The 277495-nt window shown below is 40.8% G+C and overlaps 2 protein-coding genes and 1 long non-coding RNA gene across 4 annotated transcripts; 1 reads left to right on the forward strand and 2 right to left on the reverse strand.

The window, feature by feature from the left end:
- Nucleotides 1-38634: 38634 nt before the first annotated feature.
- On the reverse strand, nt 38635-38787 carry LOC114091419 (large ribosomal subunit protein eL39-like). Its single transcript, XM_027933878.1, has one exon. It carries the CDS (start codon nt 38785-38787, stop codon nt 38635-38637), a length of 153 nt encoding a protein of 50 aa, XP_027789679.1.
- Nucleotides 38788-43677: 4890 nt separating this feature from the next.
- LOC139706732 (uncharacterized) lies at nt 43678-58660 on the reverse strand. The gene is made up of 3 exons (XR_011708383.1): nt 58613-58660; nt 51009-51188; nt 43678-43878 (listed from the first exon to the last, which is right to left on the reverse strand). It is a non-coding gene; the product is annotated as an uncharacterized lncRNA (long non-coding RNA).
- Nucleotides 58418-145417, forward strand: Ryk (receptor like tyrosine kinase). Of its 2 annotated transcripts, none has more exons than XM_027933740.2 (15): nt 58418-58643; nt 86756-86877; nt 98515-98614; nt 100518-100652; nt 102921-102974; nt 107029-107173; nt 111763-111863; nt 114864-114998; nt 117681-117767; nt 123342-123411; nt 128605-128737; nt 130066-130175; nt 130338-130497; nt 143679-143815; nt 144336-145417. In XM_027933740.2, the coding sequence occupies exons 1-15, from the start codon at nt 58418-58420 to the stop codon at nt 144445-144447; spliced, it is 1827 nt and encodes a 608-aa protein (XP_027789541.2). In that variant the 3' UTR covers nt 144448-145417. The 2 variants fall into 2 exon arrangements, with proteins under 2 accessions (XP_027789541.2, XP_027789542.2); XM_027933741.2 differs by having other exon boundaries at nt 114873-114998.
- The last annotated feature ends 132078 nt before the right edge of the window (nt 145418-277495 follow it).

The raw sequence follows: 277495 nt of genomic DNA on the forward strand, positions 1-277495 counted from the left end.
GTGCGAGTGGGATTTAAGAGAGACCAAGGCCCTGGGGTGGCTGTTGTGGTCCAGGGAGGAATGAGAGGCATGCTACAGAAGTGTCAGGGCCAACAGGTGTGTGTGCTGGAGGGCTGACGGGAGACAGCTCCCGGTAACAGGGGTTTTCAGCCCTGGCTACACATCAGATATCAGTCTAGAGAGATTTTGAAAATCCCAGTGCACCTATCCCTGTGCTGCACCCCAGACAAATTCAACGGAGATCCTCAAAATGCGGGGATCTGTTGTTTTTATTTTTCATTTTTTTTTTAACTTCCCTGGTAATTAAAATATTCAGCCAGGCTTGAGAACCAGTGCTTTGAAGAGTTATCTGATGCATTTCAGGCTCATCAAAATAAGTAGGGCTCCTCCTAAGTGATTCATCAAGTACCTTCTCTCTAGAGGACTCCTCATTTCTCTAGTCTTTTCAATTTCTTGGCATCCTTCAAAAGCCATCTCAACGGGCACTTTCTGATGGAAACCTCTCCAGTTGCCTCAGCTACAATCAGTATGTTCCTCTGGGGTCTCCTGTCACTTAAGACTGGGCTACTGACCATGCACAGCCATCAGTTGACAGGTATTTTCCTGTCCAGTTGGGCAATCTGCTCCAGTGAAGACAGGTATACTGGTGCGTCTCACGATTTCTTGTAACCTGCTGACCTACATCCTACGTGAGGCTTTGCCCACATTATGTGCTTAGTAAATGTCTTTTGGTTGACTTATGCCCTAGTGCGTCTCACCATTTCAAGCAAACATGATGAGAAAATCAAAAGACTATCTGATACAAGTAAGTAGGTTTACTGCTGATCAGTGATTATCGTCATGGAGATATACATGGTGGGAATGGGGTGGACAACAGATGGCTAGAGGAAGAACGGTCAAGAAATGCCTCTGAGGCTGGGTGTGGAGGTTCACACCTGTAATCCCAGCGGCTCTGGAGGCTGAGACAGGAGGATGGAGAGTTGAAAGCCACCCTCAGCAATTTAATGAGGCCCTAAGCAACTCAGTGAGAACCTGTCTCTAGATAAAATACAAATAGGGCTGGGGATGTGGCTCAGTGGTCGAGTGCCCCTGAGTTCAATCCCCAGTACCAAATAAATAAATAGATAAACAAAAGGAATGCCTGTGATGCTGTCTCTAGGGAGGGTACGTGTCACCCGTATAACCCAGCCCTCATGTGATCCAGTCTCTGCGCTGAACATCTTCAAAGACATGGCGGTTCCACACAGTGGTAGGTGAGGAAGGCTGTTTTCTTTTAAAAGCACTTCAGATATTTACTGCCGTCTCCAGAGGAAACTTGAACGTGGCACACCAAACACATACATGTATATGTCTTCTCTTTCCTTTTTCAAAAAGCACACCTAAGGGGCTGCTCCATTGACTGGGTCTTGAGGCGGGAAGAGAAACAGGGTGCTCAGGTCCCAGAAACCAGCTGGGAAGGGTCAGAGAGGCTCAGAACACCCATGGTATTCAGAATACAAGTGGTTCTGTGAGTGTGGAGTGTCGGAAGAAAGGATGGGTGGGTAGAAAGGACCTGAGAAGAGCCAGGTGCAGTGGTACACGCCTGTAATCCTAGCGGGGCAGGGGGATCACGAGTTCAAAGCCAGCCTCAGCAACTTCGAGGCACTTAGCAACTCAGTGAGACCCTGTCTCTAAATAAAATACAAAATAGGGCTGGGGATGGGGCTCAGTGGTCCAGTGCCCCTGAGTTCAATCCCCGGTACCAAGAAAAAAAGGAAGGACCTGAAAAAGAAGAGCCAGGCCCAGTAGGTGAAGGCCTTTGAATCACAGGCTTAGGAGGTAGATTCTATAATTTTTTTTCAACTGAAGCCTAAGACTGAGAAGCTCTGTGATGGGATCACTCTGACAACATACCAAGGACAGAAGGCCAGTCAAGACACCACAGCAAGACCCAGGAGAGATGGCTGGGCAGACAGAAGCTGGGACATGGGAACTGGCACCATCAGGTCCACCTGTACCTCCAAAGCCGATGCTTCTGGTAGCTTCTGAGTCCTGTTCCTGAGGAGGTCTGTTCTTGGGCACTGAAGATGGCTCCACCTACCATACCCAAGACACACTTCCCCAGAGTGCCAGGCCTGCCTGGCCAGTTACCCCCCTCCAGGCTACTGCGCCTCTGAGCTATCTGTGATGGGAGGGGCCCCCTCAGCTGCTTTTTTACAACAGCCAAGATTTTTGCTTCGTTTCTAAATCAGGGGGCATTAAGAGTCACCGCCAAATAGAAAACAAGCAAAAGAATCTTTAGACCCAGACAATATGAAATGTTTTTTTTTTTTTTTTTTTTACTAAACAATTTCAGAAGTCTGAACTGCTTGGGGTTTCCAGGAAACCGAGATAGAGTCAGAAATACAAAGTGAGTTTTCGGAGAGGAGTAGGGACAGCTGTGAAGGAAAGAGGTACCAACAGAATGGGAGTCTTCCAGTCCTCAAAGACCTGACGGTCTCTGCTACTCTCCAGGGAGCTTGAAGATCGCTGGCTAGAAGACTCGCAGGATAAGTGGAAGCGTGGTAGTGGCTGGGCCCTTGTGCCACTATATCAATTAGTCATCAGCCCAGGGTCACCCAAAGAAGAGCATCCACTTGGACCAAAAGCTGAGTGGACCCTGGAGGAGCCAAGAGCTGCAGACGGATAGCTAGCTGATCACAACCTTTCTGCTGGGCAGCCCTTCGTGGTGGGAGCCAGGCATCCGAGACAAACATCTGTGTCTGTGGTAGAGCCCTTTCTCCTGGGCTCCAGCCTAAGTGGCCCACACCTGGTGTACTGAATGTTGTGACCTGCTTCCCTAAGGGACCCTCTTCACACACGCCATCACTTTCCTCCTCCCACTTCACCAGGCAGAGGGAGCCCCTCTCTGCAGATCTCTTCTGACCTCTCCCTCCCTCCCTTTCCCAACACGGACACCCTTCCCTTTGTTTTTCTCCGCAAAATGCTCTGCCTAAAATACACCCGAGCAAAAACACAACCTGGGCGAGGATCCGTATCTTGAATCACTAAGGAAAAATCTTCCCGGAACAAAAGCAGCTCAATACAAGTCACAGACACTACCAAACAGAAAAATGAGCAAAAGACACCAACACACAGTTTATAGAAATAAAAGTGCAGATGACCCTTAGACCAAAAGATGCTCATCTTCACCTGTGGTAAAAGAAATGCAAGCTAAAACTACCATACACCAAGATACCACTTTTACCTATCAGATTGGCAAAGATCAAAAGCATGTGATTCATCCCAGTGATGGTTGGGAAACAAGTTTGGTCAAAGGATGCTGATGGGAATGTGAACTGGTAAAGTTATGTGGAGGACAATTTGGCAACATCAGATGAATTACAAATTCCCACGATCTTCAAAAAGCAGAAGAATGTAGCCGGACAGGGTGGCGCATGCCTGTAATCCCAGGAACTCAGGAGGCACAGGCAGGAGGACTGCAAGTTTGAGGCCAGCCTCAGCAACTTAATGAGAACGTAGGCAACTTAGACCCTGTCTTCTGTTTCAAAATTTAAAAAAATAAAAACAGTGGTGGTGTGGGGTTGTGATGTGGCTCTGTTTCAATCATCAGTACCAAAAAGAAGAAGAAGAAGAAGAATGTAATAGTTAAGATCACAGGCTGAAATCAGAATACCTTGGTTTGAATCCCAACTCTGCAAGCCATTTAATTTCTCTGGGACTCCATTTTTCTCATCTGCAAACGGGATAGTAATCATACCTGGCCCTGGGGATTACTGTGAAGATTGAAATGCATTAATGATTATAAAACACTTACAACAGTTCCCAGCTCTTAGTAAATACCATGCAAATGTTAAATATCATTATTATTAATTGACCAAGTAATTTCTACTGCTATGAATTTATCCCACAGATATTCTTACACATGTGCAAAGTGTTTAGTACTGTTTGCTGAAGCATTTATGTAATTGAGAAAACTGGAAATAATCCAAACGTCCATAAACAGGCTAAACTATTATGGTGCACATGTATAATGTAATATATTATGCAAATGCAAAAAAAAATAAGGAAGAAGTTCTGAATGTTGTACATTTTTTTAACTTTAACACTGACCCAGTGTGTACAGAATGCTGCTATAAATTTATTTTTGCAATCCTGAGGATAGAGCACTCCTCCCCTGAGTTTCATCGTCAGATCTTTTTCTTTTCTATTTTTGAGACAGGGTCTTGCTAAATTTCCCAGGCTGGCCTTGAGTTTGCAATCTTCCTGCCTCAGCCTCCCGAGTCACTGGAATTACAGGCATGCACCACTGTGCCTGGCCATAAATTTTAAAATAAGAACAAAAATATAAACACAATGCCAGGCATGGTGGCCCATGCCTGTAATCCCAGTGACTTGGGAGGCTGAGACAGTAGAATCACAGTTTAAAGCGAGCCTCAGCAAAAGCAAGGCTCTAAGCAACTCAGTGAGACCCTGTCTCTAAATAAAATACAAAACATAGGGCTGGGGATGTGGCTTGGTGGCTGAGTGACCCTGAGGTCAATCCCTGGTACCAAAAAATATATATAAACACACACACACACACACATACACACACAAATCCACATTGCTTTTACCCATAATTATGAAATTCAAAAACAAATTTTTAAAAATGTATGTATATATGACACAAATACATTTTGTAACAAAACCTGAGCTGGGCTGACTTAAGGCTGATCACGGCTGTATTTACCCTCCTTGTTGCAGAAATATTAGCGTATTTTATCACAGACTTGCTGGGAGTGATAAAGTGGCATAAACTACTCACACACCCCTGCTACACTCCTTGGATTCCAAAATTCCAAACCTGTCCCTAAAGGTTCCAGATAAGGGACTGTGTGCCTGGAAGATTATTTACTTTTTTTTTTTTTGCAGGGTGGAGGTATACATAAGAAACTTCCTCTAAAGGAGTGCATAGCTATGCGACAGGATTGGGAAGGAGAATTTTTACTGTATCTCAATCCAAGAATTTAAAGAGTATTCGGATGTTTTCTTTATCCATTTAAGGCCTCCTTGGCCACTGGGCCCTCTTAAAGCCTGCCACCCTCTCACTGGCCATGGTGCATGGCAGGCTGCCTGGCAACTTGGACCTGGGAAGTAGGGCTCGAGGGTGGGAGCAGGTGGGACCGGAGCCTCATCTCTGAGTCACTGTGCTGCCCTGGGCACGGTGGCAAGGCCTCCTCCCTAGAAAAGTGCAGATAATGAGAATGACTCAGTGACAAGCACTCCGATGGGCTGAGTGGCAGGGAGCCAGGTCCCCCCATCAACTTCCTCTAGCACAAGCCACCCCTCCAGACACCTCCTGGGCCCACATCCCCCAGCAGGGACTGGGAATAAGGACATCAGAACCCAGTACCAAAGGCATGCGTGAAGGCCTATCAAGTACCCAGTACAAAAAATCTATAGGTGCCAGCAAGACAGGTGGGGTGAGAATTCAGACCCCTGGTACAAAGGAAGGACATTCAACACCAGCACAAAAAAAGCAGGTCATTTAAGGGAAACAAACCAGACAGGGGAGGCTTCAGTGTTGATCAGTAGAGGACAGCAAACATTTTTTTTTTCTTTTCTTTTTTTAAGAGACGGTCTCACTAGGTTGCCCAGGCTGGTCTTGAACTCATAATCCTTCTGCCTCAGCCTCTTGAGTAGCTGGGATTAGAGTTGTACCCACCATGCTGGGCTAGGAATTAAAATTAAATTAAATTTAAATGTATTAAAATTAAAGATGCTTTTTTAGATGTTGGCTATGCAGTTGAATAAAGGAGTCTGGAATTTTAGGGGATATTCATATATACATACACATACCCACACACACACATACACAGACACACACACACCTATGTACACAAACACATGGACACAAACACGTACACTTAGTGTTTTTGCTTGTTTGTTTTTGTGATATAGGAGATTGAACTCAGGGGCCTTCTACCACTGAGCTATATAACCCCAGCCCTTTTTATTTAATTTTGAGATAGGGTTTTGCTAAGTTGTCCAGACTGCACTTTTAAACTTGCAATCCTCCTGCCTCATTCTCTGAAGTAACTGGGATTGCAGGCATATGCCACTGTGCCTAGTTCATGAAGTTCTTAAATATGGATGCACTATAATGTATCCGGCCATTCACCTAGGAATGGACATTTGTTTTGATTCCAGTTTTTGGACATCATGAATGATACTGCAATAATCAATATCTTACACAGATACTTGAGGACAGATATGCAGAATGGATTTTTAACAACTGTACTTGTATACATGAGATTTATGTAGGTTATGTAAAATTGTTAATCATATGATAATTTTAATTGAATAATTTTTAGAAGGCTATAAAAATGCACATTTCCATTAACCCTGCATGTTGTATCGGCAGTTTTTAAGCTGTCCTAACCATTTCACTAAATTCAAGTGATCTTTCATAATTTTGACTCTTTTAAGATTTCTCTTCTGATTCTGCAATCTGTACAATCAGAAAAATGAGAAATTATACCCCAATCGATTCAAATGTATGAATTGCCAAGATCATTGTAATGTCATGTGTAGCTAATAAAAAAAAAAAAAGAATTCTCTTCTATAAATTTCCAGAATTTCTATTAGCCATTTATCTTTTGCTTGTCAATTTGTAGATGTTCTTTGTGCCCTTCATCCTCAGATTTATAGAAACATTTTCCAAATCTGTTTTTTTTATTGTCTTTCTGCTATCTTTTGCAGTCAAATGTTTTGTTTTTTCCTTTTTCTTTCATGGCTTCTGGGTCTCTGGTATTTGTTAAGTCTTCTTCCTACTCCAAGTGTTCATGGTCCAAGAAGGCTGCTAGAATTCTAGCCATCACATCTGCGTTGCAGGCAGCAGGATGGAGAAATGAACAAGAACACTCTACCTTCCTTTGAAGGCATCTTTCCAGAAATTTCCACACAATCATTCCATTTACTGGCATAACTTAGTTATACAGGCAGAGTTAGCTGCAGTACGGTCACAGCCATGTTAGAGAAAGGCAATCTGCTACACCCACCGTGAGAGCCGAGAACTCCTGCCTGTTGGCATTCAGTCGACAGATTGAACCTGGGAACCCGCCTCTAAGGACAGAAAGAGTCTCTCTTCTGGTCCCACAGGCATCAGGCCGAAGACAGGGGGCCTATGGAGTCACAGAGAGGCCACTGGGGAGGACCTCAGCTCTGAGGTTTGTGTGGACAAAATTCCAGAGCAGCTGCAGGGTCCGGAGGGGTGGCACCCCTCGGTGTCCTCTCTGGGGACGGGCAGGTTTGTGGCTGGGCGGGGAATAGCTCAGCCTGCTGGCATGCTGGGCTGATGGCTTCTGAGCTGCGGGAAATACCACTAGGCATTTCCAGGCAGATGGGGGCTTCAGGGAATTACTTATGATTCATGCCAGTCTGTGGGTGTGTCTCTGCCAGAGAGAAAAACACAACATTGGAAATACTTTCTAACCAGACTCACCCATTCCTTCACTCAAGCATTCACAAGGCCATTTGTCATTTGCTGAGGTCCCAGAGAGGGGCCAAACCCATCGCCCACAGTGTGCTCTGAGTGAAGACAAGCACCTGCAGAAGAGGTAGGCCCCTGGGCAGCAGCAGGGCCACCAAGAGGAGACCCAAGAAGACTTGGCTTCAACCAGGAGCAAGAGGCCCAGCTTGCTGTGCTGTGGAGCAACAGGGATTCTGAGGACAGGCTTGGGCTCTGGGGCCAGGCTCTACCATGTCCCAAATAGTGCTTTTCTCAGAGTCCCTTAGCAAGCATTTGTTTTCTCACAGGCTAAGTGGAAGTGGCGTCCCAGGCCTGCCCCCTGACTAGACAGTGCCCAGGGCACCGACCTGCATGGTCCTTCAATCTTGGGTCTGAACCATGACCAGCTTTGTCCCACAGGTCAGCACACTCACCTACAGTTCTTTTTCTTAACATATCTTTAAGAAGTTACAGGTTAAAACTGTTAAAATAATCAGGAAACACAGAGAAACAGAAAAAAAAAAGGCAATAAAATAATCATTCATTGCAGAGGAAAGAGCTGTTCATAACGAGACATGTGCTCTTAATGGATTCCAGTATCTACACAGATTTCTAATAGAACCACTCTTGTTTCACTCAATTATATACCATGAATCAGTTCCTTTCTTTATTTCTTTCCTTCCCTCCCTCCCTCCCTCCCCCCCCCCCTCTCTCTCTCTCTCTTTCTTTCTTTCTTCGCTTTCTGTTGTACTGGGGATTGAGATCAATGACACTTTACCACTGAGTTACATAGCCAGTCCTTCTTTATCTTTTTTTTTTTTTTTTCTTTTGAGACAGGGTATTGCCAGATTGCCAAAGCTGGCTTTGAACCTGCGATTCTCCTGCCTCATCCTCCCGAGTCACTGAGATTACAGGAGTGTGCCACCACGCCCAGCTATGCTATATGCCATGCGCTTCTATGTCAGTAAGCGAACGTCTACAACTTAACTTTAATGCTTGCACGATATTGTATCGATGCTGTATTTCCCATCCTGACATAGGATCAGTATTATTGATTCTCTTTCCCTTTAGGTCCCAACATAGCCCAGCACAGGCTTGCTGATGATCCCATCCTTACTTAAAATTTTGTTCATCGTGGATTATTTCTTTTCCCCTAAACATATCATGTATTTGTCTCAACATGGAGTTGTTTGGTACTTCTACTTTTGCTTCCTTCTCCATCATCCCAGAATCCTGCGTCACATGGGTATTCCAGACTCCATGCCACATATTGTTGGGATCCTTAGGTGACTTCTGGTCTTTCCCATTTATTTGTCTCTGTATTTCTAGCACCTTAGAACCATGCCTGGCACCTGGTAGGCACTCCATACCTACTGATCAAATGAGAGAATGAATGAATGCATTGGTGAAGGAAAGAAATATTATAATGATCATTTTGTGCCTAAATCTTTGTACATGCCCTGGGAAGAAGGAACCATGTCAGGGCACAAGGAAGAGAATCAGAAGCCACCATGGACAGCTGAGCACACCTCCATGGGTCCAGAAGAGGTAGCAGCCTGAGTCTGGTGGGTGTGATGGAGACAGGTCCCAGGTGGGCTGGGGGTGTCCTTTCAGTTTGTGGATTGCCAAGGCCCACCTAGAACTCTCATTGAATGTCCCCAACATGGTGAAGCCCTCACTATTATACTGGGCCCAGACAGTTGGAACCCAAACACTGCCACATCCCCACCATGGGACAGGAGTACACTCTTGCAGATGCTCGCACGTCCAGGCGGGAGGGCCTCCTCCACCCGGCTGACTCAGGAGCTCACTTGGAGTCTGGGCTCAGGCCTGCTGGCCAGACCACTTCTCCTGGGCACCATGACACTGAGCTCCTGGTGTGGCGCTGCTTCTCCACAGCAGTGGCAACTGGGGATTTTCCCAACCCCGACTCTCGTGTGGAATGTTAAAACAACAAAGCCAGGCTCCAAGAGAGGAAATTCTAAGAACATGAACTAAGTCAGGAGAGCAGAGGTGGGTGTTTATTTTCCATCCACGTCTGGTCTGCTCAGGCTGGGGGAGGGGCCCGGATTCAGATGTCAGCCCCACAAAGCCAAAGGAAACCCATCTTCCTGTGTTTGCCAAGGAACAATGCTGGAGAGGCCATTCCAAGGCCTGCACTTTTTCCTCTGTCCACAAGAATTGGGGCCCCAGTGCATTCCTGGGAGGGGAGCCCCCCCCCCCCACAAGAAATTTCTGGATATAAATATTCTTTTTCCATCCCTCAGTGACATTTGGGACACACAGAGGCTGTGTGGCCCCCTGTGCTCAGATCCACACGGACCTGTGCCGGGTGAGGAGGGAACAGTGGACTTGGAGCCCTGGCCCCATCTTGCAGTCTGGGCTCACCTGCCTCTCAGCCATTAACTCCAGTGCCGCTCCTGCTCCCTGAGTGCTCGGCCTTGATGCTGTGCACCTCATGCATCCTGCACTAGGTCTCTGGGCCATCTCCCCACAGAGCACCTCCAAGTGAGGCCCTTCTCTTTCTCTAAAGCCTCTTGCCCTGCCGCCCCAGGTGCCCTGGACGTATTCCAGGGCCTATACAATGGCTCCAACCGCGCCAGGTTCATCTCTTGCGTGCTACCACCCCCAAGCCACGGAAGGACAAAAAGTTGGCATTTCCTGACCAGATCTGGTACATCAGCCAGGCACTGCCCCCCAGTGATGAAGGACTGGCCCTTTTCAGTGGCAGAAACTGCTACCTTGAGGAGGAACAGAAGTCGGTTAGTCGAGGAAGGCGTTGAAAGTCCAGACAGTGTTTACTGAGCACTTATTAGGTGCTAGGCACCATGCTAGATGCTTTGTGGGCCTTCTCTCCGTTCCCAAATCAGAATGCTGAATCCTCTTTACCCTCCTCACAGGCCACGACTGCCTCCGGCAGAGTGGGAGCTCCATAAACCAATCATCATAAGTTGACTGAGGTGGATTCTTGGATCTTTCTGTAACCCAGCTGGGTCTTTGGCAGGCCCCTGCTCTGCTTGGGGGCCACTCAGACCACATGCTCTCCTCCACACCCAAGGTTCCCTCTGTCTAGAGCACTCTTTTAACTCCTATTGGTTTTTCGGGCCACTTTGCACCTTCTCCCAGGAAGCCCTCCTGGATTTCTGCACCCAGTCAGAATTATTCCTTTGTGTTCCCTAACACCCTAGGGTGCTTCAAAGACTGTCCCTAGAATAAGAATGTTGATCCTTCTGTGTCTCAGGAACTGGCAGATAACCGAGACTGGGTAAATATTTGTTGGATGAATTCAATGTATATTCTTGGGTATTCAGCCACTCCCAGGCCGGTCAGAGAGCATCTAAACCCAAACAGGATGAGCCCTTCTTCTCCTAGGCTCTGCCATAAACAATATGCCCCAGGATAGGCAAGTCTGGGGATCCGAACCCTGTGCCTTTGAGGTTCCCCAAGAAGGGCAAATCCTATTGCCCCGTCCAGCTCCTGGCCGGCTTTCTCAGCGTCTACTTTGAATGTTCCCCCTTTTCTAAACTACAACGGATCTCAAAGTACCCCAATCCTGGTGTTGAGTCCCTGCAGGACCAACACCCTTGAGCACCTAATAAGTGCTGCAAGGTCCCTGGGGGTGGCGGACTAGGGTCCCCCCTGAGCCGCTCTCTGGCATTCTGAGACAGGAGAGGCGCTAGTACGTTCCGGGCGCACAGCGAACACCCTGTTCACATTCCTGCGATGGCCGGAATGCAGGCCGGGGACAAGCCAAAGGCCGCATTCCTCCGGCAGCCGCCAGCGCGCAGCCGGCTCCCGCCCCGCCCGCCCGGTGTCCAGGACGCGGGGCCGCAGCCCGCGCGGGCGCCCCCTGGCGGCGCCTCTGGCCCTCGGCTTCGGGGTCACTTCCTCGCGCTGCGCACCCCTCCCCTCCTCGCGTTTGGATCTAAGAATCTTCTCTCTCCTTCTGCCCGGGAAAGCGTCCCGCTCCCGGCCACTGTGGCTTCCATCTCTTCGGCTCCATTCTCCGTCGATTTTAGTTTTGGGGTTTGGCTCCCCAGTTGAATCGGGTAACTTTCAGTGGCTCCCCAGAGCCCTGATGACAAAATCCTGGCTCCAGGGTGGCTTTCCCGGGCGTCCCATCCTGCGTGCACAGAGCTGCCTCGACTTTCTCTAATGCTGGGACACCCCCAACCGTCCGGGCCTGCTCTCATGGGGCAGTCGCCCACCCTTGCTGTCACCCCCTTCCCGCAGGTGCAATCAGGACCAGAGGGGGCTGCAGGTCTCACTCTGGCCGAGTCATCCAGTGTCCACAGAGTGATTTTCCCCTAGGCTCCATGGAGGGCTAGGGGAAGGAAACGGAGCCGGTCCTTCCCTTCTGCGGCCCTGGCTTGAAAACTGAGAAAATGGGCCCAGGTTAGATCCCACGGGTGTATATTGGCCTGTACAAGTGGCCACACTGGAATAGAGCCCAATGGTGAAGACCTCTGCTATTGGAGAGAGTGGAGGCCCCTAAGAAGCCCAAAGCCACTGAGCTAAGGGTTCCAGGATGCTGTGGAAACCACTGGGTCACCCCAACACCAACGAGTGAGCAAATGATTATTTTTACCTAAAACCAGGACTAGGGCAGTGCCATCCTCTAGGGACTTGAGGGAAGGGAGTTTGAAATGATTACTGCTCTGGGCTTGGGAGGACTTGCCCACAGTCTTGGTCAGCATGAACACTGGACAGTGCCCCGCAAAGCTGGGCCTCCTCCCACCCATCCTCCCAGCTTGTTGGTTGGGCATCTGTCTTTGTGAGAAAGGAGCTACCATCCATTACCATTTGCATAAGGAAATTTGCATGGTTATCAGCCCACAGACCTGTTGAGGACTCACCCTGTGGACAAAGTGACACCACCTGGGAACCCAGTAATGAAGAAAGACTTGCCTAAAACTGGCATTGCTCACCAGGGGTGGGGGAGGGGGGCTGTGACACAGAAAGGGAACATTCTGGAGGTTTCATACCACCTTGGCATGTGGAGATGAAGTCTAGAGAGAGGCCCCTCCACCGTGCAGAATGGGAAAATACACCATGATCTACAGATGGGCCCCCGAAAAGTCCTACGGGGTGGGGGTTCTCCAGTGAGCAGGGCAGAGCAGCATATCAGGGAAGGCTGAGGCCACCTTGACCCACTTCTCATTTTCCTCCTGTTCTCCATTATAGCAACCACACACCCAGGGGCAGATCCAAACCAAACAAAACCCACCTGATTTTAAGGACCTCTGTGAGAATCAGAACCAAAGTCCCTCAGGGTCACAGTTCTAGCATCTGGCACCTGAGCAGTGTCAGCAACAATGTCCTCAAGACCCAATGGTTCAGGTCCCTGGCCCCAAACAAACTCTAAGAGTTGTTAAGACAGGAATACTGAGCTACTGGCCAGGCACACACAGCGACCTCTGTGCCTTTTGTTTGTGTGTGTGTGTGGTACTGGGGATTGAACCCAGGGGTGCTCTACCATTGAACTATACCCCCACCTCTTTTTATTTTTATTTTCAGAAGAGTCTCACTAAGTTGCTGAGGCTGGCCTCGAACATGCAATCCTCCTGCCTCAGCCTCCCAAATCATTGGGGTTACAGATGCGTGCCACTGCGTCCAGCTTCCAAACTTTTTTGATCTGTTCCTTGGCCTCCAGATATGTGTTTACTTGAGTCTCTGATATGCCATGGACATGTACTCCTGTCACTAACTACTACTAATACGCAGTGATTTTTGACATTTATGGTGAGCCTTGTCATCAATGATAGTAGATATAATTTCAAGCCATTTGACAGGTTTGGCTTTGGGAGATGTGCCTTGTCAGATCTGTTGAGACTGTCATTGGTTCATGTTGTAAGGCAGCTGAGAGTTGAGACAAGCACAGAAGTGACAGCTCTGACATCTTCCCTGCTCTGTGTGTGCAGGTAATGAGGATATGGCCTTCAGATCTTGGAAGGGTTGGAGTGTTTTGAGCTTCTCATCCATTCTGCAAGGATTATTTTAGTTAAATTGTGTAACGCACACCATAAATCCAGACCACCAGGAGCACCTGAGCTGTGCAGGGTCCTGAGGGGTCCTGAGGGGTCCTGGTCCTTAGCACTGACCCCTGAGGCTTCTTCCAACTCTCCATGTTGCCTTTGCTGACCAAGGACCGTTTGTCATACAACCCTGCGAGGGAGCCAGCACCAACCTGGATGTCAAAGATTAGTGAAGCCACATCCTTACTTTATATTAAAATTTTAAATATATAAATAATCATTCTAGAATGTTCTTCCTGCTCCCCTAAGGGATCACTTTACATACCCTAACTTAGAGACCACTGACCTAACTGGGATTCTCTTGAGGTAGGATAGAAGAAATAAAAGAAGAATAAGGAAATAAGAATTTATTGACTTTTTTAGTTGTAGATGGACACAATACCTTTATTTTTATTTATTTATTTTATGTGGTGCTGAGGATCAAACCAGTGCCTCACACATGCTAGGCAAGTGCTCTACCACTGAGACACAACTCCAGCCCTCTTTTTTTTTTGAACTGGGATTTGAACCCAGGGCCTTGGGTATGTTAGGCAGTCACTCCACCATTGAACTATAACCCCAGCTGAGAGAGAAGATTTTAATTCAGAATTCCTTATACTTTTCCAGGCCTGTCACTCCCTAAATTAGTTTCTCTTCCTGGCCTGTTACTCCCAAATTCCTGGGAAATCTGCAAATCTACCTGTGCACTGTAAATTTGCCCCCCCCCCCCCATGAACAGATTAAGTAAAGAGAGAGATGATATGTTGAGAAACCTATAATTTAGGGAATTTTTTAGTGCTATCTATTGATCAGAGAGTCAAGATGAAATCAGCCTAAGGATCCTAACCAGGCCACCAGACACTCCCCTGAGATGGCCAGACTGCTGTTATTCCTACATACCTTCCCACACCCACCTCTCACCAAGTTTCCTTTAAAAGAACTGGGAACCCCAAAATGTGTCTCTCACTTGAGATGGCCTGCATTCTCCCTTGAATAGATACTCGTTGCTTTATTTTTCAAAGATGCCCCTCTTTTGAGAGCGCTCTCATTCTCCCTTGAATGTGTCACCTACTTCATTAAATAAAACTCTGTCCAGGTCTGACTGGTGTGTGCCAATGACCCTGACCTTTCTGAGACCCCTCTTCTCGCCAGGGACACTCCTACCCTAGGAACCCAGGGCTCTGAAAACCACACTTCCCCTCTCAGGAAGGAAGATCAGCAGTTAGCAATGTCCTGGAATCCAGGTAAACAGGCACCTGTCACTCAGAGACATTCTGTCCTGAAACCAGGTGCGGTGGCTTGGCTATAATGCCAACCACTCTGGAGGCAGAGGTGGGAGGTTCCTAAGTTGAAGACCAGCCTGGGCAACTCAGGGAGACCCTGGTCTCAAAATAAAATTAAGAAGGGCTGAAGTTGTAGCTTAGTGGTGGAGTGCCCCTGGGCTCTGTTCCCAGCCCCTACCCCACCACCCTGAAAAAAATCAACATTCTTCAAGGTCCATGTTAGGAAAGGGAGGGAAGGAAGGAGAAAGAAGGAAGGAAAGAAAGAAAGGAGGGAGAGAGAGAAGGAAAGAAGGAGGAAGGGAGAGGGAGAAAGGGAGGTCAGGGGAGGAGGGAGCTACTCTGGCTGGAATCACAAGTCCCAATTCACTCTTCCACTTGGGCATCTTCGCCTGCCAAGGGCCTCCCCACCCTCCTGTGCGGGGTTGCAGGAGTTGCTGGGGGGAAGGTAGCGCTGAGGAAAGTGGGGTGGGGTAGCCCTGAGTCTGAATCTGCAGGACTCCAGGGGTTCACAGGGCCAAGGGAGGACTGCGTTCCTGAGGTCAGCGGGGAGCGCGGCGGGACCGCGCCCCAGCACGGAGAACTGGCGCCCCCTGGTGGCCCTGACTCGCCATGCTGGGAACCCCAGCTCCCTCCAACTTACTGAATGTTTTAAGAAAGCCTGGTTTTGATTCTGAGTATATTGGTGTGGTTGTTTGCATACAGGTGTGTAAGAAAGACCTGGGCTCCTGTTTGAGCTCATCTGTGTGACCCCAGGCCAATTGACTTCCCTGAGTCTCATTCCTCAGCATTACAATGAGACAACCAGGCCTACTTTTAGGGTTGGTGCTAGAGGTAAGGGAGACCAAATAATCAGCAGGAAGGCCTTTCACTAGGATGGCCGTCAGGATTGATGTCCATGCCTCTAGACATCTGAAGCACCTGGAAAACGTCACCATGCATAGGCCTGGAGGGAGGGTGGAGGAAGTGGGCAGGCACTTTTGTGTCCCTTGCCAACAAATGGATGAGCAGTGGCTGTGTTCTGGTGTGAGCTTGTGTGAGTGTATGTACAGCATGTTTGTGTGTCCACAAGCACACACACAGTAGAAACCACAGGACCTCCACAAAGTGCTTAGTACACATCCAAAAGGGGAGGAGCCAGCTAGACATGGCAACCCACAACCATAATCCCAACAACTCAGGAGGCTGAGACAGGAGGATCACAAATTCAAGGACAGCCTCAGCAACTTAATGAGACCCTCAGCAACTCAGGGAGACCATGTCTCAAAATAAATAGATAGAAAGGATTGGGGGTGTAGTTCGGTGGTAAAATGCACCTGGGTTCAACCCTCAATAGAAAAAATGATGGGGTTGGGGGAGAGGACAGGAAGCTATGGCAACAGGGAATCCATTATTGTCCCTTGTTGCTTATCCTGTGTGAGTCCCTGGATTCAATCTCCAGTACCACAGGGAGGAAGGCATGGAGGGAGGGAAGAGAGAGAAAGATATCACCCTACAGAGCTAGACCCTGAAAAAGCATAGGAGCTTATTAACTCTCATCACAATTACTTATTGTTGACCTACTATGTGCTATCCGGGGTTAACAAAACTAAACAAGTACCTATCACAAGACTTTCAAATAGAGATAAATGCTAAACAACAGAGCTGGTTTTGACCCAGTGAGGTGGGGTCTAGTCTAGACTGGTGGTCTGGGGACTGATCATTGTTCTCCCTAAAGCCACCAGGACAGCCAGGTCCAGGAGGAGCAAGGATTTCTCTACTCAGATGGCCTGCCAGAGGCACGTCACCATCCAGCTCATTGGACTATGTTGGATCTGTATGGCCCAGATGAAGGCAGGACAAGGGGAGACCTGAGCTCTCTGTGGTCACCCCGGCCCACCATGGGGACTTCATTCAACTCAGATGCACTTCTCTTGAAAGCTGTTAACCTCTGAGTGTGTTCCCAGCTTTCCCTTGTCACCTTTAGGCAGGGATGTAGTTTGGTGATGGAGAAATGGAACACAGGATCTGTCCTAGTAGAGCCCTTGTGAGACCTTTCGTTCTTTCATTATCTGGAGGAATTTAAATATTTGCCCAGATGAACATCAGGATCAGAAGACGTGGTCCATATGTGACTGTGCTCCCCACTCAACACTAAATTACAGACCTCTGCCTTATGGATACCTATCCTCACAGCCTTGAGAAGCACCCTGAGCTCATGGAACTTCCTACTTATATCACATACTGAACATCTATTATGTGCTAGGCAGGGTTAGCAAAATTAGTGTTAGGGAAGGATGGGCACTGAGGTCAGAGCACCTGACTCCCTTCATGACTCCCTTCTCCCCTAGGACTCCTTTTCTTCCTACCCAACCGCACTCCATTCTTCCACTTAGAGGCATGGAAGGCCTACTTGTGACCTGCTTCTGTTTCCACCCAATACAAACCATCAAGGCTCCCTCTCCCTAGCGCTGCCATTCAAGATGAAGGCAAAATGGTTGCTGCTTCAATGTTTCTGCTTTGTTTCCCCCCACTTTTTTTTTTCTTATTGGTGCATTATAGTTGTACATACTATATGTTTCTGCTTTCTTGCTAGCTTGAAAAATAGCAGTGCAGCATGTAATATTACAACTTTTCTAGAAAGGTCCAATATAGCTGTCCTTCCTGGGAGGGGTCTGGGGTAGAAACCAGTCACCACAAAAACATCACTTCTATGGAGACATTCTGAAATCGAACAACTGATTGATTCCAAAGGCTCTAGTGACCTGACGGCACCAGATCTCTTTTTTGACTCTTTCCTGGCACTACAAGAAGGAGAGAAACAAAGGAAGAGCAAATCCTGGACAAGGGCTCTTCCAAATTAAAAAGATTTTTTTCAATTCCTTTTGGACACTTTAGATTTTAGTAAAGGTAGATACAAAACAAGACAAACAAACAAATAAACAAACAAAAAAGTTAAACAATTACAAACTCCAGGAAAAATAAAAGGCAACTAAATATAATGAACTCTGTCTCATCCATGAACTACACTCACATGTTTTCCTGAAAAAGTGAATAACAGTTTAGCAAAAAGCTGGGACATAACTATCACAACAGAATGGAGAAAATAGCAGTGGGGACATGGAAGTAGTATTAGTATTGAATCTTCATCTTACAGGATAGGAGGTCAAAGGTTAACATCTAAGTTTGAGAAATATGGAAATAATACAGAAGTAGTTAGTTTAAAAAATTTAAGGAGAGGAATTGGGAGTAAGAAATTAGGGGTCATTGCAGTTTTTACCATCAACCATGTGATCTGCATTTTACTTATAAAATCAACCCTTATGCACTACCTTAATTTTTTAAAATAATGATTTAGAATTTTTAAAAAGCAAGCTAAATGGGAGGAAATGTAGAAAAGCATCTCTTTTAAAGCAGAGTGAAAAGACCAACAAATGGGAAATAGAGGATAAAAATAAAATGACACAAGGACAAATTCAGATGTCTGAATCAAGGAAAGAAGCCAAGAAGATAGCAGGGAGGAGACATGAGAAAGCAGCCAAAGGCCTTTTCCAGAGGCAAAGACAGATTATTAGAGAAAAGATCCAAGAGGGCAAGAATATGAGCAGGGAAGTCAGGACAAGGAAACGCTGTGAGTAGCTTAGTGCCTCGCTGAGGCTGAGGCTGGCTTTAAACTTGTGATCCTCCTACCTCAGCCTCCTGTGCTGCTAGGATTACAGATGTACATCACCGCACCCAGCTCCATACTAGGATCTTATTTCTTGCATAAATTCTTTTTTTTAAAAAAATATTTACTTCTTAGGTGTAGATGGACACAACACAATGCCTTTATTTTTATGTGGTGCTGAGGATCAAACTCTGGTCCCGCCCGTACAAGGGGAGCGCTCTACCGCTGAGCCACAATCTCAGCCCCTGCATAAATTCTTTAATGTTGAGCCAGGCACAGTGGCATGCGCCTGTGATTCCAGGGACTCAGGAGGCTGAGACAGGAGGATTGCAGGTTCAAGGTCAGCCTAAGCAACTTAGCAAGATCTTGTCTCAAAGTAAAAAATAAAAAAGGATGGGGATGTGGCTTAGTGCTTAAGAACCCCCTGGGTTCAATCCCCAGCACCAAAAAAAAAAAAAAAAAAAAGCAATGTTTTTCACCTTTTGGAGGAAAGTTAAGTTGAATCTGGAGTTCTATTACCACCCAAAGTGAACACCGAATAAAGACATGTTCTGAAACTCCATGAGTCAGAAAATTTGCTACTCATGCCCTGCACATGAAGAAATTACTCAAGATGTCTTGCTGCCCAGCACCATGGCACATGCCTATGATCCCAACGACTCAGGAGGCTGAGGCAAGAGAATCACAAGTTCAGGGTCAGTCTCTGCAACTTAGCAAGATCCTGTCTCACAATAAAATAAAATAAAAAAGAATGGGGATATAACTCAGTGATAGTGCCCCTGGGTTCAATCCCCAGCACCACACACACACACACACACACACACACACACACACACACAAAGTCTTGCTAAAACAAATTAGTTCTAAAAAGAAAAGTGAGATTAAAATTTAAAAAGAAGGAAGAAGAAGAAGAAGGAAGCTGAGCCCAAGAAGAAATAGGAACATGGGGGAAAAGGGCTGAAACTGACAGAGGAGAAGGAGTCTACCGAGAAGGGGCCAAGGAGTTCCCCAGAGAGAAGGGGGAGCTTGGGCTGGGATTGTGGCTCAGCAGTGGAGCGCTTGACTAGCATGGTCGGGACCCTGGTTCGATCCTCAGTACCACATAAAAATAAAGGCCTTGTGTTGTGTCCATCTACACCTAAAAAATAAATATTAAAAAAAAAATCCCTTTAAAAAAAAAAAAGGTGAGCTTGATGAGGGAGCAGCAGAGTTCTTGGTATATGTGATGGAAAAGAAGTGCATGTGCCAGTCAGAGACACTGACAGAGGTTCAAGGAGAATGCAGACCATTTCAAGACTGAGAGATGCATTTAGGGTGTTTTAAAGGAAATGCGGTGAGGGGTGGGTATGGGGAGGTAGGCAGGAATAATATCAGGTCTGCTGATCTCAGGATAGTTTCTGGCAATCTCCAGATGTTCTCAGGCTGACACATCTTCTAATCAATGGATAGTGCTGGAAAGTTCCTTAAATCATAGGTTTCTGAAAATATTATCTCCCTCTTTACTTAATCCATTTATTGGAGGGGAGTTAACTAATAGTGCACAGGCAGATTTACAGATTTCCTAGGAATTTGGGAGTAACAGGCTTGGAAGAGAGATTGGGGTTTAGGGAGTAGCAAACCTGGAAAGGCATGTGGAACTTCTGGATTCAAACTATTTTCTTGTCCTTTCTTTATGTCTCCTTTCTTATGTCTCTATTTCTTATTTCTTCTATCCTACCTCAATACTAGTTTGGATGGTGAACTTGGGACATTCCTCCTTAACCCACAGATGCTTAATAATCTAAAATCAATTTTTTCTTAAAAGCTCCAGTCCCACTACTTGATTTTACTGCAAATAATATTTATATAATATCATATAAATATTGTAGATTATAAAATAAAGTCACATATATTCTTAATATCTTAGAATCAATCTGTATACAAAACAGGTAACAAAACCAATAGAATAGAACATCAATATTATAAATCTTAACAGAGTAAAGAGGAAAATTACTGCTGATATTTCTCTAAATTCTTTTAGCTGCAGTTAGTACAGTTTATCAAAAACCAGGCCTTGTTGATTAGACTTTAGGGGTCTATGAAATGCAAACTGGGGAAGTGCCCCAGCCAGGTTAAGTGGCCCAGGGCAAAAGAGGAGCTGTCTCCAGCTGCTCCTTAGAGCTGATTGACTTTATCTCTTAAAATTAACCACAGTGGGAATATCCATACCTCAGATACTAGCAAATGCTATACATCAGGTTTCTTTTCCTCCCAGAGAGCCGGTTGTTAAATATTTACCAGCATACCCTTGGGAAAGTCCAACTCCTCTTGGTCAGAAGAATCATAAAAGGATGAAGGAGATAAAATCAGGTAAAAACCCTTAGGGCTAGATAAGTTCTAGGGAAGACAGTAACATCTCTGGAAGCTGAAATCCTCTTACCTGCAAGACAGGTACCAGCCCTTGGGCTGTAGTTTGCTGACCTCTGACCTAAGACAAATTCCACCACAGCAGAAAATCATTCAATGACCACAGCCAGGGGCCGCTGTACAGCTAGATGTTTGAGACAGAGATCCCTTTCCTGGCTCCCTTTGGCCTTCAAGTGACTTGCAGGGGATCCAGAAGTTCCCGTGTCCCAATTGAGGGGACACAGAGGTGCTATATCAGATAGAATTAGGTTTGGCTTTAGAGTAGCCTAAAAATACACAATTTAACAGGAGCTCAGAACACACAGATTTGTTCCCTCGTGTGAAAGCATGAAGAATGGCCTTCCAGGGCTGGTCAGAAGGCAGACCCGTGTCTCTGGCCACCCCTCTTGCATATGCATAGTGTTTGTAATATCCCAGAAGCACAGAGTTCCCGTGGGCCCATGATGTACAGGTTTTCAGCAAGACCTTGTAGTTGCTTTGAATTTTCCAAAAGAGTCTATGAAAAGCAGCCACAGGAGGGAGTTCAACTCCAAACAGACTGAGTACTCAACAGGAAGAACCAAAAGCAAGCCAAGCTTCCCCACTGCATAATAGGGCGGGGCTGCTCAGGAGGATCCTAATCTTCCCAGATCTGAATGGGGGGTGCACACTTGCAAGCCTGGTAGCCTTACATCGCAAGCATGAGCTGTCTGAAATACACTTCTCTCTGTTTCCTCTCCCTCCATCCGTCCCCCAGTCTTATAACCCTTGGTTTCCTGGCTGACTTCTCAACTGTCCACACTCAGTTCAGGCTCCACCTTCCCCAGAAAGACTTCCTGACACCCCTACCCTCACTGCTCAGTGCCACCTGCACATAATCAGCTTCACAGGAACACTTTGAGTGACCGCAGGCATTACACTGGCTATAAGAGCCACAGGACTGGATTTGAGGCCACCATGCTGCTTACCCTTGAGCCTGTCACTACATATAATACCACACCCACCTACCTTATAGGATAATTTTAAATTTAGTTTGGTTTGTTGTTTTGGTTTGGTTTGGTTTTTGGTACCAGGGATTGAATCCAGGGGCACTTAACCACTGAGTCACAACCCCAGGCTTTTAATTTTTTTATTTTGAGACAGGATCTTGCCAAGTTGCACAGGGTGGCTTTACAGTCATTCTTTTAATTACTTTTTTGGGGGGTGGTGGGAGGTGCTAGGATTGAACTCAGGACCTTCTACCACTGAGCTGTATCCCAGTGCTTCACTAAGTTGCTGGGGCTAGCTTTGAACTTGTGACCCTAATGCCTCAGCCTCCTGAGTTGCTGGGATTATGGGAGTTCTCCATCATGCCCGGCTATATATTCATTCTTTTGAACAGCTGCTTGGTGTCCCCCATATGGGTGTATCCTAATTGATCTAGCCAATCTATTAGATGCACCCATAGTAGACGCATTTGGGTATTTTTTTTTATTGGATACAAGTAAGCTTATTTTGTTCCATTTTTATTTAGTTATAACTTTTTAATTCGTAAAGCAATCCACCATTATAATAATCTTAAATAATCAATCAAATCATCCTGGGCACTATTACTATTGGAATATTTTTAAAGTAAATTTATTTATTTATTTATTTATTTATTTATTTATTTATTTTGGTACAGGGGATTGAATCCAGGGGTACTTAATCACTGAGCCACATCCTTAGCCCTTTTTATTTTTTATTTTAAGACAGTCTTACTAAATTGCTTAGGGCCTTGCCAAGTTGCTGAGGCTGGCTTTGAACTCACAGTCCTTCTGCCTCAGCCTCCTGAGCCACTGGGATTATAGGTGTTCACCACCACACCTGGATTATTCATTTTTATTTATTTATTTATTTATTTAGCTGGGCTAGGGATTGAACCCAGGGCCTTGTGATGCCAGACAAGTGCTCTATGTTTTTTCAGCCAACAAGAAATTGTTTATATTTGTCATGTGCAGTTTTTTAAAAATATATACAAGGTGGAATGGCTAAATCAAGCAGATTAACATATGCATTACCTCACGTATTCATTATTTTCTGTGGTGTGTATACCTAAAATCTACTGTCTCAGTAATTTTCAAGAAAACACTACATTGTTATTACCAATGGTTACCATGTTATAAAAGGTCTCTTGAACTTATTCCTCCTATTTATTATTATTATTATTATTATTATTATTATTATTATTATTATTATTATTATTATTTTGCAGTACTAGGGATTTAACCCAGGGAGCTTCAACCACTTAGCCAAGTCCCCAGCCCTTTTTATTTTTTATTCCAAGACAGGGTCTCACTAAGCTGCTCAGGCTGGACTCAAACATGATTCTCCTGCCTCAGGCTCCCAAATTGATAGGATTACAGGCCTGTGCCACAGTGTCCAGCTTATGCTTCCTATTTGACTGAAAATTTGTATCCTTTGGTTAACACATCCCAAACCCTGCTTCCCAAGCTGCTGGTAACCACCATTCTACTTCTATGAATTCAACATTTTTAAATTCTAAGTATAAGTGAAATTGTGCAGTGTCCATCTTTTTCACTTAATGTCTTCCAGCTTCATTTGTGTTATTGCAAATAATAGGATTTCCTTCTTTCTAAAGGATGAATAATATTCCATTGTGTATATATACCACATTTTTTGATCCATTCACCCATTGATAGACATAGGCTGATTCCTTATCTTGGGTCTTTTGACAAGGCTACAATGAACATGGCAATGCAGCTGTCTCTTCAAGACAATGATTGCATTTCCCTTGGGTAGATCTGCAATAGTGGGATTGCTGGATCATAGGACAGTGTGCTGGGGCTCCTTTTTCTCCACATCCTCTTCAGAATTTGCCATCTTTTGTCCTTTGGGTTTGAGCCCTTCTAACATGTGTGAGATGATATCTCATTGTGATTTTAACTTGCATTTCTCTGATGATTAGTGATATGGAGCCATTTTTCATACCCTTATTGGTGATGTGGCTCAGTGATTAAGTTACTCCTGGGTTCATCCCCAGTAGTAAATAAATAAATAATTTTTAAAAAATGTCTATCCAGATCCTTTGTCTGTTCATTTTCTTATTATTAAGTTGCTTGAGTTCCTTACATATCTCGGATATTCATCCTTCTCTAATGTGTGGTTTACAAATATTTCCTCCTATTCTATAGATCATCTCTTTATTCTGTTGATTATTTCACTGACTGACTGATGTGATCCCATTTGCCTATTTTTGCTTTTGTTGATTATGCTTTTGAATACATATAAAAAATTATCGCCCAAACCCATGTTATAAGGCTTTTTTCTTATGTTTTCTTTTAGTAATTTTATAGTTTGGGGTCTTACTTTTATACCTTAATCCATTTTGAGTTGATTTTTTTTTCACATGTTGTGAAATAAGGGTCTAATTTGCTTCTATTTGTGGATATCCAGTTATCCCAGTAAATTTTACTGAAGACACTCCTTTTTTTATTGAGTGTTTCCCAAAGCTGTCAGCCTTTGTCAAAAATTAATTGACCATAAATGTGTGGATTTGTTTCTGGCTTCTCAATTCTGTTCCACTGGTCTGTATGTCTGTTTGTTTGTTTCTACTGGGGATTGAACCCAGAGGCACTTTACCATGAGCCACATCCCAAGCCCTTTTTTATTTTTATTAATTTAAATTTTGAAACAGGATCTCACTAAGTTGCTGAGGCTGGACTTGAACTTGTGATCCTCCTGCCTCAGCCTCCTAAATTGCTTGGATTACTGGTGTGCACCACCATCCCAGTGCTTGTGTGTCTGTTTTAATGCCAATACCATGATGTTTTGATTACTTGATCTTTGTAGTATATTTTGAAGTCAGGTAATGTGATGCCTTCAGCTTTTTTTTTTTTTTTAATTCATATTGCTTTGGCTTTGGGGGTCTATTGTGGTTCTTGTGAATTTTACTATTGTTTTTTCTATTCCTGTGAAATTTTTCTTTGGCATTTTTGTAGGGATTGCACTGAATGAATCTCTAGATCACCTTGGACATCTTAACAATGTTAATTCTTCCAACCCATGAATGCAGGCTATCTTTCCATGAATTCATGTCCTCGATTTCTTTCATAAATATTTTATAGTTTTCTGTAGCACAGGTCTTTCACGTTCTTAGTTATTTTTTTTCCTTAAGTATTTTATTTTATTGTTTTTTTGTAACTACTGTAAATATGACATTTTCTCGATTCTTTTTGGGTAGTTCATTGTTAATGTATAGAAACAATTGATTTTATATGTTGATTTTATATCCTGCAATTTTAAAGAATTTATTTGAGAGTATTTTTGTTAGGATCTTTCTTTCTTTCTTTCTTTTTCAAATGTTTTACAGTTATGGATGGACAGCATGCCTTTTTTGTTTGTTTGTTTTGTTCAGTTTTTTATGCAGTGCTGAGGTTCGAACCAGTGCTTCACATATGCTAGGCAAGCACTCTGCCACTGAGCTACAGCCTCAGCCCTAGGATTTTCTATATATAAGATATTTGGGTTTTGCATTTTCAAAATGCAAATCAGGTCATGTTCCAGACCTGCTTAAAGTGTGCATGACATCTTCTGCCTCTAGGATCAAAGTGAAAGTCCTTGACATGACCTGACCTACAGTCCTGCAGCTTCCTAGCATTTGCTTGCCTCCCCTCTGGCTGTCCATCACCCTCTGCTGTTATCTCCACTCCCTCCTGTGACTAGTCATTAACACAAGCCTTCCTCCTAGAATGTCTTCTCCATCCCTCACTCTTACCCTGATTAACTCTCCTCTCCCTTCAGACTTCAACTTGGCAGTTCAGGATTTACTCACCAATGTATCCTTGGACCTCACAGAGGTGGCTGTTATCTGTCTGTGCCTTCTTCACCCTTGGAAAGGGGATGAGACTGTCAGGATTCCACTTGGAACACACCCGCTGGCACTGAATGCACTGTTAGAGGCGCTATTACCTCCCTCAGCTCCAACAGACTGCAAGATGTCAAACCCGTCCTCTAAAACTCCTCGCCAAACTGGCTCAGAGCACATGATCTGGACACTAAGATGCAATTACAAGTCACCCTTCTCCTGTGGGTTCTCTCCTCTTCTTCCAGAAGATCTTTGCTGGCACCCACTAGAGGGGAAGATGCCAACAAGGAAGTGTCACAGCCAGAGTTTATCCTGTCACTCCCAGGGGCCCATTGCCAAGTCCCTGAGCGGTTAGAAGTGCTCCTTTGGACTGTCACCTGACCTCCACGTTACCTTTGGGTGATTAGTCCTACTCTCATGGTTTCTCTAAAATGATATGAAACTTTCGGTGAAAGCCACATCCTTCCCCAGATGCCAGAAAACCTCTACCCACATCCTCTTCCTTGACCACCATCTCCTGTCCTCTATTTTTGGTGGCAAAATGAATCAAAGTAGCTCACATAAAAAGCAAGAGAGACAGAGATAGAAAAGATAGACAGGGACACCAGGCACCTTATACATATCCAGGATTCAACTGTATCTTTTCACCTATGTCCACCTCCCTGGTCTGAGTAATCTTCTTCTTTTAACCCATTCTTTTGCAATACAACCTGGCTAATTTTCCTGCTTTCAAGGTTTTGTTTGTTTGCTTGCTTGTTTGTGGTACCAGGGATTGAAACCAGGAGCATTTAACCATTGAGCCACATCCCAGCCTTTTTTATATTTTATTTAGAGACAGGGTCTCGCTAAGTTGCTAAGGCTGGTTTTGAACTCATGATCCTCCTGCCGCAGTCTCTGGTATCACTGGGACTACAGGCCACTGTGTCTGGCCTGCTTTCAGTTTTATGCCCTGGAACTTCCTCCATGTCTAGTTTGCCAGATAAACTACAGGACCTGCAGGCATATGTGCTTTCCAGATAAAACAAGGAATCATAATTTGAGTTTAAATATGTCACATCTATTGGATGGGATATACTTATACTAAAATATGATTTGCGATTCATATGTAACTGGACCCAATGAAGTCTGACTTGCTAATTCTGATAATTCTTTCTGGTAGATGCCAGAATCATCCTTTTAAAATGTAAGTCAGTTCAAGTCACCCCTCTGTTCAAAATCCACCAATAGCTTCCCATCCTGAGTGCAGTCCTCACAAAGCTAGATCTGCCTTTCTTGGGACTTCTGCATCTCACCTCCTATCCCTGTCTCCCTCATCCACTCTGTCCTACCATGCTGGCTTCCTCCTCGTTCCTGGCACTTCTCCCAGATATTTGATGACTACCTTCTTCGGCTTTGGGGTTTTGCTCCGATGACATCACTTTCTCAGGAAGGCCATTTCTAGTAAGTACCCTTTCAAAGACTGCAGCCACCCTACTCTCTACCCGCTCTCTGCTTTTTCTCTGTCATTCAGCATGTTACTTCTGACATGCTACATCATGTGTGTTTATGGGTTTGCCCTGTCTCCCCACTCGTGTATATAGTCCACAAGGATGGGTCCTGTGTTTTGTTCAGGCTGACTTTCCAGTGCCAGACCCTGCCTGGCCCATAGTACTCATTCAGTAAATATTTGTTGAAACAGTGATGAAACCCAAGGGCAGGAAGTGCAGCCAGGAACGTCCAGAACAAGAGAGTTTTGTTTGGTTTGTCCCCTGCAGGCTTGCTCTAATCTTTTCCCACTTACTCATCTTGCTCAAGGCCCCATTTGGACACTGTCCCAGGTCTTAGGAGGACTTTTCATGGTGCTATCAAGACAGGGATAATCTCATTGGCTCAACTCCTCCTTTCTCCTCTCCCCTCCCTTCCCTCCCTCCGTCCTTATCTTTCTTTCTACTAGCATTTAAATTTTTTAAAATAAATGCATAATATTTCTAGAAATATGCTTTAGTTTCTTTTGCCAAGACTTGGGAGTAGTGATTTGGGGGCTCTGACAGTTGACAACAAATGCCACTAAACCACTCTCTTGTGTCTCTTCCTAAGCTTGAGTTCCCTGCAGAGAATGACCAACTCTCCCATTTGTATTAGTCAGAGGAGAATTGGCTTTGCTTTGGAAGCAAACAGCCCTCAAATTTCAGTCCCTTAAAACAGCACTTTAACTTCCTGCTCATACTACATTTCCAGAATGAACTGGCAGGGGCTTGGCAGTTCAGTATCTCAGAGACCCAGACTGGAGGAGTCTCTGCATAGTCTGGTCACCCCTCTTAGAAGCAGGGAAAGAGAGACATGGAGGGATACCTGCTGGTTCTCGGGAGCATCAGCCCAGAAGCAAAGGCCATCTGCTTGTCCAGAATCAGTTAAGCTATTCCACATAACTCCACAGAAGTCACTGTCTCTTCCCAGGCACCACCTTGAGAAGGGCCGGAAGGCACAGGTAGGCAGGGATCTGTTCATACAAGTGCTTCATCCACCTGTCATCCCACCTCCCAGATGGTGGTAGGGAATCAGGAGGATTTCCTGGCCGGCCTCCTCCTCATTCCCTGATCTCACACCTGCTATGGAAAATCATACTCCCTTTCATTTATCCAGCACCGACACTTTTCAAAGAACTGTTCTTCCCATTTGGACTTCGCAAGAAGTAAGTAGAGATCATTCCCTTTTGGAAGGAGAAGTTAGAGACTTGAAAAGTTTACGAGAATTACCTAAGGTCACAAGAGTTTGTAAGAGGCATCAGAATCTCCACTCACCTCTCCTGGTCCAGAGCTCACTCACATAGCCTGCTGCCTCTGAAGGACTGAGCAGCAGGGAGGGAAGAACACAGGGCACCCCACAGGTCTCCCCAGTTGCATCACAATGTAGAAAACTATGGCTTGTCCCCCCAACCCATTCTCACATACAGATTGAGCTACAGATTTTAGAAAAAGTTAACTCCATTCAAGAAACAGAAATCATGTTATCCTGGAGATCTCCCTGATTGTGAGAGCCAAAGGGTAGGATGTTCAAAGCAGAAAGTTTAGGATAACTTGCCATTCAGTCAAGTACCAGTGTCATTCCCAACAAATGCCAATTACCTTATCTGTAAAATGGTCATGATAGCCCCTACTTCATAGAATATTTTGGGGGGGATACCAGGGGTTGAACACAGGGGCACTCAACCACTGAACTACATTCCCAGCCCTATTTTATATTTTAGAGACAGGGTCTCACTGAGTTGCTTAGTGCTTCGATGTTGCTGAGGCTGGCTTTGAACTTGAAATCTTCCTGTCTCAACCTCCCAGGCCACTGTGATTATAGGCATGTGCCACCATGCCAGGCTTACTTCATGGAAATTTTTTTGTAGACATAGTGGACAGCAAGCTTATAGAAGGCCCAGCACATAATAGCATAAGATGGCTGTTAAGAGCTGTTGGGTGGGCTGGGAAGAAGCCAACAGAAGGTTCAGGAGGATGTGCCAAAGAAGTTGGAGGGCATTTGGGCATGGTGGCATATGCCTGTCATCCTATTGACTCAGTAGGCTAAAGCAAGAGGATCACAAGTTCAAGGCCAGCCTCAGCAACTTAGTGAGACTCTATCTCAAAATTAAAAATGCAAAAGTCTGGAGATGTGGCTCAATGGTGGAGCATCCCTGGGTTCAATTTCCAGTACTGGACAAGGGGTGGGGAGAGAGAGACCCATTTCTTATTTACCCAGTGTCCCCTGTGAATCTAAATGATTCATCCAGCTGCCCTTCATGTGGTGATTTAAGGATGGAGGCTACTTAAGTCTTATGTCACCTCCATCTGAACATGGTCTTCCTTTGTGTTGGAGAATCACTCATGGGCTCATAAATGCTTGAGTCCAGAATAAACATTTATCATCTCCTAGTACTAGACAGAACTGGCCATGAAACCGTGTCTTAAAGCAAGGCAGTGTGGGGAGGGCTGGGAACTAGTCACCCAAGTGTTCAGAAGGAAGAGAACTGTGAGTTCCAGTGATACATATTTCCAACTCTAGATTTGCATAACTTTTTATTAATTACACATTCCATAATTTATGGTCAGACATTTAGATTGTTTTTAATATTTCAGAATTATAAATATAACTTAAGCTTCCCAGATTCACAGTGATTGCATTTGGGATCACAATTGATTTTTTGTTTGTTTTTGTTTTTGCAGTACTGGGGATTGAACTCAAGGGTGCTTTACCACTGAGCTGCATCCCCAGCTCTTTTGTATTTTGAAACAGGGTCTTGCTAAATCAGAGAGGCTAACCTCAAACTTGTCAAGGCTAGCCTCAAACTTGCAATCTTCCTGCCTCAACCTCCCAGGTAGCTGGGATTATAGGCATACACCACCATGCCCATCTCACACTGGCTTTGATAGTGGGATATTATCAAATCTGTGCTACCATCTACTTGTGTGATATGTCAGCTATCATCCCCAATCCCCACCCCATCAGTCCCAACTATTTCCTCAGACTGACGATGACCATCCAGTTTCTGCTCATTCAGAATTTTGCACGGAGTTCTTGCTTGTGTAAGGCACTGTGCCTGACATCCTTCTGGAGACAGAGCAGGACATGGGACAGACAAGGTCCCTTCCCTTACATACTCCGTTCATGCTGTTATCCTCTGCTGATTCCACCTCTCATGGAATGTGGTTGAGAATTCTGTGCCTTGATGGTCCTCTGGTGTATGGCAGAGCGGAGAAATAGGACAATGCTCCCCTGCTTGCTCTGCATGGCACGCGGCCACGTAGGGATTCTGCTCCTTCAGCTTCTCATAAAGGCTTAAAACCAATGGAGGCAGCCAGTCCTAGTGCAGTGGAGACTCACACTCTCTCATTCCCCAGGGTCCTGGAGGTGGAGGGAGAGATCCTCTCTGCCCCTTACTTCTTATTGTGGGCTCTCTGGCCGGATTGTGGAACTCAATTAATATAAGAGCTGATGAGCAACAGAAAAGCATCATCGTTATATCAACATACATGTACCCGGAGATTTTCACAAGAGAGCCAAGTCCAAAGAAATGACCAAAGCATGATGCTTTTATATGTTTTTGACAAAACAATAAATTCATGAAGAAATGATAGGACAAATGGATGTTTGGACTGGGATGGCAAATTCTAGGAAATTTACTGAATTTTTAGTAACACTGAGGCATGGGGTGGGGCAGAAGCCAGGGGGAGATCAGGGTTACCTCTAAGATTTTTCACTCAGGTTCATCACAGGCCAGGTTATCAGTCTCTGATTTCAAGGCCCCTTTTCAGCCTTGGTATGTGAAGGACATCCATTTGAGAAGAATCTTTATGGCTTGTTGTATACAGGAAGAGAAGCCAGCCGTCCCAAGTTTTCAACCCAAACTCCTAAGCTGTCATGCACATCAATGCCTTCTTGTGGAGTTGGGTATCCCTAATGCCACTCTCTAGAAGCACTGTAGGCCCAGGGCCAGGCCATCTAGAACTCTCTGAGACATCTCTAATGCTCAGTGTCACTAAAAAGAGTGCCTTCATTATATAAATATGTAAAAGAAAAAAATAAATAATCGTGATGGGCAATAATCACATTTTCCCTTGTTTTAATTTGTACTTCTGTGATGACCACAGGCTTTCATCTTTTGCAATACTTGTTTATAACAATGTTTCCACTTGAGTGATTTGTGAGCAGATGTTAATTTATGTATTCAAACTTTAATTTCTTAAACCAATTTTTGTAGGTTCTTTATATGACAAAGATGTTGGTCTTCTTCTATCTGTGGTATTTGCCTCTTTGAGCTTCTACCCCACTGCTCCCTTTCTGGTCTGTTTGTCTTTTTATTTTGGTTGTTGTGTTTTCATTGCTTTTGTTGTAGTGCAGTTTAAAATTTTTATTTACTCAAATTCATCTGTCTTCCTTATTTTCACATCAAAGCTTACAAATGTATTTTCTGTCCAGGAATTTGACCAATATTGGATTCTCTTTTCTTCCAGTTTGTCTTCTAGGATTTTATTTTAGTTTATATTTACATCTTTCATCCAATGAATTATGCCTTTTCTTTTTCCAAAATAAAATAAAATAAAAAGTAGAAAACTTTCTACAATTCCTTAAGCCAAATAAATAGGAGAAAGTGAAGATTAACCAAAAGCATCCCAGGGTATGTGACGCCTGGGGATAGACTTGGAAATAGGAGATTTTTTGAGTTCCCTTCACCCCCAGTGTTTCTGATGAGTAAATGGCTCATCTGGTTGACCCCTTTTCCACCAGATCTCTTTCAGGGGACACAGAATGAACCCTGATTGTTAAAAGGCTTCCTACTTATTTATTCATTCATTTATGTATTAGTGTAATAGGGTTGGTGTTTGGTAGAGAAGATGGAGAGGGATTGCATTTTCAAAATTGAGACTCAAATTCTTAAGGTAGGAGCCCCAGCACATAGATAAGTGAGGGGTGGGAGAGTCGGAGTCCCTCTCTGCACAGAGTGTCTAACAGCTGAGTCTTCCACCATCCATGAGGTGACCACCCTAATTAAGTGGACGGGACCTGGAACAGGCTGCCCTGAGATGGAGAAGCCTCAGGAATACTTTCCACCTTGGAACTTGGTGAACAGTGCCCTGTTGTCCCTTCATCTTCCCATAAGAGGAGAGCCAGAATTGTCCCCACTTGCTACAATCTCCCCACCCCCTCACATACCCCAGGACAACTCCCCTCATCCACAGTAAGGAAACAGAAACAGCCGGCATCTGTCCTCTCCTGTCTTCTCCTCCCCCACCCCAAGTTGTCCCATAATGACAGGTGGACAGAAGAGGGACTAATAAATACCAACCTAGAAAGCCACCAGTTTCACATTTCTCCTTCATTTACTTTTAATTAGCCATAGCAGAGGAAGCTGTCTGCTCTGAGAGGTAAAGAAACTTACTTTGGGTTTTGAATTCCAAACCCAATCTCCCAAGCATTGGATTCTTGATAATCCTTGGTTTGAAGGATCAGGGCTCACTGTGGCCTTTGTTTCAAGCAAACTGAAGTACACAATGTGGCCATCTCCCTGGCTCCTCTTTGTCTACCTGCTTGCTCTATTCCTCTGGCTTTTTAAATTTCCTTCTTAGAATCTGGTCAAGGACAGTTCAAACACATCTTAGTTTCTGTTTTTAGAAAAAGAATAAGATATTTGTTTCATCAGCAACTTTGGCTGCTCTGAGGCCACAGCTGACCCAGAGATGCATCCAAAACAAACACGAATCCATCTGCCAAAGCTTGTAGAGTTAAGACTGCTTTTATTGAATGTTTTTCCAAAAGGTGCAATAGAGGAAAAGTTATGTCACCCAACTAACCATTTCTCCTAGTCACTCCTCCTGTGAGGGAGAGAAGTCTTCTTCTGTTCCCACTTTTGATTGCTGTCTATTTCCTCCTCTCTCTCCCCCCACCTATGTGTTCTCAGGAGAGCAGCCTGTTCTTGGTTTTTGCCACTCTCCTATCCTTTTTACATTCCCACAGACCTGGCTGGTCTTGACAAGATGGTCCTTTTTTTTTTTTTTTTTGCAGTGGTAGGTATTGAACCCAGTGCCTTATGCATGTTAGGCAAGTCCTCTATCACTGAGCCACATCCTCAGCCTATCTCCTGCTCTTGAAAATTAGAAATCAAAAGGCATGTGTGTGGCCCCTGGGAGTTCTTTCATTTTAATCACTGAGGTCCTTTGGGTTTGCATTAGTTTCTTGTTGCTGCTGTAACAAATGACCATAAATTGAGCATCTTAAAACAATATAAACATGGTATCTCACTACAGTGCAGATGTCCCAAGTGGGTCTCACTTGGGTTGAAATCGAAGTGTTGGTAAGTCTTCCTTTCTGAGAACTCTCAAGGGAATCCGTTTTCTTGCCTTTTCCAGCTTTTAGAGACCCTGCTCTCCTTGCCTCATGGCCTGCTGCTATTTTTTAAGACTATAATTGCATCACTTCAGCCTCTGCTTTCATACTGTCCTGTCTTCTTATCTGAATGGCTCTTCTGCTTCCTTCTTCCACATTTGAGGAAAGTTTTTTATTTTATTGGGCCTGCTCAGTAATCCAGAGCAATCTCCCTGTCTTAAAGTCTATTGATTAGCAACCTTAACGCCGTCAGCACACTGAATTCCCCTCTGCCATGAAACATAACAGATTCACCATTTGGGGGGATTAGGACACAGACGCCTTGGGGGAGCTATTATTTAGTCTACCAGAGGGTTCAAAGGCCAGTGTGATTAGTAGAAGTTCGGAGGGAATGTTCTGCTCTGCTCTTCTTGCAGCCAAAGGTGATACAGGAGAAGGGTCATGCTGGGCCCTAAGCCCAACTCCAGCAGGTAGCTAAGGGGCTAAGGAAAGCCTTTCTCCAAATTTAGCTCTAGGCAATCCTTTTCCAATTTTAGTTCTGCTCCAGCCTTGACTTAACCTCCACATGAGGTGGGTGAAGATGGGTGGTGAGTGGTTTCAGAAGAAACAGAGATGAGCAGTTACTTTTATCTCCAATTCAAAGCTATTGGATGTTCACAGACTCTTTAATCCTGTCTGGAAAGCTCTTGGCTCAGAAGCATTGAGGCATTCAGATTTTGGTGGACTTCTCAGCATTTGAATATCTCTCCCACCACTAGGTTAATGCCAAAATGACATTGAGTCCTCCATTTTCTCCCTGAAGCTCTGATTTATGGATGAAGAAATGCAGATGGACACCTATTTTGACTTGGGACCAATTATAACTACAGATCCCCACAGTTATATGGTGTGGTAAGATAGTCATCAGAGAGGACTGTCATCAACTCCTTATCTCCCTGCTTCTAACTTGAGATATGGTATCTAATTCCCCTCTCCAGGATGGCCTTAGTGACTTGCTTAACCAATGGTATGTGGTGGAAGTGAAGTTCTAGGTTGTATGTGTAGGGAATGAACCCAGAGGCACTCTACCACTGAGCTACATCCTGGGACCTTTTTATTTTGGTATAAGGTGTTGCTAAATTGCCTAAACTGGCCTTGAACTTGTGATCCTCATGTCTTAGCCTCCCAAGTAGCTAGAATTACAGGTGTATGCCATTGCACTCTTGTCCTAGGCCTTTTGGCTGTCATAAACTTTTCAATGGTCCTCTTGAGTGCTTGTTCTGGAATCCATCCATAATTCTGTGAGAACACCAATTGTACATGGAGAGACCAATTATAAGCACGCTGGTTGATAACCAGCCAACAGCAGCACAAACTGTGAGCCATCTGAATGAACCATCTCGAACATCTAGCCCAGTCAAGCCTTCAGCTGACTGCAGTCCTGATAGTTAGATAACTGCCACATCATGCAAGGACCTAAGTGGGAATGATCCAGTTGTGCCCAGCCAGCTCCCACAACTGTAAGCAATAAAAATAAATTTTTGTTTAAAGCCCCTGGGGGTGGGGGTGGGGTTGTGGCTCAGTGATAGAGCACTCGCCTTGAACGTGCAAGGCTCTGGGTTCGATCCTCAACACCACATGAACATAAATAAATAAAATAAAGATGTTGCGTTCAACTACCACTAAAAAAAAAAAAAAAGCCCCTTGGGGAACACTCACACACAAAAACAAAATCTAGGATGTGCACTCAATGCTAAGGAGGCTAACAACAAGTACCAAATATTGATAATCATTGGTTATCATCAGTTTGAAGGATTAGGGATAACTGGGAAATGTGGTTTAACTAGGCAGCCAGAGAGAACTGGGTTCTGGTTACTAGGGAAGAAGGGGATTTGAGAAGGGGCGTAGCAATCTGTGCACAAGTTCTTATTTTTTTTTTTTTCTCAATCTGGGAGCTATCTTAGGAAGCTCTTTGAGGGCAGAAACCACGGTTTCTTCATCTCTGGTCCCCAGTACTGAGCCTGCTTCCCAACCCAGGGTAGGGGTCAGCCCTCCCCTGCTGAGCAGATGTAGGCTCTTGCAGTGCTTGGATGGATGTGGAAAAGATGTCAGCCAATGTGGGGATCCAAGATGGGACAGAGAAGAAGACAGATGTGGAAGAATTTAATAGGGCAGGCACAGGGCTTGATGCATCTTGCCAGAACAGAGAGCTGTTAATGTTATGATTTCTTGTGATCTAAGATGACAGCTCTTTGGCCCACGTTTAAAGGAAGTTGAGCTGAATACCTCACTTCACAGAAATTTATTGAACACATTCCAAAGTGAAGAAATTTCTCAACTGTTTCAAAATCATGGTTTGGAAAAAGCATGCCTCCAGGTTGAAGGCTTCTTGGGTTCTGGTTCAATACGTGCCGCTGCTACTGTCAACAGGTTGGAGCGCCAGGGCTTTCGCCTGGCTCGCGTCACTGGCCGGGCCTGCCTGGCTCCAACAACACCTTTCTGGAGTGCTAACAGACCCCAGAAAGGGCATGTGTGCTTTCTTTCACCGACACTAGCTGTTTTCCAGAAAACCGAGCTTTGTGGCTGAGCAGTTTGTACGCATCATTCCTCAGTCAGCAGAAGTTTGGGAATCAGCACAGACTGAGCCTGAACTTTGGCTCAGCTGCTTACTACCACTTTGGTCAAGTTATTTCACCTGTTTAAATCCCAGCTCCTTGGCCTGTAAAGCAAGGACTTCGTTGGGGCTTTGTCACTAGTTGTATAAGGATTAAATGAGGTTCTGGGGGGCTGGGGATGTGGCTCAAGTGGTAGCGCGCTCGCCTGGCATGCGTGCTGCCCGGGTTCGATCCTCAGCACCACATACAAACAAAGATGTTGTGTCCGCCGAGAACTGAAAAATAAATATTAAAAATTCTCTCTCTCTCTCTGTCTCTCTCTCTCTCTTAAAAAAAAAAAATAAATGAGGTTCTGGGTTTAAAGTACATGGCCCTGGTCAATAACAATTAACAATGAACAGTTGTTCCAAGTATTGTGACAACAAGGTTTTCAGGCCTCTGTGGCCTCTGAAGTCAAAGGATATTAATAAGTATATTCAGAAATAGTAAATAGTTACAGCTACTTACAAAACTCAAGTGGGCAAAAGTGGAATGCTGGTAATTTGGGATGACTATTGAATTAGAGTTCAGAACCCCATGTCCTGGGTACTCCTCCTGGTCAGGTATAATCTCAGAATTTACCCATAAGCATAGTCCCCTTGAGGAGGGAAAAGTGGGTCCTTTTTTAGGTCTTCCATGTCTTGGGGACCCATGCTGTTTTTTGTCAGCTACTGATGTCCCGTGGCCTGTGGTGCTCTCCAGACGTGACCATCATGATCTGTGGTCAGCAGCACATTCTGTTTCACCCCATGGAACCCAGTCTTGTCCTTGCCTCACTTTAAGGGGACAGGCCTGTCCCTTTCTTCCTTACTCTTGGGGACAGACCAAGTTCATTCCTCCAGTGGGTGGTTGGCACTCTCCTACCCAGGCCATCTTGGCTCTAACTTGTGGCTCACTAGGAGTTCAGAGAAGCCCTCCTGGCCACATATGGGCCTGAGAAAAAAACAGGTGCGTTCATGTCTATAGGCACCATGTTCCATTCCTCTTATCAGAGGAGCAAGACCTATCTGAGCAGCTGCAGCTGGGAAACTGAACCTTTAAGTCTTCCTTTCTCTTAAATACCCCGTCCCTCTCCTATGGAAAATTTCTTTGTCCCTTGTCTTTTCTTCTTGCTCCAGAGCTCATGTTGGGAAGGAGGGACCTTCCAGCACTTCTCACTCTGTTCTTCCTCTGTACCTCTGTCTCTCTGTTCCCCAGCACAAAGCTCTTTTATGTAGATAAAAGGATGAGTATACACACACACACACACACACACACACACACTCTCACAGGGTGGAAACCAGTTCTCCAAGTTTGTGCACACTCCCCAGACATTTCTGTCTCCTGTCCACCAAAGAACAGAACTTCTTTGAAATGATAGGCTGAGGAATCTGCCATTCTTGTTATTAGCAGGCCATTTGTGGGGGTTGAAGTGTGAACATGCTCTTCAATGGCTCAGTTACTAGCGGCCATAAATGAATACTTCATGTTCTATCCTGTCTTAGAAGTCACATGGTTCTTACTAAGCTAAGGTTGGGAAGAGGTCTACCAGGCTGCTCAGTCTATGGAGTGGGGGAATCACTGTTATCATGCTCAACTTCACCCCTATAGATCCCATTCCAATTTTTTTCATTTAATTTTCATCTTTGTTAAAGTAAAACACATACATTGTTCAAAAAAAAAATCAAACAATTCTCTAAAATTCTAGAAAAACAGAAGTCCTCCAACCCTCCCCTTCTGTTTACGTCACTCATTTTTTTAGTACTGGGGATTGAACCTGGGGTGCTTAGCTGGGCGCAGTGGCACACACCTGTAATCCCGGTGGCTTGGAAGGCAGAGGCAGGAGAATCACAAGTTCAAAGCCAGCCTCAGCAATTTAGCAAGGAACTAAGCAACTCAGTGAGACCCTGTCTCTAATAAAAATACAAAATAGGGCTAGGGATGTGGCTTAGTGGTCAAGTGCCTCTGAGTTCAATCCCCAGTATCCCTCCACAAAAAAAAATTTGAACCTGGGGTGCTTAACCACTGAGCCACATTCCCAGCTCCTTTTTATATTTTATTTAGAGATGGGTCTTGCTGAGTTGCTTATGGCCTTGCTACATTGCTGAGGCAGGCTTTGAATTTGCAATCCTTCTGCCTCAGCCTCCTGAGGCGCTAGGTTTACAGGCATGCACCACCACTCCCGACTCAGTATACTGTTGTAGCTGTTCTGATAGCTTCCTTTCTATTGCCAAGGAGAGGTGTTATATCATTATTTCTCGAGTTTCCAGTTTTCTCATTAACTATCCATTTTTCAGTACGGGAAGACTTTTATACTAACTTCCCCTCCCTCCACTAATATTTAAGGTCTATATGATTCAAAAAATTTTTTTTCACATATTTATTACTGAACCAACTGAACCTTTACTGAAGATCACAGAAATAGAAAAGTCAGATTTCTAATGAAACATGCCCAGCTTTCCAGACTATGGTGACATTTTCAGCTTGATGTGGTAGGATGATTGTGACCTTGATACAGCAAATGTGTATACTGTCTCATGTGTAAATTCCTTGGAGACCCCGCTCCATTCTCCACCAATGTCTCCTCTTGGAGTTGTACTTGATTTTTATCCAAATACACTGGGGATGATTTTGGTTTTGTTTCTTGACCAGGAACCACTTGATCCTGAAAGTCTTGTGAGAAGACATGGAGAAAGTGGAATCAAGTATGCTCACCACAAAGGGAAGGTGGGATTTACAGTGTGATGAGGACGAAGGTACTAATCACAAGGAAGACATGTCGCATTTTCCAATTTTAAACAACTTCTTGTTTTCCCTGGGGTTGATGATTGCCTTTTCTTTCCTTTTAGTTTTCTATACACTTGTCTCTAAATCAGTATTCTCTTCTTGGAGACTTTGTTTCCAGATCCCTCATTCTTTTCTTTTTCCTCCCTCCCTCCCTCCCTTCTTTCCTTCCTTTCTTCTTCTTTCCTTTCTTTCTAGTACTAGGAATTGAACCCAGTGGTGCTCTACCATTGAGCTACATCCCCAGCCCTTTTTTTTTTTTTTTAAAGTTGTATGGTTTGTGGCTAAGATACCCTGAGCATCTCTGCAACCCAGGGGGAGAGAAGATTTTTCTTTTTTAGAGAGAGAGAGAGAGAGAGAGAGAGAGAGAGAATTTTAATATTTATTTTTTAGTTTTCGGTGGACACAACATCTTTGTTTGTATGTGGTGCTGAGGATCGAACCCAAGCCGCATGCATGCCAGGCGAGCGCGCTACCGCTTGAGCCACATCCCCAGCCCCCCTTTTCATTTTTATTTATTTATTTTTTTGAGACAAGGTCTTACTAAGTTGCTCAGAATCTTACTAAGTTGCTGAGGCTGGTTTTGAACTTGTGATCCTTCTGCCTCAGCCTCCTGAGCTGCTGGGATTACAGCGCCACCACACCTGGCTTTAATTTTTAACTTTTGAGACAGGGTGTCCCTAAATTGCCTAGGCTGGCCTCAAACTTATGGTCCTCTTGCTGAATTCAGCCCCCAGATCTCTCTTTCTACCCTCTGAACTGTTAGCTCTCTTGGCCTGCAGCATAACTGTCATTCTGGAATGTCCCTTTATCATCTTCTAAGGGTTCTCTTTGCCTCTGTTCTGTGTCAAATTCCCTATTATCTGGAATGTGTGTGTGACCTGAATCAATTTAGCCATTCCAAATCTTTTAGATTCTTTGGGGACTGAGTTGCTTTGGGCCTTGCTAAGTTGCCAAGGCTGGCTTTGAACTTGTGATCCTCCTGTCAGCTTCCCAAGTTGCTGGGATTACAGGCATGCACCATCACGCCCCACTTTGATATATCACTTTTTAAACCCTCTGCAATCTTGTTCCTTTTCCTTCCCCTGCTCTGGATCTGCATGCAGATATGATTGAGCCCACAGGTTATCTTCTGCCCTCTTGTCAACAGACCACTCAACACATAGATTGGTGCTAATTCACTAATCAGCTTCCACTTTACTCTCAACCATGCTGGGAACCTACAGATTTCTGGTTAATGCCACCTTTCCAACCATTTCCCCAGAATTCGTACACATTCAATGTTGCTATCAAGTCCCCAGCTCTACCCCATTCCTCTGCACTTTAACCCCAAAATGACCTTCCTTCATATGCAGGGAAAATGGAAGCAACGAGATGTGGATTTCCTTACCTTCCTTCTTCTTTTTCTCTGCCCCATGAGGGTGCCTATATCTGAGCCCATCCTGACCTCTCTCTTCAGCAAACTCTGGGCTCAGCTCTGGAACAGACTCTGCTTCCCTCAGAGGTGTCCCCCCTGTCACACAGACCACACTGTAGCTTTCTGTTCCAGCCTTTCCTGACTCTTTGGGACATTGCCCCTTTAGTTATTTCCTCTTGTTCTTTGTATCTTTGACCTCCATGCTTTGGCCCATTCCTTTCATCTTAGAAACTGCTTAGAATTTTCTCCATCTTAAAAGAATCCCTGTAAATCCCTACCCCTATCGGGCTATTCCTCTCTTATTCTCCCCTCCCTCCCCCCTCTTTACTCTCACACCAGGCTTTTTATTTTTTCTTTTCTCTTTTTGGTGGTACTGGAGCTTGAAACGAAGGGGGCTCTACTATTGAGCCCCATCCCCAGGCCTTTGATTTTTAATTTGAGACAGAGACTTGCTAAATTGCTTAGGGTCTCACCAAGTTTTCCAAGCTAGCCTTAAATTTGTGATCCTTCTCCTTCAGCCTCCTAAGTTGCTGGTACAATAGGCCACTCTTGCTGCTGCTACTGCTATTACTCCTCTTCCTCCTCCTCCTCCTTCTTTTTCTTCTTCCTCTTGCTACTCCTCCTCCTCCTCCTTCTTTTTTACCACCGAGCTACATTCCCAGCCCTTTTTACTTTTTGTTTTGAGACAGGGTCTCACTGAGTTGCTTAATGCCTTGCTAAATTGCAGAGACTGGCTTTGAACTTGTGATCCTCCTGCCTCCACCTCCTGAAATGCTGGGATTACAGGTGTGCATCACAGCTCCCAGCTCTAAATTGTTCCTTGTGTGTGTGTATGAACTTTTTTTTTCTAATTTGTTTTAATTAGATACACATGACAGTACAATGATCTTGACGTCATACATTTGAATCAGATGGGGTATAATTTCTCATTTTTCTGAGGGTATAGGTTGCAGAATCACATTGGTCATGCAGTCACGTATATACATATAGCAATAATAATGTCTATTTTATTCTGCTGACCTTCCTTTCCCCCTCTAAATTGTTCTTGTTGGGAACTTTGGTCACAGTGATGAGGAGCTAACTAACTTACATCCTGATTCCCCTGGCCTTCCCTGCAACCCCTGTCGAGATGACAGTTTCTCTAGAACAGTTTTCTCTGCTAAGTTCAGACCTACATTTCCATCTACCATGGGGCATTTCTATCAGGATGTTCCACAGGAGCCTCGAATTCATTGTATCCCAAACTGGAATCCATATTTTAATACCTAAACTTGTACAATATATTTTTGTTGTCTGTGAAACCTTGGGAAAGTTACTGCATTTTCATCTGAAAAGTTGGGTGATGATACAATTCTTGATAGGATTAAATGGTCTCATTTTATCTCATGATACACGTTGCTGTGGTTTTTATGTGTAGGATACTTGATCCCCAATGTGGTGGTGTTGGCAGATGGGTATAATGGGAGGTTTGGGTTGTGGGGGCTTCATCCTTATGAGTGAATTATTGCCACTGTTGCAGAAGTGGTTTCTTTATAAAGGATAGGTTCAGTCTCCTTTCATCTCTCTTGCCATCTCTTTGTCCCTTCACCATGGGATGACAGAGCAAGAAGGCCAGCCCCTCAATCTTGGATTTCCCTCCAGAACTGTGATTCAATAATTTTCTTTTTATTATAAATTACCCAGTTTCTGGTATTGTTATAGCATCACAAAATAGGCTAAGACACATGTCAAACACTCAGAGTGCCTGACATATTACCATGTTCAACAAATGATTTGATGCAGTGTATATGGCCAGTGAGCATTCATATGGCTATTATTGGAGCTGGAGCTCAGTGTGTGCTTAGCACGTTCTGGGTTCAATCCCCAACCACCCCCAAAATATTGCCGTTGTTCTATATCTATCAGAACAACACCATCCTTATCACTTTTTCCCAGACCAAACATTCAGATTGATCCTTGGTCCTCCCTGCCTCTCACTACATGAACTCCTGCCCCAGATATTATTCAATCTATTGTTAAGTCCACTGATCCTATTTCATAAAGATCTCTCATGTTAAGTCCCTGTTTCCATCCTCACTGCCCTGTCCTGTTCAGTCCCAATCTTGCTTGCCTTGTTTGTTGAGAAAGCCATTCTGACTGGTTTCCTAGCCAATGGTCTGACCCTTTCTTCTCCATTGCATCCTCTAAATATTCACCAAAATGATCCCTCCAACATGCTTGTCCGATTGTGCCACATCTCTCCTGAGCATGTTTCAGTAGTAATTATAATTATAACTGGGGGAGGGGCTAATATTTAAAATCATAACAGGCTGCAGCTGCATCTTCCCCTAAGGCAGACATTCCTCTTGAGTACAAGGCTCTTTGTCTGGAAAAACACCTGGGTGGACACAGAGGTGAACAGTTGGGAATAGAAAACAAAGAGCTAGTTAATCTCTTCTGTAGAGGAAATAAGCAGGGATGGGTGGGGTTGGAAGACATTCAGAAATAGAATAAAACTGAGGAAAAACCCTAGAGGGTAACTCCAGCACAGCATCTCAGTGGGAGGCCAGAGGGAATTAGGCTGTGATGGGAGTAGGGCTCTCCTGTAAAAAACAAACAAACAAAAAAAAACAGAGATGTCCTTTATGTCCCTCAAGATTTAGGCAATTCTGTATTGCTCTGCCTTTAACCCAGCATCTTTTATGTTTGTTACACAAACATTGCCCCTACATGATTCTGTGATGGAGGAAAGGATCTGTGTTCTGTCCAGATTTGCTAGGAGCACAGAACTGAGAGCAGATGGGAGAGTACCCCTGTGACTCTGGGAATTCTAGGGACTGCAGACCCTGGGAACATAAGGGTATGGAAGGGATGAGCCTGGTGTAAGCAAAGTGAAGTTTCGAATAGATTCCACTTCAGTTTCAGAGTGTTCCTATCTCCCTTCTGCAGGACAATATGTCACAGCTCTATTCCCTAAGGGTCAGGTAAAGGGTGAATGGGATTCATGCACAATCTCATGTCACTTTCTCCTAAGGCCTACTGCAGAAATGTCATCATGAACTCCATTTGTAACTTAGAACCTATGATGTACCTGGGGAAGGTCAGAGTGTTGGAGTCTGAACCCAGGTCTGTTTGTTGGTAAAGGACCTCATGGCTATTCAGTGTTGCCTCCTTATTCTTTTTTTCTTTTTATATTTATTTTTTAGTTTTCGGCAGACACGACATCTTTGTTTGTATGTGGTGCTGAGGATCGAACCCGGGCCGCACGCATGCCAGGCGAGTGTGCTACCGCTTGAGCCACATCCCCAGCCCCGCCTCCTTATTCTTGAATAAACTCCCAGTTCCTCTCAGTAGGCCCTGGTTTTTTGTTTGTTTGTTTGTTTTTAATTTTAGTCAACTAAGAAGTCAGATCCATTCACAGTTCTGAATAAAAAATTCAGGTCTATCCATTCTTTTTATACTGGAAGAGGTGGTTCCAAAGGAGCCACATGGACTTGGATGAAGTTCATCCCAAGCCTAGTGCTCTTTCCACGGACCAGCTTCACAAATGGGCTCTGCAGAACTGGGGGTGCCAACAGGTGTGCCATGAGAAAAGCGTCCTGTGGAAAAATAAGCAGGGAAATTATTGAGTGAAACAGGTTAAGATAACCTGGCACAGTCTTCTTTATATTAACATACATCTTATTTATATTAACGTACATTTGATTCTCCCAAAGCAGGCATTGGTATGCCATGTTTCCCAACCTCAATGGACAAAGAATTTGGGGGAACAATGATTAACTTCTATATAAAGCTAGTAGATCATGGAACAGAGCTTGAGAACTCTGGAAAACACATACACACAGAAAGAAAGGAAGGAAGGAAGGAAGGAAGGAAGGAAGGAAGGAAGGAAGGAAGGAAGGAAGGAAGGAAAAAAAGAAAAACCCACATGCTTTGAGGAAATGCAGGCATAACATTAAGTAGGGGTTCCAGGTAATACAAACGCACCTCTCATAAAGAGGATATTTTCTGCAGAAAATATGGAGAATCCCCAGAGTCCTCACATATCTTCTAAAAGAATTGCATGTAGACAGATGCTGAAGAGAAGGAATATTCTGAGAAATGAAAGTAACTGCACAGGAAAGGCTTGGGGGGGGGGGGAAGAACAGAATCTAATGGAGGGAATCTAAGAATGAGGCCAAATCTAAGAGAACACATGCTCCTAGGTCCCTACCTGCTAGGATACTCCAAGTGCAAGGATGATATATACCTTCATTTTTTTTTCCATCAAATACAATCTAGATTTGAGGGTCACTCACTGTGGTCAGTAAGAGGTCTTATAACAGCTCTTTTCTTTCTTCTTTTTTTTTTTTTTAAGAGAGAGAGAGAGAATTTTTTAATACTTATTTTTTAGTTTTCAGTGGACACAACATCTTTGTTTGTATGTGGTGCTGAGGATCGAACCCCGGGCCGCACGCATGCCAGGCGAGCGCGCTACCGCTTGAGCCACATCCCCAGCCCATAACAGCTCTTTTCTGTGACTCTCTCCCTTTCTCTCAAGTTATACTGGAATCCCAGGCTTGTTTAGTCCAGAACAGTTGAAGGAGATGAATCTCTTGTCTTGGTAGGTCACCAAGAGAGTCACCAGTGTAATTGACACTGTGCAGATTTGGGTTCCAGCCTGGATCAGCAATAGGAAGGACCCTGAAATGATTCTCTGAGGGCTTCATCACAGACAGGGCTCAGCTAAAGGGATCCCTGTGACAACAAGGAGCCCTGCTCAGTGTCCACAGACTTCCAGATTCCTCACTGTATCTGAGATATTCTTCTGTGTGTGGCAAGGGGCACAGGGTGGCGGGTGTTACTGGGGATTTAACCCAGGGTCACTACTGTTAGGGAACAGACAGGTGAGGATGGTGGGGACATAAGATTAAGAGAATAATTCTGTAAAATGGGGCCACAGTATTAAGCCCCTCATGCTTTCTTTTGCAAGAAGCAATTTACCTGCAGCCCTGCTTGGCCTTTGTGGATAGGAAGTGTCACATTCCTCAGCAAACTACTTGTTAATTGCAGGAGAAATGCAGGCCCAAAATAATGTTGATAAGAGGGACCCAAGTTACTCTGAAGGAGGAGGTTTTGTGATCAGATCCTGAAACTCTAGGAGATAAGGATAGTTCCTCTTAATCATAAAATCTCTAAGAATGTATGGTTAAGAATCCAATTAGGTACCTCAATGACAAACCCAATTAGGTACATCAATGACAAATCCTCTGAAAGAGAAACTTTATGAAAACTACCCCATTTACAGTAGCCTCAAAATAAAAAAGAACAAACAACAACAACAAAAACAACTTGGGAACCAACTAAACGAAAGAAGTGAAAGACCACTACAATGAAAATTACAGAATGCTAAAGAAAGAAATTAAAGAAGACCTTAGAAGATGGAAAGATCTCCATTGTTCTTGGATAGGCAGAATATTGTCAAAATGACCAAAAGTACTAATCAGGTTTAATACAATTCCAATCAAAATACCAATGACATTCCTCATAGAAATAAAAAAAGCAGTCATGGAAATTCATCTGGAAAAATAAGAAACTCAGAATAGCTAAAGCAATCCTTAGCAAGAAGAGTGAAGCAGGTGGCATCACTATACCAGACCTTAAACTATACTACAGAGCAATAGTAACAAAAACAGCATGTTTTTTTTTTCCATCAAATAAAATCTAGACTTGAGGGTCACTCACTGTGGTCAGTAAGAGGTCTTATAACACACGCAGAAAACACACGCAGCTAATATAATGTACAGGAGCCAATCAGGATAAAGGTCAGCAAGGTGGGGAGAGTTCACATGTACACCCATATTGGGAGACAGGAGCCCTCTGTGAGGGCAGAAGGGTTCTGAGCCTATCCTAGAGGTGGTGGGATTTTCGTCACAACCCATGGCAATGCCTTCTGGCTAATCCCCAGGCGCTATCTTAGCCACATGTGGCCCCAGGACTGGGAAGCAGGTAGCAGCCAGCAAGTTAGGTTTCCTCTTTTTTGATGCAACATGCCCCACATATTACATCATGCCCTACAGACATCATTACCCCAAGTGCATGTATGAAGACATGAATGGTGTGACTCTAATTTGCGTGCAACCAGAGACATGAAAAATTGTGCTCTATAATGTACTATGAATTGAAATGCATTCTGCTGTCATATAACAAATTAAAATAAATAAATTAATTTAAAAAAAAGAAATTCAGCAATAAAGAAAAAAAAAAAAAGAGTCCAATTAGAAATGATCAGACTGGGACAAGGTGACCTAGAGTTGCCATAGCAGTGGGGACTTGAAAGTCTGGGATGTCACCCTGCTGTCAGTCAAAAGTCAAGAGGTGGATCTGGGTGGGACTCTCTAGAAACTTCTCTAGAATCCCTGATAAAAGTGGAGTGCAGAGGAGGCACATTGTCCCTCTCCTCTCTGAGAGGACCTACTTTCTCCCATGATTGTGTCCCCTTTCCCTTTTCCTATCCCTTCAACAAACTCATTCCTGTTACTCTGAGCGTCATGTCTGAAATCTTTCTGACTTGGTTACAGGAATTAAGATTCTAAGAGCAGGTCTTTGTGCTGCCTCAGTTTCTTGGAAGGCCCCAGCTCTGAAACACTAACAATGAGCTACATTCCTAACTCATTAAAAAATATATTTTTTAAATTGTAGATGGGCCCAATGCCTTTATTTTGTTTATTTGTTTTTATGTGGTGCTGAGGATTGAACCCAGTGCCTCACACATGGTAGGCAAGTGCTCTACCACTGAGCCATGACTCCAGCCCCTCCCCAGCCCATTTTTAAATATTATTTTGATACAGGTCTTGCTAAATTTTCCAAGGCTGGCCTCAAATTTGCAATCTTCCTGCCTCAGCCTCACAAGTTGCTAGGATTACAGACGTGCCTCAACGTGCCTGGTTAGACATTCCTCTTCCTGAAGTCGGTAGATTTTCTTGGTGGCTGGTTCAACCCCCTACTTCTGGGGAAGCCTTACCCGTCCTCACTCCCTCTATCAATTAATCCAATTCAGCTTCTTTAACTGAGTTCCTGACAGGGAAGGCCTACAAATGCTCTCCTGGGGTCCAGAGGAGCCAATTTGACCTCAAGTGTTTAAGGATAGAAATAGCCCAAGATCCTCTTGAATAGGAAGGAAAAAAAATGCCTCTTCTTTTTTTTTTTTTTTGGTGGTGTGTGTGTGGGGGGGTGGGCTGGTGACTGCATAATAGGCACCCCAAACAACACCTTTAAAAAGAAGATATTTTGCAAAAATGGCAACTCTAGGTCACCTTGGCCCAGTCTGATCATTTCTAATTGGACTCTTTTTTTTTCTTTGTTGCTGAATTTCTTTTTTTTAAATTTATTTATTTTAATTTATTATATGACAGCAGAATGCATTTGGTGGTGTGGGGGGGTGGGCTGGTGACTGCATAATAGGCACCACAAACAACATCTTTAAAAAGGAGATATTTTGCAAAAATTTGTGATATTTTTGCAAAATATCACAAATATACAAGAGGGCTGCTATGTTTGCTATGATTATATTGGCAGTAAAAGAGAGGACAAGGTTAGACACAACTTTAGTAAAATCATTGTTCTGAAACAACCCAGCTCCAATGTGTGAGAACCAGCCCCAAGGTGCCACGACACCAAAAAAAGAGGCAGACAGATGCAGGATTGTACAGAGTAGAATTTATTAGGGAATTCCTGACAGAAACTTGGTCCTGGGCAGCCGTAAGACCAAGTATACCCTCCCCTTTTGGGTCAGAAGGAGAGACATATGAATTGGTTAGGACAAAATGTCTTCACAGAAGCCGGAATGTACCTGGTTTATCTTAAGCTAACATCAAAAAGTCAGGCACATTCCTAGAGCCAGGGCCTGGCTATAAAGCTCCACATACCACTCTAAATGGTTTTGTCTATTTATAGTTTACTGGGAAACTGTGCAGGAAAAACGGAACAGGGTGACTCTGGGGGCAATCATAGATGGGACTACTTAAAATGGCTGCAGTCACATCAAGCTGAAATCATATAATGAGGAAGCCAGCAAAAGGAAATTTGCTTCATTGGGGTCCTAATTCCCAAGAAGCATCCTTCCACTTGGACCTGGGAAAACCATGGAGTGATTCTGACAAGTGTGAAAAGGATACTCTTATCTCCACTGTAGCTCAGCTGCCTGGGAAGTGTCATGTAGCTGAGTACAAGAGTCAAGATGTTACTAATGTGCATCACATCAACAATGAATCCTACAAGTAACCATGGGCAGTTACAGGGTGCATGCTCCAATCATTTCCTCCTCATTAGCAGAAACAGATCAATAATATCACCAGGATAAATTTGAACATAGTTCTTAGCAACAGATATAGCAAGAACACATCTAGATAAAGAACATTTGGTCAGCACAATAGAAAGATTGATGGGTTGATGCGATAATATACGTGGCATAGAACATTGCTCTCAACTTTTGTAGAACACATTCTTTTCACATGAAATCTGCATGAGCATTGGATCATGTGCTAGATAATTAACTTAGCTTCAACAGATTTCTAAAGGTTGATATCTGCTTCAGAGGAAGTATTTACAGAGCTTTCAGAATTTGACCTAGAGACAGAACTGCCATGTCTCAGAGGTGTTAATGGTTCAGTCATTTCAGCTGAAGAATTTCTAGAAAAGTATGCTTACCTTTTCTTAAATTGACAGTGAAAATAATTGTAGAATTATATGAATATACTAAAGCCCTTTGAATTGTCCACTTTAATTAGATAAAGTGTGTGGTGTACAAGTTTCATCTCAATAAAAATATTTCTACCTATCTTTATTCCTGTGTCTCATCTCAAGAAGCCAGAAATCTATGTGAGAATGTTTTTAAACTTTCAGAGAGGTAAGACAGATAATAATCTATGGGAAGAAAAAAAAAAAACCATGATACCATTAAAAAGTACATTTCAGAGAATAAAACAGTTCTTGGCAATTATGAGAAGAAAAAAACCCAACTAAAGTATTATAAAATAATAACCCAGAAAGATTAGCAGATAGATAAAGAGATGATCCCTTAGCTGGAATATAGGAATTTTAGGAAGATAGAAAACAGAGTGAGGAAATTGTCCAGGATATAACTCAAGAAAATTTCCCAGTACTGAATAGTTGAATAGCAGAACATTTCCATCAATCTATATTCCCACCAACAAAGCATGATAGTGACTGTTTCCTAACATGATTTTCCAGATCAAAAGGACTATGGAGTGCTCTGTGCAATGGATGAAAATAGACACAAAAATGCACATTAAAATCTTTCAAGGGCTGGGGATGTGGCTCAAGCGGTAGCGCGCTCGCCTGGCATGCGTGCGTGCAGCCCGGGTTCGATCCTCAGCACCACATACAAACAAAGATGTTGTGTCCACCGAAAACTAAAAAAAAAATAAATATTAAAAATTCTCTCTCTCTTTAAAAAAAAAAAAAAAATCTTTTAAGCTGGGTGTTATGGCCCATGGCACTAATCCCAGCAACTGGGGAGGCTAAAGCAGGAGGATCACAAACTTGGGACCAACTTCAGCAATTTTTTTTAAAAAAATATTTATTTAGTTGTAAATGAACACACAGTATCTTTATTTATTTTTATGTAGTGCTAAGGATTGAATCCAGTGCCTCACACATGTGAGGCAAGCACTTTACCACTGAGCTACAGCCTCAGACCCCAGCTTCAGCAATTTAATGAGGCCCTAATCAACTTAGCAAGACCCTGTTTCAAAAAATAAAAAATAAAAATGGCTGGGATGTAGCTCAGTGGTAAAGTGCCCTTGGGTTCAATCTCTAGTACCCAAACAAACAAAACTAAAACAAGTCAAAACAAAACAAACCCAAACTTTCAGAATATTAGGAATAAAGAAAAGATCTGAAAAGTTTCCAGGAAAGTGAGAAGGAAGAGAGAAAAAGAAGGATTTACACAAAAGGCTCAAGAATCATAATATGTGACTTCTCAAAAGTTACATGAAAATTTAGAAGACCATGGAGCAATACCTTTGAGATCAAGGGAATATAATTTCTAAACAAAATAAAAGTGTTAATGAGATATGTCCCCATCCATTTTCATTTTTTATTTTGAGACAGGGTCTTGCTGTTGCCAAACTCAAAACTTTCCTGCCTCAGCCTCCTGAGTCACAGGGATTCCAGGCAGATGTCACCATGCCCATTTTTTTTTGTTTTGTTTTGTTTTTAATAAGGATTGTAGAACTATTTGATTCTCTCAATTATATTTGTGTATGTTTTTGGTGAAAATAAAAACTAACTTTTAAAATAAAACACATATGAAATAGAAATATTTAACGGTTTCCATAAGCGGGAAGACATGATTTTGCAAATGCAGGCTATTTGAGGACAATATGAAAGTGAAATGAAGAAAACTTATCAGTTGTGCAGGATCTGAAGTTTATAAACAGAGATTGCAAAAGAGAAAATGAATCAAGAAACAGAGAAATTAGCTGTCATAATAAGAAAGTTGGTAAAATTTGGCTAACTGCTAGTGCTGCAGAATAACCTCTTGTTTGTTACCACTAGGACTACAGTAATTTGTTACAGCAGCAATAGAAAACTAATAAAAGTGTTTCATCCCCTGATCAGTTTTCCCACTTCCTCAATTGTGGAAATTTCCCCATAATATAAATGAATATCCCCTTAGATTTTCCCTGGGACTCAGAGCCTGCCTTTGACAGATGAGACTACATACATTGAATTAGTTAAGACAAAGCCATTGTAACAAAGAGAACTCCTTCTCATGTAGGTCTGGCTGGTGTAGGCTGACAAGATGGTTGAGCTTATGTGGCCACGCAGGCTACAGCTATGGTCTAGCTTCACCTCCCTTGAGGTCTTACACTCATCTTCACAGTCAAGATGAATGTTGCCATGTCTGCAGGAAGAGAGGAAGCAGAAAATGCAGACATCACTATTGGTCACACGGCAAGGTTGATAACTTAGCAAACTGCAAGGGAGGTTGGGAAATTTGTATAAACTTTTAAGTGGAAGGAGGAAAATGGATTTGGAATACAACTTGGGTCCACCACATGCATGAACATCCATTCTTAAGATTCTTAGGTCCCCTTAGTCCAAGAAAATCTCTTCCTCTTGGTCCCAGATTACTACTCACATCTGTATCCCCATGACAGAGTCCAGAGAGCACTTAATTCCATCTTTGGGGAGATACTCGCAAGGTACCCTGAATATCAAAATGGTCCCCTATTGATAGACCTCTAAGTTTTCCAGTAATCTGGTAAACTGAACAATGTTGCAATAAATTATCTGTTATATAAATCATTAGGCAGATGTATATATCTAAGGTTAATTTCAGACTTTAAATTGCTGTATCAAAGGATATATACCATACCATTGCCAAATTTCCCAGCAGAACATTTCCCTCAATCTATATTCCCACCAGCAAAGCATGACAGTGACTGTTTCCTAAAGTGATTTTCAAAAGGATGTGTTAGCAAACTTTGGCTTTTGCCATCTGGTGAGAAATGGTTTCTTAGGGTAGTTTTAATATACTTTATAATTTAGCAATGATCCTCAGCTCCCAAATAGGATGACCAACAGACTTCTTTAGACTTTCAGCCCAAGACCCCAAATGGAAATATTTTTCATATTTCAAATTCCAATACATTTACTTTGATTATAAATGTATTATTTTTGTAGAATTTCTTCATAACATGGTGCTGACTGAAATTTGGGTTTTTGAGCTAATAACTCAACTTTGATCTTTGTGGTTTAAAAAAAAATTGCTTGCAAGAGATGAAGATCACCTATGATGCTGTGATTTCTCAGAGGATCACATGACTATTTTAGTTTCAATTACTGTAGCTTATAATTGGTTAATCATTTAAAGTGCAATGCAATTGCTTAATTGTTTAAAGTGCTATGAAAAAAGTCATCCTTAAAAATGAACTACTGAACAATCTGGAACTAATATGTAGAACAACGCTGCCCAACGGAACTCTAATGAAGCCATATATGGAATTTTCTAGTAACTAAGTCAAAAAAGGGTAAAGAGAAAAAATTGAAATACATTTTAATAATATATTTTAACACGGGATATCAAAAATATTTTCACTTTGACATGCAATCAATATAAAAATATTAATGAGATATTTTACATTCTTCAAGATCCAGTGTGTGTTTTAAAGTGATAGCACATGTCAGTTACTGCTAGCCATATTTCGAGTACTTGGTAGCTGCATATGTCTAGCATCTGCTGTGCTAGCCAATTGAAATCTAGATGATCTCCACATGGGAGGTGTGCATGGGAGGGTGGAAATAAAAGCAGGCAGAGGGTTATGTTTTGCTTAAAGTTCAATACAGCTACTAAGAGTGGAATATTTAATAAATACCATAAACAGTGTTTTGCACAAATGGCTCCCCATATGGAAAAAATAAAATGGTGTCATATACTATACATAAACAAAAATTCCAGATGAATTAAATAACTATTTTTTTTTTTTAGAAAAAGGGAAAAGGATGAATGCGTTAGAAAAAATACATTACAATGAATGCATTAGAAAAAACGCAAAACTATTAATTGGGAGATCTTTCTTCAGCGAGACACAAAAGACAGAACCCATGAAGGAATGGATGGTGAGAGTTATCAAAAATAGAAATTCAGCTGGGGATATGGCTCAGTTGGTAGAGTGCTTGCCTTGCATGCACAAGGCCCTGGGTTCAATCCCCAGGGCCATACACACACACACAAAATAAATAAATAAAAATCCAAAATTTAAATATTTAAGTTAAGCAAAAACAATAAGCAAAGTTAAATAAGAAGGGACACAGTAAAAGAAAATGTCTACAAATCAATGAGAATACAAGCAATCCAATCAAAAAACAGACAAAAGACAGATACTTCAAAATGTAAACTGAATGACAATAAATATACAAGATGCTTATGCTCATCAGTAATGAGGGCAATAGAAAATAAACAGTATTAAAGTCTTTGCGGGGGCAATTTAGCAGACTCTATCAAAATTAGAACAATTAACTCCCTTTGACTCATTTCATAGAATTTGCTCTCCTAAAACAAATCTAACTATGTCATAAAGATATTTGTGCAAGGATTACCAGAACTAGTAAAATCTCTGTGTGTGGGGGGGGAGGGGGTACAGAGGATTGAACCAGGGTGCTATACCACTGAACTACATCCTCATACCTTTTTACTTTTTATTTTGAGACAAGGTCTCAAAATAAAAGTTGCCCAGGCTGGCCTTGAACTTGCATCCTTCTGCCTCAGCTTCCAGAGTATCTGGGACTACAGGTGTGCACTACTGTGCTTCACTAAAGCTAGTAAAATCTTTTTAAGTGTCCATTCCAACCAAAAAAGTGCCATGGAGGGGACTCTGGATGCTCTGTTATATGAAAATTCTCAAGAGCTCAACTCATTTCCATCAGTCAAAAAACTGAATTGTGTTGACCATGATTTTTTTTTATATGATTGCATTTCTTAAAACTGAATAAACCATACACACACAGTTGTGTGTCTAAATGCATATATGTAAGTAAATGCTTAGAGAAAGGGATATAAGAATATACACCAAACTGGGGTTGGAAAGAGGGTATGTGTGCAGAGGGTAATGTTCTATTTTACTCCTTGTACTTCCTTGCTGCTTGATTCTTTTACAATGCAAATTGGTTAATATATTACTTGTGGAAAGAGAAGGTTTACAGAGATAGCAGCATTCCCAGTGTTTTTTTGCAAGAGGAAGGGACTGTTTTCAGAACCTAGAGCCACCCCTTCCCGACTTCCCCTCTCTGAGTGGGTGTAGTGTATTCTGAACTGGGGATTTGTCTCCAGCTCTGTGATCTCTGAGCAGGCTGGGTATCTATTCTTGTGCATGCACAGAACACCTGTCATTCCATTGTTGGGAGGGCCTTGCCCCTGTGCTGCCCCTGACCAGGCTGCACAGTGCTCCCTCCTGCTCTGTGGCATCTCAAGCCCAAGGCTGGTCTTTTTTTTAGGAAAAAGGAAGTAAAATGTTCTAATGATGGCATTTTCTGGAGAAGAATAAGGTCAACCACTATGACAAGCAAAGCCAAGAGCAGAGGCAGCATGTGGAATATGGTCATGACTGTGGCTTTCATTTCCCCCAGGCAAGGAAACCTCAGGAGGCTCAGGTTGGGTTTTGACAGCATTTTCACATAAGGTTTATGGGAAAATGTCAAAAGTTGCCACCCACACCTTGATAGGAGGGAGAGGAGACTTCCATTCCTTTCCTGGGATGGATTGTTAGTGGTGTGAAGACCATTGTACGAGACTGGGTACCCTGCAGAAACAGGAGAGAAACACTGGGCATGGGTTCCATTTGTCTTGGGAAGTTTGCAATTTTCTTTTCTTCTCTCTTTCTCTCTCTCTTTCTGTGCTGGGGATTGAGTCCAGGGACAATACCACTGAGCTACATCCCCAGCCCTTTTTATTTTTTATTTTGAGGCAAGGTCTCTCTAAACTGCTAAGGATGGAGGCTGGCCTGGAACTTGTGATCCTCCTGCCTCAGCCTCAAGAGGAACTAGGATTACAGGCATGCACCATTGTGCCCAGCAACAATCTTAATCTTATTCAGAAGTTAACATTTGATTGTAGACGTGAAGAAGGTGAGAGATGAATCCATGTGGACATTAGAGGGAAGATCATTCGAGGCACAAGGAACAGTAGTGCACAAGCCTTGAGTAAGGACCATGTGTGGCATGTTGAAAGACCAGCAAGGAAGCCACTGTGGCTGGAGCTAAGTGAGAAAAAGAGATAAGTTGGAAGGGAGGAAAGAGGAGGGTGACAACTGCCTTAACACTGCAAGAATTTTGCCTTCTGTTCTAGATAAATAGAGGAGCCATTGGCCATCTGAAAGCTGCCAAGTGACAAGACTGTGCTGATGTTTAACAAGATGCTGTGCTGGAGAAAGACTGAAGGATTAAGAGTGAAAGCAGGCAGGACAAGGACCAGGCACCTGCAAATGACCAAAGGAGAAATCAGAGTTTTTCCCAACTGAGTGGCTTGCATCAGAATCCTGGTGGGCTTGTTAAAGCAGATTATTGCCCACAGTTGCTACCACTGTTAGTCTGGGTTGGGGGTCCACAAATTTGCATTCTAAAGTTACTGGGTGATGATGATACTGCTGGACTGGGAACCACAATTTAAGAACCAGGCAGGGAGCAAGGTGTGGTGGTGCATGCCTGTAATCTCATAACCTTGGCAGGCTGAGGCAGGAGGATTGGGAGTTCAAAGCTAGCCTCAGCAAAAGCGAGGTGCTAAGCAACTGAGTGAGACCCTGTCTCCAAACAAAATACAAAATAGGGCTGGGGATGTAGCTGAATGAGTGCCCCAGAGTTCAATCCCAGTAACCACACCACCACCCCACCCCCCCAAAAAAAAAAAACCAAGCAAGGTAGTACATACCTGTAATTCCAGCTACTGGAATTACAGGTATGTACTACCTTCAGGAGGATAGAAGCTCAGGGCCAGCTTGGGCAATTAGGAAAAACCCTGTCTCAAAATCAAAAAGGATTGGAGATGTCAATCCGCAGTACCCAAAAATACAAAACAAAAAAAACCAAAGACCCACTAACTTTTCCTTTATAGAACCGATGCAGCATGTTATCATATGTCCTCAAGGAAGGACTTTGCTTACTCCTATGTCCCTGGGCATTGAATGTGTTTTGAGCTCAGACTCACAGGCCAGGCTTGGTGTTAGTGAATGAAGTTCTTGAGGATCCCTGGTTAGAACTCTTTGGAGGTAATTGGTGATGAAACTTTTCAGGAAGTGGTCATTAGAGGGAAGGGATTCATTATAATAATAACAGGTGTGCGAGCCACCTAGCGTCTGCCTAGGTGTTTTTTTAATAGCTTCTTCAAATAAATCCTGTAAAAGCCCTTCAAGTCAGGCATTAGCACCCATTTTTTATGAATGAGAAAAACAAAGCTTGGAGACAATTTTCCCAAGAACACATGATTAATAAGTACCAGAATCTAGCCAGGCTTGACAGCTCTGTACTGTTAATATCACAGACTGCCTCAAGAAGTCATTGGGCAGAGGAAATCTAGAAGCATTAAAGAGCTTCTAGAAGAAAGAAGCTTCCTTACTTGGGAGCTATTGGCCTTTCTCAAGAATGCAGGAAACATGCTATCCTTTTGAAAAATGCCTCCTGACTGAATGCAAAGCCCTATTCACACAGCAAATGCCCACTCCCAAGTCCCTCCTGGCAGAGTCCCTAATAGACAACAGTGTCCAGCTGTCTTTTGTGTTTTTTTTTTTATCATTCTCAAAGCACTTTTTCCTTTGTTTCTCTTTCTTTCTTTTTCTTCCCTTCCCTCCTTCCTTTTTCTCTCTTTCCATGTAGAACTGAACCCAGAGGTGCTTTACCACTGACAGCTACACCCATAGCACTTTTTGTTTGGTTTGAGACAGGGTTCCACTAAGTAGCTGGAGCTACCCTTGAACTTGAGATCCTCCTGCCTGAGCCTCTAGAGTGGCTAAGATTACAGGTTTTTGCCACCACGCTTGGTGGCACACTTTTTCTTTGGTCCTTACCTTTTCTTAGCTTTCTTCTGTAGGAAAATGGGCATTGTACTCTGTTCTGGGGAATTGAAGTTCCACAAATCAAGGCAAGTTTATCTCCAAATGGAAGCCATCCCTCTCACTAAAGACTGGGAAAGTCAATTGTCAGGACTTCCCTCTTCATCATCCTCCCTTTCCCCACCCTTCCCTAAGATTAAAAATAGCTATCTTGCAAGGCCTCACTGTGAATGGAGCAACTGCTCACTGAAACTGAGCTCCAAGGGAGAGCAGCTGCTCTCAGGAGGAAAGGCCTGGGGTCAGTGCGTGCTGACTTGCCATCAGGGACCTCAGGGAGGAGGTGACCTCCTGCAGGGCAGAGCAGGGACACTTGGGAGACTATCTGAGTGACGCCTCCTGAAGCAAGTTTAACTGTCCTAGTGGGCCACTCACAAAAATATGTCACGGGGGAGGGGGGCACTCAGAGGTGTATCCATGTGTTCCCACCCCCACCCCAGGTACTGGGGACTGAACCCAGGGCCTCTCAGCACTGAGCCATACCCCTAAACTTTTATTTTCTTTTGAAAAGACAGGGTCTCGATAAATTGCCCAGACAGGCTTGGAACTTGAAATCCTCCCACCTATTTGAATATAGGGGAGCACATCTGTGATTCTTAACATTTTTTTTGGTGTGTGTGTATGTAAACTCCCTAGAACAAATAATGAGATACACGTACCACTTCTCTGTTGCTTAACCTAGACACACACACACGCACACAATGTGCACAGACACAAGCGCGCACACACTTTTGCACACTATTTAATATAATTGGGGGGTTGTCGAGACCTGTCACGCACCACAGAGCTTATTCCAGATGTAGGTTGATTACAGTAACATAGAACAAGGATAAGAAATAAAAATTTGTAACCCGTAAAAATAAGTTGCTAAAGTTTGCTAAGATTTTTCTGCAAAGTGCAAAGATGTATATAGTATAAACCCATGAGGATAGACACGGAAATGTTGAAGTTGACCTCCGACATGTGGGACAATGGGTTATTTCTATTTATCTGCATTTTCTCACTAAACAGAAGCGCATGTTTCTCTTTCGCAACCAGAGCAGGGCAGCGCACGCAGGCATTTCCGTGGTCCTGGGGCGCCCACTCGACTGCAGGCGTGGTCTGTCGCTTGCACTCTTGACAACGAAGGAGGCTTACAGACAGTGGACTAGCAAACCCCAGAAGCAGTGACAACGTAGGGCGGGAACCGGCTCTTCAAGTTAGGGCGTCCCAAGAACCCTTCGCTCAGCCGGGGCGCTTTAAACCCCTACGCCCACTGCCCGGCCGCGTCCCGCACAGAGCGGGCCGCGCGTGCGTACGCGCTCCCGGGGCGGCGGCGGCGCGCACGGATGCGCCTCCGCGAGCAGCCGCCAGCAGTGGACGATGCCGCGCGGCGGCGCGCTCCGGCAGTCTGAAGCGGTGGCTGGCTGCCACGGGCCGGCGGCGCGATGAGCTGGGCGGCCGCCCCCGGCTCGGGGCTGTGAGGGGCTCGGAGCCGGGGGTGGGCGGCGGCGCGGCGGGCGGCCGAAGCTCTTTCTCGGCGGCGGCGGCGGCCATGCGCGGGGCGGCGCGGCTGGGGCTGCTGGGCCGGGGCCGCCTCCCGGGGGCCCGCGGCCTGAGGGCCCCGCCGCCGCCGCTGCTCCTGCTCGCGCTGCTGCCGCTGCTGCCCGCGCCCGGTGCCGCCGCCGCCCCGGCCCCGCGGCCCCCCGCGCTGCCGTCCGTGGCCGCGGGGCCCAGCGTGAGCCTTTACCTGAGCGAGGATGAGGTGCGCCGGCTGATCGGTGAGTGGGGCCGCCCGGGCCGGGGTGGGCACGTCGCGCGGCTTCCGGTCCCCTCCCCGCCCCAGCGCTCGCCAGCCCCTGGCAGGGCCGGGGTCGCCTCGGGGTCCCGGGACCCCCGGCCTCCGCCTGCCGTGCTGGCCTGGAGGTGTGGTCCCTGCCTGGCCCCCGCCCCGGGCAACCTCCCGGCCTCCCCCTTCGCCCTTGCTGTTCGACCGCCCTGGGGACCCCCGGCTGCCGCCAGAGACCCGGATCCAGCCCGTTCCATCCTCCTGCAGCCCTTCATTGCCCCCTGGCTCTCTGGAGTCCGGCGTCGGAACATCTTTTATTCCCGGCCGAGCGAAGTTGCCTTAAAGTGTGTGTCACTCGAGGGCCCTGGAGTTTGGGATACTTGGAAGTTCGCTTTTCAGACTAAACTGGCAAACCATTGGCTCAGGTTTTGATATCCCAGTAGGCCACGCTGTTTGCTCATACTCTCTGCTAACATACTTTTACAAAATAAATAAATACATGAATTAATAAAAGGGAGGGGAAGGTGGCACGAAATATGTCAGCCTCCAAATCTTGAAACCGATAAGAATATTTTTAAAGAGTAGGTGAATCGCCAGGTAGCAGATCTTTTCGCTTCTGCAGTATCCTTTTGGTGTTGGGTTCATTGGAGTTCGGACTGATCTGCATTTCCAGGCCACTCGCCTGCTTTGAATACTTTGAAGGGAAAGGAGAACTTGGCTTTGTGTCGATTGGTGATTTTATTTACCTACTTAGCTTTGTTGTGTGGGGAATTACTTTGGAAAAAACGGATGCTGTTCTCCGGTTGAAACTTTGTAGATTCTAGAAATACCCCTTGGAGGAAGATCTGGCCCCCAATGGAGTATGATAGTTGCAGATACCTAGACTTAGCTTTCTTTTGTGTGTTGTGGCAATCCCTTCATTTTGTCTCTGGGTGTGGTGCTTCTGAGTGTTTGAGGGGAAAGTTTTAAGTATCCATTGTCCGTCAGTTTTATTTTAGTGTTCTTTTTTTTTTTTTTTTTTTTTTTTTTTTTTTTTTTAAGTTAGAGTACTTTCTTGAGGTCTATTGAGATCAACTCAGAATTGAAATGAGGTTGCTTTTAGCAGATGGTTTAGACATTGTTACACGTATGGGTTTGTAGCCTTTAATCAAATAATAATTTTGTTCGGTTCTTAATCCTCATGTTAGTTCACCTGAACTAGCTAAATTTAGTCTAACTGAACTAAAACTGCAAATTGGGTTAGTCCTGGAACATGAGAGTAAGGCTGAGGAAAAATAATGAATGCTTGTAAGTCAACTCATACCATATTAATTAAAAATATTAATGTTATGCGTGCTTTTGTAAAGCATATATTTTATTAAAAAAAATTTTTTTGTAACTTACTTTACATGTGTTTCTTCTCCCCTCCCAACCAAGGATAGAGGTAGGGGACAGAAAACTAGAGGCTGACATTGATTGTTTATATGTATCTGCCTCTAGATACTTTATTTTAGGAATTTAAATAACTTGCTCAAGGTAACACTGTTTGTTTTTTGTATGTGTGTGTAAAAAACTTAGGTGCAGACGAAGTTTTATTGAATGAAATGAAGATATACTTATGGTGGAATGGTGGAAAATAAATAATTGCTAATTAGTATTTGAAGTGATATAAATTTGTAAACCCAATTTTTTGTATTTGTAGCAGAGGAAGCTCCTGATTGATGAGTATCCAGTAGCAGTATTGTCTCTAGTGCAACTTGAACTGATCTGTTACAGTGTGTCTAGACTCTTCATCTTGCCAGTTACAGGTCTCTACTTTCTGTCCCCATCTCCTTCATACAGTCTACCTTAAAATAATTTCTTGGCTCCTCTTTGACAGAGAAGAGCAAGTGAGATGTATATCTGATCTCCTGAGTTCTCAGAATACATTTTTCCAGGGAAGCGGTTATAATATTTTTGTGCCATATTTTTGAATTGTTATGGGTTAAATGTCTTCTAAATACTGGTATATGCAAACTACCCATGATTTTACAGTATTTCTAAGGAAATGAGTTTAGGATTCCAAATAAGAAACTTACAAATTAGGTTGATAGTGACAGTTACCAATTTGTAATTGAACTAATTGTGCTTGGTGTGAGAATAAGTTGTTTTAATCCAATTATTATGTGTACATAGGTTTCTAAAAAATCGAATTGAGGCTTAAAACAAAAACAATAATAATCTCTTGCCTTTGGCTTTTTTATCCTCCAGGCCCTACTTTCCAGTGGTTGCTGCCATCTTAGCTAGTTTTTGTTTATTTTTCCCTTGTTTTTTACTTTCATATTTCTAAATCAGTGTAGAGTAAGCATTTAACTTCCTAATATCATAACTGATTTCTTATACTCTTTTTACCCCTAAACTCTCCAGTGTAATTTTTTTGTAAAACCAGCAGTTAGTATATATGATTATGTACATATATATGTTGCTTACTTCTGAGTTAAATAGGGACTTATGATTCAGTTTTTCTGCATGTTGTTTTTACCAGAGCAAGTTGTGTTTTAAACTTTCTGATTAGTGTTGTATATCTATGCATGAATTCCCTCAAGTACTCCAAGAAACATGCTAAATGCCTTTTGATCTCCCCTGCCCTCCTCCTAGGTAGGCACATCTAGTCATCTGTTAGTTCCACTGGATTTCATCTTATAGACTTCTTGGTCTGGAGCCTTCCATCCTCTTGCCTCAGTCTGGACAGAGGACTTCCTGTCCCTTCTCTCCTGTCTTGAACCTCCTGTCTTCCTTTCTCTTGGTTTGCTTTTTTTTTTTTTTTTTTTGCTAATATGTATTCTCAGTAGCATCCTAAGAAGGGGTACATGGGAGATAAATTATTTGAGGCCTTGAATGTCTGAAGGTGTTCATCTTATCCTCAGTTTTTAAATGATTTGGCCGAATTTAAAATATTAGGTTGAAAATAAAATTTCTTTACAGTTTTATTCATATTTTCACTCTGTTTGCTGTCTTAAGTGTTTCACATAAAAAGTCTAAAGCCAGCCTTTCCCCCCGCCCCCCCCCCCCCCCCCCCCCGTGTTTTTTCGAAGTTCATGGTCTTTCTGGCTGGCATTCTAAAGTTTTGAAGCTTGTGTGTGGTTTGTGTGTTTCTTTTGTCTTTGTGAGTCTTTTAATCTGGACTCATATTCTTCAGTTTTTTCAGAAATACCTGTTCCTTGTTTTATAATCTACCTTTATCTGTTTTTCTTTTAGAGACTTCTCTTAGTTTGGTTATTGAATCCCCTAAAGTCAAGCTTCCTTTCTGCCTATAATTTATTTCTTTATAATGAAAGGAGTGTACGGGGAGGATTTCTCAATTTTATAAGTTTTCATTTTTAAAATGTTAACGATTGTATTTTCAAATTTAAGGCTTTTTGTTCTTTATTGCCATTTTGTTGCATCTTATTTTATGGGTGTATCACTTTTATTTATATCTGAGGTGTGTATGTATTGTTTTCCTTTTTTATCTTTATGCTTAATATACTTTTAGCATTTCTTTGCTTTCTCCACTGTGCCTGATCATTTTAGGGTATTTTTCTTTATTTGTGTAGATCACAAATACCTGGTGATTCTTGACTGTGTGTAATGAAGAATAAGATGTTGAGAAGTTGATTGGGGAAGAGAGCACATCTGTGCTGGTGATATGACGACTTCCTTTGGCGTGTGAATAGACTTTTCATTGGGAATCTGCCTCAGTATCAGTACCTTTATCTTCTTTGGCATTAGTAAATTTCTGCAGAGAACAAACTGCCAGACTCCTGTATCTGATGTGCTTAGTGATACACTGGCTACCAGGGTTTCAGTTGGGTGTCACCCTTCAGACTGTAAACTTTTACTTTTGGTTATAGTTTTCCTGCCTCTGTGATTCAGCTTTCTCAGAAAACACTTCAGGTGTCCTGCTGAACCTGTGCATCCAACTTTTTTGAGTCCTTGCTGTGGCTTCTATCTTGTCAGGCCTGAGCTTCAGGTCATTCAGGTCAATCTTTGGTATTTACTCCCTTGGTGTCTCCATGGCTGAGTCCCTTCTCAGGGGACCAGGGGCAGTGACCACTCCTCTGTCTAACTACTTTCCATCTTGCAAAGTTTGTTGAAATGTGTGCTCAGTTGTCTCTCCTATTTGTCCTTGTGGTTTGATGTCATTGTGATTCCTTTACCATCATTTCAGAAGAGTTTTGGAAAGAAACAGGGTTAAAAGCTGTGGTCATTCTGCAGTGTGTAAAATGGCAGTTAAGCTTGGACTTTATTGATGAGAATGTGCAGCATTGTATTAAAAGTAGCAATGGTGTTTGCAGTAGTAGTTGACAGTGCTATTGATGTGTGGTAGTGTTTTGCCTATGTCAGACATAAAACTAATCCTTGTGTTAAGTATACACTGTTATTCCTATTTTCTAGATGAATGTCTGAGTTTGTTTGTGCTACTATAACAGAATATCATAGAGTAAGAGGCTTTTAAACAATAGAATGTTGTGTCGTGTCCCCCACCCCCCACCCGTTTTGGAGGCTGCAAAGTCCAAGATCTAAGCCCTGGTAGATAAGGTGACTGCTGAGGGCCTGCCTTCTTGTTCATAGACAGCCCTTCTTGCTGTGTTCCTGACATAGTGAAAGGGTCAAATGAGCCCCGTGGGGCCTTTTTATAAGGGTACTCATCCTATTCATGAGGATTCTGCCCTTAGGACCTAATCGTTTGCTCATACTATCACTTGGGGGATTTTAGCATATGAATTTGAAGATCATACAAAGATTCAGATCATAGCAATGAGGAAACAGACTTCGAGTGGGTCTGTAACTAGCCTGATTCTTTGGCCATGCAGTACTGATGGAAGTTCACCTATTTTGAAGACTACTAGAACTTCAGGAACTTTTTTTTTTAAATCTCTTAGTGACTTTCCTGTGTCCCTAGGCCCTGCTTCATTGCTGTTATTTACTGTTCTTAACGGATTGCAAAGTAGGTTTCCACTTAGCCATTTAATGATTCAGGGTCTTTTGGACAGTGGGTAGAGATCCAGACTTTGATTCAGTCTTGCCTGAGACTGAAATCCATACTGCCTCCTCGTCAGATCTGTAGGAACTATAGTTAACCAAAGACTCAAGGAGTTGGATCTGAAAGCTGCCATGTGTGCTTGTTTGTGGTCTTGATAATTATCTCTGTCTTCCCATGTTCTCTATATAATTGATAATTTTGATACCGAGTTTCACCCTAGCTGGGGCAATGCCAGAGATTTGGGAATAAAATGCTGGTGGGTGGGAGGTGTGACCTAAATTGGTCGTTGCAACCCGGGTGGTGCTAATAGGGGATTTGTGGTTGATTGGGGTCAGGGAGACTTCTGAGAATAGACTCCTCACCAGTTAGAAATTCACTTTGAGTGACTTGCATCTTCTTTTAAAAATAAGTATACCTTCTAAAAAAGTGAAGTTTGTTCACATCTATTTAAAATCAGCTCATATATCATTGCTCCCCATAACAGTACAGAAAAAATATTTGAAGTCAGATCATGTATCATTTGTGGTAGAACATTGTGATAAAATTATTAGTTTTCTTTTTGAGAATTTTGTAGGGGGTACCAATTGTTATATCTACATCTTTACACGGTGTTAAGAATTATATTGCTAATTGATAGAAATTTTAAGTATTTTTGCAGGAATGATAACTTTTGAGAGAGGCAATGGAGGGAAGGTGTCGCAGAAAAGGAAACATTGATTCTCATCTTGAAGGAGATGGAGAGGCAGAAGAGAGGAGCACTTCATGCCAGGTAGAGAAAATGGCATGAACAAGGGCATAGAAGTAGGAAGCAGATTTGTGAAGTCCAAGGAGTGAGATAAGAAAAATTTGCAAAGCCTGGGAGTGGCAGAATATAAAGCCACAAGTAAAACGTAAAGATAGGTTGAGGTTGAATTAGGAATTTGAATTTTATCTAATAGGGAATGAGAAGCTGTTGGAAGAATTTAGAAAAGGAGAGTGCATTGGCAGTATTGAGTTATAGAATTGATAACTTTGGTCCAAGTGACATGGTGCCTTGGAGACCGAAAAGCTGGATGGGGAAATGGGATAGTCAGCCTTGAGATGGTAAATGGGATCAATTGGGGCAGTCAGAGCTAAAGACAAGGGAAGGGTCACAGAAGAATCCAGGTTTCAGATTTGAGCACCTGAACTAAAGGACCCTTTCCTCTTGGGAGAAATGGTCGAGAGAAAGAAAAATGAGATGAGCCATGTGTTCCTGTCCTCCCAGCACTTCTGTTTCTTCAGATATCAGGCCAAGTATTTGGTGAAGGAGGGTGTTCTCTCTGCTGGTGTACTGGCATAATCTGACATAGAACACAGATCCTAGGATGGGATGGGGGCATGTTGGTGGAAGTGGATTAGCACCCAGTAGCAAACCCTTAACCCTGGGCATTTTGGGTAGGACTGTTGGTATTGACGCAGTATTAATTTGAGTCCATGTGTTCTTCATTGGGAGAGTAGAGATGAGACATTGTGCAATTGTGGGTTTGAGGTTTTTTGATTTTTTTTTTCTTTTTACACATGTGGGGGAGAATTCTACCCAATTGTGAATTATGGCTAAACCTGTCCCTTGTGAGTCACATCCTGAGTTGACAAATGAGTCAGTTTTGAAGGTCCTGCCTAAAATGCTGTCTGGGTTTTAAGGATCACTGTAGGAACAAATGAAATGTGTGTATTTATTCCAGCACTCCAAATTGAGAAGTTTCATGGCATTACTTTTAGGGATTTGATGCAGTTACGCCAGTGTTCTGAAAAATCTTTTCGAAGATATTTCCTAAAACAAAATAAAAACTTGTACATTAAACAGAACTGGTAGTTACTCTGAAATTATATTAAAAGGATACTTTTTTTGTGTTATTCATGTTAATGTAAATCAAGTGTAATATTTTCAAATCAAAATGTTACTAACCAGCTTTCATTTGTGTAGGATTGCTTAAAATGTTATGTGCCCAAACAAATGTATATTGCTGAATTACATAATAAATGCTTACTGAATTGTTAATTTGGTGTTCCCTCCAATGATACTGCTGAGTGAATTTCATAGGTGCTGTTCTCATTCTTTTTTTTAAATTTTAAATTTTTTATTCTGATTTGTTATATATGACAGGAATGCATTACAATTCATATTACACATATAGAGCACAATTTTTCTTATCTCTGGTTGTACACAAAGTATATTTCACATCATTCATGTCTTCATACATGTACTTTGGATAATGATGTCCATCTCATTCCACTATTATTTCTACCCCCATGCCCCCTCCCTTACTCTTCCATCCCTTTACCCTTATCTAGAGTTCATCTATTCCTCCCATGGTCTCCCTCCCTACCCCACTATGAAATATCCTGATGCTGGTTGTTTTAATGAATCATAGTAATAGCCATTATTTATCATGTGGTTAGTATGTGCCCAATACTTTTAAAACACTTCATGAAATAGATTTCTTTTTATAGTCATGTTTGTTGAGATATACTTTATATATGGTAAAATTTGCCCTATTTAGTTTTATAGTTATATGAATCTTGACAACACAAATATAAAAAATGACTCTAGATATAGATATAGATATAGATATATAGTACTACAGTCAAGATACAGAACATGTTACCTTGGTCTCCTTTACTTCTTTTTTTTTAAACAAATAAGAGAAATTAATTGTAATATATTTTCATTTAACCGAATGCATTACCAACATAATTTGCAAAGAAAATAATTGTTAGTAAGATATTTCATGTTCATTTTGTTTGTCCTAGTAATTCTTTGGAATCTAATGACTGTTTAACACATAGCACACCTCTATTTAGATTAGACACATTTCAAATACTCAGTAGCCTCATGTAACAAACAATGGTTGCCATATTGGCTCCTTTCTCCATCTTTTACCTTTTGGTGAGACATAAGCTGTAGGTTGCATGATAAGTCCCCTTGTTATGTGGTTTCTTGTTGAGTTCTGTCGAAAGGGACACCAAAGAGATGAACTTAGAATATACAAGAGTAGAGTGAGGTGCTTTATTCCTCCCTGTAAGATTATGTTAGACTGTGAGTTGGTTTCATCATGCTTTTGATGGGAATAACTTCAGTTAGGTCACCTTCTCCTACAAGGTTTTCATAATGGCTTTCTCTTTTTTTACCTCCTACCTGTCCCAAGTCTACAGAAGGAAAGGTGCTTCACAAAATTTGTTGGTTTCCCTCAACCTTGCCCTTACCTTTATAAATACTGTATTAAACAATTTTTCCTGATTGATCTTTTTCATCCTTGAATAATATACATCATCTCATATCACAGGCAATATATATACACATACCAGGTTAATTATATATTAAAATATAACATATAAAATGCTAAAACTTGTGTAACTTTATGAAGAGAAATGGAAAACAAAAAAATACAAAATAAACAAAGATCTGAAAAATTAGATGATTTAGTAGTTAAATTTTTATGTGTAAAAATTTATCAAAAAGGGGTGAAAGAGACATGAATTGTACTGCTGGTCATTTTTGTTTACTTTTGGTATTTAGCTTGACTTGGTTTCTACTTTGGTTGGCTTTTCCTTTATTGTAGTTCTTCTCTTTGCATATTTTCATTGTTGTTTTTCATTTCCTCCTTGTGAAATATTTTGCCAAGAATGTTCTGTAGTGTAGGCTTTCTTACTGTAAATTCTTTTAGCTTTTGTTTATCATGGAAGGTTTTTATTTCATCATCAAATTTGAAGCTTAATTTTTGCTGGATATAAATTCTTGGTTGGCATCCATTATCTTTTAGAGCTTGGTATATGTTGTTCCAGGATCTCCTGGCTTTGAGAGTCTGGGTTGAAAAATCTGCTGAGATCCGTATTGGTCTTCCTTTATAGGTAATCTGATTTTTCTCTCTTGAAGCCTTTAAAATTCTATCCTTATTTTGTATTCTAGGCATTTTCATTATAATGTGTCTTGGTGTAGATCTTTTGTAATTTTATATATTTGGTGACATATAGGCCTCTTGTATTTGATTTTCCCTTTCATTCCTCATGCTTGGGAAATTTTCTGATATTATTTCATTGAAGAGATTGTGCATTTCTTTGGTTTGAATCTCTGAATCTTCCTCTATCTCAATAAATCTTAAATTTGGTCTTTTGGTGGTATCCCATAATGCTTGGATATTCTGTTTATGGTTTCTCACTATCTTCACTGTGAGGTCAACTTTATTTTCAAGATTGTATATTTTGTCTTCATTGTCTGAGGTCCTGACTTCCAAGTGATCTAGCCTGTTGGTGATGCTATCTATTGAGTTTTTTAATTGGCTTATTGTTTCTTTCATTTCAAGGATTTCTGTTTTTTTTTCTCCAGTATCTCTATCTCTTTCTTGAAGTAATCTCTTGCAACCTGTATTTGTTCCCTTATCTCTTTGTTGGGGTGATTGATTTTTGCCTATATCTGCTCACTTAGGTCATTCTTTAATTCCCAAATCATTTTAGTTATGTATGTTCTGAACTCCTTCTGACATTTCGCCTACTGCACTATCTATGGATTCTGTTGTTGTAGTATCTTGTTTTGTTTGGTGCATTTTTCTCCCTTGTTTTTTCATGATGTCTATGTGTCTTCCTCTCTTGCAGTGTAGATCTGACACTCTTGTCTTATAGTGTCCCTATAAGTTACTCACTTTTAAGGGAGAAATCAATATTACAGCACTCAATGTACCCAACATGCAGCCCTATATTAGTTAGCTTCTATTTTTACATTTAGTTTTGTCACTATAATCAGAAATGGTGAGTTCGGTTGTCTTCATATAGTCAATAGGTTTGTGTAATGGTTTACAGTTTCTAATGGTAGAAGCGGGACTGGGAAGTTGGCTGAGATGTTTTTGTGGTAGGATGTGAGAATATAGAGGTATTAGATTATATGACAAGTGAGAGGGTAATCAATAAGAATTTGACTATTAGTAGGAGAAACAAGAGACTCCCTATTCTCATTCTTATATAAATCTTTAAAAAATTTTTTTAGTTGTAGATGGACACAATATCTTTATTTTTATTTATTCATTTATTTAATGTGGTGCTGAGGATCGAACCCAGGGCCTAATGCATGTGAGGCAAGCTATCTACCACTGTGCTACAACCCCAGCCCCTTATATAAATCTTATGTAGTAATGGAAAGCACACAGGTCTCACCTGGTGTGGTAGCACAAGCCTATATACCAGTAACTCAGGAGGCTGAGGTAGGAGGATCACAAGTTCAATTTAGGGAGACTCTGTTTTGAAATATAAAATAAAAAGGGCTGGGATGTAGCTCAGTTGTAAAGCACTCCAGGTTCAATACCCAGTACAAAATAAAAACAAAAATAACCAAAGAACAACAAGCTCCCTCCCCACCATAGCTCTCTATTTAGGACTAAACACATTTTGCTATATACCAGTATTTCATATGTATTCTTTTTTTTTTTTTTTTTTTTTTAAATCAGCTGTAGGAAGTAGGTTTTATTTGTTTTACAGATAAAACTGAAGCACTGGCTTGGCGCTGTGGCGCATGCCTGTGATCCCAGTGGCTTGGGAGGCTGAGACAGGAGAATCACGAGTTCAAAGCCAGCTTTAGCAATGGCAAACGCTAAGCAACTCAGTGAGACCCTGTCTCTAAATAAAATACAAAATAGGGCTGGGGATATGGCTTAGTGGTCGAGTGCCCCTGAAGTCAGTCCCTGGTACCAGAAAACAAACAAACAAACAAACAAAACCAAAAACAAACAAAAAAATGGAAGCACTGAGAAATTATAGCAAATGCTGGCGGTCTCAGATGCATGGGGCTATGTGACTTCAAAGTGCATGCTTTCTTACTGTGTTGTCTTTGAAGATTAATATTAGTCTTTTTTTTTTTTTTTTTGTGGTGCTGGGGATTGAAACCCAGGGCCTTATGCATGCAAGGCAACACTCTACCAACTGAGCTATATTCCCAGCCCCTTAATATTAGTCTTTACCAAACCAAAATCATGAGGAATTTAAGCAAAATACGAATTCTGGGGTGTACCTTGAACAATTTGTGTAGTTGATTGGAGGTGGAACTTAATTAAATCAACCTTTTGAATGCCAGGCTTAATTTATTATAAGATAGTTTTTACACATTTTACACAATTCTGAAATTGAACTTGTCTTATAATCAGTGATGAATCATCAGTTAATTGACATCTTTTTTTTTTCTTTAGTGCCATAGAAATGATATACTTTAATTAAATGAAGGTAATATTGTAGCAGGACCTTTACACAATTTACCACCTTTTTATGTGTGTTTATGTATGCCTGTCAGAACTTTCTTTCAGTTGTAAATTGACTAGAGGTATTTAATATTTGTTAATGATAAATGGCCGTGTAGTAACGTTCTTGCAGGGATGTCATTTGCTGTATGAGGTAGTGTAATTAGGTTAACAGCTTTTTTTGTGTGAAAGCCTTGGGCCCTTTCCATAGACAATGGCATGGATAACCAGCCACATGTGTTAAGTTATGCACACTGTGCCAGTGCTTCTTAGACTTTCGGGACCCTGCAGGAGAGACCCACAAAAGCTGGATCTGTCACGTTTTGTATTCTGACCTCCTACATGAATTTTTAGAAACTTGAGTCCATTGAGATTCACTCTGTTGTAATACTGTTTGGGTTTTGACAAATCATAAGGTACTGTATCCACCATGTTATCATCAGAGTAGCTTTACCTCCCTAAAAAAGCCTGTATTTATAAATACCCACTTTATATTTTAAATAAGTTTGTTTTCAAAATGTATTTATTATGGAAAATTTCGAAGATTTCAGAAGTAGAATAGTATAATGAATCTGTAGGATCCATCATCAGCTTCAACAATGGTCAACTCAAAGCCAATTTTATTTCATTCATCTGTACTGCTCCCCTCACTTTGCCTTCACTCTCCTCATCCCTTGCTTAGATTATTTCAAATAAATTGAGACATATAATTTCATTAAAAATTTTTTTCAGTATGGTATGTCTTAATGATAGGGACTTATAAATAATTTATAGTAACCATTATTATACCTAAGGAATGGAATAATAATTTATAAATACAAAATATTTAAATGGTTCACATTTTCCTGATTTATAAATCAATGTCTATTTAGAGACTTTTACCTGTCACGTGGATCCTCTCTTATCCCTTCCCCCTCAGTACACTGCCTACCTGCTTAGTTCCCTTGGAACCAAACTTCCTTATCATGTGGTCTGCATTAGATGCTTACTCTGCCTCACATGCTTTTCCCAAATCTTAACAGGGCTGGAGTCTTCTAGATCTCAACTTTAAATGTCAGTACCTCTGAGAGCTTCATTTTCCCAGGGTTGACCTCAGTGCCACTGTGTTCTGTAATACCTGATACTTCCTTCTTGTTGTTTGTGTCTCCCCAGTAGGAAAGTAAGTTCTGTTTGAGACCTTTTATGTTATTCCACTCTATATCTCTAGCACCTAAAACAGGACCTGGCCGTGTAGTAGGTGTTCTGTAAAAGTTGAATGAATTAATAAATGAATAAATGATACTTTTATTTTTTTTCAATTTCCTACCCTGTGCTGGGCTCATCATTCTCTTGATCATTTCATTGCTTTCTAAGTTATCCCAAATGGAAATTGGGCTGAAGTTATACATGTTAATAGAAGTTTAAATAGTTTTTGATAGCTTATTTTCTTTGAAGTTGCCTAATTTTCCTGTCTCTGTTCCATTGTACCCACTTTTCTGGGTGGGTAAGGTGCATCCTATGTTACCTTCCATAGCTCCATATCCCGTGTAGGTGGACTTGTATTAGTGCATCCATCACATTCTCTCTCCCCAACTGTACTGAGGTCATCTCAAGACTTCACACATAATAATCTCAGTAGACTGTTGGTCCACACTGTGACTGAAGAATGTGAAATACTGAAAAGTGATTCTGGCAAAAGCATTTTCTAGGGCTAGGGATATAGCTCAGTAGAATGCTTCCTCGTATGCACAAGGCCCTGGGTTCAGTCCCCTGCACCACACACACACACACACTAAAAAAAAAAAAAGAAAAAAAAGCAAAAAAAAAAAAGAAAAAGCATTTTCTAATAATTAAAAGTTGAGAAATAGAATTTTCCATCTTTTTTTTTTCATAAAATGCCTAGCCTGCTGTAAATCCTATCCCATGTATTTTTTTTTTTTGTCTCATACGTTTTCATCTTTAGAAATTTGATATATTCTGACCTCCTATGTGAATTTTTAGAAACTTGAGTCCATTAAGATTCACTTTTTTGTGGGCTGGGGATGTGGCTCAAGCGGTAGCGCGCTCAACTGGCATGTGTGCGGCCCGGGTTCGATCCTCAGCACCACATACAAATGAAGATGTTGTGTCTGCCAACAACTAAACAATAAATATTTAAAAATAAAAAAGATTCACTTTGTTGTAATGTTATGTGGGTTTTGATAAATGCATAGTGTCCTGTGTCCACCACATTTTCATGTGGTAATGTATAGAGCTATATGCCCAGCCCTTTTTATTTTGAAGCAGGGTCTCACTAAGTTGCCCAGGCTGGCTTTGAACTTGCTACCTTTCTGCCTGTCTCCCAAGTAGCTGGGATTGTAGGCATGTGCCACTGTGCCTGACTTTGTTTCTTTTACTTACTATTCTTGGATAAGGTTGGGAAGCATCTTTAACATCTCTGCAGTTGTGGTACAAATGTTGTCTTTAGTAATAACATTTATCCATTTATTATACAGTTATTTATTGTTTCTACTTAACTTTTTGACCATGTAGAGTACTTGTATTTGTTGTTTCAGAGTTTCCTTATTTATTCATTCTAACGTATTTCTCTCCATATATATGTGTTTTCTTATTTCTTTGCATACCTGGTAATTTTAGACTGGGTGGCAAGCCTTGTGAATTTTACCTTGCTGAGTGCTGGATATTTTTGTATTCCAATAAATATTCTTGGGTTTTGTTCTGGGATGCAGTTAAGTCACTTGGAAACAGTTCAGTTCTTTCAGGTCTTTCTTTTAAGACGTCTTGGATGGAACAGGAACGATGCTCATTGTAGGGCTAATTATTTCTTGTTGCTGATTCAGGACCTTTCTGTGTACTTGCCTTAATGAATTCTGAAACGTGAAGTCTTCTATTCTGGCTAATAGGAATAGTTCAGAATTCTATGTGACTGCTAGGCACAGTTACCTTTTTCATGTGTGTGTGTGTGTGTGTGTATGTATATATATATGTATGTATTTTTTTAGTTGTAGATGGACACAATACTTTTATTTATTTAATTTTATGTGGTGCTGAGGATTGAACCCAGGGCCTTATACATGCTAGATGAGCGCTCTACCACTGGACCACAACCCCTGCCCCTGCCTTTTTCTTTATTGAGTAGTTTCTTATATGCTTACTGTGATTAGTACTTAGCTGAATACTGGAGGGCAGCTCTCTGCAGATTGTGAATTTCTCTTCAGATCTTTTTTCTAGTTATTTGTGCTGATAATCTAGCTTTTCTTTCTTGACTTTCACCTTTGTCTTCTTAACTCTTCTGTGTACCTCAGTTGTAGAACTCATCCATTTGTGATTCTCTCTTTTGGCATCAATCACTGTTTTCCGTTGTTCTATGTTTTAAACAAGTATTTTAAATGTTTTGTCTGTTTTTTAGTTATTTCACATGATAGGATAAATCTGGTCTTTGTTATTTTATCTTATGAAGAAGTAGAAATGACCAGGAATTGTATTTTTATTGTTTACATCTTCCCTAAAATTGGTTAACTCCTTAAATTATTTATTGAAGGACAGAACCCAGTCCAATCTAAAAAAAGTGTTTAGGTTTGTATATGTGCTTGCATGTATATATAACATTCATTGGGATATAATAGATAACATGATGTGGGAAAGTATTGGATTTAGAAATCTGTATGTTTGAGTTTTCATTCCATCTCCTTCAGTTGTGTGTGGGTAGACACATCACAAATGTTTCTAAGTTTTATTTTCTTCATGTATAAGATGGGTTGCTTTTTAGTGTACAATAGGGTTGCTGTTAGCACAGATAGTAAGTATCTATGAAAGTGCTACACAATCCTCAAAACTATTTTAATCATTGGTGGAAATTTGCATATTTTTGGATTAAAAAATGAAATTACAGGCTGTTATGTCATTTAGGTATAATTATTTGATTGATTGCCTTTAATAACATTTATTCGCTTTTACAATTATTTATTGAATGTATGAGAGCTTAATTTAGGGACTTGAGGTCAAGATGTCACCTTTGTGGAACTAACTTCTGGCAGAGAGCTGGGTGATTAGCCTTAGAAAATAACTCAGGTAGCTTTTGAACTGAATTCCCAAGATAGCACTTTACATACAGTACATCCTCTTGCTGTCAGAGAGAAGTGATGTTTGTGGGTTATTCCTTATGCTTTGAGTTCTTGGACATAACAGCTAACTCTAACTAATGGCTGCTGAGACTGACTGGAGGAGATAATGTACTCCCCTTAGGACTTGGTTATGAAAGAAGTTGAATGGTGACGATGTCAAACTGAGTAAATTACTCCATCTTTGTTACAGTGCTGTGGCACACATATAAACATATCAAATAATTTTCTTCTTTTGGGTCAGGAACCAATGGCAAGTTGGAGAATTCTGGCACTTTGGCAGGGGATGCCTCATATTTTATATTGTAATGTTAGAGATTATGGGTTTTGTTCGTTCCCTCCCTCCCTCTCTCCCTTCCTTCCTTCCTTCACTGGGGATTGAACATGGGGTCATTCTACCACTGAACTACAAGCCCAGCCCTTTGTATTTTGAAGCAGGTTCTCACTAAGTTGCTCAGGCTGAACTTGAACTTGCCTTTGTCTCTCCAGTAGCTGGGATTGTAGGCATGTGCCACTGTGCCTGACTTTATGTTTCTTTTACTTACTATTCTTGGATAAGGTTTGGGAAGCATGTTGTTAAAAGATGCATCCCCCTGCAGTTGTGGTACAAATCACTTTGGGGGAAACTTTTAGGAATTTTTTTAGATGACATATATGTTCTTTGGATGTGAAATTTTGTTCCCTGACCGTATGTTATTGTCCAGCTCTTTATAAATTCTTAGCTATCTGCTGTAGTATTTTTAGATTGGGGAAGATATCTGTATCTATTTGAGTTATCCATGTAAAAATCTAATGACTATATTCTTGCCTTGATTCAATATATCTTATTCCAAAGGTACTAGTGGAGGAAAACCTGAGCACAGCTTTTGTAATGGGTTGCTTTGCATTTTCATTTTCAGGGATCACAGAATTACAGTGAAAGTTAAGTTCTGAGGTGGAATCTCGGGAGGATGGAGGAGAGGAGACCTTTAGTAAGTGGATTTTTCTACCTTGTAGTTCAGAGCATTGCCAACTAAAATTCACGCCAGTGATTTATTTTTAAGTGGATATTGATTTTGACCACACATATCTTTTTTTTTTTTTTTTTTTAAACCACATATTTTCTTCCTGAAGTGTCACTGAAGTTAGGAAAGATGCTCAGAGACTGAAGATGGGCCAGTTTTTCTTCAGAAGGTCAGGAGTTTGCTTTTATGTCTCCTTGCAGCTGATTCCTGAGCCCCTTCTCAGTATCAAAAGGGTGAGCTTGACTTCTTTCCTTGGTGGAGGCCAGTCTTAATTGGAAAGGAGGCCAATTGAAAGAAAGGGGGTAAAGAGTGGGAGCATGTTGATATTGTTGATCATGCATATCTTTTTTTTCTTAAAGGCTGTCTTTAATCTTTATATTCTCTGTGTATAAATATACACTGTCAACTCCGTTCTATCAAGACACTTAATGTTGCAGGAGAAATATAAGGAAAATGCTGAACGTGGCAGAGAGAAGTTAGTGAACAGATTATTTAATATGCAGGATTATTGCTTGAACAACCATGAGGGTTGAAGACTTATTTAGTTTTTTAATTGAGGAGAAAAAAATACCCTTATCCTGTAATCTAACATTTTGTAATTCCCTGTTTTAAGACTTAGTTAAATATTAAGTCTCAGCTGATTTTTTAGGTAATTTGATTTTAGCTTGATTAATTAGATTTTGATGAACAATCTATTATTTATTTATTTCAGCTTATTAGTTTCTATAAGTTAGAAACATTTGAAATAAAAGCCTTCTATTTGTTTTCTTTTAGCATCCGTTAAAGTATATTCTGTGGTTTAATATGTATTATATGATTTCTTCCCTCTGATTAATGCCTCCGATACCAATATCCTTAGAACCTAGAAGATTGTCTTGCCTAAATGAATTTTTAAAGTTTTGACTGGCATGTGGAAACTGGATGATATCATAGAATATTTTGTGTTTTGGCTGGCATTTAGAAACCATGGATGATATCATAGAATAATAGAATTTTGTGGTGGAGGGGAGGACATTAACATCATCTCAGAATTCTAACTCCTTTGTTTTATAGTTGAGAAAATTGATGCTTAGAGAAGGTGGTTAAGTAATTGATTACCAAAGGTAACTCAGCTACTTAGAAAACTAGGAAGAGAAGTCAGAACCTTGAACTTCAGTTCTGTCTCAACACTATCACTCTTGTTTTTCTTGCCTTAACTGATTTCTGACATTTCCTTTAAAATCCATTTTTTTAAATATAGTCAGTTTTTATCAACAGCCAGCCATTCATGCATCATACATTCAGGTATCATTTGAGTAAGTAAGTACAAGTGCAATAAGACCCTAGCCCAGTGAGTGAGGTGTGCAAGGCAGTGGGAAGATAGACATGCTAAATACTATAAACATGACCCTTTACAAAGGTGGGGGGCAGTTTGCTGATTTGGCACTATTTAACTGTAATTGCAGCCTTGGGGAAACCATAGCTGATTTTTAAAATCATCTGTAAAAAATGTTTGAATCATTGAATTACTAGCACGTGGGTTAGATAGGTCAGGTCATAAAGAATACAGGATTTGAATTGAAGTTTGGACTTTGGACTGTATAGGGAAAATGGATTTTTCTTGATAGGTCTTGAGAGTTTTGCAGGAATACTAATGTTTTAGTGTGGAATTTGGGTTGTTTAAAAATAAAATTATGAACAAATGTTATACATTCTAATGAGAGCAACATTCTTACGTTCCTGGAATTGGCAGTGAGAACTTTATGTCTGGTTAATGTAATTAAGCAGCCGAAGTGTTTTTCATCCTAAGAATAAAAATATCCTGTGCATTCTAATGTCAGCCTGCTACTTCTTCAGTGCATGGCTGTTTTCACCCTTGCACACCTTCCAGCAGAACACTTTCTACAATTTACCCGTTCTGTTTTGCTTTGTCTTTCTCTTCTGGTCCTTTCAGTTTTGTCTTCTGGGGCTCCTATTCTGCTTTAAGGTCTCCTCTGACTCTTTTCATTGTATTTCTTTATTTCTTCAACTTAACCAAAACTTAGTTTTCTGGTGTGATGGTTTCCTCATAACCCTTTTCAGTACCTAGAAAACATTTTTTATTATGGTATCTTCCCCTTTGTGATGCAGGGACCAACTCGAATTTTTTGTTTTTAAATGGCATCTCACTGTATTCCCCAGGCTGGCCTTGAACTCTTGGACTCAAGTGCTGGGACTATAGCCATGCACTATAGTGCTCAGCTTTAATAGTAATATTTGTTGAGATAAAATTCACATAACACAAATTAACCATTTAAAAATGATGAGTTTAGTGACATTGCACACCACCTCTATCTAGTTTCAAGACATTTCTGTCACTCCAAAATAAAGCCCATTATCTATGAAGCAATTTCTTCTCATTTTTCTCTGCCCCAATCCCTGGTAACAGGCAATCTGTGTTCTGTCTCTATGGATATATCTATTCTGGATATTTCATATAAATAGATTCATATAACGTGTGCTTTCGTATCTGGCTGTTTTTACTTAGTGTAATGTGTTGGAGGTTCTTCCATATTATAGCACGTATCAGTACATCATTACTTTTTATGGCTGAATAATATTTCACTTAATGTATTTATATCACAGTTTATCCATTCATCATTTGGCCTGTGAACACATTTTGACTATTACAAATAATGTTGCTGTGAATACGCATATACATATACTTGGTTTGAGTACCGATTTTTTAATTTGAGTATATACCTAGAATGGAATTTTGGATCATATGGTCATAACTAGTTTAACTTTTGAGGAACCACCAAAATGCTTTTCCACAGTGTCAGAAACATTTTTGCATTCTTTCCAGCAGTGTGCAAGGGTTCTAAATTTTACCACATCCACACCAACATATGCTATTTTTGCTTATGGCTATCCTAGTGGGTATGAAGTGGTACCTCATTTTGATTTTGATTTGCATTTTCTTAGTGACAAGTTAGATTGACCATCTTTTCATGTGTTTTTTGGTCATTTGTATATCTTCTTTTGAGAAATATCCATGCAAGTCCTTTGCCCACTTTTTAATTGAATTAATTGTCTTTTTGTTGTTGAATGTTGTTATAGTTTGGATGTGAGGTATCCCCTAAAAGCTCATATATGAGACACTGTAAGAAGGTTCAGAGGAGAGATGATTGGGTTGTAAGAGTCTTAACCCAATCAGTGATTTAATCCCCTGATAGGGATTAACTGAGTGGTAATTGAAATAGTAGGGTGTGGCTGGAGGAGGTGGGAATTGGGGCATGGCTACGGAATATATATTCTGTGTCCAGAGTGGAGACTCTCTGCTTTCTGATCACCATGATGTGAGCTGTTTCCCTCCATCACCCTCTCCTACCATGATGTTCAGCCTTGCCTTGAGCTCGGAAGAATGGAGCCGGGCTTCTATAGACTAAGACTTCCGAAATTGTGAGCCTTCAAATAAACATTTCCTCCTCTAAAATTGTTCTGGTCAGATCTTTTAGTCACAGCAGTGAAAAAGCTGACTAAAACAAATGTTAAAGGTTCTTTGTATATTCTGGCTACTTGGTGCTTATCAGATATATGATTTATAATATCTTTCTGGGCTGGGGATGTGGCTCAAGCGGTAGCATGCCCGTCTGGCATGCGCACGGCCCGGGTTCGATTCTCAGCACCACATACAAACAAAGATGTTGTGTATGCCGAAAACTAAGAAATAAAATATTAAAATTCTCTCTCTCTCTCTCTCTCTCTCCCCCCTCTCACTCTCTCTTAAAAAAATATAATATTTTCTTTCATTCTGTAAGTTGTCTTTACCTTCTTGATAATGGTTTTTGTTGTACAGAATTTTAAAATTTGTATGAAGTTCAATTATTTACTGTTTTTAAGTTGTTGCTTATGCTTTTGGTGGCATTGTAAGACTCCATTGTCAAAACTAAGGTCATGAAAATTTACTCTTTTTCATCTAAGAATATTTTGGTTTTAGGTGTTAATATTTTGAGGTTGTTGATTCATTTTGAATTATTTTTTGCATATGGATATCCAGTTGTTCCAGCACTGTTTGTTAGACTATTCTTTTTGCGTTAAATGACCTTGGCACCCTTGTCAAAATTTTACTAGCCAGAAATATATAATTTTATTTTTTGGAATCTAAATTGTATTCCATTGGTCCACAGGACTATCATTATGCCAGTGCCACACTGTTTTGATTGAAATAGCTTTGTAATGAATTTTGAAACTAGGAAGTATGAGTCTTCCAACTATTTGTTTTTAAAGATTGTTTTGGCTATTTGGTGCTGCTTTGCAATTCCATATTTTACGATCTTCTTTTTCACTTTTGCAAAAAAGGCAGTTAGGATTTTGATAGAGATTGCACTGAGTCTGTAAATTATCTGGAGTAATATTTAAATCCTAACAATATTAAGCCTTCCCAGCCATGAGTATGGATGTCTTTTTGTTTACTTAGACCTTCTTTAGTTTTTTCAATAATGTTTGTAGTTTTCAGTGTGTAAGTATTTCATTTCTTTGGTTACATTTATTCCTATGTATTTTATTCTTTTGGATCCTATTGTAAATGGAATCCTTCCTTCCTTCCTTCCTCCCTCCCTCCCTCCCAGGTCCTTGTGCATGCAAGGCAAGCACTCTTCCAACTGAGCTATAGCCCTAGCCCCTTGGTTTCCTTTTTGATTGTTCACCATAGAACTGGCTTTTTACCATATATTATATCTTCCCTTCTTTGGTTGTTTTGCTCCAGGATAGTGACTCAGTATCCTCTTCTCCTGATTTTTGTGATTCTTAGTTATATAACCTTGGACCTATTGGAATTGTAGGAGTCATCAGGTCTCTACAGATCCTCAGTTTCTTTACCTTCAGATTGACTTTCATTATTTCCCTCCCTTTATTCCAAAGGGATATCAGAACCTACCCTGATTTTCTCTCAGCTGTTACTCCTGGGGCCATGCTGGTCTCAGTTCCCAGAAATCTTTCTCATAGAAGGCACTCATTGGAATGACCACTTCTAAGCCCTTGGAACTTCTTGTTTTAATTTTGGCACCCCCTCCCTTCCTTCACATTCACTGTCTGGAACTAGGCTCCATTTCCTGGTTTCATAGTTATGCTACTCCTGACTTGCTGAGTAACTGACTCAGTAAAGCCTTACTGAATAAATTATTTAACTCACTTCCTTTCTACAACCATTCTTCACTATTTTACTTCTATGATGCCTACCACACCACTTCCTGCTGCTGTCCACTACCCATGCATTCACTTTGCATTTAATTACTTTAATCTTATTTGGTGGACTAATAATTCATAACAATTAGAAAGGAATAGATTATGTAGATCTTATCTTACTGTCTTAAATTTTTTTTCAGTGTATATTGAAGGAAAGAGAAAGGAAATTCAACTCAAATTAAGTATGATATTCTCTATTTTATATAACGCACAAAATAAATTTGATTAAAATTATTTTTATTAGTTTTATTTCCTCGTTATAATATGAAACATACTCCTTATGATAACTTGGAACATGTATAAGACCATAAAGAAAAAGAAAAGTATCATATATTATTTAACCATGCATTGCCAATTTTTGGGAAATAATCTTTCCAATCATTTTTTCAAGGTTATTTTTTCTCTTGTTTAAATCTTTCGTAAGGATTAAGAGTATAGGTGACTTTTTGAGGTAGATTGCATGTCAGATTGTACTTCAGAATCTAAATGGTATGTTTCCCCTTTGACCGCTTCCCATTGTGCTGTGGTCAGATTGGGGCCTACATATTTTCTGACTTAAGAAACTGGTTGTTGTGGAAGCTAGAGAGGAAAAAGGGAAAGGATGGAGATTTCATGAAAATCAAGGGAGATCGTTAGAGGAAAAGGACCAGCAGGTAGAAAGGGTGAAGTGCTGGGGAGTGATATTGGCCGAATCATATTGTTATATTGTGTGCCGTGTACAAATCTATAACAACAAATCCCACCATTATGTATAACTAGTAATGCACCAATAAAAAAAATGTGGGGGAAAACAAAAGGAATTAGTTGTGCTTTACTCTTATTTCAAAGAAGATGAATTTTCTACAGAGTACCATCTTGGTGTGTGTATTAATTATGGCCATATTAATTATGGATATATATTCATATATCCTGTACAAACTAGTTTTGTACTATTACCATAATTATACTTAGCATTAGGTTCTCTTTATAGTTCTGCTTTTTTCCCCTATGCTTTTCCTTTTGATTTAGAGCAATAAAAATTTATGATTATTATACTTTCATCATGAAATAAACTTCTTAGTAGAAAAATCTCTATTCCCTGTTAAAAACAAAAGTTTAATTAGTCTCAGTATGTTTTACAGTAACTCTTTTGGGAAAGAATATGTGATTGGTATGTTTTTTGAGACCTTCTGAGACTCTTTTTTTTTTTTTTTTGAACACCTGATAAGAATTTGTTGGTAATGGAACTCCTCAATTGCTCCCTGTTTCCCTGAAAATGATAGCTTTGTTCTTTCCTTGTCATCTTTGGGGTTTTCCATGTTATTCTCATTTGGATAGTGAGAATGGGTAATCCAAGAATTTTCTCCTCATGTCAGCCCCTTTGCCAATGATGAATATGCAGATTCTTTTCAAATTTTGGTGTTCTCTTTTGGTCTTTCTTTTTATTTCATAGTATTTTCTCAGATTTTGCTTTTTTACATATCTGGATATTTTAAGAGCAAGTTGGAGGAAAGGGATTTTAGTCATTAATCTTTTTTTTTTTAATTATTGTTAGTGTTAACCTTGATATACCAAACATAATGCCTTTATAGACGTGATTTTTTAAAAATTGAATTTGGTTGTTGGAGGAGGGACTTTTTCTCTCTTACAGCCTTAGACAGTAATTGGATTTTGTTTTAGTGAATTGCTGTGACCTGTATACATAATCCTTTAAACATTTTCTTGTAAACTTTTTTCTAGTTATATTTCATAGAAAACTTAAGAAAAAGAATTAAGCATGTGATAAAAAAATCACTCATAATCTACAATTTATAATTAACTACTATTAACAGGTTTGGGTATTTCTTTTTTAAAAAATAGAGCACATGCAATGTGCATATTCATGTATATTTAACTTTAATTCACTGGGGAGTTATTGAAAACTTGAAATAAGCATTAATCATTTAGGTGCTACATATTTTTAAAATTTGGTGCATATAGTTTGTATCTTGTGTTTTTTCATTTTACTGTTACATTCTGGGCAAAATCCAAATCATCAAAATTTACTTGTAGCATCCTTATTCATGGCTTCATAGTCTTTTTTCAGTTTTTTTTGTCAGTTTTTGATCATTAAAACCTGTCTTCAAAAGAGGTACCATCATTTGATTGGAAGGCTATGTAATTTCTTAGAGTATCATCTATTTCCTTTTCCAAAGAAAGAAAAAATGTTGAAGAGCCTTATTTTCTATAATGGATGTATTATAGTCTATTAGTCATTGCCCCATTGCTGGTAATTTATATCATTCAAATGATAATTTTAACATTAGTGTCTGTACATAAAAAAAATTGTGTCTATCTTTGATTTCCTTAGGATGGAATTTTTAGTATTGGAGTTACTGGGTCAAAGAGTAAAAATATTTATAAAACTTTATATGTAGTCATAAATTGCTTGCAGTATCCCGCTCGTATGCATAAACATTTCAGTTGTAATATCAAATGCACTTTTAAAAAATCTTCAAGATTGCTTATTCACTAAAAATAACAGGATTTATGGGAAAAATAAGGTTAAGGGCAGACTGCTCAAGACCTCTGCAATTTTGAAACCAGAGTACTAACAGAAACATAATTGGTACCTTATGAGATAACTTGGGTAGCCCAGTCAAACCACTTAGTGTGGCCAAGGCTGCCTCAGAGGAAAGTTAAATCTATTAAAATTTAAGGGGCTGGAAATCACAGACCTAAATGGTCTAAGACAGTGTAGATAAAAGTAATTTTGTAAGCCTGTGGGACTGCCATATACGTGGGCACACGTGGAACTGTGAGAGGCTGACTGTGTACCTGAGGAGGGAACTGTGGGTGCAGATGATCATTTTTAATATTCTTGAAATAGAGCTAAAGGGTTCTTGCTTGGCAGTATCTGAACTGAGTGAGGGTTCTTTCCCACTGGAAGTTATAGTTTTCTACCTGATCTTCCAGTTTCTCTTGCCTGGGGAAATTCATATGTGAAATGGTACATCTGCCGTGTTATACTGGCACTATTATTTACTATGTGAATCAGTATTGTAGGAACACGTCTTAATGATAGGACTGTCTATTTTCAAATTTGATAGGTGAAAATTTGAGTATAATTTGGATTCTTCCTTCCTTCTGTTCTCTCAGGGAAGCTCTACCACTGAGCTACATCCCTATCCCTTTTTAGTTTTGATTTTGAGAGGGGATCTTGCTAAGTTGCCAAGGCTGGCCTTGAACTTGAGATCCTCCTGAGTTGCTGGGATTACAGTCATGGGCCTTCAGCTTGGATGGTTTCTTTAAGAAATTCAAACCCTTTCCAAGGACAAATAACTATTTTAGCTAATAAAGAATATCCATTTCAAAGCAAATGTTTTCAGAACTTTTCAGAAAATAGCAGCTGTTTAATAATTGTATTCCAATTTAATATCTCCATCTATAGTAGTCAATTTCAAATTTTAAATTTATTTTGGTGATCAGTAGGTGTTCATGGAGATTTGGATCACAGGCTCCAAACTTATCAGCCACTTATAAATGTTATTTCTTGATAACAGAAGCATCATTTTGTTGTAAGTCATTTGTAACAGTGGCTTCATTCAGGCTTATACAGCATTTAGTTACAGCACCTAAAATGACAGGAGGTAGGGGAGTTGGTTCATGATTGGAGTGTTTTCTGAGTGAGGTATGTATGTTGACAAGCTGGGGGAAAAAGACAACCATGCTGGTGGAGAAGTAACTGAAGTAGTTGGAAAGTAATTGAATAATTGAAATAGTTGTAAGGAGGTGAGGAAATGATTGGTATAATTGAATGGGAGAAATAAGAGGATTTTAGATACCTTAGGTGGTCTGAACTCAGAAAAGCTGTGAAAACAAAGAAATCAAAGAGCTACTAGACACTGAGATAATATAGTTCAAGAGTTTGGAGGTAGAGTAATTTGCATATTGCTGCAACCCAATAGAATGGTTTGTAATTTGCATATTGCTACATTCCATAAAAAATGGGTTATTTTGGTATGAATGAAGGTTGTTGGAGTTGAGGAATCAAAGGAGCATTGAAGGGCAGGTTGGGAATGAGTTGGTTTCAAGGAATTTGGGAGTTTGCCATGATGAGTCATAGGATAGGGATTTATAGAAGTTTATAGATGGGTGTGGTGCCTCATGCCTGTAATCCCAGCAATTTGGAAGGCTAAGGCCAGAGGATCGAAATTGCCAGGTCAGACCATACAATTCAGTGAGACCCTATCTCAAAAAATGCAAAAAGGGTTAGGGATGTTTTGGATCCTTCCTTCCTTCTGTTGAACCCAGGGGAGCTCTACCAGTGCTAGAACAACCCTGGGTTCAATTCCTAGTACTGCCCACCTCCCTTCCCCAATTTACAAATTAGTTCTAGAATCCTCATTGAATGGGGGTAGCTGAGATATTGGGAAGGAAGGATAGAAGGTGTCACAATTGGATAGCATGATCCCACAGGAAACAAAACTTTTGACAAGAATGCTCAGTAGTCATCCAAAGTGGTCATGGGGATCCAGAGCAATGCCCATGGAAGGTGGGAGGATGGGCTCTTTGGGTTCCACAAGGCCTAGAAAAAGTTACACTTCAATAATGTGAGGAGATTGGTAAACAGAGTACTTTCAGGGGATGACAGAACACAGAAAGGTTCTGTGATTCATTGAAGGGGAATCATGGATGGATGGACAGGGTGTTAAGTGTGCCAGCACAAGTTAAGGTCCATGTAGACTTTAGAAGTCTGAAAAAGTTAGTTGACTATATTATTTACTATCTTTATTCAGTCTTCATTTGTAATTTTGTAGAGAAGTCACTCTGGTATCTTCCAGGAGAATGTTCTCTGCTTAGGAACCCGGGTTTTGTTGAAATATTTGATTTAATAAAACTGGAGAAACCAGGGGCAGTGTAGGGAGGACTAATGGGAAGGGATTGACTGTGTTCCTTAGTTTCATTTTATGAGATAAGAATTTAGAAAATTCCTAGTAGGACTAAACCACAAATTATTAAGTGACAGCATGTATGGCTTGAATTCATGCTTGTATTTTGTTCTTTATTTCTTGTCTAATTGTTAACAGCTATTTTTCATCTAGCTTTATATGGAGTTGAATTTGCAGAATCCCTAGATATTCTTGATACTTTGAACTGTGTTCTAGAAAACCTAAATACTCATACATTGTTTTTGCTATTATTACTAGTAATGACATTAGAAGTATTATTTATTAGGAACAGAATTTCTTCCTTCTCTGTGAAAAATATTTGAAGTATAAATTTGGAAGTTGTTGATCATTTAAGGTTAATCTTTTTCCTAAAGCTTTTTATGTTAGTGCTACTGCTGTTCTAGGACTTTAAAGGTTTTTTCCCCTTTGTCTTGTTTTTGTGATTCTGGGGATTGAACCCAGGGCCCCTCTACTGCTGAGCTACATTTCTGGCCCTTTTTAGTTTTTATTTTGAGACATGTCCTCTGCTAAGTTTCCCAGACTATCCTAGAACTTGGAATCCTCCTGCTTCAGCCTCTTGATTCACTAGGATTACAGGTATATGCCATTGACCAGCTGTCTTAAAGTTTTTTGACATTTTAGTAGAGAGGTAAAACTTAAAAAAGTTTTTTTTTTCTTTTTTTTTAACTTCTCTTAAAAATAGTAGGTAAACTTTACATTTAGATTTTAAATGTCCTGTTCTTTGAGTTTTGAAAAAATATATACACCTATATAACCAGGACTCTAATCAGATTTCAAACATTGTTATCACTCCAAGAAATTCCTTGATGCCTTTTTGTAATTCACCAGTCTCCCTTTCACCCCCTTCTCTTTTCATGCTACCTTAGATCTGAGTTTTATCACTATAAATCAGTTTCATCTGTATCAGAACCTTATCTAAATAGGATTGTATAGTTTGTATCCTCATGTGTCTAGTTTCTTTCACACTAAGAAATTCCTCCTTGTTGCAGAGTCTTAGCAGCTGGTTTATTTTCACTGCTGAGTAGTATTCTGTTGTATGAATAATTGATTGTCTATTGGTGTATGCTGATGGACATTTGTGTTGTTGCCAGTTTTCACTATTATCAATAAAATATATAATAAAATATTTGTTAATATTTGTGCACAAGTCTTTCTGTGGACATAATGTTTTTAGTTCTTTTGTATAATTATCTGAGTGGAATTGCTAGTTCACAGAGTAGGTACATGTTTGGCTTTATAAGAAACTACTAGCTTTTAAAAGCAGTTGAACATTTTTACACTCCCAGCAATTATGAGAGTTGGAATTGTTTTATACCCTTGCCAACATTTAATTTTAGTTATACTCTTAGGTGCTTAATGGGTCTCACGTTTTAACCTGTTATAGTCCATCCTCCTATAAATAGGACACCTATAAAAACCTAAACAGAACAATCTTTATGAGTGTCCTATAAAACTTCATAGGTTTTTATATAGGATGATGGGACATAATGGATTAATTTGTGTTTTTTTTTAATGACTAACTAATGAGGTTTATCACCCTTTTATAATATGCTTATTTGGCCAATTATATATCTTATTGTAAAATGTCTGCTCATATCTTTTGTCCATTTATTTAATTGTTATCTTTTAATTTTTTTCTAGGTCTTGATGCAGAACTCTATTATGTGAGAAACGACCTTATTAGTCACTATGCCCTCTCCTTCAACCTATTAGTACCCAGTGAGACAAATTTCCTGCACTTCACTTGGCATGCAAAGTCCAAGGTAAGAGAGTGGTCAGCAGATGTTATGACAGGGTCACCCAGGACCCAGAGGCAAGGACTGTATTTGAGTAGTAGGCTTTTATTTCTACAGAAGGGTTGGTGGGTAGTACTGGATCTTTTTAGGTTTATATTTTAAATCTAGAGCCTATTCCTTTAAAATCTCTTAAATCCTTTACAGTGAAGGAGGCCATCATTTAGGTGATTATCACATGACAGACATTTGCATCCTTTCAGACTTTTCAAATGGGGTCTGCATCTAGCTTGAAAAGAGGACAGTTGGACCTGAAAATGACCTTGCTGTTATGGTGAAATCATATGTGTTGGGGCTAGGGTAGGTTGGGAATTAGGTCTTCTTGATGTGTTTGATAAAATGGGTGTCATTTTTTTATTCATGGTGAAAATAGGGGATGGCAAGCACATGCCTGTGATCCCAGTGGCCCAGGAGGCTGAGGCAGAAGGATTGCTAGTTCAAAGCTAGTCTCAGCAAGTTAGCGAGACCCTAAAATACTTTTAACAAAGGGCTGAGGATGTGGCTCAGTGGTTAAGTACCCATGGGTTCAATCCCTAATACCACCAAAAAAAAAAAAAGTGTGGCAGACAACCTACCCATGTGTCTGTGGTGAGGCTGCTTAACATCAGGGGCTAAAACCCAAATACTTAAGAATCTCTTGACTGGCTCACTTATTGCTGAATTCTTCACATTTCCTCTGACTGCCTGGGTTCCTCAAATGTATGTTTTCCTTTAAGTCAAGGAGTGAGAGACTAAGTGTGGTTTCCCACCCACCCACCCACCCACCAACCAACCAACCAACTAACCAGCTTGAGTTTCTCTGATTAGCTTTCTGTATAGGCTTTTGAGTGGGATATTAGTTGAGGAAAAAAAAAATTTACTATTAAAAATAAGTAAGAGGGGCTGGGGTTGTGGCTCAGCGGTAGAGCGCTTGCCTCGCACGTGAGAGGCCCTGGGTTCGATCCTCAGCACCACATAAACATAAATAAATAAAATAAAGATATTGTGTTCAACTACAGCTAAAAAATAAATATTAAAGAAAAATAAGTAAGAATACCTATTATAGCAGTTTTTAAGAATTATAAGGTGATTATGTGTTCTGATATTTGCTGCTGGTTGTTTAAATTTGCCTCACTTTAATATAGACTTTTTAAAATTTTTTTCTACGTAACAGTGCAATAATGCTTATTGGGGAAGTTCAAATATTACAGAAAATTGTTAAAAAGTAACAACTTTGTAGTTTTATACCTATAAGCAGTCATAGTTTATAGTTTGGTATAACTTCTTCAGGGTCCTCTTGTTCTTTCCTTTTAAGTAAAAAAAAAAGATTTTATGATATGTCTGTTCAGCAGTGTTTTCTCCCACCTAGTAACAATATATCATGACATCTTTCCATTTCTCTGTTTTACTCATTTTCTTTAATGATTTTATGATATTGAATGAATAGGTGATGTGTCATTATTAAGTGCCCCATTGATGGAACACAGATTTTTATTGGTATTTTACTATTTAAAATAATGCTTCCCTTTACTGTTTACACAGTTTATTTCACTTCATTTGCTGGGCAAAAGCTAACATAAAGGAATGGTGAAAACAATTGGTTATTCATCTTTTGTTGATATTTTACTTTACTATTTTAAATTTTTTAATTAAAAATTTTTCTGTCTTTGCTATTGATAAATATAGAAACAAAAAATGTGCATATGTCTATAAATACATTAAGAACATCTTTGTCAGAAAGCAATGTATGGCATTGGGTCTGAATAGTAAATTATCACTGAGAAGTGAAGTGGCTGGGTCCAGAAGTGTATGTTTATAATTTTGATACATATTGCAAAAGTGTTTCTTGCTTTCCTCTTCCAAGATTGTACCAGTGAATAAACATTCCTTACAAAGTGAATAAGGGTACTTATTTTTTCTTTTCATTGCCAAACACTAGGCATTTTCAATATATTTGTTAGTGAGGTTAGTAAGAATGATTGTATAAATATACATCTATTCATGTTATTATTATATAAACTCATATTCATATTATTGTTAAATATACAAACACATACATTAAAATGTAGCTTGAGGAGTGATATGATTATACTTAAGTTATCTTGGATCTTGGGTGCAGCTTATGTGTATTGCTGTTGGGAACATCCCAGCTGTCCCACTATTGCCTTAGGGTATTCAGATATGGGGGGTGCTTTGCAGCAGTATAGAGATTACTTTAGGGTGAAAGCTGCAAAAATAGAAAATTCGTGTGAACTAATTAAGAACATTTAGTACATGGTAAGCTGGGTATGTGAAGTACCAAAATAAATGGTATAGATAATTTGGAAAAGGTCAAGTATCCAAAGATACTGAAACCAGATATGTCAGTTGCAGTGTTTGAGCACCTGAACTCTTAAAGGAAACTGAACTCAACACATTTTTTTTTTTTTTAGTATTGTTACATAATATTGTGTGAACTTATTTTTTGGATAACTTTTCATTTTCATGTAACACACACACACACACAATACACACACATACTTTCTCTCCTTAAACTCTTTGAAGGTGAGTCTCAAACATGTCCCTTTACTCCTAAATATATCAGTATTTTCTAAGAACATACATAACCAAAGTATAGTTATCAAAATCAGAAAATGTAAGTTATAATACTGTTACCTTATCAATGGTAATGACATTTCATAGGTAACCCCAATAATGTTGTTTATTATTATTTTTTCACTAGTTGGTGTCTGTTTAGTTTCTTATTAATCTGAAACAGTTCTATAGCCTTTCTTTGTGTTTTTTGACCTTACAGTTTTAAAACACACAAGCCAGTTATTTTGTAGAATGCTCCTCAATTTGGATTGTCCAAGGTTTTCTCTTGATAAGATTGGAGAATGTTTCTATGGCAGTAATACCCACAGAAGAGCTGTTCTTCAAGGCATGAGAGGTGTACACCTGATACCACTGTGCAGTGCTGGTTTTTGTTAACTCTGAATACTTGGATGACTAGATTTCTCCACAGTAAGGTGTATCCCTTTATAATTAATAAGTAATTTGTTGGGAGATAATTTGAAAGTATGTAAAAAAATCTCCCATTCCTCATTACTTTTTTCCACTAGGTTTTACCTTTGTTTAGAACTACGTTGCCCTTTTCACCAGTACTGAGGGTGGTGCATCCTCTCTTACCGGGGAGGTCAGATCTACACTGGATAGCCAAATGGTGGGGGATTGTAAAAGGAATTTAAGCATTTGCAGAGTGACTGGTCTTGAATTTTAAGACTGCATCTCTGAGACCCAGTGTATCTATGACATGTCTTTCAGGTAGAGAGGCTTCTTACTTTCTCCAAAATTTGATAGTAATTTTTTGTTATTGTTCCTGTTTTTGATGTTGACAGTTATAAAAACAAAAAGTGCATTTTGAAATAGTGAAAAATGTAGTTATTCCTTTCAAAAGCTATGTCTGCTGACCTTGAGCAGAATGAAAATATTTCTGGGTACACTCAGGAAAAAAGGATGCTGATATGTCATAAGAGTGTTTGCTGGGCAGTATATGGGATGTATTTTATGAATAAAAAAGGCAATGTAGGGGCTGGGGATGTGGCTCAAGCGGTAGCGTGCTTGCCTGGCATGCATGCGGCCCAGGTTCCATCCTCAGCACCACATACAAACAAAGACGTTGTGTCCGCCGATAACTAAAAAATTAAAAAAAAAAAAAAAAAAAAGGCAATGTAGGAAGTTAGATTTGAACAGAATGAAGCCTTTTGTTACTCATTCCTCTTTCAAAATGTACATACACTGATGTTTTTATTTGAAATGAGTTTCAGTGCTGTCATGTTGGTGGTGGTGGTTGCTTGGGTCTTGGGGGCCTTTCACAGGAGGAAGTTAGAGTAGAAGATAGAAGGGTCTCTGATGAATCTCAATGGCTGGGTACATTGTGAATCAGGAGGAGCCATGGTATAGCTTTTTCCATATTGTTTATTTTATTTTGTGGAGCACAAATTTTAAAGTCCCTGCTTAGCAGACATCAAATGATATCATTAGTGCATATTTGGACTGCTGCTGCTGATGGGAAGTGCCGGGTAAGGTGGGAGTTCCCTGACTTGTTGTGGAGCCATCAGCATCTATTTACACATGCAGGCCAAAACCCTTATCTCCTTTTTCTGTACCTTCTAAATCTAGGAGGTTCTCTTTTATAATTATATTATTTTTTGTGGTGCTGGGGATCGAACCTGGGGCATTGTGGATGTTAGGCAAGTGCTCTGTCACTGAGCTACATCTCCAGCTCTTATAATTACAGCTTAAATTTCTACCTCTCTGGAAACCTACTGCCTTATACTTAATTTTGGTCTTCGTTATTTCTTCCAGGATATGGACAGTATTCTTAACTGAACTCCTTGCCTCAAATTGGCTTCTTCTTGTACCATCCCCATAGCCACAGTAGGGACTCTCTGTTGCCACCAGAATGAAGTTTGATTTCTTGAGAGACCTTCATTATTTTGTCCCTGCCTTTCTTTTCTGCCTCCTCTTCAGCCAATCATTAGTGCCATTGTTATCTGTCTTGCAATTTCTTTTTCCTTTTTCTTTCTAATATGTGAGATTGAACCCAGGGGTGCATTACCACTGAGCTTACCCACCCTTTTTATTTTTTATTTTGGTACAGATTCTCCCTAAGTTGCTTAGGGCCTCTCTTCTTTCCTCAAACTTGTGATCCTCCTGCCTCAGCCTCCTGAGTTGCTGGGATTACAGTCATGCACCACCTTGCCTGACCTGTCTTGCAGTTTCTTGATCTATCACTTTGATGCTGACTGCTCTGCTAGAAATGTCTTTTATCCAGTCAGTTCTTTTTTACCTGATTAAGCTGGTGTCCCCTCTCCTCCAGCTGTAGCAGGTGCCTTTTCCTTATCCTTAGTGCCCTTCTCCTCTCTCATAACCCTAGTCATACTCCCAAGAATATTGTAAGAGCTGATTTTCTTTTCTGTCTCCCTCCTAGCTGCTGAACACCTCAAGATTATCCCCTGTGCCTGGTGTAAGCACCTAGTACTGACTGCAGACGAAACAGACAGCATCCACAGGGCACAACTCCACAAGGAGAACCTCTGAGGTGTTAGAGCTTTTCAGAGTTGCAATGTGCTGCTTTAGGAGAGGGGACTTTCCTGGTTCTGAAGTGTAAGGCAGGGTACATGAGACAGTAGGTAGACACATAGGATTTTTCAGGTATTTTACTCTGAAATTGAGTCAGATCAGTTTGGAAAAATGAATGGAATTTATAGATTGAATATGTAGCTGAACTTATTTGAAGAGTTCATCCGTAACAGGTATAAACATTTATGGTAAAAAACTGGAATTTGTGTGTGTGAATCTAGTTTCAGGCTTCAGCCACCATCTCAGCTCCTAATTCCACTTCTGGGTCATGATGTGTGGTGATTTGAGCAGTTGATTAATTGCAGTTTGTTCATTTTAAAAATTAATTTTACAAGTAGGCAATGTATGGACATGGTACATATTCAAAAGTTATAAAAGGTATACAGTGAAAAATAAATTCCTTCCACTTTCCTAGTACCATCTCAAGCAATCCAGCCACTCCATCCCCCTTCTCTGGGTCACCCATTATTGCCTGATTCTTGTCTCCTAAAGATAGACATTTATTTGTGTGTGTATACGCAAGTGTATATGTCTATATATTTTAAACAACATACTCTATATTTTTCTGCAGTTTGCAGAGCGCTGAACAATGTGTCCTGGTGAAAGTGCTCTACACCTTCATGTAGAGTTCCACTTTCTTTCACCTTCAGATGTCCATATCACATTTTTTTATATGATTGTACATTTTGGTTCATTGATCAGTTCCTAGGAGAGGAGATAAAGACCCATATTTGGGAGTGGCCATGCTTAAAGTAGTAGCAGGGGCAGAAAGAGGCAGAGATGACTTGAAATGGGAAAGTCATCCAACATGATTCAGTGATAGGTTCTTCACCTGATATTTGGCTCTGAGATGCAGTCCTGAACTTTTAGAAGGAAGTCTGTAGCTCCTGAGCTCTAACACTATCACAAATTCAGTTCTTACTTTTTAAGTCTTGCTAGAAGATGAAATATTTGCTTCCAAAGATCTCTAGACTTGCTGGTATGGCAGAGATATTTTAACATTAGTTTTCACACATCAAAGCTTTCGCTAATAGTGTTATTCTCCAGTGTTTACATAACTGTTTTGTCTTGCCAGATAGATTGTGGTTTCCTCAGAGGCTGGAGCTGTGTGTATCTTATTCTTAACATGTATGTCACATATGCTTTAGTGAGTGAGTGGAAAAGACCATTGTGTAAATTGCATTTAGAGATGGGGGAGTAGAATCTAGTATCGATTCTCTTTTACAAGGCCATGCATTTTAATTTTTTTTTTTTTAAAGCAGACTACTGTGTGTTTTAAACAGATATTTAGTTTCTTCTATATTCTAGAACATTCCCTAATGCATCTGTTAAGTGTCAGTAGATATTTTAGGTAGCTAAAAAGCAAAATATAGTAAGATGTTGTGGAATACTTCCACCACCCCAAAGCTGTTCTTTGGTTTCAGGAATCCTTCCTCATTGTTGGGAGAGTCTGTGTGAACTTGTCTGAGTTCCAGCAGCAGCCCCTGGGGGTGAGCAAGCTGTGTCCCCTGCAGAGTGAGGTTTCTATGACAAAGGCAGCTCTGGTAATTTCAGAGAAATTAAGAGGGCTATTTGCTGTTTGGCAAGTGTATTCACTTTAACTGTGTACTCTGTGTGTTCCAGAAGGAAATGGGTTTACTCATCAGCTGCCTATTTGCAATTGCCATTTGTTTCCAAGTAAGGGAAGATTACCAAAAATGTTTATTTTTTAGCTTATTCAAATATTTATATTTTCTCTAGCTTCTTTTCTGAAGTATTTTGGTTCATTTTTTTCCCCCTGATAAACAACTGCTGTTCAAAATTTTTCATTCCAGTATATTATAAATTTAGTCTTTGAAAAGGTATTTCTTCAAAAGGTGTTTGGTAAGTGAGATTTCTTGTAGATCATCAATACATGCCAAAGTACAGAAAATTGGACTTCAATAATTGGCAATTCTTCTCTGATCTTAGAAACTGCAGTATAAAAATTGATATCCTAAGGACTCATAGTCTTTCAAAAAGGAAGCCTTGGGTAGAAGGCAGGCTCCATGCTATTTTATACTCCTCCAGACTGTGGCGTGGCCAAAGAGGTCACTTTCTCAAACCTCCTGGCTAGCTCTTTGTCACCTCTTTCCATGCCCTAGTCTGCCTTCCTCCATCAATTTCATCTCCTTCCCTCTCCCTTTCTCTCACCCTTACCACACTGAGGTGCTTTGGTGTTAGTCTTGTCCCTTACTCTCAGCACTGCAGTTAGGGCTTTTGATTCCTTTCCATTTTAAGGGCTCAGGTTCCTGGTTAGCTGCTCTTCTGTTTGCAGGAAAAGAGCTAGAATAAAGCAGACTGAGTTTGGCTTTGAATCTCTTAAAATTGAGGGCCATAGGACCACTAGGTAGATGTGTTTAGTAGGTAACTGTACATGTGGAAAGACTGAAGATAGAGACTAGTTGATAATGAGATCACATTGTGGTAAAATTGGCTAGGACCTAGTATACTATGAGAGAAGGAATTTATCATTTAAAGAGGACAATGGACCTTTCCTTGGAACCGAGGTACAGAGGATGGATGGGCCCTCCAGCAGATCTGCTTGGTGCTGAAAAGAAAGCAAGATGGTTCCTCTGTTGGCTGAAGAGACAAGAGCATTATCTGAGAGTAAGGAAGAAGGGAGGGCAGTAGTGAATCCATAAGGGTCTGTGAGGTTTGGAGTGAAAAAGAGTAGGGAGGAGAGGGACCACTGAAGAAGGGATTGCTGAGCAGGATAAAGGCAAACCCTGAGACTGGAGGTCATCCTGGTATAAGAGCACCTTCTCTCCAGAATGTGATTACTTGCAACAGGCTGGGCAGCAGTAATAGAGTAAGGAACAGTCAGGATGCTGGCGTTGCCTTCTAAGAGTGTAGATGAGGAAGTAAACCAGTTCAGGTTGTCAACATCACTATGTCAGTAATGCCCTTTGGGAGGCACAGACTGTGGGAATGTGAAATCAAGTGGTCTTTTCTGGGCTGGAGGAGAAGGAAGTAGTTTAGTTGGTCACTGTATCCCAGTTGTAAGCATAGCCCCTTGCTCATGTATGTGCCTCATAAATATTGACTGATTTCCAGTAGCAGAGATGAAGAGTTTTGTAGGAATCGGAGGTGGGTAGTCAGAGATAATAAGGGGATATTTGATACAATGGTGTTTTTGTATTTTCTTTGGTTTTGAAGATGGCAGGAGACAAATGAGTTAAGGGCCAAGGCCTCTGTAGAGTTCTATGTGTCATTGGTGTAGCTGACGTGAGACCTAGCCATTAGGAGAAGTTGTGAACTTCAGAGCAGAGGGGACTGTGCATATGAAAGAGATGTCTGGAAAGGACATATGATCCTGAAAGACGCTCATCCCACTGTGAAGCCCTGCCCATTAGGTGATGTAGAAACTGAATGCTGGGTAAGAGAAGAGGTCACTTCTGAGGAAAGTCAGATTAGGGAAGAAGGTTAAGAGGCTGAGAGTGTGGGAGGCTGTTCAGAATAGTGAGGTTACCCAAATGGGGGGTCAAACAGGAAGACTGTGACATTGCTATCAGTAGCACAAGAGGGTTTGTGTCTGAATCCCTGGGGTTGGCAGTAGGTTGATGGGAAGTATAGCATGACCGTAGGAGAGCTACTCTGGAGTGACTGGGGTCTGCGTTTATCAGAGGGAATCTGTCAGTTTAACAGGTACATAACATAACAGGTGTGGTCTGTTAGTTATCCTGTTTGATTCTCATGTTGTATTCACATTCTACAAAGCTTGAAAAGGGTGCTAATTTATGTAAGGGTCTCCTGGTACCATAGTTCCAAATCTATTTTTTCTGTGTTAATTTTTGTACCTTCCTTTGATAAGTGGTCCTCTTCAGAGATATCATGGTATAGTGATACAGTCAATGATAAATAGTATAGAACAGTAAATGCATTCTCTTCATGTTTTAGGGCTCATTCCTGGCCCTTGACTATAGCTCTGTATCACCCCCTGGTGGCAGCAATATTTTTGTGACTATTAACACTTCTAGCCAAGGTATCACTGATTCACTGATATGATGCAGGGAGAACATTTGTTTTGGGCTTTTTGTTTGTTTGTTTTGTTTTTTTCTCAAAGGTATAGTCAAGTTTATTTAGGAATGTAGATAAATACTCTAGGGAGAATGAAATCAAGAGGGAGAGACCTTTGGGGTGTAGCAAGGAATATACACTCAATGTGGGCTATCTCCAGAGGGAAAGATAGCCAGAATATTTCTTTTGTGATCAATGTGTAACCAAATAAAGATTTTTAACAGTTGTTTGTGTACCTACCTAAATAACAAAGGAGAGTTTGATATTCACATCTCTATGGTGTTTAGCTCAGGGACCCCCAGATAGAACGTGGAAGGAGAAATTCAAAGGGGGAACCAAATATACTGGGTTGATCGAGTCCCCCTTCTTATCCATGGGTGACAGCACCCACTGCCTTAGCTGATACCCAGGGGCCATTCATTCCCTATAGTCTGGGATGATACTTTTCCTCTTTCATCTTTATTAGATACACCATTTCATTGACATTTTAAAATATAATATAAACATATTTATCTCCTTAAAAAGAAGATAGAAAAACTCTGGGACCCTCCTTTCCCACCTGTCTTCCATTCTTTCTAGTTAAGTTTTGTTTTTTAAAAATTTAAATTAAATTTATTTTAATTGATATATTTTTATATCAATATAAAAGTTGTACATATTTATAGAGTACCATGTGATGTTTCAATATGTGTATACATTGTATAATGTTTAAATCAGGGTAAACAATATCTGTCTCCTCAAACATTTATCATTTATTTGTGGTGAAAACATTCAAATTTTTTCCTTTTAGGTTTTTGATGTATGTAGCACATTATTGTTATCTGTATCACTCCACCATGCAATAGCACTCCTGAAGTTTTTACTTCTATTGTCCCCCAACCTCCATTAATGACCTTTCTGCTCTGAACTTCTATGAGATTTACTTTTTTAAATTCCATATATGAATGAGATCATGAAGTACTTGTCCTGTGCCTGGCTTATTTCATGTAACATAATTTCCAGTTCGCGTTGTTGCAAATCACAAGAGTTTACCCTTAAAAAACTTTTTTTAATGGCCGGATAGTATTGCATTGAATATATATAGTACATTTTCTTTATACATTTATCAGTTAATAGACACTGAGGAGGTTTCCCAGTGAATATGAGAGTACAGATATTTTTTTTAAGCTTAACAATGAGTTCTTGCATTTCTTTCTTCCCACTCTTTTTCCATCCCACTTCTTTATAGCTCTGCCAGTCATAGCTCTCCACCAAAACCACCCTATGACCGCTGAATGGGAGAAGGGCACTGTAGTTACAAAGATTCAAAGGCAGGACAAAGGATATATGAAATGTAAGACCTCATTGAAGATCTTGAAGGTTGGAGCAGTTCAGAATTTCCCATGAATTCTGTATAGCAATAGGGCTATATTTATTGTTGTTAGTTGGTTCTATTAAGCCAGGCTGGTATGCCAGGTTTGATAGTTACTGGTGTTCCAGGGATGTCTTATTGGTCCCTTCTGGATTCTGAGTCACTTGAGAAATAGATCCAGAGATTAGATAGGGATTCCAAATATGAACTTTCTTAGCCATTGTTAGCTTTCCATTACTGTAACAAAATATCTGAGACAATAAATTTATAAAGAAAATAGGTTTGTTTCAGCTCATGTTTTTAAAGGTTTTAGTCCTTGATTGAGGGCAATGCTGCTTTAGTTCTCTGATAGCATATCATGGAGGGACCCTGTGGTAGAACAATTGCTTACCTCATGGCCAGTAAGCAAAGAGGAAGAGGAAAGAGCCAGGGTCCCACAATCCCTTTTCTGGGAATGTCCCCAGTGACCTATAGACCTCTCACTAGGCTCCACCTCCTTAAGGTTTTATCACCTTCCAATAGTGCTACCCTGGGAACCAGACCTTTAAAACATGGGCCTTTGGTGGACATGCAACATCTAAACTACAGCAGAGGGAAAAGCTGTACTAGAGAATATGGCTTAGATATTCCATGAGAATGCCATGCCTTGGAATCTGTTAGGTGAGTGTGTGTGCAGAACAGACCTCCATCCACCAGGCACATAGAGGCCCTCAGAGCTTGACTTGTATCAACTAGACCAGGTGTTGGAAAATAGTTATGATCTGTAAATCATATGTCTCCACTCCTTGGTTCTTCATATCTTGCTCTCCAGGAGTTCTCTGTTGATGACTACATAGTCTTCAGAAGGATTTCTGAATCCTAGATTGTAGGGTTTAGGGGAAAGGATTTTGGGGATACTATTCTGGACATCAGATAGAGGTGACTGATTGGGTTGAATATTTATCTAATTGAAAATTCCTAGGACTGCTTCTGACTATTTAGATTTTTTTGATAGTTGGATTCTTTGTACATATGAAAAGCTCATGCATTGATTAATAAGCTAATTAATGAAATCAAGCTATTGATGTCCTTTCTGTTATCATAGGTCTAGTGTGTTTGTTTCTTTCCATTTACAGGTTGAGTATAAGCTGGGATTCCAAGTAGACAATTTCGTGGCTATGGACATGCCCCAGGTCAACATTTCTGCTCAAGGGGAAGTTCCACGCACTTTATCAGGTCAGTAAGTCTCAAAGGCTGCTTAGTATTCTGCCATGTCCCACATCCCCCAAAGTCATTTTACTGATGTATATAGTGTGTCTTAGTTTGATAAATGTAGCACATATAAGTACTTTGAAAGCACATTTTGTGAGTACTTTTTTTCCACTGTGTTCTTAAGTTGTTCCCTCTTTTCCATCCTTCTAGAGCTGTCTGTACTCAGATCTTCCCTCTTTTTCTGAATTGCTGGCACTGGCCCCCACATGTCTGGTCTTGCTTCTTTGTTTAATGCTCACATCTCACACTGTGGCCTGGATGGTCATTGCATGCTCACATCTGATCACATATTGTCAAGCCCTCAATGCTACCTGCTCCCATCAAACAAATACATTCCAGACTCCCCAGCTTGTGTCCTGGATTGTTTGTCCTCTGCCCCTGCCTGCTGCACTTGCCCAGGCATTCCAGCATTTACATACAGTTTTCCATCCTTATTGCCAAGCCTTAAACCATCATTTCCTTTTCCCCCCCTGCTTCTACTTCTACAAGACTCAAAATCTGCACTGTTCTTTTTCTGCCTCCTTCTCTCCAACTGTTGAGTTTTTCTTCTGTTCTCCCTTACCATAGAACCTTACATTCAATTGGTCTTGAACTGCTTATAGTATCTAACAGTTCCTAGGTGCCTAGCATGACAGCTGGTGCAGGATAGATGCTAAATACTCTCAGCTGAATGAATCAAAAATGTGTCTTACTCATACCAATGTAACTGCTTTTGAGGTAACTTCTTAGAAAGGCTCTTGAAGATGTGAGGTTTTAAGAAAATGGAAATATTAAAAAATTGAAAGTATTGGCTACAGCAGTGTTGTGAAACTTTTTTTGGCCATCTTACTGTGATTAATGACATACATTAATCTAAGCACAGGAAGGCTGGTTAACTTTTATAGGTCTGTAAAGAAATTTCAAAATGCTTGAATTTATGGTATATTCTTTTAGATGGAAGAAGGATATATTCTAAATTTATAGGAAAAAAATCTTAAGCTGAAAGATTAAAAAAAAAAAAGATGTACTAAAGTCTGTTATCCCATCATTACAATAATTGGTTAAAGCCAGTTTCTAGAGCTTAGGATGTAGCTCAGTGGCAGAGTACTTGCCTGTCATGCCTGAGGCCCCAAGTTCAATCCCTAGCACAAGGGTTGGGGAGCAATTGCTATTTAGAAAAGTGATCTTTTTAATTCACAGTTGAGAACTTATCAGATTTCTGTATAGGTTTATATTTGATGTTTTCATTAGAAGGAGTACATAATTACATTTTGGTACTGAGTTGTCTTTACTTTTTATCATGTAATTTTTGTTGTTTCTGGTGTTGATGTGAATGATAAAGTCAGCAGGGTTTGCCTTAAGATTCTGTAGTTTTTGTGTATTCAAATAGCAGAATTTATAAATCATGAGCTGGGACAGCGGTGCACATCTGTAATCCCAGTGGGAGGCAGGAGGATCACAAGTTCCAGGCCAACCTCAGCAAATTAACAAGGCCCTAAGCAACTTAGTGAGACCCTGTCTCAAAATATAAAATAAAAAGGGATAGGGACATGGCTCAGTGGTTAAGCGCCCCTGGGTTTAGTCCCCAGTACCAAAAAACAAAACAAAACAAAAAAACTCCTCCATGAACAAAAGTTAAAAATAATTATCTCTTCATTTGTGTCTTGATTTGTTCTTCAGCATTAACTTTTTTTTTTTTTTTTTTTTAAAGAATGAATGAAATAATGTCTTGGAACTGTGATGGTCTGAAAGTTTCTATTTAATTTATTTAAAAATGTGTTATTTTTGTTTTATTGCAGCAAAAATACAATTCTAGAATGTTGATTTTTTTTTTCTTTCTTATTTTTCTTAAGACAGTTAAAATAGTTTATTTTATTTCTTTAAACAGTGTTTCGGGTCGAGCTTTCCTGCACTGGCAAAGTAGATTCTGAAGTTATGATACTAATGCAGCTCAACTTGACAGTAAATTCTTCAAAAAATTTTACAGTCTTAAATTTTAAACGAAGGAAAATGTGCTACAAAAGTAAGGAATTTATTTAACAAAATGTATTTTATGTATATGTGAAAAGGTCAATGAGAAACTTTGTTGTCTTTGTACACATTTAATTATGACCAAGTCTTAATTTTAGTTGCAAATGAGAAAAGAAAGTATACTAATAGATATGAAATTCTGAGATAATCCCCAGATAATTTGTAGCTAGGATCTCATTTAGGCCCTACCTTGCTTTCTCAGAATCTTTTGTCAGAAGGGTATTTCCATTAGGAATGTGAAATAGTATTCAAGTGTCTGAAGAGGTCAAGAAATAAGATCAGTCTGACAGGAGCCTCCTAGTAGCTGAGTGTTACTTCTTTCCTTTACAATGTACTTTTATGTATAAGCAATGCTCTGAACTTAGATAGACCTGGATTATAATGACAGCTCTGTTCTTTTAGGAATTTGGGATAAGTTACTTAACCTTTCTAAGGTTCAGTTTTTGCATCTGCAAAATGGAAATAATACCTATTTCAGAGGATTTTTTTTAAATAAAAAGGTTATTTAAAGGTAGCCTAATACATATAATATTGAATGTGGGTACTTAATAAATGTTAGTAGTTTTGATTTTGAATTATATTAGCTGTTATTCAGGAAATTACAGTAGGGTGGTACAACTCTGTAATCCAGCTACCTGGGAAGCTGAGGCAGGACGTTGCAAATTTAAAACCATACCATCCTGGGCCAACTTCATGAGATACTGTATCAAAATAAAAAACAATAACAAAATAAAGGGCTGAGGCTGTAGCTCAGTGATAGAGTGCCACTTGGTTCAATACCTAATATCACCCCCACACACACCCACACACACAAAATTATAGTAAATATGAGAGTTCCAGCATGCTAGGTCATAGATCAAAGAGTTGTCCTTAAATTTTATCTAGTCTAACCCACTCACTATAAGCTACAAAAAGGTAAAGTGACCTGAATTTTCAGGGTCACAGTTGGTTAGCATCTAAGATAATATCTAAACTACTGAATACTTACTGTGTCTCACTTGCTTTATATTATATCCAACCCATTTAATCCTTAAAACAGCCCTAGGCAATTTGTTCTCCTATTACTTCCACTTTTAGAAGAGGAAGCTGGGAGTCAGAGAATTTGACTAACTTGTCAACATCAGACAGCTAAGTGGTACAGCTAGGAGGCACACCTGTGCTTTTAATCTCTTTGTTACATTGCCTATTATCAAATTTCCTATGAAATTAGTACTAAGTGTTTTAAAACATCTGAAACTAGCAAGTGGGTTATAATGGCTGATTTTAAGATGCATTCCAATAAAAAAGTTGTACTGCATTAAAATAGACATTTTTGAAATAAAAAACCATCTTTAGTTTTAATGTTAATATATTCAGTTGTAATGTACCTACATTCATGCAATTTTACAGTCAAAGGGGACTATAGACTTTCCAGTCTAAACTGGTCATTATATAATTGATATGAGGAAGCTGGGCCTTAGAGAGGCCACCTAGGTTTACATAGCTAGGTAGTAGGATGTTGAACATCCAGTTCCTGATCCCCAGGTAGGTATGCAGTGACTCTATCATAGCGATTCATCTGTTCCTTTTAAAGACAGAATGATGGCTGAAAGTGGTGTGGTCTGTGGATCCCACCACTGCCAGTATCAGCTAAGGTTAATGATCAACTAATATTCAGAATGATCCTGTACCTTCTCCATTTTATTTAATGTATACATGAAAATTAACATTAAAATTCCATATGGGCATAATTTTCTACTCTATTTTAAATTTAATATAATACCACTGTGTTATTTGGTGTTCATTCTTTTGGCCACTCCAACTATCCGATTCATGTTCATGAGTATTACTTATTATGTGATCCTGATGTGGTATAGGTGTTACTCCCTAGAAAAGTTCCTTTATCATATGGAGGTGGTAGTAATGTATTTCTCAAATTTTGTTACTCCAAGAGTCCTTAGAGCCTCTATGTTCTGCTAATGTGCTCTATGAACCCCCATAGAGACAATATAGGATGTGGCCAAGCTTCTTGACCATAGAAATCACTTTTCATTGAGAGTGTATATGTAACACTGATATAGACTTTTTGATTGATGACTGTAATGATGATTATCAAATACTAAAGTATTCATTATTTTGCAATAAATACCCCTTTTTACTTAGTACAGGCAGTGTTTTGATAGAGCACAAAACTGTTGAGGAAATTCAGAAAATCTTAAAGTATTTAAGGATTACATGGAAAATAAAGAATCTCTAAACTATGTTTTATCTCCACCTTCAGAACTTGAAGAAGTAAAAACTTCAGCATTGGACAAAAACACTAGCAGAACTATTTGTAAGTGTTACTGTGTTATTTTTTCTCATTATCGGGGTGAAAAATTGTTGATTGCAAATGAACATGATTGTACGAAGCCTTATGAGTTCCCAAAAGTTTGTCAAATTAATATTGCTATTTATTTTGCTGATGTTTATAAAGGTTAAATGAAACTACTAGAATATTGAATATTTTGAGAAGCAAATTCATACATATTTTATACAAGTTAGCCAAAAAGCGTTTAGAAGGAAGAATTTATATTGTGTCTTTTCAAGTGGTTATAATTAAAGAATGTATGTGAAAATATATCTAAGTTCTTTATCTATTAGGACATGATTGGAAGATATGATGTGTGGCCTAGACCTGAACTATAGCTAATTCCATCCAAGTAAAAGTGCAGGCTTAAGGATAGTGCATTATTTAAACCCACAGCAGAGACTTAATGTAGAGTTTTATTGTCGGTATTGGTTTTGTTTAGATGCTATAAGTTTGTTTATTTTTATTTCCCTTTTTTCTGATATAGACACCTCATTAAGTCTTATTTTTCCTGAGGTGGTGTTAATGGAAATATCTTTAAAGGGTACTAGATTTTTTTTTCCATGAAAGTAGTCTTTAAAAAATTTTAAGTGGAAAATTTCAAATATACAAAAGTTCAGGGTATGCGCTGATGAACCTGTGTGCCCACCACCCAGTTTTAATAATGGTCAACATTTTGTTAGTGTCCTGCCTTTGATCACTTATTCCTAGGGATGGGTTAGAGTTTTTTTTTTTTTTTTTAATTTATTGGTTAGAGTTTTTTAAAAGCACATCATAGGTATCATATCATTTTACTAATAAATACTTTAGTGTAGGTCTCTTAAAAAAGGTCTTTAAAAAATAAACCCCCAAACCCAAATGACTTACTCATTTTAATTTATCACATGAAAAAGTTAATTCCTTGATGTCTTCTAATAGTCCATGTTCCAATTAAGAAGTGTGTCTGTGTCTCTGTCTCTCTCTCTCTCTCGCTTGGTAGGGGGATTGATCACAGTGCTTCACATATGCTAGACCAAAAATTATCTCTTTGTAATTTTTTCCTGAGTCAGGATCCAGATGAAGACTATACATACTGTGTTTTGTTGATACGTATTTTATATTTGTCAGAAAACACCTCCTGTCTTATAGAGTTTCCTGGTGTATATTTTTTTCTCTTTTTTACAACTGGTAGTTAGGTTTTATGTGTGACTAGGTTCAGGATGAACTCTTCTGGCAAGAATAGTTCATGGGTGGTTGTGTGTTACTTGCTGTTTCATCTTTTTATCATCTCAGGATGCATGGGGTATCTGAATGTTCTAAAGTAGATCTTTTTCTAAGGTAAAATATGAGATTTGTCTACCCATTAGAATGTTTCAAGAATATTTCATTTGAATTCATCTCCGAGAAGAGAGAAAACATTTAAAAAAAAAAAATGTTACTGCTTCCAAAGTTTACTTTTAAGATTTGAGTTATTTTACCCATTTCTTTTATGCAGGTAGGATGTTACTTCTTATGATAAGCAGTATTGCATCTTCTTGACCTGTTTCTGAATGTCTGTGTCTTCCTTGCGCATTCTCATCTTCATTTGCATCTTACATAATTCATCCATTAAACGTTTACTGAGAAGCTAAGATGTACTTGGTTGTGTGACTGAGGTAGAGGATTATACTGTGAGCAAAACAGACCCTGCCCTTAAATGCTTACTGTATTGCAGTAGGCAGCGGTAATATCCCCATCCTATGGTGGGCTCTGTGGTAAGGTGAGCACCGAGACCTTTGGGAACTCCAAGGAGGGGCACATAACTTCCTCTGAGGGACATCTTAGTGGGGAAAGTGACAGGAGACCTGAAGGGTAACAGGGTGGTTAAAGGTGAAGTGTCAAAGTGTGGGGATGAGAACAGTGCCTATGGGAGCCTGGAAAATTGGAGGTAGAGCAAGAAGTGTGTGGATGAATCTGCCCAGTAGAGCCATGTCCTCTGCTGTGCCCCAGGCAGAGTTTGGATAGCACTGCCAGCACATGCTGCAGGTCTCAAAACTGAACAGCCCTTCTGTGGCATACAGAAGTTCTTGAGGGGAGTTATACTTTCACTCAGACTACAGCCATGACCAGTTGTCCTAGAAGCCATTTGGTACTATTGCATTAATCTGTTTGGAGTTTTGATTTGTTGATTTAAAGTTAAGCTAGGCTGCAGTGGTGCATGCCTGTAATCCCTGCAGCTCAGGAGGCTGAGGCAGGAGGATTGCAAGTTCAAAGCCAGCCCCAGCAACTTATGGAAGTGCTAAGCAACTTAGTGAGACCTTGTCTCAAAATTTTTTAAAAAAGGGCTGGGGATGTGGCTCAGCTATTAAGTACCATTGGGTTTAGTCCCTGGAAACACCCCCACCCCCAACAAAGTTAAAATTTTTGAAAGCACTTTTGTTTCCCTTATTTCTGTTTTTAAAAGCTATAAATTTTATCTTTGTCCTATCCCAGAACTCTATACTTGTATGTGTCTCAATTTGACGTTGCCACACAGATGTATTAGGTAACTTAACTAGGACAGTACAAATCTCTTGATTCTCACTTCTCCCAACCTGCTTCTTTTTATGTTTTTAAAGTCACCATTATCCAAGTAATGCCATTAGCCAAAACTTGGACTCTTCTTTGTTTCTTTTCTTTTTTTTTTTTTTTTAATATTTATTTTTTAGTTATCGGCGGACACTGCATCATTGTTTGTATGTGGTGCTGAGGATCGAACCCGGGCCGCACGCATGCCAGGCGAGCACGCTACCACTTGAGCCATATCCCCAGCCCTTCTTTGTTTCTTTAATATAATCTCTTAGCAAGGTCTTTTGACTCTGCTTCCCAATCTGTTCACTTCTCATCTTCACTGTGACTCTGGGCCAAGCCTCTGCTGTCTCTTAGAATTCTCTAGTAACCTTCTAACTTGTTTCCTGCACCTGCTCTTGCCCCTGTAAACAGCATTTTTCATCCAGCATGCAGTCATCAATTTTTGTATCATTCCTTTGCTTGAAACTTTGCAGTGATTTCCCATCTCATTTAAGATAAACTCCAGATCCCCTGGGTTTTATTTAGTAGAATTATGACATGAGCACTCATCATCAAAACTTACACAAATCTCCAGTTTTTCTTGTTCATATGCCTTCACCTTTGGTGCCCATAATGCATGTATGTTTGTCTCTGTGTATTTTTTTTCAGTTTGCCTCTGTATACAATATCTGTTATTAGATTATTTTTCCTATTGCTGAGCCTTCTTTATGTTTCTCTTGTTAAAACAATATAAAACTGAATATAGTTTTATTTAATCAAGAGTCTTTAAAAACAGAAAAGCAAAATAATTTCTATTACTCCCAAAGGAACCGTGCTCTCCAGCATGGCAGCTACTAACCATATGTGACTTTTTAACTTTAAATTACTTAAAATGAAATAAAATTGAGACTTCAGTTCCTTAGTTGTTCTAGTAGCTACATTTTAATGCCACATAGCCACAGGTGGCCAATGGCTAGTATGTTGGAGAGCACACTTCAGAACAGTTCCATCACTACAGAAAATTCTCTCAGCACTATGGTATATTTTATGACCTGGTATATTTTATGTGTACCAATTGTGACTAGTGTACTTATTAGCCAGAAGTTGTATTTGAAATCTCTTAAAAACTACAACAAAGAAAGAAAAAAAATGTGTGTCAATTTGACGTTGCCACATAGATGTATTAGGTACTCTAACTAGGACAGTACAAACCTCCTGATTCTCACTTCTCCCAGCCTGCTTCTTTTTATGTTTGTAAAGGCACCATTATCCAAGTAATGCCATTAGCCAAAATTTTGACTCTTCTTTGTTTCTTTAGAATAATCTCTTAGCAAGGTTTTTTTGACTCTTGGTACACTTTAGTTAGATGTAAACTTATACTAACCCACTACTGGTAACTGATCTTATCAAAGAACAAACACATGAAATGGAAATATACAAATAATAGATTACTCATTGTGCATATTGGATCTCAGAGCAATCAGTTACATTGATTTTAAAAAGCTTAATGTGCTTTTCATTTTTATTTCAGATGATCCTGTACATGCAGCTCCAACCACTTCTACGCGTGTGTTTTATATCAGCGTAGGGGTTTGTTGTGCAGTAATATTTCTTGTAGCAATAATACTAGCTGTTTTGCACCTTCATAGTATGAAAAGGATTGAACTGGATGACAGGTATTGTATATATTTTGGGAAAGGAGAAAAATAAAAGCAGTTACTTGCATTTGTGTAAGAGCCCCACACACTTAAGCACACTGGTAAAGGGGAGGGAGGGAAGATGATCAAGCCCTAGCCAAAGAAAAACCAAGATGTTCTAATCACTGTCTTTGTGATGTTTTCTGATTTTATTTTTTATCTTTTTATTTTTCTGAAGTCAGAAATCACAGTTTATTTCTTGCTGGGGAAGAGTAGAGATCAAATATGCTTTTCCCCATCCCCAGTAGCATGATTCCACTCCAGATTCCTTTTGCCTTAAATAAAATGCCCTGTTTCTTTCTTGTAGTTCCTCTCTCCATCATTCTCCATCCATCTGTCTATCGAAGACACACTTACCGAATGTCTGCTGTGATTTTAACCAGAGTCATGGGGAATCTTTTGAATTAAACCAGTATTTAAGTCCTCCTTCCAGAGATTCTGATGCACTTGGTCTGGGGTAGTGTCTGGGCATCAGTATTTTTCCTAAAGCTTCCTGGATGATTCTGTTGTTAAGCCAGTTTGTGGTGCACTTAGTTATATGTTATGCGAAGTGTTGGGAATATAAAAATTAATGATGGTGTCAAGGATTTGAGCTTTGACATTAACCCATTATTATAAAAGAATAAATTTGATGATTGTGATGTGAATAATATAGTGTGAGAATACAAAAGTACTTGCTCCAGCCTGCGTGAGTCATAGATGACAAGGAGGAGGACTTAATAGTCAGGACAGAGTGAGAGATAAAGATGGAATGGTAAACAGGCTTATTTCACAATCCACAGTTCTCTTTTTCTTCCTCATTGATTTCCAGGTTCTGACTTAAGATATTCCGGCTTCATGACTGGGCTTTGGACCTTTAAACTTTTCCTCTTCTTCTTACTGTGTCCTTTCTTGCACTGTTCCTCAGTTTGCCCTGCACCTTGCCCTTCAGGACTTTTGAAGGGCTCCTTGTATTTGTGCAGTCCAGTCCAGACCCTCCATTCTTTAATTCCAGCTCCATTGCCATCTTTTTCATGAAATCTTTTATAAGCCTTTCTACCATCCATTCCCCTCTCTCACCTATGGCAGTTGCTGTATCTTTTCCTCATGTAAGTTTTATGTACTTTTCTTATCCTTTGTACTAGAATATAAGCCCTCTACAAATAAGAGGGAAGACTGCCTTTCTGATTGCTGAATCCCCTGTCTTAACACAGTGTCTTACATATAGTGGGATAAGTCTTACATTTAGTAAGCACATTCCTGGCATAAATAAGAACCTAAGGGACCAGGGAGCTGACTGGAGTCTGTACTCTCTGTCTCCATTGTGTTACTTTTCTTTCTTTCTTTCTTTTTTTTAATATTTATTTTTTAGTTATAGGTAGACACAATATAGTTATTTTATTTTTATGTGGTACTTAGGATCAAACCCAGGGCCTCACACATTCTAGGCGAGCGCTCTCCCTCTGAGCCACAACCCCAGCCCTTACTTTGCTTTCTTGAATGGAGAAAGAAAAGAGAATAAGAGGGAAGTACACAAGTGATGTGTTTCAGAATGTTTTGTGTACATGTGGTTTTGAAGCTTAGATTTAGATTTTACAGAGGGGAAAACATGCATTAGGAATCAATTGAAGTAACTAACATTTTATATAGGACTTTGAGAGACGATGTTAAGTGGATTTACCAGTCACTAAATAGCCATTTTGTTATACTAATAATTCTTTGCATTTTCAGTGCACATCACATGCTCATGTTGGAAGCTCATGTCTGGCTTATGTTTTTCTGTTTCATGAAAGTATACTTTTCTTTGTCATTGGTTGGTTGACTTAGTGTTTTCTGAACTCTCATTGGGGCTTAATTGGGCCTACTTGGGACTCATTGCACCAGGCACTGGCTGATGAGTAAACAGGTACTTTCCTGTCCCTGTAGAGTTTATATTGTCTCCTTCTTGGAGAGACAGACGTTGAACATTCCCTGCTGGAATGTAGGGTAGGAAGCTTTGTTGTGTTCACTGCTGTATTGCCAACACCCAGCACAGTAGCCTGGCATATAGTAGATACTTATTAAATAATTATTGAATAAATAAATAAATAAGCAAATTATACAGAAAAATAACAGAAAAGTACAAATTGTAATAAGTGTTTTGAAAGAAAATCTTGATATTTGCCTAAAGTCTTAGCTTTGTTTTAGAACAGAGTTAATATCGCCACAATATTTACAAATTAATTTGCTGGTGAAAATTAAATTTATCAAGACTGGTATTAAACTATTAAATATAAGCAAATATGCATTTTCATCTCATTTTCCACCTGCTTTGATGCAGTTGTAAAGGTCTGAACTTTAACAGATGTCAGGGGTAGGTCTCTAAACTGCTCCTTGCTTCTCTTGTAACAGTAAGTCTTGGGTCCCAAAGAAAGTTTTTCATCCACTTAGTAAAGTGCTTTGCTTATTGCTTGTTTGGTCCTCCCTTTCCATTTAACATCTGTCAAGCATACAAAAAATTGACTGATAAACCCATAACTCTCTGACTGTGCTCACAAGCCTCTCAGAGATTCTAAAGTGGCACAGGAGTGCCACCTACTGGTCAGTTTATGGGGAAAAAGGGGTTGTTCATTTATTCAACCATCATTATTGGTTGCAGGTAATATACTGTGCTTTAACATACATAAATTTTAGCTTCACAAAAGTCCAATGAGATAGGTTTTCTTAATTCCATTTTATGGGTAAGTCATTTATTTGAGGATGGCAGTGCTTTTCTTCTCTCCCTGTTACTGAATACTGGATTTCTAACAACTTTGATTTCTGGTTTTATCCTTTAGTAGTACTTAGAACTGGAAAACACATGCCTTTATCATTCTAAGGAATGAGGATGCATAATATCCATAATAATAAAAACAGTAATAATATGAAATGTATGTCTGAAGGCCTCTTGTAATCCTTTTAGCAATCCTTTTATCCATGAGGATTTGAGGCTCCAGGAGGATCTAATAGTTTGCCTAAGTCATGCAGTTAGTATTGGTTGTACTGGCAGTTGTGATTTCAAGGTATATGCCCCATTTGTTTACTGCACTGCACCAAACCCACTGCATGTATAAACTCATATAGACCAATTCTGGAATAAGCTCCAGCCTTAAAAACTCTTACAGAACTCTGAATGGATGATGGCCTTGTGAATCCTTATTATATTCTCAGAGTTGCTAAGTATTTTCAGCAAAGGTGCTGGGAAAACAGGGCTAACTGTAGCCCCAAGGAAGAAGCAGATAATCTGAAATGACGGGCATCTCAAGGGAAGGCATACTAAGGGGGATTTCACTAGGCAGACAGGCATTTTCAATACACGGTGTGCTGAGCAAAATGGCTTGTAGATGTGCTCTAAATGTTTATTGGGGGACATTCCTATCTTCATTTTTACTCTGTGACTTTTCAGGAGTATTTTAGTTATAATAGCAGATAATAGTAGACTGTATTATTGGTGATTAAAAAAACTACTTAGGTGCTTACAGTGCTCATCGTGTGGGTGTTATATATTTTCATTTTTCAGACGTACATAAAAGCTCTCAGAATTGATAAGATACAAATTCATGTATAAAAGTTGCAGATTATGTGGCAGCCCTTTGTCATGTATTTTTTTAATTACCAGATTTTGAAAATACAGAGCTTTTGTGTAGAGAGTTAGCTTAGGAAGGTTGGAGCTTTTGTTGGGGCTCTACTGATTCTATAGCTCAGATTTGTAAGGCCTATCCTGCCATCTGGTTTCACTCTTCATTCTTAATTTCTGTGCTTCACTTTTGCACTGCTGCAGAATTACAAGGATATTGAGACTAGAGTATGCCCAGGGGTGACCTGGGACAAGTTGCTTTACACTGAAAAGACAAAAGGACATGCTCGGAAACCATTAATTTGTAGTCTCAAACACGATTAGCAATTATTTGAGCCTACTTCTTCTAGATCTTCTGTCTTATTTAGAGAATATGGAGTAATATAATATTTCAGGTTCTAGAAATTTTTGGGAACTTCCATAACATCTAAAAGAGTGGGATTGGGGAATAGCAGAAACAAATAAACATTCATGTGTTTGTTCACATTCATGTAAATATGAGCCAGATTTGATCTTCCATCCCAAGCTTTGATGATGTTGGCATATTTTGTTTGGTTTGATATTCCCTTATCTCTAGGCTGTTTGATTTGGGACCATCACTAAAATAAACCTGTCTTTCTACTCCTCTCCTAAGAAGCAATTTACTTGAATGGCATGGGCTCTTTTCTTGCAAGATGAGCCATAGTTCTCTAATGTATCCTTGTGTGAGGTTCAGGACTACTGCTTGAGAACTAGTACCCACATTTCTGAATAATTTTAGTAAGAGTAACCTGCTCAATGAGTTTGGAGGTAGAAATGAAAGAAAAAAAATAGAGCTTTACATTGTGAGGCAGATTAAAATTTCAATATGGAATATGTTATAGAGATTTATGTGTATTATGATTGTCATCAGGATTTTAGGCTGGTTATAATGCTACATGCATATTGTATGTATGAAAAATAAATTTATTGAAGCTGACTTGTCAAATATTTCTCTTTTTAAAATGATTTCTAGCATCAGTGCCAGCAGTAGTTCCCAAGGGCTGTCTCAGCCATCCACGCAGACGACTCAGTATCTGAGAGCTGACACACCCAACAATGCAACACCTATCACCAGTAAGAGTTAATATAATTCTAAAGCTGTTTCCAAAGTTTCCTGTAGTCTGTCTATCAGTAGTTCTTCATGATTAATATACTTGAGGGACACGTGTACCATGCTATGCACATAGTGTCTACCTTGTATAAAATTAGATACAATTTTCAACCTTTGCTTTCTAGAGCATTGAATAAAACTTTCTAAAATTGGAGTATTAAAAAATAAAGTTAAATTAATTGCTAGAATTAGTTTTGCTTTGGGGAACTTTCCATAGTTAAATCAACTCTATAGAAATTAAGAAGGAAGTTGTTTAAATATTTATGTGGAATAAGTTATTCAGCTGTATACAGAGAAAACCTTTGGATTTTAATGAATTATTCGATGTTCTTATGGGCCATGTAAAGACTTTACATTGTTTTTGTTGTTGGGCCAGTACCTGGCACATTCATGCACTCCACCATTGAGCTATGCATTATTTTCTAATTTTAATAGGCAGATAGGTACCATTGGGAGTTGAGAGCATGGGATCTAATTTCATTTTTATGAACAATATTTTGATAAAAGTTTCACACACTTTAACATGTAGGTGTTTTGGGGAAAGTAATTTTAAAAAATTGTTGAAATTCTTGTAAATATTAAATATAGTGTAATGTTATGATATATGTACATAATATGGAATAAAATAGTCATTCTTAGAGTATAAGACAAAATGAGGAATGGTTAACAAGGAAATAAATAACAACATAATCATCAAGATAAAGAGTGGGCCAGAGAGCCACCTGTCTAGTTATGACTCAGAAGTGCCATTGATAAAGTAGGATCTTGTAGGCAATTAGCTGTCTTCTTTAGTGGCTGGTATTTATACCTTGATAAGATTATCTGCCCTCCACCGTACCCTGTTGTGGTCTTGCGATACTGTTTCCAATTAAAAATAACCAGAATTCTTTGAAGAAGCGGCTGACTCCAGGTCTAGGTCAGGAAACAAATAAGATGAACCTGGGACATGTTGCTGAGCCAGATATCAAGAAAGCTGCTGAAGACTCAAAGAGCTCTCATTGGCCAAAGATGGAACCATTTGAACATCAAAGAGACAACAGGATTGAAAAATAAATTGTGTAAAAATCTATAAATTTATAATGCTTTTTAAAAAATGGTTCATAATGAGAGGTAATTGAAGCTCCAGTAATATCTTACTCTGACAGTTGGCTGCATGAACTGTGTTTCAGGGTCACCAGGTGGTGCTGGTTGATGAGGAAAAAAGGCTTCTTTACAGGAGATTTCCCACTGATAAATGCAGAAGGAATGATAGGATTAGAAAATCACATTTGCAACCCCTAACAATATATTTGATTCAGAAAGCTCATCAGTGATTAAAACTCTAAAACAAAGGGAGAAATTTTTAAAATTGAGGGATCAGGTCACCACCTCAATCCACTGAAAACAATATTACTAAGAATGAGACAATCAGATAATTTTGTATAGCAGGAGATGGTGTGCCACCCTTGGAATATTCTTGTCTTCCCTAAATCCTAAAAGTTAACCTGGACTTAATTAAGGCTATAGAATTGACTTGTAGTTTATAGGAAATTTAGGGTTAAGGAACAAATTATTTGATACTTGAAGAAGTAGATTCCAGATATTCTCCAGGATAATTGGCCCACCTTTTTCAGTAGACAGTGCCCTCCCCCCAATTTTTTTTAGAATATATTTGTCTAGATTAAAAGAAATTTAACAGAAACCATAACAGAAACCCTACTGTCAACAAAAGAAATATAAGCTTCTTAGGAAATACAGTGCTAGATGTATAGTGCTATTCAGAAGAGGCATCCCTTAATGGTTAGATGGCAAGCTTTGCTTAGAGTTGATTCTTAATTGTGGATATGACCTTAAGAATAGATAATTCACTGATGATAAGTGCTAAATGAGCCTTTTAAGTAAGAATAATGGAAATTCAATTATATATTTTAGAAAATTGTTGTTAATAGGACACTTGTGTTTAATAGTGCACATTACCTTAAGGAGCTAGGTAATTTATTATGTGTACTAAAACAAAATACTTTATAAAAGGTCAATAGAAATATATTTGTTTTATGAATAAAAAGGAGGCAGAAAAGCATTTAAAGACAGAATGACTGAGAAATTTCTCCAGAAAACAATATAACAGACCACATATTCAAGAAACTAAGAATTTGAGGCAGGATTAAATATACACTGACACACCTATGCTCACACATCTGGACATACTGCCCTCAAACTGGTGATCAGTGGTCTCAGGTATTGTCAGTCTATATCCATTATAAAGTTCCCCAGAGCCTTTCATGCAGTTCTTCTGGTGGCAATTGATGATCATTGGTTCATTAGTTTTTTTTAGAGGGGTTTTAGAGGAGTTTTGCCAAAGTTGATAAATCATTAGAGATGCTATTGCAGTTTCTACTGGCTAACACAGGATCTGCTTTTTTTTCTAACATTTTTTTTTTTGGGAGTGAAAACTTCAATTTGTAGCTGTAAATTTTGTTTTTACTCATTGTATTCAGGATAAATGAGAACAGGTTTGAACTTCACCCTGGTATCATCAGGCTGTGGGAATACCAGAGTCATTAAATTGATAATGCATCTTGTTAGAAAAGATGTTTCTCTTTATTTGAAATGTTCTTTTGCTATATGAGTATATTAAAAAATCCTTTGGGAGAAGAACTGTCCATAAAAGGGATTAAATGAGATTCTATAAGTCAAAGCTTGTTTCATTTGACTGACAGACATTTGAAGTAATTGTAATATTATTTCTGGTGTTTCTTATTTTAATTATATATTTTAACATTTGGGGGTAGAATTGTGGTAGGTGAGAAAGCATTTCTTTACAAGTTGGTGTGCCTTTCATAAGTAATTCACATATGTGCCTGTTTTCTTTTATGAATCTCGCATTCATTCATTCCTGTGACTTGAGTCCTAAGGTTTTAACTAAACTATTTGACCCCAATACCTTAATAAGGGTATTTATATTGCTTGGTTTGGCTTTGTTGGCTCCTCAGGTTATCCTACCTTGAGGATAGAGAAGAACGACCTGAGAAGTGTCACTCTTTTAGAGGCCAAAGCCAAGGTGAAGGATATAGCAATATCCAGGGAGAGGATAACCCTAAAAGATGTACTCCAAGAAGGTATTTATTATTTTAAAATCTGTTTTTTTTTTGAAAAATGGTTTTTATTTTCCTGTTTCTTAGGTTTTTTATTATGTCTTATATAGCTTTACTACTTTAGATTTTCAGGTATAATAAAGCATACATAAGTGTTCATTACCTTTAAGGTGTATTTTCTGTTTTGTTCTTATTTAAAATGATCATTACCTAGCAGGTCTCTTTGAAAATATTTTAAGACATTTCTCTCTGACAAATAGTATGGAGGTTCTAGCAAATGGAATTGGGCTTTGAAATTAGATTTCATATTCCAGTTCCAGGATATATTATACGTGTGACCAATTAATTACTTAATGTCTTAGATCTCCAGTTTCCTCTTCTGTAAATTTAGATTACATAGTTGTATAAATAGTAGTCTTCATAACTCTTAGACTAGTTATGAAGATTAGATGAAATGATATATATTACATGAATTAGCACATAATAGTATTTGATAGGTAGTAATATTGTTTCCTTCCCCTCTTGCTAGCCTTGCTTTCTTTTTTGAGTTTTCAGGGAATTGGTTATAAAGATGCTGAAAGATGAAAGCAGAAATTAATAATAAAATATTGCATTGAGCTTTTCATGTTGCTGAAGAGAATTACTTTCTTTTCACTCCCACTGTAATTCAGTTCAAAAAGTTTTGCGAGCATGTAAGACCTTCTGTATTCATCTTTTGGCTGAATACTTGTAGGCTAGTCACAGCAAAGTGAAGGGTTAAGCTGCCCCCAATGGCAAATGGTAATTAATAGGAGCAGATATGGGGGTGCCTGCTTTTCAGTGTATAAATGCCACTTCATATGGTTGTCTTTCTAAACATAACTAGTTTTTAGATTTACCTGTTGCCTAAAGGCAGTTAATAGACCAGATAGTGTTTCTTAAAGACACAGGAATTAGACCAGTGACTAAATGATAATGTTTGCAGTTTCTTTGGGTCTCTAAACAGGATAGAATAAGTCATCTATTATGGTGGTATAAATTTGAGAAAAAGAGGAAATTTGGAATTAAGTAATGTTTTCCTTGATGTTTTCAGGGCTGTAATAATTTGTCTTAAAACTGTTTATTTCAGAAAAGAAAACAAGGCCAATTTTTAAAATTAACATTTTAAAAAGTGATCAGGTTCACTGGAAATCTGATAAATACAAATCAAACAACAGTTACATGCCATTTTTCATCTGTCACATTGAGAAAAATTAAAAAGATAACACCCAGACTGACAGGGCTATGAGGGGACAAGCTGATGGCAATATGAATCCCTGTGGCCTTGTGGTAGAGTGATATATGTTCAGATATACTTTCGTGCATGTTCCCACATCCATAATGGTTTTGTTTCTAAGCCTGTAAACCCATGTTTGGGAATATTTAAAATGGAACTAGGTTTGAGGAAGAGAAGACGGAGTATGAATTTCTGCAGTGTTCCCTTGAGAGAGCAAAGCTCAATCAAGCAAGGTCAGCTTGAGTGGGGATAGAAGGGCAGACCTTTGTGAGGAAGATTCTGGCAGGTCAAGGTGTTACCTCTGAGGGTGTATTGACGGAAATGTTTGAAAGTATTTACTCACCTCTAAGCAAATTGGTTTGAATAAAGATTATCCAAAGATTTTTTTTTTTTTTTTTTTTCTTACCTTGAGCATCCAAGTTACTCTGTGTCTCTGGGCTACAGTAAGACATGATCTAGATGGGCACCAACAGCTTCAGCACTTAATGGTGAAAGGCTTTAAAGCCCACAAGTATGTGTAGTATCTGCAGTAAGGTGAAGCTATTTACAGGCATTTCTTTCTTTCTTTTTTTTCAATTTTATTTTAGTTTTAGATGGATACAATATCTTCATTTTATTTATTTTTTTATGTGATGCTGAGGATCAAACCCAGTGCTTCATGTATGTGAGGCAAGTGCTCTATCACTGAGCCACAACCCCAGCCCCACAGGCATTTCTTTTTATTTGTGAAAGTAAGAAAGAGAAACATTTTCTTATGGAAAAGAGTGACACGAGACCAATTTTCAATGATCATTTCCTTATTAGGAAACTTTTTTTTGATTAGTAGGTAGGAAATTACTAATAAAAAAAATCTATGGATTTTCATAGTTTATTTTTAACCATTGAGTAAAATGATTAACCCAAAGGTCATAACTTCTTCTCTTTTTACCATAAAGTTTTTAGGAACACTTTTATACTAATGATCTGAGAGGGCAAGTGACTTGTCTGAGACTGAAGTAGAGAGTGGTAGAAAGATTAGAACCCAGGATTGTCTAAATCTAGGACTTTGTACCCCTGGCCTTCCTACATTTTTTAGCACTGCAGCAGCAGAGAAGAGAGTCCATTTTTCTCCTTTTGACACTGCTCTGAGGTGACCTAGAAACTCAAGTGTCTGAATTGATGCCCCATTACTGAACTCCAGTGCTCCTGGCTATGGTATTAGTTTATTTAGGATAATTCAGAAAAAAAAGTTTCTCATATATTTAGTGTAAATGTAGTGTTTCCAAAAAGTCAGTTAAGGTTATGAAGAACTTTAATAGCCATTAGATACCAACAATTTGGGCCTTTTTACTCTGGGCTGAAGTAATGTTAATGATACATACCCTTGTCATGTTTACCTTGCCAGAAAGTTTTTCTACTGTAAGGTTATGAGGTTTTTGTATAATCGCATTAATTATTATTTTTCCTCTTAGGTACTTTTGGGCGTATTTTCCATGGGATTTTAGTAGATGAAAAAGATCCAAATAAAGAAAAACCAACGTTTGTAAAAACAGTTAAAGGTAGGGTTTTTTATTGTACTATTTCCATACTATTTCTGGTATGGCTCATGCCAGCAAAATTCTGTTTCTCAGTGTGTGCTGGACCTTTTAAATTAGGCCATGTTAATTTAGCTCATATGAGGCTAACTTTTGAGGAGATTTGGGTTGTTAGGTATAGAAAATAGAAGACTTACAAATTAAGATATTAAACATTTATTAGATATTATTCTGATTTCTAGTTATATTGTATCCACTTGAATTCATTGTTATTATATCTAATTTTGTTTTTTCCTTAGGTTAAAACTGTTTGCTTTCATTTCCTTAGAAAACATTGTCATTAGTTTTTCCTCTTCCAATACTGAAGTCTATAAAGAAAATATTACTATTACCTTCAGACCCATAGCACCCTACATGGTAGACACTGTTTATCTTTTACCCCTTATCTGTCACTTTTCTCTTGGATGCTATGTAATGTGCCAGAAAATGTCTGTTCCTATATGTATATGTATTTCTTGGTATACTTTTGTAGGTATAACCACAGTTGGGATTGATGGACCAAAGAGTGTATACATTTAAAATTTTGAGAGATATTGTCAGATTGTGCTCTAAAATGTAGCACTAATTTATATTTTCACGAACAGAATACCTATTTTCACATATTCTTATTTAGGGTTATTTTTTGAAATATGATGCCTAATTTTTTGTTTGTTTATATAAATTATTCAACTAGAGATTTCCTATCAGAACACTATAATATTATTTGTGTATGTCTTATTCCCTAATTCTGGTAAGTTAACAACACTTTTTAAGTGTTAGAATTTTAACTATTTAAATCTGATGTTTGTAAAAGCTTAAATAATACTTACTTAATTTTTTAATTTTTAATTTTCTGTGGTGCTGGGGATTCAACACAGGGCCTCATGCATGCTAGGCAAGTGCTCTCTACCACTGAACTACATCCTCAGATAACTCTTACTTGCTCATTTTGAGAGTAAGAAAAATTTGGTAACATATGAGGTGCTCAGTGTCTCTCAGTATCTGATACAGGTTGAAATGACAGGATACTAGTTTCTAAAAAACAGATTTATCACTTTATGGAGGTTGAGGGGAAAATTAAATTATTCAGTTTTATGAGTAGGAGGTGACAAAATTTTATGAGGTTTACAAAGTTAATTTATAATAACTTTCTAAATTAAAGGAATACTTGGAAAGAATGAAGGGTTTATGTTGATTGTTTCTAAAAAAATATTTTTGGTTTGAAGAAAAATCTTTGGAATTTAATTGCCTATAATCTAGCAAATTGCTTGTTTAAAGCTGTGATAAATAAGCACACTCATACACATACACACCTTTTATCTTTTTTAAACAAATGGTTTAACTTACTATAACATTTAGTATTTGTTTTTGTTAACCCACTCATTCCCAGTCCCCAAAACACAATTAAAGGTTTATATTTAAGTTAAATCCTGATAGGCTTTCTAACTAGATTTGAAGGATAGTTCTTACCTTTTTGTAAAGGTAAAATTTGAACCATAGTATAATAAAACAATTATTTTTGGTTTTCCTGTTTTTTTTAAGGGAACATTTCTTTTTAATTCTAACATTTCTTCTAGGGTTGTTAAATATTCTGTGGACCATTCAGAACTGAGCTATTATTTATTTGTTCTGAATGAATCCTGAATTAACAAAAGGGGTTTCTTTCTTTTTTCTTTTTTTTTTTTAATTTGTTTTAATTAGTTACACATGACAGTACAATTATCTTGACAAAAAGGGGTTTCTATACAGAATTGGGTTGATTTAAGGTTGGAAGCGGGAGAAAAGGAAATGAAAACAATAAAGAAGCACAATGTGGATATTAGGACTCTTTTACAAGATGAGATTTCTCTTTTCCGTGTGTGTGTGTGTGTGTGTGTGTGTGTGTGAGAGAGAGAGAGAGAGAGAGAGAGAGAGAGAGTGTGTGTGTAAGTGTGCGTTGTAGTCACTTTGTTATTTTTCTGCCTCACCACACTGTGTTCTCTCAGATGGACAGAAATAAGAGAAAACACAGTGAGTCTTTAGTCAGCATATCGTCATAGTTTGCACAGGGGATGGAGAGGAAGTGTACTTGTCTCAAAATTGTTAAAGAGATAACTTCATTTGATTATCTCTGAGATTTATTCTTTTGGATGTTATTTTTATTTTTTAACTTAAGCTACGTGGAGCTAACGAAGTTCTTCACAAATCTGTATGCTTTGTTACATGCTGTACAATTAGACATTCTGTGTGAAATGGAAAAATGAAGTTTTTAAAGAGAATACCAATCTTTTCCTTTAGGCATAAGCAGGAAATTAGCTTTTTTAAAAATTCATAATTTTGTGCAGAGACCCACTGGACAGTCAAATGCAAATTTTCAGAGATTGAAATTGGAAGCTTGAATCTTACATAATAGGAATTGTGAAATTGAATTCCATGAAATAAATGAATAAGTTGGGGTCATTGGAATTAAGACAGTATTTTTTTAATAGTTGCTAAATTTTTATAATTTTTGAAATGTCATGTTTAATATCATTTATGCTTCCTTGTAATTTTTAAACTGTAGATTTAATAGTACCCTTTTTATATGTATATATCTTGAAGATAGACCATTTATTATTTAAAACAAAAAGACTGGAGAAGGAATTCATAAAAAATGACTTTTTTTTTTCAATTTAGAGTTTTAATTTTAATGCAGAAAAATAATTCCATCTGTGTGACAAAGTGGAATAATAGAAAAATAATAAAAACTGTAATGACATTAAGACAAAGCATAGAATTTTTTGATAATTGCTTATTCAATATATTTTGCGGGGCTGGGGATGTGGCTCAAGCGGTAGCACGCTCGCCTGGCATGCGTGCGGCCCGGGTTCGATCCTCAGCACCACATACAAACAAAGATATTGTGTCCGCCGAAAACTTAAAAATAAAATATTAAAAAATTCTCTCTTTCTCCCTCTCTCTCTCACACACTCTCTTTAAAAAAAAATATATATATATATATTTTGCAAAATTTCTTTTTTTATCATGTCTCTGTAAATAAGGTGTGTTGACACCAAATTCACATTTTCATACATGTATTTTGTATAATGATGACCGTCTCCTTCCACTATCCTTGCTATTCCCCTTTTCCCTCCCTTTCCCTCCCACCCCTAAAAAATGACTTCTTAATAAATGGATAAAATTATTTTTTTCCACTTTAAAACTTTCTTAATTATTCAATGCATGTATTCCTGGCTTAATTGAACATGCTTATCAAAGTTAAGGACTTAAAAAAATAGTATATAAAATGACATCTTGACATTAACCTTTTGTGTACTTGAATCTTGCCAGTTGAAGGTAAATAAATGCTTACCAAGTAGGCTTTTTTCCAATTATTACTTATTTTCAGTCATCAAAAGATCCCACCAGGCCCCAATAGTTCTGGCCATAATTTCATTAGAAATTATTTAGGTTATAGAAAGAGCATCATGGGCATTCCACCATTTTCAAAAGATCTTTTTAAGCAGTGTTTAGACAACTAGAGTTTATTCCAGCAGACACTAGTGGGAAGCTCCTTTTCCTAAAGAGTGGTTCAAGTTCTTGGCTTTTTGTGTCCCCATTCTACAATTCCTACTTAGGTCTTAACTCAGAGAAGTTATCTAGAAAGAGAATGTTAATAACAAGTAATGGGAGGGAATGAGGAAAGAAGTGAGATTCTGGTAGGTTTGGAAACAAATGAAATTTGAGTTATCTGTTTTGACAGTTCTACTGTCAAAGTAGGATAATCTAGTGCCTGAGCTCAATGGACTGGGTTTTATGATACGTTCAACATTTTACTGGGTGGGGCTAGAATGTATGGATCTTGACTTGTATTGATCAGAAACTTTAAATATTTTTATTGTTCACATAAAACTTAGTTATTGGTTTCTTTGGAAGCGTTTTATTTATTTATTTAAGTTGTTGATGGACATTTATTTTATTCATTTATTTATATGCAGTGCTGATAATTGAACCCAGTGCCTCACACATGTGAGCAAGTGCTCTACCACTGAGCCACAACCCCAGCCCTCTTTAGAAGTGTATTTAAGGATATATTGTAGTCATTTGGTTTTGATATTTTAAAACTTTTTTTAAAAGTTCAAATTCATTTTCAGTTTTATAGTGGAAATACACTATAAATTTAAAGAAAATATTTTTTTCAAGTGGTAGCAAAAGTCCTCTGTACTATTAAGATAGTGGTACTATAAGACAAAGAATCCTCATGGATTTGTGCAAATATTCATTTGATCGCTTCAAAATTCTTCTGAAGGAAAGCTTTACTTTAACCAGTACTGAATATGATTGGTGAATTGCATTGTCATGTCTTTTGTTTCAAAGACATGGATTTTAAAGTCAGTTTTAGTTCTGTCTTGCTACTTTGGATCAAAAACCATGAGTTTAGAAGCTAAAAATAAAATGAAATAATCTTATCTTAATTTGATCATTATTTTACTCTTTCACTAATTTAATATTAGCTTTGTTTGTTTTTAACCAGAAAGAGGTAAGAAGAAGAAAATAACAAAATACACTATAGTCTCTAATCAGAACTCTTGGTGGTTATTTTACTGTAGTTGTAGGTTTGTAAGTTTATACACAGAGTGCAAACAGAACAGAAAGATATAAAATGTAAGATCTCCCATCTTTAAAAGTTACCACCATAAATAGTTCTCTCTTCCAGTAGGATAGAAATGCTCCCCAATATATCTAACTTTTCAAGTAATTCTGTTTTTAAAATGTAACTGATCACACAAATAGATTTATCCCTTGCTTTTAAAATTGAATCTATTATATCTTAAAGATATCCCTGTGTTACTACATATAAATATCTCATTTTTAAAAAGGAGGCACAGAGTATTCTGGTGTACCCATGTAGCTAGTTTTCTGTTGATGGATACTTCAGTTGTTATGAGTTTTCCAGTAGGATGGATGATATAATGTGTGTGTTCATTTTGAAATTGTGTTACATGTTGCTTCTCCCACCTACCCAAGGTGCTATTGTTGAACCTGTTTTCACACAGTCTTGCCCAAACTGGCAGACTGAATTTTTGGTCTCTTTAGATCAGACGGGGAAAATCACATCTCCTAGTTTAATTTGCATTTCTTTACTTTGGAGTAAGCCTGAGAGTCATTTTGTAATTTTGTTGGTCATTTGTTTGTTTGTTTTTTTCTTTTCTCGGTAAACTATATATTTAATCCACAGCCTTATTTCAAAATTTTTTATACTGTATGAGCTATTTAAAGAAGGAGAAAAAAAAGAAATTAGCCCTTTATATGCTGTATGTGTTGTAGTACTTTTCCAGTTAGTTAAATAGCTTTTTTTTTTTTTACTTTATTTATAACTTTCCTGAATCTCTCATTTTTTTTGTAAAAATTTCTCTGAAAGTTGACCTACTTAGTGAGACTGTACTGCAATAGAATTTTAGATCTATTTAGTTATACCCGTAACTTAAAATGAAAATTCACCTTGCAGTCCAAGGTAGTTATTTACTAACAGCAAAAAAGTATTAGTATAATATATATAGTATTAATTATAATTCAAGTCATTTTTTTTCCTTTCTATAGATCAGGCTTCTGAAATTCAGGTGACAATGATGCTCACTGAAAGTTGCAAGCTGCGAGGTCTTCATCACAGGTGAGAGCAGAAGCCAACAACATTTCAGTGTTCAGTGTGTAGCCCCAGAGCTATGTTTTTATTTGAAGAACAGTTTATTGAATTTTGAATTGAAAACTTTGGGAATAGTTTTTTTTTTTTTAAATATATATAAAAGTAAAATACATGCATCAAAGACATTTTACAAACAAAAAGTATGAAGAAGAAAATAGTATGTAAGCCCCTATGAGTAATAATAGTTGAACTTTTCAGAAATTGTGTGTGTGTGTGTGTGTGCATATTTCACTTAAAAAATAAGACAATGGTATAATAGTTTAGAAAGTGTTTTGTTAGGAAATGTTTTAATATACAGAACACTAATGATAAGAATAATAAATACTAATAAACCTACTTTCTAGGTCCAGTGAAATGATAGTTAATATTTCACCATATTTACTTTTTGTGATTGTACATATGTGCTGTATTTCTGTCTAATCTCTAGATATTTCTGTCAATCTATCTATATGTTTCTCTGTGGAAATATTTTATAGTAAGTTAGCCATAAACACTTTTAGTATGTTTCCAGTATAAAGAAAAAGGATGTTTTCCTGTATAATCACAACATCATTTTTTCTTTAATGAAGTTAACATGCTTCTTAATTTGATAAAGCAGTGTTTCCAGCTTTTTATGTCAGTAAGTATAGATCCGTGACCTCATTTAAAAAGGCAAAAAAGCTGGGTACGATGGCATATGCCTGTAATCCCAGTGGCTCAGGAGGCGGAGGCTGGAGGATAGAAAGTTCAAAGCCAGCCTCAGCAACTTAGCAAGACCCTAAACAACTTAGTGAGGGCCTGCCTGAAAATAAAAAAGGGCTGGGGATGTGGCTGTGTGGTTGAGTGCTTCTGGGTTCATTCCCCAGTACTAAATAAATAAATAGGCTATATAGTGGTTCCTTGAATGATAATATCATTTTTTATTTAACTAATCCCTTATGTATGATCATTAGGTCATAATATGATTTTTTAAAAGCACTTATGGTTTTATGTGAAGAGCTCTTTTAAAAGCTTCACATTGGTCCTGTTCACAGAGCTATAATGAAAACTTCTACATTCTGAGGAGAACCTTAAATATAGTATCTTAGTGTGTGGCAGTATCAGTATCAAGGGAAGGTTTTTTTCTTCTGAAGCATTGTCAGTTTAATTTATTTGCTGTCTGAAAATTTGTCCTCATGTTTAAAAAATAAAACTGAGACCATCCCTATTGGAAGATGTTTATGGACTTCTCAAAAAAGACATACAAAGTGATGTGTGCAAGAGGCATCATGCATTTTAATTTTTGCGAACCTTGGGCAGTTACTTGAATTCTGTTAAAAAGTAAGATAAATGGTAATGAAAGTGAGTCCAGATTTTTGGCATTGTGGTGGAAAACAAAACAAGCCACCACTAAGTTGACAACTATTTTTCTGTGATTGAATATAAAATAACTATTAGCTTCTGGTCAACCAGAGGTAAATCTCAGTAGCAGAAGAGAAAGAAACAAAGTTGTTTAGGGAGGAAAAAAGCATTTTCCTAGTTTTGAAATTCCAAGATAGAAGTCTCATTAGGTTTATCATATACCATAGACATTGCCTTTTTAGTTTCTTTTTTTTTTTTTTTTGCCTTTTTAGTTTCATTAAAACTTTTAAAAAATAATTTTTTTAGGGAAAAAAAATTAAACTCACAATATTGAGGGACAGTGAAGCTGTTCCTTTGAAGGGCTAAAGTCACATAGCTCAAGAATGTTGCCGTCCATTGGCCTGTTTCAGTCCAAGTACAGAACTCATCGTTTGTAGGAATGAATGGACAAATCATCCCTTAGGCCACATTTTTCTAAAAAACACATTTTGTTTCCTTTAGGCTTTTGACAAGAACTGGGAAATGATCGGTTGGAAAGTTCCTTTTTGGCAATGTTGGATGTGTGTGATGTTCTGTTATTCTGACTTTAGGGGAAGCGCCAAAAGTATTTCAATGTGTCATACTAACTTAATACTTCTCTGCCTAGCCAGTATTCTTAAACTGATGAAAGCAAGATCTGTATGACAGTGTGTGGCATGGATAAATGTAAACAAAGCTGGTATTTTCCCAAGAAGCAGTATTATATCCACTGTAGCCCTAAACGTGCCTTGGCTGGAAATGTTCAGAGCAGGCATTTGCAGCCTTTCTCTCTCGCACCTTAATTCTGTGAGACTTTGCAGCATCCTACCAGGATGGATTAGCAGTCCCAGGATGCCCTTAGGTCATGGCATGGATTGATATTCTGAATTGGGGTTGGTACTGGACAATTCAATGAGTGAGGAAAGGCTTGGTCAGGTTAATTGTTCATCTTGGCTGTAAAGTGATAGCAGAACTCCTCGATAAAATGAACAAAGCACATTGTTAATATGTAGGAAACATTATTCTTTACATTCACTGTAGCAATTAATCTCTCCTTTTTTTTTTTGGTACTGGATTGAACCCAGAAGTGTTTAACCACTGAGCCACATCCCCAGCCTTTTTATTTATTTTTTATTTTGAGATAGGATCTCACTAAGTTGTTTAGGGCCTTGCTGATTGCTCAAGCAGGCTTTGAACTGGCAATCCTCCTGTCTCAGCCTCCCAGACTGCTGGGATTACAGGCATGCACCACCGTAACTGGCAGTTAATCTCATTTTAAAGGGGAGCCTACTACACTTTTCTTTTTAACTCATGATGTTTATAGACTATTCATATTATAGGTTTTACCAACAAACTCAGTACATTCAGCAAGAAAGGTCACCTGGTTTCAGATTTTACTTTTTTAACTGGTTATGATATGTAATTCCGAATGTTTGGACATTCTGTGATTAGAGTTGTACAAATACTAAAATATTTCTCACTTATTTTTCTACTGGAATTTGTGAGAAGAATTTTTATCATAAGTTAAAATACCTGATAACAAGCTTTTAACAACTTCAGAGAGTGCCTTGTTTAAATGTACTCTTGAGCTCTTTCCCCTTGTGACTTGATTCCCCTGTGTTGGCCTGAGTACCTGATGGCAAGCACTTGTGAGGCATGAGTACCTCACAGCTCTCACTTTGCAGGTGCATTCAGCAAGCCTGAGAGCTGAAGGCAGTTCTTGTGTAAGCCCCCATGGACTCTATATACCATTCCTCCACCTTCCCTGGATACCTCCCCTGCTCTTATCCACTCTTAGAGATTTTGGGCTTTCCCGTTTATCCTCTTTTTCTTTGTAAAATGGGCAGAATAAAGAGCAGCCATTTATACTTTGAAAGCTATTATCTTTCCCATGTTGATAGAAAAAGATTTGACTTCTTCCAGCATAGATACAATGCTATTGATTCTGCTAAATATATTTCAGTTACAAAGAAAGGAACAAAGAGGTACTCTTGGGGTTAAAGAGATGGGGCAACTCATCATATTCATCCTAAATTATGTTGTACTCAGGTTAATCCTGAATGTAAACCTGTAGTCATTTCAGAGTTCATGGGAGCTAGTAGAAAGGAGGCTCTGTAGTCTTTCCTGTAGTCTTTTTTCCCTGGGAGGAAATGTTCAAGGGAAAGCATAAGTTTTAGAATCAGCTGAAGACCTGAATTTCTTTTCTTCATTTATGCGATCTTTCTTGTCCTACAGGTTACCTAACTCTTCTTCCCTGAAGTGGGTTTCTTTGCCAATTAAGTGGGCTAATGATTGCTGCCACTCTTCTGCTCTAATGCAAACAGAAGACTTTTTAGAGGTCACCTCTTACAGGTCCACCCATCTCTGAGCCCTCATTTTCCCAATTCCTCAGCGTCAGTGCTTTCCCTCTTAGTAACTCCTAAAAATCCAAGTGGAACCCACAGCTTTGTCACTTGGTCACTAGTGGTCATAACAGAATTTTATGACTGGTTTTAGAAGTGATGCATTCTAAATTGAGACAATTTTTTAGGAAATAAAAGCAAGGTAGAAATTGTCTATAGTTCCATAAGTGAAAGACAGCACCTTTTAACTTTTGGTGTATTCCTGCCCAGTTATTTTTTTCTCTATAGCTGTAATTATTCTTTAAACATGTGAATTTTGTTATCTTGTTTTCCTATAAGCTTTTACTCATATTCTCATTATATCTCTTTGTGATCATTTTATTGTTACATGTCATCCTATTGTTTTTTTCATTACTTTTGGGCATTCAAGTTGTTTTCAACTTTTTACTCCTACTATTTGTTCATGTAATTTTTTTATTCATGTATTTTTTTTATGTTTGATCTTATTATCAAACATCCTTAGAAACAGAATTTACTAAGTTAAGGAGTAGAAATGATTTTAAGGCTATTCTGTGTGTTTTTGTTTCAAATACTTACTAAACATCTGTTTTATATGGCACAGAATATAAAGCATTGAATATAAAAATTAAGATTTCCACAATAGTCAATGCCTTTTAGGAATTTTCAGCTAATTATGCAAAAAAGTTTCATAGCCTTGGAAAAAATTAGCAATTATTTCCAGATACCAGAGAAAGAAGTACCATTATGCAATAGGATAAAACTTATGTGTGTGTGTGTGTGTGTGTATATGCCATAGAAATTAAAATAAGAACAAGATTATCTGCTCCATGCTTGGCTTTATTTTGCACATCAAAGCAACTATTTATGGTTGTTGGGGTCCCTGTGTTTTAAGAGTGAAAACAATGGCAAAGAGAGAAGGAGAGAGTCCCTCCAGATACTAAATGAGAAACCTGGTTTTCAGAAATCTAAGTCCCATGTGATGCAGTAAGTTCTTGCATTTGTAGCAGCAATTTCAGACTCTTAAATATCTTTCAGTTATTATATTCTTGTCCACAGTATGAATTGGGCCTTGTTTTTTTGTTTTTTCTTTTTTTAAGTGTGATGATGGAATAAGTGTAATATGATCAAAATATACTTATGGACAAATCATTTTTTAGGTGTCTTTGAGTACCCTTAGGGTAATGATTTAATGTGGCTAGAGTATGTCTTCAAAGAATCCAGTATATTGGAAACAACTAGAGTTTATTTCTCTAACAAAAAGTGCATATATGGGGAATGTTTTAAGTCTGGTTGAAAAACATAGGGCTTTTGTAATTTTATATTTTTAATGATAATCATGTTTCTAGATATATTTGGGATTTTGCTTTATTTTAGATGACCTTTATTACTTTTTATTTAAAATAAGCCCCTAAAGTTTAGATTTCATGTGTTTTTCTCCCAATTTCTTATTATTTTATAGAAATCTTCTTCCTATTACTCATGTGTGTATAGAAGAAGGAGAAAAGCCCATGGTGATACTACCTTACATGAATTGGGGGAATCTTAAATTGTTTTTACGGCAGTGCAAATTAGTAGAGGCCAATAACCCACAGGTGAGAAATTTGCCCAAATACTTACTACTTACCAGTAGTTTCTGATAATATCTTTGAAGGTAGATGTTAATATTCTTACACATAAGTTGTTTAAAGGCCTGCAAAGGGAAATTCAAAACGATATTTAAAATGTGTTGATTTAGAGGATAATTCCTATCCTGAAGTGTATACTTGGCCATGCTTATGTTTTTCTTTGTATTTTTGTTGTGTGTTTATTCATAATTACCTTGAACTCTCTGTAGCACCATCTCAGTCATTTTCCCAATAACTCTTTGAAGGCCCTGTCCTGAATCTCCCTTCTAGGAAAGGAAACAGAATTAACAGCCATTTTGGTCCATATTGTACCAAAAGTTGGTGATGACTAGAGGTCTTGATTATGGGAGAAAATTAGGTATATTCTTAACACGATTGGCTGTAAGACATCAGTCATCTAAGAATTCCTTGTTTTTGCTTATGTACTTAGCTGTGAAGCATTTGGTCAGATTCTAAACATATTATAGTAGAAGTAGCAATAAAGCCTTTTAGTTTTGCTGTGTGCTGTGTTTTGTAGACTTATTAAGTTTGGTTTTAAGATATATAATAATTTAGTTAATTGCAATTGCTATGAGAAAATGGATTTTAAAACAGCATTTGAGTATTTGGCTTAGTTTGTAAATTGACGGGATTAAAGCAGTGATTCCCAACTAAGTGGTTAGAGACTGGTTCAGCAGCATCACCTAAGGAAGAACTTCATTCCTCAGCCCATAATTCTGGCATACTAGAGAAGCATATCAGAAGAGAGTTGTAGACTTGTATTAGTTTGAAAATGATCTCCAGGGGATAACATCCAAATTAAAACTGCTGTTTTAAAAGAAAGAACAAATTCTTAAATAAAAGCATTTGCAATATTATCTTGAGAATCAACATTCATTGAACAGATGTTTACTGAGCAGCTACTGTATGTACTGGATGTCAGGGAGATAAATCTAACAGATGAGAGGAGCCAGTTAAGTAAATGTTAAGTCATAAACAGAATAAGGACTGTGCTTGATGTAAGCACATTATAGGGAGCTATATGAACATACTTTTGGTCAGGAAATTTTTTTAAATTATTTTTTTATTTATATATGACAGCAGAATGCATTATAATTCTTATTACACATATAGAGCACAATTTTTCATATCTCTGTTGTATACAAAGTATATTCACACCAATTCAGTTTTTAAAACTCAATTGTATAGGTATAAAGAAGTATTTATGGGTAGAATAGGATTGTGGAATAAACTATGCACCTACCTTTTTAAGTTTTGTGCTATGTACAAACCTTGTCATTTTTCTGTTCCTACAGGCAATTTCTCAACAAGACCTGGTACACATGGCTATTCAGATTGCCTGTGGGATGAGCTACCTGGCCAGAAGGGAAGTCATTCATAAAGATCTGGCTGCTAGAAACTGCGTGTAGGTGCCATGAACTCATCACTGTCACTTGATGAATAGTCCTCTCTGGATTTGGGATTCTCCTGGGAGTCACAGTGGGACTTATGTTTTATTTAAGGATAACAGTATTCAATACTTTTTAATTCCCTGATTACATTTGATGTTTGTGTTTTCACTTTTCAGCATTGATGACACGCTCCAAGTTAAGATCACAGACAATGCCCTCTCCAGAGACTTGTTCCCAATGGACTATCATTGCTTGGGGGACAATGAAAACAGGCCTGTTCGATGGATGGCTCTTGAAAGTCTGGTTAACAATGAGTTCTCTAGTGCTAGTGATGTGGTAAGTGTTGGGTACTTCCAGTTACCAATAAAATGGAGAAGACCCATTCTGTTTTACAGTGTTTTTTTTAAAAAAAATTGAGCTTACTATATCATTGTCTCTTGTATCTCAAGATTTTTATTTTATGATGTAGGATTAGCCTTTTACTTCAGAGTTTTATATGCTTTAAGGATTTGTCTTTTTAAAAAAAAATTTCTATTTATTCTAATTTGTTATACATGACAACAGAATACATTTCAATTCATAGTACACTTATAGAGCACAATTTTTCATGTTGTACACAAAGTAGAGTCACACCATTCATACATGTACTTAAGATAATGATGTCCATCTCATTCCACCGTCTTTCATACTCCCATTCCCCATCCTTTTCCCTCCCTCCCTTTTTCCCTGTCTAAAGTTTCTCCATTCCTCCCATGCTCCCCACTCCCATCCCTATTTATGGATCAGCATCCACATATCAGAGAAAACATTTGGCATTTGGTTTTTTGGGATTGGCTTATTTCACTTAGCATAATATTCTCCAACTCCATCCTTTTACCTGCAAATGCCATAATTTTATTCTCTTTTAATGTTGAGTAATATTCCATTGTGTATATATTCCACAGTTTCTTTATCAGTTCATCTGCTGAAGGGCATCTAGGTTGGTTCCACAATTTAGCTATTGTGAATTGTGCTCCTGTAAACATTGATGTGGCAGTGTCACTGTGGTATGCTGTTTTTAAGTCCTTTGGGTATAAACCGGGGAGTGGAATAGCTGGGTCAAATGGTGGTTCCGTTTGAAGTTTTCCAAGGAATCTCCATATTGCTTTTCATATTGGTTGCACCAATTTACTGTGCCACCAGCAATATATGAGTGCGCCAACACTTATTGTTATTTGTATTCTTAATAGCTTCCATTCTGACTAGAGTGAGATGAAATCTTAGAGTAGTTTTGATTTGTGTTTCTCTAAATGCCATAGATGTTGAAAATTTTTTCATGTATTTGTTGATTGATTGTGTATCATTTTCTAAGAAGTATCTGTTCAGTTTCTTGGCCCATTTATTGATTGGGTTATTTGGTTTTTTGGTGGTGTTTTTGAGTTCTTTGTGTATCCTAGATTAGTGCTCTATCTGATGTGCGTGTGGTAAAAATTTGCTCCTATTCTGTAGGCTTCTCTATTCACCTCACTGATTGTTTCTTTTGCTAAGAAGCTTTTCAGTTTGAATCCATCCCATTTATTGATTATTGATTTTATTTCTTGCACTATAGGAGTCCTATTAAGGAAGTTGCAGACTAATCTGACATGATGAACATTAGGGCCTGCTTTTTCTTCTGTCAGGCGCAGGGTCTGTGGTTTAATTCCTAGGTCCTTGATACACTTTGAGTTGAGTTTTATGCAGGTGAGAGATAGGGGTTTAATTTCATTTTGTTGCATATGGATTTCCAGTTTTCCCAGCACCATTTGTTGAAGAAGCTATCTTTTCTTCTATGTTTGTTTTTGGTGCCTTTGTCTAGTATGAGATAACTGGGTTTGTCTCTGTGTCCTCTATTCTATACCATTGGTCTACAAGTCTGTTTTGGTGCCAATACCATGCCGTTTTTGTTACTGTTGCTCTGTAGTATAGTTTAAGGTCTGGTATAGTGATGCCACTTGCTTCACTCTTCTTACTAAAGATTGCCAGATGAATTTCACGATTGCTTTTTCTATGAGGAATGTCATTGGGATTTTGATTGGAATTGCATTAAATCTGTATAGTGCTTTTGGTAGTTTTCATTGTAGAGGTCTTTCACCTCTTTTGTTAATTCCCAAGTTTTTTTTTCTTTTTAGGCTATTATAAATGGGGTAGTTTTCCTAGTTTCTCTTCGGAGGATTTTGACTGATGTACAGAAAGGTCTTTAATTTATGGGTGTTGATTTTATATTCTGCTACTTTGCTGAATTCATTTATTAGTTGTATAGTTCTAGAAGTTTTCTTTCTTTTTTTTTTAAGTTCTTTTTAAAAATTTTTTTAATTTTTATTTTTTGGCAGTGCTGGGGATTGAACCCCAGGCCTTGTATGCAAGGCAAACACTCTACCAACTGAGCTAATATCCACAGCCCCAGTTCTAGAAGTTTTCTGGTGGAATTTTTTGCATCTTCTAGGTATAGAATCATGTCAACAAATAGTGATAGTATCAGTTCTTCTTTTCCTATCCATACTCCTTTAATTTCTTTTGTCTGTCTAATTTCTCTGGCCAGTGTTTCAAGAACCATGTTAAGTAGAAATGGTGAAAGAGGGCCCCCCTGTCTTGTTCCAGTGTTTAGGAGGAATGCCTTCAATTTTTCTCCATTTAGAATGATGTTGGCCTTGAGCTTAGCATAGATAGATTTTACAATGTTGAGATATGTTCCTGTTATCCCTAGTTTTTCTAGTGTTTTGAACATGAAGGGGTGCTGCATTTTGTTGAATAAGGATTTATCTTTTAATGTATATTACTGAACACTGATTAATTAGTTACATAAATCAGTTTACACTTTTTTCTTCAGTGTATTAATTTTCCTGGCCTCTGTGACAAATTATCACAACCTTCGTGGCTTAAACAACAGAGATTTATTCTCCCACTGTTCAGTTCTGGAGGCTGAACAGATGTAGACAGGGACTGCCCCCAGAGACTCTGTACTTGTGTTCATTTGCTGTGCATGAATTATTTACTTAGTTTTTTCTGAACATTATTTTCTGTTCATTAAGGTCTTTCATTGTTAATATCTTTAAAATACTGTTTTTACTTAATTTAAAACCAAGTATAGTCTAAAAAACCTTACCTGACACTTAAAGTGGGTAGAATAAATACCTGCTTCGAGAAGCAGCTGCAGAGGTTAACATAAGATTGAAACCTGCTTCGTGTTGCCCACAGCCTCACCTAGCCAGCGGAGCACGAGGCATGTCAGGGAGTAGGAAGTAGTGTGGTGAGTAAATCTATCCCAGTTCTTAGATACTGAACCTTATTCAGCCTGTACAGTAGTGGGAAACTAATCCCCGTATGTTTTTCCAGAGCTTTGGTAATAAAATAAAATTCTTGCTTAACATCTAAAAGTTAAAATTCCGGGCTGGGGATGTAGCTCAAGCGGTAGCGCGCTCACCTGGCATGCATGCGGCCCGGGTTCGATCCTCAGCACCAGGTACAAAACAAAGATGTTGTGTCCGCCGAAAACTAAAAAATAAATATTAAAATTCTCTCTCTTAAAAAAAAAAAAGTTGAAATTCCAAGTAAATCAATATAGATGTCTAAAGAGAACCTGGGCTTTTTTGGAGGCTGGGGGTGGGGCCAATATACAGCTGCTATATTTAATGACAGTAAGAACCAATTGTACTTTTTGATAAGGTACTTGTTTTTTGAGTTGCCAAGTCTTTCTTTAGAAATTCTGGAGTCTAGCTGAAATTGTTCACTAGTTACTATATTAAGCAAAGCTGTTTTCAATGTGAAAAATGGGCTTAAATTTGGTTTTAGAACCATTTTAAGACATCAGTTGAATTAGAGCTGTGTGGTTTTCAAATCTATTTTAGTAGAAAAGCCTGCAGCTAAACATTTTTTGAATGCAAAAAAAGTAAAGGAAACTTTTCTCAATGTTTACTTTAAAAATATCATTCCATACTTTATTTAAAATACAAATTTGCTCATCTCTTTAGAATGTTATTGTTTTTTCCAGTGGTTGATTTAAAAATGGTATGATTTTGTTACTCATTGAGTTATTATATAGTTGCCTTAGTTTAAATGAGATGGCAGTTGTAGTGAACCCAAAACTATTTGTTGGACAGGAAAAGAAGATATTTCTTAGATGACAAATTATAAGTGTTTCATATAATTTAAAAATGTAACTTCAGGAGATTGGGATTTTTTTTTTTTAATTCTCTTAGAAAAAGGAATATTGGCAGCTAATATCTCAGAGGGGAATGGTAAGATGGCTAGGAGCACTGTTGGTTGCACAGTAGAGAATCCCAAAATATGTATTAATGTATTTGTTTTTTCCTGTGTACGTACTTCATTGTATAATTAAGCAGCAATAGGATTTTTATGTGGTGCTAAGGATTGAACCCAGTGCCTCACACGTGCTAGGTGAGCCCTCTACCACTGATTCACAACCACAACCCCAATAATAGGATTCTTAAATAACATATATGATCAAATATTTTCCAGGAACTTCCAAGTAAAAATTAAACTACATGATACCCTTTCAACAAATAAGACTAGAATTAATTATATCTGTCTAAGCAGAGGGGATAACATCTCTTAAGCTGGATATACTGTTCAGTTTTAGCTGGTATGTCCATATTGAGGATATGATTTAGTTAAGCTGAACCTTTCAAAATCATACTTAGAATTAGTTATTTTTATTGTAATATTTTAAAAATTTTATAAGCGTTCAAACGGTTTAATGTCAGAATCTGCCTTTGTAATAATGCAGTTATCTGAAAGGTTTTGTTGCTGCTTCTTTATTTGACAACTTTATTTTTAAAAACTTTATTTTTAAACATCACCATGAATTTATTGGTGAGCAACTTGACAGAATTCTTTAAACTCATAATTGCTTTCAGTATATCTTGGCTGAACTTACATGAAACTGTGTGACCTAAATTTTTCTGAGCTGTATTTAGTTAGCACCTTATGGTAAGAATAACCCTTGATTTACATTTAATGTTGTTAACTCCTAAGGTTTTCAAATTTTCCCTTTTCAGATTTTTACAGATTCATTTCATGTACACAACCGATATCTCCTATAAATATTTTTTGCCTTGAATAATAGGGATTGAAAGGACTAGTTGGATCTTTCTGTTTCTATAACTATGATGTGATTGATTATTAGTATAAAAATTCCTCTCTTTCAGTTTTGGGGGATTATATATTTTTGAATTCTTAAAATAGGTATAAAGCACAAATATTGAAGATTGCATTTTAATATTTGGATTGAAAATGTTAACATTTAAATGAACATAATCATTATTATTCTCATTGCCACTTCCTTTATGAGTTGAGTTGGGGATTTAAAAGCTGCATTTGGTATCCTTTTTTTGAGATGACCAACTTTTGCAGTCATATGCAAAATAAACTCCCACCAGAGTTTTTGCACATGTAAAATACGTACTTTTAATGGTAAGTGTAGCATCCAACTAATGGTATTAGTGTCTTAGAGCATTTTCTAACTCCTTTAAAAGATCTGTAACATTTTAAAAATATTTTTTTAGTTGTCAATGGATCTTTTTATTTTATTTACTTATATGTGGTGCTGAGGATCCAACCCAGGGCTTCACACATGCCAGGCAAGTGCTCTACCACTGAGTCTCAACTCCAGCCCAAGATCTGTAACATTTTTGCATCTCTCTGTAGTTAAAAATTCTATGTGGTTTGTTCAGAAATTTGTTAATATTTTCTATCTTAAAAATAATACTTTGCAGCTGGGAGACTGAGGCAGGAGGATAGCGAGTACAAAGCCATCCTCAGCAAAGGCAAGGCGCTAAACAACTCAGTAAAACCCTGTCTCTAAATAAAATACAAAAAAAATAGGGCTAGGGATGTGGCTCAATGGTGGAGTGCCCCTGAAGTCAATCTAGTACCATATACACTGCCCCTACCCCTCAACCCCCAAAAACACCTTTGTGTCTCTGGGCTTTGTTTTCATATTTTTTACTGAAAGGATTGAATATTTCAATGTGTCAAGATTCTCGTGATGTTAACATCAGCTTTTAACTGTTGAGCTTAGGAAATACGCACTGCTAGATTTGACTAGTTGTGAATGTCTTTCTAATATTATGCCAAGATATGACGCCATCATAGGCATTCTTAAGAATGTCTGGATATTGTTTTTATTCTGTTTTCATCAGATGTAGGCACCACCATAGTTTTTTTAATGAGTTTCTTTTCCTTTATTAGAAAATAGATTTCTTGATTTATGTCTTCTTTGAATTATTCAGCTAATTATGGTAGTTAATATAATTTTGCCATTAACATACTACCTCCTATGAAGAGATTAAGTGCAATCAGGAATGCACAGTTAAAAGTTCTTTCTTGTAGGTTTTCTTGTTTTTGTAGTATTATATTGTGTTTTCAAAGCATTTTCATGGGAAAAACAAGTTAAGGAAATGGCTTTCATGCTAATCTTGACAGCATGCTTTATGGCAGTGAGGAGATCTTTTCTAATTAGGAGATTTGAATAGTTTTTAGGGTTCAAAGCAAAATGTGCTTCTCATGCCTTTATTTATTTTGTAGATGTTAATGATTACCTATAAGGGGGACATCTGTAAAGTTATGCAGAATCTGCATCATATTATATGCATGTTGCTTCATTTTGTTCCTGTTTGCCCAGTGCTGTGGAAAGTCGTCATCTTGACCTGAGCAGACTTGATCGAGAGGCCTTCACATTTATAAAATACCCGTGAAGAGGTGATAACTACTGTGGTGTCAAAGAGAAAGAGTTATCAGAGGATGCTTATTATTTTTAAAAGTACAGAAACTTTTTATATTACTTCTTCTTTATTAATTGTACAGCAATGCTTAGATTCCTAATAATTACCTGTTTCCTTTATGGTTGCAGGTTTTATGTATCAACGATCTTAGACTGTAGTTTAAGTATGAAGTTCACATTAAGAAAAATTAATATAATATTAAAATTAGAGGTGGAAAGATCATTTCAGACCTTAGTTTAGGAAATATTTAAGATTTAACATTATTGGTATTAAAAAGATATTGCTTTGTTTTTATTAACTAGTGTTATTTTCATCATCCTGATAATGAGGAATACATGAATTTTACTTCAGGAGTATTTAATATATTTTCAGAGGTGTACACTTGCTGTCTAGTGACCAAGTAGTTGCTCTGGGTATATTTTCAGTAATTGGTTCTGCTTCAGGATATTATAGGATCTTATAGACATCTCCCTCTCTCTCTCTTTTGTTCTTTTAGAACCTTCTCTTTATCATTCTGTTTGATGTTCCTGTCAGATAGCCCTCTGTTCTAATGGAACAGTGATTAAGCATCTGTATAGTAGAGAGAAGTGTCATAAATAACTCATGTGGGTGATGTCCTGGTAGGCAGCCAAATATTGGCTTCTCTGTCTTTTCTAATCACAGATCCTAGGACAGATCCGTAGCAAAAGTTATCTCTTTTTAGTCATGTATGATACCCTGTGCTTAAAGATTGAGGTACTGTCTTAGTGCATTCAGGCTATCATAATAAGTTACCATAGACTGTGTGAGTTAAGCAACAAACATTTATTTCTCATAGTTTTAGAGTCTGGGAATTCCAAGATCTAGACATCAGCAGATTAAGTGTCTGATAAGGGTTCCTTTCCAGGTTCAGAACATTTTTTTTTTCCCCCTCTGTGTCCATACATGGCATAAGGAACAAAGGTTTGGGGTTTCTCTTATGGGAGTACTAACCTCATTCATGAGATCTCTACCTTTGTGACCTGATCTCTTCCTTCTGATTCCAGCTCCTAAATTCCATCATGTTGGGGTTAGTATTTAAAAGTATGAATTTGGGGGAGACATAAATATTCAGTCCATTATGTTATGTCACTGGTCCCCCAAAATTCATCTTTCTCACATGAAGAATGTACCTATCCCCACCCACCAACAACCCTCAAAGTCTAAACTCATTCCAGCACCAGAACTGAAGTCTAAAATCCAAAGCCTCATTTAAGAATCATCTAAATTAGATATGAGTGAGCTTTAAGGTGCAAATTATTCTGAGGCAGTTTCTTCTCTGGATCTGAACCTTTGAAATCAAACAAGTTCAGGCTTCTGAAATACAGTGGTAGCACAGGTTAGGATAGACATATCCATCCCAAAAGGGAGAGATGGGTAACAGGTCCTAATAATTCAAAAACCTAACAGGGCTAACAGCATAAACCTTGTAATTTGAGAATATTTCTCTTGAGCTCAATACTTTGCTTTCCAGGTCCAGTGGGGTGGCAACATCACCCCCCCAGCTGAGTAGGTAGGCTCCAGTGGCTCTCTGCCAGGACCCCACAGGCAGGACAGGGCAGGAGGACATAATTCATCTTATTAATTTTCCTTTTAATGTTTTCACACCACAGTTGACCTGAAACCAAAAGAAAGTGAATCTGTGGGTAAGGGTGCTGTACTAAAATCAGCCTTGCATTATAAGCTACTAAAGAAATAAAATGGAAATCTCTTAAATTCAGTAGCCCCAATTTTATTTAATACTACATTAAAAAAGAAAAAAGAATTTTTACTTTTAGACAAGCCACATTAATATATATTCTTAGTAGGAAAATATATTTTGTATCCTATATCTTAAGAAAGCTATAGAATAACTCAAATTGAGGGGAGAGGAATATGACAAATAAAAAATTGCTATTCTGTAAGTGTTCTTTAAATGGACATAGCTGCAGACTCTCATAAAATTCTAGAAAAAGCAGCTTGACCTTATTTCCGCCATTCCAGCTACGTCAAACAGAAGTAAATTATAGAATAAGTCTGTCTACATTTTAAATAATTTAGTTATCAAAAGATTTTAAAGAACAAGTTTTCCACAAATCATCCTTGTACCATTTGGTCTTGATTTTCCTTTTTTAAGGTTAGTTTGCCAGCATGTAATTAATCACTTTTATTGGTTTTTAAGAAAATGAAACTGCAGTGTACCCTTTGGCTTGATTTTTTTTTTTTTTTTTTTAATGTTGTTTAAGTGTTGCAGTAAGTAATAGGAGAATCTTAGGTGACTGTTTAGTGATAATAATGTGGTTAAAACATGTGAAAGAAGTAATTTATTAAAGTCAGCTTATCCATATCACATTCCTGTGTATAAGTCCAGACCTCAGACCCCACCAGCATGACTGTCAAAGTCCCTGTTTGTTAGTAGAGCATTTATTCCCTGTGTACAAAGGGGCAGTTCTACTTTTCACTATTTCCCATCATTTCTTTCTTCAAAATCTGGTTTGAATTGTTTTTTTCCTTCCCCACAGTTCTTCCATAATCAGTGAATGAGAACAAACCTACCTTATCTCAGGAAGAAAGAATGGGAACACCCTTCCAGGCTTCACTTCCTTGGGCTCTGTTCCATGTGTGTAGTACATTGCCTTCTCTGTGGAAATTGGACACTATTTTAAAAATTAAGCATTATATTTACTAATCACCATCAGTATTAAGATTTCTTATAGAGTAGAGATTTATTTATTTATTTTTGGTACCAGGGATTGAACCCAGAGGAACTTAATCACTGAGCCACAGCATAGCCCTTTTTATTTTTTATTTTGAGACAGAGTTTCACTAAGTTGGTTAAGGCTTCACTTAGCTGCTGGAGCTGACTTTGAACTTGTGATCCTCTTGCCTCAGCCTCCCGAGTTGTTGGGATTATAGGCATGTGCCACCACTCCTGTCTTGAGTAGGGTTCTTAAGATAGGTAAATACCTGGATGTGTGCAGGCTCTGCCATTTAATTTTTTATTGACTCAAAATCACTTTTACATTGTGTGTGTGTGTGTGTGTGTTTGTGTGGTGTTGGGGATTGAACCCAGGGCCTTGTGAATGAGAAGCAAGCACTCTACCAACTGGGCTATACCCTAGCCCTTTCTACATTTTTAAGCAGAATAGAATATCCCAATGAAGGAAATTCTAATAGGCTCCAGGTCTCTATTGGAATTTTAAAACTGTCCATCTGTTTATACCTGTTCCTTAGGTACAGACCTTTTCCCAAAGTATAGATCTGAAGGCTGGACCTTTATTCCACTTAAGGATCGCTATTAATGAAAAGGCTATCAGGTTCTAAAAGGCTGGATGGACCACTTTGGTTTTGGTACTTAGGGTACTATACTCTCAGAATGATTAGGAAGCATTTCTCCCTTCTCTCTTTTCTGAAAGTGGTTGTGTAGGATTGTGTAGTGAGTTAAATTCTGCCTTCACCCCCAAGACATCTTGAAGTCCTAATTCCCAGTACCTCAGAATATGACCATATTGGAAGTAGGTTGCAGATGTAAGATGAGGTTATATTCAGTGACTCTAGTCCAAAATGACTGTGTCCTTCTAGGAAGAACAGAGAGACAGACACACAGGAGGAGAGTGACATGTGAAGATAGGCAGAGGCTGATGTGTTGCGCTGCAAACCAAGATTTTGGGATTGCTGGCGGCCACCAGAAGCTGGGGAGAGCAGGCATAAGCCCCTACCCACAACCCTCCAACAGGATTTGGAGGGCAAGGCCCTGCTAATACCTTAATTTTGGACTTCTAGTCTCCAGAAGTGTGCAACAATTAATTTTGTTGTTTAGGCCTCTAATTTGTGCTACTCTGTTACGGCAATCCTAGGAAAGAAACTAATACAGATTGGTATTGTTGTTTCTTTCAAATTTGGTAGAGTTCACCAGTGAAATGGGTTGTGAAGTTTTCTTTGTGGAAAGGTTTTAAATTGTGAATTCTGTTTGCTCTTGTGTCTGTTTTGGTAATTTTATTTTAGGAAATTTGTTCATTTTGCCTAAATTATCGAATTTATTGGTATAAAATTGAGTTGTTTATGATATTTTTTGATGTCTTCAGAATCTGAAATGATACTTCTTTCATTCCTGGTGTTGTTATTTTTATTTGTCTAGCTCAGTGGTTCTCACCTGAGGAAACTGCCACCCACCCTAACTAGGGGACATTTAGCAATGTCTGGAGGCATTTTTGGTTGTCATATTTGGATAATGTTCTACTGGCATCTAATCAGTAGAGCCAAGTGATGTTACTAAATATCCTGTAATGCACAGGACAGACCCCTGTAAAAAATTCATAATGACAATATTGTTGAAGTTAAGACCTTTTCTAGGTTCCCAATGTATACCCTATGTGTTTAAAAAATATCGTACTGCTTCGTAATTCATGAAACCACCATTCAATATAATATTTCCACTCATCCCCTTTCATCCTTTACATTGTAGTAGACATGGATTTTACTTCTCTATAAATTATAAAGCCCACAATACAGTGTTTGCTGTTTTGTTTTAAACAGTTTGTTAAGGAAATTTTAAATTGAGAAAAAAAGTACTGTTATCATTGCTCATATGTTTTTCACCTTCCTCATTGTTTGAATAGATCTAAGTTTCCATCTGGCATATTTTTCTTCCACATGAAGAATATTTTCATGTGTTTTATTAAACAGATCTGCTAGTGACATTCTCTCAACTTCTTATTTGTCTTAAAAACTCTGTAAAGACTAAAGAGCAGAGTGCTTGCCTCACGTGCACAAGGCCCTGAGTTCAGTCCCTAGCACCCTGAAAAAAATATGGCAAATAACTGTAATTTTTCTTAATTCTTGAGGTGTATTTTGGTTTCATATAGATTTTCCCACAGATGATTTTAAAAATATTTTTTTTCAAATGTAGTTCCTTTGTTTTCTTGTTTGCATAGATTGTGGTAAGAAATGTACTGTCATTAACTAATGCAGGTTGAGTATCCCTTAGCTGAAATGCTTGGGGCTGGAAGTGTTTTGGATTTGGGGGGAATTTTTTTGTCCATGCGTAATGAGGTATATTAAGGATGAGAGCCAATTCTAAACATTGAGTTCATTTATATATCACACACACCGTTATATACAAATTCTGATGGCATTTTGTATTCTACACTATGCAAGACACTTAGTGTTCTTTTACATTTGTTGCTGGGTATTTTAAGATCTTTTCAAATGAGAGGTGTCTTCTCTCACTAAAGTTTCTCAATGTGTGTCCTATTAGTTATCTATTATCAATTTTCAGTTAGTTACCTTCCACCTGTCCATGACAAGTATAGAAAGTAAGCATGAGCATTTAGAAACTTTTGTAGGAATTCACAGAGTAGCTTGACTTCTGATGGCAGTTTTATGCGATAACTTTACTATATTTTAACTATGATGCCATGTGAGGTCAGGGTGGAATTTTCCACTTATGGTATCATGTTTGTGTTCAAAAAATGTTGGATTTTGGAACATTTTGGATTTGGGGATTAAGAATGCTTAACCCATGTAAGGCTTTTCAAAAAATCTGTATGTTTCACAGAGTATTTCTAGACTTTGTTCTTAAAAATAATAACTGGAAGTTTAATGCACTGTGCTTATATTTTGCCAGCAGACTTACATTTGTCTTTTCTTCATGATTTTTTTTCTTTTTACTCATTTAAAAAAAAAGTGTATTCTTGGGCAAGGTACTAATGTGAGCCTCAGTTTACTCACATTGTAAAATTGAGCAGCCAATGAATGATTATCAGAGTTTGCTGTGAAAATTAAACGTGAAAGAGGTTGAAAAATACCTAGAATATGTAGAAACTAACTCATAAACATTATAGATGCAACCCAGGTGTCCTCATCCAGCTTCCCTCGTGACCTTGGAGTTCACACATATAACAGATCATTGAGGGTCCCCTGGTCTAAGCCCTTCCCAACCACATGGCAGCAGCTCTGTGTGGACATGCTGTCTGTCCCCTATACACTCAGGAGCCACAGTGCATCTAGGGTTGAGCCAAAATGGAGAGGCCAGCTTAGTCCACAGATAGGCACTGTTGCCACTGCTTATGATTGATTTCTGCTTCTACTGATAGTTCACCTACTGATTTCTAATAAATCTGATCTTTTATTCAACAAAGTTAAAAGATATTTTTTCTAGGTATTTTCATATGTTAATTAAAACTTTTACCTATGGGGCTAGAGATACAGCTTAGGGTAAAGTAGAGGAAGTGCTTTGCAGGTAAAGGCCTTGAGTTCAATTCTTAGCACCAAAATAATAATAATAATAATAATAATAATAATAATGATAATAAAAAATCCATGATGTTTTATATTTTTTGTAATTTGCAAATTTCTCTTATTCAGAATATTGTTTTTTTTCATTTAGGCTAAAATATTTTCATTTTCTATTTTTCAGATTAGCTATAATATTTAAAGTTACAAATTTTCATATTGGGATAATCTTAGATGTAATTAATGGTTTGGGATGATATAGCTTATAATCAATAGTAAAAACTATTTCCAGTAGATCTAATAGATAATGCTAATATTCACATTAAAAGATATATTAATTAAAATGCCCTCTTTTTAATCTCAGCAAGAGAAACAGACTTGGTCAGATAGGTTTATCTTTATAAATAAAATCTTGCTTTCCTGCAGAGTTAGTTGAACTGCTCTTTCTGGTGTGCAGCTGGCCATAGATAGAAGCACCCAAGTATCTGTTTCAAGCCTCTTCTCATTGTGCTGCTGCTTCTTTCCTAGTGGGCCTTTGGAGTGACTCTGTGGGAGCTCATGACTCTGGGCCAGACGCCCTACGTGGACATCGACCCCTTTGAGATGGCCGCATACCTGAAAGATGGTTACAGAATAGCCCAACCAATCAACTGTCCTGATGAACTGTGAGTTTTTTTGAACCGGGAGAAATGTGTTTCATTCCATTTACTATTTTGTTATAAAAGAAAAAGAGCAAGTTTCCACATTCATTCAGAGCATTTCCTTTTGAAAATAATGGCTATAATGAGTATGGTCTCCAAAATTCCCTGGAGTCCAGAGCAAGGTAACACTGTTTCTCTAAATGCAGGGTTCTTAGAGCTTAAGATGGAACCTCTGAATTCTTCCTCTCAGAATTTAAATACAGGATAACAAAGATTATTATTTTGACTTGAGTTTTATGTATTTACACGAATTCTGTGTTTACTGTGATATTTTGATATGCTCCTATGAAGAAAATGTACACATACAATCCAAATAACTCATTTTAGCTTCTTCTTATTCTAGAGTTGCCAGTACATAGTAAAAATTGATAATTTTTAATATATTCTATTCTCTGTTTCCACAGAAAGCATATCTGGCATCAAATTGACCAAAAGTTAAAGGACACTGTATCATTTCTTGTCACATGTTCCATTGTCATTGCAGATTTGCTGTGATGGCCTGTTGCTGGGCCTTAGATCCAGAGGAGAGGCCCAAGTTCCAGCAACTAGTCCAGTGTCTCACAGAGTTTCATGCCGCCCTGGGTGCCTACGTCTGACTGCCCTCACAGTCCCTCAGCATCAGAAGAAGTGCCTGTCATGGACACTTCATACACAGCACAATGCCAGCAGAAGAACAGTTGTCTTCCAGAATGCCGTGCCTTAGGAATGCTTTAGGACCTGAACTTTTAAGACAGACTTAATGTGGACTATTTTCTAGATATCATTTTTAATAGATTAAACTGAAAGGGGTTTTATAAATTTTTTGGCCCAAAATTTTTAAAACAGTGACTTTGGACTAGAGGATACATTTTAAAAAATAAAACAGTTTTTAAATTGTTTAGACACAAATATTTGGAATAGCTATTTTAGTGCCAACTGTTTTTTATTTTTTTACTTCATCAAGGTAATGTAGGTGACTCACCTTTAAAGTTATAATTTTATTTTTGTCACTACTCTTGGGAATGGTTTGTTTTCAGATGCAGTTCTTTTAGGAAAGGAAAAATAGCATAAAAAGATTTCTGCTTTGCCTCGTACAAGAAAAGGCAGTGTTGGAAGAAGAAAACAAAAACTAGAGAGACAAAGGAATTTTTAAAAATACTTATTGGAAACAAGCTGCCCTTTCATGGGAAATTGTTTATTTTTTAATGTTTTAGTGAAAAGGAGTTCTGCTTTCTTATCTTGGGGGAAGCAGGAACAGAGTTCATCACATCTTAAATTTGTCAGAAATTAACTTTTCCTGTGAGCCAGAAATGGGTTTAGGGCAGATTAGTAGGAAGCAATGGCAATTTCTATTTATTTTTACTCTCTGGGAAAGAAGATAATGCGGTTCCAGAAAGTGAATCATGTTTCGAAGGTTAAGATTTCCTTTTATTGCACCTAGAATAGTGCTATGCACAGAGCGGGTGCTCAAGTCGTTATGTTTTTTTTTTAATTGTAAGCTGGTACATTTGTGCTTATCTTCAAGGCTGGCTTAAGTGTAATTTTTTTTTAAAACACTTGAAAAATTAAAGGATTTGTTTTATATTATGACAGTATGGAAAATATTGTTTATAATTTGTGATTGGTTATTGTGTCTCCTGAGTGTGAACATGTAGCAGTTAGATGGTCATGTTTTATTTCATTAGTGTTTTTCTCAGATTCCAAAACCCTAACACAATGACAGCTGACTCTACTCAGCCTCCAGGTCCTAATAAGAAGTGGGAATCATTGTTACAAAGGAGTATTAGAACACTGAAATATTCTCCAGAGCCAGTAAATAAAAGGTATATACTTGGTTCTATTTAGCCTAAAGCAATTGAGTAGACCTACAATGTAGTGAGGCCTGCAGGTTCCTGCTGCTACTTCCATTCTCACAGGTATATATGGGAGAATGTGTGGCAGTTGGAAGCTTTTTGCTGTTTTGAAATAAGCTTTCTGAATCAGCAACATACCTGGAGAAATAGCTCACACAGTACACAGTCAAGGGTATAAATTTTGGTGCACTACTTATTAATACTGATGTTTTGGTTTTCTGAAATATTTAGTCTCCAAATGGCTTGTTTTTAAGAAGCTCCTCTGAATTATTGATAGATTTCAGATGTTTTTGTTTATAATCTGCATTCTTAGAAAGCATTCAGTCAACAAATACTTACTTAGTACTGACTACATATTAAGCACATGGATTGGTTCAACTCTCGTGTCCTTTCCAAATTATAGAGCATTCTTTTCTGTGTTCAAATGAGTACATTATTTAGAAATCACACTTCTAGGTACAAGATCTGTTAAAAGAAAAAGTGCCGACATCTGACTTCCGTGCCTAGTTAAGAGGTATTCTGTTTGCTGGGATGGTATGATACCTTTAACCTTACATTTTTGTATTTGTAAGCTCTTTTTTGTGTTTTTTTTTTTTTTTTAGTAGATTTTTCTTTCTGAGCTACTTGGAAACATTGACATGGGAAAGAAAGAATAGTTATAAGATTTCCTTGGCTGGTATGCTTCTTGTGGTTTTTGTTATAGATTTTGAATATTACTGGACAGATTTTGCAGAAAAAGTCTTTGTAGGAAAGACACAAACTGACAAGAGCACTGACATATTTTGAGCTGGCCCTAATGATCTAGAAGTCTATTATGTTCTGTCCTTTCTTGTAACATTCTCATTATAAGAAAATTTAGAACACAAAGAGGATTGATCTACTCATTCAGTATGTATTTATTAAGTGCCCTTAGTATGCTCTGCTTTCAGACTGTACGGAACAAGACAAGTAAATAGTGTTTTGGTAAGTGCTGTGATAAAAATAATGGAGTGGTATTGGAATAACTTTAGATGTCATGGTTAACCAGTCTTCTTTGAGCAGGTAGCAATTGAGATCTGAATGACAAAAAGAAGTCAGTCATAAGAAGATCCAGGCAGAAGGGACATGATTACAGAAGTCTTAAAGCAGAAGCAGGCTGGCCATCAGTCTCAGCTCCTCCTATCCATCTTCCTGCTGCTGCCTTTGGATGGAGAAAGGAGGCTAGTGTGGCTAGAATGTAGTGTAGGGAAAAGAGTGGTACTGGGTGGGGTCTGGGAAAAGCAGGAAGCAGCCAGTCAGTCCTTGTAAGCCTTGGGACACTTTTATATTTTATTCTAAATACAGTAGGAATACATTAAATGGTTTTTAAAATAAGTGACATGATCCAATTTGTTATTTCAGAAAGATTATCCCAACTCTTATGAAGTTTGGATTGTAGGGAGGCAGGTATGGACTCTTTAAGAAGTTGTTGCATAGTCTGGGAAAGAAAATAGCAATTTGAACAAATTTGGGTAGTGCAACTCAGGGTGGGCGTAAAAATTGGCAGATTGGAGATAGATTTTAAAGGTAACAGACAGCACCTGAATCCACTGAATAATGGCAGTGGAATAAAGAAGGGAAGGAGGGGGTCAAAGAAGACTAGTTGATTTGGAGCCTAAACATGACCAAAGAATGCCCTGAGATCAGGGAAAAAAAAAAAAAAAACTAGAATTTTGTTTTGGCAGGAGGAACCAGTAATTTGCCATAGGCTGTGTTCAGTATACCACTTAATTATCTAAGTGGACATTTAGAATTGATAACTGAGAGGCTGCATCTCAGGGAACAGGCCTCATTGAACATACAGATGTTAGAGTATGACACATGGACTATCTTTAATTCTTGGTGCAGGATGAGTTTGTCTAGAGGGAGAAGAGAGAGAGTATACTCCCTGGGACTGAGTCCTGAACCTTCCACCACTTAGGGGTCTAATGAAAGAAGAAGAGATAACAAAATGAAAACTGAGAAGAAACTATGGTATTTGATCAAAGCAGCAGCAAAAAAGGAATATGAAGTATTGTGGGAACCCAGGGAGGAAGGTGTTCCAAGTGGAGAGAGAAGGTTCTGTGGGACTTGGCGTCTGCTAACAAAAACAGTAGGGATTGGAGCAAGTCGAAATGTGGGCACTAAGTGGGGAGTGGAGACCCCACTGTCATCAGCGCTGTCAAAAAATCAGCAGTGAAGAGGGAAATGGAGCAATGAGTAGAGGAGATCTAAGGTTTGGGGTGGGCAGGCACTGGGAAGAAAGTGGGTTCATTTTCCAGATGAAGATCTGGTATCAGAGAATGTTCACAGACAATGGGTTGAGTTAGCAGAAGAGAAAAATCCCTTTGAGATAAGGAGTAACTCCTCTTGCCATTTGGTACACAGATCTGAAAGCATCTCCACTCTGGCCCCCAATTCCTTTGCATGTTAGTCAGCTTTGTGTCACTGTGACCAAAATAATTAACAAGAACAACTTAGAGGAGAGCAAGTTTGTTTTGGTTTACAGTTTCAGAGGTCTCCTTGCATAGCCGACAGACTCCATTGCTATGGGCCTTAAGTGAGGCAGACATTATTGAAAAAGGGCATTGGGGAGGAAAGCTGCTTTCAGCTCATGGCAGCCAGAAAGCAGACACAAGAGGGTCAGGGACAGATAATTTCCAAGGTCACAACCACAGTGACCTAATTCCTCCAGCACACCCCACGTTGCCAGTATTCCCATTTGAATTTATCAAGTGGGTTAATCCCTCATGAGGTTACAGCCCTCATGATCCAATCACTGCCTAAAATCCCCACCTCTGAACCTTGTCGCACTGGGGACCATGCTTTCATTACATGAGATTTTGGGGGGGACATTCCAGATCTAGATCATAACACTTTGGTTGAGGTGAAGCTTGCATTTTTCCTGGGGGGGGAGAATATGAGCAGATGAAGGGTGTAGTACACAAGCCTAACTTGTGTCAAAATTGACCTCTGTTGAATTGGTTTCCCCAGGACTTTAGGCTATCACTGTTGTCCTGTGTGTAGCCAGCGTCTTCTCACTGGGGTCGCCCCCCTAGCTGCTTCACTGGCCTCTCCCTTAACCTATCCATCCAACCAGTCAGCTACTGCCAGGTAACACTTCTAGAACTGAGTTGCTGTCATAACTTAAACCTTTCACAGGTTCCTCAGCCCTTTGGGGACCTAAACTCCTGGGTACAGTTTTCCTTGGTCCTTCTGTCACCTCCCGCTGCTTCCCTGCCTCTTCCTTGCTTGAGTGCATCATACTTCTTCACTCATCCTTTCTTTGTGCTGTACCGCCTTTTGGAATGCTGAGCTCTTCTCTGGACACAGTGCCCAGAAGATTCTTCCCACACCCGGTTCCACTCCTCCAGGCTTGTGGTTGCTTCTCAGCCTTGTTCCTCGGGCTTACACTCTGACAAAGGTAAGACGGGAGTTTATTTTTACACTTTACTGTGGGTGTTCTTTGAGGATAGAAACTTGTGGATAGAAGCTCCCTGAAGGTACTGTTCTTTAAAACATTAAATTAACTAGTCCCAGAGAACTTAAAGGGAGATGTCTTCAAACCTCAGTGATCCTGTGTTCTTGTTATATAGTGAAAAGCCTATGTAAAAAAGAAAATGAAGAATCAATGACATTCAAAAGTATTCCTCTTTGAGTAAATATGCCATTTGTTCTTATCAGTTTATCAAAAATAAATGGGTTTTTTAGTGATTTATATTTAAAGAGTTAAGGACTCCTCTAGAAATATATTGGAGAAACATGTATAAGTTGAAAGTAACTAACCTTAAAAAAAAGTAAATTAAGATTAAGTCATGGCACCTGAAGGTTACATTTGGAATGAGATTTTTCTTCAATCTGAGTCTGTTCTTCTGCTTTTTGCCTCCTTGGCTCCAAGAGTAAGTATAGTAAGTATCATTTCTAGATTACTTAAAACACCTGGTATAAATTAGATGCTATGTAAACAGTTGTACTGTATTTTTAGGGAACAATGACAGGAAGTCTATCCATGGTTAATAAAGACAGTTTTTTTTCCAATTTTTTTTTTTTTTTTTTTTTTAACCTGAGGTTGGTTCAGTCTACAGGTGCAGAAGCCCTGGATACTGAAGACTAGCTAATTGCACAGTTTTATTTTTCTCCCTTAACAGATCCAGAGAGAGAGGAGCTGGGATGGGTTCAGTGATCACAGATCACATCCATTACCAGCTTCCTCCCTTTCTGCTGCTCTGACATCTTTGGCATGCTGTTCTTCAAGACCCCCCAAGGCCTTATTCTGGGTAGGAAGGTAGAAAAGGCATGAGTTAGCTGAGTCCTTTTTATGTAAAATCTACTAACTTGGCTCTGGTGTGTTTCTACCAACATCTTTCCAGAACTGAAAAACATGGGTACTGTCAGTTACGAGGCAATCCCAGGAAATTAGATTTGGTTGGTTTTTTGCTTTATTGAGACATAATTCATGTATCACCCATTTAAAGTGTACAGTTATTTTTGGTATAGTCATTGAGTTGCATAATCATCAGCCACAATCTAATTTGATTTTATTACCCCTAAAAGAAACTCCATACCCATTTGTAATCACTCCTAATTCCTCTCCCTCAGTCCTAGGTGACCACTAATCTACTTAATGTCCAGATTTACCCATTCTGAACCTTTTGTGTAAATGGAATCATATAATATGTGGCTTTTCTTCTCTCACTTAACAAGGTTTTCGAGGTTCCGCCACGTTTTAGCATGATCATTAAGTTCTTCATTCTTTTATACTTCTGAAAAATATTCCATTGTGTGAATATTCAACTGTTCATGTATCAGTTGATCCACAATTGAGAAAATTGAGCTTTTATTTGATCACATTCTTATCTGAACAAAACGAGTCCATTGGGTGGGGTGGCTGTTGGTGGACAATCAACAATGGCTGGCCCTATACAGAAATGGACTGGTACCTGAAAATTTATTTAGCATTTCAAAAGTTCTGACAGGTGTGTGAAGAAGTGCAGAGATTGTGAAGTCTTAGTGACCTTAAGGAGTGCCAGGTCAAGTTGGTTTTACCTTGGTGAGTAATGTTGTTACTAAAGAAAAAAGCCTGGTAGGAATTACTATATAATTAGCATGTAGGTCTTTGACCAGAGAACCATGCTTTTTCATTGTGACTGCTATTTCTTTGGCCTCTGACCCTACTATTTTGCACCAATCCCTAATCCTGCCACCACTTTAGGGATATGGACTTGCAAAGTTATTTATGTTCTCCTCCATGCTTGACATGCAGTTATTTACCACAAGGCACCTTTGCTCTGGCTTCACATGGGTTGGACTATTACTTTCTTTTCAGGGATATTTACTACTTGTAATTAATTTACCCCTTACTTTGAATAAGTAAGATTACAAAGGATCTAAGTAAAAATAAATAAATAAATAAAACCTCTTTAAATCCTGATCCTGGATGAAATAAATCTTCAGTAGATTCCATGGCTTTCAATCATTCTTGAATAATAAAGAATGTTTATTATTATTCACGCCTCCAGTTCCTTCTAGATTCGAGAATCTTGTAATGAAGATGACCAGCCCTGTGTAATTAGCAACACTCTAAACTCTGAAAGGCTGAAGCCCCACCACTCTGCCTCCCCAGCTCGAGGCTGCTGCAACCAGAAGAGTCTGCAGTGTGTTCAAGTCTTTCTACTTTTAGCATCTTCTGGATCACCTGGCAAAGTGTGTTCTGGAAGTAATTTTAGAATGAATTCTCTGCGCTTCAGTTTTCTGATCTCCAACATAGAAGATTACCATCTGTACCACTTATTTCACAGGTCTCACTCCAGATAAGTTTTAGAATAAACTTGCCAAGTCCATATTAAAAGGCGTTGCTTATAACTACATTAACATATGTTGATTTGGGAAAAATTAACATTTATAATTTGGGACCAGAAACATGGTCAACCTCTCAATTTATTCAGGAATGCTTTCAATAACTCCAGTAAAGTTCGATAAGTTTTCATGTAAGCGTTGCACATTTGTCAACATTTTTGTTCCTTGTGTGTATTATAATTGTTTATAAAGGTATTTTTAATATGAATTTTTCTAAAAAAATAGGTATTCGGTTAGGTTATTAAGGGCTTGTTGCAAAGCTAGTGATTTGGGGGAAATTCTCTTTACAAGGTCTCTTGGTGATTATTTTTAAATTAGTTTTAATAGGTTGTTGGTTTAATCTTTTAAACTTTCTGGGTATATTATAGAATCATACACAAATAATTACGATTTTTGCCTCTCCCCATGTTATTTCTTGTTCATGCTTTATTGTGCTGGTAGGATGAACATTGTAGAGCAGTAGAAATGTAGTCCATAAAAAATTTCACCTTCCCTGAACAGAAATAAAGTGCTTAAAAAAAAAAAAAAAAGAAAGAAAGAAATGGAGTCCAGCACCCAGGCCATGTCCTGGTTTTAATGGGGGTGTTTTAAATATTTTCTTACTAAATATGATGTTTGCAGTGGATTTCTGATAGGTGTCCTTAGGAAAGTTAAGTGTTTCTCTATGTCCTTAGGAACTCTCATCTTGCATTGGTGCTGAATTTTTCCAGTACTGTGTTTAGCATCAATCGAAGTAATAATATTTTGTCCCCTAGACTGACAATGTGGTATTATATTAATAAATGTAATGTTGACCCAACTGTTGTGCCCTTCTCATATTGACTTTTTTTGATTATACTATATTGGTCTTTTCTAAGAACCAGCTTTTAGAGGTGTTGTCTGCTGTCTTACTGTTTTTATTTGTGTTGATTTATATATATATATATATATATATATATATATATATATATATATATATATAAAAATTACCAGCCGATCCAAATTCTGATCCTGTATTATGAACCTCTACTAGAATTTTTACATTCATTATCAAGCTTGGCTACATATTGGAATTATCTAGGAAACTTATAAAGTACTGATGCCTCAAATTCTGATTTAATTGTTCTATATGGAGCCAGGGCACCTTGGGCATCTTATGTTAAAAAGAAAAACAAAACAAAAAGCTCTCTTGGGCTCTTCTAATGTGCAGCCAAGTTGGACAACCACTGTAAGATGGCACTTAAAGATGTGATCTCCAGACCAATAGCATTGGCCAGGAACTTGTTTAAAATGCCAGTTCTCAGGCTCTACCCTGGACCCACTGAGTCAGTAGCTCTGGAGTGGGGTCTGGGAGCCTGTGTCTTAACAAGCCTCTGGATGACTCAGATGCTTCCTCAAATTTGCAGACCACTGATCTAATAAGAAAACCAGTGCAGGCCTGCGAAGAGAAGGCGAGACAGAGCGGAGTCTGAGACAAGTGGAGGGGCTGGCCTTTCTCAGACTGGGGTGCCTTCCCAGCCAAGCTGAATAAAAGGCAAAAAAATGGTGAAAACAGGCACAGATGGGTTTGTAGATCTGGTGACATAAAGGACAAAGAAGTTTTCCTTCTGCTGCCTTCTGTACTTTCCAGAACAATAAGATAAGGTTGAAAGTAAGAAAAGGAGGAGGGCTGTAAGGGGAAGTTTGAGGAGAAAGAAGATACAGTATAATGAAATTACCTAACAAATATCAAGGCCAGTTTGAAGTTTGAGGTCTTGAATTAGGGAAACCAGCAGCCTAGGTACATAATTTTCTCCAGAAATGTTAATGGCTCATAGTAACTATGAAACCAAGCTATAAAACAGCCACTTCCCTGTTCCTAGAAACTGTTCAGATGTTTTTCATGACGCAAGTGTAGAATCTGAGGACCTGACTTAACGTGACCTTGAGAGCCTGGCATGACCAGACATCTCTAATGAGTGAATTCTGAGGAAGGAGAACAGGGCCTCGTAGACTTAAATTAGAAGTAAGGACATGGTTATCAGGGTTGGCCTGTGTGCCCGGATCCTCTGAGGAGTCGGAGTCACCACAGTGCACAGCCTGCACTGCATACTATGTCTTTGGAAACACAAAATGGGATGTTGACCAATCTCTGAGAGACTTGGACACTATCAGGCCATCCTTCAAGACAATCCCAGTGTAAAACCACAAGCTATGTCCACTCTGAGTCCAGCTACCCTACTTCCCAGCACCTCAGAGAAGCCTGTTCATGACTGTATACAAATAACAGAAGAAGTTTATTCAAAGAGACTGACCGACTGATTAGCCACTGGAGGATCCAGTCTAGGAACTGTTACTACAGAAACAGTTTCATGGACCAGGACCTCCGGAAGACTGGGTGTGTGATGGTAATTCATCAGGAAGTTTTGGAAGTAGATGCCTTCCTGCCAGGTGTGTTGGCTTAGATGGCAGAATTTATAACTTTAACAAGAGCCTTGCATCATGATTGAAGGTGAGAAGATAACCACTTATATTCACTCAAAGTGTCTTTTCAACAGTCCATGCACATAGAGGCCCTATGGGGGAAAAAAGGTTTTATAACCTTGGGAAGGAAGGAAATCAAATATACTGAGGAAATACTGAACTCTGTAATGTCCCAGGAAGTGATCATAGTACACTGCATAGGCCACCAGAAGACTGGTACGAAGTAGCTAAGAGCAGTCCTTTGGCTACAAAACATGCTGCCAGGACAACAGAACATGAAGTGATGGTACTGCCACTTGCCCACACCTGGATCTCACTGAGTTTAGACCCTGATACTCTGTAATTGATTTAGACAGGGAAGATGAAGAGGGTTCTTCAGAGTTGCCAACAGGGAGTCCCTTCAGGCCCCTGAAGAAGGATGGATTTATAATAAGTGGGGAATAGTATTAATCCTTGAACACTTAATGGGAGAGAATATTAACTACACTCACCAAAGTGCTCACAGCAGAGATGCCACTTACGATTGGTTGCAAAGGTTTATCATAGGGCCAAACATGCAAAAAAAAAAAAAAAAAAAAAAAACTACGCAAAAGTTGGTCCATAAGTGTCTTATCTGTGCTAAAAACAATGAGGACCAGATCACTGCCAATTATCCAGGGAGTTCAAACCCAAGGAACACAGCTGGAAAAGATTGACAGGTTGGTTTTTACCACATGTCAAAAACTTGAGGACATTACAGGTACTTGCTGGGTTCTGTGGATATCTTTACTGGATGGGGTTGAGATCATCTCCTACAGTACACAGAGGGTATCAGAAGTAACAAAAACCTTGTTTAAAAGAGACAGTCCCCTGCTTCAGCTGGCCTTTATCAATATGGAGTAAGAACAGAAGCTTTCATAGCAAAGATAACCCAAGAGGTGCCTGGGACCTTGGGAAGTCTTTGGAAATTACATACATCCCAGAGGCCACTGGAGAAATTGAGAAAATCAGTCACACTTTGAAAAAGACTATTGCCAGGATATACGAAGGAATAAACTGAATTTGGGATTGCAGTGGCCTAGATCAGGAAGCAGGTCCTAGGCTTGGCCCTGAGAGGCAGTGTGTTTAGCTCCCTTAAGGCTGCAATACCGCCTTGCACACTTGGGTCTCAAGGAAGGAGGTCAGGCCTCTAGAGGTGGAGAGAGATGTCCGGTCCCCAAAACATGCTCATCAGCAAGCCTGCTACCACCTCCAAGCCATGACTTTCAGTGTGCTGGTATAATATCTGTCAGTTGAATGGAGTTCAAGCTACAAACAGGGTTCAGCAGGTCCAAATCATCCCTACCATCTGTCATAAATATTGCTAGTTGCTCTGCTTAGGGTAAGGGTGACCGCCAGAAGTAAACTTCAATGGAGCCCACATGAAATGCTATATAGGGGACCTTCCTTAAACCTGAATTCTGCTCATTGCTTAAAACCTGGAAAACCATCACCTTGAGGACCAGCCATGACCCAATGGAATAGCCATGTGAGGTCTTACTGGAAACTTGAATGTCAATAAAACTAAAGGAGGTGAGGCTCTGGGCTCATTACACAAGGATAAAAATTATGCCCATGCAAAATCAGGACACACCCCCCCACACACACTTCCCCAGCCATGTTCTGAGTAGGAGATAGAACCAGAAGACAAGGGTCAAGAGGACCAACCACCCAAATACTAAATGGTGATGGAAAACTGAAACTGATGTTTATTCTTGTGAACCATTAACTGATCTTAAATTGCTCTTAAAGAAAAAGAGTGTAAAGCAGTCCACCCCTGTGCCCATCAACTTAAGATGAAAGTTTTGGTTTGGGATCCTTTTCTCTTTATGTCAGCATCCCTTAGAAATGGAAGGAAAATGCTATGGTCAAAACAATTCAATTCCTCAAACCCAATCTATGCCTATAACCAGCAGGAAATAGCTACAGTGTTCATTGTCCCTCTTCCCTCAAGAGTGAGGAATACATAAAGGGTAAATTGAACTATGTGATAAAATAGTAACTTCCCTGTTCCTAAAAACTATTCAAGCTGTTTTTCGGAACCCGAGACCTGACTTATAGTAGCCTTGAAAGCCCAGAGGAGCCAGAATCTCTTGACAAGCAGAACCTTAAGAATTTGAGAAGAGGGCCTCACTAACCTACATTAGGATGCCATCAACTGTGGCAGAACAGATCAGGATTATCCATAAGTCTTACCTTGTCCCATGTGCCAGGTGTGGGACTATTTTACCAAGATTTCAAGTTACAGCCAGTCAACCCTCTCTTTCCCTACCCCTGAGCTTCTTAAATTCCTTGCTATTGGCCCAAGGGGAGACACAGATTTGAGCAGGCTGAGTATCTTCTTGTCTGTCAACCTGCAATAAAGCTCTTTTTTTTTTTTTTAAATAAAAACTGTTGCCACAGTACTGGTTTCAGTGCACATCAGGCAGGAAGCCCTTGCTCTACCTAGTACAGAGAAGGCAGCCATTTGGATTCACCAGAAATGTGATTTGGCCAGATGAATATTTATAATAGATGGAGAAATGAGAGTGTTGAGAATATCTGCAATGGAGTGAGGGATTAAAACTGATCAAAGTGGAAAGAAAGAGAAGCCTAAACAGATAAAGAGACCATCTGACAGGAGATTTGAGAAGGGTGTGGATAGAAAAGGTCAGAGTCATCCAGGGGTTTAAAGTAGCACAAGAAGAGTTCCATCTTAGTGAAACGATGGATTTAGATAAATAATCCATCCTTGGCAAAGAGAGGCAAGGAAATTTGTTTTGGCCTGGTCTGTTGATCAGTAAGTCTCCCATGAGAATTAGTAATTACAGGATTGGAGTTTGAACTTTAAAAACTGTGTGGTCATGGTCCACATAGCTACCGCTGGTACATTAGCATTAGAAGTGGTATGCTGGGTTGGTTACTCCCCCTGAGAGAAAATGCAAAACCCACCTGGAGGCACATGTTCTATCCAGACCTCATAGAATTTTGACAAATAAGGCCAGGGAGATTATGAAGTCACAATTCAGATTTATAGATTGCAAGAGAAAAGAAGCCACAATGAATGTCAGCAAAAGCACAAACACCTTTAGACTTCTAGGAACCTTAAAAAATGGCATTAACAGTATAGATTTTTTTTTCTTTTTTCGTACCGGAGATTAAACTCTGGGGCACTTGACCACTGAGCCACATCCCCAGCCCTATTTTGTTTTTTATTTAGATACAAGGTCTAACTGAGTTGCTGTGGCTGAGGCTTTGAACTCAGGATCCTCCTGCCTCAGCCTCCCAGTCTGCTGGGATTACAGACGTGTGCCACCGTGCCCATCCCAGATATAGATTTTTTTTTAAAGTGTTTAAACCAGGAGCAGTGACACACACCTGTAGTTTCAGCTACTTGGGACTGAGGCAGAAAGATCACAAGTTTGAGTCCAGCCTGGATAACTTAGTGGGATCCTGTCTCAAAAATGAAGAAGGTTTGGGGATGAAGCTTAATGGTAGACCATCCCTGGGTTCAATCTCTAGTACCACAACACAACCATATATACATACATAAACATTTTTAAAAGTTTAAGACATGTTTACAATGATTTAAAAATTCCACAAAACATAAACAACCACTAAGATAAAAAGATACATTTTAAAGAAAAAAAACTTATTAATTAAAAATATAACCACTGAACTTTAAAGGTATTAAGAAGAAGAGCCCTAACTGCAAAAAAAAAAAAAAAAAAAGACAAATCAGAAGGTAGGTTACAGTGGCCCAGATGCAGAATAGAAAGTTAAAAAGAGGAACAATATTAAAGAGAGGTTGAGAGACATGGAAGATAGAATAGGAAAGAGCAATATATATAGCTTTCAAAAAATATTTTATTCTCCCTCTTCTTGTTAGGTTTTGTTAACCCTCCAATAAACTGATCCTTTCCACATAGCCTGGCATTTTCTCACAGACAATGGAAGTGAATCAAATGCTTATTGTAGCAGGTACATTAGGTTATAAAAATAATTTTTCCTTAGACCTTTAAAAACAATTTTTTTAAGTTTTTTTAAAAATTAATTTACAAATGAAGAGTTTACAAGCTTAAGAAATAAGAAATATATTAATTCTATTTAAGAATAACCAGTGATATTTTCAAAAAAGAAATAATTTTTATGATTACAAAAACAAGTTTTTGTTTAAACTGGAAATTAGCACACAGATTTGACTAAGAATATATAGGTAACTTTTAAAGTAGTTATAAGTTGCTTATTAATATGTAAAAGTAAAATTGTACCCTCTCTAAAACAGTGGGTATAATTGTAGCTAGTTCCCTCAAGTAATACTGAAGCACCATTACATTTACTATTAAAGTAAAATTTAATTAAGGTTGCATTTAAATATCATAGTTTTTATTGATTTTATTTAATGGAATCAAACTAAAAAGTTTTTTTTTCTTAGCAAAAGAAACAATCTGTGAGGTGAACAGAGAGCCTACATCCTGGGAGCAAATTTTTACCTCACTCATCAGATAGAGCACTAATCTCTAGGGTATATAAAGAACTCAAAAAGCTAAGCACCAAAAAAACCCAAAAAACAAATAACCCAATCAACAAATAGGCCAAGGACCTGAACAGACACTTCTCAGAAGAGGATATATAATCAATCAACAAATATATGAAAAAATGTTCATCATCTCTAGCAATTAGAGAAATGCAAATCAAAACTACTCTAAGATATCATCTCACTCCTGTCAGAATGGCAGCTATTATGAAGACAAACAACAATAAATGTTGGTGAGGATGTGGGGAAAAAGGTACACTCATACATTGCTGGTGGGACTGCAAATTGGTGCAGCCAATATGGAAAGCAGTATGGAGATTCCCTGGAAATCTGGGAATGGAACCACCATTTGACCCAGCTATCCCTCTCCTTGGACTATACCCAAAGGACTTAAAAACAGCATAACACAGGGACACAGCCACATCAATGTTTATAGCAGCACAATTCACAATAACTAAACTGTGGCGCCAACCTAGATGCCCTTCAGTGGATGAATGGATAAAAAAAAAATGTAATATATATACACAATGGAATTTTACTCAGCAATAAAAGAGAATAAAATCATGGCATTTAAAAACAATTTTAAGGCAACTTCCTAGTATCCTGTGCTTAGGCAAGAAAGTATATTTGTAACAAATGTATTGTGTATTTTCTAAATTCACTACAAAAAAAAATTTTTTTTTTTTTTTAAATCAAGGAACCTAGCTTTTACGGTGGGGAAAAGTGAGAGAATTCCATTTGTTATGAAATCATCTTGGCAGATGTGAGTGCCTCCCTTTCATGGTAGGTCAGTCAACAGTATCAACTCTAGAATGACATTCTAGATGATGTTCCTGCTGGTGAATTGGAACAGGGAGTTGAGATCTAGGTTAAGGGTCATCTCCTTAGTGATTCATGGCCACAGGGTACAGCCCAACCCCAGCACTCGCCCTGTGTTTCAGGTCTGAGTCCAGAGGTTGGCCATTGGACTGAAGTTGTTACCCCTACTAGGAAATCAGCTCCTGAGACTCTGGCTGACTTGTGTAGTAAGTCAGTTGAGTAAATAAGTGAACATTATGAGCCAGACCCTGTGCAATACCACGGGGACACAGCTGTGGGAAAGGCACTCCATCTGCGGGCCTTATGTAAACACCCCCTCCACGTGGCTGTCTCACTCTACAGGTCCACATTAAGGACAAGTCCATCTTACTCTGTTCTTTCAAGAGTGTCTAGAAACCAGCCCTGTCTCTGGCATACCTTTCTTTAAACTTTTCAAATTTATTTATTCTTTTTTTTTTTCCTGCCAGTACAAATTCTTGGAATAATGAATCCTATGTGTGTATGTTTGTCAGTGGGAAGGAGTAGGATTACTTTTAATTGGTCAGCAGAATTACTTTCATGCTCCAACTAATCATAAATAAATCCCAAGTGCTGAAGGAAATTACACAGAGGAGCTGGAATGACTGACCCTTCTTTTCTTGGGGAGATGACAGTGGAATAGATAAGAAAACCTCTGTTACATGATTCTATTTGATTCTACTTGTTGAAGGGAAATTTTATTATGACAGATTTTTCAGAGCTTGAGTGATAATCAGAACAGGAAGGGGCAGGTCAGAATGTAACTCTGACAGCCAGTGAAGTACTGAGGAAAAAATGGGGACAGGAGGCCCCCAAAGGATGTTATTACCAAAGTCTGGGAAGGGAGCTAGGAGAGGCTGGCCCCATTGACCCCGGTGGGCTTGTCAGAGACCCCAAGTTCTGTCCCTGGATGACTTGAGAAGAACCACAACAGGGGTAAAGGTGGCTCCCTGGGGTGGCTCTGGTGCCTCTGGTGGTGGGCTGAGAAGGGAGTTAGTTTAGTGTTGGCTGTGTTGGGATCCATGAGTGACATTTTTCAAGGGTGGGGGGAAGGGGGACGTCTAGATGGTCCTGTGGGGTCTTGGACACAGAGCACATATCTGAATGTAGGCAAGATCATTGAGAAAACTGCGATAGGAAGTTTGGGAGCTTCTTACATTTTGGGGAGGGGGAGAGAGATGGAAACCTGTGCAGAAGCCTTGAAAAGCCCCAAGAGAGAACCGCTGAAGGAAGAGAGGGTTTCAAGCAAGGTGATGTGGCCAGTAGGGTCAAAAGGATGACTGACTGAGTGACGGCCACAGAAACTGGCAGCCGTGGAGTATGAGGCCTGCAGAAAGAGCCTCCCAGAAATAAGGACAGGGCACTGGCTAAGTGCGCATGTGACAACCACAGTGTGTCTTCTCTAAGCCTGGGAAGCTCAGGGAAGACAGCAGATGAGAGGTCAAGGTAAGCAGGCCCTCTGAATGGCAGGAGAGGAGCTTCACGTCTAGTCTCCACAGGGCCATGGAGCCCAGCTCTAGGGAGGCTGTGGGAGGCAGGCCAGGCCTGGCTTTGGGAGCAACCAGGCCAGACTCATCTCTCCAGCCTGAAAAGAGAAATCCACCCTCTTAACCTAATTTGACACAGTTCTCCACAAGATGGACATTTTTCGGTATTTATCTCTGGGAAAGAGAATATTTGTTTTCCAACAGATTCTTTGATAAAAAGGACCAAGTTTGCAAATAAAAGTTTTAATAAAAATAGGGGAGGCAGAACAGAGGGAGAAAGCCAACTGATTCCTTCTCTTAGTCATACCATAATTAGAAAAGCAAACTCCAGGACAGAAGTGACAGCCACTCAGATAACTCCCATCCTGTGGGTAGTGGCTCTGGCAGTTCTCCATTGGAGCAGGGTACCACTGCCCCTCCAGGGGTCACTTATGTCCATAGAGATGTGCTTCCCAGGTCCTCTGCTTCCTAGGCTTTCCTAAGACATGGCTTCAGAGCCCTCCTCCTCTGCACTTGGGCTGGTCATGTGCCCCGCCACCACCACCAGACTGTGAGGACAGCATGTCCTCCTTGGCTTCTCCACTCTCAGGTCATGGCAGAGCTCCTCAGCTGTTCTAGTTGAATATCAAACCACTGACAGAATCCTCAAGTAGCAGATCAAACCTTTCAGACACACTCAAAAGTTACTATTTTGAATAATGAGGAGAAAGAGCCAACTTGTTCTCAAAACCCCTCCTACACCTAAGCTCTGGGCAGAAAGATAAAAACAGTGATGCAATTATATTTTTCCCTGTGCCTCTGCACCCACGGGGTCACAGCCTCACCACTGAATCCACAGTGAGACCAGCCTGTCTACCTGCTCTGTCGCCCTGCATGTGACCTGAACAGCCAATGGAAGCTAAGACCCAGGCCAGCTATGGTGTGGTGTGAAGAGATGAAATGAGTGAGGCCAACGAGATTGCCTGACTTGGGGACTTATATAAAAACAAAGCAACTGCCAGGTAGCAGCAGATAATGTAGTGTATACGAACTGGGTTAGAAAGGCCCATGCTGGCCACGGGTAAGCTTATGTTATGAGCTATATATAAGCAGAGAAAAAAGTCAGCAGTAGAGGAGAATTTAAGAGGCTAGAGATTGAGAACAGCCTTCAAAGAAGTGGGTTTTGCAGGTGAGGGGGATACCTAGGTTGATAAATAGAGGAGAGTACATGTGAAGGCACAAGCTGTCTGGGTGTGGGGGGGTGAAGTGTGAGGGAGACCGCCAGGTCCTGAGGATGCTATAGTTCGAATGAGTGTCCCTTAAAGACCCATGTGTTAAAGGTGTGGTTCCCAGGGCTACATGGGGACATGTCCTTGAAGGGGATCTTGGGACCTTGGTGCCTCATGTCTCTGTCTTTGCTTCCTAGCTGCCCTGAGGCAACTGACTTACTCCACCATGTTCTCCCTACCATAACTGCCTTCCACAAGCCCAGATGATCATGGATGGAAACCTCCTAAACTGTGAGCAAAAAGAAACCTGTCTCTTTCTAAAGTTGATTATCTCAGGTTATGTGTTAACAGTAGGGAAAAGCTAACACAGATGGTGACGGATATTGTGTGCTAAGGTGGGTATTCTGCCCACCCTCATCTCTGTGACTGCCTCTGCTTTGGAAATCTCTACTTGCTGTGTCAATCTCCCAAACCTTGGCTCTACCAAAGGTCTTGTCATCTTCCAGAACTAAGCCACAGCAAGACTTCTACTCTGATCCCATACTAGCCGCAAGCCACTAACTCCCATTCTAACTACTTTCTGCCCTAGTCCCACTCTACTCTGCAGTCTCCTTGGCTCAAGGCTGCCAGCTCCTCAGCTCCTCACCAACACCAGAAACTAAACCCTAATCCTCAGCTAATCCCACAGTGAACCTTTTCTGTGGTCCCAGACTGCTAACTGGCACCCTTATCTATTCTCCAGAGAAAAAGTTACAGAATTTTATTTGGAAACATGGATGCCTAGCTACACACATTTCCCAGCATCCTGCAGCTGGTGCCTAAGGTCTTGCCAATGGGATGGGAGAAGAAGTAACGAAAAAGTGACTTCTCTATCACTTACCTAAAAGAAAATTATTTGCTTTTCACGTTGACTCTTGCCCTCTTGTAGAAGCTGGACTGCTGATGTAGGAGAGACCAGCATTGGCCATGCAGCCACATGAACGTGGCCAATGGGATGGTAGTACAAGATAAAACTGCCCCCTCAAGGGCTTCTCCCCCACCAATGTGGGCCACCTTACTCCATTTGGAGTGAAATGTAAAAAAAAAAAAAAAACATTTAATTCACTCTTTGTTATAGCAGATTCTACAATAGCCAAATTCATGGTGAAAAACAACATAACTAGCCAAGGCAACATGGAACTCAACTGAGTCCCACTTCCACTTGTTTTTGGTCACCTTCTTTTCAGATTTCCCTAAGGCTTCAAACTCTCATGCTGTTCACAGGTGCCTGCCCACCCGCTCAGTCTCAACCAACAGCGCTGTTTTCTTGAGTCATTACCAATGTTGAGAGCAGCAGGCAGGGTCTCCTGGCATGTCTTGCTTCCCCTGAAAACCTTTCTCTTCCTCCCAGTGGTACAGGTGGTGTTCTCTTGGTGCTCTGTTTAGACTCCCTGAATTAAATTTACAGCTCCACTGTGTCCTCCCTGTGGAACCTATTCAACTGCAAAATGGAAATAAGATGATTTCACAAGGTTGCTGAGATTACGTGAGATAATTCATGTAATTAGCACAGTGCCTGGTGTGTAGTAAGCAATAGCCACCTGCTGTTAATACTGCTAACACAGATATGACCACATCACGACCTGATGTAAGCCTCTTAATCTCCATCACCTCTAGAACAGTCTAAACTTCTTTATGTCAGGCCCTTATGGCACAAATACTATTTACTCCTTGAATCTTTACTCCTGCTATTCTGCCTCAAATACTGGGCTCCAAAAATATCAAACTACAGACCTAATAAATAAATAAATAAGCTAGGTGTGTGGTGCACACCTGTAATCCCATTGGCTTAGGAGGCTGAGGCAGAAGGATCACAAGCTCAAAGCCAGCCTCAGCAACTTAGCAAGGCTCCAAGCAACTCAGTGAGACCCTGTCTCTAAATAAAATATTTTTTTAAAAGGGCTAGGGATGTGGCTCAATGGTTAAGCACTCCTGGGTTCAATTCCTAGTACCAAAAAATAAATAATAATAATAAAAATTTTAAAAATAAATGGAATCAGGCTGGGGCTGTAGCTCAGTGGTAGAACACTTGCCTAGCACATGTGAGACACTGGATTCAACTCTCAGCAGTACATAAAAATAAATAAAATAAAGGTATTGTGTCTATCTGTTACTGAAAACATATATTTTGAAAAGTTAAAAAAATAGGAATCAACTTTTAGTCATTTGACAGATAAATATCACTAACAGTGTCAGTCACTCTAATAAATGAATTTCCCTTTCCTGGAAAAGCACAACCACTTCTATAACATACCAAAATAAGAAGGAGTCTACTTTCCATCTGTGTCTAGGAAGTGATACTGACTTTGGTTTCCTTATTTATAAAATAATAAGAGTTAGGTTGCCATCTTTTCATCTCCAAATGCAATGTTGTGCTGAGGTGGTTATGGAACAAAACCAATATATCTTCTTTTAAATCTTAAATCATTTAAAGGTACTTGAAGTGTCACATCCTGTGGAAAGGGAACAAAGTTCCTTTAAGAAGGACATGCCACACAGGAGCCAGACAGTAAGGCTGCCAACTAAGGCGAGCTGAAGAATGCAAAGAAGTCCAGGGTGGCCAGGGAGAGCGGAGCCGGGGAAGCCCCTGGGTGTGGAACAAGGCCAGGTTTCCACAGCGCCGGCAGGCCAGGCTCCTGCCTCTTCCTTTTCCTGCCTTCCCAGAAGAGGCGAGAAGGACCCCAAGGAGTACTTACGAGAGTCTGCCTAGCTGACTGCGAATGCCGGTCAGGTTGAAGAAAGCCGCCCCTGTCCTTTCAGCTAAGTCATCTGTGGGTCTTTGTTGAGGGAGAACAAAGACCAGAAGGACACTGCCTAGAGATTCCAACACAAAACTCAAACACAGATGTGTCAAGAATTGCACTTCCCGATGAAGACATTATGGTCAGGACAAACCCATCCTGGCTTGAGCCAAGGTGGGGCCAGAGGAACTTTATTCAGAATGTTACCTCTGGTGCTCCACTGGAGAAAGGACCCATGGCCAGTTCCTCCTGGAGTCCACCAAAGTTCCCAGCCAGTAGCTTGTTCTCTAGTTATGCAGACAACTTCTGAAAGGTTCTTTAGATATATATTAAGCAATGTTGTTACCAAGCAGTGTCAATTCAAAAACAAACCTCATATGAATAAAAACATGTCTAAATAAAGGCATGTAGGTCGAATACATTCATGGAATAGATCATTAAATAAATGTTTAAGCTTATTTAATAAAAATTTCTATGCAGGGGATATTAGCTTAGTGGTACAGTGCTTGCCTCATATGAATAAGGCCCCGGATTCAGTCCCTAACACCCCCACAGAAAAAAAAAAAAAAAGAATTTCTATGAAGACATGTAGACAGGCCCTGGCTTACCTCCAAAGGCTCTAGGCAATCAGACAATGAAGTCAGAGCAAAGGTGCCTAGTGGTGAACACTGAGGAAATGTCCATTGTTACATGTGATTATTTGTATTGAGATAAATTGGAAAGTTTATGGAGATGGGGGTTTGGACCCCTTGGCACCATCAAGACCAGCCTGAGGCTGGGAAGGTGGCTTGATGCAGAGAAAGTCTGATCCTAACTCCCCACTGGCTCTGGGACCTTGAACAAATCCCACAACCACCGGAAGTGTTCTTATTGGGAGAATGGTGGTGCTAACCATTTGGATTATTGACTGCATTCATATCAAACAGCACTCTCAAACTTTTCCTTGAAAGTAGCACAAAAGGGTGAACCCTGGAGACAGAGACATATATGTTCGTTTTTAAAAAAGTAATTTTTAATTTGCTTTTTTTTAGGGGGGGATACCAGAGATTGAACTCAGGGGCACTCAACCACAGAGCCACATCCCCAAGCCTATTTTATATTATATTTAGAGACAGGGTCTCACTGAGTTTCTTAGTACCTAGCTTTTTGCAGAGGCTGGCTTTGAACTTGAGATCCTCAGCCTCCCGAGCCCCTGGGATTACAGGTATGTGCCACTGTGCCTGGCTAATTTGCTATGATTTATTATAATATTTTTCTGTCATGTTATAAAATAGACTAATGTGCCACAAAATATGACTAAGTGACATAAAATGTGAAAATCCCTTTGTAAACTGTGAGGTATGGTTAATTTATACCATTTTGCTCTTCTAATCAGATACTTATAGAAGTACTTTACTCTGGAGATTATTTGGCTTTTAATAATATTTTCTAAATTATAGGAGAAACAGATATTTTGGATTTTGTCTCCTTCTCCATCCTATTTTATTCCCTACATGCTAGTAAGTCTCTTTTAGGCCTCTGTTATTGTTCTTGATCATAAAGGACATATTCTGTTTAAAAAATTCTTTGGTTTTTTAAAATAAACATGGCAGTAGAGTGTATTTTGACATATTATACATATATGGAGTACAACTTCCCATTCTTGTGGTTGTACAGATGTGGAGTTACACTGGTTGTGTATTCATAGACATATATGCTCATTTTGGGGGGTGTACCAGGGATTGAACCCAGGGGCACTCAACCACTGAGCCACATCCCCAGCCCTATTTTGAATTTTATTTAGAGACAGGGTCTCACTGAGTTGCTTAGTGCCTCACCATTGCTGAGGCTGGCTTTGAATTTGCAATCCTCCTGCCTCAGCTTCCAGAGCTGCTGGGATTACAGGCATGCTCCATTAGCCCAGCTGATATATATGCTCCTAAGAGTCTTTGGCCAGCCTGAGAGTTCTCAAAGTCTCCTGTTTTATTTAAATTTAAGAAAGTTTGCTTTTATTTTATATCTGTGCTGAATATAAAAATGTTATATGTCTCCTTGTAGCTTCCCTCCCAAATCTTTGAGCAAAAGCAAATGCCAAATTAAAAGAGCCCTGAGCATAGGTAGGCAGGGCCCTGGGGTGTGAGCACCCCAGTCCAGGAAGCTGAGGGATGGGAGGGGCCTTGGTAAGCCATAAAACATCATATGCATGTTGATGACTGTTTTATTGCCACAACTCAGAGGAGAGAAGACGTGAGCATGAGAAAGTGGCCAGGTCTCACCTGAGATGTGGAACAAATGCCCAGAGGGGCAGATCAGCAAGGCTTCCAAAGGTGGCATGGCCAGGCCTCGAAGGATGACACAGAGTTCCTCTCGCCTCCAGGTCTCCCCAGAGCAACCTCACCAGACCAGGCCTGCAGGGCAGCCTGGCAGTCCTGGTGATGAGAATGTTATGTCACATCTATTAGCACAAGCCCCGGAACTATGGTGTGCCCAGCAGGAGCAACAGCCTGGCTCCACGTGGCCTAGGGGCACTGAGCTAGGTTCATGGGAGACCATGCAGTTCAACCTGAAGGAGGTATTGGCCCAGTGGCACAGGGCCCAGTCAGGTACTAGAATCTTGGACTAGTTCCTCCCAAGTCCTGTGCGCTATAAAGTCTGTGACCTGTGTTAGGACACATAAGAGACACCTGAAATTTTTGTTTCTTCCAGAAAAGTACCTAAGAACCCCAATACAAGGGGTTCCCCCTTTATTCACCAGGTCTTTCTACAAGCCTCCTGATTGACAGTTGGCCTATTTACTGTGGGGAAGCAGATTGGGAATCTATGGATCATGCAACACCTTAGGGTGATGGTACCAGTGTGAGCAATGATGACAGCCAAATTGATACAGAGCTAGAGGGAAGGGAGGGATGGTAAGAAGAAGGAGTGTCTGTATGACATGCATGGGGTTCATTGAATGAAGGAGGAGAGAGTGCTGGAAAACCTCTCTTCTCACGCACTGTTGCCTAGGGGGGTTTCATAGTAATCTTGAAAATATTGCACATCAAATATCACTTTAATGTTCTTCCAAGAGCCGATCAGAAGCATTAACTTTGCAATGTACAACTTGTTTCTTTACTTGGAATCCAATTTCTCATCCTGTGCTCAGCACCCTGGCTCTAGCAGGGTAATATAGGTCTCTCTGGGTTTCTTTGTCCCAGCTCTGTGACCTTGATGGACCCAGACATATTCTTTCCCAAGGGTAGAGACTTCCCCACTGTATCACCACCAAACACCTGCCCTCACTGGCCTGTATTCCCATAACCTGTGCCACTCTTAATCATTGGCATCAAGTTGTCTCCTTCATTTTTTTTTAAAGAGAGAGAGAGAGAAAATTTTTTTTAATATTTATTTTTTAGTTTTTGGCGTACACAACATCTTTTGTTTGTATGTGGTGCTGAGGATCGAACCCGGGGCGCACGCATGCCAGGCGAGCGCGCTACCGCTTGAGCCACATCCCCAGCCCAAATTGTCTCCTTCATTACTTCATTAATTACTTATCCACCACTATCATTTCTACCAACCTCCTCGTACCCCCTATCTTCACCATCACCCTCATCCCCATCTCCACGGACCACTTTTCAACCATGGCCTCCAATGGCTATTCTCTACATCTTGCCTATTTTAGAATGCTCTGCCTCTTGTTGGTCCAGGGCTCTTCCTGGAAGCCCGCATTTGTCCCTTGATTCCAAAAGTGGGAAATTTCCATGAGTGCCTAGATTCTCCCACCAATTTTAGGAAGAGGTAAGAATGTTCCAAATGCACAACAAGTTGCCTATTTGATTGGAATGGGAAACAACTGGTTTCACAGGTTTCTTTGCAAATTGCCTCTGCACGCCTGGATGACCAGAGTCTACCCCACTTTCACTGTCTTTCTAATAGCTATCAGTAACTTGCCACACATTTTGAGCAGGAGTTTTGCCCAGAGAATGAATTAGTTTTAAATCAGTTACTCAAAGGCTACCTGGTGGTATCTGCCTCCCTTGTGGAGGGCTCACTTAACGCCTGAGGTGAAGAGGAGAGAGGCGTCTCCCAATGTCCTGGACATGGCCACACTCCTCATAGGGGCTGAGTCAAGGGCCCAGGGAAAAGCCAGCAAGAAGGAATTTCAGGGCTCTCACCTCAGTCTTCGAATGTTTCCAGGAACAGGGCCAGTTCCTTGAAATGCTGTTTACATTAGCAGAAGTGTTCACGTGGGATGTCAGGGCTCTGCCTTTAAACAGACTGGCTGCCACCCAATAAGTTATTGCAGCGTGGCCTTGATCTCCCCATTATCCATTACCATTGTGCTTTGTTTAGTCTTCTTGCCCTGGGCTTGATCATTCACATTCTACTATACATTGGGGACCTCTCTATCTCCAAGGTATTGTGAAACTTACATTCAGCCAGTCTGTTGTGGGGAGGGCATAGTAGTGTCTCACTGCAATTACTGACAAGGTCAAACACCTTTATTCATCTCTGTATTCATCCTCCGGATATCCTGTTTTAAATTCCTCTTCACCCTTTTGCTCATTTTTTCTGTTGTTTGTTTGCCTTTTTGTTAACGAATTGTAGGAATTCTTTGCCTACCAAGTATGCAAAACCTTTGACAGGGTTTACAAATGTTTTACAAATGTTTTTTGTCACTATGTTTGCCTTTTCTTTTCTTTCTTTTTTTTGTACTAGGAATTGAACTCAGGGACACTTGACCACTGAACCACAACCTGAGCTCTATTTTGAATTTTATTTAGAGACAGAGAAGCCAGGAGAACAAAACATAGAACCCATAAACATCTAAGCAAACCAGGTGCAAGACAAAGATGGCCCTCTGCAGAACAATGAAGAATGATGGTCTTTTCTGGTAAATTACTCTGGAATTATAAAACAGCCAAGTGAAATTGAACTCCTATATCAACTCATGTGCAAAAATCAATTCCAGGTGGACTGTGGACCTAAATGTGAACTATAAAACAATAAAGAAGATAATGAAGAAAAATATCTTATAATCATAGATAAAGCTTCTATTTGAAAATGAGGCACATAAAGCACTACTGTAAGCCAGGTGTGGGTGAGTCCCAGCTACCTGGAAGGCTGAGGCAAGAGAATCACTTGAGCCCAGGCATTCAAGGCCAGCCTAGGCCACATAGCAAGACTGTCTCAAAACAAAAAGCACAACCACAGGGGCAAAGGCTGGCTGACACATTTGACTACATTAAAGAAAAGAATTTGTTCATTCAAAGATGCCATCAAGACAATAAAAAGGCAAACATTCTGGGCATGGTGGAGCATGCCTGAAATCCCAGCGGCTCGGGAGACAGGAGGATCGCAAGTTCAAAGCCAGCCTCAGCCATGATGAGGTTCTAAGCAACTCAGTGAGACCCTGTCTCTAAATAAAATACAAAATAGGGCTTGGGATGTGGCTCAGTGGTTGAGTGCCCCTGATTCAATCCCCGGTACTAAATCAACAATGACAACAACAACAAAAAAACCTTTGGGGTACATTTTTATTGGTAATACATTAATCTTTAATCCAGAGATTGAAAGAGAGGGAATAACCTTCTACTTCAAATATTTCTTTTGTTCCTTTCTCTTCTCTTCTCTTGTGTTTCTATTATATATATTTACACTTTTTGTAATTGTCCCACAAAATCGGGATATTCTATTCCATTTTCTCCTCTTTGATTTTCAGCTTGGGACACTTCTTTTCTCTTCTTTTTCCGTAGTGCTGGGGATTGAACCCAGGGCCTTGTGCATGAGAGGCAAGCACTCTACCAACTGAGCTATATCCCCAGCCCCAAGCTTGGGACATTTCTTTTGACCCATTTTGAAGTTCATTGTTCATGGTCCATGACCATGTCCACGCTACTGCTGAGCCTATTAAGGCCATTCTTCATTTCTGTTACAGTGTTTTTCTTTCCTTCTATCTTTTTTCCAGCATCAAGGATTGAACGTAGGACTTGCGAAGTAAGCATTCTCCCTCAGAGCCATATCCCCAACCCAGTGGTTTTGATTTCTAGCTATTCCTTTTGATACTATCTTAAGAGTTTCTATCTTTTTGCTTATACCACACATCTGCTTTGGCATGCCATCCCTTTTTCCCCATTAGGATCCTGAGTGTATTAATCATAGTTATTTTTAATTCCTGGTATGATAATTCCAATCTCTGTCTTGTCTGAGCCTAGTTCTGATTCTTTTTCTGTCTCTTTAAACTGGCTTTTTTGTTTTGTTTTTTTTGTTTTTGCCTTTTAGCATAACTTGGAATTTTTGTTCTGAACTAGAGTAATGAATTATGACAAGGAAGCAGGTAGATAGGGCCTTGGTGTGAGGTTTTGTGTTTATTTAATTAAGACTTAGGCTGTTTGCTGTTTGCCATACCTATGTTGTAAGAGGTGAACATTTCATTTCCTCCAGTATTGTTTTTGCCTTCCCGGTTATCTCTGGGTTTTCCCAGAGGCTCCTTCTTAGCTAGGCTGAGGGTGTCATGAGCATCATGTGGCTGTAATCCCCTGTTATTGTACAGGAGTCCTGTCGAGGTGGTGGTAAAGTGGGGAGGAAGGGGAAGCATTCCCCAAAGCTTACATCTCAGGCTTGTAGTGGGCCTGTGTCCCTGGACTGTGACTTTCCCAAATGCTTTTCAGATCCCCACTCCTTACAGGGAGGCTGTGGGTCTAGAGTTGAGGATTTCCCTTTTCTGGGGTTTGTTAGGGTCTGGTAAAACCCACATCAGTTAGATTCTGGTAAGACAGTTTCCTTTGGGAACAAGCCTTGTTAAAACAGACAGGTCTGGGTGTATTCCAAAATAATTACTTTGACCCTCCAGCTCTTGCTGAAAGTACCTTTAAATCTTTCTCCAGTCTTCACATTCGAACCTGGCAAACAGTGTGGAAGATCCCCCCACCGACCTGCCTAGTTTTTTTTTTTTTAATTTTTTTTTAGTTGTTGATGGACACAATCCCTTTATTTTATTTATTTCTGTGTGTTGCCAGGGATTGAACCCAGTTCCTCATGCATATTAGGCAAGTGCTCTACCACTGAGCCATAACCCTGACCCCTGCCCAGAGTTTTTTACTCTTCAGCTAGTTCACACGGAGCCTCCAGCAACTTGGTCATCTAAATATTTCTAGCAGTGCTGGCTCTGGCCAGGGCTCTGCTAACTGTGCTTCTCCTGTGGGTCTCTGTATCTGCTTGACCATCTTCCCAGTTTTCCGGGCAGCAGTTCGCCCTGTGACCCCAATTTTCTGAGGAATTCAAGAAGACTTGTTGATTTTCAGTTTATTCATTTTCTTTCTTGTGTAAGGACGGGAATAACAGCTTCCAAGATCTTTATATGCCAAACCAGAAGCTGGAGGACCATTCTTTTAATGTACGTTTTCCAGTCAGTGAACATAGCATTTCTTTTTGAGTCTTCTGGAAATTACTTTTTAAAAGTCTTATCATTTTCTCTAGAGAGGTTTGAAAACTTCCTGGTAGATTTATTTCTAAATATTTAATATTAGCTCATGATACTGTAAATGGAGCTTCTTTATAATTTAATTTTATATCTTTTGCTGATATACAGACATCAATTTATATTTGTGTACTATAAAGTTCAGTTATTCAAAGTATATAATTTTTGATATATTTACAGAATTGTGCAGCCATTAGAATCATCTAATATTAAAGATTTTCATTGTCCCAGAAAGAACTCTTGTACCCATATCAAAGATAAACAAAGCCAGAAAAACTAAATTTTATAACTGAAGAACTAATGGTTGTTTCACTTCTTTAAAAAAAAGGGGAGTCTTTACGAATATAAAAGAAAGAAAATAAAAATATTTTAAAAGCCGGACACTGTTGAAGTGTTAAGGACAAGGTTTAAGCACTAATGAACTACACTATGTGAACTGAACTCAACTGTGACAGAGGTGACCAGACATATTAAGGGAAAATGAGAGATGGGAAGGGGGATGTGAAGTAGAACCAGGGAAGGAAAAATTTACAAAAGGTGGGAAATAGGGGTTGGCTCCTGTGAAACTCCATCAGTTTTGCTAAGTGGCACTTAGCAAAGTTAGACTCCCACTTCCCAGAGAGGCCATGAGGCAAGGACCCCATCTCCAGCCATTGGTGAGAACAAACAGTAGATTCTTTGGCAGCCTTGAGTTTTCTCAGACAGTCATCCAAGGGATGGAGCTTGGAGCTATTAGAAACTACGTTAGTGTTTTATTCAAGTCTTTACAGAGTAATGTTGAGGCCTAGTTGAAAAGCGGGCTTGGAGAAGACTGGCTAGGATATGGTCAAGGAAAGAATCTTTGTCACTTAACTAGCAATCCTCAATCTGCCCCCTTTCCCACAGGCAGCCATTGGTCTACTCTTTGTCTCTACAGATCTGCCCATTTCATATAGATAAGATCATACAATATTCATCTGGCTTATTTCATTTAGCAAAATGCTTTACTTTTGTTGTGGCATATATTAATACTTCATTCCTTTTTAACTGAATAATATGCCTTTGTATGGATATACCACGTTTTGTTTATCCATTCATCATTTGATGGACATTTTGATTACTTGTACTTTGGGGCTGTTATGAATAATGTTACTCTAAGTATTTTAGTCAGCTTTTTCACCACTGTGACTAGAAGATCTTACCAGAACAATTGTAGAGGAGGAACAGTTTATTTGAGGGCTCATGGTTTCAGAGGTTCCATAGAAGGTCAGCTCCATTCCTCAGGGCTGGAGGTGAGGCTGAACATCATGGCAGAAGAGTGTGGCAGAGGCTCATATGATGATCAGGAAGCAGAGAGAGACTCCACTCAGCAGATACAAAATATATACTCAAAGCCGTGCCCCAATTCCCCCCACCCCTTCAGTTACCACTCAGTTAATCTCTATAGGGGGATTAATTCATTGATTGGGTTAAGACTCTTAGAACCCAACCATCTCTCCACCGAACCTTCTTGCATGTTCTCACACATGAGCTTTTGGGGGACACCTCACATCCAAACCATAACTCTAAGTATTTATGTACAAGTTTTTGTGTGGATATATGTTTTCATTCCTTTTCACTAGATCCCCAGGAGTAGAATTGCTGGATCATGTGACAACTCTTGGTTTAGAATTTTGAGGAACTTCCAAACCATTTCTGAAAGTGGCTGCACCATTTTGCATTCCCACCAGCAAGTCTGAGAGTTTCTATTTCTTCACATCTTTGCCAATGTGTATTATTATCTTTTTATCATAGCCACATGAATAGGATGAAGTAGTATCTTACTATGGTTTTGATGTACATTTTCCCAATGGCTAATAAAGATATCATTCTTTTTTCATGTGCTTATTAGCCATTTGTATATTTCTTTTCAAGAAATATTTCTTCAAGTACTTTGCCTGTCTTATTTTGTGAGGGATGGGTACCAGGGATTGAATTCAGGGACACTTAACCACTAAGCCATATCCCCAGCCCTATTTTGTATTTTGTTTAGAGACAGAGACTTGCTGAGTTGCTTAGGGCCTTATTAAGTTGCTGAGGCTGGCTTTGAACTTGCAGTCCTCTTGCCTCAGCCTCCTGAGCTGTTGGGATTACAGGCATGCACCACCATACCATGTTCTTTGCTTGTTTTTAAATTGGTTTGTTTGTTTATTATTAATTTGAAGAATTGTTTATATATTCTAGACCTTACACTTTTATCAGATGGATTTGCAAATATTTTTCCCAGTCTGTGGTTGCCTTTTCTTTTATTGATAATGTTTTTTGAAGACAAAGTTTTCAATTTTGATGAAGTCCAGATTATCAATCTTCTATATCATTGATTGTGATTATGTATTGTGTATAAGAAATCATTGCCTACTTATGATTGCAGAGTTAGTTCTGTGCTTCCTTCTAAGAATTTTATAGTTTTAATTCTTTTTTTTAGTTTTAGTTTTAGTTTTTTTCTTTTTAAATTTATTCTAATTTGTTATATGTGACAGCAGAATGCATTAAAATTCATATTGCACATATAGAGCACAATTTTTCATGTCTCTAGTTGTACACAAAGTAGAATCACACCATTCATGTCTTCATACATGTACTTAGGGTAATGATGTCCATCTCATTCTACCATCTTTCCTACTCCCATGTCCCCTTCTTTCCTCTCCCACCCATCTGCCCTATCTAGTGTTCGTCTATTCCTCCCATGCCCCCCACAACTCCATTATGAATCAGCCTCCTTATATCAGAGAAAACATTCGGCATTTGGTTTTAGGGGATTGGCTAACTTCACTTAGCATTATCTTCTCTAACTTCAGTTTTAATTCTTAGTATTTACATCTATGATCCTCTTGCAGTTCATTTTTATATATGATCTGAAGTAGGAGTCCAGATTTATTGTTTTGCATGTGTATATCTAGCTGTTTCTAAACCATTTGTTGAAAAGAATGTTATTTCTCTAATTTGATTATCTTGACTTTTTGTCAAAAATCAATTATCTATAAATGTTAGGGCTTATGTATGGACTCTCAATTCTACTTCATTGATCTGTATGTCTATCCTTATGCCAACACCACACTAATTTGATTATTGTAGTAAGTTTGGAAACCAGAGAGTGTGAGTCCTCCAACTTCATTCTTCTTTTTCAAGATTGAGGTAATATTTTGGGTTCCTTGCATTTTATATAAATTTTAGGATCAGCTTGTCAATTATTGGGTAAAAAGCTTAGCTAGGATTTTGCTTGTGATTATGTTGAATCTGTAGGTCAATTTGGTATTATCATCTAAACAAAATTCCAATTAATGAGCATAGAATAATGTTTTATTTATTTTGAGCTTTTACAGTGTATTTCAACAATGTCTTGTAGTTTTCAGTGTCAAAACTTGTACTTCTTCTGTTAAATTTATTTCTAAGTATTTTCTTCTTTCTGACACTATTGTAATTGCTATTGTAATTATCTTGTTAATTTCATTTTCAGATTGTTCATTGCTAGTGTCTAGATATACAGTTGATTTTTGTACATTGATCTTGTATCTAGCAACCTTGCTGAAGAAATGTGATTTTTTAAAAATATTAAATTTGTACCCAGCAAATTTGTTAAACTCTTAATTCTATTACTTTTCTCATGGATTCTACAAGATTTTCTATATAGGAACAATAATATCATTTACAAATAATGACAAATTTGTTTCACCCGTTCCATCAAAATATTTCATTTTTTTATTGTGACAAAATATTCATAAAATTTACCATTTTAGCCAGTTTTATTTAGTGCTGTGTCATTAATTAAATACATTCATGCTATTGTACACTGGCACTGTCACCCACCTCCAGAAGTCTTTTAAAAAAAACATCTTGTAAAACTGAAATTCCATGCCCATTAAATAATAACTCCTTCCTCATTCTCTCTTCCCCTAGCTTCTGGCAACCACCATTCTACTTTCTGTCTCTATTAATTTTGATAGAAGTTATAGTTAAGTTTTGAAACCAGAAACCAGAAAGTAGATACCTTGTAAAAATGGATACAGGGTTTGGCTTTTTGTGACTGGCTTATTTTACTTCTCATGGTGTCCTCAAGGTTTACACATGAAGTAGAAGATGATAGAATTTTCTTTCTTTTTATGGTAATAATAATATTCCTCTGTGTGTGTGTGCACGAACTTTTGCTTCTGCATAAATACTGAATCACCTCCACATTTCAGCTGTCATGAATAGATCTGCTGTGTACATAGGTGTACAAATATCTCATCAAGGTTCTACTTTCAATTCTTTTGTGCATATGTCCAAAAGTGGGATTGTTGAATCATGGTAATTACATTTCAGATGTTTTATGGGACCATCACACTGTTCTTCACAGCAGCTGTAATATTTTGTATTCCCACCAAGAGTGCATAAGCATTCCAAGTTCTCCACGTCTATGCCAACACTTGTTGATTTCTATTTTTTTTTTTTTTAATGATATCCATTCTAAGGAGTGTGGGGCCCCTCAATACATGTTTGGCCCTTGTTGATTTTGGGTTTTCCCAGATACCCCTTCCTTTTTAGAACCTGAGGCCTGTGGCTCTTTTCAGCAGCAATACCTTATTACTATGTAGGAGTTCTAATGATGTGGGTGAAAGGGAAGCATTATTTATTCTTATGTTTAGGTCTCTTTCTTTCAGGGGGGCCTGTGCTCCTTTAGACCTTCACAAGTTCTTCTCAGTTCCCTTTCCTCTCATTGGATGATCCAGAAAAGCTAGAAGGGGCTAGAGTTGGAAATTTTCCTTCCTCCCTGTCAGTTGAGTTCTGGAAAAACCCATGTTATTTAGGCTTTTATAAATATCTTTTCTTTTTTGTATTCTCTGGAAGAGTTCACATGGGATTAGAATTATTTCTTGATTAATTGTGAATACTTTTGAAGCAATTTGCATCTAAAGTTCTTTGTGGCAATATCTTTGCTTACTGATTCATTTTTTGGAGGGCATAGGAATACTCTAGTGTTTTATTTCTCCTTCAGTTATATTTTTTTTCCCTAGGAACTACTCTGTAACATATAAAATTTCCAATTTACATAAAATTTTTATAATTTTTTAAGTATCTATAACATTGGTAGTTATTTCATCATTTATATTAATTTTATTGGATTCTTGTGCCTTTTATTTTTTCTGATGGATCCTAGCAAAGTTCATCAATTTTCAAAATCTTTTCAAATAATAAGTTTAGCTTCATTGATCCTCTCTATTGAATCTTTTTTATGTTTTCATAAATTCTTTTGTTGCTTTGGATTTTTTGGTACCTTTTCTACATTCAAAATGTTTATTTATTTTTAGATTTTTTCTTTTCTATTATGTATACATATTGTAATCACTGTCTTCTTTTTTTATTTTTTTAGTTTTCGGCAGACACAACATCTTTGTTTATATGTGGTGCTGAGGATCGAAGCTGGGCTGCACGCATGGCAGGCGAGCGCGCTACCGCTTGAGCCACATCCCCAGCCCGTAATCACTGTCTTCTAAATGTTGAATTAGTTAAATCCCTTGAGTTTTTCTACTTTATCATTTTCATTGCTATTCAATATAGTTTCTAATTTCCACTGTGATTATTTAACCTATTAGTTCATGAGTGCTTTCAATATTATCTAAATACATAAAAAATTCTAGTTACATTTTGTTACTGATGTTTGGAATAGTTGCATAGCAGACACAGAATATTCTCTGTATGTTTCTATCCACTTGAAATTTGTTAGTTTTTTTTTTTTTTTTATGGCTTCCTGGTACATTTTTGTAAATGTTCTATACCTGCGTGAAAAGAATTTGTACCTGCAATTGTTAGTTTCAGCAAAACATGACCATTAGGTCAAGTCTGTCAATAGCCTTGCTCAAATCTGCCCTGGAATAATGCAGATTTTAATGCATTTGTTCTATTAGTTACAAACAGAGGTACAGATTGGCCAAGCCACTTTTAGTTAATATTTTCACAACATGTTTCCTTCCTTTTCACTTTCAATGTTCCTGCTTCCTTATAACATATTGCTTATAAATAGCCTCGGTTGTGGATTTTTGTTTTCATTTTACAGTCTAACAATTAACTGCCAATATATTCCAATTTAATTCACATCTACATGTTTACTTTGTCTTATACATTCCATATTTCTTTTTCCTTTCTCGTTTTTGGCTAGACATATGTTTTAATAATTTCATTTCCCCTTGACTGGCTTCTAAGTTATGCACTATTTTTATTGTTAGTAGTTACTCAGGAAATTACAACATTCACTTTGATTACCAAAGATTAATGTTAATCAATACCTTCACCCACTTCCTGGACAATGAAATTACCTTAGAACACTTTAATTCCATTTATTTCTTTTCCATTGTTTTCAAATACAGTCTGTTTCACTACAGTACATTTCTCTCATGAGAATTAGTTCATGATTGATAAACAATGATGTCAGTAGAATTAACAGATGCTGCTAGTTTGGGCATGATTTTTCCCAAGCACATGAGTATTTTAAAGCCATGAAAGGCAGGTTTCCTATAATTAAAGACAAAGTCTTAGTGATATGTGAAGACCTTTAGAAAAAAAAAAAAAAACTAAATATCCTGTAGCAGTGCCTAACTTTAGCACAAGAAGAGGTTGATTTTTAGTGGCTTCAAAAACCTCTAACATGTTTGGTAACTTTAAGCTCTTTGGGAGATGAGCCTACAGCTAAAGAAGCTTCAAAGATACTTCCTTCGACATTAAAATAATGTTTGATTGACAATGAGGTCTACTCCTGAATTGTATTTTTAAATTTCATTCTTATTTTTTGTTACTGTATGGGGAACTGCCTTTTTTTTTCTTTTGGTGTAATGGACTGTAGCACAAACCTACATTTTTGTGATCACGTACACAGTCAGGATAGAGGACAGTTCTTCTCTTTGACCACTTCCAAGATGTTGCTCTACCTCCCCAGGCCTCTTTGGTTTTTGATACACAATCCAGTCATTTTGTTCTATGTTCCTATGTTAGAAATGATGCATTAGCTTTTTTTTTCCTTCTGATTGTTTTCAAGATTTTTTTTCCTTTATCTTTAGATTTCAACAGTTGAATTATGATGTGTTTGATGAAGTGATTTATTTGGCTTGTTCTCATTCAGTTTTAATGAGCTTCAATAACTAAGTTTATGTCTTTCACCAAGTTTCAAAAGACTTCAGCCTTTTCTCTTCATGTATTTTTTCCTGCACTATAATTTTCCCTGTTCACCTGCAATTTGATGACACAAATGCCTGACCTTTGGGGATTACCCTGCAGCCTTGCAGACTCTGTTCTATTTTTAAATTTGTTTTCAAGTTTTGAAAATTTTCTTCTAGTTCATAGCCATTTCTCTGTCATCTCCATTCTGTTTCCTAGCACATCTAAAGAGGTTTTATTGTAGTTATTGTATTGTTATTTTGTTCTAAAATTTCTGTCTTCATTATTTTTGTTGAGACTTTCTGTCTTTCTGATCATTTTAAGAGTGTTCAGGGGCTGGGGATATAGCTCAGTGGGTAAAGTGCTTGCCTAGCATGCACAAGGCCCTGGATTCAAACCTCAGTACCACCCCCGCCCCCCCCCCCCAAAAAAAAAAAAAAGTTAAAAGTGTTCACGCTGGGTGTGGTGTTGCACCCTATAAGCCCAGCAACTCAGGAGGCTGAGGTGGGAGGATCATAAGTTTGAGGCTAGCCTTAGCAACTTAGTGAGGCCCTAAGCCACTTAGCCAGATCTTGTCTCAAAATAAAAAAAAAAAAATTTAAAAGGGCTGGGCATGTAGCTCAGTGGTTAAGCCCTCTAAGCTCCATCCCTATTGAAAAAATGTTCATCTTTACTTTTATTTTTTTAATTTTTTATTGTTGGTTCAAAACATTACATAGTTCTTGATATATCATATTTCACACTTTGATTCAAGTGGGTTATGAATTCCCATTTTTACCCCATATACAGATTGCAGAATCACATCAGTTACACATCCATTGATTTACATATTGCCAAACTAGTGTCTGTTGTGTTCTGCTGCCTTTCCTATCCTCTACTATCCCCCCTCCCCTCCCCTCCCCTCCCCTCTTCTCTCTCTACCCCCTCTACTGTCATTCATTTGTCCCCCTTGTATTATTTTTCCCTTTCCCCTCACTTCCTCTTGTATGTACTTTTGTATAACCCTGAGGGTCTCCTTCCATTTCCATGCAATTTCCCTTCTCTCTCCCTTTCCCTCCCACCTCTCATCCCTGTTTAATGTTAATCTTCTTCTCATGCTCTTCGTCCCTACTCTGTTCTTAGTTACTCTCCTTATATCAAAGAAGACATTTGGCATTTGTTTTTTAGGGATTGGCTAGCTTCACTTAGCATAATCTGCTCTAATGCCATCCATTTCCCTGCAAATTCTATGATTTTGTCATTTTTTAAAATTTTTTATTGTGGGTTGTTTAAAACATTACAAATTTCTTGACATATCATATTCCACACTTTGATTCAAGTGGGTTATGAACTCCCACCTTCACCCCATACACAGATTGCAGAATCACATCAGTTACACATCCATTGATTTACATATTGCCATACTAGTGTCTGTTGTGCTCCGCTGCCTTTCCCATCCTCCCCCCTCCCCCCTCCCCACCGCTCCCCTCCCCTCCCCTTCTCTCTCTCTACCCCCTCCACTGTATAACCCTGAGGGTCTCCTTCCATTACCATGCAATTTCCCTTCTCTCTCCCTTTCCCTCCCACCTCTCATCCCTGTTAAATGTTAATCTTCTTCTCCTGCTCTTCGTCCCTACTCTGATCTTAGTTACTCTCCTTATATCAAAGAAGACATTTGGCATTTGTTTTTTAGGGATTGGCTAGCTTCACTTAGCATAATCTGCTCTAATGCCATCCATTTCCCTGTAAATTCTATGATTTTGTCATTTTTTAATGCAGAATAATACTCCATTGTGTATAAATGCCACATTTTTTTTTATCCATTCGTCTATTGAAGGGCATCTAGGTTGGTTCCACAGTCTTGCTATTGTGAACTGTGCTGCTATGAACATCGATGTAGCAGTGTCCCTGTAGCATGCTCTTTTTAGGTCTTTAGGGAATAGACCAAGAAGGGGAATAGCTAGGTCAAATGGTGGCTCCATTCCCAGCTTTCCAAGAAATCTCCATACTGCTTTCCAAATTGGCTGCACCAATTTGCAGTCCCACCAGCAATGTACAAGTGTACCCTTTTCCCCACATCCTCGCCAGCACTTGTTGTTGTCTGACTTCATAATGGCTGCCAATCTTACTGGAGTGAGATGGTATCTTAGGGTGGTTTTGATTTGCATTTCTCTGACTGCTAGAGATGGTGAGCATTTTTTCATGTACTTGTTGATTGATTGTATGTCCTCCTCTGAGAAGTGTCTGTTCAGGTCCTTGGCTCATTTGTTAATTGGGTTGTTTGTTATCTTATTGTCTAATTTTTTGAGTTCTTTGGATATTTAATACTCTGGATATTAGGGCTCTATCTGAAGTGTGAGGAGTAAAGATTTGTTCCCAGGATGTAGGCTCCCTATTTACCTCTCTTATTGTTTCTTTTGCTGAGAAAAAACTTTTTAGTTTGAGTAAGTCCCATTTGTTGATTCTAGTTATTAACTTTTGTGCTATGGGTGTCCTATTGAGGAATTTGGAGCCCGACCCCACAGTATGTAGATCGTAGCCAACTTTTTCTTCTATCAGACGGCGTGTCTCTGATTTGATATCAAGCTCCTTGATCCATTTTGAATTAACTTTTGTGCATGGCGAGAGAAAGGGATTCAGTTTCATTTTGTTGCATATGGATTTCCAGTTTTCCCAGCACCATTTGTTGAAGATGCTATCCTTCCTCCATTGCATGCTTTTAGCCCCTTTATCAAATATATGATAGTTGTAGTTTTGTGGATTGGTTTCTGTGTCCTCTATTCTGTACCATTGGTCCACCCGCCTGTTTTGGTACCAGTACCATGCTGTTTTTGTTACTATTGCTCTGTAGTATAGTTTGAAGTCTGGTATCGCTATACCGCCTGATTCACACTTCCTGCTTAGCATTGTTTTTGCTATTCTGGGTCTTTTATTTTTCCATATGAATTTCATGATTGCTTTCTCTATTTCTACAAGAAATGCCGTTGGGATTTGGATTGGCATTGCATTAAACCTATAGAGAACTTTTGGTAATATCGCCATTTTGATGATGTTAGTTCTGCCTATCTATGAACAGGGTATATTTTTCCATCTTCTAAGATCTTCTTCTATTTCTCTCTTTAGGGTTCTGTAGTTTTCATTGTATAAGTCTTTCACCTCTTTTGTTAGGTTGATTCCCAAGTATTTTATTTTTTTTGAGGATATTGTGAATGGAGTGATTGTCCTCATTTCCATTTCAGAGGATTTGTCGCTGATATACAGGAATGCCTTTGATTTATGAGTGTTGATTTTATATCCTGCCACTTTGCTGAATTCATTTATTAGCTCTAATAGTTTCTTTGTAGACCCTTTTGGGTCTGCTAAGTATAGAATCATGTCTTCTGCAAATAGTGATAATTTAAGTTCTTCTTTTCCTATTTTTATGCCTTTAATTTCTTTCGTCTGTCTAATTGCTCTGGCCAGTGTTTCGAGAACTATGTTGAACAGAAGTGGTGAGAGAGGGCATCCCTGTCTTGTTCCAGATTTTAGAGGGAATGCCTTCAATTTTTCTCCATTCAGAATGATGCTAGCCTGAGGCTTAGCATAGATTGCTTTTACAATATTGAGGTATGTTCCTGTTATCCCTAGTTTTTCTAGAGTTTTGAACATAAAGGGATGCTGTACTTTGTGGAATGCTTTTTCCGCATCTATCGAGATGATCATATGGTTCTTATTTTTAAGTCTATTGATGTGGTGAATAACATTTATTGATTTCCGTATATTGAACCAGCCTTGCATCCCAGGGATGAATCCTACTTGATCATGGTGCACAATTTTTTTGATATGTTTTTGTATCCGATTCGCCAGAATTTTATTGAGGATTTTTGCATCTAGGTTCATTAGAGATATTGGTCTGTAGTTTTCTTTCTTTGAAGTGTCTTTTTCTGGTTTAGGTATCAGGGTGATGTTGGCCTCGTAGAATGAATTTGGAAGTTCTCCCTTTTTTTCTATTTCCTGAAGTAGCTTGAAAAGTATTGGTATTAGTTCCTCTTTAAAGGTTTTGTAAAACTCTGCTGTATACCCATCCGGTCCTGGGCTTTTCTTAGTTGGTAGTCTTTTGATGGTTTCTTCTATTTCCTCAATTGATATTGGTCTGTTTAGGTTGTCTATATCCTCCTGACTCAATCTGGGCAGATCATATGACTTAAGAAATTTATCAATGCCTTCACTATCTTCTAATTTATTGGAGTATAAGGATTCAAAGTAATTTTTGATTATCTTCTGTATTTCTGAAGTGTCTGTTGTGATTTTGCCTTTTTCATCCCGTATGCTAGTAATTTGAGTTCTCTCTCTTCTTCTCTTCGCTAGCATGGCTAAGGGTCTGTCGATTTTATTTATTTTTTCAAAGAACCAACTTTTAGTTTTGTCAGTTTTTTCAATTGTTTCTTTTGTTTCAATTTCATTAATTTCAGCTCTGATTTTAATTATTTCTTGCCTTCTACTTCTTTTGCTGTTGTTTTGCTCTTCTTTTTCTAGGATTTTGAGATGAAGTGTGAGATCATTTATTTGTTGGTTTTTTCTTTTTTTAAGGAATGAACTCCAAGCAATTAACTTTCCTCTTAGAACTGCTTTCAATGTGTCCCATAGATTCCGATATGTTGTGTCTGTGTTTTCATTTATCTCTAAGAATTTTTTAATTTCCTCCTTGATGTCTTCTATAACCCATTGATCATTCAGTAACCTATTGTTCATTCTCCAAGTGATGCATGCTTTTTCCTTCCTTCTTTTATCGTTGATTTTCAGTTTCATTCCATTATGATCAGATAAGATGCATGGTATTATCTCTACTCCTTTATATTGTCTAAGAGTTGCCCTGTGACATAATATATGATCTATTTTTGAGAAGGATCCATGTGCTGCTGAGAAAAAAGTGTAACTGCTTGATGTTGGGTGGTATATTCTATATATGTCAATTAAGTCTAGGTTATTAATTATGTTATTGAGTTCTATAGTTTCCTTATTCAACTTTTGTTTGGAAGATCTGTCCAGTGGCGAGAGAGGTGTGTTGAAGTCTCCCATGATTATTGTATGGTGGTCTATTAGACTCTTGAACTTGAGAAGAGTTTGTTTGATGAACATAGCTGCACCATTGTTTGGGGCATATATATTTATGATTGTTATGTCTTGTTGGTGTATGGTTCCCTTAAGCAGTATGTAGTGTCCCTCTTTATCCCTTTTGATTAACTTTGGCTTGAAATCTATTTTATTTGATATGAGTATGGACACTCCTGCTTGTTTCCGAAGTCCATATGAGTGATATGATTTTTCCCAACCTTTCACCTTCAGCCTATGTATGTCTTTTCCTATCAAATGCGTCTCCTGTAGGCAGCATATTGTTGGGTCTTGTTTTGTGATCCATTCTACTAGCCTGTGTCTCTTAATTGGTGAGTTTAAGCCATTAACATTTAGGGTTATTATTGAGATATGGGTTGTTCTTCCAGCCATATTTGTTTGTTTATGTTACTAAACATGGTTTGTTTTCCTCTTTGATTATTCCCCCCCCTTTACTGTCCTACCTCCCACTGTTGGTTTTCATTGTTATTTTCCATTTCCTCTTCCTGTAATGTTTTGCCGAGGATGTTTTGAAGAGATGGTTTTCTAGCTGCAAATTCTTTTAACTTTTGTTTATCGTGGAAGGTTTTAATTTCATCTTCCATCCTGAAGCTTAATTTCGCTGGATACACAATTCTTGGTTGGAACCCATTTTCTTTCAGTGTTTGAAATATGTTATTCCAGGATCTTCTAGCTTTCAGAGTCTGTGTTGAAAGATCAGCTGTTATCCTGATTGGCTTACCCCTAAATGTAATCTGCTTCCTTTCTCTTGTAGCTTTTAAAATTCTCTCCTTATTCTGTATGTTGGGCATCTTCATTATAATGTGTCTAGGTGTGGATCTCTTATGATTTTGCACATTCGGCGTCCTGTAGGCTTCTAGGATTTGGGATTCTGTCTCATTCTTCAAGTCTGGGAAGTTTTCTCGTATTATTTCATTGAATAGATTGCTCATTCCTTTGGTTTGGAGCTCTATACCTTCCTGTATCCCAATGACTCTTAAGTTTGGTCTCTTTATGTTATCCCATATTTCTTGGATGTTCTGCTCATGGTTTCTTAACAGTCTTGCTGAGCTGTCTATGTTCTTTTCAAGTTGAAATACTTTGTCTTCATTGTCTGATGTTCTATCTTCTAAGTGTTCTACTCTGCTGGTAGTATTCTCAATTGAGTTTTTAAGTTGGTTTATTGCTTCCTGCATTTCTAGGATTTCTGTTTGTTTATTTTTTATAACCTCTATCTCCCTGTATAGTTGATCTTTTGCTTCCTGGATTTGTTTGTGTAATTCATTGTCGAAGTGATCTTTCATTGTGTGATTTTGCTATCTAATGTCTTCCTTGATACTCCAGATCATCTGAAGCATGTATATCCTGAATTGTTTATCTGACATTCCATCTGCTGCAGCTGTTACCTCTTCTAAAGTTGAGTTGACCTGCATTGCTTGTGGTCCTTTCTTTCCTTGTCTTTTCATACTGCTTGCGTTTCTTTCTGCTTGGTGAAACTGTTGTGTTTTTGAAAATTTTTCCCCCTATATATTTATTTATTTATTTATTTTTTTTTTTTTTTATTTTTTTATTTTTTTTTTTTATTTTTTTTTTATTTATTTATTTTTTTTTTATTGTTGGCTGTTCAAAACATTACATAGTTCTTGATATATCATATTTCACAATTTGATTCAAGTGGGTTATGAGCTCCCATTTTTACCCCATATACAGATTGCAGAATCACATCAGTTACACATCCATTGATTTACATATTGCCATACTAGTGTCTGTTGTATTCTGCTGTCTTTCCTATCCTCTACTATCCCCCCCCTATATATTTATATTGCTCTTGTATAGTTGAAAAGTCTCCCTTGCAGGGTCGGGAGGCGGTCTGCCTACCTTGCAGGCGCGGGCGGCGGCTCTGCTCTGCCCCTCCTCCAATTGGTGTGAGATGTCTACCACGCCCGCGGACCCCTGGGCCTGTTCTGCCGGTTGGTCGCAGGTCTGCCTACCTTGCAGGCGCGGGCGGCGGCTCTGCTCTGCCCTTACTCCAATTGGGGTGACATGTCTACCACGCCGGCGAGTCGCTGGGCTTATTCCGGACGCGGGAGGCGGCTCTGCTCTGCCCTTACTCCAATTGGGGTGACATGACTACCACACCGGCAGGTCACTGGGCCTGTCCCGGGTGCGGGCGAAAGCTCTGCTCTGCCTCTACTCCAATTGGGGTGACGTGTGTACCACGCCGGCAGGCCACCGGGCCTGATCCGCGGGTCGCTTGCAGGTCTGCCAACCTTGCAGGCGTGGGCGGCGGCTCTGCTCTGCCCCTCCTCCAATTGGTGTGACTTGTCTACCACACCCGCGGACCGCTAGGCCTGTTCCGGGCGCGGGCGAAGGCTCTGCTCTGCTCCTACTCCAACTGGGGTGACGTGTCTACCACCCCGGCCGGCCGCTGGGCCTGTTCCACCGGTCGGTCGCAGGTCTGCCTACCTTATGGGCACGAGTGGCGGCTCTGCTCTGCCCCTACTCCAATTGGGGTGTCGTGACTACCACGCCGGCAGGTCGCTGGGCCTGTTCCGGGCGCTGGTGGCGGCTCTGCACTGCCCCTACTCCAATTGGGGTGACGTGTGTACCATGCCAGCAGGCCACTGGGCCTGATCTGCCAGTCTGTCGCAGGTCTGCCTACCTTGCAGGCGCGGGCGGTGGCTCTGCCCTGCCCCTTGTACCATGCCCGCGGACCGCTGGGCCTGTCCTGCCAGTTGGTAGCAGGTCTGCCCACCCTGCAGGCATGGGTGGCGGCTCCACTCTGCCCCCACTCCATTTGGGGTCACGCGACCACCACGCCGGCGAGCCGCTGGGCCTGCTCCGGGCGCGGGCGGCGGCCCCGCTCCTCCCCTCTGGCTCGACGACAAAGCGAGAGAGACTCGGGTGTCTGTGACTCACCCTCCCTACCAGGAGACCAACTGTTTCTGTTGCCGCTGGTATTGATGAAGTTCTCTCCTCCGCCACTTTCTGATGACATCAGATCTCTGCCATGTTGATATCCCATGCGAATGGCAGCATTTCGTTCCCTTTGCCGGGTGACCAAAGCAACAGGTGAGTCCTGACCGGCCCTCACAAGCCCCGTCTCAGTCCCATTGCCAGTGCCCACGGAGGCTCGGTTGGTATTTACCTCCACAGTACTCAGCAGGACCCGGACCGAGAAGCAGTTTCCGCAGGCTCCTTAGCCCTGGGCCAGGGCAGTTCCAGGAGCCGGAACTCGGCCGCTCCGTGCTCAGTGCATGCTCTGATAAGAGCAGGCTCCAAGAAGCAGTTTCCGCGGGTTATTTAGCACTGAGCCTGAGTAATTTGTCTGCAAGCCACAGGCGAATGGCAGCCTGAAATTACCTGTTCTATGGCTGAATGAGCTGCGCAAGATGGTGGCCGCTGGCCTCCTCTGTGGTCTGACCGATGTGGAGAACCGAATTGGACCGCTTCCTTCCCCCGTCTCAAACCCAGAATTCAGCACTGAGTACGGTGCTTGCACAGCTGGCAGAAGCCCGCAGAAACTGCAGCGCTGTATCCCTGCGTCGCTATCTCCTCGTTTCCCAGCGTGCGCCGCAGACTCTAGCTGTGGGGCGATTTGCCGAACAAGCAGCGTGACCCTCCGTGCGGACAAATCTCTCGCGTTTGAGCCCCTGTAGCCGATCCTCGTGCGATGGAAATCCTTCCTCCAGGTTCCGGAGCACCCCACTTTTGCTGGAAATTCCTAACAACATAGCCTTTAGCCGTCCTGACTCGTCATTCTCCCGCACAGTGACGCGGCACACGGGGGCAATGCACTCCCCTCGCCGCCATCTTCCAACTTCATCATCTTTACTTTTAAAGCATTTTATGACAGTTGTTTTAAAGTCTTTGTCAAATGATCTCACTATTTATGTCATATTTATGCTTGCATCTATTGTCTAAATTTACCCATTGAGTTAAGATTTTCCTAGGTTTTTGTGTGTGCCAGGTAATTTTGGATTGTGTTCTGGCCATCTTGAATATGACATTATGGGATTCTAAGTCTTGCTTAAATTCTCTGGAAAATGTTTCATACTTTGTTTTTAGAGGCAATTCACTCACTAATGCAGGTTCAGGTTGCAAGTTCTGATCAGCCTTCTGTGGTCTGTGACTTTTGAGTTCTATTTTCAGAACTTTTGCAATGCTAGTCAAATCTGTCCTGCATGTATGCCACCCAGTGGCCAGTCTGGAGGAAATGGTCTCCCGCTTCAGACTCTTTGGTGTGCTTTTAGGATCAAATTTGTGCATGGACAGTTAGAAGTGAGCCCAGGATTTCATAAACAACTTTATAGGGTTCCTTTCCCAGGCTCCTTCCTCACTGCAAACTTTCTCATTCTTTGTTTCCCTGGGATTCCCCATTTTGGATCTCTGGCAAGTACAATACAGCTAGAGCTTTAGTTAATCCTCCTTCCCACAACCGAGCCCCAGTCTTGGGCCAAGTGGCAGAAGAACAGAAAGAAAAGGGCAACAACAATAAGAGGGGATTTTTCTCACCCTCCTGGGACACTTTTGATACCACAATATTCTGATTAAAGAGTAAGATGCCCCTCCTTCAAAGTTTTAGGCCATTTGAATATCTTTCCTGAGCATCGTTTGTTCATAGCATTTGCCTGTTTTCCCATTGGGTGACTGGCTGAATCTTTTTCTCTTCTTTTCACTTTAGTTCACAATATATTCTGGATATTTCTTATTGTCTGAAATGTACGAGGCAAATATTTTCTCCCAGTCTATAACTAATTTTTTATTATTATTTTCATTTCGGTAAGGTCAAATTTATCTGTTTTTTCCTTTTGTAGTATTTTTGCATTGAGAACTTTCTTATCTGCTAATTATAAGCACATTTGCCAAAATTTCTTCCTAGTACTTTTTAAAAAAATATTTTGTCTTACTTGTAGTTGGACACAATACTTTTTTTAAATTTTTAATTGATTTTATTTTTTAAATACATGACAGCGGAATCCATTACAATTCTTATTACACATATAAGCTCAATTTTTAATATCTCTGTTTGTATGTAAAGTATGTTGACATCAATTCATGTCTTCATACGTGTTCTTTGGATAATGATGTCTATCACATTCTACCATCATTGCTAATCCCCTGCCCCCTCACATCCCCTCCCACCCCTCTGCCCTATCTAGAGTTCGTCTGTTCCTCCCATGCTCCCCCTCCCTACTACAGTATGAGTCAGCCTCCTTATATCAGAGAAAACATTCACCATTTGTCTTTTTGAGATTGTCTAACTTCACTTAGCATTATCTTCTCCAACTCCATCCATTTACCTGCAAATGCCATGATTTTATTCTCTTTTATTGCTGAGTAATATTCCATTGTGTATATATGCTACATTTTTTAATCCATTCATCTACTGAGGGGCATCTAAGTTGGTTCCACAGTTTAGCTATTGTGAATTGTGCTGCTATAAACATTCATGTGTCTGTGTCCCTGTAGTATGCTGCTTTTAAGTCCTTTGGATATAGTCCAAGGAGAGGGTTAGTTGGTCAAATGGTGGTTCCATTTCCAGTTTTCCAAGGAATCTCCATACTGCTTTCCATATTGGCTGCACCAATTTTCAGTCCCACCAGCAATGTATGAGTGTGCCTTTTCCCCCACATCCTCACCAACACTTACTGTTGTTTGTCTTCATAATAGCTACCATTCTGAGTGGAGTGAGATGAAATCTTAGAGTAGTTTTGATTTGCATTTCTCTAATTGCTAGAGATGATGAACATTTTTTTCATATTGTTGATTGATTGTATATCCTCTTCTGAGAATTAAAACCAAGAATCAATAAATGGGATGGGCTCAAACTAAAAAGTTTCTTCTCAGCAAAAGAAACAATCTGTGAGGTGAATAGAGAGCCTATATCTTGGGAACAAATTTTTACCCCTCAAACATCAGATAGAGCAGTAATCTCTAGGGTATATAAAGAAAACAAAAAGCTAAGCACCGAAAAAAGCAAATAACCCAATCAATAAATGGGCCTTTATTTTATTTTTAATGTGGTGCTGAGGATGGAACCCAGGGCCTCACATGTGCTAGGCAAGCACTCTAGCACTGATCCACAACCCCAGCCACTCTTCCTAGTACTTTTATAGATTTTTTTTTGTTTTATTTTTCACTTTAAAATCTACCCAGAATTTATTTTTATGAAGTTATAATGTAGATTTATTCTGTTTCCACCTTCTACAATAGATAACTGATTGTTGCCAAATTATTGGTTAATATTCCATCCTTTAAAAGTGTATTTGCAATGCTGCCTTTAACATACCCAATTCCCTTAATATCTTAGTTTCTTTCTATATTTGGTTTAAACATCACCTTATACTTGAATTAATATCATATAGCTATAATTATCTCTTCATAGCATTTAAAAAATATTATAAGATTTCTTTCTTTTGGTGGTGCTGGGGATTGAACCCTGGGCCTGTGCTATCTAATATCTAAGCACATGATCTACCACTGAGATACACTCCAGCCTATGATGTTTTCTTTTATTTTCAAATAATCTTGCTTATTCTTGGATTTTTAAACCTTTCGGATGAATTTTGGAATCTCTTATGAAAACTTTTAAGCATTCACATTGTAATTGTAGTTAATGCAGTTAGCCCTCCATATCCATGTGTTCTACATTCATGGATTCAACCTTCCTTGGTGGAGAGCCTTTTCCTCCCTTAAACAATAGAGTATAAATAACAACTATTTACATAGCATTTACATTATATCGGCCATTACAAATTATCTAGAAATAATTTAAAGTATACTGGAGAATATATGTGGGTTATATGCAAATACTTTGCCATTTTACATAAGGGACTTTGTGCACCTAGGGATTTGGGGATCAGGGGTAGGGGAGAATTCTGGAACCAAGCTCCAGATAACTGAGGCATGATTGACATGTTAACAGCTAGTATCATCCTATTCAGTATCAGGGCATATTTTACCATTGTAATTAATTGCTTTTTATATCTTCCAAAATTTTATAGGTTTGCTTTTTTTCTTTGAGATAGGGTCTTGCAAAGTTATATGGGCCAAACTCAAACTCAAGAACCTCGCGTTTCAAACCTCACAAGTAGCTAGGGTGACAGACGTGCACCATCAAGCCCAGCTGTTGTTTATATGGAACTTTCACAAGTACAAATGTTATTATTATTATTATTGAATAATATATGATAAACCTAAAAATAGAAGATTTTTAGATTTTTTTGACAAACTGAATGGGGTTTTTCTATTATAACTCTAAAATTGTATTTGTGAGCATAGAAGAAATTTACTGACTTTCTTTCTGTTTGGTACCAGGCTGACTCACCAGACTATTACTTTTTCTGACAATTTATCAGTTGGTTTTAGGGAAGTTTCTATGTATAGGGTTATATTGCCAACAAATAACAGGCAATTTTGTGTTTTGTCTAAATTTATATATTATTTTTTTTTTGTTTTGGCAAAATCCTTCAGGACAATCTTCAATATGAACAGTGATAATGTTTTAACCCTTGCCTTGCTGTTTATGTTACAGGGAACACTTCCAGAGTCATACCATTTACTATGAAGTCTTAGCTTTTTAAGTGCTTTTTATTCTCCCCATTTAAGCATTTTTAATATGATGAAGTTTCTATGTGAAACAGATTTCAAATTTTTAAAATGAGCTCGCAGCAAGCATGTGTTGCGAAGATCATCTTTTTCTTTCTTAATCTGATAATATAATGGATTTATTTTAAAATTATTTAGTATTAAACCATCTGTATATTTCTATAGTGACTAGTTTGGTCATAAAGTATTATTCTTGTAATATAATCCACGATCTAATTTTCTAATCATTAAAAAATTAAAGCTGGGCTGGGGATGTGGCTCAAGAGATAGCGTGCTGGCCTGGAATGCAGGGGCACTGGGTTCAATCCTCAGCACCACATACAAATAAAATAAAGATGTTGTGTCCACCGAAAACTAAAAAATAAATATTAAAAATTTTTCTCTCTCTCTCTCTTTAAAAAAAAAAGAACTGGATATTGTAGGAAATCTTTAAAAAAAAAATAAAGCTAAGTTTGTCAACATACTTAGTTCACCCTCTGATTCTGTCATGCTACTCTTCTGTTTTGGTTTTAGGGTGAGTAGATGTTTGCAATTTTATATTACCTTGGCATTCATCCTGAGCATGTGTTTAACTTTGTCATACCCAAGGCAGGGATCAGTCACACTTGACACAGTTTGCAGCCCCACGCCACACCCAAATGGCTCAAGCTAGTGGCCAGAGATAAAGACTTGAGGTATCTCTCTCGCTGCTTCCTTTAAAGGACTATTTATTTTTCCAGGAACTTAAAGTGACCCCCCACCCTATTTGCCTGTAGTATATACTGTTAGTTGCCTGCAAATCTTTCTGCCTGACACTTCATTTCAGCCTCATGTGCCCAGAGAAAGAGGACTGCTGTCCTGACTCATTATATCCTCCTTGCCCAGGATTTATAAGTAACAAATCTTTGAACTTGTTTTCTATGTATTAAATTTGCTCCTTCTTTTGGAAGAATTAGTCTTCCAGAGGCTGGATTTTCCCTGGAATGCTGGGAGACACCACATCAGGCTTCCAGGAGTGATAGGAAAGCATAAACTGCACACATCAGACAAGAGGCACCCAGGGGTTCTGGCAGTAGGTACAGCTTTTCTGTGTGAAGCACCCCATGGTCATGGGTCAGACAACCAGACATTAGGCTGTCAGGTAAAGAAGTAGCCCATGAAAGCACCTGTGAAAACCCATGCCCCATTTCTCGTCCCTTCCTCTTAGGATGGGGTTGCTAGCTGCTCTGGTATTGGGGCCCCAGCTGATGGTTCCAAAAACACAAGCTTAGGTTGAGAAATTTTCTATACATTACCAGGTTTATGGTTATTGCCACCTGTTGTTTTTTTTGAGAGTTTTGTATATTTTCTTTGCATAGGGTATGATCCCAGTGGTTTTTTTTTTAAAATTTTTTAGTTTTAGGTGGACACAATGTCTTTAGTTTACATTTATGTATGCTGAGGATCGAACCCAGTGCCTCACGCATGCCAGGTGAGCACTCTACCACTGAGCCACATTCCAGCCCCAATCCCAGAGTTTATTGCAGAGGGACATCATTGAAGGCCAAGAAGTTTGTATTACTTATATTTTTAAAATTAAATTATAATTTATATGCAATAAAACAAACAGATCTTAAGGGCTTATTTTGATGACCTTTAATAATTATATAAACTTTTGTAATCAGCACCCAAAATATTTTCCAAGAAACTTACCTATGTATTCAGATTTTCATTGATTTTGATATTGATCATACTTAGAATATTTTCATGATTAAAAATGTTCATTTTCACAAATGATACCCAGTTTTTTTGTTCTTCATTTTGTTTAAGGTCTTCTCTTACTTTTTCTCCTTGATCAAACTTGCCAAAAATTTGTCTGTTTTACTGGTTTCTTTAAATAACCAGTTTTTAGTTTTACTGATCATTTCTACTTTCAAACTTTTTCTTTTTAATTAGTTTTTGTTTGCATTGACTTTAACATATCCCTTTTATTATCTTTGGGTTTAATATTGTTATTCATTTTTAGCTCATTGAATTTAGAGCCTCTTATTTATTAATTTTTAATCTTTTTAATAAATGCACTTAAGGCTACAATTTTTCTGTACGTGTACATTTGGTTGCAAATCACGTTTTGAAATGTAGTAATCTCATTTTTATCCTTTTTGTAAATACTTTTTTATTGTGGTAAAAAAATAACATAAAATTGACTATATTAGCCATTTTCAAAGGTACATTTCAGTCATGTTAAGTACATCCACATCATTGTGAAACATGTCTCCAGAACTTTCCACGGTGTAAATTGGAAACTATATTCACTAAACAGCTCAACTTTCTCCTCCTACCTCATGACTCCAGATAACCACCTTCTACTTTCTTTTTCTTTGAATTTGACCACATTAGGTACTTCATATAATAGGTGTCTTTTTCTGGCTGACTTATTTCACTCTGTGTAATGTCCTCAAGGTTCATCCATGTTTTAGCATATGACATAATTTTCTTCATTTATAAGACTGAATAACATTGATATATGCATCATGTTTTTTTTATTGGTTCTTTTTAGTTATAAATGACAATAGAATATACTACGACATAATTATAAAAGCATGGACTGTACTTTGTTTACTTCACTTTGGTTTATCTATTCCTTTGTTAATGGACTTTTGGGTTGCTTCTCCATCTTGACTATTGTGAATAGTAGGTTATGAGGATGGATGTGTAAATAAAATCTTTTTCAGCCAGGTGCAGTGGCACATGTCTGTAATCCCAGCAGTTCAGGAGGTGGAGGCAGGAGGATCACAAGTTCAAAGCCAGCCTCATCAATTTAGCAAGGCGCTAAGTAACTCAGTGAGACTCCGTTTCTAAGTAAAATACAAAAGAAGGGGCTGGGGATGTGGCTCAGTGGTTAAATGCCCCTGAGTTTAAAAAAAAAAAATCCCCAGTACCAAAAAAAAAAAATTGTTCTTTCTTGTGGTTTTGATAGTTGCCAATCTCATGGGTATAAAGTGATATCTCATGGTGTTTTCATTTTGTCATTTTAAAGTGTTTAATTGTCAAATAAAGATTGAATATATTCAAGGTGTCTAGTGTGATTTGGTAAAAATATACATTGTATGATTATCATGATCCAATTAATGAACACATCCATCACTGTGCATGCTGTACATTAGATCTCCACAACCTGGTCATCTTATATAACTGAAAGGCTGTACCCTTTAGTCAACTTCTCCTCACTTCCTATACCCTGGCAACCACTGTTCTGTTTCTTGTTTCTGTGAGTTAAAAGGATTTTTTAAATTTTAGAATCTGCATATAAATAAGATGATACAGTCCTTGTCTTTTGATGTCTGGTTTCTTTTACTTAGCATACCATCCTCCAGGTTCATTGGTGTCATAAATGATAGGATCCCCCCTTTAATAGGTGAATACCATTCCATTGTATGTATGTTCCATATTTTCCCTTACATTTTTTATTGGTGCACCATAGTTGTACATAACGATGGGATTTGTTGTTACATATTTGTACATGCACATGATATAGCAATATATTTTGGCCAATATCACTCCCCAGCACTTCCTCCCTCCCTCCCTGCCACTATTCCCTTTCCTCTACTGATCTCCCTTTGATTTTCATGAAATTCTTACCACACCACATCTTTATTTTCCTTTTTCCTCTCTAGCTTCCACATATGAGAGAAAACATACCACCCTCAAACTTCTGAGTTTGACTTATTTCATTTAACATAATGGTCTCTAGTTCCACCCATTTTCCTGCAAAAGACAGAATTTCATTTTTCTTTATGGTTGAACAAAACTGCATTGTGTATATATAACACATTTTCTTTATCCATTCATCTGTTGAACACCTAGGCTGGTTCCATAGTTTGGCTGTTGTGAATTGAGCTGCTGTAAACATGAGTATTTTTATGAGTATGCTTGAATCACTATAGTATGATGACTAATTCTTTAGATAAATACCGAGGGGTAGTATATTTGGATCATATGGTGGTTCCATTCCTAGACTTTTAAGGTTTCTTCATACTGATTTCTACAGTGATTGTACTAATTTACAATCCCACCAACAGTGTAAAAGTGTTCCTTTTCCTCCACATCCTCTCCAGCATTTATTATTATTTGTATTCTTGATAACTGTCATTCTGACTGGTGTGAGATGAAATCTTAGTGTAGTTTTGACTTGCATTAGCAATTTGCTAATGATGTTGAACATCTTTTCATATACTTGTTGATCATTTGTGTATCTTTTTTTGAAGTGTCTGTTTAATCGTTTGTCCATTTATTAATTGGGGGTATTTGGGGGGTTTTGTTCCAAGTTTTTTGAAGTTCTGTATATAATCTGGATATTAAGCCTTTGTTAGAAGAGTAGCTAGCAAAGGTTTTCCCCTCTGTAAGTTCGCTCTTCACAGTCTTGTTTCATTTGTTGTGCAGAAGCTCTTTAACTTGATATCATCCATTTTTTAACTCTTAGCATTATCTCCTGAACTTTAGGGGTCCTATTGAGGAAGTTATTGCCTGTGCCCCAAAGCTACAGTGTTGACCCTACATTTTCTTCTAGGAGTTTCAGTTCTGGTCTAATTTCTAGGTCTTGGATCCATTTTGAGTTGACTTTTGTGCAGTGTGAGAGATAAAGGTCTAGTTTCATTCTTCTGCATATGGATAATCAGTTGTCCCAGCACCATTTGTTAAAAAATCTGTCTTTTTTACAATGTATGTTTTTGGCACCTTTTTTAAAGATCAGGTAACTATATCTGTGTGGATTCGTCTCTGTGTTTTCTGTTCTGTTCCACTGGTCTACACAGCTGTTTTTATACTAGAACTATGCAGTTTTTGTTACTATAGCTCTGTAGTATAATTTGAAGTCAGATATTATTAAGCCTCTAGCATTGCTTTTTTTTTTTCTTAAGATTTCTTTGGTATTTTGGGCCTTTCATTCTTCCATAGGAATTTTAGGACTATTTGTTTCTAGTTTTGTGAAGAATGTCACTGGTATTTCGATGGGGATTGATTGTATTGAATCTGTATATTGGGTAGTGTGACCATTTTAACAATATTAATTCTACCTATCCCTGAACATGGGAGGTCTTTCCATTTTCTTATGTCTTCCTTAATTTCTTTCTTCTGTGTTCTATAGTTTCTATAGTTTTATTGTAGAGGTCTTTTACCTCCTTGGTTAGATTTATTTCTAGGTTTTTGTTTTGTTTTGTTTGAGGCTATTGTGAATGAAATTATTTTCCTGGTTTATTTCTCAGCAGACTCATTGTTGGTATATAGGAAAGCTATTGATTTTTTTGTATGTTGATTTTGTAAACTGCTACTTTGCCAGATTTGTTTATTAGCTCTAGCAGTCTTTTTATTTTTTTTAAATCTTCTATAGGATCATGTTATTTGTAAATACTGATAATTTGACTTCTTCCTTTCCTATTTTTATCCCTTGTATTTACTTCTTCTGCCTAATTGCTCTGGCTAGAATTTCTAGCAGTATATTAAATAGGAGTGGTGAGAGTGGACATCCTTGTCTTGTTTCAGATTTTAAAAGAAATGCTTTTTTGGGCTGGGATTGTGGCTCAGTAGTAGAGTGCTTGCCTAGCATGTGTGAGGCCCTGGGTTTGATTCTCAATACCACTTATTAAAAAAAAAAAAGTCCATTGACAACAAAAAAAAATTTAAAAAAAGAAATGCTTTCAGTTTTTCATATATATGTCATCTTCTTTCATATATATATGAAATATATATATATTTTATATAGCTTTTATGATGTTGAGGTAGATATACCATAATTTTTATCTATGCATTCATTGATAGAAACTGTTAGAGTCTGTAAACAAGTCAAAATAACACCTGGCATTTTGCCAGGGGAATGTTAAAGTTCGTAAACAAGTCTGGATGGTGCCTGGCAAAATGCCAGAGGGAGTGGTTTGAGAAGTAACAAAAGTGAGCCATTAAGTGTGGAGATTCCTTATTGGTTGACTGATGTATCTAGTTTATGCTAATTAGACAAGCTGTGTGGAATGTATAAATACTGCTCCTGTCCTGCAATAAACGGCTCCCTCTCCTGCTGTATCAACGCATACAAGTTGTTCGTCACACACCCCCCCCCCACCCCACCCCCCCCCCCCCCCCCCCCCCCCCCCCGGTTATTTTGCTGCAGCCGGACTGCGGCAGGAAACTTAGGTTATTTCTTTATCTTGGCTATTGAGATTAATGATGCAGTGAACATGCACATGTAGATATCTCTTCAAGAGACCTTGATTTAATTTCCTTTGGGTATACACCCACAAGTAGGATTCATGGGCTTTAGAGTAGTTCTATTTTTAATTTCTTTGAAGAAGGTTTTCCATAACATCGGTACTGTCATACATTCCCATCAACCACATACAAGGATTTTGATAACTCTGAACCATTGCCAACACTTGTTATCTCTTGTCTTTTTTGATAATAGCCATCCTAACAGGTGTGAGATGATATCTTGTCATGGCTTTGATTTGCATTTCTCTGATGAATACTCATGTTGAGCACCTTTTAATACCTGTTGGCCATTTACATGAGATATATATATATATATATATATGTATATATTTTTTTTTATGGTTGTAGATAAACGCAATACCTTTATTTATTTTACGTGGTGCTGAGGATCAAACCCAGTGCCTCATATGTGCAAAGAAAGTGCTCCACCACTGAGCTACAGCACCAACCCTACATGTCTTCTTTGGAACTAAAATATCTCTTTAGGTCCTTTGAACACTTTTTAATACAATTTTTTGTTTTCTTGCTACTGAGTTATATGAATTTCCTTACATATTTTGTATATTAACCCATTATCAGATGATTTGCACATATTTTATCCAGTTTACTAGGGTGGCTTTTCAGTATGTTGGTGTCTTTTGATGCACAAAACTTTTAAAGTTTGATGTAGTAGCACTTGTCGATTTTTGTTTTGTTGTCTGTGCTTTTGTTGTCATATCCAAGAAATTGTTTTCAAGTCAAATGTCATGAAACTTTCTGTGTATGTTTTCTTCTAGGAGTTTTATAGTTTAAGGCCTTATGATTGGTGTTTTAATCCAGTTGAATTAATTTTTATATGGTATGAGATAAGGATCCAATTTTATCCCTTTGCATGTGAATATCAAGTTTTCCTAACAGTATTTGCTGAAGAGACCATTCTTTTTCCATTGAGGGGCTTGGCACACTTGTCAAAGACCATTTGAACAGATATGCAAAGGTTTATTTCTCAGATCTCTGTTCTGTTCATTTATTTGTTTATGGCAATACCACACTTTTTAAAAAAAATTACTATAACTTTGTGATATAGTTTGAATTCAGGAAGTGTACAGTCTCCATTTTTATTTTTTTCTTTTCAAAATTGTTTTAGCTATGCAGAGTCCATTAAGATTCTGTATGAACTTTAGAAGAAAATATTATTAGGATTTACAGAGGGTTCATATTGAATCTGTAGATCCCTTTAGGTAGGGTGGTCATTTTAAGATTAAGTTTTGTAACCTAAGGACATTGATTGGTGTCTTATTTAATTTCTTCTTATTATTATTTTTTGTAGTGCTGGGGATTGAACCCAGGGCCTTGTGCATATGAGGCAAGCACTCTACCAACTGAGCTATATCTCCAGCCCTTCTTTAATTTCTCTCAGCAATGATTTATAGTTTTCAGTGTGCAAGTCTTTTGTTTCCTTGGTTAAGGTTCTTCCTAAGTATTTTATTCTTCTGGATGCCATTGTAAATGAAATTATTTTCCTCAATGTCCTTTTTGGACTGTTCATTATTAGTGAATAGAAATACAACTGATTTTTGCTTGTTGATTTTTTCTTAGCAAATTTGCTGAATAAGTTTATAAACTCTAACAGTTTCTTTTTTTCTTTTTTTGGAGGGGGAGGCAGAATCTTCATGGTTTTCTACATATAAGATCATGTCATCTGCTAATAGGAACAATTTAACTTCTTTCTTTCCAACTTGGATGCTTTTATTTCTTTGGGTTTTGCCTAATTACTCTGGCTAATACTTTCAATACTGTACCATATTCAACAGAAGTGAGGAGAGTGGACAAACTTGTCTTGTTTTGATCTTAGAGGAAGTGTGGTCAGTTTTTTCCTACAAGATATGATGTTTACGGTGGGGTTTTCATAAAATGTCTTTATTTCATAGAGATAGTTTTCTTCTATTCCATTTGTTGGTGTGTTTTATCATGAGAGAGTGTTAAATATTTTCAAATGCTTTTCATGCATCTGTTGTTGGTAAGATTTTTATATTTAATCCTGCTAATGTGATGTATCACGTTTACTGACTGTTGCACTGTAGGCCTGGGAGTCGGGGACAGAAAAGAATGGTGGATAGAAGTTTGGCTGAACAAGGGTGTTTCAAGAGTTTTCCTAGCATGTCAGTAAAGAATGATTACAAATGCTACCTCCCATCTTGATTGTTCTTGATATATGATGACCCTGTGATAGTATGGGCTGAATCATACTCTTAGTGTTTGGATTTGATTGATCTGTATAATTAGGATCAAAGAAATACAGTTTGTACTTTCTTTTCTATTTCTACTTCCTTTTATAGTGTGAAACCTTATGTGCCACAGAACCAACGATCTTTACCTATGATCTTTGGAACAAAATTTGCATCATAGATGATCAGAAAATCAGGCTATAAAGGAGTGGGTGGGGACTAGGGAGAGAAGAGACTAAGACCTTGGACTTGAAACCAATATGGGGCTTATTGAGTTCTCCTCTGCCTAATGTAATCATAAAAAATGGTCTCTCTCTCTACACTATACACTCAAAGATATAATCTCTTTTGCTTACTGAAACAACCTGTGATTGACAGGGAAAATATCAATGCGTCTTTTTTTTTTGATTAGGGAATTGGAGTTGTGATTGTGTGCATTCCTTGTTGCTGCATGAACATGTGTTGGTCATGTGCCAAGATTTGATGTTTGGGGTGAATTAAACATACTGGCTATGTGGAGGGGCAGGTATGGTGAGGGGGGCAGACTGTTGATGATTCACAGGGTATTATAGGCTTAAGACTGAGGGAAGATAGTTCTGGAAATAGGGATTATTGTGGGGATGGGAGAATGGGCAGTTGACCCAGCTATGGGCACTTCCTGGGGAATAAGGGAAGAATAAGAAGGCCTTAAAGGGTAAGACATTATTTCTGGAGGGAAGGAGGGTGGGGAAGGAAGGCATTTTAGGCAGAGGGAACAGCAAATGTGGACTGGAGCAGAGATGGATCCAGGTGCTTATGGGCAGCATAGAGGGGCAAGGAATAGAGGCTGAGCCCTAGAGCTGGTGGGCAACTGCTGGGAGCCATTAGCCAAGTAGGTATGACAATTTCCTTGCCAGCGTACCCCATGTTGCTTAGTGGAAGGACTCGTGGAAATAGGACATTTTGCAGTGACATTGCATGTAGGTGACCTTGCTCAAGGACCAAGGCGGATCCGGGTTTAGGGTGTTCCCGGTTTAGGATGATCCGAGTTTAGGGCGTTCCCGGTTTAGGACTATCCGGGTTTAGGGTGGTTCCAGGTTTAAGATTATTCCTGCTGGGAATAGGGCGTATCCTGCTGCCTGAGTTCCCCTTGAGTTCTCACGGGATTCAGACAGTATTTTTTGGGAGACAGAAGCCCAGTGGGGGTGGATTTGGGCAGAGAACGTGGATTTCCCCAGAACGTGATTGTAGACGGCTGGTGTGAGTTCGGGAATAAAGAGTTGCTGTTTGAATCTACAAGCTGTGTGGTGGCTCGTGATTGTGTGCCCAGCCAGACTGCGGCATTTGTGCCCAGCCAGACTGCGGCAGGCAACCACTGGGCTAGAGTCCTGGGCATTGTCCTTGTGTCCCTGGCCAGTGTGTCTTCCACATGCTGTGCATTCTGATGATCTCTATCATCAGGCATGTATACAGAGATTCTCAGTGCACTCTTCACTCAATTGGCAGCTCCCAGCTTCCCTTTTCTTTGCTCCCTCCCAGTCTTGGTGCTTTGCTCCAGTTCTATGGTCAGTCCTACCTTTAGATATTTTGATTTGTTAACCAATAAAATCCCTTGGATTCTTTAAGACAGGGGAGAGTCAGGTTTGTTTATTTTTTGTAGTACTTGGGATCAAACCCAGGGCCTTGCACATGCTAGGTTAGCACTATATCAGTCATATGCTCATCCTCAGGGTTTTTGTTTGTTTTGTTTTGTTTTAACATGTAGCCAAAAGGGTCTTGAGACACTGGACAAGTAGCTAGTACCTCCAATACAAGGCCTTTTGAGAAAATATGGTTGAAGGAAGTTTAGGCATTTAAAGTCCAAGTGAATCTATCATATCTGGGTATGCAGAGCAGGCCCAGGTAATTCCCCAAACCCTCCTATAGGTGTGGAGGCAGAGAAACAGAAAGAGACATGCCTAGACTCACCCAATGGGGGAAAGAACTACTCAGGTTTGCAAAAGAGTATGGAGGAGACAGTACAGCCAAAGTTGATCTTTGAGGTCAATGAATAGTCTATATTCTGATGATTCAGATTGGAAAATCTTTCTTTCTTTGCGAGGCGCTAATAATTAGGGAAGGGGGTGCAGGAGGTAGAATAATGAGGACAATTGGGATTTTACTTTAAGAGGATGGAGTTAGAACTAGAAAAACCTAAGGGGTCGGTATCAGAAGAAAGCTGAGTCTCGTGAGCATTAGGACCAAGCCCCCTAGAAAATAGCCATCCAAATGAGGACCTGTGGCCCCTTTGCCTGGACTGTTGCCCATCTGGTAGCATCTGGTTAAGTTCAAGGAAAAGGAGTACAGTCATGTTTTTGGAGGGAAACCCTCCTGGGCTCCCAGCTGCCTGCTTTACTATTCCTTGGGCTTGTTCCTCAACATGTGTTCTGCTATCTGGCAGTATTGGCATGACCTGGGTGTTCCTTTTAAATCTGAATCTGCATTTTAACAAGATCCTCAGGCAATTCATTTTACACTAAGATTTGAGTTGTGCTGGAGGAACTTTGGGTTTTGCTGCGATTCTCTGGTTCTTGTTTGTTTCGTTTTTTAGTTCAGATACTGCGCATAGAAACCTCTTCTCAGCAGGCGGCAGTAGAGCCAGACAGTTACTTCACTCTGTGTATGCAGAGGGCAGAGTGGCCCTGTTATGGTTTGGAGGTGTTTTCCAAAAGTTCACAGAAGAGACAATGTGAGACAATGCAAGAAGGTTCAGAGAAGAAAGGATTGGGTCATGAGAGCCTTAACCCAATCAGTTGAAATAATCACCTTAATTGAATGGTCACTGAATGCAGATGGGTTGTAGTTGGAGGAGGTGGGGCATTTGGGATATGGCTTTGGGGTATATATATATTTTTCTGGCTAGTGGAGTCTCTTTTTCCTTTTTGATCATGATGTGAGCTGCTTTCCCATGCCACACTTGTCCACCATGTTGTTCAGCCTTACCTGAGCCCCAAGGAATGGAACCCTGCTATCCATGGACTGAAACCTCTGAAACCATGAGCCCTCAAATTAGCTTTTCTTACCTAAAATTGTTCTGGTCAGATCTTTTAGTCATAGCAGCAAAAAAGCTGACCAAAACAGAAATTGGTACCTAAAAGTGGGGTTGTTGCTGTGACTATTGTGGTTCAGAAGTTTTTTGAGCTTTTTGAAGTTGGTTGGAGGAATTTTGAGCTGCTTAGCAATCCACACTGGAAATGCTTTGGATTGTTGTAAGTGGAGCTTAATGGCTGATTCTGGCAGGAGCTTAGAAGACCAGAATACCAGTAGGCCTATGGACAGTGAGGACAGGGCTCAGAGGATTTGGAGAAAGAGGACTTTATTGGAATATGGACTAGAGGCTATTTGTGTTACACTTGGAGAAGGAGGACTTTATTGGAATATGGACTAGAGACCATTCTGGCTGAGAAGTTGTCTGCATTTTGCCCATGTCCTGAGACTTTCTGTGAAGCTGATTTTAAAAGCAATGGACTTCTTAATCTGGTGGAAGAAATGTCTAAGTAGCACAGCATTCAGGCAGTGGCATGGATATTGCTGGCAGCTTTTAGCCAAATCAGGGGCAGAAAGGCAGCACAAAAATTTGAAAATCTTGGACTTGAAAGGTAGTAGTAAAACTAGGCTAAGGAAGTTGCAGTTGTTAAAAGACATTACTGCCATTAAAGAAATGCTGAAGACTTTGCTCAGAGGCAATGAGAAAGATGGCTTGAGGGCATCTCAGGAGCTGGCAAGACCACACCCATCTCAGACTCAAGGAAGTAAAAGTAGAAATTCTCTGTAGAAGAGACCAGTGGGGGCACCCTTCTTGCACAGGGCACCGAGGAAGCTTTTACAACATGCTCAGCCACCCAGGCACTCAGAAGCTGCTGCAACAAGGGTCCCTGGAGGCTTGGCTACTGCTTGAGATGGCCAAAAACCTTAGTGTCAACCATGTGGTGCTGGATCTGCAGGAATACAGGATGCTGGAGTTAGGGGGTTATAAAGGCTTCCACCAAGATTTCAAAAGAAAGCCTCATAGGCCAGGCAAAGTGCAGCAAGGTCAGAATACCTGTGGGCAACCTTTGAGAGGGCAAAGTGTGGAGATGTGAGGAGGAAGTGAGGCTGCAGGGGAGACCCCCAAGATTAAGAAATACCATTAACGTGAAACATCATCCTAGGAAAGCTGTAGGAATTGAGCAGAGACAAGCCAACAGAAAGGCCACTTGGGCTGTAATCAACAAGACTACATAAGCCCTTTGGAGAGAACATCATGATGCCATGTCCTCCAGATCCCGACACAGAACTATAGGACTTGTTTGTCTAGCTGGATTTCAGTCTTACTTAGATCCTGTCCCTTCTTTCTATGCCCCTAATTTTGTGAATGAAAATGCTTACTCTGTACCTTTGGATAGTTGTAAATTGCTTTTAATTTTACAGAAGCTCACAATACAAGATTGCCTGGAGGCTGAGGAGAAGACTTGGGACTTGAACTTTGAACAATCTTGGAACTGTTGAGACTATGGGGACTCTTGAGAATGGACTTAATGTGTTTTGTATTGTCAGATGAGTGTGATCTACTAGGGGGCGAGGGTGGAATGTTAGGGTTTGGATGTGAGGTGTCTCCCCAAAGCTCATGTGTGAGACAATGCAAGAAGGTTCAGAGAAGAAATGATTGGGTTATAAGAGCCTTAACCCAATCAGTGAATTATCACCTGATGGGATTGAGTGGTAGCTGCAGAATGGGTGTGGCTAGAGGAGGTGGGGCATCAGAAGATGTGGCTATGAGGTATATTTTTTTGTGTGTAGTGAGTGGAGTCTCTTTCTCTCCTTACTGATCATCATGTGAACTGCTTCCTTCTGCCATGCTCTTCACCATGATGTCCTGCCTCACCTCAAACCCCCAGGAATGGGGCCTGATGTCTATGGACTCAGACCTCTGAAACTATGAGCCTCCAAATAAACTTTTCCTCCTCTAAAATTGTTCTGGTTGGGTCTTTTAGTCATAGCAGCAAGAAAGCTGACTAAAGCAGGCCCTTTGGAGGGTGGGGAGTAACTGATACTTATACCAGAAGGAGACAGGCTGAGAGAGGGGTCTGGGGGTGGGACAAGGAGGTGATACCTGGCAAGGAAAGGGCATGGTCCTAGGAGCTAGAGGGATGGGGCCTTGCAGCACCTACCCACCTGCCAAATGGGGAATCACCCTGAGCCTAAGTCTAAAGCCAGTCTCTCCAGGCCCAGAGGGCTTTTTCCAAGACAGCTCCTTCACACAGCAGACTTATATCTTACCTTTGGTCCATCTTCAAGACTTCAGTCAGGGCTTGAGGGCCGTGTAAGGGATGGAAGACAAAGGTCAGTCCAACTCATGGAACTTGAAGAACATCACAGGAAGAAAGCTGTAGGGACCTCCTCTTTAATAAGGACACCTAAAGCACTAAGACTTATCTATATGATAAAGCTTTCTCCATTGCAGCCTGTTAAAACCAGCCTCGCTCCCCTGTAGCTACTCACTTCCCAGGGGGTTGCTGAGGAATTCCACTTGGTCAGCGGCTCAGACTCATACAAGCTGTTGGCTCCAAGTGCTGGAGAGGGGAGGAGGTACCAGTTTTCCCTGTGGCAGTGGCCCTCAGTTTGGAACAATTTGTCCTCAGGTGGTTCTTGTCAGCCCTTGGAATCTCATAACCACCACGCACACAAGAAATGGTTGCAGATAGACTTAATTGTGGCACCAAGGAACTTGTTTGGACCCCTCTCTGAGGTCAGCACCAATGGATTTAATAAGATTACTCTGGTGGCAACTTGGCCGTGTCCTTAATGTTAGAAAACCAGAGGGAAGAATCCTTCTCTGTAGGATTTCATTAAAAGATGGTTAGGCACACAATTTAGAGAAGAAAATATGTGGTCTTGCATGTGTAAATGTGGGGTGAAGAGGAAGGAAGGGCCAGGCTTGTGGAATTGCACCCGCAGGACAAGTTGTCATCTGGGGAGCCTGTCAGTCTTCTGTGTCACCACACTGGTGCATTCCTTAAGCTCACAGGGTCCCCACCCATTTCTTTGCTTAGACAGACGTAGCATAGCTCTGAGTGGACCAGATGATACAAGAGAGTTGACAGGCAGGTACAATTTATTGTTCTCTTTCTCATAGTTCCTGTCTCTTCACTCCACTCAGAAATCCTCCTATTGGCCTATTGGTAATGGCTACAGGCCCAGAAATAAAGGTTTAACTCCTGTCCCAGGAAGGGAATGAAGAGGAAGTCCCTGCTTGTCCACAAAGAAGTCCTTTCGTCACTCAGGATAAAGGTAGAGTCAAGATTAAGCATTCTTGGGCTGGGGTTGTGGCTCAGCGGTAAAGCGCTCCTCTAGCATGTTCGAGGGCCTGGGTTCAATCTTCAGCACCACATGAAAATAAATAAACAAAATAAAGATGTGGTGTACAACTAAAAAATAAATATTAAAAAAAAAGTCCTGGACACAGGACTCTGGAGGTTACATTTCTGTGTACAGACAGCTAATTACTAGCTGGCTGCTCACCTGGAAGACCCATGATGTGCTGATTGTATTGAATCCTCTGTGCCCATCCTGGTGCCTGGCATATAGGTGCTCAATAAACTTTATGATGATTTCACAACTAAGGGGCCTCCATGTGAGAGGCTAAGCTACAGCACAAAGGGAAGAGGTATTAATAGAAGTAGTTCTGCCTCTTGACACGTCTCATTGGGCAGGGAGCCCATGAGGCTCCTCTCAACTGCAGTTGAAGCCCTGCTCAGGAGGGGCCTCGTGGGACTGCCCTCCCCCTATACACTATCTCCTGGTACAGATGTATTTGGCTCTCTCCAGACTTTCACAGCTGAAGGCAAGCAAGTTCCATCAGGTGTAGAATAGAGTCTCTGTGTCTATCTTCATTCATTGGTTGATTTACCTATTGTTTTCATTTGACATTCATTTACCTTTTCCTAGATGCCAGAGATAGAGACACAGACAGGATCTGTCTCTGCCTAAAAGGGTCACAGAGTCTGGACAGCAAGGTGGACACAGAAGCTATTGTTCACAGGACTGAACAGCAGAAGGATTGCTTCACCCAGTATGCTTTAGCATCCAGTACCAGTTTAGCTCATCTCTGGTCAGAGCACTTCCTATCCCACCGTACAATATGTATCAGCCAGTTGATCCTTTCTGGTCCAACCTGTTAAGAGAAGGGTCACAAATCCTTTTTCCCAAAGCCCAGGGGCCTTGGCCTGGCAGCAGAATGGGTCTAGCACTAGAGGCCTAGGCTCTACCCCAGCTAAGCACTTCCTCACTATCAACATGGAAGTCCTACCTTCAGTTTTTTCTCTGTGAAGTGAGAAAAAGGTGCTTGCACAGGAACAAGGAATTTGGGGCAGGACAGCATGGAATAAAGTCACAGAGAGAGAGAGAGAGAGAGAGAGAGAGAGAGAGAGAGAGAGAGAGAGAGAGAGAGAGAGAAGGCCTGAAAAAGACAGGGACTAGGAGAGGAGAGACTTCCAGGCCCTCAAGAAACCAACCTTGTCACAGAGCACTGGGACATGCCTCCTGCCTTGGCCATTTTCTATTGTTATACCACAACCTGAGTAGTATATAAAGGAAAGAAGCTTATTTGAGCTCCCAGTTTTGAAGGCTGGGAAGTCCAAGAGCAAGGTGCCAGCATCTGTGCAACTTCTGGTGAGGGCCTGAGGGTGCTTCAACCAGTAGTGGAAAGTGAACTTGGGTGCCTGTGGGCGGGAGAACAAGGGGTGGCTTTGCTTTATAGCAACGTGCTTTGGCAGTAACTAGTCTAGTCCTGTGAGAGCAGCATGTTCTGTGAGATGGCTTTGATCCACTAATGAGGGCTCAGCGCTCATTATCCAAACACCTCCCACCAGGCTCCACTTCCCAATATGGTGGCATCAAAGGATTAGGGCTCCAACACCTGAACTCTGGGGGATACTCTTGAACCACGGAACCTGGCTACTACCTCATTCTGTCCCCTGAGGTGATCAGTGCTCAGTGGGAGGGTAAACTGCCACAGGGAGAAGGGTGTGATGATTAATTTATGTGTGAACTTGGCTAAGCTGATGGATGTCCAGAGAGCTCATTAGTTAAACATTATTTCTAGGTGTGTCTATGAGGTTGTTTCTGGAAGAGATTAACATTTAAACCAGGAGACTATGTAGAGAAGCAACTCTGATCAATATGTGTGGCCAGTCTGGATTCACTAGGTCCAGAATAGAACAATAAAGCTTAGGAAGGGTGAATTCATCCATCCTCTCCTGCTCCCAGACATTCTTTGGTTCTTAGGCCTCTGGACTTAGGCCAGGACTTCCCGCAGTGGCCTCCTGGTTCTTAGGCCTTCTAACCTGCACCGTAACTACATCACCAACTTTCCTTGTTCTCTCGTTGCAGACAGCAGATCATGGGACTTCTCAGCCTTTATAATTGCATGAGCCAATCCTTCATAATGAATCTCTTTATATCTGCATATATCCTATTGTTTTTGTCTCTCTGGAGCATCCTGGCTAATATACAAGGGAAAAGCAGGCAGGTGGGTAGGTATGAAGATAGCATAGGAAAGACTGGTACTGTGAGGTCAATGGTTTTTCTTGCAGGCACACAGGAGAACTGCATTTCCTTGTGCTCCCTGCTTCTGGGTGGAGCCATGTGATTAGCTCTGGTCAGTGAAATATCACCCAACTCTTGGATCTCCCGTGAACTTTTCAAAGTCCTTCAGATGCTTGAAGGCAGAGGACCCAACTGAGGACTGTAATAAGATAGAGGAACCACACAATGGGAGAGGCCACCTGTGTTAGACAGCTCTTCCTGGCTGTAACCAAAATACCTGTCATAAGCAACTTAAAGGAAGAAGGCTTTATTTTGGCTTACGGTTTCATAGGTTTCAGTCTATGGTTGACTGGCTCCATTGCTTTGGACCTGAAGTGAGGCAGAGCATCATGGTGGAAGTGTGCAGTAGAAAAAAGCTGTCAGTTCATGGCAGCCAGGAAGCAGAAAGTGTGTGTGTGACACAGAGAAGGAGGATGGGGCCCAGGACAAGATAAACCCTTCCAGGGCACACCCCCAGTGACCTACTTCCTCCAACTCATCCCCACCTCCCAGTAGTCCATGCAGCTATCAATGAATTAATCCACTGATAAGGTCAGAATCTTCATGATGGAATCAGTTCCCCAAAGTTGCATCTCTAAGCATTGCTGCATTGTGGACCAAGCCTTCAACACAGGAGATTTCAAGAGCCAACCTTAACACGACCTAACCAGGAAAAACCACTGTGTGCAAGAGAAAAAAAACATGTTGTGGTAGGCCACTGAAATTTAAGTTTGCTCTAGGTGTCAGTCCATCCTGACGGATGAAGAAAGTAGCAAAAGAAGTGAGATCTTGCTGAAATAAAATCCTAAAATCGGTGGCTGTGGCTTAATAGTAGGTTGTAAGCAATAAGGAAGCTAGTAAATAGAGGCTGGAGAAGAGACATCCATGTTGTTAGAGGAAAACCACTTGGTAGAATTTTTGCTTTGGAAGTGAAAGAGGAAGAGCATGTGGCTTTTGAGTCCTCAGGACTAGGAAGAGGAAGGAGAACAGAGTCCTGAGAGTTCAGGTGCATGTTAACTGGCTGTTTTGGCAAGGTATGGCGTGCATGTTGTCTGTCCAGAGTCAGCATGTGTAAAGGTGCAAATGAAAGAAAATAGAGGCATTCCAAAAATTGGGGGCCCAGAAAGGATACAAAAGTCAGTATTTTGAAGCCCCAAGTAAGAAAAAGAATAATAGGATTAAAATAAAAGGTTTGAGCAACAAAACCTCAGTAACACCTACCAATTGAATTAAGCTCTCAAGGCAAAAATATAAATGGGTCCTTTTTGTTCAAGCTGGAATAGCTTAAGGTAGCTGCCTTGACACTGAGAGGCAAGAGATGGGGGTGAGACTTGAGAACTATGACCAGGAAAGAGCTTTAGCGATGATTAATACCCGGAACTGAAAGCAAATAGATTAGCAACCCAGCATTTGAAGGAATTAAGTTTTGTTAAGTTACCACAAGCCTGGACCAAAAAAAAAAAAAAAAAAAAGTTGGCTTTGTCTCTTCAAGACAAAACAATCGTCAGAGTGACGGTGGTGATGAGGTGGGAAGCGAGCCTGGGCCACATGTTCCTCCAAGCACAGAACGTTTCAGGATCTTCTCTTATCTGTCAGCTGCCAAGGTGTCTGCAGGGAGTTCCAAGAAAACAGGCAACTCACAAGGGACCGAGCATGTTGACTCCCTACACTCTCTGACTTATAAAATCTCAGGATGTGCATTGCCACTTGGGTGACTAATAGAGACTTCCAACCTGCATAATCTGAAGGTGAACCTCTGAGATTTGCAATCCTGAACAGGATGGGTGAATGGACCAGGTTTGCTTCCTCCCCAAACAACTAAACAATGAGACATAGCTATGAAACAGGGGATCCTAAGGAACTGGACAGGAAGCCAAAAAGAATTGGGTCCCTAGCCAATGGGAGGGAGGAAGGAAAATAAAGGGGAAATATTGGGGAATGATACTGGCTAAATTATATCGTGAGACTGTGTGCATGCATGAATATGTAACAACGAATCCCACCATTATGTACAGCTAGAATGCTCAAATAAAAAATGTGGAACTTTTCTTTAAAAAAGAATTGGCGTCCCCAAAAGATGGGAAGCAAATAAGGTGAGCCCCCTCATGTCCCAGCTTAAAGCTTGGAGGGGAACTTAGGGCGAGCTTAAAATCCTCCCCCAGTTGAGAAGATGGAACTATAAGGCCAAAGAGACTTGAGTTTGCAGGAGGTCAACATAGAGGGGAAGTTGCAAAGATAGAATTCCAGAAATTTGCAGAAGGTCCCTGGGGTATCTGGGAGCTAGCTGAGCTTGAGCAGTATATGTATAAGAGAAATTTTCACAAGATGGGGAGAAAAGTGTCACCCAAAAAGTGTCAGAGAGAAAAATCAGAGAATGCCTGTTTTTACCCTGCAGAAAGGAAAAAATTCATAATCAGGTAGAATGTACAGAAATTTTTGCTCCTTCCAGCTCCGTGCTCCTGTGACTCCAGCCCTGCTTTCTGGGAACGTGCCCTGACTCAGGGCATACCCCAGGGTCATCATTCATTGCCTACACTTATCTCTGTAGATCAACAACTTATCCTCATCATTTTACAAAGGATAAAGGTCTGGAGCTCCTGCATCCAGGGAGACCTCTAATGTTGGGACAAACAGTAAATCCAAAAAGGAAGTCCCATTTGTTATCTAGTCCCATCTGAAAAATCTCAGAGCCCTTGAGAAGAAGAGCAATGGCGATTACATCAGGAGCCAGTCAACCCTGCCCCTAGGCCCTCCTGATGCTCTGGGCAAGCGTCCCCCATCCCTGTCCACTGGGCAGCCACAGAGAGACAAACAGCAGGACTTGTCTCTGCCCTTGACTTCTGTGACCAGAGAATGTCAGGAAGAGTAGGACAGGAAGGCAGAAGCCAAGGACATGTGTGCTCGCTAGGTCCAGAGCAGAGAAGGGGTCAGAGAAGAGCTGGGTGGACCTTCTCTGTGGCTGATGCAGTTAAAGCCTAGGCGTGCTCAGGCCTGTGGCTCGGAGCAAAGCTTTCTGCACTAGCTTAGCAGCCCTGGTCTCATCAGCTGTGTGAACCTGGCCTAACCCTCACAGCATTCTGAGCCCCTGTTTCCTTACTGGTAGGAGGATGTGGCTCCTAGCCCTTGGGATAAGCAGGGTAGCCAACACTGCTGACTCTGATCTGGCCCTAGAGAAGCCAGTGTGAGACAGGGGAGGGAGGCCAGCACTTGGCAAAGGATGGCCCCGGTCGTGGGGGACTCAGGGATCAGAGATGCAGTGACAGGAGAGGGAGGAGAGGGGCCCCAATTCTACCTTGGGCAGCACAGTGATCCCTGCTCCATCGTATGTGAGCTTCATCTCAACCTCACATCCAGCCTTATCAGCATTCCCTCTTTCTTAGAAAGATTTAGAAAACAGCAGAGAGCTGGCAAGTGACCCAGGAGGAGCTCCTGCGCCTTCTGAGCACTGTATCTTTGTGAGCCCATCTCTTCGGATCCGTATCTCCTGCTGCTCTTTGGATCCCTATCTCCTGCTGCTCCTTCCTCCTCCATCCCTTCTATTCATTGAGGTATTAAAGTGGTTTATTGTATGCTGAGCACTGGGCTCTGCACCAGCCACAAGAGCTTCTGCCACTTTGCACCCTCTGTCTCCTGTTCTCTCAATCTCTCTTATTTTCAAAATCAACTGAGTTATTTTTATACGCTATACATACAATAAAATGTGCACATTTTAAGGGTACAGTTTTATGGATGTCATGAAAATGTATCCACCTGGGTAACCATGACTCTAATCAAAGTGTCATCAGCCTGAGAAAGTTCCCCTTCCCCTTTGTAGTCTGTCCCAGTCCACTGCTGATCTGCTTTCTGCCACTATCGATTAGTCTAGCATTCCATACAAATGAAATACTACCATATGTATTCTTTTGGGTCAACATGACTTTTTGTGCTTAACATAGAGAATTGGATAGTCATTTCATTTTGATGGCTGAGTAATATTCCACTGTAGGCATTTCACTACATTTTATTTATCCATTTATCTACTTATAGGTATCTGGGTTGTTTCCAGTTTAAGGGTTATTACAGAAAACACTGTTATGAATATTTGCAAGTCTTTTGGTGGACATATGTTTTAATTTCTCTCAAATCCTAAGAGTGGAATTGCTGAATCATGGAACCTGTAGAACATTCTAGATTGTTCTACTATTTTGCCTTCCCATGATATGTGTGCAATGCCTGAGTTCCACATTGCTCCACATTCTTCCCAGCCTTTGGTGTTGTCAGTTTTAAAATTTTAACTTTTCAATTTCCAACAATTCATTAATGGTTTTTAGAAATGAAATAGATTTTCATATTGATTCATCTCCTGAAACCTCTCTGAATTCTCTTATTGCTTCTAGTAATTTTTTTTTGTAGATTCCTTAGGATTTTCAATGTGCGTGAGCATTTCATTTTAGAATAAAGACAGTTCTACTTCTTCCTTTTTAATATTTGACCTTCTATTTCTTTTTCTTGCATTATATACCAGGCTAGTACTATCAGTTGTATAGAAGTGTACAACCGATAGTACTAGCCTGGTATATAACTAGTTGTACAGAAGTGGTGAGAAGTGCAGCTTAGTACATTCTTGACATCTACCTTCTTTACTTTCTTTCTTTCTTTTTTCTTGCTGTAGAGGATTAAAACCAGGGAAGCTTACCACTGAGATACATCCCTAGCCTAGCCCTTTATATTTTTAGCTTTGAGATGGATTTTGCTAAGTTGTCCAGGCTGATCTTGATCTTGGTATCCTCCTGCTTCAGTTTCCCAAGTAGCTGGGATTCCAGGTGGGCACCATTGGGCCTAGCCTTGATATATTTCTTGAAACCCCACACCATGTAATTATTAGATCATATTGGTTCTTCCTTTGAAAGACACCTGGTCAGGTGACCTTGTTTGCACTTTATATAGTGAACTGACAAAATGCAGAATGTCTGAGTCCATATCTTGACTCGACCAGTTACTGGCTGTTTGGATTTTGGTAATTACCTAGCCTCTTCAATTCATTTTCCAATTTGTAAAAAGTAGACTACAATATGCCTACTTCATGGTTTTATGGGTGAGGAATTAGCCTTGGCTCAGGCCAAGTGCACACTATGTGTAACTGTCAAGTTGCACTCACCCGTGAGTGGTCTCATACTTCCAGTCTGCCTCCCTTGATTCTGCTCTCAACATAACCAGCAGACAGACCCTGGTAAAACCGGGGTCAGAACACGTCACTCTCATGTTCGGAGTCTTCCCATGGTTCCATTTCATTCAGAGTTATAGTCAAAGGCCCGTCCATCTGAGAGTCTTCAATAACACTCCCTTCGTCAGGGTAGACGAGACGGAGTGTAGTAGCTGGGTCAGAAGCTTTGGGCAAGTTGTTGGGAGCAGATGAAGGTAGTTGTTCTTCCCTGTAGTTGGGTTGCCCTGCCTCCCAGAAAACGTATTCTTGTCCAGCCCAAGTCTGTCCTCTGCCTGAGATGACAGGTCCTTGACACTGCACATGGGCCAGTCTCAAAGGGGTGCTGGGCACATATCCTGTTCTTACTTGTCAGATCAGTGAGCAGGGGAGCTGGGCAGATCCCACAAGGTCTATCTGTGGAGAAACCCAGTTGGCTAATTTCTTTCTTTTACTTTTTAATCCGGAGGGTAATAGGGATCAAACCTAGGGGTGCTCCTCCACTGAGCTGCACCCAGTCTTGTTAAATTGCCCAAACTGGCTTCAAACTGGTGATCCTCTTGCCTTGGTCTCCAAGTCACTAGGGTTACATGCATGTGCCACTGTACCCAGCTTAACTTGTTGATGGGGGTTAACTCTAGATGGTGCTACAGTGAGCAGTCCAGCTGCAGCCTGCTTGTCATGGAGGGTGTCTGCTGGACCCCATCTGGAAGACAGGGTCCAGGCGTGTTGGAATGTCTTCACCCACGTTTGGGGTCCCAGAGGTTACACACGGGCAGGCCCCTTGAGCTAGGTAGCCAGGAGGCTCATGGTGCTCACCCTCTAGTGGGAAGACAGATAGGCAAATGGTCAGTGGACCAAACAATGAAGCTGCAGGCACTTGGAAGAAAGCACTCACCTGTCCCTGAGATTCTGGCTGGCAACCAGGAAAGGCTTCCGGGGAAGGCCATAAACTAATTTCTGAAGAAAAACAGTCACCGTAGACCTCACTGATTTCTTGAAGGGTGGAGGTGGGAAACTCAGATATTTCCTTTCCAATGGTTGTGATAAGTTAAGCACACCTATTCCAGTGTCACCAGGCCATCCTATGTGAGTCAGATCCTTAGCTGGAAGCCTGGTGCAGGGCTGATTCTAACATCCCCAATACACAGGGTGTACAGGTGGGAAACCAGCGTCCTCCATGTGCCCGGTGCCAGGCTGGGTGTGTTATGGCCTGTGGACGTCTCATCTCCAGCGCTGCTCTGAGAGTCAGTACTATTACATTCATTATGGAGATGAGCAAATGGAGGCTCAGAGGGGTTTGGTTTAGTCCCAGGCTGCACAGCCAGGAAGATGCCCTGTCTGCCTCTGCCCACAGTTCTGTCAGCCCTCAAAGCCTAAGCCCTTCCCTCGTGCGTTAGTCAGCTTTTTTCACCATTGTGACCAAAAGCCTGACAAGAACAACAGAGGAGGAAAAGTTTATTTGGGGCTCCTGGTTTCAGAGGTCTCAGTCCATAGATGGCCAACTCCATTGCTCTGGGCCCAAGATGAGGCAGCACATTATGGCGCAAGGGTGTGGTGGAGGAATGCAGCTCAGGACTTGGCCACCAGGAAGCAGAGAGAGACCACTCTACTCACCAGGGACAAAATATAAACCCCAAAGCTACACCCCCAGTAACCTATCTCCTCCAGTCACACCCTACCTGCCTGCAGTCACCACCCAGTTAATCCATTCAAGTGGATTAACCCACAGATTAGGTTGGGTGTCTCATAATTCAGTCATTTCACCTCTGAACTTTCTTGCATTGTCTGACACACAAGCTTCTCAGGGGACACCTCATATCTAAACCATAATGTCACAGAACTGTGGGATCTACCTTCAAGTTCTCTGACAGTCCCAAGCCATGGAAAGTGACATCTGTGATGTTACCTTCATAGCCTCTGGGTTCCCAATACTGCAAAAGCCTGTGCTGAGACTCTGAGCTCCATAACTGCCCCAAGCTTAGCTTCACCTGGCTCAGGCAGACTTCTTAGCCGTCAATGAAGCCAGGGAAGTTTTAGAGCAAACTCCAGGGATGAGCTCAAAGCCTTCACCAACGGCCTGGTAGGAACAAACACCCTGTGGCCAGGCTCAGAGGAGACAGCTGAATGACATCCCTGCCCAGCATCACAGGTACCATGCCAGGCCCACATTCACCTGATCCCTTACTGCTGCCAGGCAAAATGGCAGGGCTGGTGGGTGGGGGGGTGGGGGAGGTTGCTTTGCTAATTCCCTCATGTCAAAACTCCATCGGAGGCAGCCAGAATTACTGTCCTTGTTTTATAGAAGAAAAGCAGTCTCCAAGAGGTCAAGGTCCCAAAGCTTGGGTTCTAACCCCTGCAGGCTCCTTCCCCAGCCACCTTCTCCCTTCCTCCCACACCATGAGGAGCCCGAGACCCAGCAGCACACCTGCCTGACTTGGAGTTTTTATCTGGACAGGGACACTCTGTTATTTGCCAAGCTCAGGAGTCTGAACTTTATTTTGGGGGCAAGAACCCTTAGCAGGATGCTGTAATGCACAGTCTAGGAAAGATGGTGACAAAATTTAAGACAGGTCCCCGTGGATGTTGTGTCCCAGCCCCTCCTTCACACCACCTTTTCACATTTCACATGGGGTCAACTATAGCTAGGCCAGGGGTTCTCTGTCCTGATTGAACATTGTCATACCCTGATGAATTTTTAAAAATGAGTAAGGCCTGGTCCGCACCCCGGAGATTCCGATTAAACTAGGCTGGAGTGGGACATGAATATTAATATTTTAAAAAATCTCCTCTACCCCAGGTGATTCTGATGTGCCACCCAGGTTGAGCATCTCTGGTTTAGAGGGTACAATTCTCTGATGTCCCCACTTGTTCTCCAACACAGGCTTACTGACCCAGGAGATTCTGAACTGGAATCCCAAGGGCAGGTGCAGGGGTCTGAGCCACTTGGAGGGCGGGGACCTCTGATAAGTGGAATTCCAATGGCCACTCTTGCTGACTGGGCCATCAGGAGAGTCAAGGAATGTTTGAGGCCCTGGTTTTTCCATATCTGGATGGAAGTTGAGGACATCCTGGGAAAATTGATTCTAAACTCAGATGGCCTCTTCTTCTAAGACTGAGGAATTTCAGGACTTTAGCTTTCCTTTTCCCCTTTATTAGGATGGCCTTAGGCCTGAGCCTAAGCACTTCCATTTTAAAAAACCTGCAGTTTCATTAGGCACATCCACAGAGCCCTCCAGTATGGCCTCAAACAAGTTGCTTCCCCTCACCCTGATAAACAGAGTGGAGCCCCTCGCAGGCTGTCCTGGCTTGATAAGAGGGAAGGGCCAGAAGATCAGGGTGGAGACCACCTAGACCAGACGTTTCTGACCCCAGGGTAAATGATGTCACTGAGAAATCTGGTGGTAGCTGATAAGGTGGTAGCTGAAAGGGGGGGTCAAAAGCCCCACAAATTTAGTATAAACAATAGAGCAAGTGAACAGGGATTCGGCCAGCCGAAACAAGGATGCACTCGAGCTGGGGAGCCTGATGAGGACCTGTCATCCCATCACTTGTCATCCTTCCTGAGCCTCTGCGTGATCCTCACTGTTCTCAAACTCTACCACCTCGTCTGGACCTTGGTGAGAGCCTCAACTTCTCCCTACGACCCCCTCCTCAACCAGGTGTCCACTCCACACCAGGAAAAGCCTGCCTTGGTTCCAGACCTGATCACCGTGGTCTAAGTGAGTGTGCATCTGCTGGACTTAAAGCCTAAGGCTCAAGACTTCTGAACTTAGCATGCAGAGGGAATGTCTGTCATTAGCTTATCATGATTAAATGTGTTTTCAGTGCTTAGAATTGATCTAGAATTGTTTGCTGTGAATTGATTATGTCTATGACAGTGCCTAGCATTAAGGATTGTCATTTTCTTGATTAAGAACCTATAGAGTGAAACTGTATTGAATAATTTGAGTGAATAAAGCATTGAAAGGGGCGACTGCAAACGTCGCAATTTTGCCCCCTCGTGATACCCTTGGAAATCAGACTTTTCAACCCTCTGAGGTTGGCCAAGTGGCATGTAATTTTGCAGCCATAGAGCCAAGGCCAAATGATCAGGGTACTTTCTGGAAGGTTCCCAAGGCCGCAATCACCATTCTCTCCTTTCTTTCTCTGTTGATTCAATTCCTGTCCCATACTGCTGCTGGGTCCAACAACTCGTGGGGAGACACATGTGACACCCTCACAGAAGATAGCCAACTGAGTATCCTGACAGAGTATGTGCAGGATCCAGTGTGGGGGGTAGGTATCTCTGGGACATGGAGCATGGTGTACACATTAGTCAGTCTGATAGAAATGCTCTTGCTTTTGTTTGGCTTGTCCTCCATCTGACTCCTGGATACAGCCCTACTCTACCCCAAAGAAACCAGAAGTTGGGGGAGATAAGAGAGAGCCTAGGAGTTCACATTGGGCTGTGAGTGCCTCTGAGTAAGATGCACAGAAGTGGCTGGATTCACAGGGACAAGATCTTCTTGGGGACCTGATCCTCCTCTGGCCCTTGCTTCCTTGCTCGGGCTGCTACAGCATCAGGGAGTTCAGCCAAGAGTCAGGGAGTGGGGGCATCAGAGTCTTGGGAAGTGGTGCTCTGCCAACCTCTGTGCACAGTCCCTCATCTGAGAGGGCATTTCCTGTAAGGGCTCCTCCTCTCCCCAGTGACAATCTGGCCTAGATGCTGGTTACAGCCAAGAGACTGGGAAAGACACTTCCTTTCTTTTCACCTGACTGATCTCACTGCCCTGCCAGCCAACCTTTCCTGAGCGGGAACTGGTGTCCTGGGAGAAGAGTTCACAGTCCTGCTATCGGGAAGGGTTGGAAACCCTGAAACACTGACATGATGCTTCCTGCAAGCTGTGGGGTTCTTAGGGGTAGCCCCCAGGAGCCCAGAACAATGGAACTGCTCTCTCTAGCCCTCAGATATGGTGGTTTCTTAGGCCTGAGGATTGATTGATCACAGCAAAAGCTGTGCCCTCTGAAGCTGGCTGCAGCCAAATAAATTGTTTCCTGCTATCTTAGGCCTGGGCTCTGATGAGGGTCCTTCAGGTATCAAACTATGGCATTTTCTATAAAGAAAGTCTTTAACTGCAGGGGAATTCTTAGGCACTGCAGATCCCAGCTGTTCACCCAGGGTCTGCATGGTCTATTTATTGTTGTGTAGTGGCACCCCCTTTCTCCCCAGAAAAGTCTTAACAGGGTTTCTCCAGAAATCTTCACCATGGCTGATTTTAGGACTGTCAGCAAAAGAGTCTCTACAAGAGTTCAATGTAGATAAACTTCCAATTTTCATGTTGCCCCGTTTTACTTGGCCACTGGCCAGGAAGAAATCAGCACTCTAGGTGCTAGACACTTCCTTACTAGTTTTTCACAAACATGTATCCAGTATAGTAGTTTGTAGAAATGTGTAAACAAGGTCTCTGGCCTTGAGCTGGGGCTTCACAGAGATGTCTACATTTCTAAGATAAGAGAAGTTACCAACTGGGCTCCATGGTAACAGCTGGCAGGGGGAGGAAAGAAAGGGGAGAAGAAGCTCTCTCTTTCTCGGGTATTGACCCTGAAGGGTTAACTTGCCCAGAACAGTGAAAGAAAAAGTTGCTTTTATGTGAACTTCTACAGACTGTGAATTTCTGAGCTCCCCCCCCCCTTACATGCTGGGTATGAAATTCTGAGATTACCTGAACTCGGGGTTCAGGGGATTGATTGATTACAGCAAAAGCTGTGCCCTCTGAACCTGGCTGCAGCCAAATAAAACTGTTTCCTGCTATCTTTGGTGCCTTGCCTCGTCTGTCCCTACAACAGTTGTTGCTTTTGTTTGTTTTTTGAGATGGAGTCTTGCTGTGTTGCCAGGCTGGCCTCCAACTCAGGAGTGAAGCAATCCTTCTGCCTCAGCCTCTCAAGTAGATAGAATGACAGGTGCATACCTCTGAACCTGGCCTCAGGGTCTGTTTTTTGAATGAATCAATCAGTAACTGACTGATTCTTTTTCTGGGCTGTCCTTCCTTCTCATCAGTCCAGAATTTCTGAATTCCTGGCCCCTGCCCCGGCACACTAACAATCTCTAAATGAACACCAGCTGACCACCTGCTAACTTTCCTCTGGACTCTTCACTTCTTTGAGTTCAACTGTGCACTCTTTGGAGTCATGTAAGTCCATCGTTTTTGTTCTCCCACATGCTCTACAGCCCTGACCTTCCACCCTGAGTCCTCCTTCCACCCTGTTCCACAAGCAGCTCCTCACTCTCCTTCCATCCAGGGCAGCATGTGGGCAAAGGGCTGAAAGGGTAGTGGGTTCCAGTCTGGTGGCTTCCTCAGGAGGCCAGCAGAACACAGGAGCTGGGCCCTGGGGAGCACTTAGGAGGCCCCTGCCTTCTTAGAAAATAGTAGCAAAGGCAGCCTACCTAGGGACCCTAAGAAGGAAAAATGAAGATGGACAGTAGGACCCAGGGGAGGTGGGAGTAGGAGATCACAGCCCCTTGGTGTTCTAGGAGGGTGTGGGCTGTTTCTCATGAGCAGATTTACAGTGTGGCTAGGAGTCTGTCCCCCATCTTGCACTGTGCCATAAGCCCCTGGCTGCAGACCCAAGAAGGAAGCTGAAGAGAGAGGGGCAAAAGGAGGGAGAGAAGGAGGAGGATCCATGTGAGAAAGCTGAGGTCAGGGCGCCCAACAGGAGCTTCACAATGTTTCCAGTCCAGAGGCTTCAGAGATGGCCTGCGGTAGAGGAGATAGCGAATGGGAGGACACCTTCCTGCTCACCTCCCATCCAGTGGGATCCAAGCTTTTCAAGAGTCTTGACCCTGCTCACATGCAAAAATCTTTCACAAGATTGACAGCAATAATATTTTCACTCTTTCCCCACCCCCCTAATAATTTCCAGAAAGTAAATTAAAAGCAGGCCATCCATCTACTTAGGTATGGGCATGGAACAAAATGTTCCCAAATGTTGTTTAGGAATGGAATGCCCTCAACCTCCCGAGAGTCAGCTTTGCTCGAATAGGATTAATTCCTTCTCCTGTTTACATACTATTTAGTCCAAAGACATAATTTCTATGTGTTTGAATTCCGTTAGGTGCCTTATTTAAGAAGCCCAGGAATAGTACCATTTTGCTTAAGAAAACCTTTTCCTATGGAAAATTTGAAACATGAAAATAGAGAAAAGAGTAAAATAAATCTCCTGTGTCCATGACCAGCTTTGATAATCACTAACATATGACTGATCTTATTTCATCTCCAATTTCTACTCCCACCTCTTCCCTTGCCTCTGGCCACTGGATTATTATAAAGCAAATTCTAGACTTACATTTCATCTGTGAATACTTCAGTACCTTCAAAAAGTAGGGACTCTCTTCAAAAACAGAGTCACATGCTAATATAACACCCAAGAGCCAAAGGTCATCCACAAATATCATCAGATATTCCGCCATGTTTAAATTCCCCAGTTGTCTCATTAATGGCTTTTTACAGATGATTTGTTGAATTCAAAATCTGAACAAAGTTCACACATCGAATTGCATTTGGTTGGTAAGTCTCCTTAAGACTACTGCTTTTTCCCCCTCCCTGGTCATTTACTTGTTAAAGAAACCAAGTTGTATGGACTATAGAATTTTCCATATCCTGAACATTGTTGATTTGCATCCTCATGGTATTGTTCATGTTTTCCTCTGGCCCCTATCTTTCCTGACAATGGTATTTAGATCTGGAGGTTTAATCAATTTTCTATAAGATCATCTCATAAATGGTATGGTTTGGGTTTTTGTTTTATGGCAGTAGGAGTCACATGCGTGTCGTTTCTGTTGTTGTGGGACACTGCTAACAGCGTCAACACTCCAGCTAGTACTTTTAAAAGACAACCTGGATGAACATTACTTAGATTCATTATTACCTTAGGGTGTGCAAGATGGCGATTTTCCAGTCTATCTACCCCTTCTGAATTTATTGGCTAAGTCCTTTTACAAAGAACTTTAATACATCAACTATTTAGTTACCCTGAAATACAATTTGTGCAGGAATTTCAGATATGCTAGCCTTTCACCAATTTTCCAAATAATGATCTGGTGCCATGATAACTGCTAAAGGTCCCAGTGTTAGTATCTGAGGTTTCACTAACTAAAGCCACCAAGCTCATGGATTTCAGCAGAAGGCTTGCAACTCCCAAATCAGCAATGAAGGACTTTTGCATTCACAGAACAGCAAGAAGCATGAGCCTCAGGTTTGCATCAGTTTCCCTGTATTCTGAGTCCCATAACTCAGGATGGTGTGGCCCTAAGTAGGCTACTGTATACCTAGTGGGGTTGCATAGCAACTGAGAATTATATATTAAAGTTACTTTAGCAATTCTCTATATGGTTAAGTGACCAACTTGATATCCAGTTAGGTTCATGTGCTTTGCTTTGTGTTTGATTATTAGAAATATTTTCTTTTGATTTCATTTTTTTCATTATTCTGTAAAACACGTATATGATTCCAATGTCAAGGCTATAAAGCAAGGTACATTCAAAGAAATTCAGTTTCCATTCTCTTCTAATTCCTTTATATTACCTTCCCATATAGAAAACCATTTTCATTTATTCTTCAACTATTGTTGCTTTTCTTTTAAAATATAGGAAAATGTGAATATTTATATTCCCATAATTTTAAAGTGAAAAGTAGCATTCTATACACATGACTCTATGCCTTGCTTTAAAAAAAATTTAACAACATATGCCTTGTACATTACACCAAGAATGTATACAGAGATCTTTATTATTCCTTTGTGTGGATGTATATATATAGATCTCCCTTGTGTGGGCACCCTAGGGTGTAAGCCATTTCTCAAAACATTGCTCAAAATGTTCATTTCCAGTCTGTTGCTATCACAGTGTTTCAGTGACAAGTGCCATGATATGCCATTCTGTATTATTTGCTAGTATGTCTTTAATACATTCCAAAATAGGAATTGCTGGGTTAAAAAAAAATGTTTAAAAAAATGTCAATGCAATTTTGTTAGATATCACCCAATTTTTTCCCATAGAGTTTGTGTTATTTTGTATTCCCACCACTGGATACATTTTAAAAGTGATATGACAATTTTACTAAATATCTACAATACATAAGAAATGACACATTTGGAGAAGTTTAGACTTGTGATACAAATCCTGTTATCACTTAATTTGGAGAAAGTACAAAGCTGTTCCAAAATTTATTTTATCAAAAGACAAAAGATAACTAGTGCTGGCGAGGATGTGGAGGAGGAAAGGGAAACTAGGTCACTGTTGGTGGGAAAGTAAATTAGTGCAGTCAGTATAGCAAATAGTATGACCCTTCCTCAAAAATTAAAAATAGAAATACCATATTATCCAGCAATCCCACTACTGGATATAAATCTCTGAAGGAAATAAAATCAGTTGTGTCAAAGAGACTTCTGCACTTCCATGTTTGTTGCAGCACCTCTTAGCATTAGCCAAAAATGCTAACAAACTAAGTGTCTATCAGCTGATGGATGGATAAAGAACATGTGGTACTTATGCACAAGGGAATACTATTCAGCCATGACAAGGATTAAATGCTATATTAAATGCCACCAAGCTCATGGATTTCAGCAGACGACTTGCTACAAATAGACCTGGAAGTCATTGTGTCACGTGAAATAAGTCAAGCACGGAAAGACAACTGTTACATAACATTACTCACTTGTAGATTCTAAGAAAATAGATCTCACAGAAATTGAGAGTAGAACAGTGGTTACCAGCGGCTGAGGAGAGAATGAGGACGGGTTGACCAGTGGGGATTAGGTTACAGTATTACAGGGTTAGAAGTTCGGATGTGTGCTTGCACAGTTGGGTGACTACAGGTAACAACAGTGTAATGTGTATTTCAAAAACCAGAAGAAAGGGTTTGGGATATTTTCACCACTGAGAAATGATAAAAGTTTGAGGAAATAGACATGTTTACCTTTATGTAAACATCAAACAGGGCTGGGGATGTAGCTAGAGGTAGAGTGTTTGGCCCTGGGTTCCATTCACAACACACACACACACACACACACACACAGTACTCATGCATGGAAACATTGCTTGATACTCCATAAATATGTACAACTTTTATATTTTTATGTATCAGTTAAAAAGAAAACTTAGTTTCTAGCAAACATTTTAAAAAAGAAGTGGTATAAGAAACTGTAAAGAGATCAGTTCTGTACGTTTTACTCCTGGGTGAAGTGTGAGGATTTGACAACAGAGAGCCCTGTGCCTGCATTCCTGCTGCCCTACCTGCTGGCTAGGTGACCCTGGACAGGTCTCTTAACCTCTCTGAGACTCGATGAGGCATGAAAAACCTCCAGGCTCCAGGCTGGTCCAGGTGGACCACTGCATGGGGAAGTGAGTTCTGTTTGACTTATTCTTGCTAAGACTCCCTGCCCCTCCTTGGCCCTCACGGGCCCTGCTGGGGAAGGCAGCTACACTAGGACTCAATGTGTAGAGAATAAGTTGAGCAGCTTGCCCTGGTTTGCCCCAAACATTTTTGGGTTTAGCTCTGAATGTCCAGCGCCCAGGAAGCCCCTCAGTCCTGGGCAAATGGGGACAGTTGGCTACCTACTGGGGAGACAGGCCTGGATGGAAGCCAGAGGTGGAGACAGCTCTACCTGGCTGTTCTCAAAATCTCCCATGGCAGAAGATAAAAAGCAAGGTCACTGACAACGGAAGGGACCAGAAACACCTTGAAGTTAAAACAGGACCCTCCTCTTGAAATGTTGAGCCATCAGGGATTACTGGGGTGTGTGGCCTCTCTCTCCCAGTCTGTGGCTGGGACCAGCTTTCGAAAAGGTCAATGGCCTGGTTGATATGAAGCTGAAAACCCCCTATCTTGCCCCAATTGTTCAGTCTTACCGATAACAATCGCGAGATATAGAGTTAGCCCATCAGCTATTCTGAAATACAGATTTCAATGTAATAAAAAGCAGTCCCATGAAACCGAATTTCATCATCCTTATTCACTGGGTTAGTCATTGTTTGTGACCAAGCCACTGAGAACTCTGGTGTTTGGCAGCATGAGCCTCGGGACTCACACTCATGGCAGGAGTTTCAAGCCAGATTTGTGTCACTGGGGGTATCTCTCAGTGCCAATTTTTTTCCATCCTTTTCATGAAAGAAAAAACGTCCTTCAAGATTCTCCAAGAATGGATGGTGGACTCTCCAAGATTGCCAAGAAGTTGGGACACTCATCTAGAAAACTGGGGCTTGTGCTGGAAACCTGCTCCCCACGCCAACTCTGAGGACTGCTGAGTCTGCCCAGGCAGGGGCAGCACCTGGGCCTCCTGCTCTGCTTCCTGGTAGAAGCTAAGGAACGGTCTCAGGCGTGGCCCCTTGGGCCTCTGAAGTTTAAGCCCTGGTGGATTTACAACTTGAGTCATACATCCCAAGTCCCATTAATGGTCTCTGAAATTTATAACTTCATGTTCAAAATAACATAATGATTTTTCAAAGCCTGGGATTCCTTTCCTGCCTCCAGGGTCCTCTGTCAATGGAAAATGAGATGGAAAGCCTCCTGTGGCCTCTGACTTGCTCTAGGCTCCCTTTGATCTGACCGTCTACCATTGCAATTTTTTCCTCTGCAATTTCAAGTGAACCGTGCTCTATCAACTCCGTGGGCAACCGATGACCACTTTTGATGGCCTCCCGACACAACAAACAGCACCAATTTCCTTGGGTGAATGAAGCCTCCCCACTGTGGGCAGCCCTGAAAGGGTGACCCCAATTGAGGGCAGGACATCCACTACCAGCCCCAGGCCCTTCCTGTTGCCATTCTGATATAGCCCAGGGAGGCACCAGGCCAAGGTCTGTTCAGTGGCACTTCTTCTCCTGGGACCTTATTCTCCAAGAGAGCGGGCAGTGGGTGGGCCGAGCAACACCTGGACTCCAGCCCACCAGGCTGAAGCTCCTGGAGTAGCTCAGAGGTGACCGCTGTCCAGACTCTGGCCACCGTGGGCCGCACAGCCTGAGGGAGTGCATGGTGTGCCAGGGGTCTCAGCACTTGGTGGGCACCTGGTGGTAAAGAAGGTCCATGGGCCACTGCAACTGAGGACACATGCATGAAATAAACAGGCTCAGGCTCCTCAGAGCCTGGGAATTGAAAACAAATAACTTTAAAAATTAATGAATTACATATTTTGGTTAAGCAATGCAAAAACCTGATAGGAAATTCAAAACGTATGTCATGAGGCACAGGGAGATCCAGTCCCTCTCCTGCTCCCACCCCCCACTACACACATCTTTGTTCCCTTGCAGATCTAATTGCATCCATTGCTATCGTGAGTTACACAGGTTATACAGCAGGAGGTACCGCCCTGCTCACGTACCCTTCCCTGCTCTGCTTTTTCCCACTAACAACACATCTGAGGCCTCTAGACGGTTCTGTGGGAAGGAGGTGGTTGTATGCTTTGGCTGGAAGAAGCCCACAGGGAGGGATTGGCCTTGACATGGGAGGTAGTCCTGGGGTACTGACTGCAGGACAGGGGTACAGCTGAGTGGCCCTGTGGGTTGTTAGCAAAATGGTCCATTTTCTGTTGGGAGACACTATGTCAGAGACTTAGCAAAGGCCACTTGGTCCTCTCATCTGAGGGTATCTTGGTGTGTGTGTGTGTGTGTGTGTATGTGTGTGTGTGTGTCTGATGCCGCTGCCCCATGCAGAGTGTGATGGGGTTGGGGAAATCAGGCCTTATTCATCCTCTAGCACATAGTAGGTACTGCAGAAATATCTTCCTGCCCCTCACCCCCAGTACGAAGCCCACACTGAAGCCAGTTTAGGCAACTCCTTCCCACCTACCCAGCCCTTGCTCAGGAAGTGATTTTGTTGTTGCCAGTAGCCTCCGGGTTCTTCTCCATGGAATATCTGCCAAGTCCAGTGGTGGGGTCGCCTGCTGACATGGTGAGTGCTGTTCCTGCTGTCCCATTCTTTTCTGGATTGCTTGCCCTCACCACTGGCCCTTGAGTCCCTTCCACGGACTGCTGGGCCCTGCGACGCAGCTGCCAATCACACAGCATGCAGCCCTTGAGAAGCTCCTGTTCTGGGGAGAGAGGCCAGCGAAAAGCACATCAGGAATGAAACTTAGGTTGGTCTAGAAAGTCTCTCTGATTATAGGGGAGGAAGTGGGGCGTGTGGCGTGCAGTGCTTGGGAGCAGACCTGGGGCAGGGGAACAGACAGCAGCTGGGATGAGCTGGGGGAGGGCTCAGGGGCAACAAGGAGCCAGTGTGCCTGGAGGTGGAGCAGGCAGGGGCCGGGGTACTCATGAAGTCCTAAGTGGGGGGCTGGGTTAGAGGTGGGCCGATGGTGGAAAGGACTCTGGATCTTACTCTGTATGAGATGGGAAGTGCCCCTGGGGGTCTGAGCATCCTAGGAGAGCGGATTTACCTGTTAGAACCATCACTCTGCATCGGTGTGGGGAAGGACTATCTCAGGTGGAGGCAGAAGCAGGGGACCCAGAGAAGAGGGTGATACCCCAGCCAGGGTGGCCTGGCGATGGTGAGAAGTGGCCTAATTCTGAGAAGATACTCAAGGACATGCTGATGATGAGTAGAGAGGAATCATCGTGACCCACAGGTTTTTGCCTTGAGCACCCAAAGGTGGGGATGAGAAGACCGAGATGGGAGTGGGTTGGGGTAGAGGCAGGTCCTCCTAGGTGGAACAGGCTGAGATGTCCACAGCAGAACGTCCCTCACAAAACAAACCTTCTCCAAATGGGCTCCAGTTTCTTCCTCACACCCATGCCCAAGGGTTCAAAACCACACTTTGGGGTTTCTGCACTGTGAAGAAAATATAGGAACCCCCCTCCTCTCCCTGCCCTACTCTGTCCCAGAATGTTCTGCTCTGTGGAGTCTCCTGAGAGGACGGGGCCCTCCATGATGCTCCAACATCTCAAGGAAACCTGTTCTTCTCCTTACAGGAAGACCATCTGTGGCAAAGTAAGCTTGGTGGTCATATGTAGACCCAAATTCTCCAACTTGAACCAGAAGACAGTTTGCTCTGCTAGGTGGATAATTGGTTAAGTGAGGACTTTTGTTGGGAACAGAGCAATCTCAACTGCGAGACGTGAGGAATTCAGACCCAGTCCCACCCTCATGGGAAAAGTCTACCACTGCCAGCACGGGAGAGCACCATGTCCTTTGAAACAATAGAGACTGCTGAAATATAAACAGTGCCCTTTCCCCTTGGATGTTCTGGTTGGGACATCACCTCTCCCCTCCCTCAAGGTCTCTGCAAATAATAGCTGCACAACTCATCTTTCATGAGGAAGTGGAAGGTCCAGAAGATTGGGGCTGTTCCTCAAGTTTCTGTGTCTTGAAGCTTTGGCTGATCACTTGGCAATTCAAACTGTCCACCCCTTGGTGGGATGCTGCTGTGCTCCTCTTCCTTGAGAACTGCCAGGGCTCTGCACTATGTGGGAGAAGACAAGGAGGCAAGCAGGTGTCCTCCTCTGGCCTGTTCTGATCAGCAGGCTGCTGGAATCCTCAGGAATATAAAATGGTAGCATCTAGCTTTCGTGTTGCGCTTCCTCAGTGCCTGGCCCTATTCTAAGGGTTGACATGGATTATACTGTCTAATCCTCCTGATGGATTAATGAGGTCAACGATATTACTGTCACCTTAGTTGAGGAAATCTAGATTGGCAATGTGTCTGAGGCCGCACAGTCTGGGAGTGCTGGGACCAGGGTGAAAGCCATGTGGTCCAACGCGAGAGCCCTCATGGTAGTGGCTGCCCTCAGCCAGAGCAGGGGACAGGCGACACAAGGTGAGGCACTGCCATCTTGACACCTTTCGTACACACTTCCAGACAATCTGGGAGCTCAGGGATGAATGGAACATAGTTCCCAGTTTATGGCCTAGCAAAGCAAAGATCATGAGCTAATCACAGTGTCACTGAGCTGGTCTTTGCTCAGTAATGTTCCCTGGATGAACTAAAGCAAAGAAATAAGCTGGGTGTGGTGGTGCCTGCCTGTAATCCCAGTGACTTGGGAGGCTGAGGCAGGAGGATTGCAAGTTTGAAGCCAGCTTCAGCAACTTAGAGAGATCCTGTCTCAAAATAAAAAATAATAATAATAAAATAAAAAGGACTGGGGATGTAGCTCAGTAGCAACAGTGTCCCTGGGTTCAGTCCCTAGTACAATAAATAAGTAAGTAAATTCTGCTGGGTGTAGACATTACTGATGATGCTTGTCTCCGGGAGCTTACACTTCCTAAAACTCTTTCTATAATGGCTAATTTTGAATTTCAGTGGGAATGAGGCATGAGCATCCTTGACTGTTGGACACTCACAGTGCCTTGCATGGGACCTGGCACATTGTAGGTGCCTGGTGAGGCTCCAGAGAACAAAGAAACGTGGGTTACTGAAGGGGAGGGATCACGGCACCATTGGAACGGCAGGCCTGTCAAGACGGGTGACCTGGGGAGGATCTGGAAGGCACAGAGAAATTGTGTCTTAACCTGGCCCTGTTCTGTGCCTTGGGAAGGGTCAGCACTTCAGAAATTGTATTGCTTCACTTTCTTACTATGGATGCATGTGCTTCTAAGCACTGGCCCAAAGTCCACCAGAGTGATTCTCCAGGTACTGAGTGGCCTCTCACAGTGGGTGGTACGCTGGAAGGAGCCTTTGAAGATGCACAAGAAGACTTGAGACCCGCTCCCACAGGTGGACAGGCTGACCCATCTCCATGACCAAAGGACATGGAGAAGGTAAGCATGCCTGTGATGTCCAGAGGCTCTTTCAAAGGAACCCATCTTGTGTCCTTGGGTATGACATGCCAAGCTGGGCCATGAAAGAGGGCAATAGAGGCAGGAGGGTTTCCAGAATATCCCATTCCACTTTTGTGCCCTTGGAAGGAATCAGGTGGGAACTTTAGACCCTGGAAGACACTGGGAGTAAGTATAGCATGCATTCAAATATTTTTTTTTTTTACTTTTTTTATTGGTGCACATAAGTATGCATAATTGTGGGATTCACTGTGACATATTTGTACATGCGCATAATTGGTTCGGTTTCATTGCCCAGTACCTCATCTGACCTTCACCTTCTCCCTTCCCTTGATCACCTTCCATCCTTCTGGTCTCCTTTCTATTTTTTTAATGAGATTCCTTATTTTTTCTCTCTCTCTCTCTTTTAAAAATTTCTAGCTTATTTCCACACATGAAAGAAAACATGATGTTGGAATTTTTTTGATCTGGCTTATTTCACCTAACATGTTGTTCTCCAGTTCCATCCATTTTCCTGCAAATGACATAATTTCATTCTTTATGACTGAGTAAAATTCCATTGTTTTGAAAATAGTGCATTTTATTTATTCATCTGTTGAGGCCACCTAGGCTAGTTCTAGAACTTGGCTATTGTGAATTGTGCTGCTATAAACATGGGTATGCAGGTATCTCTGTAGTATGCTGCCTTTATTTTTATTATTATTATAGTTGTTGTTATTATTATTATTTTGGTTCCAGGAATTGAACTCAAGGGTGTTTAACCACTGAGCCACATCCACAGCCCTTTTTCTTTTATTTTTATTTTGAGACAGGGTCTTGCTAGGTTGCTTACAGCTTTGCTAAGTTGCTGAGGCTGGGTTTGAACCCATGATCCTCCTGCCTCAGCCTCCCAAGCCACTGGGATTACAGGAATGTACCACCACACCTGGACACTAGTAGGCTGACTTCAATTCTTTTGGATAAATACCAGAGAGTGGTATTGTTAGGTCATATTTGGTTTCATTCCCAGTCTTTTGAAGAACCTCCATACTGATTTCCAAAGTGATTATACTAATTTACAATTCCACTAACAGTGTAAAAGCACTACCTTGTCTCCACATCTTCTCAAGGATTTATTATTGTCTATATTCTTTTTTTGAGGGAAGGGGGATGCTACAGATTGAACTCAGGGGCACTCAACCACTGAACCACATTCCTAGCTCTATTTGTGTGTGTGTGTGTGTGTGTGTGTGTGTTTTATTAGAGACAGGATCTCACTGAGTTGCTTAGCGCCTTGCTAAATTGCTGAGGCTGGCTTTGAACCCAGGATCCTCCTGCCTCTGCCTCCCGAGCCACTGGGATTACATGCGTGTGCCACCGCACCTGGCTATTGTTTCTATTCTTGAGCATGCCATTCTAACTGGAGTGAGATGAAATCTCAATGTAGTTTTCATTTGCATGTCTCTTATTCCTAAAGAAGTTGAACATATTCTCAAATATTTGTTGGCCATTTGTAATTCTTCTTTTGAAAAAAAAAATGTCTCTTTAGTTCACTTGCCCATTTATTGATTGGGTCACTTGTTGTATCAATATTAAATTTCTTGAGCTCTTAAATATTTTGTATATTAATCTTCAGTCAGAAGAGTAACTGGCAAAGCTTTTCTTGCATTCTGTAGGCTTTCTCTTCATACTATTAGTTGTTTCATTTACTGTGAAGAAGCTCTTTAATTTGATGCATTCCCATTTATTAATTCATCAGATTATTCCTGAGCTTTAGGGGTCCTATTGAGAAAGGTGTTGCCTGTGCCTATATGTTGGGGTGTTGCCCCTAGGTTTTTCCTCTAGAAGTTGCAAACATTCTAGTCAAGTTTCTAGGTCTTTGATTCATCTGGAGTTGATTTTTGTGTAGGATGAAAGATAGGGATCTAGTTTCATTCTTCTACATATGGATCCAGTTTTCCTGGGACCATTTGTTAAAAAGGCTTTCTTTCTTCCAATGTTTGTTTTGGTGTCTATGTCATGGATAAGATGACTGCATCTGTGTGGCTTTGTCTCTCTGTCTTCTACTGTATTCCATTGCTCTATGTGTCTATGTGATGTTTTTGTCCCTTTACCTTTGGAGCATAATTTGGAATCAGATATTATGATGTCTCTGGCATTGCTCATTTTGTTCAGAATTGCTTTGATTATTCTGGGTCTTTTATTTTTCTGTATGAATTTTAGGACTTTCCCCCCTAGTTCTATGGTGAATATTATTGGCATTCTGATAGGAATTGCATTGAATCTGTACATTGCTTTTTTTAAACAATGGCCATATCCATGAACATGGGAGGTCTTTCCATCTTCTAGAATCTTCTATTTATTTATTTTTTCCCTGTTTTGAAATTTTCATCTAGCAGTCTTTCAACTCTTTGGTTAGATTTATTCCTAGATATTTTTAAAAGATATTCTGAATGGAATAGTTTTCCTGATTTATTTTTCAGTGGATTTATTATTATTTTTTATATGTTGACTTTGCCAAATTTGTTTATGAGCTCTAGAAGCCTTCTGGTGGAGGTTTTGGCATCTTCTAAATATAGGATCATATCTTCTGCAAACAGTGATAATTTAGCTTCTTTCTTTCCTATTGTATACTTTTTATTTCCTTCTCCTGCCAAATTGCTCTGGCTAAAATTTCAAGTATTAGTTTGAATGGAAGCAGTGAGAGTGGACATCCTTGGTTTGCTCCTGATTTTATAGAAAATGCTTTTAGTTTTTCCTGTCCACTATGAGGCTGACTTTTGGTTTGTCCTATGTTCTCTTTTTGTTATTGAGGTAAATTCCTTCTATCCTGAATTTCTTCTGGATTTGCATTCTCACCACTGGAGACATTTTAAAAGTGATGAACAAGTGCTAAATTTTTTTGAAGGTCTTTTTCTTTATGTATTGAAATGATCATATAATTTTTGTCCTTTGTTCTAGTTTTTGTTTGGCATATTATATTTATTGATTTGCATAGGTTGAACCATTCTTACAATGAAACCAACTTGATCATGGTATGTAATCTTTGTAATGTGTTGTTGTATTTGATTTGTTATTTTATTAAGGAATTTTGCATCTCTATTCAAGGATATTAATCTGTAGTTTTCTTTCCTTGAAGTGTCCTTATCTGATTTTGGTATCAGGGTGATACTGGTTTCATAGAATGAATTTGGATGTGTTCTCTCCCTTTCTAGTTCATGAAGTAATGTGAAGAGCATTGGCATTTGGTTTTCTTTAAAGGGCTGGTAGAATTCAGCTGAAAATTCATCTGGTTCTGGGTTTTTCTTTGTTAGAAAGTTTTTTTTTTAATTTAATTGATTTTATTTTTTAAAAAATACACGACAGCAGAATGCATTACAATTCTTATTACACATATAGAGCACAATTTTCCATATCTTTGTATATAAAGTATGTTCATGCCAATTCATGTCTTTATACATGTATTTTGTTTTTTGTTTGCATTACAACTCTTATTACACATACATACCACAATTTTTCATATCTCTGTTTATATATAAAGTATGTTGACACCCAATTCAAGTCTTCATACATGTACTTTGGATAATGATGTCCATCACATTCCACCGCCCTTGCTAATTCCCTGCCCCCTCCTTTTCCCTCCCACCCCTCTGCCCTATCTAAAATTCATCTATTCCTCCCATGCTCCTCCTTCCTACCTCACTATGAGTCAGCCTCCTTATGTCAGAGAAAACATTCAGCATTTGTATTTTGGGGATTGGCTAACTTCATTTAGCATTATCTTCTCCAACGCCATCCATTTTCCTGCAAACGCCATGATTTTATTCTCTTTTTATTAATAGGTTTGTTTAAGTTTTCTATATACTCTTGTTTCAATTTGGTAGGTCACATGTATCTAGAATTTTATCCATTGCTTCTATATTTTCTATATTATTGGAATATAACTTTCCAAAATAGTCCCTAATGATTCTCTGGATTTTAGCAATATCTCCTTTTTTATCTCTTTATCTGGGTTTTCTCTTTCATTGGTTAGTTTGGCTAAGGGTTATCAACCTTGTTTATCTTTTCAAAGAACCAACTCTGTTTCATTGATTCTTTGTATTTTTTATTCTCTATTTCATTAATTTCAACTCCAATTTTTATATTTCTTTTCTTCTACTGGTTTTAGAATTGGTTTGTTCTTGTTTTTCTAAGACCTTGAGAGATGCATTATTAAGTTATCTATTGGAAATATTTCTGGTTTGTTTGTTTGTTTGTTTGTTTTAATGTAGAGATTCTGATATGTTGTATTTCTCTTCTCATTGATTTTAAATTTTTTAGAATTTCTCCCCTGATTTCCTTAATGGCCTAGTCATCATTCCAGAATATATTGTTCAGTCTCCTTGTGTCTGAATAGTTTCTATAGTTTTTCTTGGTGTTGATTTCTAATTTCACTCCATTGTGATCTGAAAAGATGCAAGGAATTATATCAACTTTTTTTTTGTAGTAGCTAAGACTTGCTTTGTAGCCAAAAACATAATTTTGGAGAAAGTTTCAGGAGCAACTGAAAAGAAAATGTTTCCAGCTATTATTGAATAAACTATTCTATAGATATCTGTTAAGTCCGTTCGATATATAGAATATTTTAAGTCTGTAGCAATTTTGCTAATTATATGTCTCAATAACCTTTCTATTGGTGATAGAGGTGTATTGAATTCACCTAGTATTGTTGTATTGGAATCTATATGAGACTTATATTGAATAGTGTTATCAGGTGCACCAACATCAGGGGCATAAATATTCACTACCACTCTTCTCTTTACCATTATTTGGTGGCCCTTTTTGTTCCTTCTGATTAATTTTGGCTTTGAGTCTGCTTTGTCAGATATGAGAGCAGCTACTTCTACTTGCTTTCAGAGCTATGTTTCTTGCAGGCAACATATAGTTGGGTTTTGTCTTTTTGATCTAATCTGCCATTCTTTGTCTTTTAATTGGAGAATTGATGTCATTAATAATTGGAGAATTGATAACATTTCATGTTACTAGAGAGAGTTTTTACCCTTCCTGTTATTTTGATTTATTTATAATGTTTGATGAAATCCTAATTCTCATTTAATTACATGCTCTTCTAATTAGTCTTTCCCAACTCTCTTAGTTGTTTTTATGCTGTTTTTATGGTGTTTCTTAACCACCTTCTGCAATGCCAGCTTAATAGTCACAAATTCTTTTAGTTTATGCTTATTTCAAAATGTTTTTATTTCTTATTTAATTCTGATGGATATCTTTTCTGGATATAGCAACCTTGGCATATCTTTTGAAGTTTGAATACATCATTCCAAGCCCTCTGGACTAGTTTAAATGGATTTACTAGGTGATTAACTGTAGGAAGATGGGGCATGACTAGAGGAGGTGGTTCATTGGTGGAATGTCCTGGAAGGGTTCATCTTCCCTGTGGCCCCTTTACCCCTCCCTGTTTTTGCTTCTTGGCTACCATGAGGTGAACAGCTTTCCTCTGCCATGCCCTTCAGCCTCACCTTGAGCCCAGAGCCATAGAGTTGGCCATCTGTGGACTGAACCTATGAAACCATGAGTCTCAAATAAACATTTCCTCCTCTAACTTGTTCTTATCAGGTATTTTGGTTCCAATGATGAAACACTGACTAAAACAGGGTTCTGAATGCCTCCAGTATCTGGATGTTCACCTCTTTTCCAAGGTTTGGAAACTTTTCTGCTTTTATTTCACTGAATATGTTATAAATACCATTAGCTGGTATCTCTGCTTCCTCCTCAGAACCTATGAACCTTAAGTTGGGTCTCTTAATGTTGTCTCAGAGTTTTTGGTATCCTCATCATAGTTTTTCCTTGTCTAATACTGCGTACATGTTCCAGAGTGTCCATCTAGTCTTCAAGCTATGAAATTCTGTCTGCTACTTGATCCAATCTATTGGAGAGACTTTCAACTGAGCTATTTATTTATTTTTTCCCCATAGCTTTATTGAGGTACAATTGAAGTACAATAAAATACACATGTTCGAAGTATGCAATTTGATCAGTTTTGACATGTATGTAACCAATCAATCAATATAAAAAGCATTTCCATTATTTTTTTCAAATTTTGAAATCATGCAGACTATGTTTCCTGCATAATTTATTACATTACAAATCAATCACCTTAAGATATATAGAACACTGCCCCCCGCCCCCCAGCCCAACATCAACTATTGCAAAATTAGGTGGTGTACTTAAAAATATCTCTGAGGTCAAGGAAAAAAGCATAAGAAAAGTAAATAAAAAGTGCTTTGAACTAAGTGATAATAAAAGCTTAAAATATCAGGATCTCTGGGATTAAATAGTACCCAGATGAATACTTATAACTTAAAGTACCTGTATCAGAAAGAAGCTAGAATAACAAACAAATTATTTTCAAATAAAGTAGCAGGAAGGAAAAAATAAGAGTAGGAGCAGAAATACATAAAATAGAGAAGAAATAATACAGTTAAATTAGGTAAAAATCAAACAAGTCTAATCAAGAAGAAATCAAGAACACAAAAATCAATATCAATGGAAAGGGGGTTATCAAAATAACACAGATGCTAAAATATATTAAGGTGGGTGACCAACATGTGGTCTATATTAGTGAAGGATCCGTGTGCTGCTGAGGAGAAAGTGTATTCAGTGATTGATAGATGAAATAGTCTATATGTGTCTGTTAAGTCTAAATTATTGATTGTATTATTTAGTTTTATAGTTTCTTTTTTTTAGTTTTTGTTTGGAAGATCTATCCAGTAGTGAGAGAGGTGTATTAAAGTCACCCAGTATTATTGTGTTGTGGTCTATTTGATTCTTGAAGTGGAAAAGGGTTTGTTTGATGTACATAGATGCTCCATTGTTTGGGTCATAAATATTTACAATTGTTATGTCTTGTTGATGTATAATTCCCTTAAGCAGTAAGGAATGTATTTCTTTGTCCCTTCTGATTAACTATGGCTTGAAGTCCACTTTATCTAATATGAGGATAGAAACCCCTGCTTGTTTACATGATCCATGTGAGTGATATTTGGTCTTTTCATGTTATTCCATAATTCTTGGAAGTTCTGTTCATGGTTTCTTATTATCGTCTCTCTGTGATCCACTTTATTTTTAAGATTATATATTTTGTCTTCATTGCCTGAGAGTCTGTCTTACCTTTATTTTATTTATTTATTTTTAAGTGGTGCTGAGCTTTGAACCAGGGCCTCGCACATGCTAGGTGAGCGCTCTACCGCTGAGCCACAACCTCAGCCCCAAGTGACATGTTTTTTCCCATCCTTTCACCTTCAGTCTGTGAATGTCTTTGCCTATGAGGTGAGTCTCTTAAAGACAACATATTGTTGGGTCTTGTTTTTTAATCCAATCTGCCAATCTATGTCTTTTGATTGACAAATTTAGTTAATTAATGTTCAACGTTATTATTGAGATATGATATGTGTTCCTGTTCATTTTGGCTTATTTCTTTTTTTAATTTGAATTAGTTTCTCCTTTGACTTACTGTTCCTTTAGTGTAGTTACTCCCTACATTGGTTTTCATATTTTCTTTTCATTTCATCTTTATGGAATATTTTATTGATAATATTCTGAAGTTCAGGATTTCTGGTTGTGAACTCTTTTAATTTTTGTTTATCATGGACTTTTAAAATTTCATCTTCAAATCTGAAGCTTAATTTTGCTGGATATAGGATTCTTGGTTGGCACCCATTTTCTTTCAGAACTTGGTATATGTTTTTCCAGGACCACCTTGCTTTGATGGTTTGGGCTGAGAAATCAGCTGAAATCCGTATTGGTTTCCCCCTAAATGTAATCCGATGTTTTCTCCCCACAGCCTTTAAAATTGTATCCTTATTCTGTATGCTAGGCATTTTCATTATAATGTGCCTTGAAGTGGGTCTGTTGTAATTTTGCACATTTGGGATCCTGAAAGCCTCTTGTTTTTGATTTTCCATTTCATTCTTTAGATTTGGGAAATTTTCTGATATTATTTCATTGAAAAGATTGTGCACTCCTTTGGTTTGTATCTCTGCACCTTCATTTATCCTGATGAATCTTAAATTTGGTCTTTTTCATGTTATTCCATAATTCTTGGAAGTTCTGTTCATGGTTTCTTAATATCTTCCCTCTGTGGTCCACTTTATTTTCAAGATTATATATTTTGTCTTCATTGCCTGAGTCTATCTTCCAAGTGGTGTAGTCTTTTGGTGATGCTTTCTATTGAATTTTTAATTTGGTTTTTGGTTCCCTTCATTTTAAGGATTTTTTTTTTCCAGAATCTCTGTCTCTTAATTGAAGTGATCTTATGCTACCTGCATTTGCTCTCTTACATCATCCTTTACTTCACTGATCAGTTTACTATGTAGATTCTGATGTTTCTTCCACTGTGGTGTTGATGGATTCTATTATTGGAGTATCTTGGTTTGCTTGGTATGATTTGTTTCCTTGTGTTTTCATGTTGTTTGTGTGTCTACCTATCTAATAGTAAGGATCTGAGGCAGTAGAGTTTCTACCCTGTGGACTTACAGTGTCCCTGAAGGTTTCTAGTACCTCAATGTTTAAGGGGAGACAATTAATAACAACAACAAATAGAAACAATTTACAGTATTAAACCAAATAGTTCCTACTATGATGTCTACAATGTTAATTAACCCAATAAACAGAAATTATATGATCAGTTATTGCCATAATAAAAACAGCAAGTTTGCAAAAGTGTTTATAGTTTCAAATGGTGGAGCGGGAGAGAATAGAAGTGATATAGGATGTTATGATTATGAAGAAGGAGGAGAGAAGACAGAAGAAAAAGATTAAAGAAAAAGTGAAAGAGAAGAATAGAAATTGGCTGTTAGCAGGAGAAACGAGAGAATCAAGGTAGGAGAACAGGTAGGAGAAAAAATATACATAAAGCAAATTTTTTTAAAATTAAAAATAAAAATAAAAGAATACAAAACAAAACTAAAACATTCGGATCAAACATCCCAGTTTACAAAAAACTAATTCATGTAAAATAACTGGCTTCAAAAATGCTAGAGATGGGAAAGCAAAAAAAAAAAAAAATAGGAGACTGTATAAAATGTCCATCTACCATTAAGGTCACAATTAAAACAGTGAAAAAGAATTTAATAAAAGAAAAAGAAAAGAAATCTTGATGAAGAGTTAACGAATTCTTTTTGTTGGAGTTCAAAATATTCTCAGCTTCTCTTCTCAGCAGTTTTAGGTGTGTTCTTCCAGAGTGTGATGCTCCACCCTCTGGATTGCTGGAGTGAGAGAGGTAATCCAGTAGTTGGAGTTCCTGGAGGCAGGGTTTAGGCTTATGTAGGCTCCAGGCTCTTTGCTGAATGCCAATTGGTCTAGAGATTTTAAATCAGTGCACCTCTAGCACCCAGTACTTGCTGGTCCACACTGAAAGACTTTACCTTGGGCATCTCCCCTGGATTCCACTCATGTTGTGGGGGAGCCAATTCTGAGTCCCCTATATCACCTGCAGACCCCACTTTCCTGGTTTCCTGGTTTCGGGTTCAGTCTCCAATCTCTCCTGCCTCCACCCTTCCAAGTTCCTGGCCAGCTGCATCTCTCCCAGCGGGTCCTGCAAACAGTTGGATTGGAGGGGGAGGGTTGAACCGGGTGGGTTCCCTTGACCAGTTGTCCCTGTGTTAACCTCTTTCCATGTTTAATTTTCTTCTGGTCACTTAAGCACACTATGTCGTGTTGTGTGTGTTTACTGGGCCTGTATTCTGTACCAAACTTGGGTTTGCCAGGAGTCAGCCACCATGCAACAGTTGCAAAACGGTTCCTTCTTTTGTCCTCCACAAGCCACCTGAAGAGTTGGTGGCTTCTTTCCCCACACACAGATATTGTGCAGCACGTCTTTCAGGTTTTCCAGGCAATATCCTTGGTCTCTAAATGTTCCACACCCAGACACACCTCAGCCCTCCTAAAAATGTGGGTTCCTTTAATTCCCTGATCCCTCCTCTGTGTTCACAGAGGTACCTCTCTGGCTGGAGCTTTCGGCCCTGCTATGGCAGTGGCTGTGCCACTGGGAATTTCTTCCTTATTTTATTACCTCCAACCTCCTGTGACCCTGATTTGCTTTGAATGCCCAGTTTTAAATTCCAGTAAAGTCCCTCTGCTACCTTGATGAGAAGCTGCCTATTAGTTTTCTTGGTTTCATTCCACAGAGCAGCCCAGAATATGAGCTCATCCATGCCACCATCTCGAAAAACTCCATGAACTATTTATCTTTGTTATGCTTTTCATTTGCAAGATTTCTGATTTTTTTATAGAAGCTTTATCTCTTTATTGAAATACTCTTTCATACCCTGAACTTTCTCCCTCAGTTCATTCCTTAGATCTTTTACTTCATTAATCACTTTATTTTTTAATTTAATTTAATTTTATTAGTTTTATTGATTTTATTTTTTAAATACATGACAGCTGAATGCATTACAATTCTTATTACACATATAGAGCATAATTTTTCATGTCTTTGTATATAAAGTATGTTCACGCCAATCCATGCCTTTATACATGTATTTTGTTTTTTGTTTGCATTACAATTCTTATTACACATATATACCACAATTTTTTCATATTTCTGTTTATAAATAAAGTATATTGACATCCAATTTGAGTCTTCAACATGTACTTTGATTAATGATGTCCATCACATTCCACCGCCCTTGCTAATTCCCTGCCTCCTCCCCTTCCCTCCCACCCCTCTGCCCTATCTAGAATTCATCTATTCCTCCCATGCTCCCCCTCCCTACCTCAGAATGAGTCAGCCTCCTTATATCAGAGAAAACATTCAGCATTTGTGTTTTGGGGATTGGCTAACTTCACTTAGTATTATCTTCTCTAACACCATTAATTTACCTGCAAATGCCATGATTTTATTCTTTTTTAATTCTGAGTAAAATTCCATTGTGTATATATGTCACATTTTTTTTATCCATTCATCCAATGAAGGGCATCTAGGTTGGCTCCACAGATTAACTATTGTGAATTGTGCTGCTATAAACATTGATGTGGCTGTGTCCCTGTAGTATGCTGTTTTTAAGTCCTTTGGGTAACACTAAAAAAACTAGGGATAACAGGAACATATCTTAACATTGTAAAGGCTATCTATGCTAAGCCTCAGGCCAACATCATTCTAAACGGAGAAAAATTGAAGGCATTCCCTCTAAAAACTGGAACAAGACAGGGATGCCCTCTTTCACCACTTCTATTCAACACTGTTCTTGAAACACTGGCCAGAGCAATTAGACAGACAAATCAAAGGGATATGTATAGGAAAAGAAGAACTTAAAATAGCACTATTTGCTGTTGATATAATTCTATACCTAGAAGACCCAAAAAAACTCCACCAGAAAACTTCTAGAACTAGTACATGAATTCAGCAAAGTAGCAGGATATAAAATCAACACCCATAAATCAAAGGCATTTCTGTATATTAGTGACAAATCCTCAGAACGGGAAACAAGGAAAACTACCCCATTCTCAATAGCCTCAAAAAAAAAAAAAAAAAAAAAAAAAAGACACTTGGGAATCAACTTAACTAAAGAGGTGAAAGATCTATACATGAAAATTACAGAACCATAAAGAGAGAAATCAAAAAAGACCTTAGAAGATGGAAAATCACCTTGCTCTTGGATAGACAGAATTAATATTATCAAATGATCATACTACCAAAATTAGATTTAATGCAATTAAATACATTAAATACAAATACAGATTTAATGCAGTTCTGATCAAAATCCCAATGGCATTCCTCATAGAAATAGAAAAAGCAATCATGAAATTCATCTGGAAAAATAAGAGATCCAGAATAGCTAAAGCAATCCTTAGCAGGAAGAGTGAAGCAGGTGGCATCTCAATACCAGACCTTAAACTACACTACAGAGCAATAGTAACAAAAACAGATGGTATTGGCACCAAACAGACTGGTAGACCAATGGTACAGAATAGAGGACACAGAGACTAACCCACAAAATTACAATTATCTTATATTAGACAAAGGTGCCAGAAACATGCACTGGAAAAAAGATAGCCTCTTCAACAATTGGTGCTGGGAAAACTGGAAATCCATATCCAACAAAATGAAATTAAACCCCTATCTCTCACCATGCACAAAACTTAACTCAAAATGTATCAAGGACCTAGGAATTAAACCAGAGATTCTGTGTCTAATAGAAGAAAAAGTAGGCCCTAATCTTCATCATGTGGGATTAGGCCTCAACTTCCTTAATAAGACTCCTATAGCGCAAGATTTAAAACCAAGAATCAATAAATGGGATAGAATCAAACAAAAAAGTTTCTTCTCAGCAAAAGAAACAATCTGTGAGGTGAACAGAGAGCCCACATCCTGGGAGCAAATTTTTACCCCTCACACATCAGATAGAGCACTAATCTCTAGGGTATATAAAGAACTCAAAAAGCTAAGCACCAAAAAAACAAATAACCCAATCAACAAATGGGTCAAGGACCTGAACAGACACTTCTCAGAAGAGGATATACAATCAATTAACAAGTATATGAAAAAATGCTCATCATCTCTAGCAATCAGAGAAATGCAAATCAAAACTACTCTAAGATATTATTTCACTCCAGTCAGAATGGCAGCTATTATGAAGGCAAACAACAATAAGTGTTGGTGAGGATGTGGGGAAAAAGGTACACTCATACATTGTTGGTGGGACTGCAAATTGGTGCAGCCAGTGTGGAAAGCAGTATGGAGATTCCTTAGAGATCTGGGAATGGAACTATACCATTTGACCCAACTATCCCCCTCCTTGGACTATACCCAAAGGACTTAAAAACAGCATTAATCATTTTAACAAGAAACTTCTAAAATTCTTTATCTGGCATTCCATCTACTTCAGTGTGTGTGGATTCAGTTGTTGGGGATATTATGACCTTTGGAAGGCATTGTGTTGTCTTCTTTCCTTATATTTTTTGAGATTCCCTATTTGCACATCTGTTGTGATAAATTCCCGTTCCTCTTTCATGTGAGAATCTTCTAGTAAGCAGTATCTTTTTCTTATCTCTTTATGATGAGCCCTAAGCTGGGGGTATATCTTACCATCCATTTGTTTAATTAGCATAATCAAAGGGCTAAGTGAACCATCAGTACCACTTTGAGAGGACAGAAAGACTGCCAATAATAGTGATGATTTCAGAGCAAGCCACATATCAACATATATTTAAAAACTCATTGCTAGTGAAGTCTACAACTCTACTCACCAATGAGAAAAGTGGGTGAGAAATAAGATAGAATAGACTGAAACGTTCAGCATTAATGATAATATACTTAGTACTAAATTGTATCAGAAGAAGGAAAAAAAGAAAAGAAAGAAGAGGGGAAGGGTAAGTGGGGGAGGGAAGGGAAGTAGAAGAAAAATGAGGAGAGAAGGAAAGAAGACAATGAAGGAAAGAGAATGGAAGGAGAAAGGAAAAAGGAGATATGAAGAAAAAAATCCAACCAATGGAAAAAAACACATAAAATAAAATAAAACCACGAATAAACAAATAACCAGGGAAGACACAACAACAATAAGTGTTGGTGAGGATGTGGGGAGAAAGGTACACTCATACATTGCTGGTGGGACTGCAAATTGGTGCAGCCAATTTGGAAAGCAGTATGGAGATTCCTTGGAAATCTGGGAATGGAACCACCATCTGACCCAGCTATCCCTCTCCTCAGACTATACCCAAAGGACTTAAAAACAGCATTAATCATTTTAACAAGAAACTTCTAAAATTCTTTATCTGGCATTTCATCCACTTCAGTGAGTGTGGATGACACACACAACAAAACACTTTACTCAAAACAGCTAATGCCACAACAATCATAAAAAGATTTAGTTTCTTTTTGTGGAGATTTTTAAAATGGAAATTTCTCTTTTATGCACTTGTGTAGTTTTAAAAACAGGGTTGGACTTGTCCTTGACGTTTTCAGTGCCTTGGATGAGATGACACATGATAGAGACATGGGGTGGACTGGCAGCTGGGGAATGGGGCGGTGGCCAGATCACAGAGAGGCAGCTGGGGTCCAGGGCGGGTATCAGCAGCTGGGGCACAGGGGGCTCAGTGTGGCAGCTGGAGGCTGGGGCATAGGGCATGGGGCCGTAGCTGGAGTGTGAGACTGTGGCCAGGGGCTGGACCATAGTGCTGTGGTCAGGGCATCGGGAGGCCACCTGTGGTAGGGGACACAGTGGCAGCCAGTGGTGCTACTTCCTGGGCACCGTACTCCTTGGGAGAGTCATGCATGAGCTCCCCCAACTCCTGTTGTAGATGCTCGGTGCAGGGCATGGTGGAAGGGTGCTGAGCAGCCTGCAGGTTGCAACAATCTCACTACACAGGTTACATGGCTGGCCCACTTTCAAGGCATTCCCTATGACATTATTAACAGGTCTTTCTAGGTGGGGTGAAGCTCTAGAGATTTAATTGCTTTCCAAACTGAAAGCGTAGGCATGGTCTTTGCAAGCCAGCCACCTACCACAGCTCTCCATCAGCAAGTTGAGAAAAATAGAGCACCTCTGGTTTACAGGTTGCTTTGCAGCTCCTGTCCCAACTAATTCAGTCTGACAGTCTCTTCTAATGCTGTTTCCAAAGTAAGCAGGTCACTGTTTTCCTCTTGCTCCCCCTCCCCCATGCCTGCCCTGATGGTGCAGCTGCTGGTGTGAGGTTAACAAGTTCTTTCACTTCTGTTCCAGTAATTAGACTTTCAGAGTCCTTCCAAGGCTCGACCCTTCCAGTATGGTGAATCAGTGCATTCCCTGTCACCCACCTCTGTGATCAGCTCTTCTCTCACTGAGTTGATTTCAAACTGCCAAGGAATTGAGAAATGCAACCTACCTCATCACCACCATTTTATACACGCCCTCATTCAAAGACTATTTAATGAGCACCTACTTTGGTACATAGTAGACCCAAATCACGGCTCCCAAGAGCTCACCTCTACCCTGAGGGGCCATGCCTTTCCTGCTGTCAGTGAGGTATAGATCAGAGATAGATAGCAGTGCCTTGAATAGCAACCAGTCCAGCTGGACACAGAATTCTTAGCTACAGATTTTGAGGGGTGGGTGCGGGGATGTGTACCAAGGATTGAACTCAGGGGCACTCAACCACTGAGCCACATCCCCAGCCCTATTTTGTATTTTATTTAGAGACAGGGTCTCACTGAGTTGCTTAGTGCCTCTCTGTTGCTGAGGCTGGCTTTGAACTCGTGATCCTCTTGTCTCAGCCTCCAGAGCCACTGAGATTACAGGCATGTGCTACTGTGCCCGGTTTGGCTACAGATTTTTTTTTTTTTTAAGGAATCTTACTAGAATCCCACATAAAAATGTTTTATTAGCACAACTTTATTTGAAGACTTCCTATATATACTATTTACTCATTAAGCCTATTGGTGAGAACAGTAAGTCAGTTTTGATCAAGATAAACACTCGAAATCCAGGGAAATCAGTCTGTTTCATGCCAATCTAGGTGCCTTATGTTTTCCCATGCGTTAGGGTTTCTCAACTTTTCACATTTGAAACTAGATAATTCTATGTCATTGGGAGTGGATATCCTGTGCCTTGAAGGGTGTTTACGAGCCTCTTGGGCCTCTGCCCATTAGATGCCAGTAGCAATACCTCCTTATGTTGTGAAGACCAACAATGTCTCTAGATATTGTCAAATGTCCCTTGGGGAACAAAATCACCCTAGCTTAGAATCACTGCCATTTATTTTGATTATACAATATCAAGAAATTCTATTTCATAGGGAGAAGAGCTTGCAATAAGGAAGAAAGTTTTATTTTATCTTATTTTACTGGGGATTGAACCCAGCTCTAACCACTGAGCTATACCCCCCAGCTCTTGAGACAATGTCTCACCATTGGCCCAGAGAGACCTCAAACTTTGTGGTCCTCCTGCCTTAGTCTCACGAGTAGCTGGAATAACAGGCACGCGCCACCATACCCGGCTTTATTTTATATTTTTAAAATCAGCTCTCCTGACATTCTCAGGACCACCTTTAATTCAATAGAAGTTTTATTCCAAGTTCTGCACAAATGATAAAAAATAGTGCCCTAAGTTAATGTGTTAGTAGTTTTCAGTACACTAAAATTTGTGTGTAACACATTTGAGTGGGTGTGTTGTTTTTAATATAATTTTGGAGAATAAGAAAATCTTCATGTTAAAAACATTCAAACCAAATGTTGGCAGAACCCCTGGAGTCCTCTGGGAGGCATTTGGAGCCAGCAATGCTAGTTTCACATAGAGAGGATTGGATAACGTCACAGGTTGGGGTGGGAGGTGGGGTGTCAGGGACCTGCCTGCTGCCCTGAGACCCCTTTTGGTTTCTGTTGTGTCCGATGTAGCCTTTGGAGGCAGAGAGTGCTTTTGGAGGCCTGAGAGCCCCTCCCGAGAGGGTCTGGAATTGGAGCAAGGAAGCAGACTATGTGAGCAGGAGGACAGCGAGGCCTTGCGGCTGGCCCCATGCGGCACTAACAAGGAGCCTGTAATCTTGGTGACGCAGGGCCAGGAGGTTAAACCCAGAATAATCATAATGAAAACAATCTGTTTGCACCATTGATGCTTCCAGAAATTCCCGGGAGCAAGTCCAAGGGGGAGAATCCCAGCCGGAAGTGCTGCTGGTTGGAACTGAGAGGGTGGTGGTGGGACAGGGGACCAGAAGACAGCCCCTTTCTCAGATTCCAAGGGTGGGGGGGCTACACCCCACCCCCAGGGGAGCAGCAACCAGAGAAGGAAGAGGGGGCCATAGGCTGCAGAAACCACAGCTGGCTTTAATGTTCTTGGAAGAGTGGTCCTTCATGGAATCAATTTGTTCTCCCTTCTCTGAAATTGGGAGCGGATTTCAGGGTTTGCTCCTCAGGAAATCTGCTTAAAATGAAGTGGGGCTGCTGACCACAGGCCACCTACTACCGCCCCCGAGGGGATTTATAATAGACACAATAAAACAGGCAAAGGCCTGTCAGGGACTCCAACCACTGCTTGCATCTTCTCAGCTTCGGGGATGGTTCTCAGTGGCAGCCTGGTCCAGGACTGATGGGACGGGAGCTGGGAGCACAGAGGTGCCAATACTCACTGTCCACCAAGAACACCAGGCACCTTGTCTCCTTTCCCAGAGTCATTCTCAGAAATCCCACTGTGGTCCTATGATGGATCAGCCTTCAGGTGTCAGAACTGTGTGCTGAGAGACCTTCCAGATAATCTGATCCAAATCCTTATTTTACAGATGGAGACACTGAGGTTCAGGGAGATGACTTTTCCTAGTTTACCTGCCCAAGCTTTCTGACTGATAGCTCTGGACTCTTCTAAATCCAACACTTGTTTTCCAAAAGGAAAGGTGACTTGTCCAACCTGGAGTCTCCTGAGAAGCAGGGACCGTGTGTGTGTGTGTGTGTGTGTGTGTGTGCACTTTGTGGGCGTGATGGACAGAGGGCACAAGCTCACGCATGAGTCTCTGCATAGTGCTCACTGTCATCTGCCATCTGTGGTGTTAGGTGCTGGGATTAGGGTAAGAGCTAGAGGTTGGGTATGTGAGTGAGTGTTGAGATTCAGGTGATCTTGGGTGAGTCTGAGGAACATCCTTGGGTGGGTGGGGGGAGTCTCTGGCTGGACAGAGAAATCCCTAAAAAATAAAGCTCCATAAAGAACATTCAGAATGCCACTGGTGAAGAGGCACTTGGTAAGACCCCCAAAGAAGAAAGAATGAGGCCCGGGAACTGGAAAATAAGATGCATGTTTGGGGAAGTGTCCAATAGTGCACGCTGGCTGTGGGCAGGTTTATTCCCCAAGAAGAGAGTGAGCTGGTGCATGTTGTTGGAGTAATTGCTATGCATCAGGTGTTGCTCTAGGTGCATGAGACCAAGGTGGAGATTTTACAAAGATCCCGCTGTAAGGCCTGCACTGAGGTTCTTAGAGAAATGAAGCATGGTCCAGGTCCCCAAGAATTCCCCAGCCACAAGAAGACTCCATGGGCCAATCCAAAATGGAATACAGAGGGCTGGGGGAGCTGCCTAGGAGGGGCTCCCTGGGAATTTATCTAGTCCCATACACACCGACCTCCAGGGTTCTGAAGCCAGATCTTGTGCCTAGGGCACCAGTGTCCGAACTCCCAGAACACACACATGTGCATTTCCCTTGCCTCCCAGGAAGATTCTCCGAGAACTCCAGCTGAGAGCCACCAGCTAGAATGCAAGTCCAGGTCTTGGTGAACCAGGGGAGCTCAGAGCTCACATCAGTTGGAGGAAATGGATCCAGGGTGTTCTATTTCAGAATCAAGGGTAGTGGGTGGAGCTAGTATTCTCGATACCTTGCAAGACTCCTCACTCTGAGGGTCTCTCCATGCCCCAAGCAGGGAGATCCTAGCTTGCCAAGTTCCCTGCTTCAATCAAAGGCTGACTTCGTGGGCTGACCTCTGTATCTTCCCCCAGGATAATGAGGAACTGGGACTCAGACTCACCCAAGATCACATCTGGGAAGTACCTTGCCCACTCCTGCTGGATCGAACTCCTCCTTTGAACTTGGCAGAGCAGCTGTGGTCTCCATCTTGCAGTTGAGGCTGTGGAGGCTTAAAGAGGGTGAATGTGGCACTGGAGGTGGGTATGGGGGTGAGGGTGCCCTGTCACCGCAGGCCCTGCCTTTCAGCTTTCCCAATAGCCCCCAGATGACTTCCATCTGAATGCAGGCCACATGTGCTCTGCTCCTGCGCGACAGAATGGACTGGTTTCCAAAACCAACTTGAAGTTTCCTGAAAGGCGCGGTAGGGTGACAGGCTTCAAGGGCTCTCAGCAGAGCCCTGCCCAGGAAGCAATGATGCAGCATTTCCCCGGCCATGCACTTGTGGCTGACCCTGGCCGCAGGGGCCTTCCTCTCCTCATTAGGGAAGGATGCTGGGGAGGGTGGAGAAGGCTCTGGGGAGAGGCAAAGCCCTTCTGGGAACCATCCTGAGGGAAGTGGTCACTCCTCTGTGGCCCTGCCCTGCTCTGGGCCTGGCCCACTTTGGCCTCAGCAGGTCTTTGGTGCTGGAAAGAATGGGCCTCAGCTCCAGAGCCTTGCAGGAGGCAGAGGTCAGCACATTCCAGGGCTGAGCCTTTCCGCCCAATACTCACAGCCTGGGCCTCATCCTGTCCCCGGGCTGCCCTCGGAGGCGTCAGTGGGCAGGGTGGGGGACTGGTGGCCCCTCTTTGACAGTCAGAGCTCTTGGAGCTGCTTGGTCTCCACAGGGAGAATGGAGCCTGCGGTCCTCCTACCTACCCAAAACGGGGCTGCTGGGCCCCAGACCATCGCCTGCTCCCAATTCCTGAACCCCAGCCCCTGCACGGAAGACGAAGAGCCTGTTTCTCTGCTGGAGCCCAAGAGACACAGATTCTAGTCCTGTGTCTCTTGCAGACACCCCCGAGTCTTTCTTCCTGGTCTCCCCTCAAGGTACACGTGCCTTCTCTGTTCCTCACTCCTCTGCCCATTCACCATTGCTGATTCCCATTCACCATTCAACCCCATCTTTACCCCACTTCCCTAGGATGCCTTTGTGGACCCTGGAAGACTGGGCCCTCTATCCCATGCCCTGGCCTTCCTCCCCCACCCGCCAGCCACTCCTCTGCCACAGTTCATTTCTGAAGGGCAATACACTGGCTCCTTCTCTCCAGCCAGGAGGCCTAGGATAGTGACCACTGCTTGTGTACTGGCCAGACACAGTGTGAGGACCCAATAGTGCTTACTGGGCATGATGGAACGTTCTAGCAGGGTTGGGTCTCTAGAAGGTTCTACCATGAGGCTCTCTACATTCCTAGGCTGGAAGAGGACTGCACTGTCAGGAGCATAGCTATGGTGGGGCAGGGCAGAGAGCCTGTGGGTGTCACACTGAGAGGCCAGGCCAGGATGGGGTGTTGGGAAGAGGGATTGGAGGGGTAGCTGGTCGAAATGGGCCCAGATGTCTTACAATAGAGAGGTGAGACCTGTGGAGGGGCTGTGCCCACATAGACAGCCAGAGGCCGACTCCTGAGGCCATTGCACTAGTCGCCAAGCACCCCTCCCCTTTCACAGAACTCCCTCCTTGCAGAGGGAGGCAGCAGAGCTCCCATCAGATCCTGCCTTCTCCCTGAAGCCCCCTCTTCTCATCTGTAAAGCGGGGAAGAGACCTAACTGATGGCGTCATTGAAATGTCAGCAGAGGAAATGTCCTTGAAGGATGTTATTGAACTGAAGGTCACTTTGCTTTTTCCTTCTCTGCAGAATCACAGGCCAGAGGTGAGAATGGGAACAGAGACCCTGCTGGTCCCTGGGAGGGGGACTTGCTCTCCAGTCGATGGCAAAGGATTGTGTGACTCTCTGCAGTTCTGGGAAGAAGGCAGAGATGAGTTCCAGCTAACTCTGCAGAGGTGAATGGTTTTCCTTGGCCCTTCCCAGCCCTATTGTCACCAAATGCATACCAAGCTCTTAACCGGGGGCCAGGCACTGGGATGGTGCAGACAGAATGACTCAGCTCTGCCCTTCTCAGGGAGCAGAGTTGGGAACAAGGGTGCACTTTCTAGAAAGTGTGAGCAGACCAGGCTCATTCTTCATCCCCTGAGGAGACCTGGCTAAGGCTCTGGCCTTCAGGCCCACATCTGTGTCTCCAGCTGCCACTAATTCCCTTCCCACATGGGCAACGGTTGGACAGCTCATGCTCAGCTCCCAACCCTGCATCCTGGAAGCTGTCCCCAGACTCGCTCCACCCTTCTCTCCAATGATGGCAGCTCCAGCCTTCCAGTTGCTCAAGCAAAAATCTTAGAGTCATCTGGACCCTTCTCCTTCTCTCACAGTCCACACCCAATCTGTCAGCTGGTTCTGTCAGCGGTACCTTTAAATATGTGCAGAGACTAATTCACCCAGATATGGAGCCGACCCATGGTGCGGGGAGGGAGGAGGCTGAAACAGCTTGAGGGAGTTTGGGAGATGATGGGAATCTGAGTACTTCGACTGTGAAGATGTTTAACGGGTGTACGTGAACGCCTAGACTCATCAAACTGTACACTATAATGTATGCCAAATACGCCTCCAAAAAGCTGTTTGTGGTTGTGTTTTAAGTCACAGGTTCCCAGTGACCTCGGTGAGGCCTTAGGTAAATCTTCTACTTCTCTTTGTCTCCCTTCTCCCACCTGTAAAATGGAAGTCTCCAAAGGGACCTTCCTGGGACCATCGGTACCTATCATGACCACATCCTCATGTCTCCCTACGAGGCCGTAAGGGGTTAAGGGAGGCCCCATCCTGGAGCGGGGGACAGTGTGTCTATGTGACTCAGGCTTGTTCCAGGACTTTTCTGATCATGGCTCAATGCATCAGCCCTTCCCATAAAAGTGGCTTAGATGAAGTTAAGGAATTAGTTGGGGAGAGGAAGGTGTCAGGAAATAGGGTCAAATCACATGGGGACAGTAAGGAGACGAGAACACATGGGGCAGCCCATGCGTGGGCTTCTGTTCAGGCTCAGACAACTCTCTCAGAGAGCTGGAGAGAAGCAGAGCCATGGTGGCCAGACTGACCTCAGGGGAGACTGAGGCCCATGGAGATCCTTTTTCCAGTTCACTAAGCTGGAAACCGGCAGAGTCGATGCTGGATTCTTATTTTTTTTTAATATTTTATTTTTTAGTTGTAGTTGGAAACAATACTTTTATTTCATTTATTTATTTTTATGTGGTTCTGAGGATCGAACCCAGGGCCTTGCATGTGCTAGGCAAGCGCTCTACCGCTGAGCCACAACCCCAGCCCGATGCTGGATTCTTAATCACCTTCTCCGTGGGGACTTTCTGACCACCTTAATGATTGTCACAGCTTGTTCCTTCCTTCCCTGGCCTTCCTGATCACCTCTATCCTGTACCCCACTTCTTTTTTTTTTTTCCATAGCATCTTGCATGTCCTAGTCTGTAATATTATTTACTTGTTTGACATTTGTGTTCTTTGTCTCCGCCTGGAAGAATATGAACTCCAGCGACTCAGAGATCTTTCCAGAGGAATCTCAAAAAAAGCCACAGGGAACCTCTGATTTAAAACACAGTAAAAGCCAGAGCTTGGTGTCTGTTTTGTAAACTGAAGACTCCTGAGCATCTAGAACAGCACCTTGGACAGGCCCTGGGGCAGAGCAGTCGGTAATAAACACTGTTGAATAAAATGACTCGGTCAAAGTTCACTGCCCTGAAAAGAACCAGGGCTTCCAAATTACTGTGAGTTCAGCGGGCCCCTCTAGCGCTCCCTGCTTTGTCCACCTCCTAAAGCCTCCATTTCCTCACCTACAAAATATGAAGAGCTATGAAGAGAGAGAATACCAATGAATACCTAGCAGAGTGCCTGGCTCACAGCCACCAGACCAGGGGCAAATGCAGGGAAAAGTGACTTTATTTAGTCACTTTATTTAGTTACAAGGTAAAACTGGCAAATAGGTCAAGCAAAGAGCTGGCCCTTGTGCAGAGGGAATAGGATAGGAAGATACAGGGAGAAGTGACAGTCTACCTGTCAGAGAGAGGCCTCAGAAGAAGCCCACCCTGCCAGCTCCTTGTTCCTGGACTTCCAGGTCAGGAGGAACTGTGAAGCAATACCTTTTTGTGATTGAAGCTATCCCACCTCTGGTACTTTGTTACAGCAGCCCCAGGAGATGAATGCAGATAGGTCTGGATAGAACTGGCAAGTTCAGCAGGCCAGAGACTGTTGCCACTCAATCCTCTCCCATGCAGATCCCTCTGCACACAGTTGTCCCAGACATAGGTCCCCAGAGTCCATCCCAGAGATGTCCAACTGGGTGTCTCAACCTAAAAGACCAGGTAGCTCAAGAAGAGTCCTGATGGCACCGTGGGGCCATATCAAAGTAGAGACCCTGAAGAACACATCCTGTGTAGGTTCCATGAGGAGGGCTTTCTGGAAGGATCTGGGTCACATGGATAAAGAGGCAGAGAGTAGCCTCCGCTCACCTTTTCTCTGAGTCAGTCAGAAGAGAGGAATCCATACTCTCTGGAAAGGGGAGAGCAAACACCCAGGCCCTGGGCCCAAACCCCCTCTTCCCCCCATCTCTGCTGGTCCTGCCTGGGCACGCTGGGCCATTGGGGTTGGGAGATTTGTTTGTATCAAGCTATGGCCTTTGAGCCATAGACTCAGGTCATCTCTGTGTCCTGCTTCTCTAGTCATTAATCACTCCTGTTGGGACAGCTCATCCCTACCCCTCCCGTCTTGAGCTGGGTTCTGATTTAGTCATATGAGATGTCATGATGTCCTCTTATCTCCCCCGACATCACCTTACCCCATTCCCTCTCCTGGCCTGTTCAACTGCTTTGGTCAACAGTCCAGGCTAAAGATCCCAGGCATGAGACCCACATGTCAATATTGTGTAGATTAATTAATCCTTGCGGAAGAGTTTCCGAGTCACCCACGGGTGACCTTTGGTAGAAAGATCTTATTTCTTCTGCAGGGTAAGGGGAAGAATCTTAACAAAACATTTTTTTTTTCTTTTTCCTGACAAAACAAGGCCACCCACATACACTCCCCTTGAGAAGCCAGGCCTGCCTGGAGTAACTGTGTTTTGGTCTATTGTCATGTAACTGTCACCCTGCGTGGCAGTCCCAAGCCATCTCCTCATTGACTCACTCCTGATTTAGGAAAATAGGAGCTGCCAGGACCTAGGCTGCCTAAACCCCCATCTGATGCCACCCCCGCCCCCCCAGGTCTCCTCCCTTTTCCTGTGTGTTTGGAGACACACCCTGGGGCTTATGGGGAGAGAGCTTTGAATCCCAGCCCCACAGCCCTGCTCCCAATTTGCCTCCTGTGTTTAAGGAGAGGAAAGGCCAGCTAGCCTGGGTCAGGCTGTGGGGATAAATGCAGCAAAAATCGATGATCCCATAAAATCGCTGGCTCCTCGGTAGCTGCAGGCTTTAGGTGATTCAGATCCTGTTGGGCTCCGGACGGACGCTGTGCGGAATTCAGACTTTAGCTTTGGTCCGGATAGTTAGTTCTGATCAAGTGTTTCCGGTCAGACGATGTAGACCTTTGCTCCTTCCTCCATACATCTCCCAGGCTCCCTAGGTGGGGATGTTTTCTAATAGAAGCTGAGCCATGCCCAGATGTCAAGGTCGGTGGCCTCTAATCTATTTGAACCAAGGATCAGACTCCCATGGGCTTTTCCTGACAGTCCCAAGAGCAGATTAGCAGCCTGTAATTTGTGGCTCTTGGGGGCCGGAATGACCTGAGAAATCCATCTTCTTTCTGTTAGTAGAGGCAGCTTCTGAGAAGGGAGATGGTGGAGAAGTTGGCCTGGGTCCCCACAGGTCCCAGTCCTCCCTGGACATCCCTCCATTGAGATGCCTTTCTGCAGCCTGCACTGAACAGTCCAAGAATGACACCACATCTGCCTTGATCTGTAGCTTGTACCATGTAGCCTGAGCTCCCTGGAACCCTCTGCCAGGGACTTTTCCTTCTCGCTGGGGCCTCCACATAGACGAGAGCAAATAACCAAGTAGGAATGTATTTTTTAAAGATGTTTAGGGAGTTTCCTGGTTGTCACCACACCATAGCTCTTCTAACCTCCTACTTTTGCAGTTGGATCCAGTTGGAATTCAGAATAATGTCCTGGGAATTATAAAATCCTAACCAAATCATTTTTTTTAAAAAAAATTCAATTATACTTACTAGACGATTCCTAGAGTCAGGAAAATGAGAAATATGTTTAGTAAAGAGTTCCAGGAATGGCATGCGAAGCCACAATGGTCATTCTGTGGTCCAGAGATGGTGATGACTGTGCCCACCGGCCCCGGCCCAGTTCCCACCCAGAGACAGCTGCTAGCTGGTGAGACGGAGCCCAGGCTTGTGGGTGGGTGTTTCTCTTTCTCTGCTTCGGAGCAGTTCCACACTGGCTGGAATGTGACTGACCCTGCTGGTTCTCCCACAGGGACATACAGAATGAGAAACGGAGGTACAGAGATGCAGAGGTGCCTGGGAAATGGCGGACCCAGCAGGGTGGGAGTCGCAGATGGGAGTTTCAGGGGAACAGCAAGATGGGGTTCAGGTGGGCAGAGTGGGTCCTGGGTTACACTGACGGGCTCCTGACAGCTTGAGGTGCATCCCAGCCCTGTCCTTATGAGCCCTGGGACTTTAGCCTGTTACAACCCTCTCTAAGCCTCCTGCTCCTCCAAAGGGGGATGATGGTGATAACCAGTGCCATAAGTCTGCATGACCATTTAGGATTATGCGCACAGAGTGCCTGGAGCCGGGGCTGGCACCCAGAAGAGAAAGTGCTCAATTAAACCCTTGCTATCTTCACTGTCGAGTTGGCCTTAGTATTAATCCCCAATCCCAAGTCCTAACTGTGGGGCACTGTTCATGTCCTACCCATCTGTCCCTCTGTCCATACTTCCTTTACAATATATTGTCATCACTCAAAGTAACTTGAGTGGATCTGTTTCTTGCAGCTTGGAAGAGCGTCTCCAACATGGAAATAAAATGAACTTTCTTGATTCTAGAGAGCCCAGGTTCCCACGTAGTTCAAACACACATGGGAAATGTTGCTTGGCCCTTGAAGGGCCTGGGTCTCAAAGCACTGTTCAGATCAGTACAAACAGAACCAAATTCAAGAATGGAGCAGTGCTCAGCTGGCCACGGGAAGGGTGTGGAGGACATTTCAAGGCAGACTGGGAGGAGGAAGCTGGTATCCTGGTCTCATCCAGAGGAGGAACCGCAGCACACCCTTGAGGCTTGAGGTTAGCAGAGAGGCTGAGCAGCTGGCTATGTGTGTGTTTTGTGTGTGTGTGTGTGTGATGTGTGAAGGAGGCATGTATTTGGACAGGAGTCACAGGATATGCAAGTGTGTGTGTGTGTGTGTGTGTGTCCTGTGCCCGTGAATGTCTGTGCTTATGCCAGGATGGGTGCATATGTAGGCAGAGCAGGAGGAGAGGAGATTTCTGAGTTTGCGGGTTGGGACCTGTGGGGTTTGAGAAAGCTGTGGGTGTCTGGAGCGGGTGTGCACCTGAGAATGAACACCTATGGCCAGGTGTGTGATCGTGTGCATGGCCGTGTACGCCCAAGTGTCTACGCAATTTCTGTGCTTGGCTGGTGTGTGAGGCAACTCTCCTCTGCCCTCGGCAGCTCCAGGAGTCATAGCTCAGGATGGGGTGAGGCAGGCCACCTGGGCCACCCGACTGGCAGGGCTATAATGACAACCTTTATGGGGCCTGCTGTGACCCAGGAGCCAGAGCCATTCAGGAACTGCTGTCAAAGACCAGGAATGAGGAAGTCTCAAAGGTTCCTCTGGATTTTCATTTCAAAGGGCAGAACATGACCTTTGCCTGTACCACTTGGGCTTGCTGCAGGCTCCTTGTGCATTCCCTCAACAAGGAAGGAGAGGCCAGTTTCACTTTTCTTCCTGTTGTTTTCACTTTCAGACTCCCTGCATTCAACACCGAGGAAGGTGCATCTGCAATGGTGCGACGTGTGTCCAAGTCCCTGGTTTCTGTGAAGGCCTGGGTGCAATCCTGTGTGCAATGTTCCAAGCTCAGGAGCTGTGCACATCCACTGCTGTGATCTGCCAGCCCAGGGACCTGATGAGACAGGCTGTGACTTAGCTATGGCTCTCTGATCCTCCTCATTGTGCTGGTGAGAAAACAGCTTCTGAGAGGAGGAGCTTTGTCCAAAATAACACAGGGTGGGTGACAGAACAGCTGTCAGGCCTAGCATTGAGGGAGGGTGTCCGGCTGGTTGGTCAACAGGTGAAGGGAGTACTAAACTCTAGTCCCTCTTCCTAACAGGCTATGCCAGACAGCAGGACTTCTGGCACGTCTTTCCCTCTGGCCCTTCACCATGTCATATTGCCTTTACAATCCCAGGAGCCCGGAGGGCCCTGGTCACTCTCACAGAGACTCCATCCTACCTGACAGATCCTCCCCACCCCCAGGTGCGGCTGTCCTGTGAACAAGCAGCAGGCCAGCCTTTGTTCTGAGATATCCATCTCCACTGTGCCCTACCAGTTGCCCTCTTAGAGCTGATGCCTTGTTGGACAGTCATGATGCTTTCGTTCCCCAGAGGGCTTCTGAAAACAACAAGACTCACACCTCATAGGTCCTGTGCTCCTTAGGACCTGCCAGCCTTGACCAGCCGCCCCCTCTCACAACCCCTGCAAACTGTTCAGCTCTGCCTGGGGCTCAGCGTCCTGGTTCTCCCACCCCCACCCTTTAGGGCTGTGTTGACAACTTGCCAACAAGCTGTGACCTGAGGTTCCCTTGACCCTCTTCCAGATGGAATGGGTCCATTCTACATGCAAATAAAATAACAATAGTCTTGTCCCAATCCACAGGAGAAATCGAATACCTACTGAGAACTCTCTTTTGGAGTCCTTCTCCCATTAAACATTTGACATTGGCAACTGCAAACAAAGAAGCCATCAGACCTGTGTAAAGCATCTGACTGGCGACCTCGATCTTCACATTAAATTTGGCTCTTATTTACTTTTATCCCACTGGGATGCTTCATGCGTCTGAGAGGAAGTGCTGGTGCCATGACATTCTGCTTGTGGCATGGGATAAAAGGACCCATTCTCTGGGAGACCCCTGGAGTGTAACTTTGCTGTCCCGTGGACCCTGGTCTGACTGTCCTAGAAGGCTTGGCCAGGATGGATGTTTGTCACTGGCACGTTGGAGGTAGCTCAGGACAGTTGCCAGCCACCTACTAGAGGGTTGCCAGATTGAGCAAGTAAAAATAAAATATAGGGCACCCAGTTCCATTTTAATTTTAAATCAATAATGAATAATTTTTTAGTATAAGTACATCCCAAGTATGCCAAAATTGTACTACATTACTACACTCGTAATGAAAATTTGTTGTTTATCTGAAATTCAAAGTGAACTGGCAACCAGGGCTTCATCTGGCGAGCCTAATCCAGCTCCAACACCCTCTGGTATGTACCACCAGGCATCAGAGGCTCTGCAAGGAACCTGTAACCATAGCAACAGCTGAGATTGTCATTGATCTATACTCAAGGGCAGATTCAGGTCCTTCCTGCAGTAATAATGCCCCTCTCTCCGTTCTAGAAAGTGGAATTGGCCAATCTCAGTGATGCCCAGACCCCAAAGGTCAGTCAGTTCAGTGCTTTGTACCTAAGTTGCCACTGGGTAGTGCTTTGAGCTTATCTTTCAACAGGTCCTTTTAATTTTCCTTTTCTTCTTTACCCATGAAAGCTTTTTTAGGGAAGGAAGATGATAAGCCCAATAAAGACAGCATGTCAAGAGCATGCACCTTATAACATTGCCCTTAAGCCCACGATGACATCCCTGCGAGTGGTTCCCACGTGAGGCCAGAGCTGGGCTTTGGTCCAGTGTTTTTCAGGTTCATGATCATCTGTCAATTAAACAACAAATATTTATTCTCAGGCTTTAGTAATACTTCTGAACCTATTAATAATACAAATCAGCAATATATAAACCAAATCAATACTTGTTGAATAATGTTTGGCATCCAAGAACTCTAATTAATCTTGAGAATTTATTCTGTAAAGCACCAAATTTTAACTGATTTGTTTACTCCTATACCTGTGAAATGTTTTGGGCTGAATATGGCTCCAAAATGTCATATCCAGAGCACACTCTACTATTTGTCTGCACAGTGTTTTGAAGATGTGACAACAGCTGGGACGGCCCTGGGAGAGGACTGTGGACTGGCCCAGGGCATTGCTGTGGGCTGCCTACTCCCTATCCCCGAGTGGCTTTGTAGCCACATTGTTCTGGACAGCAGCCTTCATTGAAATCACTGGCTGGTTGACTCAGAAACCTGCTAGGGACCTCATATTTTTTCTCAGGCAAAGGGCTGGGTGCAGGGGCAGTGGGCAGACCCTCCCATGGGAGATTTGATGAGTGACTTCTTTAAGGAAAGGGTCTATGCCTGAGTTTGTGTGGCATCCCCTTGAATCTGGCACAGAGAGCCCAATGAACAAGGTGATCCCGGTAGGAAAACAACCACAACCATGAGCCATCTCAACTCACCTCTGAGCAAAACAGGTTTATTTTTACATCTTGACACCCACATCAATCCTCTAAAACTTTTTTCGTCTGCCTTTTGTTGACTCCTGGTCCCCCACGCCTGGTCTTTCTTTATTGTCCTCCAAATCTCCTGAGGACTGGGAACTGGGGGGCAGGGTACCACTAGACTGAAGGAACTACAAGGAGGGGGACGTCTTCATTGTAATTAGAGGGCTGGTCTCCCTATGCAGATTTCTGCAGATAGAAACATCCAGAGAAAGGTAAGGAACCCTGAATGCTTGAAATCTATGGGGGTGGGGTAGGAACGGGGTCAATGGAGGAAAGGACTGTTTCCTCTGCAACTGGACTGGAGACCCATGATGCAAGAATTTTCATTTGTGCATTGCTGAGTGACGGCTGCATTGCTCCCTGGCAGAGACAGAGAAGGATCAAAGAGAGTTTGTTTTATGCCCAGTATAAGACCTTAAAAAAGGGAAGGATTAAAAGAAACAGGAAAAACTCCTTTTAGATGAGAGCAGCCAGGATCACATCAGAGCTTCTGGAATGGAGATGATCCTAGAATGAGCACATTTGTTCATTCATCCAGCAAATATTTATTGAGCACCTTTGGAGGCCCAGGCAATGATCCAGGCCCAGCACCACGGGCTTTATTCAAGTGTGGCTGTTTGGAATGATTAAATCGGATCTGGGTCTTGGGAAGGAAGTGAGTATCATTTTATTACAGTATTTACCAAAGAAAATATCAAATACTTTTAGGCTTTATCCAAGGAAACTCTAGCCCTGCCCCCGCAGCTTCACACATCCACCGAGTCCTTATGTCTTCAATCCTCTGAGCATCAGCCCCCTTCTTCCTGTGCAGATATGATCAGCTCTTGCCAACTGTTGAAAACAGGGCAGGAATTTGGCAAGAGGTTCAAGGTGAAAGCTGTGTCTTTAGTTCCTGGAGCAGATGGAGGGCAGAGAGAAAGTTAGCTGGGTGGCTCTGGGGCTGTGACCCCTGGGGGGAACAATGCTGACCCGCTTTGAGGCTGTCTTGGGCTCCGACATCAGTAAATGCATTCTGTTATCTCCTCTCCAGGGCTGGCATCCTCCAAGTGTGGAAAGTCCTTCTGACTGTCAGCCCAGAATATGGGTATTGCTGGGGAGCTGAGCGGTGCTAGGGGAAACTGAGAAAGTACTCTGAATTCAATTTATAATGTTTTCAGCTTTGTGTCCTCTTAAAACAAACAGAAACAGGAAAGGTGTCTACAGAAGGTGCAGATCATGAAACGAATGTCCGACTCTGGCAGGGGTGGAGCAGAGCCCTGTCTGGTGGCTGTTGTCCCCACCTTCCTGTACCTTGCACGTGGTTAATGCCCTTTTTCTGCATGCCAGCCACAGCAACAGTGACCAAGTTGGAAAAAAGAACCACGAGGGAATCCAGGCACAGAGACTCACCATAGCCAGCCAAGCCAACAAGGAGACCCAAACCACCCCTCCAGCTTAGGCAGGAGGAGGCCCCTTCTTTGAGTCTCTTGTACTCATTGAAGGGGTTGAAGGTGAGGCCCTTTCCTCTAAACCAGCGGCTCTCAAAATGTGGTTGCTGGGCCAGCAGCAGCAGCAGCGTTGCCGAGGAGCTTGTGAGGCATGCAGAATTTGGGACTCTATTCCAAGCCTTCAATCAGAAACCCCAGGCAGGACTCAGCAATAAGTGCTCAGAAAAGCTCTGGGTGCTTCTGGTGCACACTGAAGTGTGAGAAGCACAGATGTCTGTAGACCTCCCTGTGCCAAGCCCCTGAGTGTTACTGCACAGACTCCGCAGGCCAGAACACCCAGGTCCCCAGATTCAGCCACTGCAACAGCCCAGGCCCTTGCTGATGCCCCCTGTCCTCTCTCTTCCCCTCTTTCACTGAAGTCCCACAGTGTGTGGAAGGCAGAGGTGACTGGAACCTGAGATACACTCCACAGAGACCTGATGAGCCAACCTCTTCTATGACCCAGGATGCTTCTTCTCAGGAACAGGAAGAAGCAGGAAAGTTCTGCAAGGTAAATTGAAGTCAGGGAATGGATAGATGGCCTCCTTGCATGGTTAGAACAAAGTTAGGCTAGCTAAGGGGGACAAATCTCATACAACTGGGAAGGGATTACCTTTGGCACATGAGCTATGTCTAAGTTATTTTAGGTCTTCAGGTATATTAAAAGGGCGAGAAGTGAATTGCAGCTGAAATGGAGGACATTCTGAAAGTTAGGAGTCTGGAACTCCCTCCCATGCCACACACACACCATAGTGAAGCTTCTACATAAAGAGGGAATGGCCTTGCCAGGCATGGTGGCACATGCTTGTAATCCCAGGGGCTCTGGAGGCTGAGGCAGGAAGATGGCGAGTTCAAAAGTGAGGTGCTAAGCAACTCAGGGAGACCCTGTCTCTAAATAAAATACAAAATAGGGCTGGGGATGTGGGTCAATGGTCAAGTGCTCTGAGTTCAATTCCTGTTACCCCTCCCCTCCCCACCCCCACACACATACACAAAAAAGACGGAAAGGCCAAGACTCCCATCTCATGGCGGAGTCTGTGCAAGTTCATCAGGAGCAGAAAAAACATGGACATGCTAATTTCTAAAAGTGAGGACTCCAATAAAATGAGTTTTAAAAAAATAGACAGGGAAAGTGATTGGTGGTAGCATGAGGTCTAGGAGGTCATATGGGCTACCCTTCTTCACGTCATTTAATACCCTTCAGGAACATTACGGTGTGGACAATGAGACCACATTCTCAATGTTCTAGACAAGTTCCAGAGAATGAGTTATGTTAGCCCACATTGACAATACCAGCTTCATTACTGCTGTTTGCCACTACAAAGATCCCCTGAAACTGCAAAACGTACTGAACACTTGGACGATATTATTCCTACACATACATGCCCATGATAAAGTTCAACTTGGAAGCTAAGCACAGCAAGAGACGAGCTAATATTAAAATGGAATAGTTATAACTGTAGACTGCAATAAAATTATGTGAATGTGTTCTCTCTCTTTCTTTCTCTCATACTCTCTCTGAAGCTGGGCACATAGCAGCTTAGTGAGGCCTGAAGCAACTTCATGAGACCCTGTCTCAAAATAAAATATAAAAAAAAAGGGCTGAAGATGTGGCTCAGTGGTTGAGCACCCCTGGGTTCAATCCCTGGTACCAAAAAAAAAAATCTTACCATGCTGTAGTCATTCCTCTCATGATGGTTTGAGATGACGATGAAGTGAGGTCTTCTGACCACACATCAGGAGGACGGTCACGATGCTGGTTGCCTGCAGGTAACTAAACCCTGGGAAAGTGAAGACCTCCAGGGAAGCCGCAGGTCTGTGTTGCGACTTCCTGGCTGCGGGGGATGGGGTGGTGTCAGGTGAGACATCCAGCTCTATGCCTTGGAGCTGTTGGTAAGAAAGAAGTGAGCAGGAGGATGCACAGATGTGGGAGAAAGGGGAACGCACTCAGCTTGAGTTCCAGGCACCTGTGGGCTGTCCAGGTGGGAGGTCCAGAGGCCTCTGGGTATATAAGGTTTAGAAGGCAGAGAGAATCTGGGTTGGAGAAAGATGCGTGTGAGTCATTAGCGGTAGTAGCCAAGGTCATGGGATGTGGAGAAAAGAAGGATCAGAGATTTATCATATATGTTTTATGTGGATGTTACTATAGTAGTATGTTAGATATGTTATACATATAAATGAACACATAGATGCATATATATGTATATATATATGCTCTACAATTTATAAAAAGTAGGAATTTAACAAAATGTCCATACTACCAAAAGTGCTATACAGATTTAATGCAATTCCTATTAAAATTCCAATTATGTTCTTCATAGAAATAGAAAAAGCAGTCAAGAAATTCATTTGGAAAAACATCAGGCCTAGAATAGTCAAAGAAATCCTTAGTGAGAAAAGCGAAGCCGGAGCATCAGCACTCGACCTTAAATTATACTACAGGTCTATAGTAATAAAAACTGCATGATATTGGCACAAAAACAGACATGAAGACCAATGAAATAGAACAGGAAACACAGAGACAAACCCATGTAGAAGGCCGGCTGCAGCAAAATAATCAGGGGGGTGACGAACGACTTGTGTTGATTGATACAGCAGGAGTAGGAGCCGTTTATTGCAGGACAGGAGCAGTATTTATACATTCCACACAGCTTATCTAATTAGCATAAACTAGATACATCAGTCAACCAATAAGGAATCTCCACACTTAATGGCTCGCTTCTGTTACTTCTCAAACCACTCCCTCTGGCATTTTGCCAGGCACCATCCAGACTTGTTTACGAACTCTAACATTCCCCTGGCTAAATGCCAGGTGTTATTTTGACTTGTTTACAGACTCTAACATTTCCCTCTTTTGTTTAATTTAAATAATGACCATAGTGGTTTTTACAGAAACACCATAAATAACCTGCTACAAACAGAAAGGGAGGATACAAAATGCCACAATACCAAGCCACTTGATGGCTCCATGCAAGAAGCCCTTGGAAAAATTATACCAGCAATGACACCGTTAGCAAAGATACCGAGTTACAATTTGTTGTAGATTACAGTTTGTTATCTCAGTCCAGGTAAAGCAGTGTCTCAATAGATTAACTCACAGTCTAGGTAAATCACAGTCCAGGTAAGTTCTGCAGGCAGCTAGCTTAAATCACAGTCCAGGTAAGTTCTGCAGGCAGCTAGCCTAAGCTGTAGTAGCAGAAACAGCAACAACTCCGAAGTCTCGTCCGTTTCTCAGCCGAAGTTTTGTCCGGTTCTCAGCAACACTGGAAATTCTTCCACCTTCGTCTTCACTGACACTGGGACGAAGGCAGGAACTCCGGATGGCTAAAGAAAATCCTGTAGTATTCCAGCAGGCACTAAGAAAACAACCTTCTGAACAATTTAGTACATTATCTCAAGGTTTTTTTGCATTTGAAATAAGCATTAATAGTGCTCATTACTCATCAGCTTCCAGGTGTGGGAGAACCATTGTAGCTTAGTTATTGGCATTGAAAATGACCAAACATCAGGGACACCAGTAGCATCTTCTGCTGGCTGTAGAGCCTGGGCAGCCCCAGATGGCCCTGGGGAGTGTCCCGGACTCAAACTGCTACTGGGCACAGGGAGCAAGAGCCTGGGAGACTGTGCCTCCAGGTCAGGTCTAGATTTGGGCTCGCAGCAGTGGAAGAGCCAGCTCCCCGGCCAGGAGGCGGGGAAGGGCCAGTCGCCGCTGCCTCTTGGAAAATCCTTGCTGCGCTGTGACCGGCTTGCACACTCGGCAGCTGCCTCTCCGCTTCACGCACCCTCCAGTAACGAAAAGTATTCAGTAATAGCCTTTTGCTGCAACTTTTTTCCTGATAATCCTTCCTCCTCTGATAATCTTTCTTCTTCTGAACTTTCTGTTTCTTTCTGACTAGAGTTCCTGGGCTTCTATCAACACACGCCCTAACTATTCTTGGTTCCACTGGGGTGCCTTCTTCCCTTAGTAATTTACTTCTCACCCCTTCCATATTTTCATCATAAAGACAATACAATACACTGAGACAAAACAAGACACAAACATACTGTATCAATCTTCTCCATTTTCTCGAAATGGTCATTTTTCCTCTCACCCTATCTGCCTAGGGACGAGCAGATTGCTCCCGTCCTATCTATGGACGGGCAGCATTTTTTTTCGTCACTTACCCCCGAGTGTCCCGGGGCTCCCGGTACGGGCCACCATCTGCCGCAGTCCGGCTGCAGCAAAATAACCGGGGGGTGACGAATAACTTGTGTACGTTGATACAGCAGGAGTGGAAGCCGTTTATTGCAGGACAGGAGCAGTATTTATACATTCCACACAGCTTATCTAATTAGCATAAACTAGATACATCAGTCAACCAATAAGGAATCTCCACACTTAATGGCTCGCTTCTGTTACTTCTCAAACCACTCCCTCTGGCATTTTGCCAGGCACCATCCAGACTTGTTTACGAACTCTAACATTCCCCTGGCTAAATGCCAGGTGTTATTTTGACTTGTTTACAGACTCTAACAAACCCATATAAATACAGTTATCTTGTATTGGACAAAGGCACCGTAAACACACATTGGAGAAAAGAGAGCCTCTTCAACAAACGGTGCTGGGAAAATTAAAAATCCATATGTCGAAGAATGAAATTGAATCCCTATCTCTCACCCTGCACAAAATTCAACTCAAAGTAGATCAAGGACCTAGGCATTAGACTAGAGAGAAAAAATGGGGCTAATTCTTCATTATGTCAGCCCAGGAACTGACTTTCTCAATAAGACTCCTAAAGTACAAGAAGTAAAATCAAGAATCAATAAATGGGATGGTATCAAACTAAAAAGTTTCTCCACAGCAAAGGAAACAATCAAGAATGTGAAGAGAGAGTCTACAGAATGGGAGAAATTCTTTGCCACTTGCACCTCAGATAGAACATTAATCTCCAGTATATATAAAGAACTCAAAAAACTTAACACCAAAAACAACAATAACAATAACAACAACAACAAAAACGAATAACCTAATCAATCAATGGGCAAAGGAACTGAACAGACACTTCACAGAAGAAGAAATATGATTAGTCAATACATAAATGAAAAAGTGTTTGACATATCTACCAATTAAAGAAATGCACACTACACTGAGAGTCCATCTCATTCTGGTCAGAATGGCAATTATCAAGAATAGAAGTAACAATAAATGTTGGTGAGGATATAGACATAAAGGCACACTCATACATTGCTGAAAGGACTGGTCATTGGTGCAATCATTCTAGAAAGCAGTATAGAGATTTCTCAGGAAACTTGGAATGGAACCACCATTTGATCCAGTGATCCCACTCCTTGGTATATACCCAGAGGGCTTAAAATCAGCATACTACAGTGACTCAGCCACATCAATGTTTATAGCAGCTCAGTTCACAATAGACTAAGCTATGGAACCAACCTAGATGCCCTTCAACAGATGGATCAGTAAAGAAAATGTGGTAGATATACACAATGGAATATAACTCAGCCATAAAGAGAAATGAAAGTCTGGCATTTACTAGTAAATAGATGGAGCTGGAGACTATCATGCTAAGTGAAATAAGCCACTTCTAAAAAACCAAGGCTGAATATTCTCTCTGATATGTGGATGCTAACACAATAAGTGGGGAGGGGGGATAGAATTTCATTGGATTGGACAAAGGGAAAGGAAAGGAAGGGAAGGGTGTGGGAATAGGACAGACAGTAGAATGAACTGGACATAACTTTCCTATGTTCATATATGAATATACGACCAGTGTAACTCCACACAGTGTATAATGACAAAAAAAGGCAAATTATACTCCATGTATGTATGTCAAAATGCACTCCACTGTCACATATATCTAAAAAGAAAAAATAAAACAAAGTAGGGATTTAAAATTACAAGATAGAAAAGAGCTACAAAAAGAAACTGACATTCTCTGCCCACTGCTCATGGATGGTCCTGTGTCCCTACCGGGTGCACATGCTCCCCTTTGGGAACTGCTGGGATAAGCTGGTGTCTCAGGTTTCCTGGTGTCTCTTGTGTAAACAAGAGGCTTGCTATGTGCATAGCGAGTGTTCAGTAAATATTTGTGAAAGGGACAAATAAACAAGTCACCCAGGAATGTTCTGGAACGGAGGCAATTCACAGTGTGGCTAATAGCTTGGACTTTGGAATTGGAAGGATTGCAGCTCACGTTCCAGCCCTGTTCCGCACTAGTCCTGTGATGGACAAGTGGTTTTTCTCCCTGAACCTCAGGGCATAGGGACCAGATCTCCCCCGCGCCCCCCCCCCCGCCCCAACCCCTGCAGGCTGTTAATGCAAGCCTCCTGCAACGAGCAGAGCCTGGAACACAGGCAGGAGTCATAAAGATGAGCTGTGTTCCCCGTGAGGAGAATAACCCCAGAGCAGCAGCGTTTTCTGGTTTTTTAATGAGTGCTGCACGCAGTTGAGCTCTCTTGAGGGCAGAGAGTAAGTGTGAATTTTGGCAGAGGCAGTGACTGGGACGTCAGTCGGTACTGGAGGCCGCCCACGTGCCCTCGCCTTGTGCAGAGAAGCAACAGACAGGGAAAAGCAGTGACTCCCCCCACATTCGCGAAGGTCAAGGCAGGGCAGGACCAGGAGCATCTTCCCTGACGCCCAACCAGCCATGGGATTTATAGTGATTTGCTTCCATTCTGCAATTGACATTTATGGAAAACTACCGTGGGATCAGGCAGTTTTTCCTTTCTTTTATTTTTTTTTATAAAGATAATTACATTTGTTTCTTTATAAAGGAATATTTATCATAAAAATTAAAATGTAAAAAAAAAAATTAAAATGTAAAAGGCCACATTCCCTCCATGGAAAGATAACCTTTATTACTCTTTTGCTCTGTTTTATTCTGGCCTTAAGTTCTATGTAACAGCATTTTGAAAGCCATTATGGCAATTATTATATATGTTGTGTAATATGGACATCTGTCTATTTATTTGAGGTCTTGATATAGGTCTTTTCCTTGTTATCACAAGTCCTTCGTGGGCATAACTGAGTAGCTGTTTTCTGCATGTCTGAAACCCTTATGCAGCTCAGCCTCTCCCTGAGGAACTGGGCAGTCCTGTATCTGCCCTGCAGCCACAATACCCGCCAGGGCCTGATCCCCATAGGAAATAGTTGCTCCTTGACACCTGAGACCCAGGTGCCGGATCACCCTATTTTCTTCAACTCCAGCTTTCCGTTTCCCTTCTTTGAAACAAGAATCAGATCTGCCTCTCATGGCAGCTGCCAGGCTAAGTGAGGTGCCTGTTTAGAGGCTGCTGGGTGAACTTCCCAGTGCTCTCCAATTCTTGGTTTGTTGGATGGATCAGAACTCTTCAGATGCTAGCAACAGGAAATCCAGCTCAACAAAATTACACCATAAAGGGAATTTATGGGCTCACAAAAGTGCAAGGCCCAGATGCAACTGCCCAGTGAAACCAGAGCCTGAAGGACACGGCCACAGGTCTCGGTGACCTCTTTCCCACACTCCCATTTCATCCTGGGGCAGATTCTCCCCAAGACTCCCTAGAGCCTGACACTGAGGGAGGTGCCCCAACCCTGGCAGGCTTAGGAGACAGCACATGGTCCTAATGGCTCCAGCAGAGGGCCAAGCAGCCAGGCCTGGCCCAGGTCCTTCTACCCAGATTGGCATCAGCTCACTTAGACCACCTAACCTGAGTGTGGTACCCCGACAGAGAGTCTAAGTGCTGTCACTAGAAGAGGGGCAGGTTGGGGGAAGGGCAAACAGCAGCCGTCCACCTCAGTGACCATCATTCCTACTGCTGGGGCAGGAGGGAGGTTCTCAGAGCTGGTGAGGCCAGGAGTCTGCACAGTCTGCTGCAGTCTGGTTGAAATCCCTGGTCACAACCTAGATGCCCTTCAATAGATGAATGGATAAAAAAAATGTGGCATTTATACACAATGGAGTATTACTCTGCATTAAAAAATGACAAAATCATAGAATTTACAGGGAAATGGATGGCATTAGAGCAGATTATGCTAAGTGAAGCTAGCCAATCCTTAAAAAACAAATGCCAAATGTCTTCTTTGATATAAGGAGAGTAACTAAGAACAGAGTAGGGTCGAAGAGCATGAGAAGAAGATTAACATTAAACAGGGATGAGAGGTGGGAGGGAAAGGGAGAGAGAAGGGAAATTGCATGGAAATGGAAGGAGACCCTCAGAGTTATACAAAAGTACATACAAGAGGAAGTGAGGGGAAAGGGAAAAATAATACAAGGGGGACAAATGAATGTCAGTAGAGGGGGCAGAGAGAGAAGAGGAGAGGGGAGGGGAGGGGAGGGGGGTAGTAGAGGATAGGAAAGGCAGCAGAACACAACAGACACTAGTATGGCAATATGTAAATCAATGGATGTGTAACTGATGTGATTCTGCAATCTGTATATGGGGTAAAAATGGGAGCTCATAACCCACTTGAATCAAAGTGTGAAATATGATATATCAAGAACTATGTAATGTTTTGAACAGCCAACAATAAAAAATTAAAAAAAAAAAAAAAAAGAAATCCCTGGTCACTCTCCTCGGCCTCCCCTCCTGTCAGTCCTGCAGGGAATCAGTGAGCATTCTCTTCCCGAATCCCCTGCAACGAGGCCACACCCCCAGGCGCTCCCTCCCTGTGACCATGAACTGGGAGGAGGCCTGACTCCCAGTGACCTCATCAGGTGACTCAGCGCACCGTGTACAGCCCAGGCCCAGGGTGTGTTAGGGTCCCCGGGCCCAGCGGAAGGGCCCCATGGAACGTTTATAGGCCTGCTGTTTACAGCTCAGAAGGCAGAGCTGATGTTCCTTGGGAGAGCCAGGCTGGGGTGAGGGTGGGGATCCTGCACAGGGAGAGGACAGCGCAGCACAACAGGTGGGGGCTGAGGCTCAGAGCTGGGAGCTGTTGTCTATTCCCAGTGCTTGGGCCTTAGTTTTGTTCAGCTGGAAAAAAAAAAAAAAACCATACATGATAACCTCATCCCATGAGCCCCTCGTGCCTGAGAGGCTGGGAGAAGCAGGCTCACTCCACAGATCAGTCCAGCTGTGTCTCCTGCAGTGGCATCCTGCTATCTACACTTGTGTTTGTGCTTGGTCCCTGCCCTGAAGGCTCACAAGCCACCTGATATGGGATCAATCCAAACAGGGCGTGTGCAGGGCAAGGCAAGGCACAGGCTCCCTTCTGCAGGCGAGAAACAGGACTCGGTACCCGTGGGGGCCATGGCAAGGGTGCAGAGGGAGCAGGGGGGCAGAGAACAGGGTAGTGAGGAGGGCACAGATCTGGACAAATAAAGGGGGAGGAGAAAAGGACTCCAAGGGGCAAGACCAAGGAACAAGAGTCAGGGGAAAGCAGGAGCCCGGACGTCCATTTAAAACTGGGGGACACCCACTCCAAAGCAATCATACAAGTAAATACAGGTGTCGTAGGAAATCTAGAAAATGGACCAAGATGCTCCAGGTGCCTCCTGGGGAGGGCTTCTGGGGGCTGTCCCTGCTGAGGACAAGGTGCAAAGTTTCGAGGAGAAGAGAGAGGAGAGCACCTTTGAGCCAGGTGAGGTTTGGGGGTGTGGGCGTACGCATTCTGTGACCAAGACAGCACCCAGGGCTTGTGCTGCTGGGGAGGAGGAATGGAATTCAGGGCTGGCAGCTGACTCCTAGGCTCCTGCTCGTGCACGTAGAGGGGAAGATTCAGGGAAGAGAGGAGCAAGCAGGGGCTATGAGGAGACCACAGCTGTAGAACCACCCAGTGATGACAGCATCTCCGATGGAGAAGAGAGAAACGGCAGAGGTGGGGCAGGGGACCAGGAGGCAAGCACTGCTGAATTCAGGAGAAAGGTGACCACCGTTGAGAGCTGTGAGTCCAGTTCACTCCTCAAAACAGCTACAAACAGAGGTTAAGTGACCTGCCTAAGGTCACCCCGCTGGTAAGCTAACAGTGCTGGGGTAGAGCAAGAGGAAAAGCCCATTTGAACCATGAAGTTCAAAACCTTGATCTTGTGGTAAGGCTCTCACTGGGACGTGGGTGGCACACATTCTCTCTGATCTGCTGTCCCCGGTGCTGAGCTCTCTCTGGAGATGAGGTGAAGGTGGGGGTCTGGAGCAGCCACTACCCATCATATTCTTGGTCAGCCTCAGGTGGCAGGGGAGGGAGGGAGGTGGATTAGCCAGGCACGCTGAGTTCCAGAGCTTTGACTGCTGAGGCTCGGAAGGCCCAAGAAGGCCCCAGGACCTGAGAGAGAGAGAGGTCCTCTATAGCTGGTGTAGTCAGGCCACACCCCCGGACTGCTGGCCTTCCTCCTGTATATATATGTATATATACAGGGAGGGAGGCACCGGGAGGAAGAGGGACCTAGTGATGAAATCTGCATGAGAAGTGAGTTTGAGTATTAGAGAGAAAAATGTCTAGAACCTCTAAAGCATTCAAACTCACTGAACTTCTTTACATTTAGTTTTGGTGGGGGAGGTACTGGAGATTGAACCTAGGAGTGCTTTACCACTGAGCTACTTCTCCATTCATTTTTCTTTTTTTATTCTGAGACAGGTTTCATTAAGTTGCTGAGGCTGGCCTTGAGCTTGTGATCCTCCTGCCTCAGCCTCCCAAGTCACTGGGACTACAGGCATATGCCATTGCACCCAGCTTTGAACTTAATCATGGAGCCCAGTAATTATACTGCTGGCGACCAGTTCTAAGACAATGGACTTTTTGCACAAAATTATCCATCAAGTCACTATTTGTAAGATGATAGTTACATACACCCTTACCATTCAACACCAGTGGATAGTTATTTATAATTCCTAGCTGCATGCAGCCGCACATGAGATGGTAAAGAAGGGCTCCTCTCTTGTGGAATGACACATATTGGAAAAAGTAGGATACCTTACTGTAGTTTTTAAGTAAAACCATGCTTATGCGAAAGAATTAGCAAAAGTAGAAAATTCTGCAAAGTTTAAACCCGTTAGGCCCAAGCTTTCAGTTCTGTGAATATGTCAATGAAATGGCACAGGTTCATTAAGATAGGTTAGAAATCACAATCCAGAGTTTGTATATGTTAATATATTAATGCACTGTAATTATCATGTTCTAATTATATTTTCATCATTACTATTTGTGTGTGTGTGTGTGTGTGTGGTACTGGGGTTTGAACTCAGGGGCACTCAACCACTGAGCCACATCCTCAGCCCTATTTTGTATTTTATTTAGAGACAGGGTCTCACTGAGTTGCTTAGTGCCAGGTTTCTGTTCTTGAGACTAAAAGGCTCAGGGGTCACTCCATTTGAACTGGGCTAATTGGGCTGCACAAAATAACCACACAAGAGAGCGAGAGCACACGCTGACCCCTTTTATTGAGGAGAAGCTATTCAAATGAGGCAAGGGGTCAGGTTTCAGGGGGCTGAGTCTATCTTCATGATGTCCACTGTCAGCAGGTTGACTGACACCTGGGTAGGCCACACCCAAGGGCACAGTAAGAGAAGGGGACACACCCAAGGCACTTCCATGGAAGATTTTACCCTAAACAGGACAAGGGGTTATATTACAAAGGAACAGGTGAGCACAGCTTCACCCATGGGGCTTTACAAGACACACCCATGCACGAGATATCCACCCTCCAACCCAAGAAGGGTGGGGAAAGCTCTGCCACATTTCTGTGACTGAGCGCCTCAGCACTCAGCCGAGGAGTGTGACTCAGTCAAGTGCAAGGTTGATCTCCCACAGCTTAGTATCTCACTTTTGCTGAGTCTGGCTTTGAACTTGCAATCCTCCTGCCTCAGCCTCCAGAGCTGCTGGTATTACAGGCGTGTGCCACTGTGAACCAGCTCATCATTTTTATTATATCATTGTTACGGATTATATTATTTATATATACATATACATGTGTGTGTGTATATATGTAATTTTTCTTTTTTGTACTGAACCTAGGGGCACTTTACCACTAAGCTACATTCCCAGTCCTTTTTTACTTTTTTAAAAATTTGAGGCAGAGTCTCGTTAAATAGTTGCTCAGGGCCTCACTGAGTTGTTAAGGTGGGCCTCAAACTTGCCATCCTCCTGCCTCAGCCTTCCAAGCCTCTGGGATTACAGTCATGTGCCACTGTGCCTGCCTTCTACTGTATATCACGTCTAACATTTTTTAGGTGTTCCACATCTAGGATGAGGGGCCAAAATGGGTTAAATAGTGATATGGAATGGTAGGTGAATTCAATAAAAATTTAACTCTCCCACCAGAGTTGAAACACAGTAAATTATTTTTTGAAAAGGTATAATATAAAAGTTATCAATCAGTTTAAAAAAAAGCATCATGGCAGAGATAAACTGTGGTTCCTGTTGGCTGGCTCAGCAATCTGGAGATGGCAGGACACACAGGAGCAGCACAGGACTGAGGACAGGTTAGGTGCATGCTGAATGTGGGTTGAGTGACAGCAGAGATGAGATCCTGCTCAGATCCTGCTGAGTATCACCTAGGAGTGGTGATGAGCTGGAACACCCGAGGGCAAGCTGGGAATATCACCTGTACCCAAATGGGTGCAGTGCAGATGGGGCCAGGCTGGGGCTCCTACCCCCCGGGGAGGTGTCAGCTGTGGGAGTGGACATCAGTGGGATGTGGGACAGGCCTGTTGGAGTTTCTTCTTTTCCTCCAAAAGCAGCAAGTGACCTCTACTGAGTAATACCAGGAGCTGGACCAGCAGCGCCAGTCTTTGAGGAAGTCATCATGGACACTGTGGGAACCCCGTTGGCTGTACCAGGCCCTGGGCCAAGCCCAGAGAGAAAGCAGAGCATCTGGGGCTCCAGGAGGCAGGACACCCTGATGCTCCAGTGCCCCTCCCTTGCCACACAGCATTTTCTTGGTGGCTGGGGAGAGGGAGCTGGAGGGAAAATTCTGCCTGGATTCGGAGAAGGCAGATTGGGGCGGAGGAGAGAACAGCAGGCAGGAGGTGCTGTGGAAACCCATGCTACAGGGAAGAAATGCACAGAGAAGGGAACAGGAAAATGGAGTTCTTGGAGCTGAGCTAGGGAGGGCCTGCCAGTGGCCCCCAGCCTTCATTTAAGGAGTATCTCCCAGGTCAGGCATGGTTGTGGTTCTGATAGCAGAGGCTACACCTCTCCTGCTGCTTCAGCAGGGGAGGAGGGAGGCAAGGCTTCCTAAGGGTACAGGAGTGGTCAAGGCACCAAGGTGGGCTTCTAACCCCTGAAGGGTCGTTGTGTGGGTGGGCATTGGACTTGATCTGCTTGCACCCGGTGTGCAGCTAAGGCCCTTTGATCAGAAGCTTAGATTCTGTTCCTGTGTTGCTTGGGTTTGAATGTGTGCTCTGTCACTTACTAGCCATGTGGCTCACCTAATTATTGTACCTTTCTGGACCCTCCATGTCACCAAATGTAAAACGCAGTAAAAAAGGAACCTCTCCTGACGGGTTGTTTTAAAGATTAAATAAGTCACATTCCACCAGTCCCTGGCACAGACTGTTAGCACTGTGTGTTTGTTAAATAAAAACATACTTTTTTTTTTTTACTTATCAGAAATATATTTATAAGGTCAGGGTGGCCCACAAAGGGAGCAGGCTGCCCTACCACTGACAGTGACAATGAGGTGGGGCTCTTGGCTTCAGAGATGTCACACAACTCAGGGAGAGGCAGTTATTGGGGAGTTCCCTGACCCCAATTCTTGTTGGTGGATGACTCACAAGGAGCTGGTCACCAGAGTTCATCCATGATACTACTTGGGTATCCAAAGTGCTCAAAAGACCCTCACCCACTGCTGCAGCAGTGGGCAGTATGGACTGATGGACCCACCACCAAGTTCATGGCCAGTCATCAGTGAGGACAGACAAGGCTGAGCCTGGAGACTGTCAGAGGCTTCCAGAAATGGGTTTTGACAGAGAGAGCAATGGCCCTAAGGCCTCAGATCATCGAGGTCTTCCCCAATCACTGGGGTCTTTTTGGTATTCATTTCAGCTTGATATCGTTTGCTGAACAGTTTTAAGCAATGAAATAAACCGGGCCAAAAACAAGGAGAATTGACACAGAAACTATGTCCTCAAGTAGCTTATGGCTGTGTGAGAGGAAGAGACACGGGGTGCAGTTCTGGCATCAATACCACCAATCATCACTACAAAGACAGCTGTGTGATGCTGAGCCCTTACTGGGCACCAGACACTCTCATCTTCTCATACACACTTTATAACAAACACTAATATCTTCATCTTAAATCAGGCCTCGAGGATCTGAGAGGTTAGCAAGCTATCCACAGCCTCTATAACCACAGTAGAAACTTGTCTTGGAGTGAAATGGTCCCATTACATTATCTCTTGTCTTGCAGGAAACTAGCAATCATTGTCCCCATTTTACTAAGGAGTAAACTGAGGCTCGGGGCTCTTCCCTTTATCATCACAGGTCACAGCTGAGGCCAAATGCATGGTGACAAAGAGCACAAACCTTTAGTTAGACAAAGATGCTGGCTTCCCTTCACCGGGGCCACCCCTGCTGTTGCTGTGGCCCATCCTGGACGTACCCCTCAAGACACTCTCCCTGGGAGACTCATTCCTTCTCGAGGTTTACCCACCTCCACGTGGAATCCCCAAGCCACATCTCCAGCCCAGCATCCAGCCTGGCACTGCATCTGTATAGTCACCTGCCTGGGGCACATCTTGGTTTGTGTGGCTCCCCTCAACAGCTGCTGGTCCTTCTAGATTCCCTGTGTCAGGGATGGGCATCGTCCATACTGGTTGCACAAGTCAGATTCGGGGAGTCTTCACCAATGCCTCCTTCTCTGACAGGCGGATGCCATCTCCTTTTGACATTTCTCGTGTCTATCTCTCCTCCCCACCACCATCCCACCACAGCAGTCCAGGCCCGCCTACTAGCTCCTGTGTATCCTTCCTGATGACCTCATTCTTCTCTTACCTGGCTGCCAGAGAGGTTCAGAGAAATGCACATCAGCCCAGGTCACTCTCTGTTCCTAGCTCCCCATTTGTGCTGGGGGCAAGCCTTCATTCTTAGCATGCCACTCAAGGTTCTAGCCTCTTACACATTCCCACTGTCCCTAGTCTCCTGTACCGGTCAGAATGACACCAGGCAACAGCATGACCCTCTGTCACCCCAATCCTAATCCTCCTAGTCCTTGGACACCTTCTCCAGGGAGCCTTCCCGTTGTCCCAGAAGGATTGAAGGACCTCTTCTCGTGCTCCCACGCAGCTCTGTACATCACCATGCTTTCTCTTCTCTCTTTCCACCTTGAGATCAGAAAGGCTTTGAAGTTAGGGGCTGCTCTTATGCTTTATTTATTTATTTTTTAGTGTTAGGAAATATTTGCTGAAATAGAAAGATGGAAACTCTGGGAGACAGACCCAGGGAGGGTGCTCTTTTAAGGAAATGGGTTACTCTGTGTATAGACACTGAATGCTGAAGATACAATATCCTTTCTCCTCCTTTCCCTTGAGCCTCAATTTTGCTCAGGAGACAGCATTGGTGTTAAATAGATTTCTTAGCATCCTTTGCAAAGATAGCTAGCGTGGGCATCAAGGTTTAAGGAAAAGTGGCTGTGCATGTGCGTAAGATTTGCCCCTTTCATTTCTTGTCTTGCACTTCTGGATTTAGAAGAGGAGCCTGGAGTTGGAGCAACCTTCTTGTGACTGTGAGCAAACCAGGGGGATGAGAACTACACATTAAAGAATTCTGAAGGGGTCTAGGTCATGACCTCTGCACTACCTACTAGCAGACCTATTGCCACCAGCAAATGAATCTCATTTAAGTCACTGACTGAATCTCCATTTAGCTGAACTCCCACCAGAACAGAAATGGAAACTCTTTCCTATGGAGATGATGCTGATCCTGAGAGCAGCCCGAGGTCAAGGTTAACTGAGAACAAAGTGAAGGCTGAAGTGGTTGGTCCTCCCTGGAATTCCACTAGAGGTTTATCCTTAGGCCAGAGATTGAAAAAGCAGCTCCAGCCATGGTGGCCCTAATGTGCCTGTGACCTTGACCTGGGCATTGTCTGGTCCCTGCTTGGTTCCACCTGTGAAATGAGGTTCCTGGACTAGACAACTTTTTAAGTACTTGGAGTCTGGGCTTCCACAGTCAGGCAGAGATGATTTCACTAATTTGCTATGTGGTTTTCAGGCAATTTTTAATCGGTCTCCAGCATTCCCATCTGTGAAGCCCAGACTGTAATAGAACCTATCATTGCAGAGCTAATCTTGGGGTTAGATAGAATCATGCTTGTGGGTGCTCAGCAGAGCCTGGCACAACCAATCTACCACGGTGTTACTGTCTGTGCCCAGTACACCTTGAGTGCTCCATGATGAGAACTGTCCTTGTGCTCCTTGTTCTCCAGCGAGACACAACGTGACCTGGAGTTCCTGCTTGCTCTGGGTCTGGGGCTGCGACAGGACTCTGGAAAGCTGGATACACCTCTCTGTGGAGGAGTGAAGTGATCAGAGGTTACCCACTATCCAATAGCTTCTGAATGCTGCCATGCCTGAGGTCCTAACGTACTGGTGAACAGGAGAAGCCTGTGGACACAGCCCAGGCCAGACCCGGCCTAAATGCATCAGGCCCTGGGTAGAAATAAACAGCCTATGTGGTTCAACATCCTGTGAGTTTGTGACAGTTGAAGTTTCCTGGATATTGAGGGGTGTCTTTTCCTGGGTGTGGGGTGGGCTCAAAGAGATCAGCTCTGTAGGAGACTACAGAAATTAGGGAGCTGGAAGAAAGCCTCTAGCATTGGATTCCTCACTGTAGCTGCTTTTGGCAGATTCTTTTTGGCCTTTGCAAAAGCCTCACCTTTCCTTTTTCTGAGCTTGCAGTCCCAGAGGTTTAAAAAAAAAAAAAAAAAAAACTCGGGAAAAATAAACTGGCTGTTCATTCCAACCCTAAGAAGGAGGTCAGTGGGGTGCATCCCGTTTGTCCAGGCCCCCCCCCCCCTTTGTCCCTCGCAGCACTCCAGGCCAGACCTAGCCTCGCTGACACTTGACAGCGCTTGCCGTT

The sequence above is a fragment of the Marmota flaviventris genome, chromosome 8, assembly GCF_047511675.1.
Source record: "Marmota flaviventris isolate mMarFla1 chromosome 8, mMarFla1.hap1, whole genome shotgun sequence".
Taxonomy (NCBI): Eukaryota; Metazoa; Chordata; class Mammalia; order Rodentia; family Sciuridae; genus Marmota; species Marmota flaviventris.

Coding starts and splice junctions, on each gene's coding strand:
- LOC114091419 (XM_027933878.1), bottom strand. CDS start 38,787: ATGTCTTCTCACAAGACTTTCAGGATCAAGTGGTTCCTGGTCAAGAAA.
- Ryk (XM_027933740.2), top strand. CDS start 58,418: ATGCGCGGGGCGGCGCGGCTGGGGCTGCTGGGCCGGGGCCGCCTCCCG. Junction 100,653..102,920: donor AAGGAAAATGTGCTACAAAA/GTAAGGAATTTA, acceptor CTCCACCTTCAG/AACTTGAAGAAGTAAAAACT. Junction 107,174..111,762: donor AGGATTGAACTGGATGACAG/GTATTGTATATA, acceptor AATGATTTCTAG/CATCAGTGCCAGCAGTAGTT.